General features: G+C 41.5%; 1 protein-coding gene and 1 long non-coding RNA gene across 5 annotated transcripts; one reads left to right on the forward strand and one right to left on the reverse strand.

The window, feature by feature from the left end:
• Nucleotides 1-85883: 85883 nt before the first annotated feature.
• ARHGAP28 (Rho GTPase activating protein 28) lies at nt 85884-224563 on the forward strand. 4 transcript variants are annotated; one of them, XM_061131028.1, is made up of 19 exons: nt 85884-86020; nt 166459-166661; nt 171671-171888; nt 176515-176607; nt 180258-180350; nt 185443-185532; nt 190118-190202; nt 192756-192898; nt 193344-193509; nt 193607-193698; nt 196409-196486; nt 201426-201588; nt 206822-206904; nt 209772-209969; nt 210316-210429; nt 214903-214959; nt 216926-217050; nt 218701-218765; nt 220713-224563. In XM_061131028.1, the coding sequence occupies exons 1-19, from the start codon at nt 85899-85901 to the stop codon at nt 220805-220807; spliced, it is 2283 nt and encodes a 760-aa protein (XP_060987011.1). In that variant the 5' UTR covers nt 85884-85898; the 3' UTR covers nt 220808-224563. The 4 variants fall into 4 exon arrangements, with proteins under 4 accessions (XP_060987011.1, XP_060987012.1, XP_060987013.1 ...); XM_061131029.1 differs by having other exon boundaries at nt 193359-193509; XM_061131031.1 differs by lacking the exon at nt 85884-86020 and adding an exon at nt 120494-120597.
• Nucleotides 100599-106138, reverse strand: LOC133047668 (uncharacterized). Its single transcript, XR_009690809.1, has 3 exons — nt 105842-106138; nt 105570-105700; nt 100599-101614 (listed from the first exon to the last, which is right to left on the reverse strand). It is a non-coding gene; the product is annotated as an uncharacterized LOC133047668 (long non-coding RNA).
• Nucleotides 224564-237377: the final 12814 nt, after the last annotated feature.

The raw sequence follows: 237377 nt of genomic DNA on the forward strand, positions 1-237377 counted from the left end.
AAAGGAAAAAGATTCATTTAATTGAAGCAGTTCTCAGGATTTACATGCAAATATTTCTCTTTTTTGGGCTTCCCTGCTAGCTCAGTGGTAGAGTCTGCCTGCCACGCAGGAGACCCAGGTTCGATCCCTGGGTTGGGAAGATCCCCTGGAAGGAAATGGCAACCCACACTAGTATTCATGCCTGGAGAATGCCATGGACAGAGGAGCCTGTCAGGCTACAGTGTGTTGGGTTGCAAAGAGTCGGACATGACTGAAATGACTTAACACGAAGGCATCCTACAGATTGCTTCATATCCCAAGGGTATGTGTAGCTAAATTTGAAATGCACACACCAAAGAAACCAAGGCAGGACTAGAGACAGTGAGCTCAGCCCAGAGATGTCAACCATCAGAGAAGTCAGTGCTTCTCTAAAGCAGTCTGCTCAAATGTGCAAATTTACTATCATGGGCGTAAATTTAAAGGGACATCCTTCAATAAGGATATGGCACCTCCAGTGACATTGGCATCGATGGTCAGGTCCTGTCCCATCCCTGCTGAGTGACAGTGATGGCAGAGGGAGAGAGCAGAAGCAGGGGGAGAACACGATGGGGATTACCATCTGATGTACAGAACCACTTCACAAAATATTCATTTCATCTCTCTCTCTTAACCTCTGCAGGACTCAAAACAAAGACCGAGCAATGTATAAGTGAGGACAAGGAGTGATTAACTGTAAAGTTAGAGTTCTGCCTTTTCCCAGCAATGATCTCATACCTTGGACAGTTGCCTGATTGGCTTCCATCCCTTTTTTTCTATTTTTCAACCTTTTCTCCTTAATCTGCCCTTTCTCTGTGAGGAGTTCATGCCGTGGCTAGCCAAGTGAGGAGAAAGGAGTGGAGGTGGAGAAGGTTATGTCCTTCTAGAAGGATCCATGGATCTAAACTTCTTTTGCCTTTAAAAACTGCACCTGGATTTGCAAACCATTCCAAGTTTGTGAAGTTTTCCGTTGACAGTCGTAACATCTGATGTCATGCAATAAACATAAGCTAGTAGCAAATGTTAACAACTTAATGGAAACCTAGAAGCTGTGATTTCAACCAACTAAATAAAAAGAAAGGGGAAGGTGGAGACAGAACAGGATTCCTTGGGGGTCAGCAGTGACATGATAAACCTGTGAAAAGGCTTGCTTCCATCTAAGAATTATCCAAGAGAGAGCTATAGTTTGGGCCAATAGATATAAAGATTTGAAAAAATAGATTAAATTGAAATTCTTTACTTAAAATGGAATAAATCGCACTTGACATTTGGAAACGGCTGTTTCGGCAAAGATAAAGGCGCTAAGGTTTCCAAAAGTAAGGGTGAGATAAAATGTGGAGGGTTCTTGAGATTTTTGAAGTACAATTTAGAAACTTGGAGCAAAAACTCAGTTTCTTGGAAGATGCTTGGTGAAGAAAATATTTCTCTTGGCATGATGTGCTTCATTTTTCTTAGGGAAAAACTAGAAGAAAAGAAAAGGCTGAGGAGTTTGTATAAATGGGGCAGAGGCTGAAATTAAAAAAAATAATAAACAGTCCAAACTCATTTCTTTTTAGCTTCAACAAAATGGGAAGGAGCAAGCAAAAAAAAAAGAAAAGAAGAGAAAAATAATCTGATCAGAAATTATTTTAAAGCAAAAACCCTATGAATTCTAATCAAAGGGATTCTGCGAGGGTTTAATATCATAAATTAATATCCTTCCCAATAGAATGGGCTTGACACTGAGCAAATCCATCAACATCTGAGCCAAAGAACAGAAGATGCCTGCCTATGTGAAAATGCAAACATCCCAGTCTTCCCTAGATAGAAACAAAGAAACTGCAAAGTGTATACAAGATCATGGCTGGCTGTTTCCCATTCATATGTTCCATGTCTACAGAGGTGGGAACCTGTTTGTCAGGTTTCAGCCCTAGCACTTTATTCTCTAGAATAAAATTGAAAAGCTAACACTGGAGGTTCATCACGGGAACTCTGTCAGAACTTCCACTACAGTGGTTGGAACCAGCAATTCTGGTCAGGTTCACAGAGTCTCAGGATATAGTCTGATTTTTAAAGTCTTTTTATTTGACTTGAGACTGAGCGTTCATTTCTTCCTTGTTAAGTTGAAAAATGAAATGGTGCCATATCACAGGATTATAGATATTATAGGGTGTTAAATTTTCTCAGACAAATCTCTCTCTCTTCAGTTTAAACTTGAATCCCAACATACTTATTATTTTAATTTGGGGAGTCTCCAACTCTGGTGATTTTCTGAGCTCTGCTTCAACCACCGCACCCTTCTGAAGATCCGGGAACAGCTATATCTGACCACAACATCCATCTAGACTGAAACACGCATCAAAAACATGCTTTGATGTTCATAAACACACAGCCATCAAATGAAACATTGCACGCAGTGAACCTGCTGTCTGTCTTTGCAGACAGATAAATAAAACTTTAATTATTGAGAGGCTGAGGAATAAGAAACTGCAAATAACTGAACATTTTTCTGTATATAGAGAAGAAACCCAAGGGCAAGAAAATACAAGAATTTTGAGAATTTAGTTAAAAGACCTTTTCCATTTCATGCTTCAAGCTTTGTACACATTCGGGTCATCTTACTTCCTATTTAAGGGCTTCCCTGATAGCTCAGTTGGTAAAGAATCCACCTGCAATGCAGGAGATCTCAGTTCGATTCCTGGGTCAAGAATATCTGCTGGAAAAGGGATAGGCTACCCACTCCAGTATCCTTGGGCTTCCCTTGTGGCTCAGCTGGTAAAGAATCTGCCTGCAATATGGAAGACCTGGGTTCAGTCCCTAGGTTAGGAAGATTTTCTGGAGAAGGGAAAGGCTACCCACTCCAGTATTCTGGCCTGGAGAATTCCATGGACTACAGTCCAGTTCAGTTCAGTCGCTCAGTCGTGTCTAACTCTTTGCGACCCCATGGACTGCAGGATGCCAGGCCTCCCTGTCCATCACCAACTACAGTCTAAGGGGTCACAAAGAGTCAGACACCGCTTTCTATTTAGAGCTGAGTTTTAAGCATTGCTCGCCTCTGTTTATCGACAGATGTCAGGCCCAAATCCTCTCTCAATTAATACTCTCAGATATCTCCATGAACTCAGTACCATCATCACAAGTTCAATCTCCAGTTTGATGCCAGGGCAATGTAACTTCTCAGGTGACTTGCTCTGTGAGCAGCCAGTAAAAAAGGAATGGACCACATCAAGGCTTCTCGTTTTTAAAAGGATTTTTTTTACAAATGTAAAAATAACACTTACCTTCAACATGTCATCTATCAAGAAAAGTTCTTGAGCTATCTTTTCTGAAATTAATATGAATATAGTATAAAAGTATAACATTAAATTTGCATCCAATATTTAAAAAGAGAAAATAAAGGGAATTATCCTGTGGTCCAATGGCTAGGACTCCACCCTTTCACTGCCTAGTGCCTGGGTTTGATCCCTGGTTGTGGGACTAAGATCCTGCAAGTCACACAGCACAATCAAAAAAAAAAAGAAAATATATATTTAATATAAGCAAATTCAGTGTTATAACTTTACATGTGCAAAAATGAAAAGCATACCCATTATGACTATGCCTTGAAACTCAGGAATGTGAAAGAGACAAGCAGTCTTCAACCAAACGACCAGCCAAAGAAACAAACAAGAAGAAATAAAATAAAAGATAAAAAGGGAAAAGAAATCTACACTAAAGTAGAATGCATTTGCAGACCCTGTCTTCTAAGACATTCAAGCAATGATTTCTTCAGGAATATATCAGCAATAAATCCCTCTAATTTCTGTTGATTTCCTTGTGGAATACTTGGGTAGGTCAAATACTGACATGATCACTTAGAAGCATGCTGCCCTATCTAAGATTTTTCTTCTCTAACTCATTGATGGGAAGGTTTGGAATTCACTAATAAGAGACATAATGTCAGAAAATATTCCACTTGATCTCAGCATATTCCTCCCAGAAGCTTCCAACTGCTAAGAGATTTGCATGGCAGAGGTAGCCAAGGACAACAAGGGCTTCTAGTGGTTTTGTTTACCATGAATGATGCTGGGCAGGAGATGAAGAGGTGACAGGTAAGTCAGTTGAAATCTCATTAGTGGTGCTCTGCGACCAGGGATGTTCATACCATCTGTTCTGAGCTCCAGCTGCTACAGTTCAACAGTTTGAAATGAAACATCCCTGTGCTTCAAATGTTCTATCAAATTTCCATGATGAGATGGGTCCTTTCAAAGGTTCCGCCTGCGTCCTATGACTTTTTCAATTGTCAGGACACCGGGGTTTCATCAGTTAAGTTCCACTGTATTAAAGATCAGGAGCAGAAAATCTTTTCTTTAAAATATTTTAAAGATATATTTAATTATCAATGAGGAGTGACCTTGGGAACAGTTGGGATGAACACACAGTGTTTCTTGTCATGCTGGCAGACTCTGGGTGTTCTGTTCCAGCCAGCCTGTTGTGGGGTACTGTGGTGAGCCATGGGAAGTACTATTTATTTGACTTTATTTGACCTGTGTGGAATGTAAAGTGGGGGTGGAGAGGGTCTCAGTGAGAGAGCAAGCTTTTAACTGTGGTAATGCAAGTAAGCCAACTTTTGAAATGACTTCTTTGGACTTAAGGTCAAATTCAATTTGCTGTATTGTTTTTCCTTTCAATAAAATGCTTGGGAAATCTGTCCTGAAGCAGACTGTGAACTTTCTTCATTGAGCAGTGAGTTGTTTTGGGGCAGTGAAGTGTCTTTCATCTTTGGAAATGATTCCTGATAGATATGATTCTAAAAATTGTGCTCTTATATCAATTTTTCTCAAAATCTTTCAATAGATTTAGCTGACTTAATTTTTACTCTAGAGAAAAATAGATATGACAAGTTTATTATTAATATTGATTTAGCAGGATGATCCCCATAACCAAAATCACTGTGATTAAATGAAACCATGATGAAAAGTCAACTCCTTTGGTCTTTAGTGCCGCTAAATTCCACTTATATTGCTTCCATTTTTTTGTTACTGGGGCAGTTTTGATGCTCTTGTGGTTAAAGAAAGTCTCATATTGGAGCTGACAAAGCTCTGTAAAAAGAGCAACTTTAAATACTGTGGATCAAAGTAACAAAAATCCTAACTTTGTTTCATATAACCTCCACTTTGTCCCTATAGAAATGCCTTCATTTGCATCAGAAAGATAGAAGAAAATCTTCTATCTTTATTTTCATCATTTCCATAACCTTCCCAAAGAGACTAAAACTTACCATCACTGTTAGTTTACACTTTCTGAAAACAGGGCATGGTTACAATGCCAGTTTTTTGTAATCCTCTTTTCTGACATATTGTCCTACAGATCACTGAGTCTCTGTCTTTTTTTTTTTTTTTTCGAGAATTTTCTCTACTCTCTGGATTTCATTTTATGTCAATTCTATTCTTCAAGTTCATTGACCTTTTCTTTTGTGGTGTCAAATCTGCTAGTAACTCTATCTAGTTATTTTCTAAAAATATTTTTTTCCTCAGAACTTCAAATGAATAATTTCATCTATACCTAGCATTTAGTGTTACTAATTAGAAGATTGGTGCTAATCTTCTCAGTCTCAGCTAATGGACTCCCCTCTCAGTCCAGTTTGGACTAGAATAGTGCCTGGCAGTGGGAGGCACTAATAATGTAATGGCAGATTGGTGAATGAATAAATAAGCAAATGACTGCTTTTCCAATTTTTACCCTAATATCTCCTGGATTAGAACTTCTCTGAGACCCTGATGACAATCTTTTAGGTTCTATTCTATTTATTAAACCAATTCTATTGTCTCTGAGATTTGTTACTAGGATTATTCACCTTAGTGTATTACTTGTACTTAGTTTTCCTCAAAGATCTGATTCTTCTTAGTAATAGCTTATTTCTTCAGGTAGTTTTCTCTTTTTGCTCCTCTGTAAATTTTATTCCTTTTACTTACATCCTCCATATAGTCCTTAATATTTCTGGGCCACTGATGGTACACTTACAGTTGTACATTGATAACAACACCTTTTTGGTAATTTCAGAGGGATCTTGGTAGACAGTGATGTGGACATAAATGCTCTGTCCGCCACATTGAATAGGAAACCTTGGCTGTAATTCTCAAACCTGATCAGTTTATTCATAATACTTCCAATTGGTCTACTTCACTTTTTACTCGAGGACATATCTTAATGTGATACGTACTGCTCAGGGATTGTTGAGTGAGATCTGTTTCTCCTCATAAATATTCTTGTCTCTTTTCATGAGCTTTTAGGATGAAGCAGAACCAAAAACCAGACAACAAAGGAAAACTTTTGTTAATTGAACAGATATCTTTCTGTCTTGAGGTGCATGTTTATAAACTGTGAGGCATCAGCATTCTATGAGTGCAATCTTCCACTTTGAAACATCATTGAAACTTTTTAATATTAACTACTTGAGCGTGTTTTCTGCTTTTGTCTTATCTTTTCATCCTAAATATGAGGAAAACACCAAGTGACATTTGAAGAGAACCATGACAAGTTTATAGAAAGAAAATATGGCATCATTTTATGTTCTTTTAGTTTCTATTTCCTTGTGTTGATCTTATTTTTATATCCTTTGAAGATTGAATTAACTATGTCCTCTGAACTCTGGGATTCCTACCAGATGAGCTATGTAATTAACCCGCAAGCCTTCTTAGAACATTTAGGATGAATAAATCATCCCAGAAATTAAGCTGGCAGATTAAAAGTGATTTTTGGTATCAAAATTTTTGGACCAAAAATAGTTTTCAGTTGATAAATAACATTGCGAAACAGTTAAACCTACAGTTGATTATCTGAGCTTTTATAGTTTCCCAATGTAGGGAGTGCAAATATGATCCAAAAGGTTGACAGAAACTGGAAAGCACCTCAAGTTTGATGGACAATATATGCAATAATTCTGTACCGTTTTAAATGATTCAAAATCAAAGTTAAATGAATGCACTCTACAAATACATTTGGTCCGGTATTTATTTAGTATAAAAAAGAATAAATACAGTCTAAAGAATATATTTTATTTCCATTTTTTGTTAATCTCTATATTTCTTATTGAAATGGTACATTCTGCATTAGAATGAACCCCTTTGGATTACTGTGAAATATATGAAGATGCCAAAACTTCATCCTGGCTTGAAGTGACAGCATAGTCCAGAGCTCTTATTCTTGAAGAGTCATTTCCATTTATGTTTCTTTCATCTCTGTGAATTTTTGTGAATTCTTTTCCTGCATGAACGTATTATTCCCTAACGAGGGCATTACCATTTTTCTCTCTCCTTACCTAAAGGCTGTTAAAACCCACTGAGCTACTTAATTATTTAGTTAAGAGAAAACACCCTAATTGGAAAGTGTTCTCCTTCTGCAGCCAGTTTTAGAATTCAGAGCTTCATAGCTACAGCTTAAGAGAAATTTGCCAAAAGAACCTCAAGTTTCTAATTATAAGGATATACAATTTACATAGATTTACATATACATTTCAATTTTTTGAGAACTGGAGTGCAAACTGATAAGGATAATTGCTGGAGTATTTTAAGGTTTTTCCCCTGTGATCAACCTAAACACGTCATTTATTTCAAAAAGGTATATTAGTTTGTTCTAATGAAAACTGTCTCAAATAGACATAAATATTATTACTTAACATTCATGAGACTACCTGGAATAATTCTTTAATGGTGAGGATTGTAGTTTCGTGGGTCTATAGTCATCTGGACACAAAATTATGTGGGGGAATCTCCCAGATTAGGGTTCAGTTACTCGGGAGGGAGGCTTGGACCTCTTGAGTCTTTTCAAAGCCTTATGAGTCACCCTTCTGAGCAGTTGGGTAGAGTAAGCAACTGATGTGAAGCATATCACATATCATTTTACAAATGCTGCAACAGAAAATCACAACTGGGCTGTCATTAACAAACTTCAGCAGGGGCAACATAGTGAGCATTTTCAAAATTAATAATCCCCTTGGATTATGGATGTGAGTTTGAGCAAATTCTGGGAGATAGTGAAGCATAGGGAAGCCTGATGTGTTGCAGTGCATGGGGTTGCAAAGGGTCAGACACAACTTAGCAACTGAACAACAACAAGTTATCCGAAGTGATTAGGAAGAAATGCCCATAAATTTTAATACTGTTTTATGCCTGATATGCTTTTATGCAAAATCTGCATAAATTCCTCTACATTGCCAGGTACACTCAGTTCAGTTCAGTCCCTCAGTCGTGTCCGACTCTTTGTGACCCCATGGACTGCAGCACGCCAGGCTTCCCTGTCCAACACCAACTCCCGGAGCTTACTCAAACTCATGTCCATTGAGTCAGTAATATCATCCAACCATTTCATCCTCTGTCATCCACTTCTCCTGCCTTCAATCTTTCCCAGCACCAGGGTCTTTTCCAATGAGTCAGTTCTTCACATCAGGTGGCCAAAGTATTGGAGTTTCAGCTTCAGCATCAGTCCTTCCAATGAATATTCAGGACTGATTTCCTTTAGGATGGACTGGTTGGATGCCAGTTACACTAGACGGGTTCAATGTTACTTCTGTACACAAATAATAAGGTGTATATTTAGTATCAAGCTAACCAAGCCTAATGCTAAGGAATAGCTTCCTAACTCTGTGTCTTTTCACTGTTTTCACTGGTCTGAAATCTGTAGTAATACCTGGTATTAGTCACAATCACAAAGTCAATTTTTTTCAATATTAACATTTCTAATCATTAATTGATAATACACAAGGTTACACCTGGCAGTCCCAGGACAGCCACAAGGAACATGTATGCCCAGTGGTCTGTAACTCTGGAAAGCAAATTTTGGGCATTTTATGTTGGTTCTATAAATATAGATGCATCTTGATCTTAGAAAGAAAAATGCACTAAGCCTATAACATTTGAGCTTGTATTACATACTCATATTCAGGTGATCACAGCATAGTTTCTTCATGGACTTGATGTATGTGTTTTTTTTCAAAGTCACTGACAAGAGTCAACTGATGACAATAAAGAGCTGCTCTGAAAATTAAAGACATGCACATAGACAAGAAATCACAGAATTACACTTAATACCTCTTGACAAGATTAAATATCTAACTCTTTCAGGTAAATAAGGAGAAATCTTATATTCTTTTGATAAAGAAAATAAAAATTTCATAACAAGCATGTTCAGTGGATTTGCTCTGTGTTTAAAACTTCTGAAAGTTTTAAAAATGGCTGAGATCAAACAAGTTACTGACAGTCACTAAGAAATTGTTCAAAAATATAGTAACTTCAGGGGAAAGTCAGATGTTCTTCTAATGTTCCTGTTTTTGCCCCATTATGACTTTAAAAATCTCCCTCACAAATGGTATCAGGGAAGAAAACAGCGAAATAGTTCCCCTTGTGCAAGCCAGCCAGTTAGCCTCATCTACTGAACACCAGGTGGCTAATGGTACCCAAAGAGGTTAATTTTGCAAGCATCAAGCTGCTTTCCTATATGATCATTTTGGTACCAAATTTTGCATCTGCAAGTGGACAAATTAGGAATATAAATTGGAAGTTTATACTGTGTAAAATTCACCCTAAATTGTAGAAACTAAATTTTTTATTTCAATGTGTATCCAGACCTTGCTTTCATAGACATAAAATTACTGAATTAAGACAAAATGTGTCCATAAAAGCCAACTTGGCATGTCATCACTTCGCACATGTGACTCTAATATCAGTGACCTTTGGGGAGTGCATTCTTAGAATTAAATTATCTCTTCATTTTATGTAGCATTTCCTGAAGGACATTCCATGAAATTTTAGAACATCATACATGGGAAGCAGAAAGTAAGAGAAAAAAAGGAGATTTGGTTCTGAAAGCTTGTGAAATAATGTCTTTAGTTTTAAAACACGGTGCATTTAAAACTCTTCTTTTATTGAGACTGGTGGTGTGTTCCAGTAAAAGACTATTTTCCAGGTTTCTTTGTAACAAAGTTGTTGTTTAGTTGCCAAGTCATGTCCAACTCTTTTGAGACCCCATGGACTGTAGCCTGACAGGTTCCTCTGTCTATGGGATTTCCCAGGTAAGAATACTGTAGTGCCATTTCCTTCTCCAGGGATCGTCCTGACCCAGGGATCAAACCTGCATCTCCTGCATTGGCAGCCAGATTCTTTACCATCTGAGCCACCAGGGAAACCCCCTATAACAAAGTACAACCTTGTAATAAGCACTGGTCAACAGAAATAAGATAGAAATTTGGATATGATGTCCAGGTAGAGTGTTAGAGGAAGCTGGTCCTCTTTTTGCCTTCATTCCTTCTGCCTTGGACAGCAGGCATGGTGGCTGAAGCTTCAGCAACCTTATGATGATCTTGAGGACAGAAGTAATAAGCAAAAGATTCAGTTAGAAACAAAATGGCTCTGAGGAATTTGTGGATCTGCTTACCTGGCCCCTGTTTGCCTGTCTCAACTTTCATGGTGTGAGAACAATTTTACAAGAGAACAATGCTTATATAACTGTTGATTGAGTTTTTCTTTTTTATGCAGCCTAAACTAATTCTAAGTGCTACTGCCAGCAGAGAAGAGGCATGACCACTGTGGCCACCTGCAGTGTCCCCATCCCTAGAATTCCCTAGAATTTCCAGCCATCAGCAAAGAGGAGGGATGAAAGCCACTGGAAGAAGCAAATAGCCTAGCACAGTAAGTTGGTCCTGATCTACTGGCTGGTCTCGTTGATTCCAGCAGAGAACTTCTCCAGGCAGGACACTATGTCCTTGAGCACTGTGGACATCTCAAAAGTAAGTAAATCTTTAGACTGAGTTCATAAAAGTCATTCCAGCCAATCAGCATGGTTTAAGTGAAAGTGAAAGTCGTTCAGTTGTGTGTGAATCTTTGCGACCCAATGGACTACACACTCCATGGAATTCTCCAGGCCAGAATACTGGAGTGGGTAGCCTTTTCCTTCTCCAGGGGATCTTCCCAACCCAGGGATCGAACCCAGGTCTCCTGCATTGCAGGCAGATTCTTTACCAGCTGAGCCACCAGGAAAGCCCCAAAATACTGGAGTGGGTAGCCTATCCCTTCTCCACGGGATCTTCCCAACCCAGGAATCAAACCAGGGTCTCCTGCATTGCAGGCAGATTCTTTACCAACTGAGCTAATGGTTTAAAGAATAGAGTATTAAACCAACAGTCAAGAAATTGGGGTCCCAGCAAGTTTCCAATGTAACTGACTCTAGGGAAATCATTTCTGTTTTCTGAGCAGTAAGTGAATTACTCTATTGCTGTCATGAAGGTGAGTCTTTAATGTGATCCTTGTTTTCTCTCCAGTGATGGTCCAACTGTGACTCCAGGTGAAGGTGACCCAAGATGTGGGAAGGTCAAAAAGCCTTAGGCAGAAGGCAAACCAAACAAAAATTATGATTTTATATCATAGTCTCTGCTGATTGTATATAATTTTATGTACTATTATACACAAAGGTGGATTGAAGATGGTAAAAGAAACTACATAAAACTGATTTCAGAGCAGATTCTGTTGCAATAGAGCAATAATAAAGAAGTAGCTGTAATGCCCAAGCTTCTCTTTTCTTTTCCTCCTTCAATGTATCTATTCTGTGTCTAGGTATAGCCTGAAAGAGAAAGTGTTAGTTGCTCAGTCATGTCCAACTCTTTGTGACCCCTTTGACTGTAGCTTACCTCTCGTGTCCATGGGATTCTTCAGGTAAGAATACTAGAGTGGGTTGCCATTTCCTTCTCCAGGGCATCTAACCAACCCAGGGATCGAACCTGGGTCTCCTGCATTGCAGGCACATTCTTTCATCTGAGCCACCAAGGAAACCCAAGGTATATAGCATAGTATCTGCATTAGATTGTGAGAGTGAACACAGTTCCTTCCCCTCCTTACACATCTGCCTGGCATTCTTCTGCTGCCTCTGTCTCCCCACCTGGCAGCCAGCCCCTAGAAGCCAGCTGCCCACAGACACACAGGTGAGCCCAGTCAAGGCCAGAAGGACCATCTATATGCGCCCAAACTGCTGACTCACAGCACCCACGAACTAAACAAATAGTTGTTCTCTTAAGTCACTCATTTCTGGGGGTATTTGTTATTCAGCCACAGCTAAATGATACTTACTCCTGTGACTATCTGAAACTAAATTTCCTTCTGTTTTTTTTTTTTTTCCTTTCCTCAAATGTAGAAAAAAAATAAGGAGACTTTTCAGGACAACGTTTTCCCCCATAAACTATCCTGTGCGGGGCAGGAAAACAATGCAAGGAATGAAGGTCTCTTCTCTGTTCACCTTAAGGCCATCAAACTAACGGCATAGTTATTTTGTGCTGAAACAAATGCCTTAGACTTCACTATATACTGTCTTTCTTTATAATGAGATTTCATTATTTTTTAATGCCTTAGTTGTTTTTGCCAGAAGCAGGCAAATCTGATGTGAACTGACTATATTAGAGGTACCTGGGCTGGGAGGTCTGAGTGAGTCTTCATCCAGTCACTGCCCTGTGAAGGGTTTCCCTGGTGTCTCAGAGGTAAAGAATCTGCTTGTGATTCGGGAGACCTGGGTTCAATCCCTGGGTCAGAAAGATTCCCTGGAGAAGGGAATGGCTACCCACTCCAGTATTCTTGCCTGGAGAAGCTACAGTCCACGGGGTCACAAAGAGTCATATATGACTGAGTGACTAACACCACCCTATGAAATGGATGGTCTCCGTTGCCTAGTCCTGGGCTCCTGATACAGGCTCACTCCTCCCTTCTTTTCCCCGCTCCATGCAGGAAAATAGCAGCCTGCTTTCATTTGCAAGCTTCAAAATTAATTTTGAAATAATGTGTTTGTCCTCCCATGAAATCTTTGAGGTTTTTGTGGGTAAGTGCAGGTATTGGCTAATTCAATAAACTGTTTTCTGATGTCCCACCTCATTCTGCAGAGTTCTGACTTCAGTGGCCGCAGGGGTCTTGTTTTACAAGTCGACAGATTAGGAGCCCTGCTCAGCATGTAAATTTAGTGGTATTATACAAAAACTCCTTAAGCATCCATCTCATGCTTGTCACCATGCCTGGATTCACTCCGTCAGCTCATTATTTCTTCTGATCTTAAAGGTTTTTTTATGTTTAAGAGTTCCTCGTTAAGAGATAAACCTCCCTGGTATCACCGCTTAGCACATCTGCAGGAATTAACTGATAACATCCTTGTAGGATGGAGGACAGGTCCTGAGAAAGCTAGGCAGTATCATTTCAGGGACTTCACCAAGTACTTGGGGGCCTCTCATTCTTAGCTTTAAAATGTTTCTGTGGAAGGCTCTGCTGATCATTCGCTGTGGCCTCCAAGTCTCTCACACTCAGCAGATGACGACTGACTTCCGTTCTTTGAGATGCTAATGTTCCCTCATTACTACTTTGGTAGCAGGTTTATTTCACTGTTGAGTTTTGTTCAGGTCAAAGAATTTCATAAGAACTCTTAGAGGTCATCTCTTCTGTTTCTCCCTCCATCCTGATTTTATAAACCAGAAAGGAGGATCAAAGAGGTCAAGTGACTTCCCTGGGCTCTGAGACTCTCTCCCACCACCCAGCTGCCAGGTTCTTCTTCTGAAATACACACACACAAATACACTCACACACACACACACACACACGCACCCAAGGGTCCTGGGATTTGGAGGAGTCTTGCTTGGGATTAAAATTAAAAGATGCTTGCTTCTTGGAAGAAAATCTATGACAAACCTACACAGCATATTAAAAAACAGAGACATCACTTTGCTGGCAAAGGTCCATCTAGTCAAAGTTATGGTTTTTCCAGTAGTCATGTATGGATGTGAGAGTTGGGCCACAAAGAAGGCTGAGCACCAAAGAATTGATGCTTTTGAACTGTGGTATTGGAAAAGACTCTTGAGAGTCCCTTGGACTGCAAGGTCAAACCAGTCAATTCTAAAGGAAATCAACCCTGAACATTCATTGGAATGATTGATGCTGAAGCTGAAGCTCCAATACTTTCACTACCTAATGGTGAAGAGCTGACTCACAGGAATAGACCCTGATGCTAGAAAAGATTGAAGGAGGGAGGAGAAGGGGATGACAGAGGATGAGATGGTTGGATGGCATCACTGACTCAATGGACACGAGACTGAGCAAGCTCCAAGAGATGGTGAAGGATAGGGGAGCCTGGGTGCTGCAGTCCATGGGGTCACAAAGAGTCAGACATGACAGCAACTGAACAACAAACGACAAGAAGCTTGGGATTAAAGGGAGAAAGGAGGGGAAGAGAGGAAAGAAATGGAAAAAAGGAAGGAAGGAAAATACATTTCAATGGGGAAAAGGCATTAGGAGTACAGATGTTTGCCAGATCTTCAACCCCTCAAAGCTGATGGAGACCACCTTTCTGAGTAATCACAACACCACCAGGAGGTCACTGTGGGGTGGGCTTTGTACTCTGGTTACAGATTTGTCAGGTTATGGCAAATGGAGTAATACTTTGAAAGAACAATTCAATGATTTCATAATATAGAATAAAGCTCAAATTTCTTAGTGTGGCGTTCAGATTCCTCCAGAACAAGACTATGATATCATCCATTTTTTTTCCTTCCAGCTTTATTGAGATATAATTGTCATCATTTGTGTCCAATTCTTCACAATCCCATGGACTGTTGCTTGCTGGGTTCCTCTGTCCACAGGATTCTCCAGGCAAGAATACTGGAGTGGGTAGCCATTCCCTCCCCAACCAAGGATTGAACTCGGGTCTTCTGCATTGGCAGGAGGATTCTTTACCATCTCAGCTACTAGGGAAGCCCCATAATTGTCATATAACACTGTTTCAGTTCAAAGTGTGCCGTGTAATGATTTGACTTATATACACCATGAAATAGTTATCCCAATACGTTTAGTGAAAATCCCTCATCTCCTACAGATACAATATCACCTTTTAATCCCCCACTAAACCTCCACACGTCATATTCCACCCATGGACATCCCATGGGCTACTTGCTGCCACAGTGGATGCTGTTCCCACTCATATCAAGTGTCCTCCTTTCTTTGCTCTGCTGGGTGACTTTCTTTCCTTCCTAAAGCCCTCACCACTTCTGTGAGTACTTCCAGGCTCCTAAAACGCTCCAGGAGGAGTATATTGCTTTGTCTTCTTTTTATGTGTTCTCTGAATTCTTTGTTCCTTTGTGTAGCGCTTGTGAAAATAAACTATGGTTGGTCACATTCTCGTCTCTCTTTCTCCCTTCTCGAGTTTGCCAGGTCCTCCTGGAATAAGAGCGTATAGGCTGCCAGATATTCAATAAATATTTGTTAAAGGTTAATGCTTATGACTTGGCTGCTTCGGGTGATGTTTACGTTTCTGTCTGCCACATCTACTCAGGGTTCAGGAGGTTACTTCTCCTGGCCAGGCTAATCAAAGGCATGAGACTAGGTGGTCTGTGCCTGGTAAAGTCACAGATCATTAAACTTCATCCCCGGCGTTCAGTGAGCTGTTGAATAAGCCAGGCATTCCTTCTGTTGTCATTCTCTGTATTGACTCCTTGAACTGGACCCAGTGGATCTGGAAGATACTTATCCAGGCAGAGGTGGGGGTGGGGGTTGGAAACTAACATGTTAACATCCTGACTGAAGCTTTCTTTGACTTACTCTTATTTGTTTATTTGCTGGTTGGGAAAATTATTTTTGCTAAGGTCAAACTAAAATAGAAAATTTTGTTCGCGTTGGAATTCTGATGACAAACCGCTATAATAAAAGCGGTCCCTTTGATGCTACCAAAATAAGTCATAGATATGTTCACGTGATATTACACATGTAGCAGATATCATTTATGCTACTTCAGAATTACAGGAGGTAGTGATTAGTTGGTCCATTTTTAAATAATTATTATTTATATAATTTTAATGGCTACTTTCCATTTACGATTATTACAAAATATTGGCCACATTCCTTCTGTTGTACAATATATCCTTGAGCCCATGTTACTCCCAATAGTTTATACCTTCCTCCCCGCACCCCTAAACTGCTCCTCCTCCGACCTCCTCACTAGTCACCACTAATTTGTTCTCTATATCAACAAGTCTGTTTCTTTTTTAACTATTTTCCCTAACTTATTGTCCAATTTATTTTTACATGTTGGAGTTTTCCTCATTCTTTGCAGAGAAGAGGGGATTTTGATCTTTGGTATGAAACTGTAGGTTCTTATAGGTAATATTTGTTTGTTTTCTGGACGGACCCTAACACTGTCTTGCAAAAACAAACAATTTAGGAGTACATATGGATATTAATCTGAGAGTTTTTGTCTTTGTGCGTACACTTGCACTGACATTTAGAGCTAGGTTTGGGGACAGGGAAAGAAGAATAATGAATAAATATTCCTTAATGAAGGACACTGGACCCCAATGTGACCGCTGACCTCCTTAGCTTCCTGTTCTCTTCAGTCGTCATGGGTCAGAGACCAACAATTCTGTGCCTGAGCCTTTCCTGACTTTTATATGCCCCCTCCTCTCTCAAAGCCTAAAGTCTGCATCAAAGTGTTTTCAGGGTTATTATCTTCTTGATTGGGCTTAGTCACATGAAAGCAAAGGAGAAAGAAGTAATCCTCTTCCATGTTCTCTGGGGTCGAATTATCATCAGGCATCTCTTAGAGGTAATCATTAAAACTATGTGCACTCACACGTGTGCACACAGGCACACGTGAAAGAAAGTGTCTCAGTAAGGTACAAATATAAGCATATACTTTTGTATCGAATTTCCAAGCAATTTTCTAAAGTGTTAGAGCTTTGAACCAAGAAATATAATACGGATTTAAAGGTAACTTTGTGTTGATATATATGTTAAATTGATTTGCCAAGCTTTAATTTCAAGTATAAAAATGAGGAACATACTGTAATTTAAAACTAGTATTCACAACATGAAATAGATGGACATAATATGTGTTTTTAATGATGGCTTCAACTGTGTATCACATATTCAGAATACATGTAGTTTAGATAATCTGCCATTATTATCATGCAGCATGGCAGAAATGTGATGTTATAACAGTCCTGAAGTCACAGTAGGTTATTTTCTAGACTGTTGGCTGTTGAGAGAGATAGCTACTATGCAGTCTCATTTAAATCCTACCTTATCACCACCAGGGAAATATTATTATTCCCACATTATAGATGAGGAAACAAAGGTTCAGAGAACTTGAAAGTAATTTGCTCCAGATTACAAACTGGCAAATCAATTTGAACTCAGTTGTATCTGGTTCCAAAGCTCCTGTAGGCACAAATATGTCATACTGTCTCCTCCAACAGGTATTATGCTTTCTTATTTAGAACCTTCCTTCTCACTTCCAGACCCTATGAACAAAGCTAAAACAGTGTATGGAGAGAGATGGGTCAGAGGACATTTAGTTGAGTATGGACTTCATAAGCTAAATGTACGTTGTTTTTACACGCACCCCTGTGTTCAGAGCAGCACTGTTTACAGTACACAAGACATGGGAACAACCCAAGCGTCCATCAACAGATGAATGGATAAAGAGGATAGCGCACGTAAATACAATAGGATACTACTCAGCCAAAAAAAATGAAATAGTGCCATTTGCAGCAGCATGGATAGACCTAGAGGGAATCATACTGAGTGAAATAGGTCACAAAGAGAAAACCAAATACCATATGATATCACTAATAGGTGGAATCTAAAATATGACCACAAATGAACTTATCTACAAAACAGAAACAGACTCACAGACATAGAAAACAGACGTGTGGTTGCCAAGCAGGGGTAGGGGAGTGTGGAATAGGGAGGTGCCGGGGAGAGATGGACTAGAAGTTTGGGATTCACAGATGAAAATTATTATATATAGGATAGATAAATAACAAAGTCTTACTGTGTAGCACAGGGAACTATATTCAGTATCCTGTAACAAACCATAATGGAAACAAAAAAAAATTTTAAGGTACTTTACCTTTGATACTATGTCTTAAAGAAAAAAATCTTAAGAGATAAGTAGGTAGATTCAAAATAATATATTTATTGCCAAGACTTATACTAAACCTTCTTTGCTCCTGTATGAACTGTTACCATAATCTCCTCACTGATCTTTGTGTATCAGTCACTTCATCTCTGATCTGTTTTATATTCTGCCTCCAGGTAAATATTCACAAAAACGTGATGCTCTTCTCTTCAAAAACCGATGGTTTCAAAGTTCAGCTCTCTTATCCCTCTGAATGACTAGAGTATGCTATTTCTACTACTCATGTGATACTTAACTCATACCCTCTCGTGATTTAGCAATAGGTACACAATTTATATTTCTTTACAGAATGTAAGCATTTTAAGGGTGAGCCCTTAAGTATGTAGCCAAAGTAAACACTTCGTAAATAATTATCAGATTAGGAATTTTCCACTAGGCAGCAGACAGTGCATTATTTTGGTTCTGTGTCTGGCTCTTTCAGTGAGCTCAACTCAGTCCTGCTCTTAATTCCTGAGAAACTCAAAAACCTGCCACCATTTCATCTTAGTAATCTGCCCAGCTCTTCCTCACTCCTTTACTTCAATCCTCTGTTCTTTGGTCTTTTCTTTTGGCTCTGCTCCCTAGCCACTAAATCCTACTTCTGAGTATACTGGATCGGTTGACACATTTAAGCTCCAAATATGATTCTCCAACTCTGATTCTGGGTATCCCGTCTTGGAACCAGCCATTGTCAACTGTCTTGTAACTTGCCCCGATAATTGTAGGTATTCCTTCCTGCACAATCTGGCTTAGGGAGCTGACACTTGAGCCAGTCTCCTTGAATTCCTGCCAGGGAACACAGACTGAACACATTGTCTGGAAAACTTATTATCCACTAGGTACCTGGTGGATTAACAGATGGGAAATCACTGGGCTTCTCAGACAACAAAGCGAGGGTTGATTGGAAAGCCTTTGAGAGCCATGCCTCCTTAAACTGAAGGGGATGCGAGAAAAATAGAACCCGAAGCGTAATAGAAAGAGGCTTAGCTCCAGAATCCAGATGCAGAGCCTCCGTGTCTTAGGACAGTCGGGTGCAGGTAATGGTATCTGACGTGTCCCTTGAGGGCCGTGGAAAGAAACCATCAAATGAGAAGGTGAGTATGAAAGTTCTTTGCTAACCATAAATGTTAAAAGCTGGAACTAACAGGGACGCTTCTCTTAGACTGTTTCCCATGTGGAAAATGAGGATGTTGACGGGAGCATCCTCAACCTACCAGGGCTACGAGACACAGGCTCATGTCTTTCCATACCTGAGAGAGCTTCCAGTCCTGTGTCTTTACCCAAGGACCGTCTGGAGGTTACTGTTTCTTCTGAGGATTCACTGATGCAGGAACCAGAGGACAAAGTCGCCGAACCGGAGGTGAGGGATCAGTCATAGCTATTCTCTCCTCTGCCTCTGTGCCCGTTGCCCAGCCCCCTGAAAGAGCTGGTCTCCAGCACGTCCTGGAGGGGCTATGCCCCCAAACCTAAAGGGCAGGGAAGGTAGGCCCTCCTCGGGGTGGTCTGGAGTTGAGAAGCTTGCCCATAAAGTATTCGCCCCTTTTACGCTCCAATAGAACATAGGGGTTTCAAATAACATCTTGCCTGTGCCCCTCACAGTGGAGCAGCAGCTGTGTTTCCTGGAAAAGCTCTGGCCAGCTCTGTCATGTACGTCTTACATCTGCTTTCCCTCCTTCCCTGCCTCACTTTCTTTCTTCCCTCTCACTCGTTACCCTGAGGTGACGCTCTCAGATGCTAGTGGTAAAGAATCCGCCTGCCAATGCAGGAGATACAAGAGACTCGGGTTCGGTCCCTGGCTTGGGAAGATCCCCTGGGTAAAGAAAAGGCAACCCACTTTAGTATTCTTGCCTGGGAAATACCATGGACAAAGGAGCCTGGTGGGCCTCAGTCCATGGGGTCAACAAATAACTGGACACGACTGAGCACATATGCACATATATTGATATTACAAAATGGCCCCTACAAGAAGTTTACTTAATATCCACCACCAGACATAATTACAAACACGTTTTCCCCTTGTGATGAGAGCTTTTCAGACCTACTGTCATAGCAACCTTCAAGTATACCATAGGGGATTGTCACCATGCTGTACACTACAGCCCCAGGGTTTATTTATCTTGTAGTTGGAAGTTCCTGCCTTTTGCACCCATGCACTTTGCTCTGAATGTGTGCAGACCAAGAAGTTTTTATAGCAGGATCCACCTGAAGGTAGAGAATATATCCTTGGGTCACACAGAGCTAGAGTAATTTGGTGGAAATGAATGCAATTAACGTCGAGATTTGCAGGGATTTGTGTAATCATTTGTAGAGTCTTAGAAAGCTAAAACTATATGAGTGGTCGATGAAGTGTCTGTACTTTGAGTCTGAACACTGAGAAATCACAGCGTGAGAGGGATAAAGGACCCCCTGCATCAGTATTCAGCCCCAAGGCATGTGGTTATCGGTGGGGAGGAGGAACCAGCTGGGGTCAAGTCATGAACACAGAGGAAAGTCTGGCTAGAACTCTGAGGCCCCATTCCTTCACTACACTTAGTGAAGTTTTTTAGCAAAAATCAGTACCAGACCCACATCACACAACAGCTTTTGTTTGGAAGTAAGTGTATGTTTGAGCCGTATACACTTTATCCCATGAGATTATTTTAGTCATTCTCATTTCTCACTTTTTAGCCCTTTTAAATTCCTAGGAAAAGATCTTGTTCATATAGGCTGAATGATAACCATCAGAAACTGGAGGACCTGCCTAGCAATTGTAGTCATTCTTTGAGGTGAAGGCCAGGGGAGACCTAGGGGAGACAAACACAGAGTCCTTGGCCTAGAAGTGCTTTGATGGAGAGCACTGGGCAGAGAGTTGTTGGACTAAGCATGCTATTCTCCTCCCCAAAGGCAGAGAGGAAGAAAGTATTCAGAACAAGGTTGTTTGTAGAAACTCACAGTTGGAGCTGACGAGGAAGAGGGAGAAAGCATTCAGCATACAAAGATAGTTGAGCAAAATATAGACATGGTGGCAGATTGCCCAAGAGGAAAACTGTCATGAGGAGCCAGTCAGGATTAAGTCATGGAGCTCCTTCTTTGCAAATGTATAATCCGAAAGATGTGATGTAGAAGCAAGCTGAGGATCATTTGATAAGGATGGTGGTGGTTTGCAGGGTCATGGGTGTCCAAGAAGGTGATTGTGTGTGACAGCTCACATGTTCCCATCATTGCTGACCTAACTTCATTCTTTCAGGAGCAACTGATGTGAAATCTGACACCCCCAAAGGTAAGTAACATCCTTTATAGAATGGTTCTCAAATAAGACTTAGATTGAAAATGCCTTTGATTATACACGTCTAATCAGGTTCCTGATTTACCTGTGGTGAAATAACAAACTTGGTCAATGCATCCTTCAAGTTTACCTCCTGAGGTTTTCTCTAGTAAGGCAAACCTTTCTTCTTTTCCTTAGGCGGGGATATTGATCAGCAGAGTGGCTTTCCAGGGTACCGCCTCTAGGCAGAGCCCAAGCTCATATCTAAAGGAAGGAATTTACAGCTTCTTTACTTTTGGGAAGATGCAAAAGTCTGGGCTCACTGAAACCATTCCTTTGATATGTGCCTGAGCTCTCTGGGGGTCAGTATCCTGTTCTTTTCCATACTGAGTCCCCTCAGGGCTCACCATTAGGGGCCCCGGTGACTATTGGCTACAACTGCAACATCCTTTGTTTACTCATTTGTCAGGCAATATTTTTCATTCAGAGCCTTGATCATCTCTTCCTCTTCTATTAACTTTCACATATATTTGGGGGGCGCCCACTGCAAAGCTTGTGTAATTTTAGTTCGCCAATCAGGAATCCAACCCAAGCTGTCAGCAGTGTGAGCACAGAGTCCTAACCATTCAGCAACCAGGAAGTTCCCTATGTTGATTTAAAAAATATTCACAACCTAAAAGTTGACAGTTATGTTTTATTTGGTGAGAATTTTTAGGCCTTCAAGCCCAGGAGGTAGCAACTCAAGTAACCCTGCGAGAACTGCTCCGAGGAGGCGAGGGGAGGAGTCAGGTATATATGTACAAGATTTGCAACAAGGAGCAGGTAGTCTGAACATCAAAAGATTATTGTTAATTTAAAAAAAAACAAAACAGATCTCTCAAGTTAAGGAATTTAGCGCTTTACTATATATGGGAAGATGCAAGAGTCTGGGCTCATTCAAATCATTGCTTTCATGTGCATCTCAGTTATCCAGGTCCAAAATCCTGAGGTTTTCCACATCCTGAGCTCCACTGGGGCTCACCATAGGGATGGCTGGAGACTGATGGCTGCTAGATGGTAGGTGTTCTTCTCCTTCCTGAGTTTCCTCAGGGTTCACCAACTCACACTGGAAGGCTACAGTCACCGATGACTGTGACATCCTGATTACTGTGATACCCTTGTTTACTGATATGGCAGGAAATACTCCATTTCTCATATATATATGTATATATCTTCTTAATCTTCTTCATTTTATTCAAAGAAGCAGAGTATATACATTGAAATAAATGTCTTATAGGAAGAACTTCCTTCAACTAGGTTGGGATCTATAGGACTCCATGGGCCAGGCCCTGGGATGGAATTAGACATGCGAGCTGTCACCCTGTGATATAGTCAGCCCTTTTTAGGGCCGAAGCGCACCATTTTAAGGGGCTCAGTTCTCTACTGTGTCAAGTCTCATTTGGTGAGCTGGAACCACTTAGGAAACAATTTTCTTATTTTGGGCAGATCCCCAGGAAATTAGATCATTAACATCAAAGTGTTGTATACTAAATTGCTATATTGCCAAAAACCCATAACAAGTAGAGATGGGAAAAAAAAAAGCCCAAAGAAATGTGCTAGTTATTATGCCATCTCTTCTTTATTCCTAATTATCGCAACAAATTGCTAAGCCCTTAGAAACCCTCCTTATAGCTGTCTCGGCACTACAGAAAAGAGAAAATTTGTAGTTAGAGCAATGAATCCCTAGTTTAAGGTTAATGTAAACCAGGATTTTAAAACTCCTATCATTTTGACAGTACTCAACTAATAAAGAGTTCTGACTTGGAATTGCGCACCCCTCTGGGGGGGCTGTAGGTTTCAGACACCTTCTTAAGCAGAATTGGATCTCTTCTTGATGGTTTTCTCTGCTCCTCTTTTCAGGTATGTTTCCCAGGAGCCTCGGGGAACATTAACAGTCCCCAAACAGATGGGCTTTTGCTTTATGTGTTCCCCTCTACTCGGGTAGGAAAAGCACAGCTGCATGAAGCAATTTTGTGTAAAAGATTTTCTAAATACACCCGCCGCTTTTCATCTGCTCTTCAGCAGGGAGCTGGAACCTGGGAGCCGCAGGCTCCTAGCCGGTTAAGGACTAAGCACATCTATTCTACTTGGATCTTTATCTCTTTGGTGGCATAGACATGCTTATTAGCAATCAGTCCTATCTTCAGGAACATTTTATTCCATCCATTCGCTGGCTGGCTTTCAGGAGCCTTCAGCATTAATCAGGGGTAGGCTAAGTATTGTAACAAACATCCCCAGATCTCAGCATCTTTGTGGAATACAAATACTCATTTCCCACTCAAACCACATTCAGTGTGCGGTGGAATCTGGGGTTGGGCCTGGGGGCGCGTTGCCAGAGTCCTTCCATCTTCCACCCACTTTCTGTCCTTGGTGTCCTCTCCTTTGGTTGCAGGGACATTGTGTGGGAAGCTTTGCTTGGTCAGGTCTGTAGGTGGCATCCTTCATTCTGCTCAAGTTCAAGGTCATGAGGAGACATCTGTGTACAGGTAGAGTTGAGATGGGTGCTCTGGCAGACAGCCCAGAAGAGCAAGGAATTAGCACTTGGAGAGAACACGACAATCTCTCTCTCCTATTTTGTTGTCCCCACTTTTCCATTTTCGATGTGTTAGCAGTTTTTGACCAATAGGCTGTTTGCTCTGAATTTACCCCAGTAAGCAATTTGTTCAGTGTGGATCTTGGATTCCATGTTTGCAGACGTCTCTACCTTCACCACCAGTACCTGCCATCACTTGGGAATCACATAAGGTTCTATTTGTTTGTTTCTCTCAAATCAGTTCACAGCCAGATTTAAGCCCTCTCCATCAGAGGAACAACTCCCGTGCCTCTAGGGGTCAGGGAGGTGAGGCCAAGAGTGTCTCCAGATGGATGTTAACAGGAAGTGAATTCTTGAGGCTGTGATGGAAACAGGAGGTGCATCTCCTGATTTCTATGAGCTGCTCTGTGGCCCCTGCCAGTTGTTGCCAAGAAGGAGCATGGCCCTGGGGTTGTAAGACCATCTGCTTGTTTAAGAGAAAAGGAAATCCAGGTTTTTCCAAAAAATGTCCTCATTTGGAAACGTTAGCCTAACCAAAAACTATCTTTAAATTTCTGAACAGGCCATTCAAATGTATGTGAAGGCCAGACGTGGCTGGGAGGCTGCCATTTTGCAAGCTCTGTTTAAACTCTTCTGCCCTCATGAGTAAAGACAAGGGTTCAGAAAAAACCAGAGCAGTGAAGCCAGCCCTTTACCAGAGGAAGGCAAAAGGTGCCATCTGCCTCCTCAAAAGCCTGGGGTCGGGGTTTTAGGAACATTCATCTCTGCAAGGGTAATTAAGACTTGGAATTCTACAACTGGACACCTTGTTGTTTCTTTGAAAATGTTACAGATACCAAATGTAAAGATGTTGAAGTTCTTTCTTAAGGACAGAAGGAACAGGATGGTGTCTCTAAATTTGATATTGCTTAGAAGGAAGTTTTGGAGTAGGAAATGGTAACCTGCTCCAGCATTCTTGCCTGGAAAATTGCATGGACAGAGGAGCCTAGAGGCTACAGTCCATGGGGGTGCAAAAGATTCAGACACGGCTGAGCAACTGAGTACACGTTTGTGTGTGTTGTGATGTATGTTGGTGTGTCTATGTACTGTGATGTGTGTGTTTGTGTATGTGCATGCGTGTGTCTATGAGCACATATCAATGGAATTTGTCTATACTTAAAATGGCATATCCTTTCAGCCAAATTAGCAAAAGTACTTTCTAATAGAAATAGTTCTATAATGTTTTGTTTTTAAAATGTTGGTTAACGGGTGTGAAGAATGGTAGGGAGAAGGGCAGAGAATGAAAGGAGTGTGGTCAACAGTACAGTGAAAAATATTACCTGAGGAAACCACTCATTGGTTACAAATGGAGTCATAGGCGTAGAAGAAAGAGACAGGGAAGGTGGACACACACGCCAGTGACCAGGGACTTCCCACTTCTCTAACCAGCAAAGCCGAAGCCCGGCATCCTTCTTTAGGGAAAAAATAAGCCAGAAAAATCTCACTGAGCAGGAGGCTGCAAGAATGGCAATGCTGGGAATCTGGGCCCACAGTCTGGAATTTGCAGAGAGAAAAGGTTAAGCTATGGCTCAAAGCAAGTCCCAAATTAAAAGATAAAATTTAAAAAGATTCAAATAAATAAACAGACCCTTAAGAGAACAGATATGAATTTAGAGAGGGTAACAGAGAGGAATGAACAGGAACTAGACGTTAAGGCAACCAAGCACTATACAGTCATAAAATAAAAAATGTGTGTGTGTGTGTGTTTATGCACATGTACTGATTGCTTCTAAAAGTCCTTGCTAGACATAACAAGACGTCGCCGGAGGTCTGACCTTTGTGCACTTTCCAGCCCCATTTCGTCTTGCCCAGGAGTGACATCTGTTGTCACTCCTGTTGTCCAGAGCTCAGATTTCCATCCTCTGACATGCGGCGTACGTTCAGTAACAGACATAGGATTACTTTAGTTGGCTTAACATTATTTTGCTTTTCTTCGCTCAGTAGGACTTCCCTTCAAACATCATTGATTATTGAAATTTTGCACATCTTAGGTACCATGGAGAGGTTTTCTCCTGTAAATTTCTTTCTATGATATAGCTCTAATTTTAGAAATCTTTTTTCCTTTTTTTTTTCAGTTGAGATACAATTGTCATATGATATTACATTACTTTCAGGTGTACAACATAGAGGAATCTTTCCTTTCCTAAGAAACTGGCCTGCCCTTAACAATAAGGCTTTGTATTTTGTAACTAGCCACATTCCAGAGTAACTCTTAAAGTGTTCTCACTTTTTTGAACCTTATTATTTTTATTTAAACATAATTTTTATGGCATATTATGAAAGTTAGCATAGGCCTGGCCGATGGGGACATGAACCTTCAATAATTAAAATGTAAGTCATCAGTTGTGTTTTATTTAATTAATCTAAATTTAAGCAATTCAGTTTTCTTTTCTATAAATGAAGAGCAAAAGATTTTAAATCCCTATATACTTATGGAGACTTTAGAAATTGCTTGAATTTCATTAGATAATGATACAGATTTCTGGTAAACATAGAAGAACCTTATAATGGCAGGGATATGTACCCTAACATCCTCTGGGGATAAAAGACTAGAATTTTCATGAAACTGATTTGTTTGAGGCTGAATGCCACTGACCTTCTCTTTTTTTCCAGAAGTTCTCTTGCCTTTATTTTTCCAAGGCCAAAAAATCATAGATAATCTAAAACTTAAGGTAAAGTTTAAATTCCTTCAGGTATATGCCAAATTCAATCAAAGTAAGTGAACTCTTCTTCAAGGAATAGACAATGCCAAGAAATGGAGCTGAAACAGAATTCACCTCTTCGGGCCCATTAACTCTGTGAAGGAGAGCAGTGATACACTTAATGCCAAAGGTGGAGCTCTGCCTGTGGTTCTTTTTTTTTTTTTAATTGGAATATAATTGCTCTATAATGTTGTGATCATTTCTGCTGTACAAAAACATGAATCAACTCCCTCTTGAGCCTATATCCCCTCCCTCTTGAGCCCCCCCTTCCACCCCACTTCCATCCTACCCTTCTAGGTCATCACAGCACACCCAGCTGAGCTCCCTGTGTGGTTCTAAATATTCCCCTTGGACAATGAAAATAATCTGGAGAGGAACTTTCTTAAGGCACCCAGGGTCTCCATGCAAATTTAGATTCCTTTTTACTTGCCATTTAAGATTAAGAAGCCAAAGAATAAAGCTAGGAGTCGCATATTCCCCAAAACCAAACCACCACCGCCAACCACAGCAAAAGAACAGCAGAACTATATCAAAATGAGGGGAACGGACTTCCCGGGTGGTCCAGTGGTTAAGATTCTGGGATTTCATGGCAGGGGCGTGGTACGGATTCAACCCCTGGTCAGGAAACTAAGATCCTGTGTGCCATGTGGTGGGGCCAGAAAAAAAAAAAGGAGGGGGGCAATAATGGGAGCTAACAGACAAAGGAGAACTGGAAAAACTCCAGTTGAAAGCAATCAAGTTGAGCAGACTCCCTCAGGCTCCCTCTGGTGTGTGTGCTACTTATGTTTATCCTCACCTCTGTACAGGTCACGTTTCCAGCCCACACAGGGAACACAAGCACAGGTTCAGATGACAGACGAATCGTAGCCACTGATGATAGAACGAAACAAGTTTTGTGAATTAACTTCGGGGGAGTAGAAAACACACACCAGTGAAATTTCCACTTTATAAGAAATTCCTCCTAGATGGGAATTCTCCCTAGATATTTACCCACACTAGAAAAGAAATGTCAAAACACTTGCCAAGAATGAGACCACTTGAGATTTTATCAATTTTCTTCACTAAAGTATTTGATTCAGGAATGCCTGAACTACATTCAGCATTGGTTTCTGGCTTATGTTTAACCTTTGGGTGTGTAAGGCGAAGAATGTCTGCTAATCACGTTTAGCCCCATAAAATCTGGCAGCTTAAAATGTTGACACTATTTTGGAGCCATGCACTCCGAAAGGATAAAGATTTTGTATAAATGTAACCCAGTGTCACAATAACTATTTTCATTATTACACCTTAATATCTCACAACATAATATTGTAGTCATGGTCTAACAAGATGCTTCTCTTAGCCTCTGTGTGTGTGTGTGTGTGTGTGTGTGTGTGTGTGTGCGCGCGCGTGCTCAGTTGTCTCTGACTCTTTGCAGCCCCATGGACTATATCCCCCTAGGCTCCTCTGTCCATGAAGTTTTCCAGGCAAGAATACTGGAGTGGGTTGCCATTTCTTTCTCCATCTCTTAGCTTAATTCAGCAAAATGTTTATGTATCATAGTAACAATTTAATGTAAATTTTTGAGATTGTTTGAAAACTCTTTGAATACTTAATGATTTCAAACTGGGGGGCTAAACAGTACCTGTTGGTATTATAGATATTTCCAAAGCTCTGAAAAATGGACCTTGTGTACCAGCTTTCTGGGTTTAAGACACCCTGACTATCCATCCTCTTTTAACCAAGGGACACATTTACAGCCTAGGAAGGCTCAGCCTTTCAGCAGAGTTTGCTGCTGTGAGGAAGAAGAGGTCCAATTCTTGACAGGCCAACCCAGTCCAGGATTGCAGATATCATGGCAAGATCACCCTCAGCCTGCTGAGGAGGAAAATGTATGACTAAGGCATGTGGCATTGATGCAAACTGGTTTCAAGGACATTTCTCTATTTCATTCCTGTATTCATCCATTCATTCCTTCATATCTTCTTTCATGAGTTATTTATTGATACCCATGTGTCTGTTCTCTGTTCAGAATTGAAGACATAATTCTGAAGGGAAAAGAGAGGAAAAAGAAAGAGGAGGAAGACCAGAAGGAAGAGGATTATAAGAATAAGGATAAAAAGACAGTAAATAATTATTGAGCATTTATTACATGTCAAGTCCTGTACTGTGTGTTATTGCTGTCTATAGATGTATTATCTCATTGAAACCTCTTAATTCTTAGAGCAAATACTGTTATTAATATTTATTCCCATGTTTCAGATGAGAAAACAGATTTATTCAGGGAAGAAATGATCCCAGGCGAAACAACTAGTAAGCAGTGACATTGTTCTAAAACCAAAGATGCTCTGATTTAAGAGGCAACACTTTATTATGATCAAGAGCATGGTGTCTGGAAATAACTGCTAGGGTTCAAATTGCGGATCTGCCACTTACTGGCTGCATGACCTTCAGAAAGATTACCTGCCTCCCATGGGGTGGTTACAGAGATTAGATGCGTTCATCTATGCAAAGCAGCCAGAATAACGCATGGCACATTAGCATGCACTGCAAAACCCAGGCACGTAATTATTGCTTGCCTGTTCTCATGGAGCATAGAGTCCAGCAGAGAGTCAAAATCAAAGGACAGGGGCTTCCCTGGTGGTTCAGTGGTTAAGACTTCACCTTCCAATGCAGGGGGTGTGAGTTTGATTCCTGGCCCAGGAGTTAAGATTTCACATGCCTTGTAGCCAAAAGTACCAAAACAAGAAACAGAAACAGTATGATAACAAATTCAACCAAAACTCCCGGAATCCAGACCAGGCGTTTTAGGAAATGCTTCCTTGAGCAGGTGACACCAAAGTGAAAAGACTTGAAGAAGGAGAAGGAGAAATGAAACTAGCTCAGGGAGTTGGGACCTGTGAGCTGTGAAGGCTAATTATTTCTGAAAAATATGAAGTGTTAAAAAAAAAATTAATTCAGGGAATTACTCCAAGTCTTTACCAAAGTTTTCCTGACTATTGTAGCAGAATATAGCACACTTGGAGCTTCCCAGATGTTGCTAATCATAAAGAATCCGCCTGCCAATGCAGAAGACACAGGAGACCTGGGTTTGATGCCTGAGTAAGGAAGATCTCCTAGAGGAGGAAATGGCAATCTACTCCAGTATTCTTGCCTGGAGAATCCCATGGTGGGCTACAGTCCCTGGGATTGCAAAGAGTCAGACATGACAGCGACTGAGCATGCACGTAGCACACTTGACAAAGAATAGTGTAAATGACATTTGCAAATAGATGCTAATGATTGGATCTGCAATTAACATTCGCATCAAGAATTTTAAAATTATTTTGATAGCTGTGCATTGACATTCAACACCATTCATATCTGTGTATCAGAATCCACAGAAAGGTCAGTTTTCTCACTCTTCTCCTGTTGCCACTAGTCCTTTGCTGTCCTTCCCTATGTGTCCTCTGTGCTCCCCCACGGAGTTTCCCAGAGATAGTATTCATTAGGTTTTAAGTGCCTACTCCAAACCTCTGTGTCCTCTCAGTGCGTTCACAGCCCCAGTGGTACCCACTGGGAAGAGAAGGCAGCCTGGGTGATGGGAAGCAAGAGGAAGCAGGTATTGTTCAGGAAACACATGACTGCCTAGTTTCTCTCTAGCCTGCTTTGAGGATGTAAGACTCACTCAGCACTCCCGCCTGCCTGCTCTGCACGAGGCTGACTGCTCTTTTTCTCATCAATTTCTTACCTTTGGTCAGAACCTCTCAATGTCCAGACTGTAGTACTTCTACCCAGAGCAAAATGAATAATATAATATGATTTCAATCAAGGCTATGATGAGGTTAGCCTGATCCTAGATGTAAAAATCCAGACATGTAAAACCCATGTTTCTTCATGTCTTAGCAAGAAAGGGTCTTGCACTTAATCACTTCATCTAGGGTTATGCAATTCACAAAAAAGCGAATCAAGAAAGATTTTGCTTTCTTTAGCCCTGGCAATGAATTCCTAACTGCTATAAGAAGAAAATGACAGCCCATTCCAGTATACTTGCCTGGAAAAATCCTGTGGACAGTTGAGACTGTAGCTCATAGAGTAGCAAAGAGTCGGACATGGCTGAGTACGCATGCACACACATATTAGCCTTTATCTCTACCTTCTGTGATCGCAAGGAAAGGTTTGTGTGCCAAGTACAGACAGGATCCCTGTTTCTTTTTCTTTATCTTTCTACACTTTTGCTCATTAGAAAAAAACTCACCCCAGTCATCTTTCTTTTAGTGGAACTAATAGCACACTTGCAAAATCACCATATAATTTTGTGAGCTATATTTAAAAGCTGATTACATCCTACTTGACCAATTTTTCACCCCAAGAAACCTAGACATGTCTTGCAGTATAAATATGAGAATGCTCCAAGCCAAAACATATCATTGTTTTAGCTGTTTTTTCACTGGTAAATCACTGTGCACTGAAATTGTGGGGGTTTTTTCTATTGTAAGTTTCATTTATTTAGTTATTTGCTTATTTATGTATTTAAATTTCTGGCTGCACCCTATAGCATATGGGATCTTAGTTCCCCCACCAGGGATCAAACCTGCAGTCTCTTCATTAGAAGGTGGAGTCTTAGCCACTGGACTACCAGGGCGGTCCCTGAAATTGTGTTCTTTATTTCTATTCTGTTAACTCATAGAAATACAAGCAGTGAGAATAAAATCAAAATAACCGAGGAGGGTAGACACATGGATGATCCTTCTCCCCCCTGAATGTATAGAATTGCTACCCGTGTTCTTCAGGACATGGATTTGGGGAGCATATAATAAATGCCATTAAGATGTCCAAATTGTACTTTGCCATCATCACTATTGCCCTTAGAAAGTACACTGATCCAACATGACATTGCCCTAGACTTCAATTTTCTGATCATGCTTGCTTTAGAGCTGTGCCATTTCCTCTTGGGCTATCAAAATATCAACAGTCATTACTTCATGATATTTTTAGCTTGAGTTTTATGAGTTTTTGTGAATTTAAGGTTCTTAATCTATGGTAGAGTTCTAAGAGAAAGAACAGTGTACTGAACACCATTTGTGACTTCTATTTTAGTATTCAAGACTTTTTTTTTTCCTGATTTTCATTGGTGATCTGAATAGTTGAAGTATTCCCATAAATGATGGATTTGCTGCATGAGGCTACAGTATTTGCAATGGAAATCTCTGCCTGAGCGTAAGGAATTCTGAATGTATAAATATGTTTCCTATTAAGATAATCTGGCTGTCCATATCTTAGGCATACCAAGGCTAAAATTAATTCTAATTCTTCTTTGACATGAGTTTGACCAAAATCAAATGTTCTTACTGTGAAAACATACCCCATATATAGCTTTCTTTTCACTTGATGCCAAGTGATTATTACCTTCTTTCTAAAATCTTTTACAGAGCTCATATTACAGGAATATGGTTCTGGAAATACACAGCTCTTTATATCTCAACACATATGAACCTGATTACAGCTAAAAACAAAGCACATATTTCAAGCAAATGAACAAAATGTGGAAGCATATGAACAAAAGAATGCTTGAATTATCGTGGTTATTCCATCAGTTTGTGATTAGAGCAAAGTATTTCTAGTATAAAACATTTGTTGAACACATGCTTGGCACTCTTCCAAAATAGTTTCATAGAAAAACCAAGAGAGTAAGAGCTCAAAGCACTTTTCAAGTCTTTAGTATTGTTTCTGCTAAGGCTGTAAGAGAGAAATAATATAGAAATATCAAGTAATAATTAGCTATTTGATTATCATTTGATCTTTTATATGTTGAGAAAATTTTTAAATGTTTGGTAAAAATTCCCCAAATTAAAATCTGCTCCAAAATATAGGGACATTTCTAAAACATTACATATAGTCCATGGTAAAGGAGATTCTGTCATTAAATCTCTATGTCTCACTTTCTAGCCAATTACTACTATTGAAACAAAATTAATCACTAAATCAATTAATCAGATAATTTTTTTCCAAAATAAAAGTAATTTCACTTTTTTCTGATTTTAATTTTAATTAATTGTAATATAATTACAATATATTCTCGTGGCTTTTATTTTGGTGAAATCCATGTCACAGAGCAATCAGGTAATTTAATTTTTAAACTTTTTTATTTTGTATTGGAGTATAGCTGACTATGGGCTTCTCCAGGTGGTGCTAGTGGTAAAGAACCCACCTGTCAACACAGGAGAAAAAGAGTCTGGGGTTCGATCCTTGGGTCTGGAAGATCTCTTGGAGGAGGGCATGGCAACCCACTCCAGTATTCTTGCCTGGGAAATTCCATGGGCAGAGAAGCCTGGTGAGCTACAGTCCATCCACACACGACTGAGTGACTGAGCAATCAACAGCCGATTAACAGTTGTGATAGTTTCAGGCAAACAGCAAAGGGACTCAGCATACATCTACTTGTATCCATTCTCCCCCTCCCATCCAGGCTACCACATAACACTGAGTAGAGTTTCATGTGCTATACAATAAGTCTTTGTTGGTTATCTATTTTAAAAACAGTAGTTTGTACATGTCCATTCCAAACCCCCTAACTATCCCTTCCCCCAATCCCCCCCCAACCCCCTACAGTAGTAAGTTCCTTCTCTAAGTCTGTAAGTCTCTTTCTGTTCTGTAAGTAAATTCATTTGTATCACTTTTTTTCCAGTTCCACATATAAGCAATGTGCAGTCCAGGAAGTTCAAAACTATATAAAGAAAGCAAACATCACTCCTAAATCACACCACTCAGGCATCTAAACATTTACAGGACCATCTCTCTATGCATGTCTCTACAAGTATATATGTATATATGTGTCTGGCTGTTTGTGACTTCATGGACTGTACAGGCCATGGAATTCTCCAGGCCAGAATACTGGGGTGGGTAGCCTTTCCTGTCTCCAGGGAATCTTCCCAACCCAGGGATCGGACCCAGGTCTACCACATTGCAGACAGATTCTTTACCAGCTGAGCCACAAGGAAGCCTGTACACATATACAGGAGCATGCAATTTCAGATAAGGTGAATTTTATGTATTATTTCAAAATCTGCTTTTAAATCAAGGTGTCATATAGTTCTTTCCCTGTCTAAGGATGTAGATATACATCATTGGTCAAAGGATTACATAGCATTCAAATATTTAACCAGACCATAGTTTACTTAATCAATTCTGTATTAATGGAATTTTAGATTGCTTCTGCAATTTATTATTCAAAAAATGAAATGTGGTGGTGAACATCCTTGCACTTTTGTGAATCTGGCTACTTATCTTATGGGAAACACTTAGGAAATTCCTTATCTGTGCTGGAAACCTTTGGCTATACCTGAGCCGTGATTTTTCTTTTCTTGTGGAAAGTGGAACTGACTCTCATCATCATCTATGATCTTAAGCAACCACTGCAAAGATCTGTGTGGACCTTTCCAGAACAGAGTATATATGTTTACAAGGAGAAACAGAGCATCTAATGTTTCAGTTTCCCTCTGAAAAGCCCTTTTTTTGTTTACATGGATATAATTTTCCTTTTGTGTGTGGTATTATATTGATCTTGGAGAAAAGAAAAAGATGCACTTCATCTGACATGGTTCAGTGGAATAATGCTGGCTTTGAGTGTGGTAGTCTCCTGAGAAAGACAGCCTTATATTTTAAGGAATTACATTTGAAGCAATAATGTTATGGTCAGTTAGACCTTTACTTCTCAGGAAGAAAGGGTTTTCTTTTCTCTGGGTCTTCTTTTTCATAAAAAATAAATCACATACTTGGATTGCTTGCTTTTACTTGCTTTAAAAATAAAGAGTGGAAAAAAAAATGTGAAGAAAACATTTCCAAGATCATTGAGTGGCTTTAAAGACTAGAATGAAGGCTTTATGCTAAAGGGGTAAGTAGACACAATTATGCTGACTTGTTTTAAGAAGCTCCAAAGGGAAAAGAAAGCGATTACTCTGAGACTGATGTAGAAAAGCCAAGAATCATTTACAGCTTCCAGAAAACCGAGACAAAATCAATAGGAAAAGGGGTTTTTGTTTATGAGGGAATTTAAAATTCAGAGGTAAAAGTCAAAAAGTCTCTGGAGCTCCCCAGCGAATTGCTAAGTGAGTGAATAAGTGAGATTTAGGTAGACAAAGGGGGAGGAGATGAGAGGGAAGGAGGTGTAATAAATATTGGGCAGTTTCAGTGAAAGAGGAAGCCACCAGTAATTCCTTCCAGTGGAAGGAACTTTATCATGGGAGACACTCATGAGTATTTTATTTTATTTTTTGTGGCTATATTCCAATATTCAACCCTGAATACTCACTGGAAAGACTGATGCTGGGAAGCTCCAATACTTTGGCCACCTGATGCGAAGAGCTGACTCATTGGAAAAGACCCTGGGAAAGATTGAAGGCAAAAGGAGAAAGGGGTGGCAGAGGATGAAATGGTTAGATAGCATCACTGCCTTGATGGACATGAATTTGAGCAAACTCGGGAGATAAAGGATAGAAGAGCCTGGCATGCTGCAGTCCATGGGGGTGCAAAGAATAAGGCATGACTTAGCAACTGAACAACAACAAAACAATGTTCCAATAAACAAAACAGATGGCAGGGGCCCTGGATTAGCAGGGGGACCATATAGAGCCTACATCTGTGTCTAATCCAATTAAATTTATCTGCACATCTCCTTCAGATGCAATCACCATCTCACTTCCATAGACCTGTTCACAATTCAAATACCCCTTCTTTTCTTTTCTGATCATGAAGTCTTACATATCTGTTTAAGTCTAATACTCTCTTTGGAAACTTCTTTCAATAATTTCAATAAGCTTCTTGCAATAATAATTTCAGTGATCCATTTTTTCTCAAAATTTTAATAGATGTCCCTTTCTTTGTTTTTTAATTCACTTAAGAAACACTTATTAAACACTCACATGCGTGCATGCTCAGTTAAGTCTGACTCTTTCCTCCTCCAGAGAACCTTCCCAACCCAGGGATTGAACCCACGTCTCCTGAGCCTCCTGCATTGTCAGCCAGATTGTTTCACTATTGAGTCACCTAGGAAGCCCCAAACAATCACAAGCCAAAAGCTATAAAGTTATAAAGATGAAAAGACACTGTAGGAATGACAAGTCTTATATAAATGGGGCAGAGGTATGGATAGGAGTGGTGAGAGTAAGTTGCAGTCACTTTACTTTATTAAATACATGTAATGAAAATATGAATACCACACTTATTCTTGGCCAATATGATCAAGTTGTACCCAAATCTTGAGAAATTTAGAGTAATAAAGAATAACTACATTATAGACATATTTTTAAGAATTTTTCATCTTTTTTCCCTTCTTTCCTTCAGGTCAGCTGAATTTTGCCCAATGTCCAGTGGAGGTCCTTGCCCTCCAATTGAGGGTAGCCTCCATCTATGACACTAGAGACCTCTACAGAACATGTTGGCCTCATGTTGACCTCTGTTTTTGATTCTTGAGTGATAAGATTAAGAGGAGTCTCTAAAAGTCACACAGATCTTCCATTTCTGCAAATTGCCAGCTAGATTATTTAGACCAACAGCCCTGCTGAAAACAATGAAAATGAAGCTAGTAGCTTTCTCTAGGAGGAAATAGAATGGTGTTATGATTGGCTCCTGGGGTTCTAGCAATGTTGTCTTTCTTGCTCTGAGCTTTCCTCTGTAATAATCACATCTCTTGACCTGGGTGGTGATTACTTGTTTTTGAATTGTCCTTTATGTAAGTTTTATGTAACAGTAAAACATAAATTTAATTACTAAATAGAGCCTTCAACCTGCAGGCAGGTAGATTTTGCCCACTCCAGATATATTTTCACTCTCCATGAATAGAAATATTCTCTTTCTTTAGAATCCAAAAGACGCTTTGTCAAATATCATCTTTTATTGACATTAGTCATCTTATACATCAGGTTGAAATCTTCAGAACCCAAACTGAACATATTGAAGACTTCCCTGAAAATTTTTGTCTAGAACATTAAAGTTTATAAGATGACAAATTAAAATCATTTATAAAGAGAATACTCTCCAATGTTTCTATAATTTTGTTTTAGCGAAGATTCTTACTCTTCTCATACAATTTCTTTAAATCCTGCATTCAGTTCAGTTCAGTTCAGTCACTCAGTCATGTCCGACTTTTTTCGACCCCATGAACCACAGCACGCCAGGCCTCCCTGTCCATCACCAACTCTCGGAGTCCACCCAAACCCATGTCCATCGAGTCGGTGATACCATCCAGCCATCTCATCCTCTGTCGTCCTCTTTTCCTCCTGCCCTCAATCTTTCCCAGCATGAGGGTCTTTTCCAATGAGTCAGTTCTTCACATCACGTGGCCAAATTATTGGAGCTTCAGCTTCAACATCAGTCCTTCCGATGAACACCCAAGACTAACCTCCTTTAGGATGGACTGGTTGGATCTCCTTGCAGTCCAAGGGACTCTAAAGAGTCTTCTCCAACAACACAGTTCAAAAGCATCAATTCTTCGGTGCTCAGCTTTCTTTATAGTCCAACTCTCACATCCATACATGACCACTGGAAAAACCATAACCTTGACTAGACGAACCTTTGTTGGCAAAGTAATGTCTCTCTGATTTTTAATATGCTGTCTAGCTTGGTCATAACTTTCCTTCCAAGGAGTAAGCATCTTTTAATTTCATTGCTGCAATCACCTCCTGCAATGATTTTGGAGCCCATGAAAATTAAGTCAGCCACTGTTGCCACTGTTTCCCCATCTATCTGCCATGAAGTGATGGGACTGGATGCCATGATCTTAGTTTTCTGAATGTTGAGCTTTCAGCCAACTTTTTCACTCTCCTCTTTCACTTTCATCAAGAGGCTTTTTAGTTCTTCACTTTCTGCCATAAGGGTGGTGTCATCTGCATATCTGAGGTTATTGATATTTCTCCCATCAATCTTGATTCCAGCTTGTGCTTCCTCCAGCCCAGCATTTCTCATGATGTACTCTACGTATAAGTTAAATAAGCAGGGTGACAATATACAGGCTTGACGTACTCCTTTTTCTATTTGGAACCAGTCTGTTGTTCCATGTCCAGTTCTAACTGTTGCTTCCTGACCTGCATACAGACTTCTCAAGAGGCAGATCAGATGGTCTGATATGCCCATCTCTTTCAGAATTTTCCACAGTTTGTTGTGATCCACACAGTCAAAGGCTTTGGCATAGTCAATAAAGCAGAAATAGATGCTTTTCTGGAACTCTCTTGCTTTTTCGATGATCCAGTGGATGTTGGCAATTTAATCTCTGGTTCCTCTGCCTTTTCTAAAACCAGCTTGAACATCTGGAAGTTCTCGGTTCATGTATTGCTGAAGCCTGGCTTGGAGAATTTTAAGCATTACTTTACTAGTGTGTGAGATGAGTGCAATGTTCGGTAGTTTGAGCATTCTTTGGCATTGCCTTTCTTTGGGATTAGAATGAAAACTGACCTTTTCCAGTCCTGTGGCCACTGCTGAGTTTTCCAAATTTTTTGGCATATTGAGTGCAGCACTTTCACAGCATCATCTTTCAGGATTTGAAATAGCTCAGCTGGAATTCCATCACATCCACTAGCTTTGTTCATAGTGATGCTTCCTAAGGCCCACTTGACTTCATATTCCAGGATGTCTGGCTCTAGGTGAGTGATCACACCATCGTGATTATCTGGGTCATGAAGATCTTTTTTGTATAGTTCTTCTGTGTATTCTTGCCACCTTTTCTTAATATCTTCTGCTTCTGGCAGTTCTCTACCATTTCTGTCTTTTATTGTGCACATCTTTGCATGAAATGTTCCTTTGGTATCTCTAATTTTCTGGAAGAGATCTCTAGTCTTTCCCATTCTATTGTTTTCCTCTATTTCTTTGCATTGATCACTGAGGAAGGCTTTCTTATCTTTCCTTGCTATTCTTTGGAGCTCTGCATTCAAATGGGTGTATATCTTTCCTTTTCCCCTTTGCTTTTCACTTCCCTTCTTTTCACAGCTATTTGTAAGGCCTACTCAGACAGCCATTTTGCTTTTTTGCATTTCTTTTTCTTGGGGATGGTCTTGATTCCTGTCTCTTGTACAATGTCACGAACTTCCATCCATAGTTCATCAGGCTCTCTGTCTATCAGATCTAGTCCCTTAAATCTATTTCCCACTCCCACTGTATAGTCATAAGGGATTTGATTTAGGTCATACCTGAATGGTCTAGTGGTTTTCTCCACTTTCTTCAATTTCAGTCTGAATTTGGCAATAAGGAGTTCATGATCCAAGCCACAGTCAGCTCCCGATCTTTTTTCTGCTGACTGTATAGAGCTTCTCCATCTTTGGCTGCAAAGAATATAATCAATCTGATTTCAGTGTCAACCATCTGGTGATGTCCATGTGTAGAGTCTTCTTTTGTGTTGTTGGAAGAGAGTGTTTGCTATGACCAGTGCGTTCTCTTGGCAGAACTCTATTAGCCTTTGCCCTGCTTCATTCTGCACTCCAAGGCCAAATTTGCCTGTTACTCCAGGTGTTTCTTGACTTCCCACTTTTGCACTCCATTCCCCTGTAATGAAAAAGACATCTTTTTTGGGTGTTAGCTCTAGAAGTTCTTGTAGGTCTTCATAGAACTGTTCAACTTCAGCTTCTTCAGCGTTACTGGTTGGGGCATAGACTGGAAGTTATAATTTCTGAAAATTTCTCATGAATCAAAAAGTAAGGACATGGTTTTTAATAATTTCAATCAAAAGCTTGATTCTCAGCATCTATCCAAAAAATATTTGGAGTAGGAACTCTTAACTTCATCATTATGGATAATCATTGTCATCAGAATAATTTCATCAACCACAGCTGAACTTTACTGAACACTGACTATGAGCAGACATCATACTAAGTACATAGAAGCATTATTTTATTTAGTACACACACAAATGCTGTGAGACAGGTAGTGGGATTAGTCAGGTCCATTTTTTAGACTAGTAAACTGAGGCATAAAACTTAAGTATCTTTCCCAATATAAGACAGTTACTCAGCACTAAAGCTGAGATTCAAATTCAGATCTGTCTGAACCCCAAAGTCATAGCTCATAATCATTGTTCTACGTCATATAGAAGTCATAAGCAAATTGATATAAAATCACTGGAGAGCCTATTAGATCCTTAAGAGAAATTTTGCTTTTCCCAAAAGATAAAATTGAAGTAAGATAAAAAAAAATGATTGAAGTCTGATGGGTCAATTCTCTTCTTTGTATTTTTTTATGTCCTTGTATTCTCCAAGTCCACATTTTTCTTGCATCATTTGTTACTCCTGTTTTCCTTTCCATAATTATGATATTTTCTGGTCAGTCAGTCTTTCCCAGGATATAAATTAATGTTTCATTTCTAAATGAAATTGGAAATAACCACTTTGAAAAAATGAGAGATTTCTTTGAAGTATGAAAGTGGAGTGAAGTGAAAGTGTTAGTCATTTAGTTGTGTCCAACTCTTGGCAACCCCATAGACTGTAACCTGCCAGGCTCCTCTGTCCCTCAAATCCTCCAGTAAGGAATATTGTCATGGGTAGCCATTCCCTTTTTTAGGGAATCTTCCCAACCCAGGGATCGAACCCATGTCTCATGCATTGGCAGGTAGATTCTTTACCATCTGAGGCACCAAGGAAATGGAGTATAGTACAGTAAGGTTGTCTAATAACTCTAATCTCTTAGGTAATATGGGTATATCCTGTCGAATTTGATTCTATTGAGACTAAGTTATTCAATTTCTGTCTAATCTTAAATTCAGTGGTCAGTCAGTCTTAAATTCAGCAACCAGAATTTACTTAATAATTTATGTAGAGAATATGCTATAGTAATTGACCTATAAAAATTAGCCAATAGTTAGAAGAGGTGAAGTCAATATTGGATAAACAGAAGTGTTGAGCCATTTTACAAGTGTAACCTCAAAACAAAGCAACAGCCAAGGATGGGTGTGCCTGAGCCTGGAAGGAATGATCCTGGGTGCCCCACACCCAGGGACCTTATCGTCCCCTGCTCAACACACAGGATAAAATACACATCAATGAGAAGCAATTCCTTTCAGGCTGTAATCAATGTGCTCTTCATCATTCACACATGTGTGCTGAAATAAACAGAGAAAATGATCAGTTCAGATTGAGAGAGAACACTGCAGTGGAAAACGGTAAGCCAAGACCCACGAAAGGTTCACACTTCTCTCTGGAAGTTCCTTGATATTCATCTCAAATTTGTTTCATCCTCTGTGTATTGAAACATTTCCTGTTTGAGAAAACCATTCAAACCACATGCAAATAAAAAGCTGAGAAAGAAAAAGTGACATGTCCTTATTTGGAAAAAAAAAAAATCCAAACAACTCCTAGAAATGATTTAGAATGTTCTGAGATTGGCTTTCAGTTCTCTATCTGTAGTAAAATAAAAAGCTACATGAAAGTATCTTCACTAACGAAGTGAGAAAGTAAGATAATTTTTTAAAACCCTTGAAATAAAACACTCAGTAACCCATCTCTATGGAGTATTATATCCTGTAAAAGTATGTGTGCTTTGGTCTCTCTCCTTCAATAAACAGTTGCAAAAAATTTTATAAAACAAGTGTTTTTAGGTTAGGCAAACTTCTCTCTTTGCAGAATCAGCAACACTAAACTTTAGCATTAGACCATGTTATCAATTATAACAGACAAGATAGGTCCTGTGAAAAATGACTTTTCTTCAAGGATAGTGACAGACACACCAAATTGTTGCAGTTTCTCTGGGCACAGCTAAATTAAGAGACTATCATTAATCATTTTGAATTTGTTGAAATGCTTTTTATGTCAGGTAGGTACAGCACTGACCTATTATAGTTACTGCTGTGAGGCTCCTCTTTTTTGTGAACCAGATGTTCTCAGAAGAAAGCAGAATAGTGTTTGGTGTGAAAGAAATGAGTTTATCAGGCTGGTTGTGATAAATGAATCACATTGAAAGATATACACATTGAAAGATGTACGATGAAAGATGTAATCACACTGAAAGATGGTAAGAGGCTGAAGCTTAAAATGTCTCCAGAAGGAAGAACAGGAGTTAAAAATAATGAACGCCCCAAAGAAGGAAGATTATTCACATTAATATCTGATAGAGGGATATTATATTCAGCCTTGAAAAGGAAGGACATTCTAACAAGACTACCACATGGATTAAACTGGAGGATATGCTTGAGTGAAATAAACCAGTCATGCAAAGACAAATATTATATGATTCCATTTATATGAGGTGTCCAGAGTAGTCAATTCGTAGAGACAGAAAGTATAGTTGTGGTTGCCAAGAACTGAGTTGAGAGGGGGATTGGAAATTGTTACTTAATGAGTATAGAGCTTTGATTTTGCGAGATGAAAAACTTCTGGAATTCTGAAAGTTGGTTGTACGGTAGTGTGAACATACTTAACACTGCAGAGCTGTTCATTTAGAAACAAAGAGGCTGAATTTTATGTTAGTTGTATTTTACCACAATTAAAAATGTTTATTGTCTTATTGATTCTAATTGCTAATATTGTATTTTTTAAGAAGAAATCATAAACTCTTCATCCAAGTATATTTGATTCTCAGAATAATGCTGTTAGTTAGGGATTTATTATCTGTGTTCTTCAGTTGGAGAAAACAAAAGAGAAGAATGCTTAACTAGTTTAAAGTTACAGAGCGATTTAAGTGTCAGAACAGAGACTGAACCCCAGGTCACTTATTTCTAAATATAGAGCTCTGGTTGCATACTTATAGATGTTCTATTCATATATGTGTATGTTATGTATATCCATCAATTGTTACCACAGTGACTCATTTGGTTCAATTTAAAGAATATTTATTTTTAATTTTTTAAAAAATTTTATTGATGATAGTTATTTACAATGTTGTGTTAATTTCTTCTATACAGAAAAGTGATTCAGTATATGTATATAAATATATATATACATATATATATTTTTTCATATTCTTTTCCATGATGGTTTATCATGGGATATTGAATATAGTTCCCTGTGCTATACAATAAGACTGTGTTGTTTACTCATTCTACATACTCCTTATTCAATTCTTTATGATACCATTATTATTATCCCTAATGCTGTATTTAGTTTCTCAATAGTGTCTGACTCTTTGCCACCCCACATACTGTGGCCTGTCAGGCTCCTCTGTTCATGGGGATTCTCCAGGCAAGAATACTGGAGTGGGTTGCCATGCCATCCTCCAGGGGAATCTTCCCAACCCAGGGATCGAAACCAGGTCTCCTGTATTGTAGGCAGATTATTTACCATCTGAGCCACCAGGGAAGCCAGGATGAAATTCATCTGCCCAGTTTGTAAAGTTGAGACATGACAAAGCCAGGATTCAAAGCCAGGACTCCCAAGCTCTGATACTTAATCATCATGCCACTTGCCTTAAATTCCTACCTGGGAGCCATGTGGTTGTCACTTTTGTCATTTACTAAATAATAAGAATGCTTCTTTTTCCTCTGGCATACATTCTTCTCACCTCCTCCATTTCAACTCAGTTCTCTCCCTCTGCATCTATCATTGCTGGATAATATTTAACCTAAGAGGCAGAACCCAGTGGCAGTTCTCATTTTCTAAGAAACCTCATGGACTTGGGTACAATATTTCCCTTGTGTAAACTGGTATTTGATCTCAAGACTCACTGCCAGCCCCCTATGCTACACTGACTCTGAAAGCTGAGAGTGATAAATTACCTGCTGCTTTAGCTTCTGTGCTTTAGAACACAATCATCCGTCTACATCCCACAATTTCTGTGTCATTGTCAGTGATACCTGATAATGTTTGTAATCTGATAAGGTGAAAGAGTCCCCCAGATGTCAAAATATATGTTGTGACACAGCTTTCTAAGTCCCTTATTGCATTCTCAAATACAACAGTACAGAAAAAGTTGAAGAGAACTGAACATAATATGTAGTCTGACTTCACTCAGTTCTTGATAGGGATTGAGTACTGGTCAACTTTTCAGGATTGCCAAGCTTTTGAAGAACTGCCAGGATGCAGTTCTTCTAACGGTTGCCAAATTCTTTTTTTGAGCTCTAGGAATGTACTTCAGAGATTCTTATGCTATTTTCTTCACATTTCCTGTGCCTTAGAACTATGTGCATTATAATTTGCCTTGAACTTACACACACAAAACTTTTCATTAGCTGACTCAGGGGTTTCTAATTAGGATTTGCATTTTCAATGTGAAGGTCATTGTTTTGAAATGGATAATATTTTTCAATATAAAATATCCAGCATTGACTAGCACTGCAAGTGACCGTGAACATTTGGTATAAGATGTGAAAATTTGAGTTTCTATCAGGGCACCTGCTTCTAAGTCTGTAGCTCTCTTATCTCTCAATAGATTGGTGGAGGATAGATAGATAGATAGATTGAGGGATAAGTAGATACATAGATGGATAGATAGATGGATCTCACTCCGGGAATTCAGAATGTATTTTAATGTATGTATATCTATCAAATAGCCCTGTTTACACAGATCATTAAACTTAACTATAGAAGGAGCAGAACTATAATTTGTTAATATGTTTGTTGTTCTGAATTTTGTCAGCATGGTTTGTTGAGTTGACCCTACTTTGGCATCAGAAATTATATTAAAAATTATAATGGTTAGACAGTCTAGACTGGATATTGGAAAACAAAAAGCTGCAAGAAGAAAGATTTCTTTTTTAATTGAGGAACCCAGATATACATAGAAAATGTCTAGTAGAGAGTGTAAAGAGTGGAGCTAGAGAGACTATTATAGTCCATGTTCAGAATTTGTGAGACAGAGCAACTTTTGCCCTGAGAGTTAGAGGTTTCCACTCCATTTTTTAATTTTAACTTTTTTACATGTGGCTTGCAAGATCTTAGTTCCTGGATCAGGGATCAAACCTGTGCCCCCTGCATTGGAATGACAGAGTCCCAACCACTGGACCACCAGGGAATTCCCACCATTTCCTTTTAAACTCAAGCTCTCAGAGCCTTCTGCTCAACCAGGTCCTGACTAGCTCCTTTGAACTTAAAAGTCATTCCTTGGCCTGTAATCACGTTCTAGGGGTCACGACCTTCTGGATTCATTCGCTAAGAGGGAAGAGGTTTCACCACCATTCTGGCTTGGACTTGGATTGAGAGGGAATGTAAATCTTGAGCTGGTCCTTTAATTCCCAACCGTGTCCCTTTCACACCACCACTGCCACTGAGGGTGTCCAGTGTTCCAACAAAGGTAGCTCATAGCTGAAAAGACATCTCTAAGTGCAGACAGGAACCTTTCCTGCTGGACCACATACGTCTCTGTGGCTTCTTAGGACAGGAAAAAGTAGGTGCTCATTCAGATGTTGACACACAGTGGGCACCAGATGGTCTCAGGTGATCCCAGGGTTTGCTTGGCAGAGGTTGAACTCAGTACAGTTGTACCTTGGGGGTTGGTTCCAGGACCCCGTCAGATACCAAAATCACTGGATAGTGAAGTCCCTTATGTTAAATGGCATAATATTTGTACATAACCACATAACCTATACACATCCTCCCATATATTTAAAATCATCTCTAGATCATTTATAATACTTACAAATGTAGAAAGTGAAAATGTCAGTCACTCAGTTGTGTCCGACTTTGCCACCCCATGGACTGTGGCCCACCAGGCTCCTCTGTCCCTGAAATTCTCCAGGCATAAAACTCAACATTCAAAAAATGAAGATCATGGCATCTGGTTCTATCACTTCATGGCAAATAGATGGGGAAACAATGGAAACAGTGATGGACTATTTTCTTGGGCTGCAAAATCACTGCAAATGGTGACTGCAGTCGTGAAATTAAAAGATGCTTGCTCCTTGGAAGAAAAGCTATAACAAACCTAGGCAGTGTATTTAAAAGCAGAGACATCATTTTGCCGACAAAGGTCTGTATAGTCAAAGCTATGGCTTTTCCAGTAGTCATGTATGGATGTGAGAGTTGGACCATAAAGAAAGCTGAGCGCCAAAGAATTGATGCTTTTGAATTGTGGTGTCGGAGAAGACTCTTGAGAGTACATGGACTGAAAAGAGATCGAACCAGTCAATCCTAAAGGAAACCAATTTTGAATATTCATTGGAAGCACTGATGCTGAAACTGAAGCTCCAATGCTTTGGCCACCTGATGAGAAGAGCCGACTCATTAGGAAAGACCCTGATGCTGGGAAAGATTGAAGGCAAGAGGAAAAGGGGACGACAGAGGATGAGATGGTTGGATGGCATCACCAACCCAACAGACATGAGTTTGAGCAAGCTCCAGGAGTTCGTGAAGGACAGCGAAGCCTGGCGTGCTGCAATCCACAGCATTGTAAAGAGTCGGACACAACCAAGTGACTGAGCAACAAGCCACTCCCTTCTCCATGGGATCTTTCCAACCCAAGGAATTGATCAAACCTGGGTCTCCTGCATTGCAGGCTGATTCTTTACCATCTGAGCCACCAGGGAAGTCCTATACAATGTAAATGCTATGCTAATGGTTGTAAATACTTTAAAGTAAGTAATTATTGGTGCTCCACAAATTCAAATTTTGCTTCTGGGAGTTTTCTGAAAACTTTTTTCTAAATATTTCTTATGGATGGTTGGTTGAAACCTCAGATGCAGAACTGGTCAATATGATATTAATTTCACTTCCCTGCATCTAGTTCTCTCTCTTCACAATCCTCCTCAAGTGGAATAGGCTGCATCTACTGTCCTTCAAACTACTGTTTATACATATGTGCCATATGCCATGCTCAGCTCCTTAGAGTATTTGTTTTTAATTCTTAAAACACGTTTCCACCTTCTAAAGACAGAAGCAAAACAAACATATAACCCCAGTTCTTATCAACTAATGCTTATCAACGCTAGACAGAATCAAGAGAACACCTCATCTTCTTTAGAGGACGCCCTGCCCCAGGCCGAAGACGCCCCACTCCAGCTCCGGGTCACAAGCAGGGGAGTGTGTGATGGGTAATTTCTTGGTCGCTACTGCACAGGCTCAGAGTCCGACATTTATCAGCTGAACCGCCAGAAGCTAGAGACGACGCTTCCTGTGCTTTAGGGCGTGTCACACGTCTCACCACGTTGACCCCGATGACAATACGACTGTGACAAGGTCCCAGAGGACTTTGCCCAGTATTTCCGGTCTAAGGAGATGGACGGGCCCCAGAGAACCACGAAACTGCCCAGCCTGGTGGGGCCGAATAGTCCGAATATTCCATCAAGAGCAACAGGCGGGTGGGGGCCGGGCTCCCCTCGCTCTCGGAGAACTTGGGCTCCTGGACTTCTCAGACCTCAGACCCCCTCAGACCGGGGGCGGCCTGTAGAAGGGGGTGGCCCAGACTCAGGGGGAGGACCCGGGCCCTAGACGACCGCGGCCCAGTGCCCGCGCCGCTATCCAGTCGTGCCCCTCCCCACCCACCATGATTCCTTTTCCCGTTTGTCCACATTGTCCCTTACGCGAGTAGATGACACTCGACCCCGCGACAGAGACCGGGCATCATGCGCTCTGGATTCGGGCTGTGGATCACAGACTGTCTGGGCTCAAGGCCGCGAGGCTTCCAGGTGAGATTCGGGGGTCAGGGTATGAAATCTGGGTCTTCCGTAGACAGCACCCCCATGTTCCAGCCTAGAGGAGGCTCTGCCAGCCAGAGGGACGGCATGGTGTCCCTTGTCCCCATCTTCAGAACCCTCTGGTGGCCTTTTTGGACACTGCTTCTCAAACTTTGGTCCAGGACCTTGTCTCACAGCTAAAGATTACTGAGGAACTTTAAGAGCTTCTGTTCATCTGGGGTTTTATTTGTTAATATTTACTGTCAGAAATTAAAACGGGGAAGTTTTTTGCTTCAGTTTACTTAAAACTCAGTAATGACCTCCTTAATATGTTAACATGTTTGTGAAAAATAATTTCTACAAAATAAAGAGTGGCATTATTTTTACATTTTTGCCAGTCACCTTACTGCATTGTCTCTTTAAACATTCCTTCTGTTGTGATATCACGTGTCATCTAGGCTTTAAATAACATGTTCGAGTGATGATGAAAATAGTTTTGGCTTTGCCAACTGCCTGAAAGGATCTTGGGGACCCCAGGGTTCTCATTTTGGGAATCTCTGGATCACAGAATTGGGAGGTGCTACGTGACCTCCACAGTGAAACCCATCAGGATACTTGAGTTTAGCTGTGGCCTGTAACGCCCACCTGGAGAGAAGGGGTCTTTGACAAATCATCTTTAGATAATATTGTTATAGGGACACTAGTTGCATCCCGGGTGGCACTGGTGGTAAAGAATCTGCCTGCCAGTGCAGGAAATGCAAGGGACTCTGGTTTGATTCCTGGGTCCAGAAGGTTCCCTGGAGGAGGGCATGGCAACCCACTCCAGTATTCTTGACTGAAAAATGCCATGGACAGAGGAGCCTGGCAGGCTACAGTCCAGGGTGTCACAAAGAGTCGGACGTGACTAAGGGACTGAGCACTCAGGCAGGCTTCTAAGTTGCTTAGAATGTCAGTCTGAAGCTCATTGTTGAGCTCTGTTCATTTGGACCTGTTGTATCCCAATCTGTCACTTTCTCTTGTTCATTTTAGTTCCAAATTATAGCTCTAATTACAATCTAATACATTAGCTTTTTCACTGCTGCTTCCCTACTCCAAGTTTACCATCATTTTTTGCCTTGGCTACCCAACAGCGTTCATCTTCTCTGTCCTTCTTATGTTTTCTTGCTTTCATCTGCAGTCGTGATTCCCCTTAGCCATGTGAGGCAACATAATCCCAGGTTCCTGGAATTTTGATGTGGACATCTTGGGGAGAGAGGCCTTTCCTGCCTACCACAGTGTGGGAAAAAAATGTAAAGTGCTGAAGGAGAGGAGGTTAGAGAGGTGGTCTTAGGCCAGGTTATGAAAGGCTTGTAGGCTAGATTAAGGAATTTGGATGTTATTCCAAGTGAAAGAGTCCTTGTAGGATTTCAGTACATGCAGTGAAGTGATCTGAATTGCGTGTTAAAAGAAACGTTCTATTTGCCAAGCAGTCCCACTGCTGGGCATATACCCTGAGGGAATCATAATTGAAAAGGACACATGCACACTAGTGTTCACTGCAGCATTATTTACAATAGCTAGGACATGGAAGCAACCTAGATGTCCATCGAGAGATGAATGGATAAAGAAGTTGTGGTACATGTATATGTGGAATATTACTCAGCCATAAAAATGGAGTTAGATTTCAAAAGGGAAGGGATGGCTGCAGGGAGACTGGCAGGAATAAGTGAACTTGTCCAGGCAGGTTTTGTCAGATTAGGGTGATGGTAGCCAAGGTGGAGAGAAGTGAATGATTATAGGATGTGTTTTGGAGATAGAAACTTGTTAGTATGTATATGTGGGAGTTGAGTAAGGGGAAGAGAAGTATGAAAAGTAGTTCCTCATTTACTTAGATGGAGAAGACTAGAAGATGAGCAGATTTGAGGGGATGGGAAACCATGTTTATTTCCATATGTTTGAGAGACCCATTTGGTATTCAGGTAGAGACAGGCAATTATATATGAATCTACATCTCAGTAGACACATCAGATCCAGAGGTATGTATTTGAGATTCACAAAAATACAGCGGGATTAAGGCCATGGGACTGAGTGACATCTCTTAAAGATGTAGACAGAGGAGAGCACAGCACTTAGGATCCAAACCTGTAGCTCCACTATTGAAAAGTGAAGCAAAAGAAGATAGGAAAGAAGACTGAGAAGGTGAGCCAGAGATTGTTACCAGCTTTTTAAAGTGGAAGGCTGATGATCAGCCATGAATGCTAGTGAGAGATTGAATAACATGACAGAGAAGTGTGGTTTGGATTTACATTATGGTGGTCACTGCTGACCTCAAGAACAGGGTGAGTGGAGTGGCGGAGATGGGAAATTGGTTAAAGAGTGTCAAAGAGAAACAGGTGAGAAAAGAGAGGTGACTGTTACAGGCCATTCTTCTGTATTCTAAGATGTGCTATGCTCTATGCCAATTTGAGGCCTTTGCACTCTATTTCTTCTGCCTCGTATCTCCTTTCTCTCTACTGCACCCTCCCCTACCACACCACTGGTCCTTCTTAACTCATCCACATACTTCGAATCTCGGCCCCTACATCACCTCCTCAGAAAGGACTTTCCTGATTATCCCAGTCTGTCTGCTTAGAGGGGGTCTTTCTGTCACAATTTTCTTCCCTGGTGCCCTTAACATTTAATAATTACACAGTTATGAGTACTCCCCCCATAGACACATGCCAAACAGTGAGCTCCGTGAAGATGGGGCACTCTGGCACTCATTTTACCACTAGTATATAACCCAATCTGTAGCACAGAGTAGTTGCCCAACCTTCAACTCATCTGTTGACTCAATGAATAAATTAAATTATCTTTTAATACTTTGGATGAGTGATACGGACCTATTGTGTTTTATTTTTTCTGTAGTTCGTTGTTTACATATGATGTTTGGCAGCCATTAATGAAATAATACACAGAGCTTTATCAGGAACACTTTGATTAACAGCTAATAAACAGTTTGACCTGAAACAGCTAATAAACATTTGGCATGAACATCTTTTGCAACAAATTCTTGATGAAGAACTTCATAAGTCAACTCAGTTTTGACATTGAGAAGCTACATGCTGTCCCTAAAGGCTAGTGTTCCCAAAGGCTAACAAAAAGCTGTTCTGAAGGTTTGGATGCATTCTTTGTGTTTCCTATTATTTATTATCTGGGTCATGTTGGGAGACCCCTTAAACTCTCTGAATGTCATTATCTGTAAAATGGGGGTCATTGCCCTTATTTTGCCCACCAAACAGTAGTCAAATGAAATAAGAGTATGTGAGAACTCTTTGAAAATTCTAAAGCACCATGAAAATCTAAAGTATTATTACCACTTTTTTGTCCAACTCCTATTACTGAAGTGGAAGAATGAAAATATCCTCTCTTGCTTTCCTCCCTTTTGAACTGAGTATCCTCTTGACAGAACTTACAGTAAGAGTAGATGGCATTAAACCTTTTATCACTTGTTCAGGAGCCAAGCTCTAATATTTTTGTTTGGATCCTGTTTGTACTGAAATGCATTATCTTTTCCCTTTGTGCATTTACCTCTCATGGGAAGAAAACAAGTCACTTGTAGACTTGGGATCTGTAAGCGTAAAATATGCCTTTCTTGTCTGCTCAGATATAGAGAATCTAAAAACATGAAACTTGAGATGTTTCTTCAGTGTGCTTTGGGCTTTGAGGTGAAGAATTTGCAAAAGACCAATATTCCCCCCAAACAAAAATCTGTGTATCTGAAAGTGCTTTTGTGCTATAAGAAATCTTCCTAATTTATCTACACAATATGCATAGTAAGTATGGAGTGATTTTCACAACCCATGCAGAAGAATCCATTTCACTATACGTCCCTTTCTAGGTGTGTATCCATATTAATACCATTCTTAGTGCAGTGACCAGTGTCTTTATAAAAAGGGGAAATTTGAAGAATGACATACAGGGAAGATAAAGCATATGAAGGGGGAGGTGGAGATCAGGGTAATGGTTCTACAAGCCAAAGAATGACAGGTTGGCCATCAGCCCACCAGAAGCTAGGCAAGAAGGGTGAATAGATTTTCCCTCTCAGTCCTCAGGAGGAACCAACCCTGCTAAGACCCTTCACCTAGAACTGCTGGCCTCCAGAAACTTGAGACAATAAATTTCTGTTGTTCAAGTCACCCGTTTTGTCGTACTTTGTTAACAGCAGCCTTAGCAAAGTAATACATCCACACTGGAAATGTGGATAATACACCCACACCCACACTGGAAAATGAGTGAGAGCAGCCAGACGTATTCAAGGGGGCAACAACATAGGCAGGCATACAAAGAACATTCTCCTGTTCCTTTCTCTCACTGAAAACCCACTGACCCTCCCAGGCTGCTCCAAAAGCCATTTCCACCACAAAGACTTCTGTTCAGAAATAGTTGCTTCTCCTTTTGTGCTCACAATGTAGGCAAGCATATGTCCCGCGTTCACCCTTTCCCTCTAAAATTCATTCTGCGAGTGAAGCTAGATTATCTCACTTAAAATCACCCTTGTATCCTAGTTAAGTGTTCACCCCTGTCCCTTACCCATTCAATTCTGAGGATTTTGAGAGCCCAGGATGTCTTATACACTGGGATGTTTGAGTTCCACCCCCTACCAGCTAATGAGGAATGCAGTGCTAGCCTGGGGCATACAGTGGATGCTCAGTAAATATTTGAGAATTCAAACTGATTTTTGTGAGGCTGCGCCATGACAGGCAGCCTAGATTAGGAGTAGGCCTGGTTTTCCAGGGTGACATGATGATCAGGCCACCTGGAGCCAGCCAATCAATATGCACCCAGTAAGGAAAAGGGAACCTATCAGGGGAAACCTGAAAAGCCCGCGAAGGTTTGAGCCAATAAGATTACTTTGCAAACATGTAACCAATCTGCTTAAGCCAGCTACCAACTGCTTATGCACACCTTATAAATTGGGTAACAGCTCGGGCTCAGCGCTTTCTGACCCTGCACCACTGTGTTGGTTGCGGCAGTAAGCCCTGACTCATTTTTTTGCGAGTTGCATTGTCTTGGAAGCCTTCTCTCTTCCCGCTCGGGGATTCGGACATCGGGCATAACATTTGAGGACTCGTCCGGGATCCCTTGACCGGGGAAGGAGAACACTTTCAGGACAGAGGGGAAGGATAAATAATAGCACCGGTGCTCAGGCAGTTCAGGAAAGTCCAGTGTAAAATCCGAGGCCCTGCTGAGAAGCAGAAAGGTATCTGGCGCAGGAGAAAGCTTTCTATAAAGGGGGAACGGATTGGACGTTCCAGCCGGTGCAAGACCGAGGCCAGCGAGCGCGCTGGAAGGCTGCCGGCTCTGCGGGAGGGGGAGTTCCTCTCCTGATCCCGAATCTGGTGAACAGCAGACGCCATTCGGTAAGGTGAATCTGCTACCGGGAGGCAAGAGAATTCAGGGGGCCCGAAAACCCAGCGCTGTGTCATCGGCCGACATTTGTTTGTCCGTGTGTTTGTCTTCGGCTCTCCGTGTTTGTGTGTGTGCCAGCACTGTCTCTGGTCTCGTTCTCTTCCTTCTCCCCTTCTTCTCTGATCTGCCCTCAACTCCTTCCCTTTTCGGGAGTTTCAGTGAACAGGCGAACGGTTGTGGGGGCAATTGATGAGTCCCGGCCAGGGCTACACTCTGGCGGGCTCTGAAGGCCCTAAAATAAGTGAGCCTCAGTAACGGGAGCCCGATCGGGTTAAACTCTCCTTTAACATCCCTAACTGAGGACGTGGCCTAAAATTCTTTGTGTGGGCACGGGTCAGGCACTTAAAGGCCATTAGGGCGCCTGCCACTTGAAGACTCCCGTGAGAGGATAAGGGGGCCACGGAAAAGGGGTAGAAACCTCTAGGGTGCCCGACCCAGCAAGAAAACTTCCGTGCAATGACACAGGCACATAAACAGTTCCAAAAGCATACCATAAGTCCAACCTCTTGGCCGCCACCACTCCCGGTAGGATTTTTTGGTGGTCGTTCTCAGTGACTTCTCTCTCTCTCTCCCCTACCATTTATTCTTTGATCATGGGTCAGGGGGAATCTACCCCAGTTTCTCTCATGACTGACCATTTTTCAGATGTCAGGGCCAGGGCCCATAACTTGTCTTTACTAGTCAAGAAAAGTAAATTAATAAACTTTTGCTCTGCAGAGTGGCCCGCCTTCCGGGTTGGATGGCCTCCGGAAGGCACCTTTCAACTGTCCATCATACAGGCTGTGAAGGAGAAGATTATGGCTCCTGATCCCTGGGGCCATCCGGATCAGGTCCCCTATGTCATGGTCTGGCAAGATCTAGTGGAAAATCCGCCTAAGTGGTTAAAACCTTTCATTTACAAACTTCCTAGTTCTTCCAATTCACAGGTCCTGGTGATGGAGACCCCCCCCCCCCCCCCCCCGGAAGAAACCAGAAAGAAAGAGGACCCAAAACCAGCCCTTCAGGAATCATCTTATCCAAACCTGATAGGTCTAGAAATGGAGATAAAGCCTCCGCCATATGTGCCGCCCTTGCAATTCTCTCCGAGGAGAGAAGCTCCCATGGGTGAACCGAGAGGATTAAGAGGGCCAACGGGAACCGACCGTGAGGAGGGGGGCCAGCATTGGGGACCCGGGGAGAACTAGGGGTGATAGGGGTGGACAAGACTCTGGGGACCCAGAGTTACCTTCATCTACTGTTCAGGCGCTCCCCGTCCGAGTGGGACCAGCTAACCTGAACGGAGAGCGAACCTATCAGTACTGGCCCTTTTCCACGAGCGACCTGTATAATTGGAAAACCCAGAACCCTCCTTTCTCAGAGAAACCCCAAGGCCTCATTGACCTTTTAGATTCCATTTTGTTCACTCACAACCCCACCTGGGACGATTGTCAGCAGCTGTTGCAGGTGCTCTTCACCACGGAAGAACGGGAGAAAATTCTGGCAGAGGCGCGGAAACGGGTCCCGGGGGTCGACGGGAGACCAGCCGCCCAGCCTCATCTCATGGACGAGGGGTTTCCTCTGTTGCGGCCTAACTGGGATTTTGAGCGAGCGGAAGGTAGGGAGCGTCTCCGAGTGTACCGCCAGACTCTAATGGCTGGCCTGCGGGCCGCAGCTAGAAAGCCAACAAATTTGGTGAAGGTAAATTTAGTAAGGCAAGAGCCCACTGAGAGCCCGTCAGCCTTCCTAGAGAGGCTGATGGAAGCTTTCAGGCAATATATACCTAGGGACCCCCAGGCTGAGGAGTCACGCGCTGCAGTTCTGTTAGCGTTTGTAAATCAGGCAGCCCCAGATATTAGGAGGGAATTACAAAAGATAGAGGGGTTGGGAGAACAGACAATACAAGATTTACTGAAAGCAGCTGAAAAGGTATTTAATAATAGAGAGACCCCAGAAGAAAGGGAGGAGCGAATTCGACGGGAGGAAAGGGAATTAGCTGAGAAGATCAGGAAGGAAGATAGGGAACATAGGGCGAAGGAAAACCGGAAGAACCAGAGGGAGCTAGCCCAGATTCTTTTTGCAGGGATGAAGGCCGGAACAGAATTGAGGGAGCCTCAAGACCCCCAGACGGGAGAAAAAGAGAGACCAAAAAGGCAGGCTCTAAAGAAAGATCAGTGCGCTTACTGCAAAGAACGGGGGCACTGGAAAAAGGAGTGCCCTAAGAGGGACCTGAAGAGAGGAACAACCCAGAGAGAGAGAATCTCCCCTGGAACTCGAGTTCTATATGCGGGGGAAGACAGTGACTAGGGGAGTCAAGACTCGGCACCCCTCCCCGAGTCCTGGGTAACCATACATGTGGAGGGGAAACCCATTGGCTTCATGGTAGATACTGGCGCCCAACACTCTGTTTTAAATCAAAAACTGGGACCAATGTCTAAGAAAACCAGCTTGGTGCAGGGAGCCACGGGGACAAAAAGATACTGTTGGACCACAGAACAGAAAGTAAATCTGGGGACCCACCAGGTGTCCCATTCATTTTTGGTGATACCAGAATGCCCAGCCCCTCTACTTGGAAGAGACTTGTTGACTAAAGTTAATGCTCAGATCCATTTTGACCCTGGGGGAATGTCAGTCACGGATGGACTTGGACAGCCAATACATGTCTTATCCCTAGCTTTAAGAGATGAATACAGACTTTTTGCACCTAAGCCCTCAGAGGTTATAGCACCAGATGTACAACCGTGGGTCCATAAATACCCATTGGCCTGGGCAGAAACAGCAGGAATGGGACTGGCCAAACAGAGACATCCGGTCGTCATCGAGCTAAAGGCCGAGGCAATTCCTGTGAGGGTGAGACAGTACCCTATGAGCCAGGAAGCTCGGCAGGGGATCACTCCCCACATTCGACGGCTCATGGATGCCAGAATTCTCAAGCGGTGCCAATCCCCTTGGAACACCCCCTTACTGCCGGTGAAGAAGCCAGGGGGGACAGATTACAGACCTATCCAAGACCTGCGAGAAGTCAACAAACGGGTGAGTGACATACACCCTACTGTCCGTAATCCGTATACCCTCCTGAGCAGTTTACTGCCTGAGTACACTTGGTACACTGTGTTGGACTTGAAAGATGCTTTTTTCAGCCTACCCCTGGCGGCCCAGAGCCAGGAGATATTTGCCTTTGAGTGGACTGAGGGGGAAGGCCAACCGGTAGTACAATTAACTTGGACCCGCCTCCCACAGGGGTTCAAGAACTCCCCTACCTTGTTTAATGAGGCTTTGAGTGAGGACCTCTATGAATATCGGACTTGCCACCCAGAGGTCATCCTGCTGCAATATGTAGATGACCTTATGTTGGCTGGAACCACAGGGGAGGCATGCAGCCGTGCCACTGGAGACCTCTTACAGACTCTAGGCACCTTGGGGTATCGCGCTAGCGCAAAGAAGGCGCAAATAGCCCGGCAAGAGGTCACCTATTTGGGGTATAAGATCAGGCAGGGGCAAAGGTGGCTAACTCAGGCCATGAAGGAAACAATATTGCAGATACCAGAGCCCAAGACCCCCCACCAGGTGAGAGAGTTTCTGGGGACTGTTGGATATTGCAGACTGTGGATCATGGGGTTTGCTGAGAAGGCCTGGCCCTTGTATGAGGGAAGTAAAGAGACCCCAAACTGGACTTGGACTGAGTCAATGAAACAGGCTTTCCAGACACTCAGACGGGCCCTACTAGAAGCCCCAGCCCTTGCCCTCCCTAACCCAAATAAGCCATTCCAGCTGTTTGTAGATGAAAAGCAAGGAATAGGAAAGGGGGTCTTGACGCAACAATGGGGACCATGGAAGCGGCTGGTGGCATACCTTTCAAAGCGATTAGACCTGGTGGCTGCTGGGTGGCCCCCTTGCCTTCGCATCATTGCAGCCACTGCCCTCCTCGTCCATGACGCTGACAAGTTGATGTATGGACAGCAACTCTGGGTTTACACCCCCCATGCCATCGAAGGGGTTTTAAAGCAGCCGCCAGGTAAGTGGATCTCCAATGCCCGTTTGACATATTACCAGGCCTTGCTGCTTGATGCCCCACGGGTGCGTTTTCAGACCCCTTGCTTCCTGAATCCAGCCACGCTCCTACCTAACCCAGAGAAAGACCGCCCTCTCCATGATTGCAGTGAGATACTGGCTGAGGCCCTGGCGGCTCAAAAAGGCTTAACTGCTGTACCGCTAAACAACAGTGAGCTAGTATGGTTCACCGATGGGAGCAGCTATGTAAAAGATGGACAAAGGAAGGCGGGAGCCGCCATAGTTGATGATTCAGGACAGACTATATGGGCTGAGACACTTCCCCCAAACACTTCTGCGCAAAAAGCAGAGTTGATGCCCTAATACAGGCTCTGGAGCAAGCCAAAGGGAAGAGAGTCACCATTTTTACTGACAGCCGATATGCTTTCAGCACTGCCCATATTCAAGGTCCAATATACCAAGAAAGGGAATTTCGGACAGCTGAGGGAAAGGAGATTCGCAGGCTCCTGAAAGCTGTCCAACTGCCCCGGGCAGTAGCTATAGTACATGTCCCCGGTCACCAGAAAGGAGAAGACCCTAAGGCATGGGGCAATCGTGCCGCTGATGCGGCCGCTCGAGAAGCGGCTAGCCGGGACTACACCGCCCCCATATTAGCCGTGGGACTTCCACCTCCTGGTATGGGGACTCTGCCACCTGTTCCCGAATATTCCCTCCCTGATCTCGTCTGGATCAACGAGGATACCACCCTCCAGAAGGATGACAGAGATGGATGGTACCGAGATCAAAACAACAACCTGATATTGCCTGCCATCCTGGGTCGTCACCTGTGTGAACACCTGCACACAACTACACACTTGGGACAGAAAAAGACCTTGACACTTCTCCAGACGGCCTGCCTGAGGTTCCCTCGACAAAATGCAACTGTACGAGAGATAATCCAGGCTTGCAAAGCATGCCAGCTGATGAGGACAGACAGAAAGCAGCACACGGGCACGAGGTTCAGAGGGGAAGAGCCAGGGCAACACTGGGAGATAGATTTCACTGAGGTAAGGCCAGGCAAGCACGGGTACCGCTATCTGTTGGTTCTGGTAGATATCTTCTCGGGGTGGGTAGAAGCCTTCCCCACTAAGGGAGAGACAGCAGTAGTGGTTGCTAAAAAGATCTTAGAGGAGATAGTGCCTAGGTACGGGCTGCCAGTGACTATGGGCTCTGATAACGGACCTGCCTTTGTGAGCCAGATTGTACAAGGGCTGGCCCGAGCTCTGGGGACAAAATGGAAGTTACATTGTGAATATAATCCCCAGAGCTCAGGACAGGTTGAGAGAATGAATCGGACCCTAAAAGAAACTTTGACAAAGTTGGCAATAGAGACTGGTGGGGACTGGGTGACCCTCCTTCCCTTCGCACTCTTTCGGGCGCGTAACACCCCTTATAAGCTGAATCTTACCCCTTTTGAGATTCTGTATGGAAGACCCCCTCCTGTGTGTCCTATTTTTGAGGGAAAATGCCTGCCACCCCCTACTTTGGGATAATTCCAGCAAACTCTGATGGCATTAAGTAAGGTGCATAACCATGTTTGGAAATTGATTCGAGAGATACACGAGGGTCAAAGTAAGGGGGCCATCCCCTCACATAATATTGGCCCAGGTGATTGGGTTTGGGTAAAACGGCACCAATCTAAAGTACTAGAACCTAGATGGAAAGGCCCTTATGTTGTTCTCCTTACCACTCCTACCGCTGTTAAGGTCGACGGGATTGGACCCTGGGTTCACTGCAATCACGTGCGGCAAGCCACTCCGGAAGAACAGGGAAAAGCGCGAGCAGAATGGAAGGCGAGTCCTCACCCATCAAATCCTTTGAAACTGAAACTTGTTTGACGGGAGGCCTCCTAATTCTCCTGCTGAAGGCAGCTCTCATCGACCCAGGAGCAACCAGCCACACCCCCATCATCCGGTTAACATGACTTGGGTGGTCTACAACCCTGAGACCGGAGGACTACTTAATTCGAGTTCCAACGTAGCCCCCAAAGGGACATGGTAGCCCAGGATGAAGAGAAAGATTCCCCTACAGAAACAACAAGACAGGGGGGAATGTGAGGCTGCACCATGACAGGCAGCCTAGATTAGGAGTAGGCCTGGTTTTCCAGGGTGACATGATGATCAGGCCACCTGGAGCCAGCCAATCAATATGCGCCCAGTAAGGAAAAGGGAACCTATCAGGGGAAAGCTGAAAAGCCCGCGAAGGTTTGAGCCAATAAGATTACTTTGCAAACATGTAACCAATCTGCTTAAGCCAGCTACCAACTGCTTATGCACACCTTATATATTAGGTAACAGCTCAGGCTCAGCGCTTTCTAACGCTGCACCACTGTGTTGGTTGCGGCAGTAAGCCCTGACTCGAGCCAGCAATAAACTTCCCTTTTTTGCGAGTTGCATTGTCTTGGAAGCCTTCTCTCTTCCCGCTCGGGGATTCGGACATCGGGCATAACAATTTTCCCATCACTACTTCTTCATCTTAACTGCAATGTGAAAGAACCTTTCAGAGAGGGAGGAACTAGACCTAGTTGGATGACCAAAGGTAAGTACCTAAAATACGCTTTTCTGTTGTTGAGGTTTGTGGAAAGGGAACTGGTGGTCGAAAAGCTGCCGGGGGATAATAGGGAGTTCAAGGCTCAGAGGCCAGCAAACGAATGTTGTCCAGTTGAGGTAGAGGATGGGAGAACAATTCAGGGCTGGAGGTCTGAAGGCTGGTCAGGGTTGGAATCCTGGTTACCACAGTGAGAAGGAAGGTCAGGTTACAGAGCCCAGGTTACGGAGCCCAAACAGATTGGAGCTGGGGATTGTCTGGGCGTGAGGGAGGTTGGGAGGGAAATGATAGGGGAACCAAAGGGTGTCCAGCTACCGGTGGGAGCTGGAACTGGGACTACAGCAGGAGTGAACCTGAGCACTGGGTCCAAGTGGGTTTGATAATAGTATCTTTCAAAAGTCAGCACATGTGATAAATACAAATGAATGTATTTGAACATTAGCACAGAATATTTTAAAATGGACCGATTCAAGAAGATGTACCATATGTGGTTGTTGTGGTTACAGAAATGATGCTTAGAATAAGTCTGAGGTGATGGTCTTTTCTTTCTTTTAGTTTTTGTCATCTTTTCCCCTTGTCTAGTCTGAATAGTGAACTGAAATACATTTTTATTATTATATTTTTGTCTTAAGAGTAGGAGAATTGATTTTCTATTTTTGAAAATGTTGATTAGATTATTGGTTGTCTATAGCCCTCAATGGAGTTTTCCCCCCATTGCTTAAAATTTCCCCTCCTGCTCTAAGATCTCCTTATAAGAAAATGTAAATTCCCCTTTTTTCATTTCACAAGACCAAGAGTATTGTTCCTTTGGTTGGGGATACCCTATATCTTTTTTAAAGGCTTTTGGAATTTTGCTCATCTTTTCCTATTGTTCTTATAACAGCTATATGAATTGGACTTGCAAAAGCATTTTTTCATTGGATACTTACATTTAGCATAAGAATATTCATATCATTGATCCCTTAAGTTTAAATTAACTTCAACATATTTTTATTTTTAGACATGCTAGTTATCAAGGGATTCCCAGCTGGTACAGTGGTAAATAATCCACCTGCCAATGTAGGAGATACAGGTTTGATCCTTGGGTCCGGAAGATCCCCTGGAGGAGGAAATGGCAACCCATTCCATTTCTTGCCTGTAGAATCCTCTGGACAGAGGAGCCTGGTGGACTACAGATCCATGCAATCACAAAGAGTTGGACACGACTTAGCAGCTGAACAGCATCAAATTATCAAGGGTAGGCAATGCAGCACTAGAATGTGTACAGTTCAGCTGCAAAGTACAAGAGACTGCCCCAGTAATTGGGACATTTTCTCAAAGTAATTGTAAAATAGGCTAACCACAAAAATAAATTATCTAGCAGTATAACTGTCTCTCACATTATGTCTTCAAGTGTGTAGAACATAGGTTACATTTTACAAAATTTCTGCCATGGTGTATTCACTGGCTTTTACATATGTTTCAATTGCACATCTACTGGAAGTGGGCTATCTTTCCTCCTGTGTGGACCTCCAAAATTCTGTCCACAAGCAGTGCTCCTGTAATCTTCCAGGAGCTGGTAAGCTTTTAGCATGTAAAATGAGATGCACTTACCTTATTGAAAGAAAGAAAGCCAATAAACTTGCAACTTTTTTTAAACTGATGAATCTTGGCCTTTATAATACATAGCAGATTGAGAACATTTTTTGTTGCCCCCTGTTTTTTGGTAAGTGAACAGTTAAGGATCCATCTGTGAACCATTAGAAGTTGTATATTTACTTCAGTTTACTTATTCATAAATTCCCTTTGACCCTTACTCTAAAGTCTGTTTCCTTTTATGTGGATTTTAAGAATATGTTCAAAGATAATCTTTTAAACTGCCATAAGCTTAAATCGATTGATATGTTTAAAAAAAGGGAAAGGGAATTTGTATTGTGAGCTATAGCATAGTTGAAGTGTCAGAGGAGCTCAACAGAGAGGTGGCAGAATACAGTGGTTAAGCAACTTAAACCTGGGTTCGAATCCCACCTCTGCTACTTATTAGCTGTGTGACCTGGGAAAAATTATTTAATCTCTCTGCACTTCAGTTTCTTCTTTAATGAAACTGTGGTGTTTCACTATGTGGTAGCTTGTGATTGATTACCTTATAGGTTTATGATATTAAATTAGTGTTTATAAAATAATGAGAATGTATGGGCTTCCCAGGTGGCTCAGTGGTAAAGAATCTGCCTGCCAAACAAGAGGGGCAGGTTCAATCTGTAGGTCAGGAAGATCCCCTGGAGAAGGACCTGGCAACCCACTCCAGTATTCTTGCCTGAAGAATTACATGGATAGAGGGGCTTGGTTGGGTCACAAAGGATTCAGACATGACTTAGCAACTAAACAACTTCAACAACCTAGATTGTAGTAGGTTAAAATAAGCGTTAAGTAAAATTCTTCTCATAACTAGCAAAATATTTTTTATGATATTTCAGCTGTGCATTTCTTTGGGTAAGTGTTACATTTACGTGGGTCCTTATGAAGAACTCTGAATCTTGCTCCAGAGTCTGGTCAGTAGGAGATTATGAAAATAACTAAACCCATTTATTCTGAAGAGCTCTTTACATTCCCCACATCAGGTCTCAGACAGGGGCCAGCTGCTGCCGAGCCTTGCTGCTTGAGGTTTCCGGGTATTGCTCTGAATGGTGGGGGGAGACTCTGAATGAGGGGCAGTAGGAGGAGGAGATTTCATTTCTGCTTTTGTGACTCAAGAGTGAATCAGGGCATCAAGCAGTACTTCCCCTGAAGTCCTGTGATGTTGTTGGTATATGTGAATATGTGGTAGGAAGGTGGATATGAGAAAAAGAGCTATTTCTGAAAAATAGCAGACAACATAATACAGAACTACACCTTCAGCTATAAGGATAATCAGCAAGTTTGAGAAGCATAATAGGTTTAACAAAGAATTAATATTAGTTTTGATGTTAAATTGGTAGTTCTCGTCTTGGATAATATTAGCAAAATCTCTCACTCCGCTGGATTTAGCGGGCTAGTAGGGCTGACTGTTTGGGAATGTGCAGCTCCACAGTCCATGATGGCCACTCGGGGTGGGGGATGGGGCACAAATAGCATCAGCTACCCATGACAGTAAGATAGACCTGATAGGCTGTGTGAATTCACTTGTTTATTTTCCTTAGCAAAACTCAATTTAATATACTCATTCTAGCACATATTCTTGTAACAATGGAGCACCTCATAAGAACACAATAATATTTATTAGTCTCAGCATTGATATTTTGCCTCACTTGTAACTGCAACTTGATAAGTGCTTTCTTCTCTATAGTACTATAAAAAAATAAGGCTTATTTTGGAAATAATGATTAATGACTGGCATTATAAAAATGTTTCATATCAAGTTAAAAATCTGATTTCATTCTACATGCCATTTTAGTTTCATAAACAATTGGGAATCTATCATTTAAATATTATCCTCGAAATAACCTGAATCTGAAAGTATGACTTGCTACTTATGACACTATTTAAAGGATTCATTCTATAAATCCTAGTTATAGAACGACTTGCAAAAAGCATTTGAAAGTTATTCTCAAGTATCTTCTTTGTATTTAACTGTTAATCTACTATATTATGACAAGAAGTATCTTCTGGCTTTTTTTTATTATGGAAAATCTCAAAGATGCACTAAATAGAATCGTATAATGAAGAATTTCCTCTACCTTTCAACAATTATCAATCCCTTACTAATTATTCTTCGTCTAACGACTTACCTATATCCTTTTCACCTCCATATTATTTTGATGAAAATCCCAGATACCATGGAAATTCATCTGTAAATATTTCTATATGTTTCTCTAAAACAAACACTACTTCTTAATGTTATCACAATACCATACCCCTTCAAATCTACAATAATTCCTATATTACCATCTTCGCACTATTTCTTTTTTAAAAGAAAACTTCTTACTTATTAAAGAAATCAAGTTTGTCCTGTAGTCCTGTGGAGTCTCCCTTGGTCAGTGTATCATTGATTGCATCCCCATGGTGTCGTTTAACATACTCTTCTATTCGTTGTATTGGTAGTTACATCCAGATTGATCGGATATAGGTTATTTATTTATTTATTTTTGGCAAGACTATTTCATAGGCAGTATTGTTTATTTAGGTAAATACCTAAACATGTAGTATCTAGTGTTTTTCTTTGTTGGGTATTAGTAGCCACTGATGATCAATGTCTTAGATTCATTATTTCACTAGAAGCTGTAAAGAAGTGGGATTTTTTATTAATTTTTATTGGGGTTTAGTGTCTTGACAATGTTGTGTTTGTGCTCTACAGAATTTTAATTATATTATTCCTTCCTCAGTTACTAGTTGAACTGCTCTTATAAGAAAAGATTCCCTCATCAACTTTTTTATTTCCCTGAGGTAAAGTTCTTAAAATAAAGGCAGGATAAATATTCATTTTTTAAAATGTAGCACTTTTAACAATAAAGAATTGTGAATTTTTTGGATTTCATTGATTTAAAGATATTTGACATGTTTCAGTGCATTGCAGTTATTATCCTTTTTGATAGTAAAGATAGTATTGATATTGTTTCATCTTTGACAAGTGAGGGATTATCACTTGTTGGTTCCCGAGTCCATTTTTAGTAAGACTCAGTTGTTACTGATAGCTTCTAGTGATAACACTGCCATCAACAATATGATTACTAAAAATTATTTTTTGACAATTTTTTTGTCCTACTAGCATACCCACTCGGAATGTATAGTCAAATTATTGGGCTATAAGATCTCATGGAATAGCTCCTCAAAGAGAATTAGGCTTTGGAGTGAGTGCACATTAGGTTAGCTTGTTTTATTGTGCATTAAATTTTAAGGGGTTGATTTTATAATGCTTAATTTTCTTTTATAATTATGTGAAATGTGTATAAATACCAAATAAGGTGTATGCAGTGATTCTCGCTTCCTCCTCTATACTTTCTATCTATTTCCTCTTCCTATATATAACTATTTATATTTTAAAAGAATTTTTAATTTAAAAATTAGCTTTCATAGTAAACAATAAAATTATCTAATTTTATTTGTATCACTTGATGGCTTCTGAAGAAGTAACACTACACATTGTATCACATGTAAACACCACCGTGTACATGATATAAACTATTTTCCTTCACCTCAAAAAGTTTGTACCTCTTTGCAGTTATTCCATTTTTCCTGCTTCTGGTCCATGGTGACCATTGATGTGCTTTCTGTCACTATAGTTTGCCTTTTCTAGAATCTTATATAAGTGGAATCACACAAAACAACACAATTTTAAAATGAGCAGAGGAGCTGAATAGACATTTTCTCAAAGAGGAAATGCAGATGGTCAACAGGCAATATGAAAAGATATTCAATGTCGTTAATTATCAGGAAAATGCACATCAAAACCACAAATGAGATATCACCTCATACCTGTCAGAATGGCTATCATCAAAAAAGAATACAAGTAACAAATGGTGGCAAGGAGGTGAAGAAAAAGGAACCCTTGTACACTAAATTGTAAATTGGGAATGTAAATTGGTGCAGCCACTGTGGAAAACAGTGTGGTGGTTTCTCAAAAACTAAAATGAGAACTACCATATCACCCAGCAATTCTACTCCTGGGTATGTAGCTGGAAAAAAAAAATCACACTAATTCAAAAAGATATTTGCACCCAAAGTTTCCAGCAGCACTATTGACAGTTGCCAAGATACGGAAACAACCTATGGATAAAGAGGTTGTGGTATTATATAGACAATGGACTACCACTTGGTCATAAAAAGGAATGAAATCTTGCCATTTGCAGCAACATGGATGGACTAGGACGGCATGATGCTAAGTGAAGTAAGTCAGATAAAGACATGACATGAAATTACCTGTTCATGAAAAAGTGACCCTTGACTTGTTCATCCACCACATAATGTGTTGTGAAAAGGAAGGTATAAGAGGACTTGGTGATCTTGCCAGACCAAAGGTCAGGAAACATTTTCAAAGGGCCAGATTGTAATGTCTCAGGCTTGCAGAGACTGTGTGTATGATCTGTGTCACAGTTATTCAGTTCTCCTGTTAGAGCAGGAGGGCAGCCATAGACGATATGGAAACCAATGAGCACGCCTCTGTTCCAAGAATCTTATCTACAAAAACAGGTGGCAATCTGGATTTGGCCCATGTGCTGTGGTTTGCCTCTCCCTGAACTAAAAGATTGGGATTGGAGGGAAGATGGGATGTTAGAAACACAGAAGAGTCTAGGAAGTATAGGGAAAAATCAAAGCAGCACAATCTGTATTTTAGCATCCTCAAAGAGCAAACACTTCTAGCGTGGTGGTCCCCACTATGTAAGTTTGCAGAAATAGTATGTAAATCTTAGATCAGAATCCTTCTGACCTTTTATATTGAAAAACATGAGTTGTAGGAATCAGAAAAGAATGCTGATCTCATTTTGCCTTGCCCAAGCGGGAGCAGGAAAAGCTAAGTCTTCCAGAAACTTGGGTAATCTTAACCTAGTGACAAGCAGGCACCACCCTGGGCTGGAACTCTTGCAAGGGGGAATTTTGCTATTGGAAATCAGCCTCTTAGTGTGGCCATTAGCCAGGCTTGTCATTTTGATGGTTAAGGTTACAGAAAACTTAAAGGCTCCTCAAGCATTATGTAAAAGTCTGGTAAATTATTGAATAGATCTGAGAGCAAAAGGGTAAACCTCTTGATAAATTGAACAGGATGCCTAAATTGGGTCTGAAGGTAGATTAAATGGATTCTAAATATTCTTCAGACTTGCAGATTCTACAAATAAAGGCAGCTTCATAACAACTTATCAGAATGTTTGGCTTTGACCAACTGCTAAATAATAGAGAAGTTCAATTGTCTAGATGAGTCTTCATTTTGGTAACAGTACAAATCATTATTAATTATGTACTTTAAATAACCCATCAGTCTGAATACAAATCTTTTTGACTCACAAGGGTAATGACTATAAAAAAATTCTTATAATCTTAAAAAACTGACTGTATGTCTCTGAAGGAAAAAGTCTAAGAATTATTAGTGAAGATGGCAACTTCCATCATGGAACCAATGATGTTGCCATAATTATTGTTTTACAGAAGTGTTTAAGTCATTTATATAATTACTTTAAAATTTTTAGAATCCACTAGAGAGAAAAAACAAAGATTAGTTATTGAGCAGGATACTTATTGAGAGTGTTAGTAGGAAGCAAATTGCCTATCAACAAGATGAAAGCTTCATGATAATACTAAATGAAATTCTCTAAGGTAGCTCCATACATATGGTATATGCTTTTTGAAATACAAAGATAAATAACTTGGTCCTTCACAGTTTTTCTTTTTTTTCTTGTTAGTTTAATTTTTCAAGATAGAAGCAGACATGAAACATGTTTTCCCTTGCTCACCAATTATTACTCAGTTTGCCTCCTGGGCTCTTTTCTTTTTCTCAGTTCACTATTCTCGACAAATACGATTGTCTTATGCAATAACATATTTAAGCTCTTCAGTAATCAGTGGTCTGTGACCTGGAACGTGATCTCTTGCTCAAACTATCCATTATTTTTGAAAGTCTGAATTTCAGCTCCTGGGCTTTCACCTAAAGATTGGGGTGAGGGCGGGGGAAGGTAGGCTTGGTGGAGGCAAGATTTGAGCAAAGGGATAGAAAATGATTATGAGTACTGTGTCCCAGTCACTGTGAAACTCTTTGCATACATGATTTCATCTGAGGAGGTCACAGTCCTGGGGAAATTGGAGGAATTATCATTGTTGTGTCTGATAAAACTGTATGATGTTTCAATGCATTGGCCAGGACATCTAGTAAGATGTTGAATCTGTGTTCTATATTTCATTCAAAAATTAATTTGTTTATAAGTGTAATAAGTGATTATTTCATACCATTGCCCACATTTTCCTCTCCCTTCTCTTGCATCCCGCATACCCCCACCACAATTCAATGTATACCTCCACCACAAGCTAACAAAATGTACATACTTAGGAATTTCTTTGCATCATTTCAAATACAGCACTTCAAAGGAGATGAGCTGAATCCGAATGGGTCCCAGGGCAGGGGGTGATGATGGTGGTGGCTGTGCTGTCTGTGAACACGGGAAGAGGGCCCAGTGGAAGGACCTTGCGCAGGAGTGGCCTGATTTGACAATGTAGGAGGTGGGTTTGGGGAGCCTAGACTGGTGAATAGGGAGAGTGGTGTGAAGACTCTTATAATGCCCACATGAAGAATAGTGAGGACTGCCTGGTATAAAGGATGATGACATTGGCATGGATTTGAGAATGAGTCAACCATTATTACATGTGGACTCGAGGAAGAGGGGAGAGTCAACATGTCTCTTAGATTTCTGGCATGGATGACCAGGCAGATGATAATGCCCTCAACGAAGGCAGAGGACACTTCCTGACTTACTAAACTGAAAAGTATTTTCAGCTTTCAGATTTAGGCATGAAGATTAATCTTAGAACTGTCCAATATAAATATAACACAGGTCATACTTGGAGGCACATATATAATTTTAAGTTTTATAGAAGCCACCTTAAATAAAATGAAACATGAAATTATTTTTAATCATTTATTTAACCCAATGTATTAAAAATATTGTATTAATAATTTAAACTTTTAACCAGTATAAACATTATTAATGATCCTTTTACACTTTATTTTCAAATGAAGTCTTCAAAATCCAATGTGTGCTTTATATTTACAGCACTTCTCAAACGCCCTCGTCACACATCAGATGGTCAATGGTCACATGTGGCTACCGCACTGGGCAGTGCAGCCGTAAAGCATCCCAGTATGATTAGATGAAAGCATTCTTTTTCATCAAGAACCATATAGTTCTTGGAAATTGACTAATTAACTAGTCAAGATAAGTACAGTATAGCTCAGAAAGAAGCCATTTAGCTTAACAAGAGAACAGATTATCAGCTGCGGCACCTACTTTGAGTTCTAATACTAGAATTTGTGTGATCTTAGGTAAGTCAGTTTTTCTGCACCAGCGTCGATCTGAGATCAGGTGCCTTGTGCACGGTTTACTTTAGTATCTGTAAGTCGGTGCATTGGCTGCCTTGAGTTGCAGCTGTGATTCCCATAATAGTAGTGGTAATGAAAACGGCAGGCCTTCACCGGTGTGCCAGGCTCTGTGTCAGAAGACTTCACACATGTCAGTTCCTCTAATTACCACAACCACCCTATGAGGTAGGTTGTACTTTCATGTTTATTCCATAGATAGGGAAACTAAAGAACAGAAAGGTTATCTAAAGACATAATAGAGTTGGCAGTTTGCAAATTTGGGTTTAAAATGCATGTATTCTGGCTCTCAGGTCCTCGCCTTTAAGCATTGCACATACCATTTTCTTAAAAAGCAATACATACATACAAAGGCTGTTATTTTATTTCAAACTTAAATCCTTTTCAAGCTCATAAAAAATAGTTTCAGAGCCCACGCTAATGTTTCAGGTCAGCTTGAATAGCACAAATAGTGTGCTATGTACATATTTATCCTTAAAAGCCACTTTTAATTGTAAAGAAAATAGAAAGGTAATTATTACCTTCTCTTTCCTGGTAGTAGACCTTAAAGCAAGCTCCTTTTGTTTCCATAAAAAGCAATAAAGGGCCAGTAGGTAGAGATACAAAATTGGACATTTCTCAATAGAGATAACTGTCCTCTATAAGAGTAAAAACAGAACTAACAAAAAAATAAAAATTGGACCAATTGTTCACTTTTCCTAGATGAAAGTGAGACACAAGTAGTGACATACTGATAAATATCTGACGACTGTCTCTCTGGAAAAGAAGGTACAAGTTCTACATGTACATTTTATATGTGATTTGTAAATAATAATAAATATAACTGTGCCCTTTATTATAAACTCTGTGTAGCCATTGATTCTCATAAAATACTTTTATTAATTTTTTTTCTTTTCTGAACCCTTGTATCTTTTGGTAATCTATGGCAACAACTGATGAATGAGTGTAGTTTGGACATGAGTGTTGACTGATATTTCCATTTATGTTAACCAGAAAGACAGCAGTGAAACAAGACAGAGTGGAACATCTCTGTTTTGTAGATGATGTGAGTCACTTTGCTGAATCTGGTGGAAGAATATTTCCTCATGTTATTTGTGTTATTTGCAGTGTAATGGCTATGGATACTAAGCATAGTTTTAGGATTAAACTATATCATGAAGTCTTTTTTCCTTCATCTGTAAAATTTTAGGCAATCAACAAAATAATCAAGTCCTCTTTTATAGTAGTTTGCTGATTCCCTTGGTATAAATACCGCCCCCCCCCCCCCCCCCCATCAAGGCCACTTTCAAGCAGCAGACATAATGTCCTGAAAGGAGAACTGGGAAGAGATTGTCAGTGGCACATCATTATATTCTATTTCTACTATACATGTTAATAGCCTCAAAGGCAGAAAAAAATAGTAAAATATAATAAAATAATTTGAAAGTATTTGCTACCTTTATGATTTATTTTAACTGTAAGTTTATATAACTCAATTTTAATAACAGCTCTAACAACTGATTCATGAAATTCCTAAAAATTTAATAATCATCTTTTATGAGTTGGTACAGATCGGCTCCAGCACACCACTGACACAAGAATGAGGACTTCAAATGCTGACTTAGAAAGGAGCGTGTGGAGGAAATCACTTCCCCCAGCCAAGATACATAGGAGATTCAAAACCTCGAGATTGTACAGCCTGGAAAGATGATAGGGAATAGGAGCTGTAGCAGCATAAATAAGGATAGCCCATTTAGCATGCTCATCAAAAAGTAAAAGTCTTTGCCACTCTTTACCAGAATCTCGCCTTTAATAACCAGTCAGACTCTGTGTAGAGGGGCATATTTAACTTAGATTCTTATGGCAACATCAAAAGCATTTGTTGAGAATGACTAAACCCATGCATGCTCTGTAATAAGATCTCTTACAATTTAGAACATGCAAAAGTAACTCTGAAGGAGGCAGAATGTGTTTTTATACAGGTGTCTGTTTCTTCTTTGCTAAGAAATTGATGACAGTGCTTTATCTCTCATGATCGAATGGCTTTGCTGGCTCCAGCCACGTCTTCTGCTGGCTGCCCCAAATTGTTGCCACAATTCAAAACCTGTTCTGTCTTAAGATGTCCGCTTCTTGATTCAAGGTCCTGGGTACAAAGCAAGGCCATTGCCTGTGCCTTTTTGCCCAAACCCTACCCTGAATTGTGAGACTTGATTTGTCTGTCCTAGGAGCGTATGCAAGGCTGCAGCTCTTTGAGCCTTTTCTGAGGTCCTCCATGTGGGCAGTGTCTCTGCGCTGGAATTTCACTGGGGAATGAGCATTCTTCTGCATCGCATCTGGGTTTTCTCAGTGTCTAACTGTAAGGTATTTTGGAAGAAAATCCCTTCTTGTCTGTTCTGAAAATAGATCCTTCATCGCTGGGGCATTTCTGGGCAACACAAGTAAACATACCATATGAACCCTGCCCACCTTCCAAACACATGAAGTACAAAGTGCCTGGGATCCTGTTACTTCTGATAGCGTGTGGGGTTTATGGAGTCAAGAAAATCGCCACTGTGAACCAGACCGTCCTTGGAGCTATCATTTTTAAATTTTAATTTTTAGAAAATCTGATAGACTTTATTTCTCTTCCTTCTTTGCATTTCTTGACTAGATTATCATATTACTCTTTCTTTTCATAAAGCATTTTCCTCAACCTATTGATCACTTACATTGTCCTTTACCAATTGTTTTTCCTCAATTGGCATTTTATTTCTGCAGTTGAGCAGTAGCTTTTCTGTCCCTAGGCTTTGTTGATTGATTCTCACTTTAACCCCCACAGGCCCAATTTATGAGCACGAAATGTATTTATTCATAAAATTTCAAGATCAATCATTTGCAGAATTATAGGGCAGAAAAATCCCGGCTTCAATGCCTCCCTTTATAACACACCTTGAGATTATAAGGTTCTGGAGGCAGAGATTTTATCTCATTCATCTTCATGCAGTAGGTTTTACACTTCAAATACACTCACAAGTCAGATGTACAAGAAGTGTACATCCATCCTTGAAATCAACTTAGCTGTCTACCACTTCAAAGACACTCAGTATCTTCTGACTGAAAGAAGTCTTTTTTAGGAAATTACTAAATTCAGAATTGAAACTCAGTCAGTTCACATCACAGCTTCCCTTCATGGTTCCTCTCTGTGGTGAAACTATCCTGGTTCTTCATCTCCTGCTTGATCCTGAGATTGTGTCTGGGTGCAGGGGGCTGTGTGCTGTCTCCAGACTATCGCTCATCTACCTCACTCTTTGGTAGGGGAGCAAGGTGGCTGTCCATATTGCCCCCACTGGTGGTGGAGCTTCATAGTCACTCTCTCCACACTCACAGTGCGTCATGAGCTCTGACATTTCCCCATGCTCATTAACACTCCAACTCAGATCTCGCTGGTCCTGGGGGTCTCCTGTGGCTGGATCTACTATTTGACCCCTTAGATAGGGCTGTCAACCCTGAGGTCCTCTGCCACAAGGTCTCTCTTTTATAAGTTGATATGTTGCATTTTCATTTTTATCAGTTCAAGAAACTTTCTTTTTCTGGCTTTGTGACATGTGGGCTGTAAGTTCCCCAACCCGGGATCAAACCCTCATGCTCTGCAGGGGAAGTGTGGAGTCATAACCATTGGACTGCCGGGGAAGTCCCTGTCAGAAGGTCTTTTCATCTCAGCTATAGTGAGTCTTCTGAGAGCTTGCCAATCCATTCTTACTGGGGAATATGGGAGATGACTGATCTCTGCCATGCCCTCCATGATGGTTTCTGGGAGGTGTGGGTGGTCTCGGGTTCTCTCTGGACTGCCTCATCCCACACTTTCAGGTGGGGATGGCATAGAATCCTTTCCATCCTCCAGTATTCAAGCCTGTTGCTCATGCTACCCTGCACCCCAGGATTTAACTCAGGAAGGGGCTGATCAGGTAGCCCCTCTTGAGTATAATTCTCTTCTTTCTGTGATATCTCTGAAGATGAAATGATGAGTTTTCGAGACCCTTCTGTGTGGAAGCAGTGCTGCCCTTCTCTTTACATCACTGTCTGCAACTTTATAAAGTCTCCACATTCAGTCTCCCAAACTTTGGTTTCTGAGGTTAATAGGGAGTTTTTAGGATTTAGGAAACTCAAGTGCCAAGTTCTAGTCATGGAAGCCTGGTTCTCTTGACTAATCTTATCTGGAATGTCCTTCCAGAGCCAACCTCAAGACAGAGTCTGAACTGCAAAATTTTAGCCATTTCTCTCTTCCAGCTGTAACAACGTCTTATCAGTTTCTACACCTGCAAATGTAAAATGCAACATAGAGCTGTTATCTTACTGGGACTTCCGCTAAAAAGTAGGGGAACCCAAGAGTCAAAGGAGAGCAGTGCCAATGGGCCTCAGAAGCAGAGGACAGGGTGCTGTGTAACATGTACCCCTAGAGTTGTGTGTGTGATGCAGCTCTGTTAGAACAGCTTTAAAGACAGGGGCGTGTGGCTCAATTAAACACTAGTGTAGTAATCAAACTTGTATCGAAGGGAGAGAGGACAAATCTGATCTCTATGGACCATCCACTCGCCTTGAGACCACCTTGCACTTTTGTCTGTTCCTGATCCACCCACGAGGAATCCATACTAAAGCAATTTTAACTCTGGCTGAATAGGAAGAACATTATATTAGGAAATATAAAAAAGAAAACATATGAGTAAATCTCATAGTGTTGTTTTACTATATTTGTATCCTCAGAAGCCAGAATGCTGTCTGGCATGTATCTTCTCAAGAAAGGTATACATTTATAAATTTATGTTTAGTTTATATGTAGCAAGATACATTAGGGTGTCTTTTCCATTCAAAACCCACAGCCAGGTGACTCCATCCAGCAGTGACCACAGTCCTCTTCTCCAGGGGGACGTGGAGGAGCGAACCAGCCAAGAGGGCAGTGGCTAGTTTGTCCTTTGTCTGCCAAGAACAGACTCCAATAAGAACGGGGAAGATGCAGGGAAGAAAAATCATATAAGAGACAGAATCTCAATGCCTGCAGTTACCTGAAGGTAAATTGCCACTCATCAAATTACTTTCAGAATTGTATTTCATTTGGATCAGATTTGTGATCCATAGAGAACAGGAATTCATCTACTTTAGGAAATACACCCCTTTTCACCATTAACTGTTGAAATGAATTTTCAGAACAAAGGGTTGCTAGATCTTTGAAGCACTGCAGTTAAGGGTATAATAATTCTTTCTCAAGTATCTCATCATCTTCAGTCTCTTTTCAGTCACTTTGAGAGGATTTTTAAAAATAGCCAAGCTTCAAGTGACCATTTATTTCTACATGTGATGGCAACATGGACAGATACAATCAAGTCATCAGGTTCAACCTGATGTTCCATTCTTCCTCTGTAGCAGTGAACAAAACTGTTACTTGTTTATAGGGAACCAGACTTTCATGATTTTTGCATGCTGCATGCTAAGTCATTTCAGTCCTGTCTTTATGTGACCCCATGGATTGTAGCCCACCAGGCCCCTCTGTGGAATTTCCCACACAAGAATACTGGGGCTGGTTTCCATGCCCTCCTCCAGGGTGTCTTCCCGATCCAGGAATAGCACCTACGTCTCTTATGTCTCCTGCACTGGCAGGCGGGTTCTTTACCACCAGTGCCACCCGGGAAGCCCCGTGATTCTTAGAACCCAACTTTCATCCCCAATCCTCAAGCTGTTGATAAACATGAACTTGTTTACTCCCACTCACCAAACACCACTCAGAATGAAGGAAAGGGATGAAGTAGTGAATAATTATAAATACTGCAATCATTACTGCTTACTGAGAGCCCACTCTGAGAAAATGTATATTTCCTCCTCATGTTGGAGGTTTAGAGGTGGTGCATCCCTGGCCCAAGTTCACAGTGTTTGTCTGGGCACTTAAGAGGCAGCATGGTGTTGTTGCTAAGTGCCTAGACCCAGGTTGAATCCTCAGTACATCTCTTTCTAGGTCTGTGACCTTAGATGAATTCACCTCGCTGGGCTCCCGTTTCCCTTCTGTAAAGAGGAGAAGACGCTAACAGTGGTGCCACCACGTGGGGTTATTGTAAGTACTGAGTGAGCCCCAGAGTCTAGTGCAGCACATGGCACCTACTGAATACCCTGTGAATGCCCACTGTTGTCCTTATTCTGTGGTTGCAAGTAATAAGAGCCCAACTCACACTAGCTCAAGCTGCAAAAAAAAGGCAGCAGCATTTGCTTCAGACGTGCCTTAGAAAAGAGGTTCAAAAGCTCCCCACGATCTTTGCTTCTCCCTTACTTGAGGATAGAGCTGATCAGCTTTGTGGAAGCAAGTTGGCTGTGTGCAGCTTCAGGGCTGTATTATCCTCACAGAGAATGGAAAAATGCTTGTTTCAAAGATCTGGCAGAGGGCCCAGGGAAGTGACCCAGCTTTGGTCCTATTCTTATCCCGCCCCCAGGCCTGGGTCATGTGACACACACTGAGGAAGGGGACCCACGTGTGCCCCATCCAAACCCAGGGCCTGAGGAGGGTTCCTACGTGAAGACACTTAGAGTGGTTCTCAGGATCAGGAAGAAGGATGAATAAATATTAAGTGATGGAATTCCAGTTGAGCTATTTCAAATCCTGAAAGATGATGCTGTGAAAGTGCTACACTCAATATGCCAGCAAATATGGAAAACTCAGCAGTGGCCACAGGACTGGAAAAGGTCAGTTTTCATTCCAATCCCAAAGAAAGGCAATGCCAAAGAATGCTCAAACTACCTCACAATTGCGCTCATCTCACACATTAGTAAAGTAATGCTTAAAATTCTCCAAGCCAGGCTTCAGCAATACATGAACCGAGAACTTCCAGATGTTCAAGCTGGTTTTAGAAAAGGCAGAGGAACCAGAGATCAAATTGCCAACATCCACTGGATCATCAAAAGAGCAAGAGAGGTCCAGAAAAGCATCTATTTCTGTTTTATTGACTATGCCAAAGCCTTTGACTGTGTGGGTCACAACAAACTGTGGAAAATTCTGAAAGAGATGGGCATACCAGACCACCTGACCTGCCTCTTGAGAAGTCTGTATGCAGGTCAGGAAGCAACAGTTAGAACTGGACATGGAACAACAGACTGGTTCAAAATAGGAAAAGGAGTACGTCAAGCCTGTATATTGTCATCCTGCTTATTTAACTTATATGCAGAGTACATCATGAGAAACGCTAGGCTGGAAGAAGCACAAGCTGGAATCAAGATTGCTGGAAGAAATATCAATAACCTCAGATATGCAGATGACACCACCCTTTAGAAGAACTAAAGAGCCTCTTAATGAAAGTGAAAGAAGAGAGTGAAAAAGTTGGCTGAAAGCTCAACATTCAGAAAACTAAGATCATGGCATCCAGTCCCATCACTTCATGGGAAATAGATGGGGAAACAGTGGCAACAGTGGCTGACTTTATTTTTCTGGGCCCCAAAATCACTGCAGATGGTGATTGTAGCCATGAAATTAAAAGATGCTTACTCCTTGGAAGGAAAGTTATGACCAACCTAGACAGCATATTAAAAAGCAGAGACATTACTTTGCCAACAAAGGTCCGTCTAGTCAAGGCTATGGTTTTTCCAGTGGTCATGTATGGATGTGAGAGTTGGACTATAAAGAAAGCTGAGTGCCGAAGAATTGATGCTTTTGAACTGTGGTGTTGGAGAAGACTCTTAAGAGTCCCTTGGATTTCAAGGGGATCCAACCAGTCCATCTTAAAGGTGATCAGTCCTGGGTGTTCATTGGAAGAACTGATGTTGAAGCTGAAGCTCCAATACTTTGGCCACCTGATGCGAAGAGCTGACTCATTTGAAAAGACCCTGATGCTGGGAAAGATTGAGGGCAGGAGGAGAAGGGGATGAGAGAGGATGAGATGGTTGGATGGCATCATCGACTAGATTGACATAGGTTTGGGTGGACTCCAGGAGTTGGTAATGGACAGGGAGGCCTGATGTGTTGGCGCTCATGGGGTCTCAAAGAGTCTGACATGACTGAGTGACTGAACTGAATTGAACTGAACTGATTCATATTGTCTCATGGCCAGCAGATGCCAGAGCAGAGATCAGCACTGTCCTCTCCTATCAACACAAGTTTTATTACTACAGCTATTACTTAATTCAGTCTGACCCTCCTCTCTTCAAAGGCATTCTAGCAGGGCTGTATCCCACAACTGTAGGCACATATGTTACACAGCATTTAAGTCTCTATTTTTGTGGCCACTGAACTGCTCTCATATGACTTTGGAGTTCTCCTACTTTTCTGAGAAAGGCACAGGAGGGTAGCGGCCCTGTAATTTCATCTTATGTTTGCTGTATAGAAAGTGAGGATGGAATAAACTAGGGCTTCTTATTCATTAAGTAGCCATTTGAGCCTACTTTGTACCAGATGCTGTACTAAGTCTGCTAGCAGGCTTCTGAGAACCCAACCAGAAATGACCAATCCAGAATGCCAGTGTTGTGAGTCAAGACTTCCTCTTTGGAGACCTTGCCAGGATTCTGGCCTAGAGATGCCAAGGCTGTGGGTTGTCTGTGAGTTTTCTGAACTGGATGATAATAATAACTAGGGACTTCACTGAATAACGTTTCAGCTAATAAACATCAATTTCTTGCTATCTGCCTATGCCTGCTCAGTTTCAAAGAACTGTTCTGCTACATTCATAACCCTTTCTGCAGAAATATTTATGGTTTTTGGAGTATATTGAAATGTCTTTGCTATCTGACTAACAATGGTGGCTGGAGTTTATCGAATTCCCTTGGAAGCTCAAATAGGTACTGCCAACAAAGAGGAAGGTGAAATAACACTGTCTTGGAATCCATGCATAATAAAAGGAGCATTTGTTTATTGAACATGATGTGTGCAGTGATTCTGCACGATATCCTCTCTAAATCCTGGCCAATAACCCTGTGTGTTGTATATTGTCATCTCATTTTACAGATAGGAAAAATCAGATACCAAAGAGATTAAATAAAGGCTCCTAGTCCTATGGCACTAAATGGAAAAAAATAGGGTTTACTGGCTTGTCTGCCTTGCTTCAAACCTTGTAATTCAAACCTACATTTCACATCTTGTAATTAAGATTACAGTTTCAGTGATTCTTCTCCAGACCCATGTGGCTCACTTCAGGTCATGTAAGTCATAACGGACGACGTAGTCTGAGACCTGTTTGAGGACAGACTCATAAATATGAATTTGAACCTTCCTGTTCTCATCACAGGTCCATTTGTTTGTTAACTTCAGGAAATAAGACCCCACCCCCATATTTCCATGCTTCCTGAAGGTAAGTATGCAGCCTAAGCCAGTCTGATGCAATATTCTGAAACTCCGTATTCTGAGAAGAAGGAAGAAAGGATGGAAGAAAGTTTAAAATCGGTTCGTTTTACTAGAAGCACCGATTGAGGCAAGTCTGTATTCTGGCAAGATTGTGTTCTCATTCCTGCCCCAAGTCTTGTTCTTTAGTTTGACCGTCATAATCCTGTGATGTTCCCACGACCATTCTAAAACATTCTTCCTTGTTTCAGAATCAAATATTTTTGTGGTTTGCAACCAGAGAACTCTTGTAATAAATATTCCCTCCCTGTTGGTAGCCCCGCAGGCCACAGCTGTCCCCAAGCGTCTCACTGTTGTGCTTTTCTGTCACCAGCTCAGTGACAGCCTAGTGTCCTTACTCCATCACTTTCCAGATCGGGTGGTCTGCACTGCCCAGGGTGCCTGCTAATGAGCCAGGTAAAGTGGAAGTGAAAGTCGCTCAGTCGTGTCCGACTCTTTGCGACCCCAGGGATTACACAGCCCATGGAATTCTCCAGGCCAGAATACTGGAGTGGGTAGCCTTTCCCTTCTCCAGAGGATCTTTCCAGCCCAGGGATTGAACCCAGGTCTTCTGCACTGCAGGTGAATTCTTTACCAGCTGAGCCATAAGGGAAGCCCATGAGTCAGGTAACTTCCCTGTAAGGATGAGCTAATGGCAGATGAAGTCTTTTCCTCAGCTTCCCCTCTGAGGCACTTATACAGTTTATTAAGCTAAACTTCTTCTCAATAGCTGTTTAAAATGCTTCTTGGACTTAGGATTCTGTTTGGAGCTTAGCATCTGGACAGTCATAATTGGCTTCCTTCTTTCCCAGACCACAGTGTATACTCTTCTCTGCTGCTGCTGCTGCTGCTAAGTCGCTTCAGTCGTGTCTGACTCTGTGCGACCCCATAGATGGCAGCCCACCAGTCTCCCCCATCCCTGGGATTCTCCAGTCAAGGACACTGGAGTGGATTGCCATTTCCTTCTCCAATGCATGAAAGTGAAAAGTGAAAGTGAGGTTGCTCAGTCGTGTGCGACTCTTCACGACCCCATGGACTGCAGCTGACCAGGCTTCTCCATCCATGGGATTCTCCAGGCAAGAGTACTGGAGTGGGGTGCCATTGCCTTCTCCAATAGGAGGCCAAAAATCACAGGAGATGTAGCCCAGGAGAGTTGAGAGAAGAACACACTATGGAGAACCCAGGAAGGACCATCTACAAGCACAAGTATTACTACATCCTGGTTCTACCCTGTCAGGAGCCTGCCATGGATTTCCCATCTGAGCTCCTCACTGGGCATTCAGATCCCCCCAGGGCCTGGCCACTGTGTTCAGCCTCGTCTCTAGCGTTCTCTCTACTCTTTATTCTCCAGCAAAGCTAAACTAAAGCAGGCTTCCCTGATGGCTCAGACGGTAAAGAATCTGCTTGAAACTGAGGAGATCCAGATTCGATCCCTGGGTTGGGAAGATCCCCTGGAGAAGGGCATGGCAACCCATTCCAGTATTCTTGCCTGGTGAATCCCATGGACAGAGGAGCCTGGTGGACTACAGTCAGTGGGGTCGAAAAGAGTTGGACAGGACTGAGTGGCTAGCGCTTTTCCCTGAATGTGCCAACTTGTTTCTTTTCTCTGTGCTTTTTTTTCAGTCTAATCTCTCTCTCTGGAATTGTCCTTCTTCCCATCCCCTGCAACTCCAGTCACCTACTCCTGAGCTGACCAGTTATTTATCTTTTAACACCCATCTCTAGCATCACCTCCCTCCTCTGGGTTCTGTGAAGACCTGCTTCTCCAAGCCCCACTCTACCCCCTGCAGGGACTGTGCTTTCAAATTCTTCATCATTTTTATATTCTTAGTGCTTAGCATTGTAGGTACCAATGAGGTTGTAGGTTCTTATGATGGATGGATGGATAAATAAATAAAGCCTTTGTATAATTGCAAAACATGGTGCTGTAGAAAATATTTCATAGTGCAAATCTTTTTAGACCAAAGTTTCATGTCTGTTCGCTTCTCCCACCCTGCCTGGCTCTATTAGTAGTGATTCATTTCCAATCAATAATGATTTAGTTTATTTGTAGAAGTCACTTAAGCCACTCAGTTAAGTCATTCCCAGTGGCTCAGTTATGTCCATCCCATAAATAACACCAGTCTCGGCCTGGCTGACAGGCTCTCATAATGACACAGTCTGCTTCATGTGATCACAAAACTGATCAGAGAATACAGAACAGTTGCTGAAGGAAAATAGATCCTGATGTCTTTTTAAAAACAGATGCTTAAGAAAACAATAGGAAATTCAGAGTAGTCTAAAAATTGTGTGTCCTCTTGAGAGCATTCAGAAAATAAATCTGTATAATTAGTGCCAATAAGTTTTAAAAAATATTTCAGGGTAGAAATTCAAGATTTATCATCTGACTTAGTGACAAAGGATTAGTCATTACTTTTAAATACTTCTAAAATACTTGTTTCATTAAAGTATTTCCTGTTCACATAAATAAAATTTTGCATTCAGTTCAGTTCAGTCGCTCAGTCATGTCCAACTCTTTGCGATCCCATGGACTGCAGCATGCCAGGCTTCCCTGTCCATCACCAACCCTCAGAGCTTGCTCAAACTCACGTCCATGGAGTCGGTGATGCCATCCAATGATCTCATCTCTCTGTCGTTCCCTTCTCCTTCTGCCTTCAATCTTTCCCAGCAGCAGGGTCTTTTCCAGTGAGTCAGTTCTTCGGATCAGGTGGCCAGAGTACTGGAGTTTCAGCTTCAGCATCAGGCCTTCCAATGGATATTCAGGACTGATTTCCATTATTTTGCATTAATTCCACCTACTTTTATCCAATTTTTCTAGAGGATTTTGAGGAAGTGGTGAATGTGTGTGTGAGGTCGAGTTCTGACAGGATTGGCACGTTTCTCTAGGTAGGTGAGAACTGTGCCTTCATTTCCGGCAGTACAGCTCTGCTGGCTCTGAAAGCTCAGACCCTCTTGCTGGGAGCCCGGCAGTCAGCATTGCAGGGACTCCGGCAGCCACAGCTGTCTTCCTGTTCTGGTGCTAAACGACCATCCCAGCAGCAGTTTTGCCAGATAAGCAGCCACAAGAGACACTTTCCTTTTGTCCATGACGAACTCCTGCATAAAGGCCCTGTGTCATTGACCTTCCTGGTGAGGTCGGCTCTGTAGGACTACATACGTGCTTCATCATCTTACTGCCCTGTCACTTATGCTTGGCACCCAGAGTTTGTGAGGGTTTTCCAGATAAGCTTCATTAATGTGAACTAAATCTGACTCATCCCTCGGAATAGATTATGAAATACCTTTGGAATTCTGAAGAGAAGGCTGTTTAGTCTTGAAGGTAGAACGCAAATGATGCTTCTAGAAAGGCTGAGTTGGAGGACAGGTGACAGGGGGTGGGGCAGGAGAGAGAAGGGACCCCACATCTGCTGAGCACCTGTGACAAGCTCAGAACCAGGCAGAACTGGTATTTGGCAGATGCTGTTTCATGTATCTGACTGTCTGTTAACTCTTGGAGGAGATTCCCTGCTTTTCAAATTAAGAAATTAAAACCGGGAAGAATTAACACGGAGAGTGAGTAGCAAATCCATAATCCAAACTCAGACTCAACTCTGTCTGACCCTCTTTGGTCGACCAGTCTTCCCCCTCTGTTTATGTGAAAGTGCAGACTCTTTGTGCACCTGTAGATCACGTATGTCACTACCCTCTAACGCCTCATACATGTGATTCCACTGACAGATTTACAAGGCAGCACGAAACAGTGAATTCTAAGAGCAGTTAGTAAACTATATATTGTATACATGTGCATTCGTGCATGCATGCTCAGTCGTGTCTGACTCTACCACCCTATGAACTGTAACCCTCCAGGCTCCTCTGTCCTTGGGATTTCCCAGGCAAGAATACTGGAGTGGGTTGTGCAGCAAACGAGCATTTTCCCTCTACTGTGGTCCCTAGTCTAAGTAAGCTGGAAATGCTATTTCTGTGTGCTTAATGGCCACTGTCTACCATAAGGGCAATATATCAACCCAGTTCCCGGATGAGAATCTTTCCCAGGGTCCCTGGTCACTCCAAGGGCAAATCAACAGTCACATTCTTGTGCGGTCATCCCTGGCCCAGTGGTTCCAGCAAGTCAAACATGTGACTGCTCGGTCCACAGTCCAGAATCTACTAGTTCCACAATCCCATATCTGTCATTCCGAAATCCAAAAAGCTCTCAGGTCTGGAAGCTTTTCCATAACTCATTTTGAGTGTAAAACCCTGTTCAGACCTGGACTTACCTGGCGCAGAGCACCTGATCTGATGGGAGTTTATTTATCGTGTGTACTTCTTGCTCATGTGGGAGTCCTTGCACCCGACTGTGGACGTGCTGCTGCTTATGCTCACTGGGCACCGCCCAGATCTCGTGGGGTTACTTATCAGGCAGGATCTGGGGTACTCAGCCCCGGCAGATGAGCAGAGTTTGATAAAGGACTGTCTGGAACAGTGTATGGGTGGGTGAAGGGCCAGCACAGAAGCATGAGGGCAGGAGGGAGGGATTCTGTGATGAAGCAGGCTCTGGTACCGCCCTAGGTGTGAAGAGCCAGACAGAGGCAGAGTTCAGGAATCCAGGGAGAGAACAAGGGAGGTCACAGTCGAGAGTTCTGGCCGGCAGCAGAACCGCAGAGACGAGCCTGGGAAATACACACTCACCCTGGTTTTCCCCTCTCCCTTGACTCAGTGGACATGGGTGTGGGTAGACTCCAGCAGTTGGTGATGGACAGGGAGGCCTGGAGTGCTCTGGTTCATGGGGTCGAAAAGAGTTGGACACGACTGAGCGACTGAACTGAACTGAACTCAAGATCTTCTGCTGGTGCCTCTCTGATTGCACCCTACCTGATGCCAAAGGCAAGAGAGCTCATTGAGGCAGACCAGAAAGTAAGCCGTCGGCACCAGCAGGGGTGTGAGGGTGGCGAGTGGGTCTGAAGTGCAAAAGGTGAGTATCTTGTGCAGTGTATCCTGTAATGGGGCTTCCCTGGTGGCACAGTGGTAAAGAACCCGCCTGCCAATGAGGAGACGCAGGAGATGAGGGTTCGCTCCCTGTGTATCGGGAAGATCCCCTGAAGAAGAGCATGGCAACCCACTCTAGTCTTCCCGCCTGGAGAATCCCATGGACAGAGGAGCCTGGTGGGCTACAGTGCATGGGGTCACAAAGAAGTGGACACGACTGATGACTGTGCATGCACACACGTTTCCTATAATATCTAACACACGTGCCCCACCAGCTTTATGAAACCCCAAAACTCAAAAATGCTTATAGAGTCATCCTTTATTAAGTCAACAGCACATACCCACATTCAAAAAATATTAATACATATAGGGGAAACTGTTTTTTCCCCCAGTTTTCTGTGCCTGTTCTTCAGGTGAGAATACTGGAGTAGGCAGCTGTTCCCTTCTCCAGGGGATCTTCCTGACCCAAGGATCAAACCCAGGTCTCCTGCATTTCAGGCAGATTCTTTACTATCTGAGCTACAAGGGAAGTCCCATAGAGACTTATGAACCACTTATAATAATCCCTTGGCTACCCTGAAAATTGGAACTCTTGCACTCAAGAGTGCTATCTCATTCACTGATTCATCAATTTCTGTGTTCACTTAGCAGTTTTCATCACTGAGTCAGAACTCTGCAAAACATGGGCTCTGGGATGTAGCAACAAAAATGTGACACTGGCATTTCTAACAGCTTACAACTTAGGGAAAACAACTTAGGAGAAGACACCGATTTGCTGTGGAATAGTGGTACCACCCTGGGCTAGCAAAGTTTCATCTCAAACCTACCTCGTTGCTGTGGGCTCCCCTCTGAGACGATCTCACGGCCAGGTCTGGGCTCAGTGGGGAGCACCCCTCTGCCCTGGTGGCTCCGTGTGATGAGGGTCCAGAACCGGGCATGTGCTCAGCACACACACGATTCTGGCTGACTGCTTTCAGTGCATGGCAAGATGGGGCGGTTCCCACCACAGGAGCAGGAGCGGCGTCCTCAGGAGGGCAGGAGGAGGGGTTCCTTTGAATTTGGAACACCTGAGAAGACTTCTTGGGGGTGGGTGGGTGGTTTTAAGGATTTCCAGACAGGAAAAGGACAGGGAGGAGCAAAGTCAAGGCAAGAACTTGAGAAAGGCTGGTGTAAGTGGGCTGCGAGGACTTGGGAGTGAAAAAGCAGTAGGTGACCAAAACAGGAGAATGAGAACCTGTTCTGAGGGACTTGGACTTAATTCTGCAGCAAGTGGGTTACAACTGAGGGTTTTTGAAAAGGTGGGGGTGGGGGTCTTGGGTTTAGTGAAAATCACTCTTCCAGCACTTTGAATGTGGGGGAGGGTTGAAGGGAGGGAAGATCACTGTCACCCAGGAAAGAGATGGCGACGCAAGAACAAAGACAGCAGTGATGATCATAGAAAGAAGGGCTGGCAGACATTTTGAGAAAGAAATGACAGCTGTGATCACTGTTTGGAGGGAGGAGCCAAAGTGACCTCAGGGTGTCTAAAATATGAATATTCAAGAGAAAGCAGAGGAGGCCCCTGAAATGAGCATCGGGGAGCACTCTGCCACATTGGACTGAGTCATGGCCAAAATATTTTAAAGGACATACACTGCAGGTATTTAAAATTGTGAGTTTGTTGTTCAGGAACAAGCAGAAAATGCCAAGGAGAAATTCCATGCCTGGGAAAGTTTCCGCTACTCTAATTCCTTAGGGTCATTCCAAAAATCAGAAAGCTGTAAAAGTCACACATTTTTTAAAAAGTTTAGTGTCAAAAATTATTTGGTGACAAACCTGACCTTGATTAATATAAGACTATTGGTAGACCTTATTTATTCCTCTTAGGGTCATTTATTTGCTGAAGAAATAATATATTTGAATACACTGGTGCTGTCCCAAACTGCACTAGACAGGTTTCTAAATAAAATGGATTTATTTTGTTGTTTTAGACATTAAGTCATGTTCCACTCTTTGGGCCCCATGGACTGTAGCAGGGCAGGCTCCTCTGTCCGAGATTCTCCAGGCAAGAATACTGGAGTGGGTTGCCATTTCCTCCTCCAGGGAATCTTCCAAACCCAGGAATTGAATCCGTGTTTCCTGCTTTACCTCTGAGCCACACAGGGAAGCCCCACTACCTACCTTACAGGATTGTTCAAAGAGCCAATGTATAGGATCAGTAAATGTTAGTCATTATTATCCCACCTTTTAATCAACCAAACATTTTCTAAAAAGCCATTTTGGATGATCATTTGTTTTTGTCTGCCCTTTTGTTTCTGAAAGGGCAGTGAAAACAAATGTCTCCCTTCTCAGTTAAAGTGAAGGAAGCAACAGAGAGAGAACCAGCATGTACAGAGGGCGAGACTACCCTCTGGTTCATGGATACAGAAACAGACCCTGAGAGGTTAAGTCTTAGCAGGACCCAGGTCACCCCTAAGTAAGGGGTAACCTAGGTTCCCAGGGGAGAATAAGAGCCATCAAGTCAAGCGCCTGGACAGGGTGGGCCTTTCTGTAGGGTGAGAGGTTTTGCTTCTCTTTTTCATTGGTTAGGAAGAGTGTTCTTTAAAGATGCTTTTCAGACCCCAAATTTCCGAATATGCCACCTTTACCCGCCTCCCTGCCGGGTCCCTGGACCCCTCTTCAATAACCACCTCTGGGAAGAACATGCTCTCTTCGCCTAAGGATAGTGTAGTGAAATCGCTCAGTCCTGTCCGACTCCTTGCGACCCCCTGGACTGTAGCCCACCAGGCTCCTCCGTCCATGGGTTTCTCCAGGCAAGAATACTGGAGTGGGTTGCCATTTCCTTCTTGCCTAAGGATCAAGTCTAGTTTTCTGACATGCCGAAGGCAGTATCTGAATTTGATGGGGATGAGGAGGAGGGCAGGGACGCGGGGCGAGGCAGAGTTTGGTGGCTGTGGCACCCAGGGTGAGGGAGGTGCTCAGCTTGTCGCAGGAGGGCGGTACCTGCCCCAGAGGCAATCAAGTCCACTGTAACCGGACTAAGTAAACAGCAACGTAATCCGCTTCTTCAATGTTTGATGTGGATGCTTTAAATGAGAGAGTCCCATCTTCTCCCTCTCCTTCCCACGCTGGAGGCGGCCCCTCGGCCGCTCAGCGCGGGCTCCCAGGCGCGGTTTTTTCTCGGCTCCAAGCTGCCGAGCAGGAAACGCTCCCGGCCGCGGGATAAGCCTCCCGCTGGAAGGGGTGGGGGCGGGGGCGAGAAAGGGAAAAAGGGAAAGAAACAAAAGCCAGAAAAACTTGACCCGAGCGGCCAGCGCGAGCCTCCGAGGATCGCTGCGGGCTTCCTGCTTCCCAGAAGCGGGGATCCCACACCCCAGCCACCCCCACGCCACCCCGGGCCCCCGCCTCGCCCTCCCCGCCCCAGCCCCCGGGGCTGGTGGGCGTGGACTCGAATCCATGCTAATGGGCCGCGCGGCGGGCGGGGCGGCGAGCCCGCGCCCCTGACAGCCCGGCTGCGGGAGGAGCCCCGGCCCCGGGAGCCCGACCGCCGCGCCTCCCCGCCCCGCCGGGGACCGGGCCGGTGCGCTGGCCCATGCTGGTCCCCGCCTTTGTTCTCCGGCCGGAGCGGAGCCATGCGCGGCTGACGATGGAAGTGGAGGACTCGGGCGGCGTGGTGCTCACCGCCTACCACTCGTACGCGCGCCCCCCGCCGCCCAGCCCCGAGCCGCGCTGCGCGCCCCGGGCGACCGCCAGCCTCCCCGGCAGCAGGTACCCACATCGCCCACCCGGCACGGGTCTCCTGGGCTGGGGGGCGGGGGGTGGTGGTTTCACAGGCAGCTGGGTTTTCCGCCAGAGCAGAGGACCACCATCGTCCGATTGTGGTTTCAAGTTTTGGTGGACGCGATGAGTGAGCCTGTGGTTCTTTGTATTGTCCTCTGAAGACGTTGGCCAGGAGAGGTTAGCAGAGTTATGTTCAGATACAACTTGCTGGTAATAGGCATATGCCTCATTTCTGCCAGATTCACCTATTGAACTATTGGAGAATTTTTTTAAAAGTGAAGCAGCAGCAGAAAATAGAAAAGTAAAATGTATTATCTTAAACCTGCAAACACTATGGAGAACTTTTTAGTAACATTTCACATTAGCTAAAACACAGATGGAGAGATTCTCCAAAAAGGAAATCTCGGTAGACCTTTAAAAACGATTTTACTTGTAGATTAAAAAAAAAAAAAAAAAAAACCCTTTTGAATGTATACATACATTAGTATCCCTGTTGTTTTATTGCTAATGTTGACTGTTTATAAATGCAGTTCTAATTTTCCTGTGGGTCAAAAGAGGTCTGAAAGCTTTTCACTATATGCATTTTAGATTTCATAAATCAGGGATCTAGCTTAATTACTTTATTGGTGTTCATCTGTTTGACGCAAGATCAAGGCTGGCAAGACTTCTGTTAAGTAAACCAATGTGAGACCCTTAGAAAGTTACTTTGGATGGTCAGATATGTTACACTAGTAAGTGAGATGGTTTGATGTCTCTGACACATGTTTAGGGGAAATAGTATTTGTTTAAATGTGACTATCTGCCGTGCATCCATTGAGCAATGGTTTTCTTTACCAGTGGGGAGTTTGAGTGGTGTGCTTTTCTGCATGTTTATTTTCAGTAATTTTTTTCTCTTGCTTTTATCTTTAGTTGTGATAAGGATTACTTGTTTCCTAATTTAATGGACTTGCAAGGCTTTCAGCAGATTGTGACTTTATTTCAAGAAGTATCCTCTTGGATAGCATCCATGAGAAGAACAACTTGCATTGGCATGAGACCTGGGCTGGGCTTGGCTAACAAAGAAAATATCATTTCTTCCAAAGAGAGCAGACTGAGTGAAATCTAATTTTTATATAAAGACAATGAGAAAATAACATTTTCTTCTTCCAGGTTTAAGAACCATGCACATTATTTTAAAGGCTAATTGAAGGTACAAACTAGTGTTTGTCTTTCGGGTATTTTCTTTTCTAAGCATGATGGTCGACTCTAATCGCTCAGATTATGAGTAACTAAATAGACATACTGGCGAGAGGTGGGGGTCCGGTTTGCGCATTGCTAGCTGGTCCTGGTGTGGCCGCCCCCGTCTGTAGCCCTCTGCAGCTGTCTAAGAGTGGAGCCAGATCATGCCCTTTGGGCTATCCGAAATTATATCCCTTTCCAAAGCAGACTGGAGACGTTCCATCTGCTCAGCATGCGGTCTTCTGGGATAATAATACATGAGAGCAGGAGTTGCCTATCCCAGCTGGTGCTTTACCCTACAGTTGCCAATTAGACTTACGTTGCCCCAACTTTGCATCTTTGGTGACTGCCCTGCACCCCCTGTGGGGGAACCTTTGTGCCCCTCACCCTCTGATGCAAGAGGTAGATGACCCTGCCCCCTGCAACCAAATTGTGAGAGAATAGCTCAGTTCCTCAGTTCTCAGTAACAGCAATCCAAAGAAGGTCCCTGTTCTTACAGGGAGCCCGAGGACACCATCAATCATGCGTCTGATAACAGAAATAATCAGGCCTGAATTATTAACCTTTGACTCACTAACTACTGATCAATACTCCCTTTCAAGCCAAGGAGCAAGAATGTGTTGTTCCATTTGTGAAGAGAGCACTCTCTCTTTCAAGAGTACCCTCTCCTTGAAATTGCTTACATATGTGTAGCATATTTGTGCAGTAGTGACCAGGGTGGCGTTAGGAAGCATGGGCTATTGTATCTGACTTCCTGAGTATCAGCATTCTTTAGCTCTGGGTAGCGTAGTTTATTTCAGAGCAAGTCATCTGCTGCTTCTCCAAGCCTATCCTTCATCTAACTTTATGTGCTTTTGATTTTTTTTTTTCTTTTGGCCTATTTTTTTTCCCCACTAGAATATAGTTTTTCTCCTTCTCTTTCTCTCTCGCTCTCTCTTCTATTCTCTTTTCTTCACTATTGTATCCTGAGTGCCCAGATCAGTGTCCAGCCACTGTAGGAACTCAGTAAGTTATTGAATTTCTACCAAATGGCCAAGGTAAAGTGGAAGCATTTTTAACAGCATGAGTCAACCTATTTGCACCTACTATGTGCCAGAAATACAGTAGGCGTTAGTGATACAACGATGAATGAAATGAAAGAGCCTGCCTTGAGAATGATGGACAGGAAGGCCTGATGTGCTACGGTTCATGGGGTCACAAAGAGTCAGACACGACTGAGAGACTGAACTGAACTGAGCTGAGAATGTAGCCCTGTACCTTTCAGACCAGTAGGATTTTTAGAAAAAAGCTGCAAATAAGTGGCAACATTTCAAAATCAAGAGGCTTCAGATATGCACTTCAGTTTCCCGTTAAAAAAAACCCAAAGGATCCAACAACTCAGGCCTCCACAGGCTGAAGCTGAGTAGGGGCTTCTCCATTCACGCCTCTCCCTGTTACTCTTCAACACTGAAGGTGGGTGTCCACTGTAATTTCTTTTGGGGCCTGCCCATTTTATTAAAGTATCCAGTATAAAGTACACTTGCCAGTTACCCAGGCTTGGGGTCAGACTGCCAGGCTCTGTTCATCACTTACACCATTTCCCACCATGTGACCTTGGGGAGCCTGCTTCAGCTACTTAGACTCGTGTCTGACACCAAGGAAGCAACTGATTGATAATTGTTAGCTGTTTTATTACTGTTACCACTTTTAATCACAGTTGTTGATGTCAAGAAGAGTAAAATGTTTTTGATACCTATCTCCCATACTTACTCATGCAGGAGAGACTCAAGTACTAAGCATTTGTTGGGAGAGAAAAAGCAATTCCTTATTTCACAAACATCTATATTTACGTTCTGTTGTAAGGACAAAAGAGAATGAAGGATTATAAATTCTCAGTTCTGTTAAAACAGATGGTTGGAATTGTCCTTAGAATCATGTGATTTTTAGGAAGCTCAGTTCCTAGACCTTTATTCAGAATTGAGAGTGAAATGTATGTTCAAAATGATTTGACTTAGAAAATGAAAAGTAGCTGAAGATAAAGGTAGATATTTTATTTTTCAAAGATTTCCTAAATTACATGCAAGTAACATATACAACATTTTTTGGTGAAAGTACAGTTTAAATGACCATGAGTATTTCTGATGTTTTTCCAAAGATACCATAAACTTCCTGAAAGAGGACAAAAATAGAGTAGGAAAAAGAGCCAGCTGTTCCTCAAAAACAAATAGAGAAGCTCCCCAAGGTTGTCCTAGGAATTATAATTCTACAGCAATGTTAAAACTTTTGTCCAGGGCATATTGTTTCCTAGTAGCATAACTGTTCATCCTAATGGGGATAATTTGATTAAATTGGAATTAGTGATGAATAGAAAGTAAATATTTTATTTGTGGAGAAGACTAAAACTAACCACTTTTTGTGACATATTTATGGGGCCTTTCCTGGAAAGAAATTAATTAATTATAAAAAGACATTTATTTCAAGGTGCCGACTCTCATTCAGTAAGTGTTAATGTAGATCTCTGTGAGCTTACAAACATACACACAGGTACACCAAATTCTGGAGCCTAGTAGGTATAATTTTCTAGAGGATTCAGAAAGAGTAATGGAACTAGACTTCTTAGGAGAGAATAAGGTATTTAGAGATCATTCCTCATGTGATAGTTGAAACTAGCGTGGGTGTCTCTGGTTTCTTTTTACAGCAGGGTCCTTGCTGATTGTAGGTGTCTCCATGTATAGAGCTGTTGGAAAACATCTGGCACATTTCCTTTGATCATGTCATTTGGCTAAATATTTTGCCAGTTGCTCAGTCCATTTTTATCCTGCTCTGTTCTCTCTGATCATTAATCCTCAATGTATCTGAACAAATTCAGGGAACTTAGAGTGTTGTAGAATCATTTTCCTGTGGATGAAGATGCTAACTTACCCTTAACTCTTTTTTTTTAATTTTAATTTTTTTTAAATCAATTAATTTCTTTTAACTGGAGGCTAATTACAATATTGTGGTGGTTTTTGCCATACATCGACATGAATCCACCACAAATGTACATGTGTCCTCTCATCGTGAACCCCCCTCCCACTTCCCTCCCCAACCCATCCCTCTAGGTTGTCCCAGAGCACTGGCTTTGAGTGCCCTGCTTCATGCATAGAACTTGCACTGGTCATCTGTTTTGCATATGGCAATATACATTACCATATGAGAATATCAGTACTATTCTCTCAAATAATCCCACCCTCACCTTCTGCCACAGAGTCCAAAAAACTGTTCTTTACATCTGTGTCTCTTTTGCTGTCTTGCATATAGGGTAGTCATTACCTTCTTTCTAAATTCCATACATATGTGTTAATATACTGTATTGGTGTTTCACTTTCTAACTTACCTCACTCTGTATAAAAGACTCCAGTTTTATCCATCTCATTAGAACTGTCCCTTAATTTTGACATAACTTGAGACTTACAGAAAATTTGCAGAAGTGGTACAGAAAGTCCCCATGTAACATTCTCCAACTTCCCCTAAGATTAACAACTTGCAGAACTGTGTTCCATTATGAAAACCAAAAAATTAACTTTGCTGCAGTACTATTGGGTTTCTCAGATGACTCAGCGGTGAGGAACCCGCCTGACAGTTCAGGAGACTTGTGTTTTCTCTCTGGGTCAGGAAGATTCCCTGGAGAAGGAAATGGCAACCCACTCCAGTATTCTTGCCTGGGAAATCCCATGGACAGAGGAGCCTGGCGGGCTACAGTCCATGGAGTCAAAAAGATTTGGACATGTCTGAGTGACTAAACAACAACAGTACTAGTAACTAAACTATAGATTTTATTCTGATTCCACAAGTATTTTCCACTAGAATTGGGATTTTTCTGTTGTAGGATTGAATCTGGGATCCTGTATTGCACTTAGTCATGACGCCCAAACCTCCTGCATAATCCACGACAGTCTGTTGTCTTTTGTGACCTTGGCCCTTTAGGAGGACCAGTTGGTTGTCATAGGCAGTCCCTCAGTTTGGATTGGTCTTATGTCTTCTCTTGATTGGATAGAAATTATGCATTTTGGGTGAGAATTCCACTGAATGATGTCAGACCTTTCTCAGTACCTCATTTTGGGGGTTCATGATATCACCGTCTTGTTCATGTTAGCTCTATCACCGGTTAAGTGTTGTCTTCCAGGTTTCCCTATGTAAATTAATCAGTATCTTGGGAGAATTTTTGATGGTGCTAACATCCTATCACTCCTCAAACTTTCATCCTCTGATTTTCCTGTCCATATCTGGATCTTCCCAATAACATTTATTATAGTGATTTTCTAATGATTTTCTATTTTTCTCATTCCTTCTACATTTGATTTATTTTACAAACTATAAAATCTACATTCAGTATTCTCTCTAATCTTATTATAGGTGCCGTTTTTGCCCTTAAAAAGTCAACCAATATATTTTAACCTACCTTTTTTTTCAGCTTTGCTACAGCATACAATAAAAAGGGTTAGTTTTACCTGGTTTGAGTTTATGAAACCTATAATGATAAATTTCCTAATTTTCAAAGTACATTGTTTTTTGGAAGCAAAATTTTATTCCATGGTTAGTATAAAAGAGGCTTCCCAGGTGGTGCTAGTGGTAAAGAACCTTCCTGCCAATGCAGGACATGTGAGATGTGGGTTTGATCCCTGGGTCAGGAAGATCCCCTGGAGGAGGGCGTGGCAACCCACTCCAGTATTCTTGCCTGGAGAATCCAATGGACGGAGGAGCCTGGAAGGCTTCAGTCCACGGGATCACAGAGAGTCAGACACGACTGAAGCAAAGTTGCTGAAGTAAATGCTGTGTTTGGAGAGAGTGGGTATTTGCGTCCACTTTGTCTGACTTGCCACCGAGGATGCTCTGATGGGAATCTTCTCCCCTTAGCAGTGTCCTGAGATGTTACTTGAATGTTTGCAGATGTGTCACAATGAAAATAAACATTCTAGTTTTCATATAATAAAAATTTCTTCTCAGTTCATCCTTCAACCAAGTTATTTCACTTCCGAAATCATTTCCATTCTCTGTTTTCTCAATCTGTGGTCTCTTGATACCAGTTATAGCCAAGAAAAGAAGTAAAATGTTCTATAGAAAAGCAATGGAAGGGAATAAAATGTTTCTCAGAAGAAAATTTTGGCAATAAAGTTTACCCATTTAAACAATAGACTTTGTTTTGTTTTTGAGTCTCTTTGGATGAAAATAATGAGTCAAATGTATCTTCAAATAGTGCACAAAAGAACTTTTCCTAAATGACTGTCACCATTAAGCCGAGAATTACAGTGCTATAGTATAGTCACTGACTGATGTGGAAGTTGTTTGCTTTAAAAGTGAACAGCCTAGAGTTGCTTTGCTGTGACTTGAAACTATCACAACATTGTTAGCTGACTGTACTCCAATATGAAGTTAAAGGATAAAAAATGTAAATAGCCTATATTGGTGTATTGTTTTATAGCTTATGTAATTCAATTTAAATATTATTTATTGTTGCTATTTTTTTCTTTATTTTCAGACAGGTCTTAAAGCCTTTAGAGTACTTTTGTTCTTTCTAATATTGCTATTTTTAATGTGTTTCGTGATTTACTTTTGATTAGATAGTCAAGCTGGTTAGAACTGTGTAAAGAAGATGTTGTTCAAACGACTGAAAGGTATAACCTAAGGAAAGATCTTGATAGCATTTATTTCCATTTCTTTGAGAATGTTTTGGTTTTCTTGTTTGCATTCAGTGTTTTGCTGTGTTCTGGTTACTTGAGTTAGTGAGTTTTGTATAATGTTCTGTCCTTTATAACATGGAATCCCATGCATCCATTGTTCTGAGAATATTAGAGGATGTGCATCAAAATATTAACGTTGTGTCGGAAAACTTCTACTAGAGTGGAAACTAAAGAAAATAGTGGATTGTTTTTATTAAATATCATTTTCCTAAATATTCGCAGTTTATGACATATTCTTTGAGTATCAGATGTTTTACATCTTTCTTCAATAAATGAATATTACAGATAAGACTGTCCATTTGACATTCAGTGCCAAGTAATTCCAAGTGTGGGAGGACATATACTAATGTCAAGTTGAGAACCAGCTGTGGTGTCTCGTGTTGCTCTTAATAACGGATTAAACCTGTGCATTCCATTTCTGATCCCTTTGACAGATAGATGATGACTGCACACAAACACGCAATACCAAGGACAGGAAGCAGAAGGAGGAACTGGAAACCAGAGGGAGGAGTATGTAGTAGTTTTAAATTGTCCGACACCTGAGATCTATGCGTACTGTCTTAGTCATTCTAAGTTGTATATCTTTTATGTATAAGAGAGAAATCTTTATTCCTATGTTAAATTTTCTGTTCAGTGGACCAGATTTGCTCTTGTAACTCTGTAATGTATAAGGAAATGAATTCCTTCGAAGTTTCCTGTTCAGTGCTTAGAAAACAATGGACATGCATTTGTCTTTATACAAAAACCAATCAACAGATTTATATTTTTATAGAGCTATAGAGAAACCTGACAGGTGTTTAGAACAAAAGGTTAAACTTACTAAAATGCCATTTTAACTAATAATATGATGTTTGATCTCTTTCCTTCCCACTTTTCCCCACCTTCATTACCATACTGAAAAAAATCACAGAGTAGCCAAAGTTAACAGGTCAGTGGTTGGGACTGAACCCATGTTTAAGTGGCTGGGGATATAAAGCAAAAGAGAAGAGGATAAATGTAGTTAAAGAAGTAAGGACTAAACTTCCTTTCTGAAGATTTCCTTGACAGTAGTAGCCAGAAGAGTTTTCACCTACCATAACAATAATGATCACTTGGTAATTCATCACATGCTGTCCTGTGGTATCAATTCTTTTTTAAGTTTTCATTTTATTGATAGCTTACTGAGCTTGGCACATACTGTTTCATTTAATCCTTCCCACAGTCCATTGACGTAGGAGGAAACTGAGGCACAGAGAATCAGCCCGAGATCACATAGCAAGGTGATGACCGTCTTTCCGAAACTGGTGCTTATAACCTGTTATTTAAATCTTGAAACATTATTTCGTATATTATGGATTTAGTGTTTTTCTGCTGCAGTTTGGTTATAGGTTTATTGAGAGCAGGGACAGCATTATCATATCCCCACTTAGCAATCAGCAATAGTAACTCTCCCACAGTAGATATTATGCTTAGTGTTGATTTAATCTTTTTTGCGATCATGACTATTCTGTTTAAATGGAATAAGCATGGAGTGAGTTAATTATGAATGGATATAGTTTCCGAAATTTTGTTACCCCTTGAAGTAAAATAACAGGATTTTTAAAAAATGTAAAAGCTATATTTTTGCCCTCTTGCAGTCTTATTTAGGTAACAGTATTTTAAAAATGGACAAAATGTGTTATAGAAGTCATTTAGCTTGACCATGGAAGTGAGATCCAAGCAATTTTGAGTTATAGGAGATATTCCCAGGGCTCTTTTTTTTAGGCAGAAGGAAGGGAAGGCATTTTTTAATCCTTTAACCTGTAGGTTCATGTTCTTAGAATTTTTTCATTTTAGTTTTATCAATTGTTTTCTCTAACTACTAAGACAGATTTCTATGGCTGAAAACATATTTTTCATTTTATTCTTTCCATGTGATCTATGACATAGCAGCTCTTAACGCAGGTTAAGAAACAAGGCTCCATGAGAATTAACGGGGTTTTCCTTCTGTCTCTCCTAATATTTAGCTGCGGTTCATGGGGTCGCAAAGAGTCGGACACGACTGAGCGACTGAACTGAACAGAAATATTTAGTCATGTTTTTCATTTTATCTTGACTCTGAAACCAACCAAGGGACAAACACCTCCTGGACCATGCCTTTGTGCAGACCAGTTCTGTTCTACATGTTGCTTGGAAACTTAGGATAAGTTCAGCTAGATTGTGCAGTCCAGTCTGGACTCCGGGCCATCCCTGGTCTCCTGTCTGCGTGAGCACAGTCCTTGTCCCTCAGTGACCTTGGAGCCACGGATGATGCTGAACAGAAATTGGGCTTCAAGGATTTCTGTTTAGAAAACAAACCCAGGGCCCATTGCAGTCTGGACTTGAATCTTCTGGAGAGCTCAGAGTCCACAGAGTGGCCTCCAGGCACTTGCGTTCATTTTCCAGGGTATTCGTTTTGATCAGCTTTGTTTTTCAGAACACTGGAACTATTAAAGACTGGACGGTCATTTTAGTTACACATAAACAGTGTGGTCTGGGCTTCTCTGCCAACTGCCATGTCTTTAGAAGTGTTCTCTATTTTTAACCAGCCGAGTTGTTCAGAGTATATTACTAATAGGCACTGAGCATCATGAAAAAAAAAAAGTAATGAGTGAGGACTAATCTCTGTGGTTCAGCTGGGAAGCAAAGAATGGAAAAGGGCCTTGCGGAATGTGTCAGGGCTCTGAGTTTGTCCTGCCGACCCCTGGTCACCCGCTGTCATTACTGTGGCACCTACGCTGGCCCAAGGCATGGACAAATGTTCTGGGAGCAGTCAGGCCAACAGCAAGGAAAACATGGAGGCGGGGGAAACCGGAGACCTGATGGGAGACCATTAAATGTCCAGAACTGGAGAAAAGGTGGTGACCTTTATGAGAACGACCTTTCCTTAGCTTCCTTTCAAACACTATTACGACTCCCCACGCTCGTTATCTCACCAGACGTAACTTGGAGAGTCTCGAAAACACACTCGCTGTGACTTTTCATTGGCATCTTAAAGAAAAACATTTGCTGACCTCAGTTGAGCAGGCAGTTAAATGGGAAAAGCGCTGACTGTTAAGTTTCCACAGATTCTGTTTTGAAAGGACAGATGATGCCTGGCCCCTGTGATTTTTAACATACCACGACTTCACTTCTCTCCTCCTCACTTAGAAAGCTCAGTGATTACAAGGTCCACTTGGCAACTATTTTGGTAAAATCAAAATTGTGCTTAGTTGCAGAAAGCCCCATGCCAGAGGACTCCCCCCTCTTCAGTTGCTGGAAGCTGGTAATTGGAAAAAGCAGGCCACGCTCTGCTTGTTTAAAGCTGTGTCATCCTTTGTGGGGCAGTGAGTCAACACCAGCTAAAACAACATAAGTCATTGTTTAGAAGAAGCCCTGGAGACGCTGATTTCAATTATACAGTCCTAAATAGACACGATACTACTCTTATCTAGACTCTAAAAAAGTTTTTATTGTGGAAGTTAAGGAGCATTAGCACCCATTCTCTTTAGAGTTCATGGAAGTATTAATACAATACTTAGCTACTCAGAGGACTTTTGAAGGGATCTTAAGAAAGAACTCTCTTCAGTTAATCTAAATTTTACACTGATATCTTCTCTCTTCTATGTCTTCCACTCCCCACCCCCACCTCTCTGCTCATACCCAGTTCAGACCATTACAGTTTTAATCTGGTTTCAGAGCTGTTGGGTTAAAATCCATAAATTCACAGTTGTAGTCTTGTAACTGTTTGCTGCTTCTGTTCCAGGATCCCCCTGTCTTTATTTCTCTGGAGAGGAACTGATAGCTTTAAGGTGCACCATGATTGTGGGGCAGAGACACAGTTTGGAAACCTAATGCACTGATCCAAGTAAAGACGATGAGCATCTAGATGAGGATACGGATAGAAGGGAGTAATAGAGCCTGTGGGGAAAATAGCAATGAAGTTGGTGTGATTTGGTGATTAATGCATACAGAGGACTAGAAAAAACACTTGAGTTTTTGTTTTGGAGTGTTATGAACTGAGGCTTCCCTCGTAACTCAGCTGGTAAAGAGTCTGCCTGCAATGCACAGACCCCGGTTTGACTCCTGGGTTGGGAAGATCCTCTGGAGAAGAGATAGGCTACCCACTCCAGTATTCTTGGGCTTCCCTGGTGGCTCAGCTGGTAAAGAATCTGCCTGCAGTGTGGGAAACCTGGGTTCCATCCCTGGGTTGGGAAGATCCCCTGGAGAAGGGAACGGCTACCCACTCCAGTATTCCGGCCTGGAGAATTCCATGAACTGTATAGTCCATGGGGTCACAAAGAACTGAAATTGAGAATTCTGATAGATGAGCAGAAAGTGAACAGGAGAAATTTAGCCTGTGAAATTTGGAACTCAGCTGATGTACCCAGCTCAGTTCAGTTCAGTTCAGTTCAGTCACTAAGTCATGTCTGACTCTTTTCGACCCTGTGGATTGTAGCACACCAGGCTTCCCTGTCCCTCACTATCTCCCAGTTTGTTCAGACTCCTGTCCATTGAGTTGGTGATGCCATCCAACCATCTTGTCCTCTGTCGTTCCCTCCTCCTCCTGCCTTTAATATTTCCCAGCATCAGGGTCTTTTCCAGCGAATCGGCTCTTCACATCCGGTACCCAGCTGATAGTTGGCTATACAAGTTGGAAACCTGGGCAGGAGATCAAGGCTGAGAGTTCTGAGCTATTTACTCGTGGGAGACTTCAGCATTTGAGAGACAGTTAAAACTGGGACTTACTGAGATCTGGCAGGAGATTATGGCGTCTCTGTAGAGAGAGCAGTGTAGCGAAGGTGGAACCCAAGGAGCAGCGCCAGGTGGAGTGAGGCAGAGCTTTGGGGGCCTCTGATGGAGACTATTTGGGAACTTTCTGGAAGCCCAGGCATCAGACTCAGAGTGAGTGGACAGCTGTATGAGGTATCTAAATGACCAGTAAGGTCAAAACTGAACATTGTCCGCAGGCTTTGTAGTGTAGATAACAATGGAGACCTTTGCTAGCCCGGTTCTGGTGGAAGTGAGAGGGGGAAGCCTGTTTGCTGCAGGTTGGAGAGTGGCTGAGGTCAGGAAGCAGAGGCGGCCAGAGGAACCTATTGTCAAAGCTTAGCTGTGGGAAGGTGGAAGGAGAGGAAGGCAGGACCAAGAGTGGAGCTTTTAAAATGAACTGAACATTGGCCAAAAGTCAGGAAAGAAGCCTAGCACTTCTAAAATGTGCGACTTGAACACACTTGAGCTCCTGCTTATAATCCCGAGATAACACTTTTGCGTGTGGGGTGAGCCTTTATCACCAGGCCCACAGTGGTGTGTGTGTCAGCGCCTCTGGGAAGGGAGCATTGTTTACCCCATGGCTGGCTCTTTCACTGCCTTCCTCCTCCCCCGATAAAGAGCCTGACACTCAGTAGAGTCTTAACAAATTGCTGCTGGGTAAACCCTGTGGGGGCTGATCTGTGTAGATGTGGCCTCTCCTTGGGCCGAGGAGCTGTTAGGGAAGTCTTCCAAAATCTCAGCCTCACTTCCTCTGTGAGGGCTGCCTCCTCCCCTAGCCACGTTGCTCACTTCCACCTCTGAGCCTTGTCTGCCTTTATACTCCTCTGGTATTGCACTTATCCCGCTACTTAATAGGCTGAGCTGTAATGGACCTAATGTGGCTGACCTTTCTAAAGAAGAGGAGGTTGTTGATGCCCTGGACTAGGTCTTATTCATCTCAGGTCCCTGGCACATATATGCTTATTGAGTAAGTGAGCAATTAATTCATTACATAATAGTGAAGGTACTTTAAAAATATGATCATATTTTCATAATTGGCTATAATTTTTAGCCTAGAAGTATTCAAAATATTGAACTGGTGTTGTATTGGGGAATATACCACCCTGATTTTGCATACTACCTGCTTTCCCAGAATCTACTAAACTAGCCTTTGGTCATAGGATAACATACTCTTTGGTGATATGCTATGAAGTAAAGATAGACATCAAAGCTGGCAACAATTGTAAATGAACATGCTTTGACACATAAAACTGAGAGCAGCATGGATAATTAAAAGAAGGTAAATATATCCTCCATTATTTTAAAGATTAAATTTTGCTCAAGGGTCACTTGCTTATTAAAACAAAAAGAATTTGAACTGATTTTTATCAGAAAAGCTACTGAGCCTTTCATTGAGCCTCTGTATGAGCTACTGAGCTACTGAGCCTCTGTACGCCATATACCCTATCAGGTTCTGGGTCTGCAAAAATGGTTACTTGTCTTTCAGTGAGAATAGATGGACCGTCAACAGGCATTTCAGTGGCATCTGAAGTACAGCTCGTTGAGAGTAGAAGTGATGTCTCTGTCTCTCTGTGTCCCAGCATTAGCCCCCAGGCCCAGAGTGGACATTCAGTATTTGAATGGTGGGAAGAAGGATGGAGGAAGATTGGATGAAGTACTCTGGGAAAGCAGAGAAGGTGTAACTAACACTTGGGGCTACATTGATGAGGATAAGAAGGGGTTAAGGAAGGCATCTGGGAGGGGTCATAGCTAGATTAAGTCTTAAAGAATGAGCCTGGGTTAGCAGGAAGAAGGAGACTGGAAGAGTGCTTTGTCAGGAGAACCAGTCTGAGGAAAAAGAACGGCACAAGTAGCCATGGGTTGCTGGTGTGCTGAGGCTGGGTAGTGGGAGGCCAGCCAGGGTGGGCAGTGACCACTCACTGTGCGGTCTGGGGAAAGTGATGGAGGCAGACTGAACTTGGTTACATGTCCAGTTTTCTCATTAGGGTAATGAAGGACTTCTACAGGCTGACCTCTAGGATCTCTCCTAACAGAAATTCTCTTCTTCTCTATGGTTAAGTTGGAAAAGAAGGCAATCAGGTAATCCTGGGTTTTTAACCAAAAACATGGATTCCGACCTGTCCTCATTTTGTAATAACATCTTTCCCTTTCTCCATTAACTTCTTATGCAGTTGATCTCTTGGGTACTTCCGTGGTCTGTGCAGGAAGCATGTATTGTTGTCTCATGTAATACCTTTGATTATTCTTAATTGGAGTTTGGTTCATTTCAAAGAAGCTACCAAAGTCAGAATGACCTGTCAGTAAGCTATTGGCCTCTCATATTTTCTTTGAAAAATACAGCCTGTCCAATAAGCAGAACTGACTTTTCTTTTACAGATGATTGTAAGCTGGTAGTCCAGTTAATAGCTTCCCTGGTGGCTCAGGTGGTAAAGAATCTGCCTGAAATGCAGGAGACCTGGGTTCAGTCTCTGGGTTGGGATGATCCCTTGGAGAAGGAAATGGCAACCCACTCCAGTATTCTTGCCTGGAAAACCCCATGGACAGGGGAGCCTGGGGGGCTACAGTCCATGGGTTGCAAAGAGTCGGACACAACTAAGTGACTAACACACACACAGCCCAGTTAATAGGGGTGTTAGGTACTGTTGAAGACTGCCATGGCCTTTTATGATTTTTTGTTCATATTTAAAACAGTATTTATTCATAACTTAATTTTTGAAAGATAAATTTTCTTAATATCATACTTCTATTTATATTGGCACAAAATTAGAATAAATTTGATATGACTTAAATAAAGCAAAGATTTCCAGGAAATATGTGAGCATGTTGTATGTTTTCTCTGTGTTTTTCAATAGTCCAGCAACACGTACATGCAATTTAAGAAGGAAAATATGTTTCAACTATTTCCTCATTTTCTGCTTTTTTTTTTTTTGTTAAAGACCAGGTCCCCCAATTGAGATATCTGAGGACTTATTGCTAGCACGTGCCTGTGAGAGAGATGGGCATGGAGGCCAAGAACCACCTCCACCTACCTTCTCCTTTCTCTTGTCACCTCAACCTCTTAACCACTCCTCTGGCGAGAAATTAATATAATGGCAATGATCCTAAAGATCTTCAAGATTTCTGAAGACATATCCTCAAAAAAGCTTTTATTTAGTGATAATAGTCACTTGAAAAAAGTGAAAGTGTTAGTCACTCAATCATGTCTGACTCTTTGCAACTCCATGAACTGTAGCTCACCAGGCTTCTCTGTCCATAGAATTCTCTAGGCAAAAATACTGGAGTTGGTAGCCACTCCAGTATTAAATGTACTTATGTATTAAAGGTATTAATGCATTAAAAGTACTTAATACATTTAAAAGTTGAGATATACTCAGTGTACAGTGAAATTCACAGTTGATGCAGCTAGTTGACTTTTAACCCATGTAACTACCATCCAAAGTTAAGATACAGAACATTTCCATCACTCTAAAAATGTCCTTCACACCCCGCTTATATCCTGCCAGTTTCTGACTTCTACCACCATACGTTAGTATTGCCTATTCTTGGAAGTCATATAAACAGAACATTACAGTAGACACTGTTTTGTGTACTGCCTTCCTTTACTCAGAATAATGGTTTTTGAGATTCAAACACATCATTTCATTAGAGCTTGAAAGTGGTAAAAAGTGTATGTAGGCCTTTTGGTGGTTTCATTTTATTGTTATAAGTGTTTGTCATCCAGCTGTCCTGCAGACATTGGCTATTGCATAAAGGAGAGGCTCAGATGAGGGAGCAGGTTTAGATGAAAATTCGTCACAGCATCAGAATCTGGAGTCTTAGCTCTGTTGTAGACCCAGGCAAAATTGGGAAGTAAGCACATTTGTTTTTGGCTCTTGCTCAATTTGCTTTGACTTCTGGAAATCAAACCAAGGGCTGGCTGAGAAAGAGTGAGAGTTTTACATTTAGCAAACACATTAATTGATTTTAAACAGTGAGTATAATAAACACTTTTGTACCAATAATTGTTTTAATGATGTAAGTGTGTGAGAAAAACAAATAAGAAAATTAACTAAGAAAATAGACCTCTAGAGTCTCTGTCCTTCAGTTCATTCATCCATTTATTGTTTCTTTGAATTTCTTTCTTAGCACTTGTCTTCTGAGTGTCTTCTCCTGAGGGCACTGTGAAGGATCACAGCTAAACACGATGGAGTTTCTGTGCTTGAGGGGCTTTTAAAAAGGGAGCCTGAGGGCTTTGGGAACCATGTCTTGTTCAGCTTCATGCCTCCTGGAGAGGACACAGGCTTTAATTCTGAGGAATGGTGTTTTAGTTGGGCATGTGGGTATCCTGGGTAATGTAGGTATACTGGTGTACCGTTAGGGTGTAGGGTAGAGAGGATGTACAAGGGGTCTCATAATCTAGCTTGGATGTACTGAGGAATTGGTGAGGGAAGTAGTGGGAATGTCTATACAAATATTTGCAAGATTTTATTTGCAGGGTGTGATTGGCTCAACAAATAGCCAAAGATGTCAGTGTCAGTTGTTATGGCCAAACCAATGAAGGTAAATTAATGAGAGTACCTCACCATGGGACAGTGCCTTCAACTCTGTATAGATTTCTTTCAAAATGAATGAAAACTAGTTTTGTGAAAATCAGACTGGAACATAAACTTAACTCTTTTGAAACTGTAGGAGAGTTTATTACCCACCCCCTACTCAGCCCCACCCCCTTGTAACCAAAATAACCCATATGAAATAGCTTGTCCTGTGGGAGTAGCTGGCTTAATGGTAATCATAAGCATATGCTGGAATCCAAGTACTTCAGCCAGAGTCCCATCCTTAGGCTTCACATTTAGCATAGCTGTTACCCCCGTTAGCTCAGCTTGTGGTTGGATGACACAACTGGGTGTTGTGGATGACAGAATTTTCCTAGCATTGTGCACCAGAGCAATACAGGCAGGTGGGCAGAAGACTAGCTCAACACTAACGAAACCCTGACTGTCACATGCATTCTGGTAATTCCATGAAGGCAAGAATGTTGCTAATAACAGAGCAGATTTTGTAGGTCATCTCAAACTTGGTCAGCTGCAGTTAAGCCCGTGGCTGCTGGGGCAATGGAATGCACCCCTATTTGTTTTCGGAAGGTGGTGGAAGAGATCCAGTTACAGGTTTTCCATCTTCCTGGAATTATGCTACCCCTAGAATAGAATTCTCCACATACCCAAGTGTGATTAGACCTCAATTTTAGCAAGTATCCAATTAAATGAACCATTTACTGCATCAATACCTATTTTGGGGAACTATTTTATGTACAGAATATCTTTGTGTGTGTGTGTGTGTGTATGAATTTATTTAAGGCCAAATTACAAATTGTATTGTCAAAATTATTTGATGAACTACTGAAGCAAGATAACTTTTCACAAACAGCATGCATGGCAAATGCTATCTTTTAATTTAGAATTAATTGCTCAAAGATATACAAATGAGAACCAAAGGTGATGTATTTTATGTTTTCTTGATATCTCTAGTGTGGGGACCTGAGTGATATTTTTACATATCGAAACAAGAAGAGTTATTTTTTTATCATGTAGTTTTTAGCTTTTTCAAGTCATAGAGCTCTTTGAGATGCTAGTAAAAACCAGTGACCTCTATGAAAAGTACACATACGTATGCTGTGCAAGTTTGCATGCATTTTTCATGTGGTTCATGGACCACAGGTTAAGAAGATGTTGGTCAGATTATTCAAAATTTCCTCTCTGTTTCCATCTAGGATATCTTTACATGTGTAGCTAGCCCGACCATTTCATATACTTGGAGAGAGCTCTCATGATATCAAGTGTGCTTCCCAGGACCTAGAGATGAGCTCTGAACAAGTGCCGACAAGTTCAGTAGAGAAACAGCTAGAATGCCTGTTGTTCTGTGTGTGTCCCCACAGGCTGGACCCTTCCGGGTGGCATGGTCATGATGGCCAGTGTCTGGACTTGGTCATTTCTGGCTGATGTGAGAAAGTCAGTGGTGTAGAAGCTGGGAGTATCTTGAGCTTATAGAATAATCCTTGTATGAAAGGGGTGTTTCTGTTCTCAGGGCTGAAAATGTTGGCAGTCAGCATCTAACGAAAGTACTGAGTTTTAGCCACTTCTCAAGGAAGGTTTAGAGGGAGCAGAAATCTTTGAGTATTTCACATGTGAGGGGCGGGGATTGTGTAACTGTTTTCTAATAGGAAAATGAGGGAAATTGTTTCGTTCGGGCTCTTTTTGGACCCTCATTCCCACACTCCAAGCCCGGTGTCCTGAGTGGGAGTTTCTGTGCTTTTCTTGGGTCCCTGTGCAGGTGTGTGCTCTGCATTTGAGACTACTGGTCCCTAGTCTTGTATGCCAAGACAGACAGGAAGATGTTTGCTTATGCCAATGAAGCATTTCTGAGATTGGAGTTAAAGCTCTGGTTTATCTCTGAGCGATATAATTGTAACCACAAGGGAAAAAAAAAAAGTTTGAGCTGAAAGCTAATTAGAGCCAACAAATGACCTGGTCTGTTTGCACATTATCTATTCAGTAGCTGTACCACAGTGAAAATAGATTCAGGAAAGGTGAGCTGAAGTCAGGAGTTGCAAATTAGTAGCATGTCTTTGTAGGGAAGTTAGAAATGAAGGAGCCAAACAGATACTGCTCTCGCCTACAATGATTCCCTGGCGGTGTGGTCTGACAGAATTCTGGACTGGACAGATATTTATCCTTATATAAGGTTTTCTCTTGTGCCTTGATTACACACAGCCTGTTCATCAAGCAGTTTATAGCATATTTGAGATCCCAAGAGTCCTTAGAAAACATCTAGCCTTATTTTTCCAGTGGGGAAACAGATATTAAGCAGTTCAAGTCTCTCATATTCTAACATTTCTCTGTCATTTTTTATGGGAAAGACTCATTATATTTTCTCATATTGTCTTGTCGTTCCTTTCCATAGAACGTGCGGTATTCCAACAGGACACTCTGTCCACAGACTGTCAGATGATGTGTGTGTAACCAGACACGGGTGTTCGTGGGATGTGTGGCATCCATTGATTTAGGACTGCAGCCCTTCTCAGGCCATGGGACAGAAGGCACATTTAGTGTAGTGTGGTTAGTCTGTCCTTTGAAAAGGAGTATTTTATGTACCTGCTTCAATTTTTTTTTCATTTATTTTTATTAGTATTTTAATGCTGGAAGACATATAATAATTTTGCACTGACAGGTTTTCTCATATTGTCAAGTGTAGGTAGCTTCAAGGATATACCCTTGGTGCTCATTTAAAGTTAAGTGAGGACCTCACAAAGGAAAAAGTGCTACCTTCAAAATGTGGTTTCTTTAAAAAATTTAAATAACTTTTTTTTCCAGTTCTTTTGAGATATTATCAACACATAGCTCTGTGTAAATTTAGGGTGTCAGCATAGTTATCCGACATTGTGAAATGATTGTCATTAGTTAATATCCATGGCCTCATGTAGAGACACAATAAGAAAAAGACAAAATGCATTTTCAAAACAATGGCCTTCGGCTCAGTTCTCTTTCCTGGCTTTCTTCTCTGTCTCCTGGACTTCTCTGTAGGAGACAGCTTACTCTCCCGCCCGTGCAGGTACCGTGCCCTCACCCGTCTCTGGGCACGTCCTATAAAGCCAGCGCGGCTGCCAGTGCTGTCTGTGCATTAAAACCCTGGGGGCTTCACTCCCAGGAAGTAGGTCCTGTTTTGCCTCTCATTTTGCAGGTTTAGAAACAGATGCAGAAGGTAAGTAATTTGCCCCAGTGAGGCAGAGCAGCCTCACTCCAAAACCTATGCTGCTGCTGCTTTTTAATTTTTTTTAAATTGTGGTAAAATACACATATCCTGGACTTCCCAGGTGGCGCAGTGACAAAAAAACCCACCTGTCAGTGCAGGAGCCACAAGAGACGTGGGTTCAGTCCCTGGGTGGGGAAGATGCCCTGGAGTATGCCCACTCCAGTCTTCTTGCCTGGAGAACCCCATGGACAGACAGAGGAACCTGGCGGGCTACGGTCTATGGGGTCACAAAGAGTCGGACACGACTGAGTGAGCACACGCGAGCGCACACACACACACACACCCACAAAATATAGCAGAGCCTGTGCTTCTTCACCAGCCTCCTCTGCCTGCTTTCTACACACCCACATCCCCTTACCTGAAGAGCCGCCTCCTTCTCTCCGCTGCTTCCGTCCTGTCGTCCGTGGGGGCTGGGCCACAGCTTGTGTTGTCTAGAAACATCTGCCCTGATGCCTTTTTCTCTTCCTTCTCCTCCAGTCTGTATCCAGTTTCTCTTGGTTGTGCTCCTGGTGAATCCGGGCCTGTGCTGCCCTCAGGTCATTGTTCCCGATGATTAAGATGCCGTGACTGCTCTGTAGCTGCCCCCACGCTGTGCAGCCCCCCTGCGCGCTGGAGCCACCGTGCCGTCCTGTCTCCTCCCTGCCCAGCAGCATGCCTGTGGAGTGGAGTCGGGGCGGGTGGGGGGGGCTGTACATGACTTTTTCCCCCAAACTAGAAAGCAAGATAATAAAGTCTAGTTTTAAATTTATCATAGAAGGCAGTTTCTCACAATGAGGAAGAGAAAATGAAACACTGAAGAAGCACAAGGAAATGCTAATCAGGGTCAGGTTCCACATGATCAGTTGCTTATGCTTTCACTTTGTTAGATTTTCTCTCTTGTAAAGGAAAGAAAAAAAAAAAATCCCTGGGACGTGAAAGAAAAAGGAAATGCCTTTTGTTTTTCGTACTGTAAAACTAGAGTGTCCATGACCTCATTTGAGGCAGTCGTTCTTGGACATAATGTGTCTCCCTTTAGTTAAAATGCAGCATCTAATTTAGGACTGTGTAACCAGGGATGATTCACAGGATATTAGAGGATAGAATTTTAAAGACTGGGAAATGATGGTGATGAGGAACATACACAAAAATTGAGATTATTGGCGCTGGGGTGTTGAAAGGCAAAATGAGCCCTGCCAGCTGAGTCAACAAGAAATTTCAAACCGATGTTTACTGGGGTAAACCGATGTTACTTTACTGGGGTGTTTGAAGGATCTCCTGGTTCTCTCCTGGTGTGCCCCACCTGGAGATGGCCCTACCAGACCCTCCAGGGTCAGTGGTGGCTCCATCATAGTGGCTCCATACAGAGAAAACGATAGTGCTGTCTCTGCGATGGTGTAAACCGTGATACTTGGCATGTCATTTTCCTTTCTGATTTTAGATGACTTTCCTTTCCAATTGGCAGTTGCTAAGACAAGAGACCATTTTTCTACTATAAGAAATGGCAAAGTCTCTTTTTTTTTAGAGGGTTGTTTTTTTTTTTTTTTAATGTGGACCATTTTTAAAGTCTTTATTAAATTTGTTGCAATATTGCTTCTGTTTTTAAGTTTTAGATTTTTGGCCACAAGGCATGGGGGATTTCAGCAACCCCTACCAGGGATCGAACCTGCACCCCCTGCATTGGAAAGCAAAGTCTTAACTGCTGGACCACCATAGAAGTTCTACCCCTGCCCCCCAACCCCATTTTGAAGACATGCCTACAAATCTTTTAAAGAATTCCAGGCATCTGGGAAGTCCAACTTCATAAAATAGTAATTAATAAGAAAGGAAGGAGCACTACATTTGTAGAACAGACCAATTTGATTATACTTTAACTATTAAATAGATTAATTTCAGGGTGGTCATTCTCATTACATGCATTTAATTGATGTTAAATTGTATTAAGAATTTAATTTTAACTCCCTTTACAAACTGGCCAGGGCCCATTCTCCCTTGGTAGACTGGTGAGATTTCTACTCAGCTATGCTTTTTACTAATCCTCATTTCTGTTCTGAGAGGAAAACGTGAGTGGAGCCAAATGGAATTCTTTCCACTCCTGAATCGAATAACCACAGTTTCTGAAACTGTCTCAAAAGAATGTGAGTGTTATCATAAATTATTGGGTCCTCAGACCCAAATTCAAGCTTCCCTGGTGGCTCAGACAGTGAAGAATCCACCTGCAATGTGGGAGAGATGGGTTCGATCCCTGGGTTGGAAAGATCCCGGGGTTGGAAAGATCCCCTGGAACAGGGCATGGCACCCACTCCAGTGTTCTTGCCTGGAGTATCATCATGGACAGAGGAGCCTGGCGGCTACAGTGTGTGGGGTCACAAAGAGTCGGACAGGACTGAGCGACTAAGCACAGCACAGCCCAGACCCAAAATCAGACAGTGAAGTGAAACAGACATTCTTATTTGTTGTGATTGCATCACTGGTATCACAGGTGAACCAAGGCCTAGAGATTAACTTTCAAATTTGAGCTTGCGTCCGATCCTGTCTCTGGGCTTCCTAGAGGGCGCTAGTGGTAAAGACCCTGCCTGCCAGCGCAGGAGACTTAAGAGACTAGGGTTCAATCCCTGGGTCAGGAAGATCCCCTGGAGGTGGCCATGGCAACCCACTCCAGTGTTCTTGCCTGGAGAATCCCATGGACAGAGGAGTCTGGTAGGCTACAGTCTATGGGGTCGCAAAGAGTCGGATGCGACTGCGCGACTTAGCACGCGTGCCCGCTGATCCTGTGTCTTTGACTCAGTCTTTCCTCTCTGCGTCCAAGACCGTTCATGTCTTCAGTGAACACAGACCTCGTGCAGTGTAACACAGGTTCCCGGCTCAGCAGGGCTGGTTGCCGAGCCCCCTCCAGCCCCTGCACCATGAGGATGTTGTCTAAACAGAAGGGATTCTGTGCGGTGGGCTCTGGAAACTCCTCATCCAGTGCCAGGCCAGTTCTTAGCTGGAATCGCAGCGTGGTGACTCCCAGGCTCTGCCTCCTCAGGGGAGGAGCACGGACAGGTGACCACACAGTGGCTTCTTCCTCCCAGCACGTCTTGATCATCTTGGCCACAATTCAGGAACGCAGAGGGCAGGCTCCTGTGAGGTGCCTCAGTAGCATCCCACCAGGACGAGCATTTATTTTTCCCTCTTTATATGCACACAATCATTCTGTCTGCTTTGTCTTTTAGTCACTGATGGAGGATGATTTTTTCTATTGTGATAAGCACTATGCATAGGAGTGTTAGGTGAAGTAAAAATAGAGCCTCAGGCCTCTCTTAATAAATCAGTAGCTTTTGTATCTTACAGAAGTCCCATTTAGTCAAGCGATTCTGCGTCGAGGCTGTAATTTGGGAGGGCACAGAGAAATAAGAACCTTGTGGATACCCCAGGTGCCCAGTGTGAAATGGTACCCGAGGGCTTATTTCGTAGTTTTTTTTTTTTTGAAGGAAAGTGTCCTTGAAAGAAACTATTAAGTGTTTCTGGATACTTTCAATACAGTATTGCAGTTGTAAAAGGTTAAAGAAATTAATTTGATGTGAGAGTCACTGCTTGTGTCTAATTAAAAATAACTCTTCAGATTAGCCTTTCAAAAATTTTGTTTAGACATTTCTGTTCTATCTAATGTAAAGTGACAGTAAGAGCAAGTATCGTGTTTTCAGTGAGACCAAATTGAAACCAAGTTCCTTTTTTTCCTCTCTGTCCCTTGTGTTTATTGTGATTCTTAGGGATAATGCAGTCCTATGATTCATTCTATATCACACTGTGAATTGTCAGCTTATTCAGTAAATGCAGTCCATAGTTGGAAGAATATAATGTATGAAGCCTCACATAGTATGTGGTTTAGTTAGAGAGTGATCTTTAAAAATTACTTTTAGTAAAATGAATGTTTTTAAGATAATTGAAAGGATGACATTTGGAGAAATGAAGTGGAATGATTTGAGGTGTCTTCTTTTTGTTGTTTTAAAGCTTGAATTCTGATGGTCTTCCCAGAGCTGTGTCTTCTGCAAAACATTTCACCCCAAGCATACCAATTTTTGTCTAGATAAATATTGTCTCTGTCCATAAAAGACAAAGAGTTTGCTGAAATTCCTGTAGGAGTGTTAATAGTAAAGCTGACACACACAGCGTACTCGTTTTTCATGATTAAGATTTGGTCAAAGTCTGGTCTACGTGTTAGTGAACATGTGCTTATCTTAAGTATCACCTCAGTAGCTCTAAAATACATGATACAATTGATTCTCTGTTTGCAAGGACTCCAGCTTTCTTCTGGATATCTACTTATCACAAATAAGACCATTGTCATGAAGGAGCAAGGTAACAGATAGTTAGGAAGAAATGTCTGTTTAAAACATTATTATAGAATGGAATGTATAATTTGTCTTTGACCATGTGACTCTGAAGCTGTAATTACTTTCCTTACATCTCTAATGAAATTCACTTCTACCAAATGTGATCTTCAAACCTTACAGCACTTTCTTGCAAAAAGATACCACACATCCAAAGCAACTTTTATAGGGAAACCTCTAATGATACGTCATTATCACGGTGAGATTAAACCTCTTTGGATAGTTGAGGCCATTTAGTGGAAATTAAAGATGAATATGGTTCAGTATTGGGTATCATAATCAAGGTGAATTTAAATGCTAAGATCTAAAGAACCCGTGCTGACTTAGGAAGAGAGAACACTGTCAAGATGTTTAAGTCCTTAAGCAGGGCACGGTAGGTTGTTGTCTCCATCATCCTGATTCACACTGGCCTGGAGCAACTTTCCATTGGCTCCATGGTGACTTGTTATGACTGTACCTTCCAGCATCAGTGACTGTGTGGACCGAGGTTAGAGTAAAGTGGTGCAATCCAGTGCTTCAAGACACGGGAACCGATCTTCTATAAATGGAGGGCAGGGCTCTCCTCCCTTCTTTCTGAAGATCCCAGTTGCCCAAGGATCTTCATAAACAATAAGGTCAGTGAAGGCCAGGAGCTGGGAAGCTTTATCATCAGCTGTTTCCCAAGGAGACTCTATCTGAGTGGACAATTTTCATCCAAGTGTGGAGAGACCAGGAGCCCAAAGGTAAGTAATTTTTCAGAAGAATTATAAAGTGATAAGGAAACAGCATAGGCCTACTAAGGCAATTGCTGAGTTGGGGGTGTTACTGGAAGCACAGTGTCAGAGAGTGAAACTGAATAGCTACTTATTTCTTAAAAGTGACAATGGAATCTTTAAGGACAGAAGTGTCATTTGAGTGGTCGTCATAGGCTGGGTAGTATTGGAGGAGGAAAGACAGTAACTTGGCCAAAGGGCCAGAGGGAAATGAAGTGTTTGAAGGTAGGAGGAGGCAGAAAAAAAGAGAAATGGGGAAGAGGACTACTGAGCTCATGATGTTAAAAATGACAAATTTTCGGATAAGGAAATGAAAGAATCAGAATTATTTAAACCAAGTGCAACACAGATCAGTTTTCATACAGACTCTGATTCTCAGAAGATGAATGTGAGATCATTTGAAATTCCCGTGGTGATATACCAAATCTGTAAAATGTATGAGATGGAAAGGTCAGTAGAACTCTTTCTTTTGTGAGCATATATGATGTTAAACTGGCGTTTATAGAGACAACTCTACGTGGCTTTAGGTGCCCAGAAAGTTTTAAAATTAGGTATGTTTTGAATTGGGGAAGGAGGGTGTTTGTTTTGTATTGATTTTGCCTTTTAGAAGTTTTAGAGTTAATCAGTAATCCTAATTCATTTTATCCATAGGAAAAACGTTTAAGTGGAAGATTATTGTTAAATAGAAAGCATGGAGATGGGACCATGAAACAAACAAACAAAAATGTACATAAAGATAAAAGAATCAGTACTAACAGTGAAAAGTGAACCAAGGGCTGGTTGTTGTTGGCATAGACCAATAGCTTCTAGAGTTGCTGAAAAGAATGACTTGAAAATTATATGAAAAGGAGATTAGCTCTAAATCTTGTGCAATTTGACTTGTGCCAGTTGTACTGGTTGTGCTGAAGTGAGATGACTGTATACTTTATTGTCCAAAATGGGACACTTTTGAAAGTGAAAGCAAGTGCTATCCGATCATGTCTGATCAGCAGGTATTGTTCAGTTGCTCAGTCATGTCTGACCCTTTGCGACCCCATGGACTGTGGCACGCCAGGCTTCCCTGTCCTTCACCATCTCCCTGAGCTTGCTCAAACTCCTGTCATTGAGTCCATAATGCCATCCAGCCATCTCGTCCTTTGTTGTCTCCTCCTCCTGCCTTCTGTCTTTCCCAGTATCAGGGTCTTTTCCAGTGAGCTGGCTCTTCACATCAGGTGTTCAAAGTATTGAAGCTTCATCTTCAGCATCAGTCCTTCTAATGAATATTCAGGGTTGATTTCCTTTAGGATTGACTGGTTTGATCTCATTGCAGTCCAAGGGATTCTCAAGAGTCTTCTCCAGCATCACAGTTCTAAAGCATCAATTCTTTGGTTCTTAACCTTCTTTATGGTCCAACTCTCACATCCATACACGACTACTGGAAAAACCATAGCTTCGACTCTACGGACCTTTGTCAGCAAAGTGATGTCTCTGCTTTTTAATATGCTGTCTAGGCTTATCATAGCTTTTCTTCCAAGGAGCAAGCGTCTTTTAATTTCATGGTTGCACTCACTGTCCACAGTGATTTTGGAGCCCAAGAGAAATAAAGTCTTTCACTGTTTACAGCGGGTATAAACTGGAATTTTTCTAAACAAGCCAGCACATATGGTCATCCTATGCCTGAGTGCAGATGCTCTGAAATACATCCTGTGTTTTCTAAAATGAATATCATTCTGGGACAACATTTAAGTAGTTTCCCTATATTATCAAGAAACACAAAAATCAGTTAAATTAGTATATGTCTCAGTTATTGGGGTTCATATATTAGTTACAAAGGAATTGGGCCATTTTGGTCCTATGCCGGTTTCACTTTCAGCCTCTCCAGTATTGAAATGATCAACTCTGTTAGCAGTTTTTTTTTTTTTTTTTAAAGTGGACTTCTTTCATTTTATTTATTCAGTTAACCTGCTGAGCAGACTTTATTTTTGTAGGCAAGAATGCAGAAAGACACCGAAAGGTTAATCTTTAAACTGAAGTCTCAGTGATGAGGTGACTCTCATCCTGAAGAGGGCTGAGGCATCCTGAACCTGGAGTGGTCCATGTTTTTATTTATCCCAGATTGCTGGATCTTAGTTCCTTGACCCGCAAGCAAACCCATAGCCCCAGAAGAGAGAGCGTGGAGTCCTAACCGCTGGACTTCCAGGGAATTCCCCTCTGTTAGCTTTAAAAGAACCAAGTCAGTGTTGATGAGCATTTTCCTGGCTCTACTACTGACTTCGGCAAGTTGTTTGGCTCTTCAGCTGCTCAATTTCCTCATTGGGGATAATATTAATAGCAGAATTAATCTAGTAGACTTATCATGAGGATTAATGACATCACTGTAAGTAAAGACCTTGGAACAATGACTGCCACACACTAAGATTTATATATAAGAGTTAATTTCTTAATCTTAATCTTGCTAAATCGTGTGCTAAATTGCTTCAGTCATGTCTGACTCTTTGCAACCCAATGGACCATAGCCTGCCAGGCTCCTCTGTCCATGGAATTCTCCAGGCAAGAATACTGGGGTGGGTTGCCGTTTCCTTCTCCAGGGGATTTTCCCAACCCAGGGCTGGAACCTGTGTCTCCTGTATTGCAGGCAGATTCTTTACCTGCTGAACTATACCCTATTCTCTGGCTTGAGGTACAGAATTTGCTTTAACATCTATTGCTTGCACTTTATATAACCTCTTTTGTCCTCGGGTTTTCTAGACCTTAGGAATGGAAAGAATAATACCTTCTGGATACGCTGTCAAGATTTAATCAGGTGAAATGGGAACAACACAACAGTGTTGGGCTCAACCTGGGGGCTCGATAAATGTTTAGTGTTTTCCCTTTCCCTTCCAGCAGTCATGTAAACATCAGCTAGTGATTGCATCTTCCTTGTAGGTCTTCTACTCAAAGAGAATACTTGAGCAAGTATGATTTTTCTCGTCTTACAGATCGAGTTTCCAAGACAAGCTTCTGTAGACAGATGTCACATCCTTTGCTCATTCCAAGATGTGGGGGTTCATTAAGTTTTGCTTTTGAGACTGAATTGATTTCTTTGTCCTCTGGGTCCGGGAAGACAGGCAGCTTCGCTGGTCTCGGCTCCACCTTGCTTGCCTTTTAATGTTAACACCTTCTCACTACACTGTTCACAGATGGGCTTGTTGCCTTGGGAGCATGCTGCTGTATTACTGAAAATGCTCTTCATCCCAGCAAATAGCCTGCTACTGAGAAGCTCACAGACCTGTATTGTAGTACTGTTTCCTCATATCGTATTTTTCCTCATTCAGGTTAAAACCATACAGGCAAAAAATGTCATTCCCAGAAGTAAAAAAAAAAAAAGCCCCAAAACTTGTAAAAATGTTAATTCCTGTAATGTGAAAGCAGAGGTAGTAACTGGCACATTGGGAAATTATTCCTCAGTTTTTACAGCATCAGAGCCTAGCTGTGCAATCCTGGGCAAGTTATATAACCTCTCTGCGCTTCTATTTCTTGATCTGTAAAATGATGGAAGTAGTAGTTCAATCTCATTGGGTGGTACAGAGGATGAGATTAGTTAGTACATGTAAAGCACTTAAAATACCTAATCAGAACGTAGCACACTCCTAAAGGGTTTTATTGTCATTATTTTAAGCCTGCATGACATCTTGATTGTACATATCTCCCTATGAAAAGTCTAGCCTGCTGTTTGACTTCCCAATATAAGAAATATAAACACTTGAGAAAATAAAATGTTTCCTTTATTAGTGATCACTAATGATTAGAATTTAGAGACACAACCTCTTAGGTAAGGCACATAACTTGTTTGACTTGTAAGTGGAGAATTGTGTTTTGTTTTTATTTGTTCTTCCTTGTTGGATTCATATGTGATTACATTTTTCTCACCAGCTGCATCCTTTGCAGAATTACTAAAAGGCTGTAGTTTACCACCCAAGCCCAAGAGCTATTGGAAATGGGCAATAAAATCAAGTTTTAGTAGAAGTACAGCATAAAAGCAACAGTCGTCCTGTGACTTCCTGCCCTCACTATGCAGTTGAGTTAGTAATCATTGGCACATAGCTGCTAATAGTCAAAGCTGGCTGTTCACGGCTTGCAGTAAACAAGAACTGTTTGCTCTCCTGGACTCAAAGCACACTTCCTCTTGTCAATCACCTTGCTTCTTTCCTTCCTAGGAATCTACTCAGGACCCTTTGTGTTGTGACGGAAGCAATACTTTCACTTCCAAACTTTTTAATTACGAAAAAGAGATCTGTTGAGATCTAGACACATATTAAAACCTATTTTAAAACCTGCTTGTAATTAAGAGTATTAAATAATAATAATTTTGCTGTAATTATGCAAATGCTATGACTTTGGCTGTATTCATTCACCCTTAATTTTCTCTTCCTGCTGTATCTGTAGCCATGCAGTATCTTTCAGGTTTTTAATTTTCACTGGCATAAGAACTTTTGAAGCTGAGGTTATCACACTGGTGAGGCTAGTTTTCACTTATCTATAAATTAATTACTACTGTGTGAAAAGTATAATGAAGTCATCAGTCAGTATTCAACATGAATATAGGTAGATTCCATTTCTTCTGCTGTCAATTTTCGTAGTTTGTGTCTTTCAAAGAATTTGTCCATTACATGTAAGTTGTTGAATTTCTTGGGTTATAGTTGTTTATTGTTGTTGTTGTTGTTTAGTCTCTCAGTTGTGTCTGACTCTTTTGTGACCCCATGGACTGTAGCTCACCAGGCTCCTCTGTCCATGGGATTTTTCCAGCCAAGAATACTGGAGTGGGTTGCCATTTCCTCCTCCAGGGGCTCTTCCTGACCTAGGGATCAAACTTGTGTCTCCTGCATTGCAGGAGGATTCTTTAGCACCGAGTCACTGTGGAAACCCATAGTTGTTTATAGTATGCTGTTAATGTCCATTTTCTGTCTTGAGGATTTTTAGGGCCATCTTCTTTTTCTTTCCTAATGCTGCTAATTTTTGTCTTTTCTCTTCTTGATAAAATAGCTACAAATTTACCATTTCTGTTCATCTTTTCCCAAACCTAGCTTTTAAACAATTTTTCTCTTTCATCTGTTTAATCTTTCTTGCATTAATTTTTGTTCATTCTTATCTCAATTATTTCTTTGCTTTGATTTATTTTGGGCTTAATTTGTTCTTCTTTTACTAGCTTCCTAAGATAGAAGCTTAGGTCATTCATTATAGACCTGTCTTCCATTTTAATAACCATTTAATTCTATAAAATATCCTCTAAGGATTGCTTTAGCAGTATCCTACTAATATTGATATGTTGTTTTCTTATTATTCAGTTAAAAATAATTTCTGATTTCCCTTGGGATTTCTTCTTTGATATATGGGTTTTTAAAAAGTGTGTCCTTTACCTTTCAATATTTAGGGATTTTCTAGATATTTTTCTTTTCTGATTTCTAAATGAATTCCTTTGTCATCAGAAAACATACTTTATATGAGTTCCATCCTTCAGAATTTATAAAGCTTTGTTTTGTGATCTGGCATATGATTTATCTCGGTGATACTCCTGTAAACTTAAAGAGAATATATTCTGCTCTTTTGGATAAGAGTATTCTAAAAGTATCCATTAAGTTGATTTGGTTGATGCTATTTAAGTTTTCTATTTTCTGTCTTATTCTATGTCTTGTTGCTGAGCATGGAGTACTGAACTCTTCAACTGTTACTGGGATTTCAGTTCTAAGAGTTTTTGCGTCAACTATTTTGAAGCCTTTTGTTTCAGTGAATGCACATTTAGGATGGTCAGGGTCTTCTTATGAATTTATTTAGCTTTTTATCTTCAAAAAATATTTCTCTTTGTCCTTGGGCATGCCGTTTGTCCTAAAATGTGGAAGTCATAGAGCTGTACTGTTCAGACATCCTTCCCCCAAAGTCGTACACTCAGCCCACAGGCTCAGCTGCCACACAGGCTGTGAAACGAATTCATAAATTCATTTAATTTTCATCAGAGCCCTGGGAAGCAGATACTAGTATGATCTCTGCTTTATCCTTGAGAAAAGTGAGGCTTAGAGGGATGAAGTTTCTGGAAGATCAAACAGCTTGGAAGTGACAAAGCCCTTGACCCTGTGTCCTTCCCTTCTCCTGCCTTGCACTCTTGACCTTTGGTGATCCTTTCTCTTTTACTACATGCTACTGTGTACTCGATGTTTCTGTACCTGTCTCACCAGTTTGTGAATTGATGGAGGATAAAACGCTTATGTTTATAAGACATAAAACGCTTATGTCTTTAAAGTGTTTAACTGGGAGAGGGGATCGGGATGGGGAAGGCGTGTAACTCTATGGCTGATTCATATCAATGTATGACAAGACCCACTGAAATGTTGTGAAGTAATTAGCCTCCAACTAATAAAAAATAAAAAATTAAAAAAAAAAAAAAAGAAATAGCCCTAAACTCTTAGAATTAATTGCCATCAAAATGCATCCTTATCAATAAGATTAATCTTTCAATGTGACTTTGTTTTACTCATTCGAGTCAGCTGACAGGAGATGTGCTGCCCTATACAACAACACATGGCAGAAAGGAAATATTCATTATCGTTCTGTTGTCTAGTGTATTATACCTAGTAATGATATTCTTTGGGATAATGTGTTCTGTGATATTTGCTCCTGTTAGTCATGCCTATAAGTTCTTGTCCCTTACCAGATTGATTTTTGTGCTTTCTGTAGCATTAGATAAATGTTTATTCAAATAAGATCTATAGTCTCAAATACTGATAGAAATAAGCGTAAGGAGACCCTGTAATCAGTAACTTGAAGTTTTCTTTTTATTCGTTAACCATACACAATGATATCTTGACTAACTCTGTTAGTATTAATAACTAGGGCAATAAAACTGTTTTATAGAAAACAGCTAGCAGGGTACATCTGCTTCCCCAGGGAAGGGGGAGGGTGTTAGAACTTCTCGAAGAACTGCTTAAAGAGGTTCTTTCTTCATTAGATGAAGAAGAAACTTGATGACCGGATGGTAGTTTTCACAGTTCACCCCCCCACTCCCCACAATCATGCATGTTTCTGGAGGCATTTAAGCCTCACTTGATAACCCTCAGTGTTGAACTCACAAGCTCCATGTAGACTGATATTTATTAGGCTGGAAACTACAGGTAAGGTGAGAAAGCCTTGTTGCTGGAAACTGTCAAAAGTCGATTTAGAAACTTCTTTAAAATCATTAATTACTCAATTAAAAATTTCTCTAGCATGGGGGGCGCCATGAGAGGAGGAGGAGGAGGGATGTAGAAAGCCTTAACATCAGTGTCTAAAATTCTAACTTAGAAAAACAGAACAGACAGTTATTAAAGGTAATAAATTCTGTTTTTATTTGGTCATGACTCTCTGTTCTTCAGAGATTCTTCTTCGCTGGCCAAAACCAGTAGAACTTTCAGGTTCAGTGATCACGAGGCGCTTCCTCATATTTTGAAACTATAATGACTTCATTCAAAGGGAGCAACTTTAAATCTTGATATTCCACTTTTAACGATTGTAGAAAGACCTGTGGTAGGACAGCTCTTATTCTGTCTATAAAGCAGGAGCCCGAAAGAGTGCAGAGAAGGAAAGAGAAACTTGGAAGTGGGGTCCTGTTTCTTAAGCAAAGCAAGAGAAACCCTTCGAAGAGGGAATTACGTTTCACATGACCTTTTAAGATTCAGGATCTTGCCTCTCGTGGTAATTTTATAGAATGAACAAATATCCACTCAAGTTGCTTTCTTCCTTACATGTAATAGATTAATGAGCAGCCATCAAAGAATTGATTTTTAGTCTCTAGTGACCTGAACTAGCCTGACCTGGATTCAGGCAATAATGTGAAGGCTCCAAACTAAATCTATTGTTCCAGGTCCCCATGACCCTCCTGTCTCCAGGCCATGTTGTTATGTTATATTAAACATCAGTAGTCGGATCATAAGAGCCACAAGCGACCAAGCATCTCTAGCCTTCTTGTCTGGATAATGCTTTTAAAAAAATCAATGAGTTCTCATCCAATCCCATCACCACCAAACTCCAACTTAAAGGACAGCAAAAGAAAGAGAGTTTCCACTATGAACAAAAACAGGCCCGAAAACAGGAAGGATTTTAGGAACAAATTAAGCTAAACCTTTTCAGCTAATTAATTCACATTGGATATTGTAACTAGTAGCCATGAGATAAGAAGTTTGTGGATATTAGTTACAGTATCCAATATGAATTAATTTGCTGAAAAGGTTTAGCTGAGTTTGTTCTTGAAATAGTTCCTCCATGAGTAAGAAGTTTGTGGGTTTCCCTGGTGCCTCAGATGGTAAAGAATCTGCCTGCAATGCAGGAGACCCAGGTTCGATCCCTGGGTAGAGAAGATCCTCTGGAGAAGGGCATGGCAACCCACTCCAGTATTCTTGCCTGGAGAATTCCATGGACAGAGGAGCCTGGTGAGCTACAGTCCATGGAGTTGTAGAGTCGAACATGATAACAGTTTAACTTCACTTCACTTCAAGAACCATCTTAATTATGTATTTAGAACTGGGTGACCTAACAAAACATACAGTCATATTTATCTGAAGTGTTTTTCAGAGTTCCAACTTGTCTTAAAATTCTATCACATTGCATTTTTCCTGGGATGTTTTTCTATTAAAAAAAAAAAAAGTGGCTGTACATTCACTGATGTGATACATATTTGTTACAGGCTTACCATGTGTAGAGCTCTGTGCTTGATTTTGCCAGAAATGTTGCATTTATCTATTCATTTATTTAGCAATTATTTATTGCATGTTACTATATGCTGGCGTGTTGCTATTCATGGGGTTGCAAAGAGTCCGACACGACTGAGCGACTGAACTGAACTGAACTGAACTGAACTGATGTGCAGGAAAGTGTTCTGGGTACTGGGGCTATTGTTAAAAACCAGCATTCCCAGTGAAGCCTTTGACTCTGGCAGCCTGGGTGCCAGTGGGGAGGCAGTCAGCACACAGGCAAACAAATGCATATTTTGTGTAATTTTGTATAGTTTTTATTTTGTGTAATTTTGGAGAGAAGTGAGGAGAGGTATTTGCTCTTGTTGTTGTTGTTTAGTCGTCGAGTTGTGTCCAATTCTTTTGTGATCCCACGGACTGTAGCCCGCCAGGCTTCTCTCTTTTTATCCAGCTACTACTAATGTCTGTAACAACCACTGGGTACCTGGATGCCATGATGTAATGACCACATACTCTGACTTTATTGGGCACAGTGTGGGGTCTTTTCCAATCATCTTACGCAGTCCTCACAAGCACGTGTTACTGATCCCATATATTCAGGCAAAGAAACTGAGACCCAAAGAGATTGGGTCGATTTCTTTACTGAAGGCTAGTAAACGATGACGGTTTTTTTGAATCAAACCGTTACTTTCCGACCATGAATCTCATGGTTTTTCTCTGCGTTTTACTTGATAGACATTGGATCAATCATCCACACAGTCTTTCCTTTTTACACTTCAGGTTAAGAAACTTTCAGGAGTTAGAACAACTTTTACCAGATCACAACAGGTATAGGTTTTGATTTTGACTTTCCCCAAAGTGCTTTTAATAAAGCCTCATGTCTACTTAGCGGAGAAGAGAAGGAAAGGGAAAAACCATTTCAAAAAATCACCCTTGCACACAGCACAGGTTTGTGTAAATCTCAGCTTTCTCGGGGCTGATTACACTCTGCAGTCTTCATTCGGAAATGGATGAAAATTTGAGCCGGGACACAAACAGGAAGGCTCATTGGTCTCGCAGGCACCACCTCTTTAAATAGCTCTCGTGCGCTGGGAATTGTTCTTCACTCTGAGGAGAGGCTCCCTCGCAGCCCTTTGTTTCTCTGGCCCACAGAGCTGGAGGCAGCCGCCGCGGGACAGAGAGGCAGAACTCTGCAGGTGGTGGGGGGGTGGGGGGGTGGTGTGCAGTGGGCCGGAAGATGCCTCCCCACCCCTGGGCCATGAGGACACCCGGCCACAGAGATGTTTTGAGTGTCCATCTCCCTTGATAGCATTCATGACACTCTTAACCTGCTAAGAGGTAAGTTTCAGAGCACTTCCTCAATTAATATTTTGGGCTATAGGCTTCTTTCTGCTGACTGTTCCCCCTCCCCTTTCATTTATAAGAGGCAAGGAGAAAGCAGACAGTTGCTGTAACTTTTTTGTTTGTTTTAAATCCATTTTTCAGTGAATGCATGGGTGGGGCTCATAGTTTTTTTTTTTCATTAGATTATTGGTGCATAGTATTAAATGACAGTAAGTGGTTAACTTTTTAACCTTTCACTGTTTTTGTTATGGTGTGAATGTAAGTTTCTAAAGCCCAAATATAGAAGGGAAGTAGGTACACCCTGTTACTAATTTGAGAAGACTGGTTAAAATGGGATCTTAATAGATGCTTAATAATGAATGACTTGGAGGTGTTTTGCTTCCAGTTCCTGTTTTTGCCTAGGAGTGTTTAAACTGATCTAATCTTTCCAGATGATTATCTAATCTTAGAAACATCTGCCCAGGGAGACTCTATTACCCAAGCAAGCTCTTCCACCCTTTAATGGAATTAAAACATTTCTTTGGTGGGGCTACCAGTCTTTCCTCTGATTTCAGTGCTGGGGCAAATGGCGCCAAGGGGAAATGGCTGAGTCTCTTGGCCTGGTTCATGGAGAAGACACGTGGGTGAGAAAGAGGTTCTTGTTTTGTGCCTGCCCTAATCTGGTGTGGGGTTTGTGTGACTGCCTCTGTCCATTTCCTCTGATCTTTTCCTGCCCTCTTTCTGCTCTTTTCTTAGGCAGCTTCTTTGAGACATTGGTGCCTGGGTTAGAGTGTACACACAACACCAAAAATTCATCTGATTAATTGCAAGCAGAGGGTCTACTTCAAGAAACACAAGTGCATGCTCTCCCCAGGAAGATTTCCATGGTCTGTTTACCTCGTTTCATGTTTAACTCTTAGAGCGCTGTGATCAAGAGCCATGTGTCAAGGCTCCTTACTGCACTTCTGTTTTCTTTTTCTGCCTTTTCTTGTCTTCTGTGTTGTCTTTTGGGGGGAAGTGAAGAATCAGGAACGATGGTTTTGTTGTTTATTTGAAACTCATTTCCTTTGAATCGGATTAGAATCATTTGCTTCACTGTGTTCTGGGTTCTTTTTATTTAAGTAGCATCATCTTTATATTTTGCAAGTCTGTTTTTTTGTTGTTTTTAAATTGTTTTACTAGTGTTATTTTGTCATCAAAGGTAAAGTCTACTTTGGCCTCATTGAGACTTCTTTTTAGATTAGAATGTGGTAAGAAAGGCTGCTTAACTGAAATACTGTCTTTGTTTTGTTTATTTATTTTTAGTTTTATCACAGATTTCAGGGGGTAGTAAGCATAACCAAGGTTCATAACAGGGGATAAATTTTCAGCATGATATCTAGGATTGTGGAAATAGCTTGATGCACTCATTTATTTGTGAAAATAAAGTTATATTTTTGTGCTTTGATGATTATTACTAAATAAAGAATATGTAATTTTGAATCTTGGAAGTAATAAGGAATTGGCTTTATATTTATAAATAGTTTTCAGTTTCACAGTTCTGTGGTTTCACTGTGATCTCCCCTCTAGTTCTGTATCTAATCACAGCCCTGCCCTCTCTGTATGTGTCCTATCTTTACAAATTTGGTAACGCCCTGGTTAAGCTCTAAGCCCAGGGATGAACTGAAGAGCAACTGTGCTAATCAAAGGCAAATTTAACAAGATATGACTTCTCTTTAGACTTGAAAATATATAAACAAAGGACTTAATTTTTATGATCCTAAAGTTTAAAAAAAAATCAGATGGAAAACAGAACAACAACGCTTAGGTTACCCAAGCAAGCACAATTTTTGCAGATAAGGAATTCAGAAGGCAGTGGGCATAAGAATGCAAGGCTCTAACAGCCAAGGTCCCAGCAGAAATCATCTGAAAGGTAATAAAATAGCTTAAAGGATGAGCTAAAAGGAAATCAGTGCCCCTCTGCAATAAGCTGAATGATGAAGTGAAGTACCAGATTTACTGGAAGGCCTCCTACTGACCCCAGCTGAGCTGAGTGCAGGAATGTGTTTCAAAGCCTGGTTAAACCCCCGGAGGTAGTGTTCTGAATCAGCCTTGCTGACGTCAACACAGACCCTGCCTGGAAATCTTCCAGAAGCAGGGAGTGAAGGCAGCTCAGTTGAGATGTGCGCTATTGTTACAGTAAAGACGGGAGGCAGAGTACTGCCGTCTTGGGAGACAGAGCGCAAAAGCCTTTCAGCTCGCTCTGAAGGTGTTGTGCAACCTGGAGGTGAGACCGCTGACAGAGAAACTAGCGCTGACCATGGCCCCCAAGTGCTTGTCTAAACAGAAGGATGGAAGAGCGAGAGAAAGGGACTCGTTTCTTAGTGATAGAGAAGCCTGTGGATCATCGAAGGGGGAAAAACTATTGAGACTATGTGAGTGCTGATGAGATGGATTTCCATTGCTAGGCAACTTGAGTGATGAATTAATAATAAGCTTACAAAGCTCAGGTTCCAGACAGACTCAGGTCTTATAAGTGAGCAGGGTAAACAGGTCTTGTTTCTGTGAGCTATGAAGCTCCCTGTTACGCACGGTCTGTTTGTTAGATATAGACAAGTAAATGAACACAAAGACTTCAACTGTTTTTCTTTCTCTTATGAAAATAGGTAGTAAAATTGAGGTCAGATATGCAAAAATCATCTCCTGCTTAAATGCAGTTTTCTGTTTTAGACTTTCCAGGAGTCCAGCAATCACTAGTTGGGACATGAAAAGTCCATTATTTTGCTTTAAAGGACAGAAGGTTCAGTATCTGTTATTTGTGTACTGAAGTGGTATTTAACTATCTGAAACTTCTGGAATAAGTAGGTGATAGTAGAGTTGTTTTCACCCTGTTTTTCTTCTTGTTCCATGAGTTGTAATGCTAATCCCAAAAAGGGCTTCCGTAAACTTGGACAGGAGTCCTGGAGTTATGGAGACAGGAACCCCATGCCAGTCCTGCCTGCTGAAGGTAGTTAGAGAGCCTGGTGTCAGGCAGGCATCCACAGGAGTGACAGGAATAGTCAGCCAGGGGCTTTGTAGCAATATAACTGTAATTATCATGAGGCCAGCAGAGCGTGTGCGCACTTCAGAAGATTCTTCTTGTGCAATAGCATGGCATGCATCAGTTGTCTCTCATTCTTTGACAACCTCAAATGATTCAGTAGGTATGAATATTTTGTGCTTCCCAGGTGGTGCTAGTGGTAAAGAACCTGCCTGCCAGTACAGGATACCTAAGAGACTTGGGTTCGATCTCTTGGGTGGGAAGATTCCCTGGAGGAGGGCATGGCAACCCACTCCAGTATTCTTGCCTAGAGAATCCCATGGACAGAGGAGCCTGGCGGGCTACAGTCCATAGGGTCCCAAGGAGTCAGACACGACTGAAGTGATTTAGCCCGCACACACGCATGAATATTTAAGTGTATTTTATTTCAAATATTCCAGGATTTATCACTTGACCCATCTCTGTTTGCTGCTGCTGTTGCTTCTGCTGTCCTCCTCTTTGTCCTTCTGACAAAACAAAAGGCCTAAAGCATAGCCTTCTTTTGAATTAGGCAAATCTGTGGAGACCCCTTACCAGTAAGAGGTTGCAGCCCCTTCGAAGTGCATTCTAATCTATGAAATAGAACCCAGACATCAATATTAGACAATCCCATCCTAAACTTTTTCAGGAAGTAGTATAATTTCCAGAGTATCAGAAGGGTCTGAATGGGAGCTTCAATTTCAGCATCAGTCCTTCCGATGAATATTCAGGGTTGATTTCTTTTAGCATTGACTGGTTTGATCTCCTGGAGTTTGATTGACTGGAGTCTCCAAGGGACTCTCCAGAGGCTTCTCCAGCACCATAATTCGAAACCACATGCGTCCTGGAGCCTTCTACATGTCTCCAGTACGTCCACAGTATTTCCACATGTGGTGTGGCTTCTTGATGATCTCTGTTCATCCACCCTGCTCTGAATTTAGTCCTGGACATCAGTATCCTTCTCCCATGTGGTGCCCAGAGCAGAATTCCAGTTCTGCTTCATTCAGGACGACTGTCTCCCCTTTCTGTCTGTACATCTATGGGACTTAAGACTCAATTATGTAGTTTTCTTGGCATCCATGTGATGGTCTTGGCTTGTACTGACCTTCCATTTGGCCAACATCCCTTTGTCTTTTTCACACGATGTCTACTCATGCCAGAAAGCAGTCATCCTAAACATGTGCAGCTGAAGTTGCAGAACTTCGTTCTCATCCCTATTAAGTTTCATCCTGTTAGCTTCAGTCCCTTAGTCCTCCCAATGGAGAATGTCTTGACTTTGGGATTTTTATCCCCAAATAACCTTTTACAGAAGTAAGGAAAATGATCTTCTGAGAGAAAAAAAGTTTAATCTTTAAAAAAATTCTAATAACTCTTCCCAAAGACTGTTTCTGCTCATGTGACCTTGTTGAGGGAAACTTTAGAGGCTCTTCATGGCCTAGTGATTAAAGGCCCAGAGCACCTCTCTGTGGCACCTGAAAGGTCTTCCCACTGTGCCTTCTGAGCACCACTCGCCACAGTGGGCTCCTTGTCCACCCCATCCTCTTTCTGCACCTCCCTAGCTCTGTGGCTTTGTTCACCTGGGGCCCAGAATTCACACATGCCTCTCTCTGCCTGTCTGAATCCTGCATATCTTCTCCTTGAGGTCTTCCCTGAACTTTAATAGGGAGTCATCTCTCCTTCCTTTGAGTTCCTGATGTGTTGTCCAAAACTCATAGCATTTACTGAACTCTACTTTATGAGAGCAGAGTGGCGTGGTGGTGGAGAGCAGAGACCCCGAGAATGGACGGTCTGAGTGCTGTCCAGACCGAACCCCTTAGCAATGGTGTAATCACGGGCACAGGGGTGTTTCTCCCTAACCTTTGGCTGTTGCATCTGTAGAATACAGACACTAGTACCTACCTTATAGGGTTGTGAGGAGAATTGAAACAGTTGGACACGACTGAAGTGACTTAGCAGCAGCAGCAGTACCTTTTAAAGCACTTTCGGTGGTGTCTGCTGCATAGTAACTGCTGATAATTGTTAGCTGTCTCTGTCGTTGGTCATTTGTTCAGTCGCTAAGTCATGTCTGACTCTTTGTGGCCCCATGGACTGCAGCATGCCAGGTTCCTCTGTCCTCCACTGTCTCCTGGAGCTTGCTCAAACTCATGTCCATTGAGTCAGTGATGCCATCCAACCATCTTACCCTCTGCTGTCCCCTTCTCCTCCTATCTTCAATCTTTCCCAGCATCAGAGTCTTTTCCAAGAAGTCGGCTCTTCCCATCAGGTGGCCAAAGTATTGGAGCTTCAGCTTCAGCGTCAGTCCTTCCAATGAATATTCAGGGTTATTTTCTTTTAGGATTGACTGGTTGGATCTCCTTACTGTCCAAGGGACTCTCAAGAGTCTTCTCCAGCACCACGATTTGAAAGCATCAGTTCTTCGGTGCCAAGCCTTCTTTATGGTCCAGCTTTCACATCCAAACATGACTACTGGAAAAACCATAGCTTTGACTATACAGACCTTTGTCAGCAAAGGGATGCTTCTTCCTTTGTGGCTCAGATGGTAAAGAATCTGCCTGCAAGGAGGAAGACCTGGCTTCAGTCCTTGGATCGAGAAGATCCCCTGGAGAAAGGAATGGCTACCCACTCCAGTATTCTTGCCTGGAGAATCCCATGGACAGAGGAGCCTGGCAGGTCAGGCTACAGTCCACAGGATCGCAAAGAGTCAGACAGGACTGAAAGACTCACACTGTCACTTTCACTTCATCTAGGTTTGTCCCAGCTTTCCTTCCAAGGAGCAAGCATCTTTTAATTTCATGACAGCCAGTTTTACTGAAGAAGCTCAGAATAACTCATGAACATGATTTTTAAAAAATTTTCAAACCGTGAATATCAGAGGAAATAGGTGTGAATCTGTGGAGACAGAATATTGGCGAGGAACAGCATTTTCCCACAGAGCCATTGTGAGATGGTCTCCAGCTCGAGCCAGCACACAGATTTTTTTCCTGCTTGCAGTCAGATATCAGCCACCATTTTTATAAGCATGCTTACGGGTATCAGGGAGTGCAGGTAGTCTGGAGAAACATAGCCTCAATGTTATGAACTGCTTATCAACATTGTAATTAAAATACTTAATTACTCAAAGCCTAATTTTAATCTGTGTGCCTGTAGAATCGTGCCAGTTTGCATTTTGCTTTATATAGTGTGATAAAAGAAATTGCAAAACATTGTTTTCCTTTATTCCCTTGGGAAAAAACATCACGGTGGAGCAATATCAGAAACTCATGCATTTAAAATGTTTTGGTGTAGTGGGGAGCAGCAGTCTTTAGGTAGATAACTCACTCTGACCTCGGTATTTATTGAAGGACTCCCAAGAATCTTGTATTGGGTTAGGTAGTGTGGAGATGTTAAAAATTATAAGATGAACTATCTATATTCAGATTTATTTGGAGATATAGCACATAGTAAGTAAAATAATAATGTATAGCGTATTATATGAAAGTTCTGTACTCAGTGAATTAGTAAGTCAGTGGTATAGACAAGTGGACATTCTAAGAGCTTCAACATGGTAGTTATTAATTGCTACAAATCTGTTTCAGTTTTTTCCTCAAACTATCAAGACATTCTATAGACTGTAGAATACAAACCTTGAGGACATCATAAACCAATCAACACTAATATATTTGTATAAAGTGTTTCTTCTTTGAAAATTTGCTGAACGTTAAATAGTAGATATGGATATATCTGACGATGAGGAGGATTGTAATAGCTAACACATTTTCTTAATTCTGACGGTAACATTGCAATATTGTTCCATTTTTTTGAGAGGAGGAAAAATTGGGTCTCAAAGTGGACACATAGTGTATTATATGAGTAAGAGGTAACTCTGTGATTCAGTATATGTCAGTCCAAATGAAAAGCCCTGTTTCTTAACCACTGTATTCTCCTGTCTCTATTGATGCCTATTCAAGGGAATCTAAGAGCAGATCATAATGCCAAACCTTAGTGTATATGATTGGAGTGGGGCACAGAGATGAGTCTGAAACATGAGCTAAGGCAGGTTGTAAAGAAACTCTTATAAAAAACTAATGAGTTTGGAACATCCTGCCAATAGTAGAGAATGCCACATCAACTGATGATTAACAAGAGAATAGCATTATGTAACTTTTTTTCTAGCAACTTAACTTTTGCAAGTGTATGTAAAGGATATTAAACTAGGAGGAAAAAATGAGAATTCCCTGGTGGTACAGTGGTTAGTACCCTGAGCTCTCACTGCAGGGGGTCTGGATTCATTCCCCGGTTGAGGGATTAAGATCCCGTAAGCTGTGTGCTGTGGCCAGACAAATGGGGGGAGAAAAGAAATCTTGGGAGTCAAGATAGATGGTGTAGTAGCCAAGATGTAGTCTAAATGTGTGCGCTGGATACGCATCAACATCGAAGAAGGTGGATTGAGAGATGTGTCTGAAGTAGACTTGCCCTGATTTATGGACCCGTCCAGAATGGAGGGCAAGGAAGGGGAATATAATACAAATGGCAGGGTATGTAGTGATGTCATTCCTGAAGTTGGGGAAAATGAGTGACTGCAGTTGGGAGGGGCTGAGTTCTGCACATGAGTTGCAGGTGAAGGAGAACATATGTCTGCTTAGGTGCTCAGTCGTGTCCGACTCTGTGACCCCATGGACTGTAGCCCACCAGTCTCCTCTGTCCATGGGGATTCTCCAGGCCAGAATACTGGAGTGAATTGCCATGCCCTCCTCCAGGGGATCTTCCCAACCCAGGAATCAAACCGGAGTCTCTTGCACTGCGGGCGGATTCTTTAACCATCTTGAGCCACCAGGGGAGCATACCAAAGGAGAACATACCAAAGAAAAATTTGACATCCTGAAAGGCCAGAGCTCAAGAGCAACCAGGCCAGAGATTAGTGGTCTTCAGCCTGTGAGTGTTGCCATGACAGTGGATAAGGTCATGGAGAGGAGCTGGGGATGCTATGAATAGAGAGATGCTGAAAGAGGATAAAGGATGCAACCCAGGAAAGACACCACTCTTGAAGGTAAGACTCTCCTCAGCAGTGTGCCGATCTGGTGGCTACATCGAGGACTCAGATTAGATGTAGGTATTTCCCAAACCTCAGTCAGCATGATTACAAGTATTACAGGCATCCTTCAGGGGAGCTTCCTTAGACAGTGACTAAGCCATTGGCCGTTGATCTGTACTAGTTTCACTTTCAGGGAACTGACTCTGAACTTGGGGAACAGTTTGCTTTCTGTAAATTGACTAAGGGTTGGGATCATCTGGAGATATGTGTAACTCACTCACAAATTGGTTGTTAGATGTCCCAGCTTTTCTGTAGGACATTCGAAAATAAAGTTTGCATGATCTAGTTTTAAAATAAGTTAGCACGGTAATGAAATCCACGTGAAATGATGGACGATTCCTTAATGAGTTCCACGTTCCTTCTCAAATGTCCTGGAAACTTTACTGGCAGCTTCCAAGTCCTAAAAATTTAAGAACGCTTGATTGCAGTGTGGCGTGCTCTTCCAGTAATGAGCGGTAACGGACCTAAAACTTGGTCATATCGTCCCTTCATAGACCACTGCTTAGCAAAGACCACTGCATGAGAAGCACTGATGCTGCAGGTAGCCTGCGGGAAAATGCCCATGGGACAGGGCAAAGCCTTCTGGCTGTGAGGTCCTACTGCCCAGGTTCGAAATCTCAGACCTTCCCCTTACCAGCTCGGAATCCTCAGGCCAGCGATGGACTCTCCTTAAGCCTTTGTAAAGGAATTACGACAGTTCCTGTAATATTTTTCATAGGCTTATTGAGGATGTTCAACAGGTATTTTACCCACTTTGGGCAAGAGAGTATTGTGTATAATTACTGGGTGTAAGTGCATGCTGACTAGAGTTAGTTTCTCTCTTTTATTCTGTTTTAGTATGTTTGTGAGTCTTGTACTATCTGGGAATGCTCTAAGTTTCCTGAGTGTAGTACAGTTCCTACTTGGATGGTCCTGTAAGTAATAGAGTCTCTGGTGTTAAGGGACATTAGCCTGTCACAGCAGTTCATTCTGACAGGTTTGGAAGACTATACTTTTTCAGGGTATCTCTCCCTTCCTCTTACGGAATCATCACTTCACATCTATAAGCAGAATGCTGGCCTAACTCTGCAGCTTAAGCAGCGGTCAAAAGCTATGAGGTGCTGGGCTGAAATTCTGTTATGGTACTTTTTTTTTTTTTCCAGTCCAGGTCCAAAGCTTGCTTGCCCAAATGTTCCAGTAGAGGTGTTTCCTTTAATGTCCATGACTTGGAATCATGCAGACATAAAGGGTCCATCCTGTTCAGTTCACTTCAGTTCAGTTCATTTCAGTTGCTCAGTCGTGCCCAACTCTTTTCAGCCCCATGGACTGCAACACTCCAGGCTTCCCTGTCCATCACCAGCTCCTGGAGCCTACTCAAACTCAAGTCCATTGAGTCGGTAATGCCATCCAACCATTTCATCCTCTGTCGTCCCCTTTTCCTCCTGCCCTCAATCCTTCCCAGCATCAGGGTCTTTTCCAAGGAGTCAGTTCTTCGCATCAGTGACCAAAGTATTGGAGTTTCAGCTTCAGCATCAGTCCTTTCAGTGAATATTCAGTACTGATTTCCTTTAGGATTGACCAGTTGGATCTCTTTGCAGTTCAAGGGACTCTCAAGAGTCTTCTTCAATACCACAGTTCAAAAGCATCAATTCTTCAGCACTCAACCTTTCTTTATGGACCACCTCTCACATCCATACATGACTACTGGAAAACCATAGCTTTGACCAGATGGAATTTTGTTGGCAAAGTAATTTCTCTGCTTTTTATTAGATGCTGTCTAGGTTGATCATAGCTTTTCTTCCAAGGAGCAAATGTCTTTTAATTTCATAGCTGAAGTCATCATCTACAGTGCTTTTGAAGCCCAAAAAAATAAAGTCTGTCACTGTTTCCACTGTTTCCCCATCTATTTCCCATGAAGTGATGGGACCAGATGCTATGATCTTAGTTTTTTGAATGTTGAATTTTAAGCCAACTTTTTCACTCTCCTCTTTCACTTTCATCAAGAGGCTCTTTAGTTCTTCTTTGCTTTCTGCTATAAGGGTGGTGTCATCTGTGTATCTAAGGTTATTGATATTTCTCTAGGCAATCTTGAATCCAGCTTGTGCTTCATCCAGCCCAGCATTTCTCATGATGTTCTCTGCATATAAGTTAAATAAGCAAGGTGGCAATATATAACCTTGTCCTACTTCTTTCCCAATTGGAAACCAGTCTGTTGTCCCATGTCCAGTTCTAACTCTTGCTCCCTGACCTGCATACAAATTTCTCAGGAGGCAGGTCAGGTGGTTTGGTATTCCCATCTCTTGAAGAATTTTCCACAGTTTGTTGGGATCCACACAGTCAGAGGCTTTGGCAAAGTCAATAAAGCAGAAATAGATGTTTTTCTGGAACTCGCTTGCTTTTTCGATGACCCAACAGATGTTGGTAATTTGATTTCTGGCTCCTCTGTCTTTTCTAAATCCAGCTTGAACATCTGGAAGTTCACGGTTCACGTACTGTAGAAGCCTGGCTTGGAGAATTTTGAACATTACTAGCGTGTGAGATGAGTGCAATTGTGTGGTAGTTTGAGCATTCTTTGGCATTTCCTTTCTTTGGGATTGAAATGATAACTGACCTTTTCCAGGCCTGTGGCCACTGCTGAGTTTTCCAAATTTGCTGGCATATGGAGTGTAGCACATTAATAGCATCATCTTTTAGGATTTGAAATAGCTCAACCGGAATTCCATCACCTCCACTAGCTTTGTTCGTAGTGTTGCTTCCTAAGGCCCACTTGACTTTGCATTCCAGCATGTCTGGCTCTAGGTGAGTGATCACCTAGATCACACCATTGAGGTTATCTGGGTCATGAAGTTATTATTTTATGTTCCTCTGTGTATTCTTGCTAACTCTTCTCAATATCTTCTGCTTCTATTAGGTCCATACCATTTCTGTCCTTTACTGTGTCCATCTTTGCATGAAATGTTCCCTTGGTATCTCTTAATTTCTTGATGAGATCTCTAGTCTTTCCCTTTCTATTGTGTTGCTCTATTTCTTTGCACTGATCACTGAGGAAGGCTTTCTTATCTCTCCTTGCTATTCTTTGGAACTCTGCATTCAGATGGGTATAACTTTCCTTTTCTCCTTTGCCTTTCACTTCTCTTCTTTTCTCAACTATTTGTAAGGCCTCCTCAGACAACCATTTTGCCTTTTTGCATGTCTTTTCCTTGGGGGGGACATCCATTTTGCCTCTTGAATTTCTTTATCCTGTTAGTTGGCTGTTAAAAAATCAAATGTAGTTTGGATGCAGATATTATTGAAGGATGCACTGTGTATTCATATAGATGAGTGAGTGAAAGTCGCTCAGTCATGTCTGACTCTGTGACCCCATGGACTGTACAGTCCATGGAATTCTCTAGGCCAGAATACTGGAGTGGGCAACCTTTCCCTTCTTCAGGGGATCTTCCCAACCCAGGGATCAAACCCAGGTCTTCCACATTGCAGGCAGATTCTTTACCAGCTGAGCCAATTGTATATCACGTTATCTGGGAAATTTCCACAAATTGCAGTATTCAGATGGACATGGAAGCTCTACAAAGCAAGCAGAAGTGTCCTCCTCGGGCTGCTGATCAGCGCTATGGAATTTCCATGATAGAAAATGAAAATAGAGCTGGCAAACTGGGCATTTTTAGGAATGGAAACCATTTATCACATTTTCTTGGATAGAGCAAGATTACGAGAATCTGTACCATTGCACAAGTTGGTTTTTGCCAACAGAGTATGAATACTGTGTTTATGTTCAGAGCTCTCCATGCTGTTCTTATCAGAGTTCCACAAAATTTCAGCATGTGGCTCCCAGGGTACAGTTATGCCAGGATCCCCAAACAGCTGTTTTATAAATGAGGTCTGCTGTGGTGCTAGAGCAAAGGTCACATTCAGTCACAGAAATGTTTTCTTGCTCTTGTGAAGCATTTTGACCATTATCCTCCTTATCAGGATGAGATGGTTGGACTGCATCACTGACTCAATGGACATGAGTTTGAACAAACTCTGGGAGACAGTGAAGGACAGGGAAGCCTGGCGTGCTGTAGTCCACGGAGTCGCAAAGAGTCACACGCAGCTTGGCAACTGAACAAGTCCTTATCAAGAAAGATGTTTATTTAGGGATGAAAATCCATTAGTAGTGCCTCTGACAGTTATTTATCGCTTCATAATTACTCTGGCTGGTGTGAATTTTTCTAACAACTCTCTGGCAGAAACGCCACCATCCCTCTACAAGAGAAAAGCCAGGGTGTCACTCTCAGGGAACTCAAAATCCCCCAGCTTATGTAGAAGAGATCCTTAAGAACTGGGACAGTTCAGGAAGCCGCAGCGGGAACACGAAGCTGCACTGAGAGATATTGTGAAGAAAAGGTGAGCAGAAGGGTCCGGTCCCGCTGGGGAGCCAGGAGCTGCCGGCCGTGCAGCGCGTGTCATGGGACATGACCGTGAGTGTCACCTCTAAGGCAGGACCTGGCAGTTGGAAAGGCAGGTGGTTCCAGGCAATGCTGCTGCTTACAGCACCTGGGCTGGACCTGCGAGACCCTCCCAGCTCTGAGTCAGAGCTCAGGTGGGACTGAGATGCAGGCCAGAGGGCCAGCCAGGATCTGCTTGTCCATTGCTGGCACAGGTCAGACCACGGGGCTGCACTTTCTGGATAGGATTTGACCTTCACCGAATACTCACATAGAACATCTAAGCGGTTGGAGGCTGAGAAAAATCAACCACTTGTAATGCATATGAACTTCACAGTCACAGGATATAGCGTTCATTACTCCTGGCAACACAGTTTGTATTCTAACTCCAAGCCGCCATTTCTGACAGAGAGCAGAAGAAATGAATCGAGTCACGGCCACAGCCCATCCACCCCATCTGATTTCGGGCCAGGTTGCTTCTGGTTAAGGGTCAGGAATATTCGGGATCCTTCCCCTCCCTGCTGGTGCTATAAGCAGCACCTCCGTAGGGCCGTCAGGGACCTCGGTTCTGGACTCCGCTCCCCTCTCCTGACTTCCTGGGGCCCGGAGCTGACCCCTGACCCCAGTGGACTCGGAGGCAGCGCTCCTGGGATGCAGGCGTGGATCTGTGGGCACAGGGTGGCTCCCACCTGGCTTCCTGGTCTAAACTACCTGCTGGGCATCGCCCGCCATCAGGACCTGTACCTCAAGCCAGGAGTGTCTTGTTAGACATAGAACAGTCAGTCTCCTCTTTCCATCTCTCAGCTAAAATCGGCATCTTTCAGCAAGGCAGGGAACCCCTGAGCCCATCCGCCTTAGCCCCCCAGGCTCCGCTTTCCAGATTCTTCTTGCCCTCTCACAATCTCTGCATCTGCCTTCCTTAATGATTAAAGACGGGAAGCAGGGAGCAAGCATCTTCCAAGAGCTTCCCAGATTTGCAGGGAGCCTGTGATCCCAACTCTCATCTGGTGCGTGGGGGCTTTATTCTGGGGATTGGATGCATCGCGCAGCCTCTAACTGCATATAGTGCTTTTTTCTTAAGTCTTCCCTTTCCCCCAGTTTGCAGTGGGGTGGTAAAACAAACAAACAAAACTTGTTCTGCCAGTTCATATTTCTTTTCAAAACTATTTCTGTCTCTCATTTGAACTAAAGCCAAGAATTTGGAATCTTTATTTACTGGTTTTCTTTTTTTTCCCCCTTCTAACAATTTCCCCTGGGGCAAGTGGTAAACTAGCCACCTCATATCTCTTGGAATATGGACTTAGGGAAGGAGGTGGAGGTGGCGAAGAGGGGATGCTTTTGTCAACAGTATATCATAACATCCTGGCAAAGGGCAACCAGATCTGACTCATCAGTCGAGGTCCAGACTGGATTCTCACTTCCTTGGGAGCCCAGCCATCTCTGACTGCCCTCCACACTCGAGAAGGACTGCTGTGCTTAGCACTGACCAGGACTGTATCACATCCCCCAGGGTTGTGAGGTGACACTGTCTTTTAGTGTGAAAGATGCTGGTTTTTTGCATGTTGAAAATCCAATTAATGAGGATGTAGCTTTTCCCGTTTTTTAGTGTTTTCCTGAGAGCCTTGATTAGAGCTCTCACGAGGAACCATGTGTGTATTCTCTGTGTGTGAGTATAGATGTACACACACACACACACATATATAATTTTTATCATATGTCTCTAACAAACTTCTGGTTGGATTTTTTTTTAGGAGCTAGCATTTACGGTGATTATTGTTTCTTATTTTCCTCAGGTCTTCTTTCTTCCCCAGATCTTGAAATTCCACCAGTGATATTGCATCTAACTTTTAAAAAGGGGTTGGAGGGTTTTAGACAAAGTATCTCTTAAGACTAGAGTGAAGGCTGGTCTGCTTGCCTGCCCCCAGCCCCAACCTGCTGGTCCTGTTTCTCTGAGGGATCCTGGGACCCCTCTGTTCCTAACTCCCTGAGCTGGTCTTGTTTTTTTTTTTTTTTTTAATTTTTTTTTTTATTATTATTATTATTTTTTTCCAGTGGGTTTTGTCATACATTGATATGAATCAGCCATGGATTTACATGTATTCCCAATCCCGATCCCCCCTCCCACCTCCCTCTCCACCCGATTCCTCTGGGTCTTCCCAGTGCACGAGGCCGGAGCACTTGTCTCGTGCATCCCTCCTGGGCTGGTGATCTGTTTCACCATAGATAGTATACATGCTGTTCTTTTGAAATATCCCACCCTCACATTCTCCCACAAAGTTCAAAAGTCTGTTCTGTATTTCTGTGTCTCTTTTTCTGTTCTGCATATAGGGTTATCGTTATCACCTTTCTAAATTCCATATACATGTGTCAGTATGCTGTAATGTTCTTTATCTTTCTGGCTTACTTCACTCTGTATAATGGGCTCCAGCTTCATCCATCTCATTAGGACTGGTTCAAATGAATTCTTTTTAATGGCTGAGTAATATTCCATGGTGTATATGTACCACAGCTTCCTTATCCATTCATCTGCTGATGGGCATCTAGGTTGCTTCCATGTCCTGGCTATTATAAACAGTGCTGCGATGAACATTGGGGTGCATGTGTCTCTTTCAGATCTGGTTTCCTCAGTGTGTATGCCCAGAAGTGGGATTGCTGGGTCATATGGCAGTTCTATGTCCAGTTTTTTAAGAAATCTCCACACTATTTTCCATAGCGGCTGTACTAGTTTGCATTCCCACCAACAGTGTAAGAGGGTTCCCTTTTCTCCACACCCTCTCCAGCATTTATTGCTTGTAGACTTTTGGATAGCAGCCATCCTGGCTGGCGTGTAATGGTACCTCATTGTGGTTTTGATTTGCATTTCTCTAATAATGAGTGATGTTGAGCATCTTTTCATGTGTTTGTTAGCCATCTGTATGTCTTCGTTGGAGAAGTGTCTGTTTAGTTCTTTGGCCCATTTTTTGATTGGGTCATTTATTTTTCTGGAATTGAGCTGCAGGAGTTGCTTGTATATTTTTGAGATTAATCCTTTGTCTGTTTCTTCATTTGCTATTATTTTCTCCCAATCTGAGGGCTGTCTTTTCACCTTACTTATAGTTTCCTTTGTAGTGCAAAAGCTTTTAAGTTTCATTAGGTCCCATTTGTTTAGTTTTGCTTTTATTTCCAATATTCTGGGAGGTGGGTCATAGAGGATCTTGCTGTGATTTATGTCGGAGAGTGTTTTGCCTATGTTCTCCTCTAGGAGTTTTATAGTTTCTGGTCTTACATTTAGATCTTTAATCCATTTTGAGTTTATTTTTGTGTATGGTGTTAGAAAGTGTTCTAGTTTCATTCTTTTACAAGTGGTTGACCAGTTTTCCCAGCACCACTTGTTAAAGAGGTTGTCTTTTTTCCATTGTATATCCTTGCCTCCTTTGTCAAAGATAAGGTGTCCATAGGTTCGTGGATTTATCTCTGGGCTTTCTATTCTGTTCCATTGATCTATATTTCTGTCTTTGTGCCAGTACCATACTGTCTTGATGACTGTGGCTTTGTAGTAGAGTCTGAAGTCAGGCAGGTTGATTCCTCCAGTTCCATTCTTCTTTCTCAAGATTACTTTGGCTATTCGAGGTTTTTTGTATTTCCATACAAATTGTGAAATTCTTTGGTCTAGTTCTGTGAAAAATACCGTTGGTAGCTTGATAGGGATTGCATTGAATCTATAGACTGCTTTGGGTAGAATAGCCATTTTGACAATATTAATTCTTCCAATCCATGAACACAGTATGTTTCTCCATCTGTTTGTGTCCTCTTTGATTTCTTTCATCAGTGTTTTATAGTTTTCTATGTATAGGTCCTTTGTTTCTTTAGGTAGATATACTCCTAAGTATTTTATTCTTTTTGTTGCAATGGTGAATGGTATTGTTTCCTTAATTTCTCTGTCTGTTTTTTCATTGTTAGTATATAGGAATGCAAGGGATTTCTGTGTGTTAATTTTATATCCTGCAACTTTACTATATTCATTGATTAGCTCTAGTAATTTTCTGGTAGAATCTTTAGGGTTTTCTATGTAGAGGATCATGTCATCTGCAAACAGTGAGAGTTTTACTTCTTCTTTTCCTATCTGGATTCCTTTTACTTCTTTTTCTGCTCTGATTGCTGTGGCCAGCACTTCCAACACTATGTTGAATAGTAGTGGTGAGAGTGGGCACCCTTGTCTTGTTCCTGATTTCAGGGGAAATGCCTTCAATTTTTCACCATTGAGGGTGATGCTTGCTGTGGGTTTGTCATATATAGCTTTTATTATGTTGAGGTATGTTCCTTCTATTCCTGCTTTTTGGAGAGTTTTAATCATAAATGAGTGTTGAATTTTGTCAAAGGCTTTCTCTGCATCTATTGAGATAATCATATGGTTTTTATCTTTCAATTTGTTAATGTGGTGTATTACATTGATTGATTTGCGGATATTAAAGAATCCTTGCATTCCTGGGATAAAGCCCACTTGGTCATGGTGTATGATTTTTTTAATATGTTGTTGGATTCTGTTTGCTAGAATTTTGTTAAGGATTTTTGCATCTATGTTCATCAGTGATATTGGCCTGTAGTTTTCTTTTTTTGTGGCATCTTTGTCTGGTTTTGGAATTAGGGTGATGGTGGCCTCATAGAATGAGTTTGGAAGCTTACCTTCTTCTGGAATTTTCTGGAAGAGTTTGAGTAAGATAGGTGTTAGCTCTTCTCTAAATTTTTGGTAGAATTCAGCTGTGAAGCCATCTGGTCCTGGGCTTTTGTTTGCTGGAAGATTTTTGATGACAGTTTCGATTTCCTTGCTTGTGATGGGTCTGTTAAGATCTTCTATTTCTTCCTGGTTCAGTTTTGGAAGGTTATACTTTTCTAAGAATTTGTCCATTTCATCCAAGTTGTCCATTTTATTGGCATAGAGCTGCTGGTAGTAGTCTCTTATGATCCTTTGTATTTCAGTGTTGTCTGTTGTGATCTCTCCATTTTCATTTCTAATTTTGTTAATTTGGTTTTTCTCTCTTTGTTTCTTAATGAGTCTTGCTAATGGTTTGTCAATTTTGTTTATTTTTTCAAAAAACCATGAGCTGGTCTTGTAATGGCTTCCCAGGGCTTCGTTTCTGCCCTTGCCTCAGGCAGTCAGCTTGTTTTTCTTTTATCTTTAAAGCTGCCCCTGTTTTCCAAGCCCCTTGATAATCTTCTCCTCTTAAAGATTGCCTACAGAATCAGCACAGACTCGCGCAGTTTTTTCTCATGTAGCCCCCTTAGACAGGTCCCGACTCCTGTTGTAAGAGTGTTTACTTTGAACCGCAGGAAATAGTGACTTGCTAAATTGGTTGGAGTTCCTGTGTCCGCTGGCTCCCTGTGCTGGTCACTCCGTCCTCTGTTCTTCGTTATGGGTGGCCCTAGAGGCTCATCCCCTGGCCCCCTGGTCCTTCAGTTGCGTCCAGCCAGTGGGAGGCAAGGGAGGTGATCAGAGGATGGGAAGGGAGTGAGGCTGGGATCTCCATTCTCTGTCCTTGTCCCTGGGAGATGCTTTAGCTCCTCCTTTCAAGATACCCAGGAACATATCGTTTTTCATGACCTTTTTCTTGTTCCTGTTCCAGCCTCGAAGTTCTTCGGTCCTAGTAAACTGCCTCTCCCTCCCTTTGCCCGTTTTGGTCTGGGGCTTGTGTTGGCGCATCCTCTTGGTTCCAAGTCCTAAGGTCCTTCATCTTCTCTTGTTGGCGTCCTTGAATGCTGCTCACATTAGGGCTGCTCAGTTAACCTGCTTGAATTTGCCTTTTCTACTCCTTGCCACGAGCCCAGGTGAATTCATGAGTTACAGACATTCAGAGCACAGGTCCTAAGGCAGCCTTGCTGCTTGAGGTGTGTCTGAGCTGTGGGCCAGAGCATCTGTAACCCCCTGGGAGCTTGTTAGAAGACCAGGCTCTAGGATTCTGACTCAGACTTCCTGAATCAGAAGCTTCATTCTAGCAAGATTCCCAGGTGATTTATGTGCACCTTAGAAACTGGGAAGCCTTGCTCTAAAGGTAAGTTTCTTCTCAGGAAGTAAGTGGCCAGGACCCCCGTTGGGTTGAGGCTTGTTACTCTGAATGTGGTCTCCTTCATTTCATTAGAGGGACAGTCTACAACTCTCCTGGCTCCTCTTGTCCTGCTTCCAACCTTCTCATCCTGAGCAAAGCTCACATCCCTCTTATCCTCTTCTTACTTGTTTATGGGTATTGCACACATAGGGCTTCCCTAATGTTCAGTTGGTAAAGAATCTGCTTGCAATGCAGGAGAGGCAGGTTCAATCCCTGAGTCAGGAAGATCCCCTGGAGAAGGAAATGGCTACCCACCCAGTATTCTTTGGTCCACTCTCAGCCCATAGAATGTCAGTGGGAAATTCCATGGACAGAGGAGCCTGGTGGACTGCAGCCCATGGGGTTGCAAAGAGTCGGACACAACTTAGCGACTAAATCCCCATCACCATTGGACACATTGTCAACCTTAGGTACTGTCTAGGTGTTAAGAATACAAAGAATAAGATGACATCTCCTTGCTCTGAACTGGATTTAGTGACGGAATGAAGACTTGTTCACAATCAGTGTGAAGACAGTAAGAGGTACATGTTTGTAACAGAGACAGGAACAAAATGTGGTGGTAAAAAAGGCCAAAGTATCAAAACTGCTGAATGTGAGGAAGTCTGTCTATACAGTTCTATGAAAAGCCTTGTGTTTTCCAATTTTAGTCACATTTGAAAGTCTTGAGGACAGATATCCAATTGTAATTCCCTGTCCTTGGACTTCATCCTAATGTCACTTTTGACAAATAGCAGCGTCTCTCCCAGGACCAGCCAAGCAGTCTGCCAAGTCAGTCTTGTTTGTACTGAGGTGGCTGCTGAGCAGCAAATGCCCACAGCCAGCCAGATCCCTAAGGACATGAAGGAGAGGATTTTTTTCTGAAAGGAAATTCACAAAGGAAAAACCAACTGATTACCTCCTAAGCTGTTTTTGGAATTAATTTCAGTGCTTGTTAAAGAATCTAAATCTCCCTTTCATATGGTTCTCACTGGAGTTCCTAATGAGGCCCTCATCCTTTCTCACCTGTAAGCAGCTCTCCCACTCAAGACTGCATAATTCATGTAAATAAAATAACACAGATGCCACATTTTCCAAGCAGAATGGGGAGGGGGCGATTTTTATACCATTATGATTTTTCAAAATAAGAAGTATCGGCTTTGGACTATGAATATTGATTTAACCATTCATTCATTCATCCTTTCTTTTAAGAGGACCAGGTGTGTCACTCAACACATACTCATTACTTGTTAACAAGTTCATCTGTATCATTTTTCTGGATTCCACATATATAAGCAACGTTATATGGTGTTTGTTTCCTGTTTCTGGCTTATTTCGCTCTGTAGGACAGTCTCTGTTTCCATCTGTGTCTCTGCAGATGGCATAATTTTGTTCCCTTTTGTGGTTCAGTAATAGTTCATTGTATATAAGTACCACATCTTTTTTATCATTTCTTCTTTTGATGGACATTTAGGTTGCTTCCATGTCCTGACTTTGTAAACAGTGCTGTAGTGAACATTGGGATGCATGTATGTTTTTGTATTATGGTTTTCTCCAGGTATACTCCCAGGAATGCAATTGCTGGGTCATATGGTACAAATTTCAGCAAGTCTTTTTTGACCCATTTCTTAGAGTAATGAGAATGAAAACAAACATAAACAAATGGGACCTAAACTTGAAAGCTTTCGCATAGCAAAGGAAACCAAAGAAGAAGAAAAGACAGTCCTCAAAATGGGAGAAAATATTTGCAAACGAAGCACCTGAAAAGGAATATATACCAAAATATACCAACAGCTCATGAAGCTTAATTAAAAAAAAGAAATCCAATCAAAAACTGGACAGAAGACCTAAATAGACATTTCTTCAAAGAAGTCACACAGATGGCCAACAAACACATGAAAAGATGCTCAACATCACTAATTGTTAGAGAAATGCATATCAAAACTACAGTGAAGTATATTACCTCACACCAGAGTGACCATCATCCAAAAATCTACAAACAGTAAATGCTAGAGAGGGTATGGAGAAAAGGAAACCCTCCTACACTGTTGGTGGGAATGTAAATTGATACAGCCACTCTGGAGAACTGTATGGAGGTTCCTTAAAAAAACTGAAAACAGAATTACCAATTCACAGGCTTCCCGGGTAGCCCTCGTGGTAAAGAACCTGCCTGCCAATGCAGGAGATATGAGACCCAAGTTTGATCCTGGGTTGGGAAGATCCCCTGGAGAAGGAAATGGCAACTCACTCCATTTCTTGCCTGGAGAATCTCATGGATAGAGGAGCCTGGCGGCCTACAGTCCAGTGTTGCACAGAGGTGGACATAACTGAAGCAACTTAGCACGCACGCATGTCACTTTTTAGGAATGAGGTTAACAGTGAAAATAATTATGAAGGTATTCACTTCCTTCTGTGAGTCTGATCTGTAGCTGAGGAAAGATGTTTTCACATACACAAGTGATTCTCAACAGTGGGAACTTTTAAAAAATGTTGATACTGACATCTGGGCCGCACCCCTTTGATTACGCTTCAGTTGATCTGGAATGTGGTCCGGGCTTTAAGATTGTAAAAGCTGGATGTGCAAAGTGATGGTACCGTGAATATTAATTTGGTGTCTTGGCTTCCCTAGTAGTTCCCGTAAGTGCTTTGCTTTACTACTCAGAGACACAGATTTAACCAAAGTGTTAAGCACAACTCTCAAAGACTCATCTATTGTAAATACATAGGCACAAAGTATTATTTTAATGTAAAAGATTAGTTCATCTTTTCTAACACTTACTACCAGTTATATCAATCTTTGATTGATCCAGCTGCCATTTCCTCCTAACTAACTTGACTTAGTATTCTTCTTTTGGCACATTCTGGTTCCTTCTACCTTTTGTCTTGTCAGGAACTTGGCTTCAGCTCCTGCAAGCCAGCTGGGTGTGTGAGGTGCTTGAAGATTTTCTTCCTGCAGCTTTTGGCAACTTACATTAATTTGGTCACTCGTCAAGTACTTCCTGAACGCAAACTCAGCATCAGGGCTCAGAACACAAAGGTGACTAAAACACAGTGTTTTCCCAAGAAGAGGAACTCTTGCAGTCATTTCTCTCTTATACCGAGAGATAAGTGCTAACACAGAGCATCCACAACGATATTTGGGAAGAGAGTTTGAGTGGCTGCTAACTCTGTGGGCAAAAGCTCCAGGCTGTAATGGCATTTCAATAGAGTCTTAAAGGATAAATGTGCTATTTGACCTGGCAGCAAAAGAGAAAAAGGACATTCTTGTCAGAGAAAAACAGCCTTGCAGAAAATGCCACAGTCCACGGAGTGTTCAAGCAAAAGTGGCAGGTTTCTGTTTGTTGGTGCGGAATTGCAGGGGACGAGGCTGAAAAAACAGACTTGGGAGAGCAGTTCTCTGATCTTTTCATGACATGCCTATGCATTTGTTTCTCGACCTTTGCCCTGCTAGGGGAATAGTGGGAAGGGACAAATCTATGCTTTGAAAACCTTCATCTCAATGCAGCATGGAAGATGGACGGAGGGGAAAATACCCAGGAAGGACGGCTGTCAAATATAACAGGATGATGGTCCAGATGCTGTTGACAAGGCTTGAAAAGGATTTAAAGTAATTCCTTATAGGAAAAACATGAGCATGGTGGAAAATCATGAAGATAATGAAAAAAAAAAAAAATGAAGGGGAAAATACAAATCATCTATACTCCTTTGCCCAGAGATAACCACCATTAGTGGATTCATTCCAGTCATTTTTCCCTGCATAATTTATATGGTTAAGATAATTTTAGATCCTGATTTTTCATTTAACGCTATGAGAAGCAGTCTTATTATAATAAAGACATTCCATTAGCATAACTTTAATGGCTGCAAAATCACTTTTGGATGGTTGCACAATAAAAATACCAAACCATTTCCTTAACTGGTTACTTCCAAATTTTCTTAAATAACCTTCTATGTAGCAATTTTGTGCATAAAGTTGTATAAATTAACCATTTTTATAAGCTATATAACTTAAGTAAAATTAATGAGTTAAGCAACACTTAACATTAAATCTTTAATGCTGCTTCCTGTATTTTAGAAAAAGTGCAAAAACATGTGCTCTAAATTTTAAACACATAGCCATTTGGCAAATAAGTTGTTAGTCAAAGCTGTCAAAGTAAGCAGGGGACATAAGTCAGTTAAAAAGGAGCGGGGGTGCAGACGAAACTCGGGAGCACTGCAGCTTAGAGTTGGGTATAAAGAAGTCAGTAAAATAGGGTAAGAAAGGGGCTCAGGAGGGTCAGGAGATAGCTTGTCCAAGAAGCCAGGAATGTTAGATTTTCCAGAGAAGAAACAATGGCTACAACCCTGGCTTTCAACCTTATCAGACAAATTTGTTCCATTTATCATCCCATGATGAAATTTACCGATAATATGCCCTGCTTGTGTAAGCAGTACCAAGCGTTAGTCACTCAGTCGTGTCTGACTCTTTGCAACTCCATGGACTCTGTCAACTGCCAGGCTCCTCCAGAAGTCCAGTCCATGGACTTCTCCAGGCAAGAATACTGGAGTGGGTAGCCATTCCCTTCTACAGGTGAATCTTCCCGACCCAGGGATTGCACCCTGGTCTCTCGTGTTGCAGGCAGATTCTTTTTTTTTTTTTTTTTTGGACAAGAAAAATTAAGAGATTTATTAAATAATGATGCACAACTGACCAGCAATCAGCAAAAATAATAAATAAACCTACCTCAGTTCAGTTCAGTCGCTCAGTCACGTCCGACTCTTTGCGACCCCATGGACTGCAGCACGCCAGGCCTCCCTGTCCATCACCAACTCCCAGAGTTTACTCAAACTCATCTCCATTGAGTCAGGGATGCCATCCAACCATCTCATCCTCTGTCATCCCCTTCTCCTCCCACCTTCAGTCTTTCCCAGCATCAGGGTCTTTTCAAATGAGTCAGTTCTTTGAATCAGGTGGCCAAGGTATTGGAGTTTCAGCTTCAGCATCAGTCCTTCCAATGAATATTCAGGACTCATTTCCTTTGGGATGGACTGGCTGGATCTCCCTGCAGTCCAAGGGACTCTCAAGAGTCTTCTCCAACACCACAGTTCAAAAGCATCAATTCTTTGGCACTCAGCTTTCTTTATAGTCCGACTCTCACATCCATACATGACTACTGGAAAAACCATAGCTTTGACTAGATGGACCTTTGTTGGCAAAGTAATGTCTCTGCTTTTTAATATGCTATCTGCTACTGCTACTGCTAAGTCACTTCAGTTGTGTCCGACTGTGTGACCCCATCCCTGGGATTCTCCAGGCAAGAACATTGGAGTGGGTTGCCATTTCCTTCTCCAACAGGCAGATTCTTTACCATCTGAGCCACCAGGGAACTTATGCACATAATGTTAAACATCAACATGATGCTCCAACTGTGAGATAAAAAAAATAAAAGGAAAGTATATTTTATATGACAAGTATTTCGATGCATAAATGTTGGGACATGACTCAAGCAGATGGCACTATGAAGGAGTTGGACGGCTGCTCTGATGGGCAGAGCCAGCATGGATGGGGACCCTGCACATGGAAATCAGGCTGACTGGACTTCCTCCTGCCTTGCTGCATAGGACTTGAATTTCCAGAACGGTGAATATTCGAACAAAACAAAGTGAGTTTTCCCTCCACTTATAATATAGTTGTGTTCCTGGAAAATTCTTTGTATGCAAAATACTTTGTATTAAGTATTTGTATTAAGTCTGAAACTGAATCAGGCTCTGAATCACTGAATCAGGTTGCAGTGATTACAAACGGGTGTCTCACCTGTGATCACTGTCCAGCAGGGCATTTGAAAGTCACATGTGACGCAGGATAGTTCTTTCTTGGTGCAGGACTGTCCACTGGATCGTAAGACTCCTAGCATTCCTGACCCTGCTGATTAAATACCAGAAGGCCCTTAGTTGTTTTGACAATAAAAATCTCTCCCACAGCATTCCAGGGCACTCCCTGCGGAGTGACAGAGTCCAAGCGAGAAGCATGGGTTCCCGGTGTCACATGCCCCTCACGCCCCTCCTTTGTCCTTAGAATTCTTTAGCTTTAAGAGTTCGGGCTAAGCAAGAGATGGAGGGGAATTAACGTGATGCGTGACCTCCACAGAATTCTTGGTTCTTCCCTCCTTAAATGATTATAGAGTTTTCCTCTGCCCTTTCTACGTAAATTTCCCCAATTCCTTCTTTCCTCACTGAAGTGTAAGTTCTTGAGTTAATTCACTAGACGTACAGGTACTGCAGTTCCCCTTAGCAGAGACTGATAGAGCAGTATCCAGCCCACATACAAACTAAATCTGTTCCTTAAAGCTGCTTCCAGACCAATGCTTATAATCACTTGGTTCATATTTGTATTTTAAACATTAAGCAGAACATAATGAGGATCCTGAAAAAAACCCCTCAGTTATTCTGGGTGATCTGTGTTGCCTTAATAGTGATCATTTGGGTGCCAAAGCTTTCCTTGTTTTTTCCCAGGAGACTTATCTCCTTTGCTCTGTGACCTTGGGCAAGTCACTTAACATTGGCAGGTTCCATTTCGTCATGATTAGAATATGTATGAGACATGATAAATGTGAAACTCTAAAATACTGTAAAGTGTAAGGTCCATAGTTGGTACGGGACTATGGCTGACTATAGAAGACTTTCACATTTGGGAATAATAAGGATTTCTTATGCTCAAAATAAGGGCACTTGAAGAAACTCACTCCTCTAGTATTTCTTTGAAGTGTTATTTTAACCATTCAGACCATAGGTCCTCTTAACATTTAACTCTATTTCATGTTTAGTTTTTCCTCTTCTATCTTTTCATGCCCAAGGGGAACAGGCAAGTTTAGGGTGGATAGAAACAGTGTGGAAGAAAAGAATTAGACATAGGGCCCCGGTGGTTATGTTCTGAGTGGCAGGAGAATAAAGAACTGCAGTCAATTTTTAGGGAACCGTTTCAATGTCTTTTCGTTCTCTCCTTTTTCACTCATCTCAACTGCACTTGAAGCGGCGCTGTGAATTGTGAAACACTGCATGTGTTTCTGGGCAATGATACTGAAAAGACAGCAAGTTATCCTCAGTTTGCTTTCATCGGTAGAGGTTGTAAATTGGCTTCCAGTTTGTTCAGGGAGATCCATGAAGGTTAAGAGTAATCCAGAATGGCTCAGAAAATATAATTCACAATATAAATGGATGAACTTTAGGGTACATGTGTCTGTTTGAGTTGTGGTTTTCTCAAGATAATATGCCCCATAGTGGGATTTCTGGGTCATATGGTGTAGTTAACACGTTTCATTTTTTTAAGGAACCTCCATACTGTTCTCTGTAGTGGCTGTATCAATTTGCATTCCCACCAACAGGGTAGGAGGATTCCCTTTTCTCCACAACCCTCTCCAGCATTTATTGTTTGTAGATTTTTGGTTGATGGCTATTCTGACTGTGTGGGATGATACCTCACTGTAGTTTTGATGTGGAATCTGGACAAATGTTACCAGTGAACCTATTTGTAGAGCCGCAGTAGAGAGACAGACATTGAGAACAGATTTGTGGACGCAGTGGGGACAGGAGAGGGTGGGGTGAATTGGGAGAATAGCAGTGATATATAGACACGACCATGTGTAAAGTAGATAGCTATTGGGAAGCGACTGCATAGCACGGGGAGCTCAACGGGATGGTCTGCGATGACCGAGAAGGATGGGATGGATGCCCCGGGTGGGAGGCAGACTCAGGAGGGAGGGGGTATATGTATATGCATAGCTGATTCACATTGTTGTACAACAGAAACCAACACAACATTGTAAAGCAATTATCCTCCAATTAAAAAAAGAAAACTCGACACCTGAACTCACCCATCAACTAGGAGTTTATCCTGGATTCAAGTTTCGATTAAATCATTCCTGCAGTGGGTATGAAAGGGGAGAGCAGGGTTATCCATTGTAGATTTCAATGGTGAAATGAAATATATGAATTCTTTATTCATTTACAGTTAAGAAAAATAAAACTATTGAATAGCAAACACTGTTAAGGTGTTTTTCCACTTCAGCAATGTTTCTCCTTAAGAGAATGTGTAATGGGTTGCAGTCCTAAGCTTAAGATGTTGCAAAACAGATGCACAGAAGATGGACTGTGTTCAGATAACTGCCAGGTTGGGTCTATATTTTCTTTAGTTTATCTCACTGCCCATCATCACTACTTCTCTCCCAACCCCTTGGACCCTCCCCACAAAGTAAGTGTCATAACAGACCAGCAAGTTTTGTTAGAACACATCTTTTTTGTTTTGTAATGTGGTAAGTAAATTGCAGGGAGTTTTGCTTGATGTTTCTGCCTGTCTTCAAACACGAGAAAAAAATGTCAGTCTTAAAAACTGACTCACCGGCCTTCAGCTGTAACAGGAAAATGAGGCAGCAGTTCTGTGAATTGCGGAGAGGTCTTGGAACTAACCAGCCCTGCCAGGAAAAGCTTGATCCTCCGCTTTTGTTTTAGAGTCATTGTCTTCCTTAACTTGTAATACTGAAAATTCACGGTTTTCAGTTTTCTTGTACATTCTTTAGGTTCACTTTAAGGGCTAAAGTCTTTCTTTCCAGACCTTGCTTTTTGCTCATTCAACAGAAGAATTCAAACCTCTGAATTCTAACATCACGTGACTGAATTTTTCAATTATGGCTTTTCCTGGATGTATCAAGGAAGATTAAACAGATTTAAACAGGCTTTCTGGAGAAATCAACTGAAGCATTGATATTTTATTCTCCCAGATTGCCATTGGAGTATTTTCCTGCACATTTGGGTTATTAAAAACTAGTTTTCTAAACCCAAGACTGGAACTTAGAACACTTTTCTCTCTAGATGAGTGGAACTTTATACAAAGATTCCATCTCAGAGTATGAAAAAAACACAGGCGAGTTTTAGCAGGGCCTCCTGTTCTTCCTGGGGTCCAGCGAGGAGAGTCAGGCATCAGAGCATCCCAGTGTGGAGCACACAGCCCGTGCCCCTGGGGAGAGGTTGGGGGAGTGGTGTGCCCACAGCCTCGGTTCCCCAGGAAGCGGTCTGCTCTCCAAAGCTGGGGGAGGGAGAGGTGCCTCTTGGCTGTCTAAGGTGGCACACAGCTGCAGCCTGCACCCAGCATGTGTGATTTTGCTGTGGGCCGGGGGTCAGCGGCACACTTCCTGTAAGAAGTCAGCTGTAAGTGCTTTCAGCTCTATGGTCAGTAGCAGCACCTCTGTGCCAGGTATTCACTGTTACTGCTGCACGGATGCAACTGCGGGCTGTACTTGACAGTAGGAGAGGCTGGGTGTAGTAGAGCGGTCCTTTGTCCACGTGTGGTTTAATGAGCCTCCTTCTTACTGGAAGACCTGGGTGTAGCCCGAGCCTTAACGCGAGAGGGAGCATCTGGGGGCCTGGTTCCCATCTACATGAAGGGTGACCCGATACTTAGAGACTGGGCCTCCCAAAGCCTTTGTGGTATACAGGCCACAGTGTGGGGCTTCCCAGGGGAAGTCTTAAACCATAGCCAAGTAAGTTACATTTCACGTGTGACATTGGAAGACTGGATTCACACTGTAGCTCGTGGCACAAGGCAGACTGTCACAGTTAAGGCCTGTGTTTGGGGACAGTCAGGTAAACGGATGGATAGAAGTGCTTAACAAAGTGTATAGAACATGCAAGGGTGAGATTCCCAGTATTTCTTGAGTCTGAAGTGCATATACCCGTGCCCTGGTGGTAGCCAGCCAGGATCTACTGGCCAGAACTCACTGGAAAGAAGTTCTCATTAAATGGAAGCAGTTTGAACATGTGCAGGTGCACACACACACACGCGCGTGTATCTACGTACATATAAAGATGCACACATACGCATGCATTTGTTCAGAGAATACTGGGACTGTGTGGGATTGCCTTTCTCCATTACAGCTCTTCACCTTCCCTCCCTCTGTTCTTGATGGAGAAAAACAGAATTCTGCTGAGCTTGAACCCTGCCTCAAGCTCAAGATTGCTGGGAGAAATATCAATAACCTCAGATATGCAGATGATACCACCTTTATGGCAGAAAGTGAAGAAGAACTAAAGAGCCTCTTGATGAAAGTGAAAGAGGAGAGTGAAAAAGTTGGCTTAAAACTCAACATTCAGAAAACTAAGATCATGGCATCTGGTTCCATCACCTCATGGCAAATAGATGGGGAAACAGTGGAAACAGTGACAGACTTTATTTTTTTTGGGGGGGGGGGGTCTCCAAAGTCACTGCAGATGGTGACTGCAGCCATGAAATTAAAAGACACTTGCACCTTGGAAGGAAAGTTATGACCAACCTAGACAGCACATTAAAAAACATAGACATTACTTTGCCAGCAAAGGTCTGTCTAGTCAAAGCTATGGTTTTTCCAGTAGTCATGCATGGATGTGAGAGGTGGTCTATAAAGAAAGCTGAGCGGTGAAGAATTGATGCTTTTGAACTGTGGTGTTGAAGAAGACTCTTGAGAGTCCCTTGGACTGCAGGCAGATCCAACCAGTCAGTCCTAAAGGAAATCAGTCCTGAATATTCATTGGAAGGACTGGTGCTGAAGCTGAAACTCCAATACTTTGGCCACCTGATGTGAAAAGCTGACTCATTGGAAAAGACTCTAATGCTGGGAAAGACTGAAGGTGGGAGGAGAAGGGGACGACAGAGGATGAAATGGTTGGACGGCATCACCGACTCAATGGACGTGAGTTTGAGTAAACTCTGGGAGTTGGTGATGGACAGGGAGGCCTGGCGTGCTGCGATTCATGGGGTCGCAAAGAGTCGGATACAACTGAGCGACTGAACTGAACTGAATCCCACCTTCCTGCCTTATTGGCAGTTTTGCTCAGTCTCCTTGGCCCCTCCCTTAGAGATCTGTCTCTCCTTTACTTTTTTCTTTTTTTTTATTGAAATATAGCTGATTACAATGTGTTAGTTTTTTATTATAGCAAAATGATTCAGTTATACATACATATATTCATTTTCATATTCTCTTTCATTATGGTTTATCACAGGATATTGAATATAGTTCCCTGTGCTATACAGTAGGACCTTATTATTTATCTATTTTGTATATAGTAGTGTATATCTGCTAAATTTAGTCTCCCAGTTTATCCCTCCCCCCCTTTCCGCTTTGGTAACCATAGATTTGGTTTCTATGTCTGTGAGTCTGTTTCTGTGTCATATTTTAGATTCCAATTATAAGTGATGTCATGATATTTGTCATTCTCTGACTTTCTTTACTTAGTATGATAATCTCTAGGTCCATCCATGTTGGTGCAAACGGCATTATTTTTTTCTTTTTTATGTGTGAATCTCTCCTTTTCTAAAAGCTTCCTGCTCTTTCCTTCAAAAATGCTCACAGTATACTCATTCTAAATCAATAGCCACTTATTTGAGTACAACATTTCCTCATAACAACATGTTAGTCATTTTCTTCAGAAAAGTTAGGTGGTCACACAGGCTAAGAAATTCAGTAGCAGTCAGTTCACTGCACTTTTTAAATAATTAATCTGTTTCTTTTTCCCCCTCTGAATTCTACTTATTTCAACTTTGTTGTCATTTTCCAAAACACCTCATCACAATATCCTGTAGGTCTTAACAAATGGGATGGGCAAGTTAACCTATTTAATGAAGTCCTATCAGATTTTCAGTGATTTAAGAAAGCAAAGCCCTAGCAAAGTTAGTCTAAAACTGCCAGTTTGTGCTTCTCCTTTTCACGTGTGCACATATACACACACATTTCTGTGATTTCATGCTTCATTCAAAATTACAAGTTTAACAAATAACAAATGGAAAATGAGAAATGAGCCAGGGTGTCTGTTTGGTGTGGAGCTCTGGAAACATAATGGTAATAAACTAAGGTTTATTGAGGCAGACTTCAGAGTTTACCAGAGTGGGGTAGCATCTGTATGTTTGTGTCCGGTTAATATTCATTGGAGGTTAACAGACTCTAGGGGTCAGTTGGTCCCTGCCTGCTTGTTACTGTTCTGGTGTCAAGCAAGCCTGGCATTCCGAGGTCACCTATATCCACTTTCAAAATCCATCCTGCTTTGTGAAAGACAGCCTTTATTTTTTCTTTGGCATCACTGTGGCCCACCTGAAGCACCACTTTAGACGTGGAAAAACCCAGATCACTCTGACGCTTTTGGAGTTTGTTCTCTGTTGCTCTGAGACTGGGAGAGAAAAGATGGCCGTCGACACAGATGCCTGCCCACTGCAGGTTCTTGTGGCCCAGGCGTCTGCCTTTCTTCAGGATGTCAGCTGAGGCCAGAACCCTCCTGGCACTGGTCTCTGGGACGATACATGCCATGCAGGGACTCTGGATTTCCATGAAGTTCGTGTGGTCTTTCTTCCCCTCCCTCTCCCAAGCCTTCTGTTTCCTCTTCACTTCCATAATAGCATAGCTTTGTTATCTCTCAGGAGCCGGCACTGCCTGGAACCGAGTTCTACAACATGGAGGTCTGCAAGAGAAAGGAAATTAGAAAATAGTGATTAACTACAGATAATGGTTTTTAAAAAACATTTTTTTTTTTTTAATGCAAACTTGAGTTCAACGGAAAAGCTTTAAATTTGGAAGGAAGAAGACAGGAACTTACTTTCCTTAATGAAATTCAAAATTTTCTAGAACACATAAATTAAATTATAAAATGACACTTATAAAATAATTTTCTGCAATGTCTTCAATAAACCATTCGCTTACAAAAGGATTTCCATGCATACCCACCATTCATCCGCCTTAACTCACTATTTACATCAGTGAAGCAGGCATCATGTGGGGACCTGTGATAGGTGAAAGACTGAGGGATGTCAAGATAAATCTGATATAATTTTTTATTTCAAGTTTAAAATCTAATAGCTGAAGTGAGTCCTATCTTCAAGTCAGTGTAACACAAGAAAGTAAGTGGCATATGTTGGCAGATAATTTTCATCTGGTAAGATCAGGGACAATATCAGACACTATCAGAGATAGAATTATGTCAGTCAGTCTGTAAAACATCTCATTTTCCATTTGCAGCAACGTAGATGGACCTAGAGAGTGTCAGGCTGGGTGAAGTAAGTCAGACCGAGACGGAGAAATATCCTATGACATCCCTTATATGTGGAAAAAGAAGTGATACAAATGAACTTACAAAACAGAAAGAGACTCACAGACTTAGAGAATGGACTTATGGTTGCCAGGGGGAAAGCATAGTTAGGGAGTTTGGGATGGGTCATGTACACACTACTATATTTATTTTTTTATTTATTTTTTTTTCAGTGGGTTTTGTCATACATTGACATGAATCAGCAATAGATTTACACGTATTCCCCATCCCGATCACACTACTATATTTAAAACGGACCACCAACAAGGACCTATTGTATAGCATATGGAACTCTGCCCATTGTGTTGTGGCAGCCTGGATGGGAGCGGGGAGAAAACAAAATCTCATTTTTCTCTTAACATTGTGTAAAATTTCCTTTTTTGGTGAACTGTTCAAATCTTTACCTCAGTTAAAAAATTCAGTTGTTTATTATTATTAATGAATTTTGAAAATTGTTAAATATTCTTGATACAAGTACCTTATCAGACATGTGATTTGCAAATATTTTCTTGTCATATGAATCTTTTTTTTTTTTTTTGGTGGTATAGTTGAAGAGCAAATTTTAACTCCAGTTTTATTTTATGAATCATGCTTTTGTGACCTTTTTGAAATCTTCACCTAACCCAAGTCGCAAAGGTTTTCCCATGTTTTCTTCTAGAAGCATAAAGGTTTCTAAAGGTTTTAAAAACTTTTGGGTTTTCCATTTAGCTCTATGACCCATTTTAAGTTAATTTTTTGTGTATAGCGTAGAAGTTGTTTCTGTTTTCGTTTTTTGTATATAGTGTAGAAGTTGTTTCTGTTTTCGTTTTTATTTATATTTGTTTTCATTATGGTTCTTGTTTGTTCCAGCACTATTTATTGAAAAGATTATTCTCTCCCTGTTGAATCCCTCTGCACCTTTGTTGAAAATGGATTGACATTATGTCTGTGGGTTTATTTTTGGACTCTCCTCTGTTTCATTGGTCTGTATGCCTATTTGATGATAATACTATATATTGCTTTCACTGTAGTTCTACAAATCTTGAATGTAGTGTTCTGATTTCCCTTTTCCCATAGTTCTTTTGGCTATTTTAGGTTTTCGGTATTTCCATGTGAACTTTATAAAGCCTGTCAATTTCTACAGAGAAATTTGACTTTAATTTTGATTGAGATTGCAGTAAGTCTATAGATCAATTTGAGGAGAATTGACATCTTAAAGAATTGAAGCTTTAAATCCATGTCCAAGTCCTATTAACTATAACTAATACAACCTTTCCCATAATTAATTCATTTTTCCTCAATGAATCAATGTAAGTCCCCATTTACAAACACTTAAGAAAGCTAACATTTTTGCTGAATTTATGATTTTAAAAGTTTGACTGGACACTGGCATTTTCCTCAAAGAATTCTATACTGGATACAAATGGGAAAGTGTGAGTCATTTAACAGACTTCAGAGATTAAATAAACTTCAGACAATAAATAGAGTTGTATCAGTTGTTTATTGAATAAGACAGTCTAGGGATCAATTGAGGTGGAGGTTCAGCCTTTCTGCATTAGGCAAACCACATTCCCCTGAGAAGATAGCCTTTTTTGAGTCCATACATAGATGCTTTATGGGCCAGCAGGTGCCCTGGTAGACTTCGATTTTATAGCTCTACTGAAATACAAATAACCTATTAAGCAAAAACTGGGTAATTTTTGCTTTACTTTAAGAGCTTTTGCAGGACTTCCCTAGTGGCTCAGACAGTAAAGAATCCACCTGCAATGCAGGAGACCCGGGTTCCATCCCTGGGTCAGGAAGATCCTCTGGAGAAGGGAATGACTACTCACTCCAGTATTCTTGCCTGGAGAATCTCATGGATGGGGGAACCTGGTGGGCTACGAGTACAGTCCATGGGGTCGTGGAGAGTCAGACACAACTGAGAGACTACACACACACACACACACACACACACACGAGCTTTTGCATGGAAATTGGAAGCAGAAATGGAAACTCTCTTGCCCATTCAACAAAGAAAATAAAAGCCAAAATATTAAATGGCAGCTTCTTTTTTTAAAAAAATGAAAGTCGATACAGTGAAATGCAAGACCTAATTCCTTTCTGTCATTTGTAATTTTTTTTAAGGGGATGAAAGCTTGGTGGATTTGCTCATAACAGAGTCTGTTCAGGAGATTATTGAGTATCATAATTAATCCCAGTCAGTGGTAAAGAAAGAGGGTAATGTTCTTAGAAAGTGAGTGAATAGTAAGCCTTCGAGGAGGGAAGGCTTCCTGGCTGGTGTACTCCTCTTGGAAAGGAAAAGCTTCACCTGGCTAAGATGACGGATGTTGAAATCCCTGTCCAACCCCAGTGGCATGAAGTATTGATCACGGGCGTGTAGTTGGCTTGTCTGCTGTCAGGGATTAGATACTGAACTGCTGAGGACCTTCATCTCCGGTGCAGGGGGAGCTTCAGAGGTATTGGCTACGAGAGCCCCACCACATGAAGCTCACCACAAGCCAGCCAGTGTGAAAGTGAGACAATAACAGCTCTTGTCTTTCCAAAGCTCATGGTTAACATGGGCTTTCAGGTTACAGGTCTGTGCCTGTCATCCTGTGAGAGGTCTTTGAGGACACTTGTCCTGACAGTTGTTTTTACAGCGTTTAGAGAGTGTGAAGTGCTCTGACTGCTGGCTCTTGGATCTGCTCAAGGAATTTATCTGATGATGAAGAGTGTCTTGAGTAAATTGGACAGGGTGAGGTAGAGAGCTAATCCAAAATGCCTTCAGCTGGATGATGGTGGTGATGATTGCTAATGGCGATCATAATAAAAGTGTGACTGTAGAATTTATTGTAGCTCGACCTGGCTAGGATACTTGGAAATTGTCTTTACATGCCATGAGGAAATCTGAGTTAAATGGGAGTCTTAGCTTCTACTTCCTTGGATAGTTTTAAAATAGAATGAGTTATTGACTCTATTCAATAAAGTCTCATGTATTCTAATATACCAACCAATAGATAATTTAAAATGTGACTTATGTTTAATATTGCTAATATATCCCTTTTCTATTGGCTATATAGCAGATGTTTTTAATGTGTATTAGCTGTCTATATTTTATATACATCTTAGTCTATTTGGTCTGCTATTCTTATCAATATTATTAGTGAACTTTTAGAGAACCTTGCCTTGGTTTGTTTGTTTTTTTTTTTTAATCTTTATTTTGTGGGACACTATTGCACATAGGTCTATGTGTTCTTTAATGAAAACTTTGACTCGGGACATAATTTCCAACATTTTTATGATAAAAATATAATTCACTTATTTTATCATGTGCTGTTTCAGGAATACATTAAGGGGACACAGAGGATAATCTCCAGTGTGAAAGTGTGAAGCTTTATTTTGTTTTCATTTGTTTGGTGAGTGAGTAAAGAATAAAGTGTAAATGAATCAGTAGGCTGGTGGTCATGGGGGAGAGAGCATGGAACGAGGCATCAGGAGGCCAGGTGTGGAGTTCTTGTTGTTCGGTTGTGAAGTCGTGTTTGGTTCTTTGCAGCCCCATGGACTGTAACACACCATGCTTCCCTGTCCTTGTAGTTCTCAGCAATTAGCTGTGTGATTTTGGAGAAGTTACTTGACCTCACTGAGCTTCATTTTTCTTATCTATAAAATGTGTTGTTTTATTGACATTTCTCAGATTCCCTCTCAGCTCTCAAATCCTTGGATTCTCTGTTTCATTGGAAACCCTACTTATGGCTCTCCAATTCAAAGCCGTTTGTAGGGAAGTTAGGAAACAGTCGTCTTAAAGTTAGACAGTGAGAACAAATGGAACACAAAACAGTAATTGTTCAAATGGACCTTGTGGCAGGAAAGCCATCATGGTGTGAGTCTGAGTGTAGAGAAGTATACTGTGAAAGGAGAAAAATCTAAGAATGTTAATAATTATTCATCCAAAGGCCAGTCACTCCCATCAGAATGTAATAAATTGGATTTATATGCTGCTTTTCATTCTATACCAAAGAGGTTAAAGCGGAGCTGGTTCCAGGGCCCCACGAGGAAGAAGGCCAGTTCCACTTCAGGGAAAGCCTTGTCAGGAGGAACCATAGAGCTCTTTAAGGCCCATCCACGTGGAGAAGGGCTGGGTTGGACACCAGCCAGAGAGACTGCCTGATAATCCCAGAGATCCCGTGTGTGCCTCTGTCTGGCTATTATTGAATTTTTGGAGCTGGAAAGAGGCAAGACAAAAGAAATTGAAAAAACAGTACAAGAAGGCAGTAGAATAACGTTTTCTCCTTTCATGACTGAGTGTCAATGGCTGGGTAATAATGACAGTAAACAGAGACCAGAGGTGTCGGGGGGAAGAGAGTTTGCCGGTTATGTTCCGGCAGATCATCACAGCGCAGAGAGGCACAACAGGGGCTGGAAAACAAAGGCAGAGCCTCAGAGGACAGCAGAATGGGGGGCTCATCTGTTAATCACTTTGAAAGTCAGACATATGTATGTATGTAATAAAGTGTACACTGCACTTCTGCAGTTTGGTTCTAAAAGATACAGGGTCTCTGCAGCTTTGTTATTATTATTGTTGTTCAGTTGCTAAGTCGTGTCCGACTCTTTGTGACCCCATGGACCGCAGCATGCCAGGCTCCTCTGTCTTCTGTCTCCAAAGTTTGCTCAAATTCATGTCCATTGAGTCTGTGATGCTATCCAACCATCTTATTCTCTGTTGCCCTCTTCTCCTCTTGTTCTTTAATGAAAACTTTGACTAGGGACATAATTTCCCAGCCTCAGGGTCTTTTCCAATGAGTTGGCTCTTCGTATCAGGTGGCCAAAGTATTGGAGCTTCAGCCTCAGCTGGACCTTTGTCAGCAAAGTGATGTCTCTGTTTTTTTAATACACTGTCTAGATTTGTCATAGCTTTCCTTCCAAGAAGCAAGTGTTTTTTAATTTCAGGGCTGCAGTCACTGTCTGCAGTGATTTTGGAGCCCAAGAAGATAAAATCTGTTCTTGCTTCCACTTTTTCCACATCTATTTGCCATGAAGTGATGGGACCAGATGTCATGACCTTAGTATTTTTTCATGTTGCATTTCAAGATAGCTTTTTCACTCTTCTCTTTCACCCTCATCAAGAGGGTTCCTCTTCACTTTCTGCCATTAGAGTGGTGCCATCTGCATGTATGTAGCTTATTTTTGATATAAAAATACAGCCTTTAAAAATTATTTACCCAGGTTACATGAAGAATAGTAATCTGAGAAGCACAAAGCAGACTTGTGACACATGTCACTGAATGGATAAATGATAGATTTCTATTAGAGAACATGGGAGAGCTGCTTTTTGCTTGCATTCTGTTGTACAGAGTCTTTCCTGGACATCTCCTAATTTAATTAAAAAAAAAAAAAAGAAATGAGCCTCTGAGCGATGATCAGGTGTCACCAAACAAGTTATTCACTCATAATTTTAGCTTATCCTTATAGATAATATGATAGGAGTCACTTGTGTGATTGAGTGAGCTTCAGCAAAATCAGTATATACCTCAACATCAATATATACCTCAAACTCATAAACCGCGTGTTAGTTTTAAAACAGAAAATAGAAGGTTCACCTGCGGTGGTATCCTCTGCCTGCACAGCAGAGATTTCAGCCTGTCTCTTGTTTAGATGATTATTGTTTGAGCAGATGTGACAGTTCCCATCTGTGATTGTTATCCTTTGCTCAAAACAACCAGTAACTTTTCATAGAAGTAGCTTTCCTTCTTTCTAAACCCTTGGACCTTTTTGAAAATTTGATTCCTTTTTGCTTTTTCTGAAGTTTGCCTTTACTTTGAAATTCCCCAAGTACTTTAAAAAATGATGTTATCTTTTTAGAGCAGTTTTAGTTTCACAGCAAAATTATGGGGAAGTACCAGAGATTTCCCATACGCTTCCTGCCGCCCCCCCACATGCCCAGCCTCCCCCGTTAACAGCACCTCTACCAGAGTGGCTCATCTGTGACAGTTGATAAACCGATATTGACCCATCATAATCCCCCAAAGTCCATAGTTTACATTCTCTGGGTTTGGACAAGTGTATGGGTTTTCCTGGTGGGTCAGTGGTAAAGAATCCATCTGTCAATGCTGGAGACACAGGTTCAATCCCTGGGTCGGGAAGATCCCCTGGAGAAGGAAATGGCAGCCCACTCTAGTATCCTTGCCTAGAGAATTCCATGGACAGAGGAGCCTCGTGGGCTACAGCCCATGGGGTCTCAAAGAGTCGGACACAACTTATCTCAACAACTACTACAACATGGTGTCATACGGAATAGTTTCCTTGCCCACAAATCCTCTGTATTCCGTGTGTTCATCCCTCCTTTCCCACCCCCCATTCCCCACTGTGGCCACATTTGAGTCCCTTCCTTCATAAACACTGGGGTGCAGTGTGTAATCATTGGAAGTTATTTCCTCATTGTCACTTTTCCCATTTCTAGCCCAGTGCCTGTGCTCAAAAGTGATATATAGCTGCATGAGAATTTAATTGCTGCTCTGCACCTCAGTTGGTTAAAAAGAACTCTAGCTTGCAAAACCATTTCAAATATTCCATGCTGAGTGACTGAGATTTGTTTGCTGTTTTAAGTCTCCCCTAATCTACAAACACATTTTTCTGTATCTCGTTCTGCCAACAGAGAGGTTCAGGCAGACCTGTTTACCTTCTGAGGGAAAGGCTTCATCAGCTTTCTCCTCACTTCTCTCAGAGAGCGGAGGAAGGTGGGAACAGAACAGAAAACAGAGCTGGCAGGCGGCGAAGGAGAGGCTGCCAGAATTGATAGCGAGAGACCGAGTCGGGGGCCAGAGAAAGAGCGGGCATCTCCTCTGTGCTCTCGCTTCTGTTAGTCTGAAACCATAGCTTCTTTTTATCACCATCGCCTTTCAAGTGCTTTCTCCAAGGCATCCAAGTTGAGCTTGTTTATAAGCATGTTAGAGTCCAAGGATATTGAGAAGCCAGGGCCTGAAAACAAGGTATTTGTCCTCTGTCTTTATCATCCTGGGTGGCCTCCCCAGGAAGCTGAGAGGGCAGACGGCTGCGTGACCCTGGCTGTGCCCAGCGTCTGTCCCAGAGAGTGAGGGGTTTCTCTTGCAGGAACCCTGCTGCACAGGCCCCGGCGTGGTCGGCATCCAAGATGATTTCTCGAGATGGCCAGGCTGTGCCAGCACCAACATCTCTCACTGACCGTGATGAAGGGGGTTTCAGTCCTCTTCTTTCACAGAGAGAAGGGGAGATCCTTGATTTTGATACATTCTTCCTAAAATCTCTTGAACTATGTTTGAATTGAGAGCAATGTAGATATATTCCCTGTATATCTAGGCAGGGATATCTTCAGCCAGATTGAAGTTTAACTCCACCATGTACTGGGGCTTTCCAGGGGTTGCTAGTGGTAAAGAATCCACCTGCCCAATGCAGAAGACACAAGAGACATGGGTTTGACCCCTGGGTTGGGCAGATCCCTTGGAGAAGGGAATGGCTACGCACTCCAGTATTCTTGCCTGGAGAAGCCCATGGACAGAGGAAGCTGGCGGGCTACAGTCTGTAGGGTCACAGAGAGCCGTACATGACTGAGTGCACACAGAGTGTGCTGATCAAGACCTGACCAAGGCATGAGGTTAGGCTTGTAACTTGGCTACCCTTAAAGTGGACAACAGACTGGTTCCAAATAGGAAAAGGAGTACGTCAAGCCTGTATATTGTCACCCTGCTTGTTGAACTTATATGCAGAGTACATCATGAGAAACGCTGGGCTGAACGAAGCACAAGCTAGAATCAAGATTGCCGGAAGAAATATCAATAACCTCAGATATGCAGATGACACCACCCTTATGGCAGAAAGTGAAGAAGAACTAAAGAGCCTCTTGATGAAAGTGAAAGAGGAGAGTGAAAAAGTTGGCTGAAAGCTCAACATTCAGAAAACTAAGATCATGGCATCTGGTCCCATCACTCCACGGCAAATAGATGGGGAAACAGTGGAAACAGTGGGTGACATTTTTTGGGGGGGCTCCAAAATCACTGCAGATGGTGATTGCAGCCATGAAATTAGAAGAAGCTTACTCCTTGGAAGGAAAGTTATGACCAAGCTAGACAGCATTTTAAAAACCAGAGACATTACTTTGCCAACAAAGGTCCATCTAGTCAAGGCTATGGATTTTCCAGTAGTCATGTATGGATATGAGAGTTGGACTGTAAAGAAAGCTGAGCACTGAAGAGTTGATGCTTTTGAACAGTGGTGTTGGAGAAGACTCTTGAGAGTCCCTTGGACTTCAAGGAGATCCAACCAGTCCATCCTAAAGGAGATCAGTCCTGGGTGTTCATTGGAAGGACTAATGTTGAAGCTGAAACTCCAGTACTTTGGCCACCTGATGCGATGAGCTGACTCTTTGGAAAAGACCCTGATGCTGGGAAGGATTGAGGGCAGGAGGAGAAGGGGACGACAGAGGATGAGATGGTTGGATGGCATCACCGACTCAATAGACATGAGTTTGGGTAGGCTCCTGGAGTTGGTGATGGACAGGGAGGCCTGGCATGCTGCAGTCCATGGGGTCTCAGAGTTGGACACAACTGAGTGACTGAACTGAACTGAACTGAAAGTGGAAAATCATTATATTAGATCCCACTTTCCTTTAGGAGGTACATTACTGACTGACTAATCTTACTTGAATATTCCCCTGAGTGGGGTGGAGGTGGTGTCTCATCTCACCCCACCCCAAATTACTCATTAAAGTATTCCTTCTACTTATATCAGTTAGGAATCATTTGGACTGCAAATAGTAGTGACAACAACATAGAGTTGTTTTTTAAAATGGCTTATTTTTTCTCACATTGTTGGAAGTCCAGAGAATAAGCAGCCTCTGGGGTTATTTCTGAGATTCAATAATATCAAGGCTGATTAGTGCAGTTTCATAACCTTTCTGTCATGGTTGCAAGATGGCTGCTGAGGCACTAGTCATCTTGTCTACATTCCAGTAAAGAAGAAGAAGGAAGAGAAAGGGATAACAGCGAAATTAGGAAAACAAAAGATTACACTGAAACCATGGAAAGAGATTTTTCTTATGTGACTTGGCCAGAATTGTGTCAGGTGGTCACTCTGACCTAAGGGAGTTGGAGAAACCAGGCTTGGGAATGGGGTTGGATCAGAGATGAGTTCTGATAAGTGCAGTTTTATTTATTTCATTATTTTCCTAGTAACGTTTTAGTGCCTTTTATAGCCTGACCGTAAACCTAGCCATAGAAATGCTAATAAGTTAGTTAAATTATAGTAATAACATGTGGGATTACTATGTGCCATGCATTTACTCAGCTAATCCTCATAATAATGCAGAGCGTGTATGTGATTCATATTCCATTTTACAGATTAGGAAATGCAGGCCCAGAGACTCAGTAGCTTGCTCAAGGTTGAGAGCTTGCTCTAGGAAGTGGCAGAGTCTGCATTCAAACCTGAACCCACTGGACTTTAGAGTTTTTCTCTAAATCGTCCTGAGGAGGTGACATTTACATTAGGAGCTGAGTGACGAGAAGCATCTTGCCATGAAAAGACAGAGAATGTTCCTGGCAGAAAAAAACAGTAAGAGAAAATTCCCTAAGGGAAGGAAGACCTTGGCTGTTTTAGAGGAACTGAGAAGAGATTAGCAGGCCTGGTGCTTGCCAGGGGAGAGTGATCGAAAGTGAGATGGATCAGATGGTTGGGGACAGAAATGCCGGCCTCAAAGTCAGAGGCAAGAATTTGCATTTTGTGGTATTCGTGGTGGGATTCGTGTGTCTTCGCTTCACTCGCCATAACCTTTTCCCTGTTGTATGATGAGACATGTAATACTTGCTTTGACTACTTCATGGGGTTCAGGTAAGGATCAAATGATGGAATGTGTGTGACAGTAAATTGTTCTGTGTGAAATTGTTTATAAAATTAGAAATAGTAAAGGCCACAGAGTAAGTATTTCTTAGCAAGAAGTTTGTCTTATAAATGCTCTGTGGATTACACTAAAAACAACTGAACTTGTGACTGGACAGAACAAGCGGTTCATTAGCAAATGCAACGTTTAAAAAATACCTGACGTGTTTTACAGTGTTCTGTGGGAGTGCGGCTTCCAATTAGAACAGAGACTAGGTTATGGCTGATTATCTTTCTCACTGTTGCAAGGACAGAAGAGAGGATGCATGTAAAATCATATGTTTTAAGAGCTATAGTGGAGAGCTCTGGACACAAAGAAGTCTAAAGGAACTCAGTTCCAGGAGGGAAGAGATCTTTGTAGTGAGCAAAGCCCAGAAGTCTCTTCTTTCCTTTGTGTGTGTCTCTTCCTGGGTCTTTGCACTGCTGGGCAGACGATGACACCTGCCCAAGCAGAGGGGCTTTAGGGGGAGAGGAGACACTGTGGAGGTCGGAATCTGTCAAAGCCTGAATTGCAGAGCTGGTTCTCCACGTCTGACAACTCTCTCCCTTGGGATTTTGCTCATAAAAGGCTCTAAAGTAGACAGCAATTCCTGTAATCCCGTGGTGTTTATCCTAAAGCCCTCTTGAGAGAGGGACCTGTAATACACACAGGGTAAATCTCCTCAAAGCATTTGGAACCAGTGGCAACCTTAAACTGATTAAAATTACAGCTCAGCCCAGACCCACTTCAGCTCCGTAATGGATTGAAGTGATCTGTACCTCATTTCAGCCAGCAGACAGAAGGCTTGCTCTTCTTGGGGAACTTACTATTTATTCCTGTTTCCTAGGGTTCTTTAAAACATAATGTCTGCCATACGACAAAAAATTGTGAGATTTGTAAACGAACAAGAGGATATAACCCATAAGCAATTGACTGTTTTTTGATCAATATTAGCAGATGCGCTGACAGCAGTGATGCTGGCGCTAAGAGACAAAAACTTTTAAATGACAACAATAAATATGTTAAAGAAGAGAGACAAAATGGGTAAAGGGTGAATAACATCAACAGAGAAATAGAACCTTTAAAAAGAACCAATTGGACATTCTTGATATAGTATCAGAATTGAAGCATTCACCGGGTGGACGTAATAAGGACTGGACACGTAGAAGAAAAGTGAATCTGAAGAGAGGATAGTAGAAATTCTCTAAACTGAAGCACAAAGGGTGAGGGTTGGGGAGAAGTAAAGCATATTATGAAGGACACTTGGGACAATGTCAAATGGTTGTGTTATTGGAGTTCCAGAAGAAGAGAGAGAAATTGGGACAGAAAACATTTTTGAACAAAAAATGGATAAGACTATCCCAAAACTGATGAAATACATACAACCATAGATTCAAGAAGCTCAGTAAACCTAAAGCAAAATAGTGAAAGTCGCTCAGTCATGTCTGACTCTTTGCAACCCCTGGACTATATAGTCCATGGAATTCTCCAGGCCAGAATACTGGAGTGGATAGCCTTTCCCTTCTCTAGGGGATCCTCCCAACCCAGGGATTGAACCCAGGTCTCCCACATTGCAGGTGGATTCTTTACCAACTGAGCCACAATACAGAATAAATAGAAATAAAATCACAATCTAGGCATTTCATAATTAAGCTTCTAAAAACAAAAGATAAAGGGAAAATGTATTAAAAGCAGTTAGAGAGGAAAAACATTATACTTAGAAGAATATCAATAAGGATTATAAATGATTTTCCATCAGAATCAAGAATACAGATAACAATGAAATGACAGCTTTAAAAGGATTATAAAGACAATAAAAACTGCCAGCCGAGTCCTGTGCCCAGTAATCATATTCATCCAAGATGAAAGTGAATGAAAGACACATTCAGAAAGAAATATGAGGGAATTTGTTGCCAGCAGATCCATAGTACAAGAAATGCTGAAGAAATACCAAAGGAGGTTGGCAAAACCGCTTAGAGTGATCTGTTATAGCTATATTGCCTTGTAGGGAGGATAAGGCACACCAGAAAGGATAAAGGTAAAAGTCTACTTGTTTAACTTTTAAAAAGTTGTTGACTTTTTTTGATTTATGTGAGCTTGATTTTGTGAAATTTATTAAAGTTCAGCATTTTTAAGTCAGTGTTTTTAAAAGATGACAAAAAGTTATTTTCACTTACCATTTTCGTAAATGATTGAAAAATACTATAAGGATTTTATGATAACTTTTGTGGGATATAAACGTGAAGAAGTAACATATATGACAATAGTGGTATTATAAGGAATGAAGGGAGAATTACACTCACATGTTAGTTACATTGTTCTGACGTTGTAAAATACTAACTCAAGGCAGATAGTTATATAAGGTATTTCTTAAAAGATAATGGAGGAGAAATGGAATAATAATTTTTTTATTAATGACACTTTAACTTAATGGTAATTAACCATCCACTGAAAATCTAATTTTAAACCTCATGGTGTTTTCCCAACAAAAGTTGCTATATAACACTGTGTAACAGTCGCATTCTATTTTCCATATAATGTTTTCCTGGTATTGTTTTGGAGTAAAAAATTACAAACAGCTGATGAAGCTGAAGCTCTGTTTATCCTAATATGGTGAGGTATGAAGCTGTAAGTCTCCTCAAAGTGTTGGATGAGCTGGAACGTTGCAGTTATGTAATACTTCAGGACTGGAAGGTCACGGTCCCTACTCTACCCTGGGGTGAAAGGGAAGTATTCGGATCCCTCACCAAACAAGCGAGAACTCTTCCAAATGTGCTTATCCCCAAAATGCTGTCTGACTTCTTTGCCAAAAAAAACAGTTGACTGTTGCAATTAAAGGATTTTTGGGGTGGGTTGTCTCAGATGAGACCAGTGTGTTATGCAGATGTTCATGACCTGCATTTCACATCTAATCGCCCTGCTCTCAGCAGAAGTTTATGATGATCTCTTCTCTGAGATTCCACCAGTATTCCCTTTGCATGAGTAAGAAACTGTAGTAAATGAAAACAGTCCTTGTTAATCCTAAATACATATGTTCCTTATCATCTAAGATTCACTTAATAGTTCCCAGATTTCTCACTTCACATATTTGTGTTGCTGAGGTATATCTGCGTGTTTGCTTAATTTCTAAGATAAATCATTCTATTCCATGCAGCCATTGAGATGGTATGTCTGTGTTGGCATGGAAAAGATATCTATGACATGGTTTTGAGTGGCGAAAACAAAGCATCTCGTAGATCAATATGATGTGATACAGATGGGAAAGACCTTCAGTTTCTGCTTTATAAATTGTGTTTTACTTAAACTTTTATCCTTATAATACACCATCTTATAAATTTAAAAACAGGCTGTGTCTTCCATTAAGACTGTAAAATTTTTGTGTCAGTCATACTTATTTTTAAAGAATAAACCTAAAAAAAATCTGTTAGTTTTGGTAGCCCGTCAGGCTCCTCTGTCCACAGGATTTTCCAGGCAGGAATACTGGAGTGGGTTGCCATTTCCTTCTCCCTCCAAAAAAATCTATAACTAGAGAAAGTTTTGGGCATCTATATATTTTTTTCTGAATAGTGTACAGAGGGCACTAGGCTTTGTGAGCAGTGGTAATCGAATACGGTTTCAAGAAGTAGCTGTCTTATAATTCTATGAATTTGCTAATGGTTTTCAGTATTGGTCTTGATACAAAAGGGAAAGACTTAACAGCCTAAAAATAATATAGGAAGCAATAGCTGTCTTGATATCCTGTGTTGATTTCATATGCATTTCAATCACTAGAATGTCTCTGTCATGTCAAGCTATAAAGAACTCAGTGAAAAACTCTTATGACCTAGTTATCGAACAAAACTACCTCAAATTATTTTTATTAACAAGCACAGAAGAAAAAAATTGAAGTGGGTATCTTACATTTTTATGAAATGCTCTTGAGTTTTGAAAATAAGTTGACTAACTCAGTGTAAACCTAGAACTGCTTCTAGTCAGGTACAATGTCAGGATCAATGATCTAATTCTGGAAATTTCTACTAAAGGTGATTGATGAATCTAGGATTCCAAGCACAGGCAGCTTTTCCGCCCCCCCCCCCCCCCCCACTCTTGTGACATTTACAGAAGCTAACTTTTACTATATGTGTTTTGATTAATATAAGCAAATTCTTACTCTATGAAGTATGTAAAAGTCACAGAAAGTATTTTTGTGATAATTTCCACATGGCCACAAAGTCATTGTGAATTAGGATGAAAAGGGTGGGGCCACCTGACTGGGGGTTACTCCCTCAAACCTCTCTCCGTCACACTAACACCTTCTCTCCATCAGTTTCAAACTTTTGTGTGATTCATCACATGAGACACTGATTTCCATTGACCGATATTTAACACTTTTCTTTCCTCAGAAAGTCCATCCCTCGCTGCCGAAGAATCAACAGGATGCTCTCCAATGAGTCCCTTCAGTCCCCGGCGTTCAGCCGCTCCAACTCTCAAGCCTCCGTAGACAGTGCCTCCATGGAGGATTTCTGGCGGGAAATAGAAAGCATCAAAGAGAACAGCCTGGGGGCCCAGGAGGAACAGACGCCTGCCGAGGCCAAGCCCCTGGATGGTGAGATGCCAGATTGGTCCCCACCGTGCAGCCTTTGACATGCTCTCTTGTTCTGTTGGCTGGTAGACATCGTTCCACGAGTAGCCTAACTAGTGAATCGATAGACTTTGGTGTACCAGCTTCCTGCTTCCGCTGGTTTGTATCTGCTGGTCTGGCTCAGGGTGGCTTCTTCTCTGCAGGTGACACGACCTAAAGGGGGGCTGTTAACCATCCAGATTGATCCCTGACATATCACCATTTAGGGAGGCTGTACCTGGCTGTGGATTAGAATCATTATTGTCTAGCAGATTGACTATTCTAACTTTGAGGTTTTTACATCTGCATACTTAACTATTAATTACCAAAGAAAGATACAGAAAAAAAAATTGCCAGCATAATTCTAGAAAAAAAAATATTTGACTTTGAAGCACTTACTAGTATTAATGTATTTAGAGAATGGATAATCCATACTTCACAAGATAAATGCCATGTCAAGATAGGTCAGTTATACTAGTTTCCAGTGAAATTAAACAAGAAGATAGAGGAACCAAAAAAGTATTTGTGTTGTTGTTTAGTCTCTTAGTCATGTCCGACTCTTGGCGACCCCATGAACTGCGGCACGCCAGGCTTCCCTGTCCTTCCCTATCTCCTGGAATTTGCTCTAGCTCATGTCCATTGAATCCATGATGCCATACAACCATCTTGTCCTCTGTTACCCCTTCTCCTCCTGCCCTCAATCTTTATTGCCCTTAATTTTCTAAAAGAGCAAAATTACTCACCTGAGATTAAAAGCATGGGACAAGGAGGACCTATTTTATAGCACAGGGAACTCTGCTCAGTGTTATGTGGCAGCCTGGATGGGAGGGGGGTTTGGGGAAGAATGAATACATGGATGTACATGACTGAGTCCCTTTGCTATCTACCTGAAACTGTTACAACATTGTTAATTGGCTATCAGTTCAGTTCAGCCGCTCAGTCGTGTCCGACTTTTTGCAACCCGATGAATCGCAGCATGTCAGGCCTCCCTATCCATCACCAACTCCCGGAGTTTACTCAAACTCATGTCCATCGAGTCGGTGATGCCATCCAGCCATCTCATCCTCTGTCGTCCCCTTCTCCTCCTGCCCCCAATCCCTCCTAGCATCAGGGTCTTTTCCAATGAGTCAACTCTTTGCATGAGGTGGACAAAGTATTGGAGTTTCAGCTTCAGCATCAGTCCTTCCAATGAACACCCAGGACTGATCTCCTCTAGGATGGACTGGTTGGATCTCCTTGCAGTTCAAGGGACTCTCAAGAGTCTTCTCCAACACCACAGTTCAAAAGCATCAATTCTTCAGCACTCAGCTTTCTTCACAGTCCAGCTCTCACATCCATACATGACCACTGGAAAAACCATAGCCTTGACTAGACAGACCTTTGTTGGCAAAGTAATGTCTCTGCTTTTTAATATGTTATCTAGGTTGGTCATCACTTTCCTTCCAAGGAGTAAGCATCTTTTAATTTCATGGCTACAGTCACCATCTGCAGTGATTTTGGAGTCCAAAAAAGTAAAGTCAGCCACTGTCTCCACTGTTTCTCCATCTATTTCCCATGAAGTGATGGGACCAGATGCCATGATCTTAGTTTTCTGAATGTTGAGCTTTCAGCCAACTTTTTCACTCTCCTCTTTCACCTTCATCAGGAGGCTTTTTAGTTCCTCTTCACTTTCTGCCATAAGGGTGGTGTCATCTGCATATCTGATGTTATTGATATTTCTCCTGGCAAACTTGATTCCAGCTTGTGCTTCTTCCAGCCCAGTGTTTCTCATGATGTACTCTTCATATAAGTTAAATAAGCATGGTGACAATATATAGCCTTGATATACTCCTTTTCCTATTTTGAACCAGTCTGTTGTTCCATGTCCAGTTCTAACTGTTGCTTCCTGACCTGCATATAGGTTTCTAAAGAGGTGGGTCAGGTGGTCTGGTGTGCCCATCTCTTTCAGAATTTTCCACAGTTTATTGTGATCCACATAGTCAAAGGCTTTGGCATAGTCAATAAAGCAGAAATAGATGTTTTTTCTGGAACTCTCTTGCTTTTTCGATGATCCAGCGGATGTTGGCAATTTGATCTCTGGTTCCTCTGCCTTTTCTAAAACCAGCTAGAACATCTGGAAGTTCGTGGTTCATGTATTGCTGAAGCCTTGCTTGAAGAATTTTGAGCATTACTTTACTAGCATGTGAGATGAGTGCAATTGTGCGGCAGTTTGAACATTCTTTGGGATTGCCTTTCCTTGGGGTTGGAATGAAAACGGACCTTTTCCAGTCCTGTGGCCACTGCTGTTTTCCAAATTTGCTGGCATATTGAGTGCAGCACTTTCACAGCATCATCTTTCAGGATTTGAAATAGCTCAACTGGAATTCCATCACCTCCACTAGTTTTGTTCGTAGTGATGCTTTCTAAGGCCCACTTGACTTCACATTCCAGGATGTCTGGCTCTAGGTGAGTGATCACACCATCTTGATTATCTGGGTCGTGAAGATCCTTTTTGTACAGTTCTTCTGTGTGTTCTTGCCACCTTTTCTTAATATCTTCTGCTTCTGTTAGGTCCATACCATTTCTGTCCTTTATTGTGCCCATCTTTGCATGAAATGTTCCCTTGGTATAGTCCAGTACAAAATGGGCTTCCCTGGTGACTCGGATGGTAAAGAATCCTCCTGCAATGCAGGGGACCTGGGTTTGATCCCTGTGTTGGGAAGATCCCCTAGAGAAGAGATAGGCTACCCACTCCAATATTCTTGCCTGGAGAGTTCCGTAGACAGAGGAGCCTGGCAGGCTACAGCCCACGGGATCGCAAAGAGTTGGACATGACTGAGCAACTAGAGAGAGATATTGGATAAAGGACCCACTCTACTCCAGTATGACCTCATTTCAGCTTAGATCCTCATTACACCTGCAAAGACTCTATTTCCAAAGAAGTTTACATTCACCCGAATTGGTGGTTAGAACTTCCACATATCTTCCAGGGACCCAGTTCGACCCATAATGGCAATATTCTGTTGTATGAATATGCCATAATTTGTCTGTTCATTTAACTGTTAGTGAACTTGTGGATTGTTAACAGCTTTGGCCATTAGGAATAAGGCTGCTGTGAACAATTTTGTGAAAGTCTTTTGGAGATGTATTTTTATTTCTCTTGGATGTATGCATTTTTCATAGAATATGTGTAATTATGTACATAAGAAACTGCCACTCTTTTTCCAATGCAGCTGTACCATTTCACATTCCTCCCTGCAGTGTCTGACAAGTCTAGTTGCTTCATGTCCTTGAACATTTTGATGCTTTAAGACTTGTTGACTTGAATGGTTCTAGCAACATGTAGAGGTATCTTACTGTGGTTGTAATTACATTTCACTGATGACTAATGATGTCAAACACTTTTTCTAGTGCTTATTCTCCTCCATTTGTCTATCTGGCTTTGTAAAATCTTTTGACTATTTTTAAAAATTATCTTTCTATTATTGCTTTGTATGAATTCATCGTGTATTCTGGATTCATCTTTTTTGTCAAATATATGTATTGCAAATACTTTCTCACCATCTGTGGCTTGCCTATTCATATTCTTAGTGGGTTTTTTAAATTTTTGTTTATTTATGTTTTATTGGTAGAAGCAATTTTATTTCTGCTTATACTTTGGTTTCTCTTACTATCATATAAATCTTTCGCCTTTTGTTTTTTGAAAGTGCAAGTATTGATTGATTGGTTTGGGGCTGCCCTGGATCATCATTGCTGCGCATAGGTTTCTCTAGTTTCCGTAACTGGGGGCTCTTTTCTTGTTGCAGTCGCTTCTCTTGCAACAGAGCACAGGCTCTGGGGTGTGTGGGCTCAGCGTATGTGGCTCCTGGGCTCTAGAGCACAAGCTAGGAAGTTGCGGTCCATGGACTTAGTTGCTCCACAGCTTGTGGGATCGTCCCAGGTTAGGGATCAAACCTGTATCCCCTACATTGGCAGGTGGATTCTTAACGACTGGATCACCAGGAAAGTCCTTGTGGGATCTTTTAAATGGGTGTCTCTCTTTTGTTCTCGCTCCTTTCTCATTTCTCTCTTGTTTGCTCCTTATGCAAAAGTACAATTGATTTTTGTAACCTGACCTTTTATTTCATTATCTTTCTAAATTCACTTACCAGTAGTTGTCTACTACTAAATGTCTTAGGATTTTCTAAATAAACAAAGAGATTTTTGGGGAATAGAGACAGTTTTTACTCTTTCCTTTCTGGCTTCTATGTTTTTATTTTTTTAATCTTGCCTTATCATACCAGTAAGGCCTCCATATAAGTTGAATGAAAGTAAGTGATGACAGTTTATATCCTTGCTGTGATCCCGGTTTTGCAGGGGAAGGGTTCAATATTCACCACGAAAAATGGTTATAACTGTTAAGTTTTTATAGATGTTCTTTATCAATGGCCTTCTATTCCCATTATATTAGTTTCAGGTATACAACATAATGATTGGATATTTGAATACATATACAGTTGTGAAATAGTCACCAAAGTAAGTGTAGTCAATATCCATTGTCACACATCGTTACAAAATTGTTTTTCTTGTGGTAAGCACTTTGAAGATCCTACTCTCCTAACAATTTGCAAATACTCAATAGAGTGTTATTAAATATGGTCACCATGCTGTGCATTACATCTTCTTGACTTACTTATTTTATAACTGGAAGTGTGTACCTTTGGATCATCTTTACCCATCTTGCCCACCCCGACTCCTTGCCTCTGCTGAGCACACCGTCTATTCTCCGTATTTGTGCTCTTGGGCTTTTTGCTTCGTTTTGTCCTTAAACTCCACGTGTAATGAGATCGTATGCTGTGTGGTGTTTGTCTTCCTCAGTCTCACTTACTTCACTTGGCATAATGTCCTCAGAGTCCAGGATGGTCTTCTTATATCGTTTACTGATATTTCTTACTCACTGATGTGTAGACTTACAGATACATGCGTCATCCAGTCACAGAATATTCTCACCTTCTTTTGGCAACTTCATTTTACAGAAGGAGAACTTGAAGCGGAGTGGTTGCAAGACGTGGGTTTATCAACCCTGATCTCGGGTGATGAGGAGGAAGATGGCAAAGCCTTGCTCTCTACTTTGACTCGAACCCAGGCAGCTGCAGTGAAGAAGAGATACAATACTTACACACAAACCTTGAGAAAAAAGAACAAGCAATCTGTCAGGGATGTCAGAGACATCTTCGGAGCCAGCGAATCTCCTGTAAGTAATGGACAGGGCTCAAAAGATATGTTTAGGGGAGCAGAGGAGAATATGGAAAAAATACCAGGACAGTTCATAGTCATCCTCTAGCTTTAAAAGAGAAAGCTGAAGCAGACAGCAACATGCAAGATTTTATAAACTTAAGTGACTATTTCTTATTTCCTATGCAGCAGGCTCCCTGCACACAAAATTTATTCCCTTCTTTTGAAGTTGGAGGATAACTTCTTTGGTAATGGAGTGCGTCTTTGTGGGAGGGTTCCAGGGAGCCTTTACTTAAATCTGAGTGCTGACTGGAAGCTCTGTGGACAGGCAATGCACTCCTGAAGAAGTGGGCCCAAGCCTCATGAGCACGTCTGGGTGGTTTGCTTTAATTGAGGGTGGGGATGGGAGAGTGGTTAGGGTACCCTTTATGTTCAAAGAAATTAAAATGGTAAAAAGTGAGATACAGCATTAATCAAGTGGGCCAGAGAATGATTCAAAAAAAATCAGGGGCACCTCACATGTTTTCTGAGCCATGGCTGGTTGAAATTCCACCTCACCCTTGGCAGTTCCAGGGCCACAGTTTTACTTGCAAGGCTGTGAGTCACGTCCTCCTATTTCTGTGGTCGTTTCACTGCTAGATCTGATCTACTTCATTCATCCATTTATTGCACCATTGACGCAACAGATAATTATTGGATACGTCCACTGTGCAATTCTTTTTTAAAAAAATATTTCTTTATCATTTATTTTTGGCTGTGTTGGGTCTTAGTTATAGCATGTAACTCTGAGTTGCAGTGCATGGTCTTTTTCTCTAGCTGAGGCACACAGGACTCAGTAGTTGCGGCTCATGGGCTTAGTTGCCCCAGAGCATGTGGGATTTTAGTTTCCCAACCAGGGATCGAACCCACCTTCCCTGCATTGGAAGGTGGATTCTTAACCCCTGGACCACAAGGGAAGTCCCTCTGTGCAATTCTTATATCAGGTTCTATGCAGATAGGATTCATGGACCTAGGATTCATATATAGGAAAAGGGGAAATTGATACTCTGCTGCAGGCACAGATAAAGTTGGCTAAGGCCAGTTAGTTAATCACTTTGATTTAGGTTTCTTATCTGCTTACTTGTGATATCAGTAATGACATAAATTAAAACTTCAAGGATATTGGGTAGCTGGCATAACTGAAAACAGTCTCTAATTTGAAAACAGGTTGTGTGTCAGTCAGGTCTTCTCTTAGATACATTAACCAGAGTGGGGTGTTGCCAAAGCAGCTCACGTCTACAGCATTAAGCTTTGCCTGTGTGTTTACAACATCCCGGAAGAATCCTGGCCTTTAGACCTGTCTTTGTTGTTGTTGTTGAGTTGCTCAGTCATGTCCAACTCTTTGCAACCCCATGGACTGCAACACGCCAGGCTTCCCTGTCCTTCACTATCTCCTGGAGTTTGTTCAAACTCCTGTCCATTGAGTTGCTGAGCCCATCCAACCATCTCATCTTCTGTCATCCCCTTCTGCTCCAGTCGTCAATCTTTCCCAACATCAGGGTCTTTTCCAATGAGTTAGCTCTTCGCATCAGGTGGCCAAAGTATTGGAGCTTCAGCATCAGTCCTTCCAATGAATATTCAGGATTGATTTCCTTTAGGATTGAATGGTTTGCTGTCCTTGCTGTCCAAGGGAACCTCAAGAATCTTCTCCAGCACCACAGTTCGAAAGCATCAGTTCTTTGGCAATCAGCCTTCTTTATCCAATTCTTAGAACTGTCTGAAGTAGTGGAAACGACCCATTTCTGTGCTCTCCAGTGTGATAGCCCCAGCCACATGTGGCATCAGCACTTGAAACGTAGCTAGTGTAAGTAAGGAATGAAAATTTTAACTGTGTTTCATCATAATTGACTTAAACCTAAATTGTCACATATGGCTTGTAGCCAGTATATTGGTTACAGTTCTAGAATCTTCTGCCATGTATAATGAGTTATAGCAGAATGAGGGAAGGCATTCTGAGTTCTGTGCTGTTTGAACTTTCAGCCTGGTTGAAACCTGTGTCTTCCTGGAAGGTGAGATTGTCTCCAGCTGGAACTGGGTACAGGCAATGCCTACAACTTGAGGCCAGGCTCCATACACACAAGTCCTGGACTAGATGCCTATCAAAGGAAAGGTTTGCCCTTCGGGTTTAAATTTCCAGTGTCATTTTCCAGTTATCACCCAGATCATCTTAAGCGAGTACTAAGAACTTGGCCTACATGCATTCTTTCCCCATTTCTGTTTCTGGCTACTTCAGACTAAGATTTTTCATTTTCCCTTGCTGTCGTTGTTTAGTCGTGTCTGACTGTTTGTGACTCCATGGATTGCAGCACGCCAGGCTCCCCTGTCCTTCACCATCTCCCAGAGTTTGCTCCAATTCATGTCCCTTGAGTTGGTTGTGGTATCTGACCATCTCATCCTCTGCTGCCCCCTTCTCCTTTTGCCTTCAGCCTTTCCCAGCATCAGGGTCTTTGCCAGTGAGCTGACTGTTCGCATCAGGTGGCCAAAGTATTGGAGCTTCAGCATCAGTCCTTCCCATGAATATTCAGGGTTGATTTCCTGGTTTGATCTTGCAGTCCAAGGGACTCTCAAGAGTCTTCTGCAGCACCAAAGTTCAAAAGCATCAATTCCTGTTCCCTGGCAAACTGCAAAATGTAGAAATATCTGTAGCTTCTTTTGAATCCCCCAGCTACTCAAGAAAAATGCGTAACTAGCCCCTCTAGGTTTCCTAAAACTTTACACTGTAGCCACATAGAAACAGTGCTTCTCCTTTCACTTGGACCTTGAAGGGAATTATAATGTGGGTACTTTCCCACTGGGGTTCAAGTGTTATGAACAGTCTTATTTTTCTTATTTTTCCATAGCTTATAAGTGCAGTAAACAGTTCAGTATTTAACTCCAGCAAAGGCAGAGAGATGACCACATTCCTGGTGGACCAGGGGAGTGGCCCGGGGCCTTCCTCCTGTGCACCTCCTTCTTCTCTGAACCCAGTCTTGCTGCTAGAGCCCCAGCTCTAGAGACAGTGGGGAGTGAGGCAGGCCCAGTGGTCGCAGGTGGAAGAAGATGGTCGGTCTGTCACCACAGGAACAGTTAAGTTGAATCCTGAATACATTTAGCTGCTGCCTGCTCTTCTCCTAAATGGCTGTTGTCTTCTGAATTAGGTGATGCCTTCCTGCTCATTAAATTTTCATTCTGGAGATGTGCTTTTTCTTGATCGGCATTGACCTTCCACATGTTTTTCTCTTGTACCTTTTTTTTCAGGTCCAAGTTTTTCTCTGCCCTTATCAAACCATTCTTGCTTGCTTTTTATCTTCCAGGAACATCCAGCAATTTCTGTTCTACTAATGGAAATGTTTCATGGTTTCTAGATCTACTCTTTGAGAAAAGTAACTCTGACATGTTGAGGGATTTGCAGGGGCAGGAGAATATGCCGTCTTGATCCAAGTTTCTTATGTCGATTTCTCAGTAGTATGTGTTTCTTCCAAAAAATGTGCTTTTTTCCTTATTATAAAAGTAATACATAGTCTTTAATGGAAATTTAGAAAATAGGGCCAAGCAAGGAAAAACATGAGTATTTCCATGGGCCCAAATAGAATTTTATAATTTAATTGACTAGTCAATAAATATAATTTTCAGTGAAATTCTTTTCTAAAAGAATAGACTATTTAAGCCTTGTTTTAGTAGAACTCTTACACACTAAATCACAGATACCAAGTCACCCTTTGGGTACATAGTGCAAGATCTCAAATCCATTTCATCATGAGCCCAAACAGAATTTTTCTAATATTCAGAAGCTGTGAATCAGTTATTACCTCCAGGAGTACATTTCACTGAGCAAAACAGTCAACCGAATCTATTTTCAATTTCATAACTGATAAACAGTTAAAGGTGGGACTAACTCACAGTTAACTGTATAAACATAAGCATGCAGTTCTTTTTGGAAAAAACATGATTATATCACATATACCTGCTTGACTGCATGGCACAGAAAACCCAGGAGTTATACAAGCACAAATGAGGAAGCTGAAAGGAGTGTTCCTTCGCTTTAGCGTAGATCAAGCTTCCTTCTTTGTATTGTGTCTTTCACGCATGGCCTTCATCCTTCTGCATACCAAGGGGGCTGGGCCACTCCTGACAACCACATCCATGTTCCTGGCAGCTCCTGGTGCTTGTACCTCCTGACTGTGTCTCTCTCTCTGACTTCAGTTTCCCAGAAATCTTACTTGGTAGAATTACAGTTACCTCTCATGGCCTGGAAACATTATATGATCACTCTTAGCTACAAGAGAGCCTGGGAAATTAATACTTTCTAATTGTACACAAACATTCCTGGAAAAAAAAAAATCAAGACCCTATTAAGGAAGACAGGCAACTGGGTTTGGGGCGGGAGGTTAGTTTACAGTGTCTTCCACAGAGACCAGTGTCTGTCACTGCACCTGGCGTGTGGTGAGGTCCCGGGACTGGCTGCCAGGTGGCCACATGCAGTGCTGGGTGCACAAGCAGTCGTATCTGTGGGCGTCTCCCCAAGTCTGGATGGACGTGCACATTGTATGCATAATGCGTGATTGAATGCACTGTGACCCTTGGGAGAACGTGCCTGAATAAAAATGCTCTCTGTTTTTCTCAATAGCCAGATGATTTTTGTTGTGTCCCAGCTCCTCTTCTGGATGTGGGCCCGGATGAAGGAAGGATGCCAACGGTCCCCTGCAGAAATGGTCAGCTGGTAAGACAAAGAGAGGGGTGCGAGCACCCGGGGGTCAGGAGAAGTTGTTACTTCAAGGCAACCTGGAAAATTTTTGAAGGAAAAAAAAAACTTACTTATCTTGTAACAAGGAAGAAAAAAAGGGTCTCAGACTCAGGAATGAATGATTAAATAGTTAAATCCACAAACAGCAACGTGGCCTCCTTGTACCTACAGTGACAAAAACAACCACAGCTGCGGCTGCCGGGAGTCAGGACTGGGGGAGGCCGTCAGCTGAGCCATTGTTCTCTCTGCCGAGTGCGCAGTGGAAAATTTTAGGCTACCTTCTTTGAATCCTTCAGAGTTAATTTAATTCTCACCATAAGAAATATTTTGACATTTCAGTTATTTTCTAAATGTAAATCTATCGTGGGGACACAGCACTTCAGCCTCTGGAAAGTGTCACAGTAAGTGGGAAAAACACACAGTCACGCATAGGAGGTATACGTGCTTCCCTAGAGCCCACCTCACCCAGGTTAGTAGAGTTTCAGAGTGCTAATCGGAGTTCAGAACTGCCACGGAGGCTATTTGAGCAAAAGAGACGACTCGCAAGCTGTAGTCTGTACCTCCTGGCATGAGGCTGGATCCTCTTACTGAGCACACCCTTCACCCTGAGAAGGACACGGGTTACTGACATCTGTCTCCATGTGGCCTCCTGGCAGCAAAAATCTACAGAGAGAGACTTGCTTCTCTTGTGCGTCTATGTTTCCTTCTCCTTGGCTCTTTATTATCCTTCTCAGCAGAGGGAGACGGGTTCTGTGTTTGTGGAGGAGTGACCCCTGTACCATTCTTGATCTGATGAAGATGATGGTGACAATGATGTTTAGATTCTCTGCAGTTTCCTTTCCCCTTACATGTGTCTTATGTGGGACACTGTCCGCACTTTACAGGCCAGCCCCTTGTCCCTTCCAGATTATCTCCATTTTCCCTTTTCTTCTTTTTCGTTTCTTGCATTAAATTCACAAAGCTCTTAAATTGTCTCTTACATTTCCCGTGTCTTTTTGTCCATTTGTTCTGTATGCTAGCAGATTTTGTCCACATCATCCTGTGGAAACCTATTTCTAATTTTTGTCAAGAGTGGTTATAATTGGGTCCCTGTTGATTTTTAAATTCAGCAATCATCCTGTTAATTCATAAGAACAACTGCTTTTTGCACTGATTTACCCTTCCTTGTTATAGGCAGTCCTGAAGGATGATTGCAGTAGTCTCTCAAATCTCTCTGAAATTGTTACATCATCATAAGCCTTTTTCTCTTCCCTCGATTATCTCTTTCTCCCAGAATGTTTGCCATTATCTGTGTGCTGCTTTTTTCCCCAAAATGTTGATTTTTCTCCATGGCTAACTTTTTTATAGTGTTGATTTTTCTCCAGTGACTGATGATTGTTGGTGATTGGCTGGATTGCTTAGTTGGTGACTTTTAGGACATGTCTTTGCTGTATGCTTTCTCTGCCATTATATAGATGTTTTCCCAAAGAGCTCTTTATTGACTAAGAGGGCTGACTTTGGGCCCTTTGTAAATCAGTAAGGTGTGTGAACAGTCTGTGAAGGGACGTTATTTTAACAGCATACATGGATGAGTCTGTGCATGTGTGTATGTGTAGACATGTATACACACACAGATAAATACACGCATGCACACACCTTCAGTGCCAAAGGGAAGGTAACAGATGACATCATTCCCAGATAAAATTCATGTTTTCCTTTTACTTTCCCACCCATATCTTTCATGAAGGTCCAGAGTGACCTGATACTGAGGTCTGTCATGGTCCCAACACTCGGCCTCTTTCTTAGGCCGGTGGTTCACTTCATCCAGAAGGCTTTCCTCGGGTTTATGTCTGGCTTCTACCTGCTGCTCAGTGTAAAGGGGGCTGTCAGGAGGTCTTCGGCCCCTTCACTGAGGAAACACTTGACACTGAAGTTTCCTGGCTGTCACCCTGGAGCCTCTTCTGTCCTGTGTAATTATCAGTCTAAGTTTGGTTGTTCGTTTGTCTGTTTTTTGTGGATTTGCCCTTTCTTTGCCAGCAGTGTTGTCTTATGATCTTCTTAGGCTGAGAATTTCTCTATGATTATGAAGCAAATTATTTTTCACTTTCCAGGAATTTCTAACAATTTTTCATCTGTTAGGAGAATACTTTGTTGGTTTTCAGTGCCCTTTGGAGCTGTACTTACAAAAATACGCCCTTTCTCTCTTGGGAGTGGTTCACTCTCTGTTCTCCATCCTGACCTAAGTTTTCTTGTACTGCTTTTTAGCATTGTTTCCACTTCCAAAGAGACGTGAATTCTTCACGTGAATAGCATACATACACACTGGGGGAAAGTTAGAAAATACGGAAAAAGAAGTTTCTAAGGTCTCATGTGAAAGTTTATTTTATTAATACCCAGCATGTTTAATTTTGCAAAGCATTGTTTTAATCATGGATAGAATATTTGCATCTTATTTTGGGAAATTTGCCATTGTATCACAAATGCTGCTAAAAAATCTTAGAGCATATACTCAAGGCCTACAGAGCAGTGCGTTATAATTGGAATAATCTCAAATACATTTGCTGCATAGTTCCGTAGTGAAAAATCAGAGCCTTTCCAAATCTCAGAGAATGGGAATGAAATATTTGGCTCAGCATATGTATTTGTGAGATAATCGGTCTAATGTTTTTCTAGTTTCATAATTGAAAGAGCGCTGAATGCTCTTGCTTTTGATTTGTAAATCATTCCAAAATATAGTCATAAAGTCTGACTTTTAAGTAGCATAGTTTTATCAGTAAGCTTCCTGACTTAGACAATTAGAGGTTTGTTTTCCTTACAGAATAAGGACTCTGAGGCTGGTATGACTAATACCTCTCTCATGGACCTACCAATTTTTTAATCTTTCCAATGTGCTCCATGTAGCATGCAGGCTAATATTTAATGCTTGTGGGATGTCTGGGCATCACACGTGTCATGTCCACATCCTGGAAGAAGCATCAGTCAGCTTGATTCTGTCCCCGTCAGCAAGAGAACGCTAGCCTTCCCAGCTGTTCTCCCTAGTAGCGTTTTAACCAAAATTACACTGGACTGAACTATCACAGGATCACACTTAGTCCTTGTAGACAGACACACAGCATCCTATAGTAAGATCATGATACTCGTATGTTAGAGGAGAAAAGCAAAGCAAGTTTTGGCAGGCAGGTAGCGGTGTCTGCTTTTGAGACTCATTTCTGTTCCAGTGCACGACACGAGGATCAGCATCCTTTTGGAGGAAATGGTGAATGCTCTTACCATTACATTTTAGTCCTTAATTCTGTATCTGCACAGGGCTGAGCCTTTAAAACGATTCTAGTGTAATGTGTAATTGAGTAAACCATCACAGTGGGAAAGATGTGTGTGCGTGCTAAGTCACTTTAGTCATGTCCACCTCTTTGAGACCCTGTGGACTGTAGCCCTCCAGGCTCCTCTGTCCATGGGGATTCTCTGGGTAAGAATACTGAAGTGGGTTGCCATGCCTTCCTCCAGGGGATCTTCTCAAGCCAGGGATCGAACCCACCTCTGTGAAGTCTCCTCCATTGGCAGGCAGCTTCTTTATCACTTGCGCCACCTGGGAAGCCCTGATTGGGAAAGACGTGCCTGGATAAAAATGACTTCACTTCTCTCCTTAGCCAGGTGATACCTGTGACAGCCACGCTAGCGAGCTGGATGACGCCCAGGAGGGAAAAGCGCTGCCAGGAATCATCAAAGCGAGCGGCCCCTTGGTAAGTGATAGAGGAGGACGGGGGAGGGATGAGACAGGCGGCCGGGCCTTCAAGACAACCGCACGAAACCTCAGCACAGGGCAGCATAATTAAGGCCGCTGGACACGCACGGCTGTCAGCACGCCGGTCTGCCTTTATTTGGAGGAAGCCATTCAGCAGTAAGTGAACCTGAGTTTAATAGTTACAGCCACAAATAACTACATGCTCTATTAAAACAGACACAGAACCAGAAAACCAGTGAGGGTAGGCATTTCTTTAGGACAGGTTTAGTCCCTTTACATTTTTCTCGTTTTAAAACATTCTCCTATGAGTGTTGGTTCCATTGGGTCCCAGGTTCACTGGATACGGATGTCAAGTCCTGGGCCAGCAGCACGTGTTTCCCCAGTGCAGGGCGAACACCGGGCACCTTACTTCTGAGTGCACTCTTCACCCCAGGTGTCCAGGGCTCCCTTCCTCCCCCACCGCCTCATTTCCCCAGAGCCACTCCCCACCCCGACACTCCACCCCCCAGTTACCCGGAGCAGACATCAGGCAAGCCCTGGGAGAAAGATCCAGCATCTGTCAGTGTATAGACAAGGAAGGTTGCTTTATTCACGGTTTAGCCAGAGCCTTCTCTCACATCTGTTTTTACGTGTACTTCTATCCTGAGCTATCTTTTCTCTCCCTTGGTGAAACTTGTATTCTTCATTTTGTCTTTACCTTTTCCATCCTCATATTCCCTCCCCTAAGGACTCCGAGAAGGTTCCCTCCTCCCTGCTGAGACAGTATGGGTGGTGTGACTTTTTTCTTTTTTTCAGTTATGTTTATTGATGCTACTAGGTTTTAGGAAAGAAAAGCTTGATCATCTGAAGAGTCCATATAATATTTCATGATTTTGTTAATGTCCAATGTGTTGGTTTTGCAATAAACTACCTACAATGAAGGAATTGTCTATTATAATATATATAATTGCCTATTGTCTATATATTATATGAGGTTGAGTCTTGACTCTAAATCATAAATGCCACTAAGTCTAGGCCTTTACAAAAGATTTATTTACAAAAAGGCTTACAACCCAATCTACAATCCTCACAAACTACAAATCATTCGTATAGATAAGAGAAAACATTTTCCTTATGTGTAGTTGACACAAATGAATTAGTCATTTGAGGTGTTAGTTAATTCAGAAGGCAAAGTAGTTGGCCTGGTTTATTTCCAGTGCCTTAAGTAAAAATCAAATAGCTACATTTGCTATTGATTTATAATTCACTGCAAAATACAATCATACCATCTGTTAAAAATGATCATTTACATCTGTGTTTGCTTTATAGAAAAGAAAATCTAAGAAACCTTGATTTAAACAAGTAGGAGTTTGTTTTAATCACAAAGAAGCAGTTAATGGTGGGTAAACCAAACTGGGACAACTACAGTGCAGTGCGCTGCCAACCTTAGAGTGAACTTCTGACTTTTTTCTTCCATGCTGCCACCATAGCATGTGGATTTAATCCTTAAATTCACAAGATGGTCAGCAAACACGTATTAGATGGTTCTTGCTTTGCTTGAATTGAATTTCAGTATCCTAAATTTTCTCCCACGTTACTCTCTTTTGCTCAGATTTCTTCATCTTTATGTTCCAGGTTAGTAATTTTTTTTCTTGGTCATGATTCTGTTACCTTTTTTAGCTTCTCTTACTCTTTGTAAATTTCTGCAAACATATTCTTATTTCCCAAGAACAACTTTTTTCTCTGTGATTTACCCATCATGGTAGCTGTAGGTTCTTGATTCATAGCAGCTATAGACCCTTGAAGATAATTATATTATTTGTGAGGAATGGGATTATTTCTGCATCTTTTTTACTGATATGTAATTTTAAAACAAGTGCCTGCATTCTAGGTATATAATTCAGTTCATTTTGAGAATGTTTTTACCTGTGTAATCAGAGTCAGTCAAAACAGAGAACATTCTAGACACCCTATATGTTTCTCTCAAGCCTTTTCCCACCCACTGTCCTCTTTCTCCCCAGAGGCCAGCCCTGTTGGGATTAATACGCACTCTTGTGTCTGGCTTCTTACACACAAAAAAATTTTAAGATTCATCCACTTGTTGCATACCTTGGAAATTTAGTCCCTGTATCACTCACAATAATCCATTGTGTAGACACACAGCTGTTGGTGTGTCTGCTCATCTGATGATGGACATACGGATTGGTTGCAGTTTTGAGCCATTATGAATCATGCCACCATGAACATTCATTTGTAACAGTAGAAATGATGTGTACTCTCAGCTCTCTTTGCTAAACACACAACATCATTCAGGTTGTTGGCAAACAAGCCACCTTTAGCCCCATCACCCTTAACTCTTAAATTCAGCAAGGAGTAATTCAATAAATCAAAAATAACTAAATTCTGTCTTTTGGAGAAAGCGTCTATAGGCAGAAACACCAGCAACATAAACTAATTTCTTAATTTAATTTTATATTGGAGTATAGTTGCTTTACAAGAAACTAATTTCTAAATGTGTATTTTAAGCAAGTTATCCTGAGAAAATAAATTGGAATAAATAGCTTTTTTTTTTTACTAAAAAACTAAATACATGTGTATTTTAAGGCAAGGATGCTGTCAACTAAAGCTTGGTCCTTGTGGGTGAGCTTGTACAGAAAATTAAGACTACTATGTACATTTCTTTTCAGTATTTTCAGTATCAACTAAGAAACAGATATGTAGTTTTTCCCAGTTATTTCCCAAATGTAAACATCTTGTGTGGAGAATATGCTAATTTCTGGAACATGTAGCAGTAAGTGACAGGCAGTGGAGTCTGGCCCAAGTGAGAGGACCATCTGATGAGGGAAGCGCACACCTCCAGGGGGGCCCTGGGGTGGGGAGGGAGGGACAGCAAGTGTCCCCCGGTTTACAGTGCAGGGAGAGCTTCTCCCCAAGACTGTGTGTCCTGGGTGTTTCTTCCTGTCCAGATTCCTAGACCCTCCCTCAAACTATCCCTGTCTATCAGAATCCCATCACAGCAAGAGGGTAGGAGGACCCACCAGAGGGAAACAGAGCAGAAAGTGTTCAACAAAGTAGAAGATGCCAGCACACTCGCAGGGGACCACAGCCCCTGGGTCCGTAAAGTTCTTTGCAGTCATTGTGCAAATCTTTATTGATTTTTGACTGATTACTGTAGGAAATTGCTGTATGCTTCCTCTGCAGCCATGTAGATTGATTTTTTTAAAAGGCCAAAATTGTTGATTGTGTGTTTTTGAGAGTGATTGGGGTATACTTAACTTTAAAGGGATAAAAGTGCATATAGAGGTCAGGTAGGTTAGTAAACACTCCCCAGATGCAAAACTAATGAAGGGCAAAGCTGATTTCATTTCTCCATCTCCCCTCCATGTCTTGTGTGGTCTCTGGAGCTGCCTCTCTCTTAGACCAGGACCCCCTAGAATACCAAAATCCAAGGGTGCTCAAATCCCTTATATAAAATGATGTGGTACTAGCATATGACCTACACACACCTTCCCTAAACCATCTCTAGATCACTCGTAATACTTATTACAATGTCCATGCTATAGAAATGGTTACTGGCATGTGCAAAACTCAAGTTTTAGCTTTTGGGAGCTTTCTGGGTTTTTTGTTTTTTCAAATATTTCAAACGTTACCTATCCATCTGAACTGGATGAATCTGCCAATGGAAAACCTGTGGAGACAGAGGGTCAAGTGTACTCAAACCAGGAGCCCACCCACCCGAAAGCAGTTAGTTCATTTTATTTAGAGTGAATTTGGGTTTTTTTCCTCAGATTAATTTAGGGGCTGTCTATATTTTAAGGAATGATTGACTGCTTCATTTCTGGTTTGTAAACAACTCTTGACTATCTGCCGGCGGCTCTTTCCTACTCTTTGTACATCACGTTGTTTTTATCTTCCCTGTCTGAAAAATTTTCTTTTATGCTGCTTTCAGTTAGAGGTTTTGTTTTATCAACGATTTCTGTTTGCTTTTCATCTAGAAATGTCTATCAGCTCTGGAATTCTTTGCTGGTTTCCAGTGCTGTTAAAAACCTGTTCCTTTAAAAATTTGTGTTTTTTCCCATCATTTTTAGTAATTTGGGGTGAGAGGGGAGCTGGATGATGGTGAGCTTGCTATTGTGACTTAAATTTCTTGTGCTAGTTCTTGTGTTTTATTTGTTCCTTTGAAGAAAAAAAGAGCCCTTTGTTCATTTTTTAAAATAACACATACCATCTATAGAAAATTCAGAAAATATGGTCAGTCAAGATGAGTGACAGTTTTTTAAAAGACAAAACATCATGCCTTTTCATAAGTATCAAGTATATTTGATTTTGCAATGAAACAAAAGAATAGTCATGTCTTAAATTTCAGTAATACCACTGTACATTAAAGCAAAAATCTCCTTCAAAGTTTATAAATGAAAAAGCATTTTGGTACTATTGCTACTGAATTCTAATCATTGCAAAAAAAAGTCTTAGAATATAGTAAAAACATAATAAGATTAGACAAGTTTGTGTTTGGCTGCATGTAATAGGAAAGTAGGAGTTGCTTTGTTTCACGAGATGATTATGCGGGATGGTCCAGGACTGACAGGGCAGCCACGTGATGCTCTCAGCACAGACCCATCCATATCTGGCATCCAGCATCCTCTCTGGAGACCCTGTGAAGCATGTAGCAGCTGACCCTCCTCTTTTCAGTCAGAAAACACTTACCTTTTCTGAAAACACTGTTGGTAAAATTACACTTAAATTGCACCTCATTGACCACATTTGTCACATGGTCACTTTTAGCTGCAAAGAAGCCCAGAAATCAAATTCTCTGGTTTAACATCTAGCTCCCTGGAACAAAACCAAGATATTGTTCAAGAAGATGGAGTTTGTGGCAGATGATAGCAGGGTCTGCTGTAAGGGCCAGGGTCTGCCAGAAGGCCAGGCCTTCGGGTGGCTCACGGTGACGATCCCTGGGGGGCTGCTGCAGTCCCCCGCCCCCCACCCCCCGCAGTCACAGCTTTGTATATTGCCACATGTATCTACACATGTACACGTGGTGGAACACACACAAACATGATAGAAAGCATTTGCCTGAATAAGAACCGTGCTCTCATTTCTCCATTTAGCCAGATGGCGCTTCTCTCAACAGTAGTACCCTGTCAGATGGGTCTCAGGATGAAGAATGGAGTTTTGCTGTTCCCAGGAGTGGCTCCATGGTAAGTCATCACCTGCCCAGACAGTTGCGTGTCAGGGAAAAATTGCAGGTTCAAGGCAAGAAGAAGCAATTTCTTCAAACGGATGAAATGGATTTCAGCTGGCATTGTAAGGAAACCACAGCTTCCAGTGGACCCACCAACCTGGAATGATTAGGAAGAAGACACATCAAAATACTGGGGAATGACTAGATCTCATTTTGAAAGAGGACTCCATGAATTAATGCCAATGCAGTGTTCTTTACAAGGATCAAACGGAGGAATTTGTTATTCTTTGATGTAAATATATAATCTGTAAAAACTGTTAGGTATAGTTTTATGCCAAGGCCTGGCATTATTGTAGCCATAATGCTTAGATTAATTTTTCAGTGGGTAGAGTCTGGGGGTTATATTCCTTTCAATCCCAACTTGTATGAATTTGATAATATATATTTGTTCTAGCAAAACATCCAGTTCAGTATATGTTGGTGTGTGTGTGTGTTTACATAAATATATAGTTATATATAATATATTTATTTATTTAGGTGCATAATTTTAACATTTTTCTGTATAGGTGGCTATTACTCCTTTTTTTCTCCCTAAGATTTATGTCTTTTATGTCAATCAGAATGTAAATACTTGCCTGTGTGGGTAATATTTTTTTTAAAGTCACTACCTTTAATTAATTAAGCCTACTTTTGCTATTAAATTAATATAATATAAATTATATTAATTTATTTAATCTTAATTATTTTTTTCATTCGTTCTCTGGTTGACTTAGACAAGTTTTTCTAGTCTCTTAGATTATAGACCTTTCATTTATTTTTAAAGTTTCTTACTTGCATTTAAGGTTAAGAAGTAATCTGAATACTTTGGCTATTCTCATGGTTTTTGGAATTTATTACTCTCACTGTCTTTAATATTTAGTTTATAATTTCAGATGTGATTCAGTATTTAATCTGCAATGTCATTGGATTGCCTCTAAATTCACATCTGGATAGATGTTGTTATTTTTTAATTTCAAAATTGATTGCATATTCATCCATGAATGTGACTTATTTAAGTTCATCTCTGGAGAATTTGGCACAAAGTGGTTACAAGAGGTGGATTTCTCCATTCTAATCTCAGGTGCAGAAGAGGAATATGGTAGCCATGTTTTCTGTAACGACTCCAGCACAGGCAGCTTTAGTATCTGAAGTTACAAAATGTAGATTCACACCATGAGAAAAAACCCATCAACCAGTCAGGACAGTGAGGAACATCTATTAGTTGATAAATTTCTCCTTTAAGTAATTAACATGAAAAATATTTGGTATGGTGATTCTTCAACGTGAAGGAAATATGCCATAGTCAAAGTATAGTTTTAAGGGAACTCACATAGCTAAGTTGGTAAAGAAATTGCCTGCAATGCAGGAGACACGGTTTTGATTCCTGGGTGGGGAAGATCCTCCTGGAGAAGGAAATAGCACCCCACTCCAGTAGTCTTGCCTGGAGAATCCCATGGACAGAGGAGCCTGGCAGGCCACAGTTCATGGGATCGCAAGAGTCGGACATGACTTATCAACCAAACCATCAAGCAGATAGAGCTAACCTTCTACATCTTGGGATTTAAAAATACTAATCCCTCAGGCTTGACTGTGCAGTTCCAGTGCAGTAGGATTCGGGCAGCAGGGCGAGCCCTGATGCCTGCATGTCTTTGCCTCTCTTAAACCAGCTGAGGCCCCAGTAGAAAAATCTCATGGCTGGGATAGTAGGGAGATGGCAGGATCCATTATGGACAAGCCAGAGAAGTTTGTTTTAAGTGGGAGTGGCATATATGTTTGAAATACTTTAAAATCACTAGACAAAAATTTTAAGATTCTAATACTAATATGTTTAATGAGTAAAGGGATGTTTTAAAACTATGAATAAAAAACAAAACAAAACCATGAATACCAAGCACTGAGCCTTTTCATTCAATGTGTTTCAAAACTTCTGGTCCCTTTATCGGCAGTGAGATCTTTCTCTTCATTTTCACCAAGTCATTCTCCTGCTTTAATACATAAGAAAAGAATGCTCTTTGGTTTGTTTTGTTCTGCTGTGTTTTAGCCCTTACGAGACTAAGTCTGAGCACATTTACCTGGCTTTGAAAGTGAAGTCGCTCAGTCATGTCTGACTCTTTGCGACCCCATGGACTTGTAGCCCACGAGGCTCTTCTGTCCATGGAATTCTCCAGGCAAGAATACTGTAGTGGGTTGCCATTTCCTTCTCCAGGGAATCTTCCCGACCCAGGGATCGAACCCAGGTCTCCCGCATTGCAGGCATACGCTTTAACCTCTTACCTGGCTTTACCTCCTGGAAAATCAGGCTCTCCGTTGATCCTCTCATGAAGCCAAAATGCTTCAGATTCCCATACCTGGAATTTATCATTCCATGCCTGGCCTGAATGCTTTGCCCACCTCCCCGCCTTTGAAGTCCTTTTCATCATTCCTTGAGTCCCAGCACACGGTCAACAACCTCTTCAGTGAGACCTTTTGGGTGGCACCTCCTTGCTCTCCATTACTCTCCAGTAAACACTTGTATTTTAGTGTAGAAATTCACTCTTAGCAGTGGACTGTCTTTTAATAATGTTCCATAAATGTTACTCTCTTCTCCTCATTATATAAGTAGCTGAAGAGCAAGGGTCACAATTTAAATTTCTTCCCCCAGGAAAGTACCAGATTCATTTACATTACAAAGAATAGGCCCTTGTTCAATACTGTAAACTGGCTGGAGGCCACTTAAATCCAAGGAGCAGATGACACTTGTCCACTTTACAGACCAGGAAATTGACATTTAGTCATTTAAGCTTCCTAAACCATCAGCTTCAAGCCCTGCACGAATGTCGATTTTCAGGAGCATTCTCTACTATAGATGAGTTATTTCAAAGTTTAATGAGGTATTGCTCTGTAGGAAACCTTAAAGAAACCACTGAAAAGTGTTCCACATCGTTTTTGAAGATTTCATTGTGGGGTAATCTTTATTCTGTGGTGTTAGTTTTTAGAGCTACCAAATATATACTTGGGCATCTGTGTTAAAATAATTGGGTATGCATTCGCATTCTGTTTACATAATAAGATATGTCATCTCTTTGGCATAAAGTGGGGAAAAGAGAAAACCAAGTCCAGCATTCCAGATTCCTTCCTGCAGTTTGTAGTCGTGGTGGTTTAGCCACTAAGTCCTTTCTGACTCTTGCGACCCCATGGACTGGAGCCCACCAGGCTCTTCTGTCCATGGGATTTCCCAGGCAAGAACACTGGAGTGGGTTGCCATTTCCTTCTCCAGTTCACTTCATATTGCTGAATAAATATGAGAATAAAAGAAACAACACCAGGTTCTGGGGGAAAAAAGAACAGACTTATGTATAAAGAGCATATAAAGGATTCTTGATGGAGTAGCCAATTTTCACCCTCAGCGTACTCATGGCTGATAACTTCCACATTAAAATTCATATTCGTAGAAATGATGGAGTTGTGTGTAAAGTTTTTACTAGTACCCACCTCAAGGAGCCTGATGGGCTATATTCCTTGGGGTTGCAAGAGTCGGATACAATTTAGCAAGTAAACCACCACCAGCATCCGTTACTGAGCAGTAACACCAAACTCTACGAAGATAGATACCCAGCTTCTGATAGCATTGCAGGGGAGTGCAGCAGTATGGCAGGATCACAGTGAAGAAAATAGCAAATTAATTAGGAGAGGACACAACGAGAAAACATGCTGAACCCTCTGGTAGTCATTATCCCTCTGTATTTTGTCGCGAAGAAGTTAATGTATTAGTATATTAATAGTAGCTATCCCTCATACAGTAGTCACTGTGTATCAGATGTTGTCCCATGTGATTTATAGTCATTTAAAATTCATAAAAACTTATTGAAATATGTTCTTTTATCATCTTCATTTTACAGACCAGGGAGACTAATAGCGAGTTCTGTAACTTGAAGTCATGTGAAGTGAAAGAGCCAGGATTAGAATCCAGGCAGCCTGGCTCCTGGATCCCTTCTATTAACCATCTAGTTATGTCATGACTTAGGGTTAATGACCAAAATGTATGACCAGCTGCATCAAGAATATCAACTGCAGGGACTTCCCTGGTGGTCCAGTAGTTGAGACTTTGCCTTCCAATGCAGGGGGTGCAAGTTCGATCCCTGATCGGGGAACTGATATCCCACGTGCCTCTCAGTCAAAAAAACCCCATAAAAACAGAAGCAGTGTTGTAACAAATTCAGTAAAGACTTTAAAAATGGTCGACATCAAAAATTCTTTAAAAAATCGGAATGATAAAATAATCGTCAAACTATGTGACAGCAAGCGTTGTCATTGCTACGTGTCAGGAAACATATGCCAGCAAACACTTGAGGAGGCGTGGTTATTCTGACCTTGGCTTGGTTCTCTTGAGAAAACTGTGTGGGCTGTACAGATCTGAGCTGAGTGAGAAAACAAAGGGAATCAGATGCCAGCCCTTCATGGAATCAATCATTGCTTTTTGGTGAAGTAGTTCTAATGCGCCGCCCAACGTGAATCAGGTGGAAGCACAGGGTAGCCTGCATTCCTGGTGAACTGTTCTCTGTTCATCTTCCCTTGGTTCACAGTCCATCCTGGAGGCCATTCCAGACGTGCCAGTTCATTCCAATGGCGCGGCAGACCCTGGACGGTCCGCGCAGAATGTGGCAAGTGGTGAGTGACACAGCCGCCTCGGCCTGTGTGTCTTTTTGCTTTTGTGCTGACGCTCAGTTTAGTGAGCAGTGGGTTTCTGAAGCAAAATGTATGTGTGTTTTTCTCGCCTTTCTGATTTCTGTCACCCCGGACCTCTGCTCCCACTACCTCCAAACACCCTGTCCTTTCACACCCAGTAGTCACATTGCAAGCAGAATCGCTTCCACCTTGACGACTACTGTGTCGTTGAGAAACTACTCACTCAGGTAGTGCCTTTGGTTTGGGGTCTGTTTTATAGGTAACCTGGATCTGCTCACCAGCATCAAGCAGGCCGGAAGTAGACACCGTCTAAAAATCTCTAGTTATGCTCATGTATATGCAGCGCCAGAGACGCTTGTGATGTTTCCTTACAAAGTAACAGGGTGAACTTTTAATGGGGCCTCCTCCACTTGAGAGCTGGGTACTCTCTGTGGGTTCAGAGTGGAATCTCAAATCCTCCTTGTAGGAAATAGGTCCCTTTTAGGCCACAGTTTTTTGGTTCCCCAAAGGTACCCCTAAAGATACACGCTCCTCTCAGGCACAACAGAGCTCCATACTTTGAGCATTTGCTTCAAAATTCAAATAAATTGAGGTGACAAAATGTTCTAACATTGATCGATCAATGCTGCAAATATGTCAAAAATCATTGACTATGCACTTCACATAAGTAATTGTTGGGCATGTGGATTACATTTTAATAAAACCATTATCAAAAAAAATTAAAGATAATGGATTTACCATAAATTATTCCACATCATTCTGTTTGCTGCCATGTAGTTATTCAGTTCGAATCGTACCACTGAGAGGTAAAAGGCCACTTGGAGTAGTCCAGTGATTTGGCGCATCGGCCTATATAATCACCACTCTCCAAAGAATCTGCCCATAGATCCTTAAGAATTTAGAGTCTTGAGACTTCCCTGGTAGTCCAGTGGTTAAGAATCCACCTTGCAATGCAGTAGACACAGGTTTGACCCCTGGTCTAGAAACTAAGATCCCACATGCCACATGCCGCAGCTGCTGAACTCGCACCCCATGATGAAAGATCCTGCATGCCACAAGTTGAGTCGACACAGCCAAATAAATATTTGTAAAAAAGGAACAAGTAGTTAGAGTCTTATCTAATAATTAACTATTACTCTGATTTGAATGCAAGCCTCTGTATAATGTGTGAAAATCATAACTTTGCCTTGTTATTTTCTGAGTTCTTACTGTATCCATTTATTGTGTTCTAAATCAATATTATTTTTTAGAATTTTAGATCTGTTGATGTAAAAATTTCTCCACTAAACTTTTAATTGAGATAAACTAGGTCTTCTGTCATTTCTGTCTGTTGCTCCTTTTGTTCTATTTGGCTTTCTTTTAGTTATTGTTTATAGAAGAGGTTGGGCTTCCCAGATCAGTGGTAAAGAATCTACCTGCCAATGCAGGAGATGCAGGTTCGATCCCCACGTCAGGAAGATCCTCTGGAAGAGGAAATGGCAACCCACTCCAGTATTCTGGCTGGAAAATCCCACGGACAGAGGAGCCTGGTGGGCTGCAGTCCATGAGATTGCAAAGAGTTGATCAACAAGTTAATATAGAAGAGGGTAAAGCTGATGAGTTCTTTTTTTTGTCATCAAATAATTCTTTTCATGACATAGGAACAATTTTGCCAGGCAGTAAAACAAGAAGGCAAGCCAGACTCTTCAGTCAAAAATCAGATTTAGGATTACTCAAGTGATTTCCCTTGCTTTTGGTATGGAATCTACTGTCTTAATTTCAAACTTGAGAGAAATAGGTATAGGGAACAGGACTTGTCACCCATTCATCTTTGGAATGTGCACCATCCAAGACCAGAAAACCAGGCCAGAGTCACAGGAATCAGGATTAATTCACCTGAACAAATCTCACAGTGAAGGGCAAACTGGATTGGAACAAATCTGAAGTGGCATAGTCCCACAGTTTGGGATAAAAACTCAAGAGGAGTGAAAGTAGGCAGAACTTTTCTGTGGGGCCTCCACCCTTCCTCCTTCTGCTTTAAGTTTTTGCTTCCCCAATAGCAGTGGTGTTGTGTATGGATAGACGTCATTTTATAAGAGTACATAGAAACATTTCGTTATGGACTTTCTAATAATCTAATAATCTTCAGTGCTTTTCATGAGACATAAACATCTAAAATTAAAAACATCAGATTAAATAAGAAGTTCGCATAACGATTGTAGAAGCTTGTTCGTATGGAAGTCTGATGACACTACATTAATTGTTTGACCGAGATCATTCTGAGTGAGTCTGATGCTTTTCCAAGGATGTAAACATTTTAACATGCTTGTGGATTAACTCATCAATATTTTATGTTTATTTTACAGTCAATGGTATTGATCAATTAAATGGCATATTAAATATTCCACATCCTTCATGTAAATCCATGGCTGATTCATGTCAATGTATGACAAAACCCACTACAATATTGTAAAGTAATTAGCCTCCAACTAATAAAAATAAATGAAAAACAAATAAACATAAATAAATAAATATTCCACATCCTTTGTTCTTTAGATGATGAATATCTGGAAAAAAACATTCCGGTAGAAGCTGAAGAGCTGTCCTTTGAAGTATCATATTCAGAAAAGTTAACACAGGCTCCAAAAAGGAACAGATTTAAGAAGTTAGATTTTAAGAAAGAAGACTATGTTTTACCTGTAAGTAAAACGTGGAAATGGAGAATATAGCAATGGCATTGTCTTCAAAATGAGAGTAGGATTATTTGGCACTTCCTGTGCATTTTGCTTTTTTAAGGATATTTTTAATTACCTAAATATGATATTTAAGATAGAATGGCTATTGTCTCAGCAAGCACGTGCAGTCAGTTTCAATAGCACTCTTTACATCACAGTTGTGATGATGATATTATAATATGCTTCAGGTGACTGTTTTGCATTTGGTTTAGTGTAGTTGTGATCATCAGAGGTTCTAACAGTCATATTCATGATCTTCTATGGTGCAGCATGTGCCTCAGATATCTTTTTCTGTGAATAGCAAGCATGTCAGGCTGTACAGATTTGGAAGTTCCAGGTCTCCTTTGAATGAAAGTATAATAATTTTCCTTTGCCATAAAAAAATAAATATCCTCAATATGTATTTTAGAAATTTGTTGTTCAGAAAACCAGATTTGGCCTAACCAAAGCAGAAGATATGTCTGCTGAAGACATGAAGAAAATCCGCCATCTCTCTCTGATTGAATTGACAGCCTTTTTTGACGCCTTTCGAATTCAGCTGAAAAGAAACAAAACAGAGAAAGTAAAAGGACGAGGTATGAAGACTTACTACAATTCTAACATTTTGACACACAGGAATAAGACAGTGCTTTTCTGACTCTTTTTTTCTCTCCCTGCTGTTTTACAATGAAGACAGTGGGATTTTTGGAGTTCCTCTCACAGTCCTGCTGGAAAATGACCGAAGGAAAGACTCTGGGGTCAAAGTTCCCCTTGTGTTACAAAAGGTGAGTATGGTGTACATAACTGGGGAGTTCATAGAGCTCTGTGCTTGTAGCATGCTATTCATAAACCCACTGATGAATATTTTTAGATTTAAAGACACAACGGCCCCTTTAGGACGCTGGCTTTGGTGACTTTTCGGCTTCCCTCCTTGCCTCCACATGACATCCAAGGCACCTAGGTGTGTTTGCCTTGCTAAGAACCTCTGAAGTCTTGCATTGTCCAGCCAGAAAGCATCAGGTGATAGACACAGATGCTGTCACATGGCTTCCTTCTGTTACATTTCTTCCAATATTTTTAAAATGTTATTTGCGTGTATGTATGTGTTTGTGTGTGCATATGTGATTATTCTCTCCTGGATAAAAGATGACTACTAATTACTAGCAGTCCATTTATTAATCATACAGGTATTTGCTGAGATATATCACAGGTTGGGTGTTTTATGATGTGTGTATATTACTGTTTACATGAATTTTCCAGACAAAGCTAAATAAAGTCTAGAAATCAGCTTATTCTGATGGAGTTTTCGGTGTGCCTGGGAAGGTGTATGTTGCGACAAAGAAGACTTCTGGTTTAGGAAGTTGTGAAAATGATGTCTGAACAATACAGTTGTCTCAGTGACCCTCACTGGCGGATGGCTTATTTGCTTTTAAGCCCCACCTTTTTTAGCCAACAGTTTATACCGGTTTATTCAACAGGCATATCCAGTGGTACAAGTAAAATTCCAAGCCCTAAATACAAATCTTGTTGAATTTTAAATTCGGTTTTTTGGGTTTGTTTGTTTGTTTGTTTGTTTGTTTTGACTGCGCCCTGTGGCATGTGGGATCTTAGTTCCCTGGCCAGGGATCAAACCTGCACCCTCTGCATTGGAAGCACGGAGTCTTAAACACTGGACCTTCAGGGAAATTCCTTAAATTCAGTTTTTAAATGATATGTGAAAATACTGACAGAGGACACATACTTTATTCACAACAGCAATTCCACATCCCTTTCCTGTCTTCCTCAGTTTGGGTACTGGCACCTCAGACGGAGCTACTCCTCCAGTCAGGTGACTGACTGGCTGCCCAGAGGAGCAGGGAGGATAGCAACCGGGGTCCAGGGGATGCCAAGGACCGCCCAGTGTGTGCATCCACAGGGCGCTTCCCTTCACTGGGCCACGTGTGATCTCTGTGTCCTGTCACATCTGATCATCACTGAGCCCCAGGAGGTTGGTGTGGTCATCTCCTTTCTACTGGTGAGGCAACTGAGGCATCATAGGGTGAGATAACATGCCCCAAAACACACAGCCAGCAAGAGAGAGATGCAAAAGGGAGCAAGCCCATGGTGACTCTAAGATTTCCTTTCTGTCCTTGCGCTGAACCATTATTATGCCCTTTTTCCTCAAGGAAAAGGATGCAGTCTAAAGAAAATGCATAAAAATCTGACTGAGAAGATTCAACACGTTTGTATTATCACGTAGGTACAGAAGCGTAGCACACAGAAGGGGCACAGTATACTGCCTGGGTTCGTCTCATACTAACTCCTCAATAGAGGCTCACTCTGGGTCCTGCTGAGGTTAGTGGTGCTCTTGTAAGACAGCTGGAGGCATTGTTCTTCTCTACTCCTGGGGGTAGAGGCTTTTCTCATGAAGAAGTCTCTTTTCCCTAAACACTTAAACTTCTCTTCATACCTGCAGGAGCTGCCTTAGTTCCAGGCATCATCATTTCTCGAAGGGAAAATAGCAGAGACTCTGAATCCTGCTCTTGCTGTGTGAACATGGGCAAATCTTTACCCCTTCCATGCCTCAGTCTCTTCAGCTGTAGAATGGGGACACCATAGAATTATTGTGAGGGTCACGTGCATTAATATATGTAAAGTGCTGAGAATGTTGTCTGACACACCCTAAGTGCACAATCAATGTGGTGTTTATTATTATTTAATAGTAAAGCATCACCATTACCATGAGACAGATAAGCCTTTATAATTTCTAATTCTTTGGTCAGATTTTGAGAAGCCCTACAGTGTCTTGGGCTTCCCTGGTGGTACAGTGGTAAAGAACCCCTCTGCCAGTGCAGGTTAGATGCAAGAGACACAGGCTCGATCCCTGGGTCAGGAAGATCCCCTGGAGAAGGAAATGATAGCCCATTCCAGTGTTACTGCCTGGGAAAATTCCATGGACAGGGGTTGCAAAGAGTTGGACACAACTGAGCCTGCATGCATGCACAGTGTCTTAGCTAGAATAGTGTAACTAATGATAGTAATTTAGGGTCTTTTCTTACTGGTTGGTGATGCCGACTCCATGGACATGAGTTTGAGCAAGCTCTGGGAGCTGGTGATGGACAGGGAATCCTGGTGTGGTACAGTCCATAGGGTCACAAAGAGTCAGACACGACTGAGCAACTGAACTGGCTTACTGGTTGACCTGTAGAAAGATACAGTAATCAGATGTTAAAATATTTAAGGGGCAATGTGCTTTCGTGGTTAAGAGCAGAGTTGGTGCCGTCACTTTTGAGGATGACCCTGGGAAAGTGAAAAAGAACCCTAAGCCTTTATGTCCTCATTTGCCAATCGGAAGCTAGTGTTGACCTCCTGGGAGAGTGTGAATGTTTAACTAGGCATTCAAGTAACCGGCATGTCTGTATGCTTGGTAATGTATTGTTTTCATCATCATTGTTATTTTAAATGCTCATAATCATATGAAGGTATTTATTTCTGTCTTGTATCATTGCTTTCTAGTTCTTTGAGAAAGTTGAGGAATCGGGTCTGGAATCCGAAGGGATCTTTCGACTTTCAGGATGTACTGCCAAAGTCAAGGTACCAAACATTGTCTCTCTTCCTCGTTAGAGATCTCAACGAGCTAGATCAGTTCACACAGGCATCATGTGTGGTGTTGTCATCATTTCTGATTCCATCGCTTAGCGCTGTAGAGCATTCCTCAGCACCTATGGCTAAGTGTTATTCCATGATCCTGAGTTTTGCATTCTTTTAAATTAAAGCAACAACAATAAAAAGCGAACAACAATGAAAGAACACATCAATTCACTCTCAAAAACTGCCGCTTGTCTTGTCCCATCATTATTTTGGGGGTTAAACACTTCAGTTTTTTTTATGTTACTCTCCATCATAGAATTCACTGAGCCAGTATTAGATGACCCGTGGTATCTATTGTCAGTTGTTTTAAACTTAGAAACATTCTCTGGCTTTCCTTTTAATGGACATCCTTATAGGAATTTGTAGGAATGGCTGTAACCACTAAAATACTCCCTCAGCAGTTCTGAAACCCGGTTCCATTTAAGGTAATGTTAGCGTCTACATCTAAAACCACCGTGCGGTGGGAATTCCTTTACTTTCTTCTCTCTGTATGGAGGCTAAGTCTTCAGTTCAGCAAAGAAAAGAATTAAAGGAAAGCTTTGCTCATCCGTTTCCAGCAAGACATCCCACTTGCTCTGCCGGTGCACAGATGAAGAGTCCCTCTCTGCCCTGGGTCACCCCCTGGTGGGTGGACCTGGAGACACGAGCAGTTATCAATAATGAATCCTTGAGGAAAAAAACCTCAGGGAGAGGGAAAAGGGAGCTTGTCTGTGTTCAGAACTATTAAAAGGAATTGTGTAGGGGCGGGAAAGCATCTCTTCCCTTATTCATTTTGGCATATGCTTTGGGAGATTCTATTTGTATCAGAAATCTCAGTCTTATATAGAAGTATGACGAGATATTTTTCAAGGTGGAAACTGAGAATAAATCGGCTGTGTCTATTGGAAGCTCCAGAAGGCAGGTGCTGGGACCAAGTTAGGAGGAGAAGAGGGTTACAGGGGGACCTCACTTCTCAAGGATCGAGGGTCGGGGGAGGCGGGCTTGGGGGTGTCAAGCCTCAGACCAGGTGCAGGTGGGACCATCAGCCTGTGCCCTCTCAGCCCTCACCCCGGGGAAGGGCCCGAGGCTGAGCAGAAGGTGCCAGCAGCTGGGGAGTCAACCGCCTGGAGTGTTTGCAGATGAACAGCCAGTTCTGTTTTGAAGGGAGACCTGAGTGGTGGTCCACACTTTGTCACTGCATGTCTCTGGGACCCGTGACTTCCTTGGAAGTAGAGATTACTAAATCCTGGCACAGGTTCACTTAGAAGGCAGGAAAATTCCTAATGGCTCCTTAAGGTTAATACTTGCTAAATGGGATCTGGTTTTTGTTTCAGGTTCTCACAGGAACAGTTTTTACACATACTTCTAAATAAATGTGTCCTAAATCCAAGAACAAAAGCTATCACTTTTTGGTTAAGTCTTTGTGGTTATATCTGTACAGTCAGAAAACCAAAATGAAGTCAGGAGAACAAATTTCCTAAACTGAATCAGACTCCATCCCTCTAAACCTCCTTCCATAATAGGGAAGCTGTATTTGTACATGTTCTTACTGACCCTTATTCTGTGTGTGTGTGCGTGTGTGTGTACACGCATTAGTAGGGAAGAGTGGGAGCATAATGGATATGATTTAAAATTCTATTTTTGAAAATAATCCAAAGGAGGAAACATTACACATCATTTCTTGTGTGTATGAAGTTTAACATCATAGCACACGTTGCCTTTCTCTAGCTAATCTTTAATTGAAAAGCACTTATCAAAAGCCAGTAATTCCTTTAACGTGCTCTAATAGACGCATGCATTCCTAAACCATGTTAGGTAAAAGTCCCTTTTGGCCCCTAATCGGTTTTATGTAGTTTCAGCCTATTTATTCCATTTCTTGTCCGTCCGAAAAACATATTCCAGATGTTTTCGTGGTTTGAGCTCCGGGAAAGCCAGTGTGGAAGAACTCCGGGTCAGTGAACAGAAACAAGGGAATATTGCAGTTAGAAAGGCATTGCAACCTGATACAGCCAAGGGGTCTTTATTTCTTCCCATTGTTCAAACTTGAAACTTAAAAAAATGTTTTCATCGGTTAGGCTATTTTTTTCTAGAAATGTGCTTGGGGAAAGAAAGTTAAAAAAAAAAATCTCCCTCATAATTACCGTCAAGTCGTGCCAAGTAGCTGACTCTAACCCTCAGGTATCACTGTGGGTTGTACTTTCAGAGCCTGGTTAGACTCACAGGGAAGCATCCCTGGGGGACGCTGTGGGATTAACCTCGCAGGGCACCAACCGCTGAGCCCATCCTGGACGTGAGGCCTCGGGTCATTTGGAACCAATTTAATGGCTCGGTGTTCCCAGTAATTTTCTTTTCCACAAATGACAGAAATTTGAGCCAAACACCAGGGAGTATATTTTATGGAAGAAAGCAGACTGCTTTGACGTGCACAGCTTTCTTTTTTTGACTCGTTTCAATTATTCAGAGGCTGCTGTAAATGTTTTGTGAGGATGTTACCTGTTCTGCTGGTTTCCTGCCCTGAACTGGTTTTTTGAGGCTGAAGGTGGGTTATTTGCATTTTTGTAAAATTACCTCAGAAGGAGAAGCGGGTTGGATATTTGCTCAGACGAGGACCTGGCTCCTGATCCCTGCCTAGTGTCCTCATTGACAGTGTAAACATCCACACGTCTCTGGTGAGGAAGAGCCAGCCCCTGGTCCACCCGGTCCCTTGTTTAGGACACCGTGGAGCTCCGCAGCGGCTTCCGCTGTGCTCTGCTCCAAACTCAGGGAGGGCATCCTTCCCTTTTTTGTTGGCCCTCTCGACAGAACGAGGTGCTATTATTCCCCGAATAGCACTCCACATGCACACAGGTTTCCCGTAGGAATAACACTAGCGGTCGTAGCGGAGACGAGGGAGGGTAAATGCAGCCAGCACTTACTGAACGCTCTCTGTATGCACTCCCCGCCCCCGAGTTCTGTGTTATCCAGTTCAATCTCTGCGAGGTTGTTTTAATATCCCTGTTATGCAGTGGGAAACTTCACAGGCCTTCAACTAGACCGTTGTGGAACTGGGCTAAACACCTAAAGAATGTGGTTATACCCTAAAAATGCATTCCAGTATACAGTAGGTGCAGACAAATGCTGCTCTATTCCACTTATGTGAGGTACCTAGAAGAGTCAGATTCCTAGAGTCAGAAAGTACCTTGGTAGATGCTGGGGTTTGGAGGGGGGGGCAGTTGGAAGATGGGGCAGGGAGCGGGAGATGTAGTGTTTACTGGGGACAGAGTTTCAGTTTAGGAAGGTGAAATGTTAGGGAGATGGATGATGGTGAGAGTTGCACAACGATGTGAATACACTTAGTGCCACAGAACTGCACAGGTAAATGTGGTTAAAATAGTGTGTTTTATATTCTGTGACTTTTACCACAGTAAAAAACAAAAAAAATTTTTAAATGAGTGTGGTCCTAGAGCCTGCCCTTGATCCTGGGGCCATGTTTCCCCATAGGTGACAGGGAAGCGCTGGTAGGTTTCAATGACAGTCACCCAGTGTTTCAGCCAGCCTCCTGTGGCACAGGTCTGTGAAAATGGATCTGAATTATCCTGCTCTTGCCCGTGCTTCCTGAAAACCAGTTTCCCCTTGGCTTTAGGGCAGTGGTACAGGCAGCGGGAAAGGGAAACGTTGGCTCCTCTCCCTCCGCTTCTTGTCAACAGCACCGCCTTCTGCCCATTATCCCAGCCCGCAATCTGCGAGCCATCCTGGACTTTTATTTCTCCCTCTGAGTCTCACATTCAACCCATCGCCGCTTCTTGAGAATTTTCCTTCCTGGGTGTTTCTTAAATGCCGCCTCTTCTTTCTGTCCTGCAACTGCACACCCAGGTTAGTCGTCGATTATCTGTCACCAGAAATGCCAATGGCTGCTTTCCGTTTCCCCAGCCTGATCCCCATCAGTGCTGAGCCCCTCACCCACCCCACCCCCAGATCACTTTTCCACCCAGCCATCAGAGAAGATAAATCTCACCTTGTCGTCCTCTAGCTTCTCTTGCACATTCAAGGCTGGAAGACTTGGGCTTCTCGTGAGAATAAAGCAAAGGCCTTAAGGATTTTTCACAGTTGTTTTTTTTTAAAGTATCCTTTTTGAAGCAGTTATTGTCAGTTGGAGAATTGACTATAGCTGCCTGGTGTTATTGGTAAACTCTGTAGTTCAGGTAGCAGTAGAATACCGGTGGAGGGGGAGGGTACTGGCCATCAAATCAGTTAATAATCTAAAATGGATAACCCAAATCAATGTAAGGACATTTAGTGATTCTTTAAAAAAGTATTAACACAGTGTTCCAAACCTTACGAAGCACTGGGCAAGCACGCAGGCATGTGGAAGACATGTGTCCATCTTGGCATAAAACTTCTGTATTTGCTCCAGGAAGATGTCATGGGTATGCATGTTGCAGTGAGGTCATAGTTCCTTTGCTGGGTTAGTTTTCATTCTGTATGTAAACCAGCCAAGAGGCATACATCCTTCATTGAATTTAGAAATATTAATACAAGATGAGGTGGCAGAAGGAAGGAATCATTGGGGGGAGAAAAGGAAATAGAGGCTTTGTCAAAATCTAGCAGTGCATTTATCATGTGGGGATAGACAGTATTCTGCCAAAAGGATATAAATGAAGCTGTGATCTGAGTAAAGAACTTTTGTATTTGTACAGATGGCAAATTACTTTAAGATTTGCATTATTCTAAAAGGATTTTAGAGAATGTTTTTTTAAAAATACATTCAGAAACAGCTATTTCAGTTGTTCAATCGTGTTGAAAAAGAAGAGCTTAGTAGATACTGGCATTTCAATCTAATTACAAAAATAGTTTGTGTAATGACAGTTTTTAAAGGGGAAGAGGGAAATCAGGTAGTAAACTCACTGTTTTCCTTGATTTTCAGCAATACCGTGAAGAACTGGATGCCAAGTTTAATGCTGACAAGTTTAAGTGGGAGAAAATGTGCCATAGAGAAGCTGCAGTTATGCTGAAAGCCTTTTTCAGAGAACTGCCGACCTCTCTCTTTCCCGTGGAATATATACCTGCCTTCATCACTCTAATGGAAAGTAGGTGGAAGAAGTTACATGTGAATGGATAAGATACAAGGTCAATGAAGTGGCACAGAGCAGAATAAAGATGCATAGTCAGATGTGATCATAAGTGTATACATTTGCTGTTTCCTGGTAATGCTTGGAAGTATTGAGTTTGATGGTAAACTGTCATCTCTTTGCATGTTTATATTTAAAGTCTGGTCATTAGGATTTAGAGGGTTTTATAATGGTGGCTCAGATGATAAAGAATCTGCCTGCAATGCAGGAGACCCTGGTTTGATCCCTGGGTCAGGAGGATCCCCTGAAGAAGGGAATGGCCACCCTCTCCAGTATTCTTCCCTGGAGAATTTCATGGACAGAGGAGCCTGGTGGCTACAGTCCATGGAATTGCAATGAGTTGGACATGACTGAGTGACTAATACTTTCACTTTGTCATTTTTCATAATCATTAAAAGGCAGAGAGCGTTGCAGAAGAACCAAGGTCTTGAGATATGAATTCCTGCTCAAACATCTCTTAACCATGCAGTCAGCCTTTCTGAGCTTTTTGGCTGCCCCTATAAATTACTGATAATAACTACTTGTCAGGGTTGTTGTGAATATTGAATGAAGACATCTAAGATAGTGCCTGGTATATAATAGTCCTTCAAAAAATATAAGATCTCTCCCTTCTTTAAATCCAACGTCCTGGATCTGATGATGTAGCATGAAACAAGAAAGTGTTTTATCTCTGAAAATTACTATATCACATAGTGTTTCTGAAACTTACGAAGTCACATAGATGAGGCCTTAGCTGAGATGCATGTGTGCATGCATGCTAAGTTACTTCAGTTGTGTCCAACTCTTTGCGACCCCGTTGCAACCCCATGGACTGTAGCCCAACAGGCTCCTCTGTCCATGAAATTTCCCAGGCAAAATTACTAGAGTGGGTTGCTATGCCCTCCTCTAGAGGATCTTCCTGACCCAGGGATCTGAACCTGTGTCTCTTAGGTCTCCTGCATTGGCAAGTGGGTGTTTTACCATTAACACCATCTGGGAAGCCCTTAGCTGAGGTACTTGGATAAAAACGTATAGAAACTGGACAGCATGTGTTGTATTTGGCAGTAAGAAAGGAATTTCATCCTAAGGGTTGAATATTCAAGGAGGTGTGATGAGAGATATTTAGAAAAGTGGAAAGGGGTTACATAGTGTGGGCTTTGACTACTAACTGAGGAATTCTGGGTTCACAGCCTACATATGTATAATCATGCTAAGTAAATGGTGGTTCTGTATGGACAGAAAGAGACCGCGGCCAGATTGAGAAAATATATCCATATAAAGGGGTTGGCCACTGCTCAGTTCTAGAAGAGGTTACCATGCAGGAGTGAAAGCCAAAATCCAGGCTTTAATGATGAAAAGTCTTATTAATAATTTGAAAATGTGAGCCAAAAATTGAAATTTTAAAACACTATAACAGTGTAACAAGTATTAGTGATATCTGCCAGTTTACAACCTTCTGCGGGTTGGCCAGAACCATCAAATCCTTAAAACCACAATGAAAGAAAATAATAACACCATCCTAAGTTTTTTGACAAAACTCGTCCTGAAAATTAGTTGGTTCTCAATCTTTAAAATATTTAACTAAACCAGATTCATAAAACAATCCTTTATGTCTTCAGAGAAGAGACTGTGATTAGAGTCTTTTCTAAGCTTTAATTGACATACTGTGACCAGTATCTCTGTTCTTTGCAAGACGTAGCATTTTTGTTTTATGACAGAAAGAGAGAACTGTTTCTCTTATTCTTTTTTTTTTTTTTTTTAATTTCAGAGATTGTATTGAGTTGGCCAAAAAGTGAGTTCAAGTTTTTTCCATAACGTGTTATGGGGAAAATCTGAACCAAGTTTTTGACCAACCCAATATATTCCCAGTTCTAGAATTTCCAGTGACTACTTTATACCTATTTTCTATTTACTGACCTTGCCTATCTTTTCATTCATTATAAGTATATTTGCTTTCATATCCTTGAGCATAGTTATCAATATGATAACTACTTTATAACTAGTTCTATCAGTATGATAGCTACTTCATAACTAGGTTTAACGTCTGAGTCATCTGAGGATTGGTCTCTGTTGATTGTCTCTTCTCTTGAAAATGGACCATTGTTTATGTCAAGTAACTTTAAACTGTATCTGTAACATGGTGGCTTTTTTTTTTTTTTGGAGACCCTGTACTCTATGATATTTCTCCAGAGAGTGGGGTTTTGGGGTTGGTTTTGCTTTTTGTTTGTATTTGAGCAGATGGTTTGTTATTTAATCCTTACCTACTCCACACATGCATGATTTATGGGGTGAGCCAAGATTTGGGTGGATTTTAAACCAGAATCAGGGCCTTCTACCTCTTGACCTTTCTGGGATTCCCCATAACTCCCCAGTGTCTGTGGTCATCCTGAACCCTGCCCTCTCATTGTTCAGGCCAGAAAGACTGGGGCTTTCTTTTGGGATTTTAGCCACCTCATGCCGTGCTCTCTATGGCCTGACTTCAGACTAATAGCCAGGCAATTGGACACTTCTCCCTGCGCTGTTCCCTAATTCTAACTGTCCAGTCCTATCCTGAATCTCCCTGCTTTTGTTCATTCTCCACTGCCTTGTGTGGCTGCTTTTTGTACTTTGCCCAGAGTTTATAGTTATCTTAAGGAGAGTTGATTGGCAAGGAGCTTACTCAGCCATGGCAGAAACAGAACCTCTTTATTTGTAAGTCAGAAACACAGGAGCTTCTGTAAAGTTTGCTCTCCTGGAAAATGGGCTGCAGAAGTCTTAGCTTCATCTTGATCTGCAGCTTATATACTAAATAGTTCATCAACACAAATAGTGCCACAGAGGGATTTTTTGTTCTAGTTTTTTTTTTTTTTTCTTTTGGTCTCAGGAAATTATACAAGAAGGAATCAATCTCCCATGTAAGACCTGTTCAGAGAATCATGTTTAAGAAGGAAATCATATATAGTTTTTCTTCATACTCCTATTCAGATGTTGAAGCCAGTGTGCTTCAGGGAAGGGAGAGAATCTGGAAAAGATCCTGAGAGGGTTCACAGGAGGGTCCAGGTTTCTCTGTGTGACTTTGAAAGTGGAAAATACTGGATCGTAGTGATTAATTTGATACCAGCCAACCCTGCAGGAAACCCAGAGTTCTGGGCTGTGACCAGCAGGGAAAATGGCCTTTTTCCCACCTGGGGTAAGCTCTAGTTTTAATGAGATTTCTGAAGGGAAAAACAATAGACATCTGTGTGTTTAAGCAACCCCTAGTTTTACTCTAAAATATAGTCTTTTCCACTTTGTAATTTCTCTTTTCAAACTTGGTCCAAAAATTGCCCATAAAATTAGAAGACTAATAATTGATCAGTCAAACCTCAGATACTTTCATGAAAACTTTAATAACTTTCTGGGAAAATAATGACCCCAGGGCAGGGGGGAAAAAAAGACTCAACTAGGATGCCATAAACGAATTAACTGCAAAACGGTTAACCACAAAACAGTGCAGGGCCAGCTTTCCTAAGGGAAATTAAAATGGATTATTTGCCAGTTTAGATTTTTAATCTTAAAGGGGATTTCGTAATTTATCTGGAATTGATGGAAATACAGAGCCTGCATCTGCATCTATTGTTTTCCCCCAGAGGTTTTCTGGGTTGCATTAGAAAATTATAGACAGTCCATAGCCTGCAAGATATGTATTAAAATCATGTCTTCTCTGTCCCCAAACATTTATAGTGAGACATGCTCCCGATGGTGCCTGTGATTCAGACAAACTCACGTCAGCATGCATTAGCCATTTTTAAAAACAACCTGGACCTGTGTCATTTTTGTTTACAAATCTGACATAAAGTTTTAGAAATCCACATGAGGATTTGCTGGGCAATATGACATGAGCCTATAAATACTCCTGCCAACTGTTCCTTCATTTCGTGGTTACTCACATCAGTCATCCACTCCTAACTTGGGTGCCCATGACCTCCTGTGACCTAGGAACTTGTCACAAGAGTGTTTCCACTACTGAAAAGCCAAGTAACTGTAGGCCGCCGACTGCCTTTATCCACTGAGCCGTAAATTGATAGATTTTCCTGCAACTTGAGAGCTCCCCGGGGATTACAGAACTGCACGCTTTCCTCCAGGGCCTCCCCACCAAGAGACCACTTCGGGGAGAAAACAGACAGAACTGGGCAAAGCCGGATGCTCCAGCTTACCCTCCGTTTTCAGCTCAGCCAGTTGTGGATTATCCCTTTGTTGGCTGGATTTTCCTGAAATCCTTTCCCAAAACGGGGAAGGAGCCAGTATTGAGAGCACACAGGAGTAGGATGCCAACCCCCTGGCGACACCTTCTGTCACTGCCGAGGGATAAAACAGTCAAGAATCTCCGGAGATCCAGCTGTGGTCACCTTCCACTGTGGCTCAGCTGGTAAAGAATCCGCCCGCAATGCGGGAGACCTGGGTTCGATCCCTGGGTTGGGAAGATCCCGGGAAGGGAAAGGCTACCCACTCCAGTATTCTGGCCTGGAGAATTCTGTGGGCTGTATAGTCCATGGGCTCGCAAAGAGTCAGACACTTCTGAGCAACTTTCACTTCACTTTCCATCCACATCCCTTTAAGATCTGAAGTCAGTGTCACTGATCGTAATGACACCTACAGAGGTAACTAAGTGCAGGCACTGATGTGAACACTCTATGCATTAACTCATTTAACCTTGGTAAGGGCCCAGTGAGGTAGGAATGATGACAATCCCCATTTTACAGGTGATGAGACAGAAGCATAGGGGTTGAATAGCTTGCCCAAGGTCACTCAGGGACTTAGTAGTCAATGCAGAGTTTGAATCTGATTCTAGAATCTGTGTTCCTAATAATTGTGCCTGGCTGCCTCATTATGTGGAAATAAGATTTATTTTCTCTTGAATCGAGCTTTAAGCCACCTGTTTATAGCATCAAAGTAAAAACAAGGTGTGTGCAAGTGCTTTGAAAAGGGAAGTGTCACACTGATCCAGAATTGTTTTGAGGGTCTCATTGGCCACCTGCCCCAGCACTGGCAATCTGGGATGCTAAAAGGGAGTTGATAGAGCCCATCTCCTGTCCAAGTGAACAGACTCACATTCTTGGTCAGGAAACCCGAGTCTTTGCCACTGAAAGCTGTCAGGCCCCTCCTGTGCCCCCAGGTGTTAGTTAGCAAGAGATGCTGTCAGGATGCTTTAGCGTTATTCAACACGTGGTGCTTGTTTCTGTTTTCTTGTCAGGAGGGCCTCACATCCGAGTACAGTTTCAAGCCTTACACCTCATGGTCATGGCACTGCCTGATGCCAACAGGGACACAGCCCAGGTAGGTTGTATCAACCTCACGGTCTGCCATCAACTCTTACTGGTCAGAAGAAACGGCCCAGGTGGAAAAATGAAAACTGTGTGTATGTTACATATACTGTACAGAATTCAAACTTGGAAAACCAAAGAGCATCTCCTTTTAGGAGTTCAACCTTCTTGGTGAATTTCAGAAAGTTCTGATAGGCATTTATGCGTTGGTGGCCCAGCCAAATTTTATCAACCAGTCGAGCCTGCAGCAAGCCTTTTGCCTTTCCTGACACCCATTCCTGTTCTCCGGAGGAAGCCAGGAAAGAATGTGAGTCCCAGAATCTTCTTTGAACGTTTCCGTTTCATTCATTCATTCAATCTATTAAGAGAAACTGTGTGTCTGTGACGTGCCAGGCACCGGGCTAGGGTTAGGAGTAGGAAGAAGCCAAGATGGAAGGCTTAAATGGAATAACATCAGAAGTAAATGAAACCCTGATTTAAATGAAGTTTCTAGAATGTTCATGTCTTAACCGTAATTCAATTTAAAGAATGATAGAATCAGATTTTTAGAGATCTCCTGATTGGACCTTTTCCAGATTAAGAAAATTAAGCTGAGAAAAGTTATTTCTTCTTTATTAGAACATTTCATAGAATTATATTCCATAGGTCTCCATCCAAAATATTGCTCCTTTTCTTTCAGATTCATTTCTTTATGTTTGCAAAGATCGGGGTCTCTGTTGCTGTTTTGATCTTGATTCTGCATACAGTAGGAAATCGGTTATAAGTACAGCAGGTGCTCAGGCTCTTTTAAGTGAATTGAGGTGAGGATGAACTGGAAAGAGCCCGTCACTTGGGGGCCAGTAAACACGATCCTGAAAACAAAGCTAATCCTTCGTGCTGCCTCTTGTCAGACATTTCAGCTTGGTGAGGACCTTTTCTCCTCTCTGGTGAAACCATCTGCCAATTGTATTACATCCTCCACTCAAGACGAAGAATAGGCAGAGGCGTACAAATGTCTGTTTCTAGTACAGTTTGGTAATTTTCCAAAAGCTGGAAATTTAGTAGCTTTGTTCTCTTTCCTTTTTCTGAACAATTTTTTTTCTATCCAAAAAAATTAATTTGGTATCAGATATCTGGGTCAAAATGTCATCTCCCCTTTCATATCACCGAGGATGTAGCAATGACTGAAGAATTTCGCCCATTTCTAATAGAACGTCCTCTTCATTCTCTCTCTCTCCCCCACTATAAATTGTGACTGGAATGAAGATGAAGCTAGTGCGTTGTGCAAATCAAGAGCTCTGGCTGAGGAGTTAGGCTGCTTTGGGCAAATCCTGGCTCTGCCATCTACTTATGTAACACTGGACATAACTACTCAGTCCCTCCCCACCTTACTTTCCTTAACTGTAAAACAATATTAATATTAAATAATAGTACCTACCTCCCAGGGTTTGGGGTGATGATGAAATGAGTGGATGTATGTAAAGTACTAAAAATAATACCTGGCTCTCAGTTAACCCACAAATAAACAGTAGCTGTGATCACTAGTGTGTGCATATGTTACATGTACTGTACAGAATTCAAACTTGGAAAACTGAAGAGCATCTCCTTTTAGGATTTCAACCCTCTTGGTGAATTTCAGAAAGTTCTGGTAGGCTGTTATACGTTGGTAGCCCAGCCAAACTTTTATCAAGCTTTCTTTTTTTTCAATGGCGAGAGCAACTGCATATAAGCATTTCCCGTTGGCCTGCTGAACACTCCAAAATTAAAAAGCAGCAGAAAAATGGCACCCCCAAAATAAAATTTCTGCTTTTTGACTGACATATTTGTGAACTGAGAAATTAGATACTCATTTTGTCATTGCTATTCTTTAAATTGTTTTCTTTTTTTAATCACTTTGCTTTTAAATTTTTTATTGAGTTATTGACATACAATCCTCTGGAGAAGGGATAGGCTCCCCACTCCAGTATTCTTGGGCTTCCCTGGTGACTTAGATGGTAAAGAATCCGCCTGCCGTGCAGGAGACGTGGGTTCCATCCCTGGGTTGGGAAGATAGATCCTTTGGAGAAGGAAACACTGCCCACTCCAGTGTTCTGGCCTGGAGAATCTATACAGTCTGGATCCCTATACAGTCCATGGGTTTGCATAGAGTTGGACACGACTGAGTGACTTTCACTTTTGACATATAGCATATTGATTTCAAATATATAGCATGATGTTTTGATATTAGTATACACTGCAAAGCAATCACCATAGTAAGTTTTGTTACCCTCCATCACTGTTACAGAAAATCTTTTTTTCTTGAGAGAACTATTAAGATTTACTCTCTTAGTAATTTTCAAATATGCAATATAATATTATTGACTATCATCATCATGCTATGTGCTATATCCCCATAACTTATTTACATCATAACTTATTTATTTTAAAGCTCAGTTTTTACAATGTGTTTTTCTTTCCCAAGGAAACAGAAAATAATTTTTAACAATATTGCCTTAAATTAAGAGTGAGTTACTTTTCCTCCTTCACAACAAAACTACATTTCATATTTATTTGGGCTGTAGTGTTTTTTCTCCCATGTTTATTATTTAATTTTAATATCTGTCAAACTTGCTTAAGAGAAAAGAAAATAAGAAAATGCAAGCTATTATTTATAGAGATCCCAATATGAAAAATTCTATTAAAAAATGGAGCTACTTTTATGAAGCAGAGAAATGAATAAATTCTTCACATTTCTCATTCACACTTTCAAGCAATTAAAGAAGAAACATGACACATTTAGCCTTTCTGTAGTTCTGACCATTTTCCAGAGGCCTGGTGAATGGGTATAGAAATGCATGACAGTAATCAGCAATGCCTTTTTATGATTTACAACTAGTGTGACACTGTGCTGTTTCTTATTAGGCCCTCATGACATTCTTCAATAAAGTCATTGCCAATGAATCAAAAAACCGCATGAGTATATGGAACATTTCTACCATCATGGCACCAAATCTTTTCTTCAGTAGAAGCAAACATTCTGACTGTGAAGAATTACTCTTAGCAAACACGGCTGCCCACATCATCCGTCTGATGCTGAAGTACCAGGAGATGTTGTGGACGGTGAGTACCAGTGTGATGACCTGGATGTTCCTCTTGCATCCACTGCATCCAGGAAACATAAAGGCTGGTGAGCGAGCAGTGCCCTCAGTCACAGGGGGAGATGGGGGACATGATCCTGGGTTCCTGGTGGCGTCTTTTGCATTCCACAGGGCTGCTCGCTCGCAAACATATTTCCCTTTAAACAGGAATCCTAATAGATTTTCCTAATCTTTACGAGGACAGAACCACAGTTCCTGGTTCCTGGATACCGAGTGGCCAGAAGGAGTAAACATAACTGAAGACAGACTCTGCCAGGGAGGGTCAACTCACATGTTTCCCTTCTCTTCAAGCCCTGTTTCTTCCCCAGGTTCCGTCTTTCTTAATTGCTCAAGTCAGAAGAATGAATGAAGCCACCATGTTGTTAAAGAAGCCGCTCCCAAGTGTCAAAAAGCTGCTAAGGAGGAAGACCATAGAACGAGGGGTAATGAGACAATAAATAAATGCACAAACATCATGACCACCCAGGCTCTTATGTCTCAAAGTGAAGCACAAAGCAGCTTGTAATTTAGAAACAGAATTGTTATATTCTCACAAAGTGTCACTCTTGTGACTGTAAACACTGGAAATTGCTTTCATGACAGAGTGCTGTGGTATTTCCATTCTGTTGAATTAGGTGCTTTTTGCTTGAAGTTTTTGAATTCTGTCTATCATCATGAGAGATAATTCATTAACATTAATAAAGATAATTCTGTTAATATTCTCTCAAGTACTTAAGGGCAAATGGATCTTACAGATGCTGAGAGTCAACATTTTAATCCCTGTGAACTGGATTTAAGGGTGGTCCAGCTGTCAGTGCATCTAATGGCTAGAGACTGAGATTTCCGTGGTGATTGGATGCTGAAAGGATATCTAATCCTCAAGTCATTTAGTGTAAATTTGTTGCACTTCAAAGAATTTTTGCCTTAGCACAGTTGTTTGTGTGGAGATGCATAATGGGAACAGGTTTTAGAAGAATTATCTTTACTGCTTTAAAGATCTCTGAGGACGATCGCAAGTGTCAGGCATAGCATTTGGCCTTGAGGAAGATGCAGAGGTACAGGAAATTCACTTTGTCCTTAAAGGAATGTGTATCCAGTAGAGAGATAATCTGATAGAGAAGCATACACAAGAGCCATGAATATGCATTCCATGTCAGGCGCGTTGTGCAGACAGCGGGCTGGGGCTCACATAGAGGAGAGAGGAGTGTGTCCAATGTGGAGCGTGTGAAGGCTTAATGGAGAAAGTGGCATTTGAACTGCACCTTGAAGGATGGATAGCATTCTAAAGGGAGCAAGGAAAGGAGAGTTCATTCAAGGAAAGAAATAGTGAATCCCGAGGGAGTAAGGTAGAGGTATTGCTAATTGATCTATCACAGTCAGGATGGATGGCTGCATTCCCTCACTATGTACAGGCAAAGTGATTTCAGATCAAGTATAACCAACATACTAAATCTGGGGGAAATTTTTTGTTTTAATTGAGAAAAAATTCACATAATATAAAATTTGCCATTTTAACTATTTCAAAATGAGTAATTTTTAGCATCTGTTTCTCATATAATTTGCAGTGTTGTGCAACATCACCACTATCTAATTTCAGAATATCTTTACCATGCCCAAAAGAAACCCCATACCAGTTAGGCATTCACTTCTCACTACTCCCCTCCCAGAAGCCCCAGTAGCCTAATGGATAAGGCATTGGCCACCTCACTACTCCCCTCCCCACGATCCCTGACAAACTCTCATCTACTTTCTATCTCTGTGAATTTATCTACCTGGACATTTCATGTAACTGGAATCATATAGTATGTGGCCTGTTGTGTACGCGACTTCTGTCACTTAGCATAATGATTTCAAGGTTAGCATGTATCACTATTTCACTTTTTTTGTTGGTTTGTTTTGCGTTTCTCTTGGGCATCTATTGGGTCATATGGCAACTCTATGTTCAGTTGCAAGTATTTTGTTGAAGATTTTTGCGCCAACTTTTATAAGGGATATTGGCCTTTAGTTTTTTGTTCTTGTTATGTCTTTGTCTGGATTTGGAATTAGGAAATAATAGCCTTACAGAATGAGCTAGAAAGTGGTTCCTCCTATTTTTTGGAAGAGTTTGAGAAAGATTAGTGTTATTTCTTTAAACATGTGGTAAAATTCACCAGTGAAGTCACCTGGTCCTGGAATTTTCTCTGTAAGAATTTTTTAAATTACTAACTTAAGTTCTTGTTATAGCTCCATTCAAGATTTTCTGTTTCTTTTTGAGTCAGTATTGATAGTCAGTGTGTTTCTAGGACTTTATATCATCTAAGTTAACTCATTTGTTGAAATACTAACTGTTCATATTAATAGTATTATAATCTTTTTTATTTCTGTAAGGTTTGTATTAATGTTCCCTCTCATACTCTTGATTAATAATTTGAATCTTCTCTTTTTTTCTTCGTGAATCTAGCCAAAGGTATGTCAATTTCTTTGGCCTTTTTGAAGAGCCAACTTTTGTTTCATTGATTTTCTCTATTTTTTGCTTTTCTCTAGCCCTTATTAAAACTCAGATCTTTATTTTTTTCCTTCTTTATGCTTATTTTGAGTTTGGCTGGCTTTTTTTAGTTTCATAAGATGGAAAGTTAGGCAACTAATTTGAGGTCTTTTTTTAAAGTAAGCATTTACTTCTGTAAATTTTCCTCAGTACTTTTTCTCCATCTAGTAAGTTTTGGTGTACTGTTTTGTTATTGTTCATTTCAAGTTATTTTCTAATTTCCCTTTGACCCATTGGTTATTTAGGCATAAATTTTCTAAATTTCCTTTTGTTATTGATTTCTAATTTTTTTCCATGGTGGCTATGTAGCATATGTTGTATTATTTCGTTATTTTAAACTTGACTGAGACCTGTTTTGTGGTCTAACTGTCTATCCTGGATAGTGTTTTATATGTGCTTAAGAATGGATTCTGCTGTCACTGTCCTACAGATGTCTCTTAGATCAACTTCACATTCTTCCCCCTCCCCAGGGTTGCTGTTTGTTATAGCTGTTATATATTTGTTAATGACTTTTCTGCTGAACCAATTTTCTTATGTCTCTATTCTTTGTTTTGTGTGGCTACTGAAGTCTCTGTTCCAGCAAAGCCTAGCGGTTTGCTGGTGTTTGCACAGAGATTTTCTTAGATACCTGGAGCCAAAAATATCTCCCAGGCTTTGCAGATGAGCTCTGTGTTTGGGTGCTTGACACACCTTCAGCATTCAGCCAGGCAGCTTACAACTTGGCCTGAACTTTAATTCCTGTTTGGACAGAGCTTAAAGGTCAGCCAGAGGCGAGCACTTAGGTTCTTTTCAGGTCTTTCCTGAATATGTGCACAGCCCTGAGCATGCACATGACCTTCTAGGTTCTCAGGAATATGTTGGAGCTTTTCAAAGACCTTACTCCCCAAAGCATCTAGTTCTCTAGGCTTGCCTCCCAAGATTTTTAGTTAGTTTATATTTTCCCCTGCTCTTATGCACTGCATCAGGCAGCAGTGATTAAAACATTTGCCTATAAATGTTTTCAACATTACACCACTTCAGCACTGGTCAGGTTCCAAGTCAGACAAGATAAAGGCCAGCCAGTCTTCCAGGGAACAAATAACTAGAATTCCTTGTAAATGAGGTCCCTTCCACGCGCTTCGGTACCTGCACCAGGAATGCAGGCGGTTATTTTCAAGGCTGTCACTGAGCTGTGGAGCAGAGATGGGAAAGTGTAAGCTAAAATGCCACGAAGTTCACCGTTCTTATCAAGACTCAGTTGTTTTTCTTACTTAAGCACTCCCCTGGTTGCCACTTTGGGGTTAGTTTCTGGAGTTCTGAAGAAGTTGACAGTGACAGGTTTTTCCAGTTTGTTCATTGCTTTTATGGAGGGACAGACTTCTAGATTTCTTACTCTTTGCCATTTTCATTCTAGAAAATTTTAATGGTGTTAGTATGATGTATGTGGAGCTGAATCTGAGGTCAGGTCAGGCTTTGCGAGCCCAAGCAAATTTAAGTCTATCTCTGAGCCTCAATTTTCTTACATTTTCACTTTGGGGGGAAAAGTAATAATACCTACCTATTTCACCGAGTTGTCATCAGCATCAACTCACATAATGTGGGTGTAAAGAACTGTGTGATGCTTTGTACATGTCAGTTGCTTTAGTGTTTTAATTATAAATAGAACTAAGTAGAATTTTAAAAGGTTATAAATACCATGGAAGCAAGCACTTAAAGATGAAGAAATAGTCTTTCTTTGGTTCTCTTGTACTATACCATATTTTTACTTCTTGACTTAGACTGATAGTTCATTGACAGTTTACAAAATTCAAAACATTGGAAGGGGAGAAACTATAGAAAAAAGTTAGTCAGCTCTGACTTCCCCTCCTGAGGACAAGTAATATAACCAATGACAGCGTGTGTGTGTGGGAACACACAGGTATATTTACTTGTCGAGAGGTGCTGTGACATACAAGCAAATATGAGGATGTGATCTTCACCTTTTTCACATGAGTGGTAATATAGGTGAAACTCTGTCCTGCATCGTCTTTAATGACTTATGGAATCATAGTGGTTATTCCACGTCAGTCCACAAAGCCTTCCTCTTTGCTTCTTTTGCATGATATTCCAAAGACACACTAACTTATTTAAATATTCCCAGATTGTTGAATAGTTAGATTGTGTCCAACCTTTTGCTATAAAAGTTTATGCATCAGTGAATAAACTTGAACATGTGTCATTTCTTACAAATGAAGACTATTTGTAGGATAAAGTTATAGATGTGAAATTGTTGGGTCAGAGTGAATATATTTTATAATTGGTAAATATTGCCAAAATGTTTTCCATAAAGGTTGTACCAGTTTATGCTTCCAGCAACAGCATGTACTTGTTTTCTCAATATCAGTTCTAAAGATTAAATGTGGGTTTTTTTCAGGTTACAAGCCCCAAGACATCAAAGGTACTGCAAAAATCACCCTCTACAAGAAGAATGGTAAGAAAACAAATTATTCCCTTTCCTCCCTAATTATTAACTCCTTACATAGTATTCTTTGGCTGTATCTACCTTATCTGTGTCTAATTTTGGTCATGATATCCCTTCACACTTGACATTTTCAGTGTAGCATGTGAAGGAATGGTATAGGGACTCAACTCACTGATGACTTGGGATTTGTGGCTAGGGGTTCTGTTCACAAGAGTGAATACTCTGGAAAGTGAGAGGGAGCCTGTGATCATTATAACAGTCTCAATAGTGTCAGGAGTATGGAATTCATCTTAAGAGGCTTCTGGGGGGCGCTGGTAGGGGAAGGACATGAGGTGCCCCAGAGAGTGTTTTAGGAGGGTGCTCTTAGCTCCCTGCCCCCCCCAGCTCCCAACCCCTGGCATTGGCCATTCCCAGCACGCTGTCCTGGTTCTTGTTGGTAATAGTAGAAATGCATTGTAAGAACTGATCCTTTAAAAATAGTTTCCTACTGCTGCAGTAACAGTGCCACAAACAGGGTGGATTGCAGTGATAGAATTTACTTCCCACAGTTCTGGAGGCTGAAGCTCCAAAACCAAGGTGTTGTCTGGTTGGTTCCTTCTGAAGGCTGTGCAAGGAGGATGTGATTCTGACATCATTCTTAGCTTTTGGCGATGCCGGGAGTCCTGGGCCTTCCTTAGGTGTGGATGAGGCATCATCCAGTCTCTGCCTCCATCTTCACATGGCATTCACCCTGAGTGCGTGTGAGTGCGTGTGTGTGTCTTCTCCTCTTACAAGGACAGCGGTCACTGGAGTACAGTGGCCGGTCACTGGAGTACACTGGTCCTTGGATGAAGGGCACTTGTACTCCTGTTTCCAAATAAGGTCACATTCTGAGGTCCTGGGCTTAGGACTTCTTACTTGATGGTGTTGGGAGGACACAATTCAACCCATATTTATTCTAGGGGATATAGTGAGTCAATTCACATGAACCTTCTACATCAATAATACCTTCCTTTGATAACACACAGATTGTTTAAAACGATTTCCTAAGGTATAGCCAGATCCTCAAATAGAAATGTATTTATTTCTGTCCATCTCTAGATAATTAATATTTAAAACACTCAAAATTTTGAAACAACAGGCATTTTCCATCCAGTTAGAACAGAACAGACTTTACTGTTCATTAGACAGCACCATTCTTTGAATATTTCATGTAGACGGGAGCTCTGAGGTCCCAGGGCCCATCAAAGCATACAAGAGCCGCATACCTTCCCAGCCGTCCACACTCCGTCCTTCACAGTGTTCCTGGCACACTTTGAGGGGTCGAGTTTGGTGCCCATCTGGAATGCAATCTGGGATGACCATTCATTGCTGCTGACCAAAGAAACAGGTATATTTGAAGGGCCCATGTTCAAACAGATCCTTAAATTTTCAGAAGGTTGACTTTCTTAAAAAAATTGAAATACAGAATCCTGCTTCAAGTAGGCCTATTGAGGACATTGTTCAAGAAAATGCACTCATAGAAACATTGGATTTCTGTCACAACCCAGTCTCACTTCCCTCATGACTTATACAAAATATTTATTTATTTATCTGGCTGCACCGGGTCTTAGTTGTGGCATGCAGGCTCTTCAGTCTTCATTGGAGCACACAGCATCTGTAGTTGCAGCAAGTGGGATCTAGTTCCCTGACCAAGGATCGAATGTGGGCCCTCAGCATTGGGAGCACAGAGTCTTGGCCATGGGACCACCAGGGAAGTCCCCTCTCTTGTGATTTTAAGGCGTTATAGTGAGACGTAAGCCTGTAACAAAAGTAAAACCCCAGGTTAAGTTTAGTCATTAGCGAATCTCCTGTAAGAAAGGCAGCAGGGTTCTGTTCTGGCTGAATCCCCATCATGTTTCCACGTTTCCCTCATTTGGAATGCCACCTATTTCCGTGTCTCTTAAGTGCAATCGCTGAGTTTGACAAAACGTACTGCCTTTTTCCTCCTTGGCAGTCCGACGTGCCAGAGGGCGTCATAAGGGTCCACGCGCCCCTTCTCTCCAAGGTGTCCATGGCCATTCAACTCAACAGTCAAACCAAAGTCAGAGACATACTGGCAAAATTTCAGTGTGAGAACAGGTGAGTAGATGTGAGAATCTCTGTAAGGCAGATGGGCCTTTATCTGATGAGCAAATCTTTTATTTGAAAATTTGACCTTTTTGAAAAATTAGAACCTGTTACTTTAAGGACTTCACCAGTAAATGAAGACTCAACAGTAGAGAAAGTAGTATACCATAGAGTTATCAATAACAAAAGCTTTTTTTTCCCCAAGGAACTTCTACAATTGAGATTCTTAAGTAGGTAGATTTTCTGTCTTGGTGGCTTCATTTACTCATTGAGTTTTGCTTTTTATTTGGATAAAAATTTTAGCAAGTTAGTTTTTATATATCTTGATAGATTTCCAGGAATATTGTTATTCCAGGCTCCATTGGGCTTTAACATGACTGTAACAAGTACAGTTTATGTAGTGGAGTGAACATTATAAAACCTACTATCAGTGAACCTTAGGATCAGAGTGATGTTGACAAAATATTTTTGCATGTCCGCCTTGAAAGTGTGAAGATATTAGTTGCTCAGTTGTGTCCAACTCTTTGTGACCCCATGGACTGTAGCCTGCCACGCTCCTCTGTCCATGGAATTCGACAGGTAAGAATACTGGAGTGGGTTGCCATTCCCTTCTCCAGGGGATCTTCCTGACCCAGGGATCAAGCCCAGGTCTCCTGCATTGCAGGCAGATTCTTTACTGTCTGAGCCATGTCTGCCTTAAGTCACCCTAAAGAACATTAAGTCATGGTAAATAATGGACACACACCACACAGGGGAGGGGTGTGGGGCTATCAGTGGGAACTAGGGGGAACATGTGGGGAAGGAAACACGGTAGCTTGACTGAGTCTATGGGGCCCTTCTGTTGTGACATCACACTCGGATATTGAAAGATTTTACTATCAGGGAAACCAGGGAAGAAGTATACAGGATGTGTGTATGTTTTCTTATATCTGCATACAGATCTACAACTATCTCAAATAAAATGTTTCATTAAACAAAGAGGTGCATATCCTTCTCCCTCACAGTGGAGAGAGAGGATAGTCTGTAACCAGAGGATAGTCTGTAAGTAACCAGGCTGACAGTTCAAGGAACCGGAGCTCAGCAGCGGCCTTCCCAGACTCTTCTATCCTGGCAGCCTAGTCCAGGGTGGAAAATTAAAATTGGCCAATTATTTGCTCTGACTTGCTTTCATTATCGGGCAGAGACATACAACAAAGTCAGCGTTACTTTGCAAAGCACTGGGCAAGCTTAGAAATGTGGCATGGGCTAAAGAGAGAACCCCATTCGATTTTTGACAACTAGAAATGAGGCTGGACTGCTTTTGAACTGAGAGTGATGCGGCCCGTGACAAGGCAGTGTGAAGCGCCCAGCTGCTCCTCGGCCAGCCTTGATGTGTCAGCCACGGTGTCCCCTCTCGAGTGCAGCTGACAGTGTGACAGTCGTGGATGGAAAGGCCGGGGCGGCTGTGGAACCCGGCTGCATCCATCTTCCTCTCTGCCTCAGACGCTTCGCTGTGTCAGACCAGAAAAAGCTTTTATCCTCCCTTCAGTCATCATCGTGATTTGTGGGGTGTATTCCACTCAAGGCAGAATCAATTGTTTGCTGCTATGGTTACTTAATCCACAGGTTTACCTCAGAATCTCTGAAGAGGGTTAAAATTACATCGCTTTCTTCTTTTCTCAGTCATGGTTCATCGGAATGCATGAAGATCCAGAACCAAAGGTTATATGAAATTGGAGGCAATATAGGTAAGCATTTGTCAATAATTTATACTCCTACACGCTCTGATTACTCTGTTGTTGTTGTTCAGACACTAAGTCGTGTCCCACTCTTTGTGACCCCATAGACTGCAGCATGCCAGGCTTCCCTGTCCTTCACCATCTCCTGAAGCAGAGAAACTCTGAGTAATCTGCTGATTACTCTGAGTAATGCTCTAAAGGAAACAGGATGCTATTACTGTGTCAATAAGAGATGGTAGGATGGCATCACTGACTCAATGGACATGAGTTTGAGCAAATTCCAGGAGATAGTGAAGGACAGGGAAGCCTGGCGTGCTGCAATCCACGGGGTCGCAAAGTGTCAGAGACAACTGAGCCACTGAACCAACAATTGTGTTAATAAAAACATATTTTACAAATTTCTTAGATATAAAATCAAAATCAAAAGTATCTGATTTTTTTGAAATCTCACATAAGAATAGTATAACTTTCCTAAAAAAGTGTTCCTAAAATATTTTCCACATTTACATGTAAATATTGTAGTTGATGTGGAGTAGATTTCTGAGTCTTTTAAAGATGACTCTGAAAGTTAGAGTGTCTCTGGAGATTTACTCAAATGAAAGGAGAAATTGTGGCACTTTCAGAGTCTTGACATCCGTTTGGTTGAACTTCGCTGTTCAGCTCCCAGCCCAGGTTCACCCTCTTCCCCTGAGGGGAGTCGACTGGAAGGGGTGGAGAGTTGTGTGGAGATGAGCAGAGTTACAGAAATGTTTATGCAGAGAGAAATGGTGGGGTTGGGAGGGGAAAGCTGGTGACAGAGGAGACGACGACCACAGTCCTCATCAGCAGGAGGGACACACCGGCCGTGAATAGGAGCACAAGGATTTCATTCCAACTATGAGGGGCAGGAGGGAGCCAAGGGCACACGCGCAGGACAGAATTTTCTTTTTATTCCTTCCCGTCCCTTCAAGGGACCCACCGCGACACCCGCCTTCACATCCTCACCAGCGCATCTCATCCTGGGCCTTCGCTTCTGCTCCAACTCGGGCCCAGCGCGCCCTCCGGTGCATATCCTCGGGTGGCCCTGCCTCGCTCCCTCCCCCGGCAGGTGTTTGCCGCTGTATCAGCTTCTCAGTGAGAGCTTCCTGGTCGGGATCCTCTCTCTGCCTTCCCGGCTTTCTCGTTCTCTCGCATTCTTATCATCATCGGGCTCACTTCCCATCATACTTTCTTATTTGCTAGTTGCCTTTTATCACTTTTAGAACGTAAGCAAGAAGGCAGATATTTTTACCTGTCTGATGCATTGCTGTGGCCTCAGCCCTTAGAATAATGCTCCACACCATAATGGCTCGAGAAATATTTGAGGACTGAATGAATGAGTCAAACAAGCAATGAAATCTTGGTATTTTGTTTGAGACTTTAGTGGACATTTCAAACATACTGTACATAAGAATTTTCAAATGCATTTGCCCCCATGGAATGATCTTTCCGTTGCTAATTCCAGATCTTCTGCCCACAGGAGAAATGAAATGACCACTCCTAAAATAAGATTTCATGTTCATCCTTAGTCCTGGTCAAGTTACTATCTGTAAAAAAAAAAAAAATTAGAGGACATGTATTGTCACATAAATGATCATCAGTGATCATTATCATATAAATGAGTTGATGCCTGAAACAGGTTCCTGCCATATTTTTCTAATTGGTGTGGTGATCTGGGGAGCAGTTTTCCTGGGGTTAGTCTTCTTTTTCCCACAGTGTCACATGGGGTTTATTTAGAGTACTTCACAGTCAGAAAGAAACAAAGGAAAGTGGGAAGGAAGGCAGGTTGGCTGTGCTGGAAACTTTAAACTGAATCTGCTTTTGGCTGAGAGAACTATATTGGTCTTATTTGAGTCTTGCAACACTCATACACACAAATATGCACATGCACAGAAGTGTGGCCTTTTGAAAACATTCTCCGATTTTCATGTCTTTTAGGACAGCACTGCTTGGATCCGGATGCTTATATACTGGATGTATATCATGTGAATCCCCAGGCAGAATGGGTGATTAAACCCCAACAGAGTGTTTGAAATCACCCCCCAAGATGGCAGCTACCATGTATTACACGCCAAGGAGTCCTACATTCAGTAGGGAAAAAACATGTTTGTCCCTAGACCCTCTCGGTGTTTCTCAGCCCAACTGGTGTCTCCTGGAATTGTCAGCATGAATTGTGGAAGAGGAGCTGGTTGACCATCTGAGCTGAAGCCGTCTCATGGTGGTTCCTTGGTAAGAGTGAAGGAAAGAGGGTGTGATCCTTCCAGAAGAAAGGCCAGCATAGAATATGGAGCTCTCATCATTTCTGATACTTTGACTCACAACAGAAATGAGCTTGGTCCTTATACCTGGGGATAAGAGGCACTTCTCGACGTGGCAAATGCTGCCAAACACAAGAGGTGGAAGAGACTTTTTTATACCTATGTTTTATATATATATTGACCTTTTTGAACAAGAATGCCAGAAAAAAACAAAAACTTCTTCTCTGAACAGTAATTTAGATCTCCTTTCCAAAGAGACTCTGTTTCCAAAGTCACACATACAATATTTATGCTCTGACTTGCTCCTGAATTGGAGGAGGAGGAACTTCTGTTTAAAGACCACTATATTGTTACGTATGTTGTACTGTGTTGTGACTGTCTGCTTTCTGGTGCAAGTGAACACTTCCCCATCATGGACTGTTGAAAACGGATACTTTTAAAGCTTACTCTGTTACGAGCACATGGTTAAGGTCAGGTTTACAAAGGCTTTTCTTGTGCTTCCATAACCTTCAGTGTAGTCAGCAGTCCTGGAGCTTCTGTTTCTCATCATCATGATGGTGCTCAGTGAATAGCTCTCCATGTGCCAGGCCCAGATTGTCCTCCCCAAATGGATCATTTTTTAAGTTTCATGACTGTAGATAATCACTTCTGCAGCCCCAGTGTTCAAATGCAGAACTGCCTTTATCCAACTGCTCTTTATCCAAGACTGCTGAAAAATGCCATTCTATCCAGACTTCCTACGCTGTAAAAACAGATTTTGTTTGTGTTCATCCGTCATAGACTTGGCCAGGCCCCGTGGATTAGCATCAGGCTTTAGAATCAGATGCACGTTGGGTGACCTGAAAACTGCCTCGCTCCCAGAAGCCCACGAAGCCATTTTTCCAGGCCTGGAGTTGGTGAGAAAGCACAGTTCTCCACGATTCTGAGAGCAGATCTGACATGTGCTGAGAGGTCAGGGAGCCCTGCCTTTCCTCTGGGGACTGCAGCATATAGAAACAGGGATAGAGGTCTCACTTATCCCACATGTGTGCTTTGGATTAGAATCTACAGCTTGAGATTTTGAGGAGCCTATGTGAATTTTAATGAAATTTAACATCTAAATGACTCTCCCTTGCAGTTCAAACAATAGACAAAGTTGCTCACAAATGCAGAAAACATTTTACCTACTTGCATTGGTAGGTGGGTTCTTTACCACTAGTTCTACCTGGGAAGCCCTTTATCTATTTACCAAGTCTCAAAGCATAATGTGATGATAATTTAAGCCTATATTATGGAAGAAATCTTTTCCATGCTCAGTATGCCTTGATAGCTATAAAACCATGATTTATATTCAACGTTCCTAGCCATTGGAGCTTTGTTACATTTTTGTGGAAAACTAATATCCATTCATTTTATTTGTTTATTTGAGAATTTTTATTTCCTTTGCTTGAAAACCCAGTGGAAGAAAAACATGCATTCTGTTGGTTTATATTTATTCCTATATTTCATCAGTTTTCAATGTATGCGTAATTGACAGCATGTGAGTTTGCATAATGAACTTTGAGGGTCTGAGAAAATGCAGTTATCATTCTTGCAATTCAAACAACAGGAGTAAGCATCTTACTCCATGCACTAGTTGCTAAGTTCCAAGACATAAGATGGCTGTAACTGATGCCCACATACAAGGAAGTTCTTCAAATTAGGTGCCTTACACTTCTGTGTATATATATTAAAACAATGACTTATTTTTCTAACTGAATTTCCTCTCATTTAGAATAAATTCTGTTGTGCTTAGAAAATTCACCAACCTAGCCAATTTTTTATTTTTAATTTTTTGTTTCAGAATTTTTATTTCTTTTGACTGAAAACACATTAACACTGATGGAAAAATTCTAAAAGTCTTAAGATTTACCCCATTAGTCATTAGCTTTAAATAAATGGCTAACAGATGACAGGTAAAAAAAAATTAAGTTTCTGAATTTCTTATCCACATTTGATGTGCATAAGATGTGACATCCTTTAGATGTCAAAGGCTCAGCCCAGTCAGTAATCTTAAATTAATCACTTCACTACCTTCAAGGATGTGTGACAACTTTAAAATAACTATATAATATGGAAACCCATGTCAATGCCCATATATTGGGTGTAACTTGAATTCTTAGTCATAGAATTAACTAACTGATCAGAGAAGAATTTCCAGTAGACACACAATCTAATTTTTGTGAAGTTAAAGAAGTTCTTTTTACTGATTTTATTACTTTTTTTAACTTAACTTTATTCTTAATGAATAAACAAACCCGTACAACTAAAACTCAGAAATGCCAGTCACCTAAGTGTTGAAAAAACTATTTTTGCCTTATGAAGAGTTGTTTTTGCAGTAGTTACAGTCATCTATAAAAATGAATAGTGTAAAGGCAAACACGAATAGTGTATCTGCAAACAAGAGTCAGACCCTGGGTTTCTAAATTCTGTTCTTGGTAGCTTCCACCTCGCCTTGTTCCATGCGCTCTTGGTATGCAGTTAGGAAAATGACATCTAGGAGAGTGTTAGAGAAAGTTAACGTTTTAGGAATGCTTATTCAGAAAAAAACCCTAGAACGGGCTCCTTCTTGCCTCCAGTCTACAAAAGAAGATCCCTTTGCTAAACAGCTCCCTTAAGGATATGATTCTTCAGGTCACTGAACAATGAGTTCAGTGAGTTCAAGGGGAAATCTTTGAACAAACTGGAATATTAATCTCTTTACAATGTTTATACAATATAAACTACCTCACTTATCTTTCCTGGGGGGAAAAATGACGGACGTTAACAATTTTTGTTACAAATGGTCTCTGATCTTATTATTTAAGTCACTTCAATTAGCTTTCAGTGTACATTTAATAATATGCATTTAATGATGTAAAATATTTTTAGCAAAAGCTTTAAAACCAAAAATACTCTAATTGTGATGTGTGTTGTAGAGGCTGAGAGAGTCTGTCCTTTAGTCATCGTCTCGTGTGTTTAACCCTGTGGAGTCACAGGTTTTCAAATGTAGGAATTCACTTCATCAAATGTCATGCATTTTCAACTGTTTTCCCCACGTTGCACTTGACTGAAAGTCACGTGAGATTAAAGTGCCCTTTCTTTCTATCAAACATATTTCAACTGTTTTTCATAAATGTATTACACATCTGAAAGGAATATATATTACGGGACTCTGTAGTTTCTATTTTCTGTCTGGCATTTTCAGCTATTTTTTTTTTCTTTTTCTTTTCATAAACATGTCACTTAATAAAAAATAATATGACATGGATTAAAATGTTTCCAACATTTTTCAACAGTTGTACACACACACACTACCTTAATGTAAAAATGACATCTTTTCTTTCAGGTATTTTCCAGCTGTTCTTGGAAAGGATGTGATTTGATTGAAAAGTCATGTTGTCACTAGGATGCCAGTTTTTTATGTTGTCTCCCATCTCAAGAGTTAATGTTCTTTCATCCTGTCAGTTTCATTGCCAAGTATAATATGTATGTTGCATTTTATTCATAAAAATAAAGAGGAAAAATCCAAAAGCATTATCATGAGATTTCTTGTGTTCAACTAGTCCGAAGACACCATGGTGCTGGTGAAAGAAAAGGATCCTTAAAGTCAGAAGGTTTGTGTTTGAGCCCAAGGCTCTGCCACCTACCATAAACAGTGATGTTATAGGCACTGGGTAATGGTGGATGTTTGTGCAAAGATATTTACTAAACTTGTTTGAGTTATTGCCTTTTAATATGTGCTTTTTAAAATATATATATAATTTTCAATAGGTACAGGAAAGAATATTTGACTCATTCATGATTTTTTTACACTCAACATTTTACCGTATACCAAAGACAAGAAAAAGAGATAATAAAAAGGCATAAAGATTAGAAGAGATAAAATAGTCTCCATCTGCAAATAATATGATCATTTATATACAAAAGCCTAAGGTATCTTCAACTGTTAGAACTAACAAGATGATTTAGCAAGGTCATGGTGTACAGGATTATTATATAAAAATCAGGTTGGGAAAAATATAATTGTAAAGCATATATTCAACAAAGGACTGATATTCAGGCTATATTAAGAACTCACTAAATAAAAGGCAGGCAACCTAATTTCTTTAAAATGGGGGAAGATTTGAATAGATGCTTCACAAAAAATATACAAATCGCCAGTAACCATGTGTTTAAAATGCTCAGCACTGTGTGCCACTAGGGGGATGCAAATTAAATCCACATTTCCTGCTCCATGGTTGATGAAGCTGTCATCCCAGGCCCCCGGTTAGTGGCTCCGAAGACTCTCCGTTCCCATGGCTCTCGACTGGGGAGTGTGTGCTCTCTCTGCTGGCCATCCTGGAAGGGTCTCATCCTGCCTGAGCCCAGCTGCCATCTCTTCCACGAGATCAATTTGGAATCTGGCTGGCTGTAACAAGTGACGAAGTACATTAGCTCAGTTCCAAAGATCTCTGCCAAATGGGCTTTGACAGCAGAGCACACGAGCAGATGGAAAAGAATCTGGAGTTCCTGGGGTGCTGGGGGCCCCCCAGATCTGCTTGTCTCATCTTCCCAGCAGGAAATGACACCTTTCCTGACGGGCCAGACAGATCTCGGGGGAGGGGGGACCATCACCAAAGGTTCATCTGAGTTTTAGCAACTAATAATCACATGTGGACTCTACACACTGTCATCTTATTCATGAACTTTTATGCCATAACAGTTCATTCTCAGCAGTTGCTCTGCATTTGTACAATGTGTTTATTACAGCGCAGCAGTGGGCTTTGCTGTGGTTCTTGGCTCCATGTCCTCAGATGACAAACTGGGAACAGGCTTTTCTACCATGTAACCCTCACCACGTCACAGTACAATGGGACAGCAAACACTTAGCCATAGAAGGAAATAATTGATAATCTGGATCCACAAGATTTTAAGCAAATATATCATTATTTTGGCCACCTGATGCGAAGAGCTGACTCATTAGAAAAGACCCTGATGTGGGGAAAGATTGAGGGCAGGAGGAGAAGTGGGGGACAGAGAATGAGATGGTTGGATGGCATCATCGACTCAATGGACCTTAGTTTGAGCAAACTCTGGGAGACAGGGAGGCTTGGCGTGCTGCAGTCCATGGGGTCACAAAGAGTTGAACGTGACTGAGCAACTGAATAACAACAACCATTAATGAAAAGGCAAGCCACATATTGAGAGAAAAGTGTGTGTGTGTTTGTGTCAAATGCATGTGTTACACCCAGGCTGTATAAAGAACTCTTAACATACTCTGCCAAAACTCAAGAGTTAAAAAAGAAAAAAAAGGGGGGGGGGCGGTACTTCCCCAGTGGTTAGGAATCCACAATGCAAGGGACGCAGGTTCGATCCCTGGTTCAGGAACTAAGATCCCCCATGCTGCAGAGCAACTAAGCTAGAGCACCACAACTAGAGAGTCCGCACACTGCAAGGAAAGACCCTGCATGACACAACAAAGACCCCATGTGCTGCAACCAAGACCTGACGCAGCAAATACTTAAGTATTAAAAATAAAAGACAACTCATATTTTCAAACGGCCAAAAGACTTGAACTAACATTCTGCCAAAGTATAGAAATGGTTGGTATACACGGCAAGGTACTCAACACTAACAGCCCTTAGGAAAATGATAATTAAACTACAGTGTAATAGCACTACGTAAACACAAGAATATCCCTGTTAATAACTAGCATTCTCATTGCTGGTGGGCATGTGAAATGGGAGAACCACTTTGCAAATCTGGCAGAATAGTACAAGGTTAATCAATCACACACCTACCTTACGTGGCCACAGACATCAGAGTGGTGGCCTCTTGTGGTGGGATTGGCTGGAGACGGGCATGAGGTAGCTTTCTAGGTTCTCCATGCGAAGGCCCAGCCCACTTTGCAGGTTTTCCGGGTACTCCACACTGGGGCCCCTTTGTTTCCACAGGCAGCTTAGGTCAGCTGTGTCCACACCCCACCCACCCCATCCCCAATCTTCCCGTTACCACAGTGAAAGCACTTTGCAAGCCGGGCTGTCATTCCTCAAGTGCTGCTGTGGCAGATCCTGCAAAGATCTTAAAGCCTTCCCATCCCTTCCTAGCCCACTGCACCCCAACATAGCCCTTGCTTCTATAGTGTTTTAACTGGAGAAGGAAATGGCAACTCACTCCAGTATTCTTGTCTGGAAAATCTCATGGACAGAGGAGCCTGGTGGGCTACAGTCCATGGGGTCGCAAAGAGTTGGACACGGCGGAGCACACACACAGCAAACAAGGTACACGCGTGCTTCTTGATGCAAGCAATTTTAATAGAGCATTGTCTTCATTTTCATCTTCACACACTGTTCACCCTTAATTGAGTTCACACTTAATTGATAAATATTTGTTGATAAATGGATGTTCAACATTTCACCATGTGTCACGTCCTCAATACTATGAATCATGTTAGAGACAGCCGCACAGATGGAGGGAATAGAAAACAAATGCCTTATCCTAGAAACCCGAATTGTTGGGCCCTAACCTCCAGATCAAAGAAGGAGCCTTTGTATTCCGGAGCTTTGACACAAAGTGAAGTTATACCAGGTCCTTTAGTGGTATTTCTTGAGACCCATTCACGAGATTGACAAGCAATAAAAGGACCTAAGAAAACTGGAATTGAACACAAGCTCCCTCCTCAGCTCCTTTCATTTTGAAATCTGGGTGATTGCCACCCACCAGCATCCTTTCTTCCTCCAGGACACATTTCCCCTCCAGGAGCTTATGAGAAAACAGCCAAGCTGCTCGGGCAATGTCAGGATAAAATGAGAGTATCAGCCAAATTGAATACTGCAGGGAAATTTGAAGGAAAACTGGAAAATGAACAAAGATTTGTTGAAAAATATATAACACACAGGAGAATTAAAAAAAAAAAAAAAAAGGAGGGAGTCTGGAGTGCAATTATAATTGGTCATATTTTTTCCCTAATTGAGGAATTCAACTAACCAGCATTTTATTGAAGATTTTCACATCTGGGTCCAAAAGAAAAATCAGTCTGTAACGGTCTTATAATTTCCTTACCTTGTTTTGGAGCCAGGGTTATAGCCTACTTGTCGAATGGGTAGAGTCGCTTTCCTGTTTCCTGTTTTTGTCTTCAACTTTGTAACAGTGTGTGAGGTGTTTCAGGGAGGGGTGGGCAGGAGGGGTTGCAAAGGGACAGGAGGAAACTTTGGGGGTAGTGGGTGTGTTCTTTATCCTGAATGTGATGATTGTGAGGATGGATACATACAGTCATAGTCATCATACTGTAGCTTTAAATATTAATATGTGCTGTCAAGTTTATCATATGTCAGTGACACCTCAAAGAAGCTGTAAAAAAAAAAAAAAAAAACAATGACACACACTCAGACCTGGGCTCTGAGCTCGGGTTCCCACATGTGTACCCCAGATTCCCCGGGACTGGACCCTGGGAGACAGCTAGGCTTCGCCCCCACTGCCCCTGCCTGGAAAGTGGTACCCAGCAGGAAACTTGGGGATGACATTTAGATTGTGAGCCTGCCCAGAAGGACAGTCAAGAATATCACCTATGCAAAAATGATGATTTTCACTGGGAAAATTCCCAGAAAGAGACTGGGTCTTCATGTGAAACTTGCCAGGAGGCCAGAGCACCCACGGTTCCCCGGTCAATGACTCCAAGGTTGGTGTGAAGGGGCACACGCCACCTCGCCTCTTGAGTGGGCTGTAGCTGGGATTCTAGGGGCCGCGTCACAGCCAACACTGGGGAGTAGCAGTAATAGAAATGGTTCACAGAGGCTCCTGGAGTGCTTGGACACACAGCCTGCTGGGACGTGATAGGGGAAAAGAAGTTTTACTTCAGCCTTCCTTGGGGTCCCAGATGAAGGGAACCACTGGGCCAGGGTTCCTCTCTGGAGCACTAACGATCTGAAGTCACAAGCCCCAGGTTCTGTAAGAATTATCAAAGCAGCTTCACTAATATAAAGTGGGGATGAAATGCCAGAGAGAAAGAACTCTTGTCTGATCTGCCTGCAGCGATGGAGACAGAGGAAACTTGTGTTACATTTGATGCCTAGAGAGGGCTTCTGATTATTGCTACAATTCTTGAGAAATCACCCATTTGGGTAAGGTCGCTGGACATGTGTCTTGCAACCTTCAGGAAATAACAGCAAAAGCACAGTCTCCTTGCAAAGTGACTCAGGGTTCCACGTGATCTCTGGAGATAACGGCCCCCAACCACCAGGGTAGTGGGCTGGAGATCTTGAGCCACCTTGACAAACTTCAGGCCCCAAGAAGGCTAATTTCTCAACAATGCTTCCCAGACAAAAATCAGCATTCATACTTTTAAAAAGGTCTAAAAGTAGGTGGGGCAGGGGGGAGGTGGGCAAGGGAATTTTCCCATTTTGTGCTCTCCTACATGAAACCTTGGGTAGAGCTTCTAGACATAGTCCTGGCCTCTCTCTTGGGAGATGGCCCAGCACGCCAGAGACGTCTGCAGCCACGTCTTAATGCAAAAAAAATTTTTTTTGTTCCAGTCTCTCTCTCTTCTCCATATGGGGCTCCTATTACTCTATGTTAGATCTTTAGAAGTTATCTACCTGACACTGGTGTTTTGTTTTTGTTATTATTTTTCAGTCTTTCATCTCTCTATTTAATTTGTTGAATAATTTTCATTATTTTGTTTAATGAAGGTTACTCACCCTTTATCATCTACGTTCTGATACTGAGTCCATCCATTGATTTTTTTTTTTTTTTTTTGCTTCTGATATTGTATTTTTCAGTTCAGTAATTTTCAGTTGGTTCCTTTTTCTATTTTCCATTTATCTGCTGAGAATTATTTTGTCATTACATTCATTTCAAGTGTGTTTACTCTGACCTTATGTAGCATTGATATAATCACCGCTTTGAGGTCTTTGTCTAATAATTCCATTTTGAGGTTGGCATCATTTCCCCTTGAAAATTGGTTCCATTTGCCTGGTCGGATGTGTATAGAAAGATTTTGTATCATATTCTGGACATTGTGAATGTTATGTGCTATAGATTCTGGGTCCTAATATAAGTCACTGAGGAATTGTTGATGTTTTGGTTTTGGTAAGAGATTGACTAGGTTGTGTTCAGACCATAAGTTCTCTCCCATTTTCTGTTGGTTGTATCTATTAAAACACACACATGGATATATACCTTTCGGTTAATTTTGGGAACTGCTATAAGTCAGCAATAATTCATTGATTTGCCTGTCACTTTATCAGTTTAGAATTCTTCTCCTTCTCCCCTCCAACCCAAAGTTACTCAATTCTAATATGACAGTGAAAAGAGGAAAAAAGTATCCTCTCTTAGGTTAGCCTGTTAAGAAGTACTTTATTCAGTTCACTTCTGATCTGACCTAGAAGACTGAAAGACTCTCACAGTCTTCCAAATTTGAACGTTATTTTTCCCAGCCAGACTTAGTGAGTTTAATGTGCCAGGTGATTTTCTACTTTTTGCCTTTCTCACTCATTTCTTCTTAAACTCCATCATCTATTTAATCAGACTTCAAGAGTACACAATTACATTTAAATCACACATAGGCTCCTCTGTCCATGGGATTCTCCAGGCAGGATTACAGGAGTGGGTTGCCATTTCCTCCTCCAAGGGAATCCTCCCAACTCAGGGATCAAACCCAAGTCTCCCACTGAGCCACTGGGGAAGCCCCACTGACTTCCTAACCACACCTAAATCCTGCTTACTTTTCTAGTCTGGTTGCAAAGCCCCGTTGTAACCTCTGCTGTGTCTGTACTTCACAAGCTCCCATCTGCTCCGCTGAGTGAAGCTCTTTCCCTAAATGTCCTCTTCTGACCACCTAATGGGGACATAGCTCAGTGCTTTTCCATTTTTATCAGAGCTTTTACTGTCTTTTTATTCATAACAGACAATCACATTTGGATTTTGAACACATGCTAAAAATTAAATTATTGATGAAATGCTGGATGCTTATAACGGTTCTGGCTAAAACAAACTGCCATAAACTTTACTGTTTCATGTCTATGAAATTCCTCTAATTATGTAAACAGAAACCACAGCTTTTCAATATTGAAGATGGAGTTTGTGTTTTAATACTTTATAATTATTACATACTCCATATAATCTGAGAAGAAAGTGTCATTTCTAAATTTTGTTACTCAGAGAGAAAAAAAATTCTCTCCATTATGTTTTTACCCAAGTCCTTGCTTCAGACAGCCACATGGGTCCCTTTGCTGGACACTGAAAGAGTTTGAAAGGAACATGACCTATGTCTTTGTCACCGTTTGAAAAAAAAGTCCTGATAGTTTTGGCATTTCAGAGTATATTAAGCTGAACATTTCACTACATATTATGAAAACTGTTAAGCCTATAGAACTTCTTTGGGGAATATCTTGCAAAAGAGGCTTACTCTGCCATTTGTTTTATGCTTATTAAATGGCTCAGAGGAATTATGTTTGCAAAGAACTTTTGAAATTTATATGAAGAGCTACACTGCTGAGGTATTTTTAGAAAAAATTGTAAACTAATATTCAACTCAACAATTATCTACTAATAATCTCCCATAGGTCCTAATTATGTTAGCTCTGAGAGAAATGCCCAAGAAATATCTGACACAATATAGCCCTTACAGGAGTTGTGGACCAATTAGATTGTTGAGATGCACATGCTATCTGAGGGGGGAAATGAGCATAAATAAGAACCACTAAAACCAAAAACACTAATTTGAAAATATATATGCACTCCACTACAGCATTGCAATATAGCGATGCAGCAGCATCATTTACAATATCCAAGATACAGAAAAAGTAAAAAGTAGGAAAGTAAAAAAAGTAAAAAGTAGGAAATCAACAAACACTTGGAGTAACAGGCAAATTTAGCCTTGGAGTACAGAATGAAGCTGGGCAAAGGCTAATAGAGTTTTGCCAAGAGAACACACTGGTCATAGCGAACACCCTCTTCCAACAACACATGAGAAGACTCTACACATGGACATCACCAGATGGTCAACACCAAAATCAGATTGATTACATACTTTGCAGCCAAAGGTGGAGAAACTCTACACAGTCAGCAAAAACAAGACCTGTGAGCTCAGATCATGAATTCCTTATTGCCAAATTCAGACTTAAATAAAAGAAAGTAGGGAAAACCACTAGACTATTCAAGTATGACCTAAATCAAATCCCTAATGATTGTACAGTTGAAGTGAGAAGTAGATTTAAGGGACTAGATCTGATAGACAGAGTGCCTGATGAACTATGGATGGAGGTTCATGACATTGTACAGGAGACAGAGAGCAAGACCATCCCCAAGAAAAAGAAATGCAAAAAAGCAAAATGGCTCTCTGAGGAGGCCTTACAAATAGCCGTGAAAACAAGAGAAGCAAAAACCAGAGGAGAAAAGGAGAGATATACCCATTTGAGTGCAGAGTTCCAAAGAATAGCAAGGAAAGATAAGAAAGCCTTCCTCAGTGATCAGTACAAAGAAATAGAGGAAAACAATAGAATGGGAAAGACTAGAGATCTCTTCAAAAAATTAGAGATACCAAAGGAATATTTCATGCAAAGATGGGCACAATAAAGGACAGAAATGGTAAGGACGTAATAGAAGCAGAAGATATTAAGAAGGGGTGGCAAGTATACACAGAAGAACTGTACAAAAAAGATCTTCATGACCCAGATAATCATGATGGTGTGATCACTCACCTAGAGCCAGACATCCTGGAATATGAAGTCAAGTGGGCCTTAGGAAGCATCACTACTAACAAAGCTAGTGGATGTGATGGAATTCCAGTTGAGCTATTTCAAATCCTAAAAGAGGATTCTGTGAAAGTGCTGCACTCAATATGACAGCAAATTTGGAAAACTCAGCAGTGGGCACCAGACTGGAACAAATCAGTTTTCATTCCAATCCCTAAGAAAGGCAATGCCAAAGAATGCTCCAACTACCAAACAATTGCACTCATCTCAAACACTAGTAAAGTAATGCTTAAAATTCTCCAAGCCAGGCTTCAACAATACGTGAACTGTGAACTTCCAGATGTTCAAGCTGGAGTTAAAGAGGCAGAGGAACCAGAGATCAAATTGCCAACATCCACTGGATCATTGAAAAAGCAGGAGAGTTCCAGAAAAACATCTATTTCTGCTTTATTGACTATACCAAAGCCTTTGACTGTCTGGATCACAATAAACTGTGGAAAATTCTGAAAGAGATGGGCATACCCGACCACCTGACCTGCCTCTTGAGAAACTGTATGCAAGTCAGGAAAGCAACAGTTAGAACTGGACATGAAACAACAGACTGGTTCCAAATAGGAAAAGGAGTACGTCAAGGCTGTATATTGTCACCCTGCTTATTTAACTTATATGCAGAGTACATAATGAGAAACGCTGGGCTGGATGAAGCACAAGCTGGAATCAAGATTGCCAGGAGAAATATCAATAACCTCAGATATACAGATGACACCACCCTTACGGCAGAAAGTGTAGAACAACTAAAGAGCCTCCTAATGAAAGTGAAAGAGGAGAGTGAAAAAGTTGGCTTAAAGCTCAACATTCAGAAAACTAAGATCAAGGCATCTGGTCCCATCACTTTATGGGAAATAGATGGGAAAACAGTGGAAACAGTAGGTGACTTTATTTTTGGGGGCTCCAAAGTCACTGCAGATGGTGATTGCAGCCATGAAATTAAAAGACACTTACTCCTTGGATGGAAAGTTTGACCAACTTAGACAGCGTATTAAAAAGCAGAGACATTACTTTGCCAATAAAAGTCCATCTAGTCAAGGCTATGGTTTTTCCAGTGGTCATGTATGGATGTGAGAGTTGGACTATAAAGCTGAGCACCTAAGAGTTGATGCTTTTGAACTGTGGTGTTGGAGAAGACTCTTGAGAGTCCCGTGGACTGCAAGGAGATCCAACCAGTCCATCCTAAAGGAGATCAGTCCTGAGTGTTCATTGGAAGGACTGATATTGAAGCTGAAACTCCAATACTTTGGCCACCTGATGTGAAGAAGCGACTCATTGGAAAAGACCCTGATGCTGGGAAAGATTGATGGCAGGAGGAGAAGGGGAAAACAGAGGATGAGATGGTTGGATGACAACACCAACTCAATGGACATGAGTTTGGGTAAACTCCGGGAGTTGGTGATGGACAGGGAAGCCTGGCGTGCTGCAGTCCATGGGATCGCTAAGAGTCGGACACGACTGAGCGACTGAACAGAACTAAACTGATACATATACAATGCAATACTGTGCTGTGCTTAGCCGCCATCATGTGCAATTCTTTGTCACCCCATGCCCCATAGCCCGCCAGGCTCCTCTGTCCATGGCATTCTCCAGGCAAGAATACTGGAGTGGGTTGCCATGCCCTTCTTCAGGGGATCTTCCCAACCCAGGGATCGAACCCAGGTCATTACTGGCGGATTCTTTACCATCTGAGCCACCAGGGAAGCCCCAGTGGAAAACTATTCAGCCATTAAAAAAGAATGAAATCTTGGTGTTTGCACAGCATGAGTGGAATTGGAGGGTATTATGCTTAGTGAAATAAGTCAGACAGAGAAAGACAAATACTGTTTGATAGATAAACAACACAGCTTGCATTGTGAGAAGAACCCTGGGCCAGTCCGTAATCCAGCCAGCCAGTTGAGACACCTCCCTTCGGATTGTCTCACCAGTCTCTCAAATTCAATACATTCAGAGCTTGAGTTCCCATAATTTTTCTGTTTACTTCCTGTCCATGGAACTGCCTTTCTCATTGTCCAAGCTGCCTGCTTGAGTCTTATCATCTTTTACTGCCTAAAGCTAACGTGTTCCTGGAGCCTCTAACATTCGTATACAATCCTCTCGTCTTTATCCCTGCCATGGTATTGGTCGCCACCCAATCAGTGCTGCTCAACTGGCAGACTCAGGATGCCCTTAATGCACCATTTCATCAAAACACTCTCCTAATGGAAAGCCCAGATGCTGGAAAGCCCATGACATCCAGTCTCCTTCCTACCAGCTTAAATGTTGTGCTCTCCAACGTTAGACCCAATCCACTCTGTTTTCTCTCCTCCTGCCTGTCCCCCTGCCCACCTCCTAATATTCCCATCAGTCCCCTTTCTCTCAGCTGGGTGGCTTGGACCCGTGTGTCACGCTTCCATATTGCCTCTCTAGCCCTGAATACCACCTTGCATAAGACGTGTTCATTGCTGTCATGTCTGATGCTTTGCAATCCCGTAGACTACAGCCTGCCAGGCTCCTCTGTCCATGGGGATTCTCCAGGCAAGAATACTGGAGTGAGTAGCCATTCCCTGCTCCAAGGGATCTTCCTGATGCAGGGATCGAACCTGGGTCTCTCACATTGCAGGCAGATTCTTTACTGTCTGAGCGACCAGGGAAGCCCGTGCATAGGAAAGCACCTTGTACATTGGCTGCTACTACTGTGTACTTTGCAAAGCCCAGTTCCAGCTGCCTCTGTCAGCCTTCCCAGATCTGTCTTTCACTTGGTGCCACAATTTAGCCCTTGATTTATAGTGTTCTAAGGTGAGAATACACGTGCCTTCTGGTCCAGCGATTGTAACAGAGCGTTTTATCATTTTCATCGCAGTTTCTGATTTGGACACTAAGTTGGCCCTTAATTCCTAAGCCTGTGTTGGATGTGGTTGTTCCATATCCAGCCACGAGTGTATCATTCCTAATTACAATGCATCCTTTTAGAGGTGGTGGCACAGAGAGACAAAAAAGGAAAATGAATAAGGTGTTATATAAATCAGGTCTCTCATAAAGGTTATACCAGCTGTGTTAAATGCATTGCTTAGTTTTCTTCTTCCTTATGTTTAATAAAGCGTGTCTTTAAACCAACTGTTTGTTGCACATTCTGCCAGCAGGTGTGACTGAGGATTAAATTTCACTAAGGTCGAAGTTATTGGTTTATCCAGATGTTCTCGTTCTGAGTCAATTTTAATAATATTTCCAAATATAGACCTTTTTGTGGTTGTTGGCATAACCACATTTTACAGATGGAAAATCGAAGCTTAAAAATTGCACTGGATACTGTGGGGGAAAACATATGGAGGCAACTCAAAAAATTAAAAATAGACTTACTGTGTGATCCAGGAATTCCACTTCTGGGTCTCTACCCTGAAACAGTGAAAGCAGGGACTCAAAGAACTATCTGTGTGCTCATAGTCACAGCAGCATTATTCACAACAGCCAAAAAGTAGAAGGAACCCCATGCCCATTGATGGATGAATGAAGGAACAAAAATACGGTATATAAGTCGACAAACAATAAATGCTGGAGAGGGTGTGGAGAAAAGGGAATGCTCTTGCACTGTTGGTGGGAATGTAAATTGATACAGCCACTATGGAAGACGATATGGAGATTCCTTAAAAAACTAGGAATAAAACCACCGTATGACCCAGCAATCCCACTCCTAGGCATATACCCTGAAGAAACCAGGGTTGAAAAAGACACATGTATCCCATTTTTCATTGCAGCACTATTTACAATAGTTAGAACATGGAAGCAACCTAGATACCCATCAACAGATGAATGGATAAAAAAGTTGTGGTACATATACGCAATAGAATATTTCTCAGCCATAAAAAGGAACGCATTTGAGTCAGTTCTGATGAGGTGGATGAACCTAGAACTTATTATACAGAGTGAAGTGAGTCAGAAAAAGAAAAATAAATATGATATTCTAACGCACATATACAGAATCTAGAAAAATGGTTCTGAAGAATTTAATTACAGGGTGGCAATGGAGAAACACATAGAGAACAGGCTTATGGACACGGGGAGGGGGAGGAGAGGGTGAGATGTGTGGAGAGAGTAACATGGAAACTTACATTACCGTATGTAAAATAGACAGCCAGCAGGAATTCGCTGTAAGGCTCAGGAAACTCAAACAGGGGCTCGTAGCAACCTAGAGGGGTGGGATGGGGAGGGAGATGGGAGGGAGGTTCAAAAGGGAGGAGATATATGTACACCGATGGTTGATTCATGTAGAGGTTTGACAGAAAACAACGAAGTTCTGTAAAGCAATTATCCTTCAATAAAAAAATTAAATAAAAAAATATGGTATATACACACGATGGAATATTACTCAGCCTTAAGAAAGGAAGGACAGAGGGAGGTGGGAGGGGGGCTCAGGATGGGGAACACATGTAAACCCACGGCTGATTCATGTCAATGTATGGCAAAAACCACGACAATATTGTAAAGTAATTAGCCTCCAACTAATAAAAATAAATGGAAAAAAAAAAAAAAAAGAAAGGAAGGACACTAACACATACTCCATCATGGATGGTCCTACAGGACCTTATGCCATGAAAAATAAAGCCAGTCACAGACTTGAATGATTCCACTTACATGAGGTGACTTGA

The sequence above is a fragment of the Dama dama genome, chromosome 27, assembly GCF_033118175.1.
Source record: "Dama dama isolate Ldn47 chromosome 27, ASM3311817v1, whole genome shotgun sequence".
In the NCBI taxonomy this organism is placed as follows: Eukaryota; Metazoa; Chordata; class Mammalia; order Artiodactyla; family Cervidae; genus Dama; species Dama dama.

Bases quoted from the DNA above. Each gene is read 5' to 3' on its own strand.
- ARHGAP28 (XM_061131028.1), top strand. From the start codon at position 85,899: ATGGAAGTGGAGGACTCGGGCGGCGTGGTGCTCACCGCCTACCACTCG. The intron at 171,889-176,514 runs GTAAGTAATGGA...TTTTCTCAATAG, and splicing joins TCGGAGCCAGCGAATCTCCT to CCAGATGATTTTTGTTGTGT. The intron at 193,699-196,408 runs GTGAGTATGGTG...ATTGCTTTCTAG, and splicing joins TTCCCCTTGTGTTACAAAAG to TTCTTTGAGAAAGTTGAGGA.